Consider the following 243,790-nt stretch of genomic DNA (forward strand, 5'->3'; position numbering starts at 1 on the left):
TCTCATTTTCATGAATGGCATGAAGTCACCCGCGGCAAGCCAGCCGAATGGGCCACATCTCGGCGCGGGGGGCGGGGGGGGGGGGGGGGGGGGGGGGGGGGGGGGGCATTTGTTTGAGCAGTGAAACGGGGGGAAGTGTTTATTTGGGCTTGTTGGACTGACAGTGTCCCCCTGTCCCCCCCTCCGTCGAAGCGGGCGCTTCAGCTGTCAGCATTTGAACAAATGGGGACTAATTTGCATCTCATTAATCCCGCCTCCCCCCCCCCCCCCCCCCCCCGACCCACGCAGCTCCTCTTGAAGAATTCCACTTTCTCCCCCTCCCCTCTGAATTCCCTCGCCGTTTCATGCCACGCCACTGTCTTAAGCCAGGCTCATTAAAAAGGGCCGCACTTTTCTTGAAGTCCAGAACGGCTCTGGCCGCACTCACTGAATGACTGATAGACATGCATTTTCCCTCTTTTCAGGTCTGGAGTGCTTGATTAAAAAGGCATGACTTAGACCCTTGATGAGCATATGGATTAAAAGCGCTCAGTGATTGCCTGGCCATTCCCCCACTCTAATTGAAAGCCTAATGTGCACCCACCACATATTAATTAAAACCAGAGGTTATAGGCCCTTGGGGCTTCGCCATTTAGGTCTCTCATTAAAAATTAATAACCACAGTTAATTATTATTATCATGTTGTGAATCACGTCAGCAAATAAATAAGACAATGGGGCCCCGACTTGCTCCGGAGCCGCTCGATAGAAGGGTTGTTTGGGGAAGGAGGCGACACACACCAACCAGTTTCAATCAGAGAACAACCAATGTTTATTTACCTTGTTCTTCCACAGTGATCATAGGGCACACGGCTTGTAATCAATGACACAAACAATGTATCGGGAGGTCTACTCGGATTAGAAAGAGGGAAAGTGGACATCAATCTGTGGTGCACATTGAATCTCACACTGGTCTTTGTGCTGGAAGAGTGCAGGTTTAGGGGAATGGCTGTGAAAGCTTCCCTACAAAGGCAGAGATACTCTACTATATGTTCTTGGATCAAGATTTTAAGTGTCATCTGCTCCCTCACGTTTCTATCAGTAGCTTTACATCTCCGAAAGTTCCTTTCGCTGTGTTGTGTCCACCAAGCCATCCATCTTGTCTCCATCTAACCAGGACGTTGCTCTGAATATATTACCGGGCTTCCTCATTTCCTCTTGTCATAACTACTACAGCTGTCAGAGGTTCGCTAACAAAAGAAGAACGAGGCTATAGGGTCATTTTATAGGGGAGGACAGTCCCTGTGTGGCTAATATATGGCGGCGCTGACAGCTCAATGCACAGACGCTTAAAGAAGCCTGTGGAAATAGAAAAGAACAATGACAATTACGACACCACCACATACTCACAACACTACCAAATACTCACAACACAAGCAAATACCCACAACACAATATTCACAACACTACTAAATGCACATGTTTCACACAGACGTTCTCTCCTTTTCGAGTTATTTGTCCTTTTGCATCCGCTTTCTTAATGTTCATTGCAATGAGCTCTCAGGGCCACCGTACAAATAAAGGCAAAAGATGATTTCCAGACGTCTCGCTCCGGCCGACAGTTGTGGATGATTACTTGCGTTGTCACTGGGATGATTTACTTCCTTTGCCGGGCCTCATGCGGTTGCATGTTGGTATAAATAAGAAGAACCGACAAAAACAGTCCTCAGATGTGTTTTTGTTGTTTTCTTTCTTGAACACACTCGAGGGTGAACTGAACGAGCATCTGACACAGACACCATCACTTACGTTCCTTGACCAAGCAACCACAACGAACATCAACGCAACATGATTGTGTCCCCCTCAGAGGACATCACACAAACATGTCATGTCCACAACTTGGACTTTCTTAAACCGCCACAACTCTGCATTGCAATTCTGAAGACCGGGTGAGCTACATCGATTTTTTTTCTCCCTAATACCAGCGAGCATTGATATTTTATTAATGTAGATTCCGGATTTATGTCCGAGACAGTCATCTTTTTTAATTCAGTGGGAATCGTAATGGATCTTGGTTTGGGGGGGGGGGAGAGTCTCATCCCCCCCCCCCCCCCCCCCCCGGTTCTTTTATTCCATGCCACCTGAGCGTAACCTATGGCTGGGCGCCTAAATGATTTCCATGCATATATATTTGATTAATGACATGCCAGCATTCCTGTCGAGTCCAATGCCATTCAGCACTGCCAGCGACAAAAGGAGCGCTATCACCTTGTAGCACATAACAGAGCAGTGGAGGCTTCACGTTGTGATTCCTGCATTGTCTTTATACTTGTTAATTTCCCCTCTTTTGGAAGTGAGTAATGATCGCCTTACTTCGCCACGTTCAAATCATCGTACCTGTCGGGCCTGAGATGTTCAGAGGGCGCCGACACAAAGCATCTGTTTCCATTGCTTTTGTCTAGACATCAAAGACGCTGCCGAGCTGCAAACAGGCTCGGCTGTTGACTCGCGGGTGCCAAATGTTTTTTCCTAAACATCAGATGGCTTCTCCCGCGATCCATATATTGCATTCCGGGGGCCAAACCTCCCAAACACCATCACAGGTATTTCCCCCGAGGGCCCTCTCCTCTTCATTCGCAGTCGAGGGACATCCCCCCCCCAGCCAGCCCCCCCCCCCTCCTCACCTCCTTCCGGGGCCGAGGACGCGCCACGTGAAGTTAAACGATTTTGAAGAATCCCAATCATAACATTGAAGTTTTTTTGTGCGACGGCAATCCTAGAAAACAACATAAGAATGGGCAAGGCCGGGGGTGAGGAGAAGGGGGGTGGGGGGGGGCAGGATATGATGGAAGGAATCTGGAAGACGCCACAAATGATGGCAACAAAAGGCGGAGCTGCTGTTGGATTCCTCATAAGAATTATTCAAGTAGAAATGGCACCTGGCCTCGGGGAAATCAGCGCCGCCTCCAGCCGGATTACTCCTGGCACAATCTGGACACAGTCTTGTTTGATGTCCCCCGCCCATCCGTCTTGTATGTAGTCTTTTATCTCACTCTAAAGTAATATAGTCTTCACTGCAATTCAATAATGGCCCAGCCGAGCCTGTCAGGCTGCGTTTGCCCGTTATCTCACAAAGGCCTGTCCACTCCAGCAACAAGCCACCCGATATTTGTGTGCGTGCGCGCGTGTGTGTGTGTGTGTGTGTGTGTGTGATTTCATCCCCAGGGGAGGGTCTTCATGCTCGTGTGTGCGTTTTTGTGTATGAAAGCACGAGAGAGCGAGAAAGAGAGAGAGAGAGAGGGAGAGAGAGAGAGAGAGAGGGAGAGAAAAAGAGAGACGTGGAAGAGAGATGCTGAATCAATTGATGTGTGTCTGCACCATGTGGCAGACAGGGGGGGAAGTGTGGAGACAGACGGTCTATTTATCCCCTCGGTGTGTTTTGTATGTGTGTTTTGACCGGTTATCCTACTTGAGATCTAAATTAAGAAATAGCCCGGGCGATGGGGTGGGGGCAAATGCTGAAGCCAGCACCTTTCTGTGCACACGTGTGTGTGTGTGTGCGACTGTCAGCCTGTCCCAGCACAAGTGAAGGGTTTTAACTAATTTCCTAATTGGATGAGAGGAGCAGATATGGGGCCCCCAGTCCGATCCAGGCCGCGCAGAGTGACAGCAACGCAGACGCATTCAGGTTCCTCTGCCGGGGTCGAGACAGCGGCGGGTCAGGTGCTCTGCATATCCCGAGCTGAAAGACGGACGAGGACGTTTTTTATAAAAGACAGCTCGTTGTCCGGACTGATGGGAGAGGATGTGCTGTTCCACGAGACAGATGGAAGGGATAAATCATAAACGCAGACCAAAACGCATGGAAAAGCAACAAGGCGCCACATCACCGCATAATGTCGCCGGCTATTTCCAGTTCACGTCGTGGCCGTAAATGCATGTGCATAAGCAAGTCGCTTTCATTTACCTCGCAGTCACGGGGCATCGTGTCCCACAGCTCATTCAGCGCATGCAAATATATGGCTGCACAGGCCTCCCCATCATAATCACCCATAACACTAAAATGAGACGCATGACATTCGATAGCAGTCAAGCCTTACAAAGACTATTTGGCACGGGAATGATTTTTTATTTTTTTTGTTTGTTGTTGCGCGCGATCACTTCACGTCCCGATAAATCAGTTTTCTTTTTGGATATATTAAGCCGCTTCTTTTATTGTCACGCCTCGGAGTGGTGTGTGCATGCAAAATCCAGAGAAATATTTACTGTATGTATTGACAAGGAGTGTGAGAGAGAGAGAGTGAGAGAGAGGGAGAGGGAGATGCTGTTCCAGGAGTCGGATTGAAAAATGAGTGAGTGATTTGTTTTTTCAATCAAAAGAGAGAATTTGATTTAAGATTTGCGAGTGAGCAAAGCCCTTTTTTTTCCTGCCATGCATAACCAAACAGATAACTCATGATCCACGCTCCTCAGCCTTGTTTGCGATATATTATTACTTTATCACCAACTGCGAATTCTCGAACGCCGGAAAAAAACACACAGCTTCATTTTTTTTTAATGCGGACGGTCAATTTTGGTGGAGGTCTCCTGCTGCCTTAATGCTATCGCCTGAAACATGTCAGCATTATTAAACACGCCGAACACGGAGAAGCCATATGTGCACAGTGTGACACGCGTGGCGAGGGCCCGCGCGTTCGAGCACGCCGGCGCTGGCATCTGCACGGAGGGACGCGACGGAAACACCCCACTGATGCAGGGGGCTCCGAGGGGTCAGCTAGACTTAATTGCACTGAGGGAACATGTGTGCTAGTCCAAGCTGGTGGAGGCGCGGCGTGAGGAGGAGGAGGGGGGGGGGGGGGGGGCGTGCCATCTGCCATCCTGTACCTCCAAAAGCCTCGGGACCGACGTGGGTTCAGTAAAGGAAGCGACGGAGCTGTCAGAGGACAGAAATGCAGAACATGGCTCGATCCTCAGAGGCCGCAGTGCTCACACTGGCAATGAGGAATTCTTTCTTCATCCAGAATGTGGTTAAGTGAGCTTTGTTCTCCTGCATACCTGTACTCAGGTGGCAAAAGTACACACATTCTCGAGTATAAAAGTACAAGCTCTGAAATGTACTCAAAGTATGAAAGTACACCACTGAATGCCCAATCTGTGCAAAGCAGACGGAGGCTCACGCCATATAGATAGATAGATAGATAGATAGATAGATAGATAGATAGATAGATAGATAGATAGATAGATAGATAGATAGATAGATAGATAGATAGATAGATAGATAGATAGATAGATAGATAGATGGATACTTTATTAATCCCGTGGGAAATTTAGGCCATCCAGTAGCTTATACACTTAACCGACATACATACATTAAACACATATACATAGGTAGAACATTGCAGATACAGGTACATGAATGGGTCTGATCCTATGGTACATAATGCAATGATGTGATTGTGTCAGTGTCTAGAATGAAAGTGTTCTTGTGCTGCTGGAGTGGATAGTACAAACATATATATAAAAACAACAAAATATATATATATATAAATATATAAGAATATGTAAATGGTAAAAGATAAAGGTCTGTGCATGGGGCTAGTATAGCCAGTAAAGGGATGGATAGTGGGTTGGTAAATGATGAGATGAGAAGAGTAGAGAACAGAACATATTAGAACAGTTAGAAGACTATTTCACTTCAACTGTTCTGTCTTACTTAAATATATTGACAAACAATTTTACCAAAAACATGTGAGCAAGCAGGAAAATTGGGGAGCATTAAAACGACAGTAAGGAGCCTGCTTTTGAAAGTGTTAGAAGTAAAAAGTACAGATATTTGTGTTATAATCTTGCGTGTAAAAGTTAAGTCGTCAGAAACATATATATACTCATGTGAAGTACGGATATGAAGTATATGCACTTTGTTACTTCCCTCCCCTGCTTGTACTTAAATATCATTTCAGGTATTTCATCTTCTGAGAATGTCTGTAGGTCTGATTTCTGTGGAAAAGGGCCGGCACGACTTTGTCTATCCTCTGGGTCCAAGGCTTAACTGGCTCCGAGTGCAGTCGTTGATTGATGGCAAACAAACCTTGAGAGTATCAGTTACTCTGATTAAAGCTGCCATGTGGAGTTTCACTGCAAAGAAGTATTTTGAATTTGTTTTGAAAGCAACAGTCGGAAAATAGCTACAGGAGTTGTTGTTTTTTTTTGCGTCACCATTTGCTCATATGCACAGACACACACGATGCGAACAAACCAAGGACCTGCTCACAAAGAACTGTGCCTCTGCATGATACTGTTTACAGAGCAACTTAACAGCCCCTGAACAGCTCGGTTTTCCCCTCGGGGTTTAACAGCTCCAGCGATGTAGATGTGTACCCCGGAGTGCATCAGTGGCTCCTGACAAATTTAAGTCTTGGGTGCGGTTTCAGGTTGTTGCACACATCTAACCACACCCATCACCGTAATGGGTCCAAAGTGAAACAGACTTGAAGGTTTCCACCAGAGAGGGCAGTGAAACGCTGCTCCATCTCCCCGGAGTTAGTTTCATCTTTGTGAACTTTGCATTTGGGAAAAAGCTTCTTTTGATGGCTAACCAGACGCTGTTGATATTACAAGGATACAGAATTTGTCAAATGCGCCGCAAAGTCTAAATACATATTCATTACATAGACAGGAAGTAAAGTTGATGGTCTTTAAGAATAAGTTTGATGTGTTTATGTGTGTCAAATCAATAAATGCCTATAATCAGGGCGGAAATTTAAGAGATATGGTTTCTGTTATTTGTCTTGAGGGTCCCCAGTCAGAATCATCTGCCGTTGTTCACGTTGTAAATGGTTTTACTTTTCAAGAGAACTTTTGAGACAGAATCAGAGACGGCTCGCCTTCAAAGTAAAAGTCTCAGGTTGTGGGCCACGTTGGCTGCAGCGTTCAATTTAAGGAGAACTTTAACAAATAAATAAATACCCTAAATAGTGAATATAATGATTTACAGTTGTATTTCTGGTTCTTTCCCTGCAGTTTATTCTGAGTACATTTCCAATGGGCTCAATCTCTACTCCTTTCCACACGGACTTGCCACGGCACAATGAAGAGAAATTGTGTTGCCAGGAGTTTAAAAAAAAAACCAATACCCTGATAACTTGTGAGTAAAAGAAGAACAAAGTTGGACCGAGCAAGTTAAGCTGCTATTGTGCCGCCATAAGCCATCCACGTTAAATTCCAGTTGCAGGTCTTTCAGAAGAAAAATATAAGTATGGATGGATTAAAATAACATCTCTTAACTGTAGAGTGTGTGTGTTTGTGTGTGTGTGTGTGTGTGTCCGGTGTTTCTCCTTCTCCATGCAACAAACATAGTCACTAAAATAACCATCGGCAAACTAAAGATAACAGTTTTGGACAGTAGCAGTCACAGCTATGTGGGCTGATAATAAGTGCTGCAAGTCGCTGAGTGCCAAGAGCGCGGTTGCCTGTGAAATCTCTCGTTCTGTCTGCCGCTCTTTGTATCTATTTTTACTCCGCACCCTATTCATTAAGGCTGATGAGTGATAGGGCTCCTTTCCCTTGGCAGCCAGCATCCATAGCGTGCTGCAGTGAGTGACCTTGGGTCCGAACCAGGGAGACTGGATTCTAAATGAAGAGCAAGTCGCCACCGGGGGCGTTCCACGGAGCCCGCAGCAACAGCGTTTAAGCGGCGGCGACACACCGATCGAGTACACGGGCACTTTCCAGGTGTTCATGTGGAGCGGTGGCGTCGGTGATTGATGCGAGTTAAACGGCTTTGACTTTAAAAACTCTCCAAAGTGCTGCTGTAGACACACTGTTGTTAGTGCTCACAAACGGTTGAAACTGCCAAACAAATGACTTTATCGGCGTCAGCGAGCTCGAGGCGCGCACTGAGCCCGGGTGTGAACGACTCGGGTGCTCAACTAAATGGCCACTGTTCTTCCTGGATGACCAAAAATGATATGTCGTAAACGGCCTGTAAGTCGTTAGGAATTTAGACCGTTTGTATCTATTGGAGGCAAAGGAGAGTCGCTTTAGTGAGTGATGGTTGAGCAGGACTTTATTTTTCAAGTCCTGTGATCATCTCACTTAACCCATCGGCTACACTGCCCCCTACTATTTCAGGTGGTACTGCACCGTTTAGTCCAAGCTGGGAAACATTTTCAGATCAGAAAGTGTTTTTGAGTGTTGTTATTGAGGGCAGAATCAAAGAATTGGAGGATTTGTTGACTTATTTAACAACATGGCAAGTGTTTTCCTTTGAATGCCCATCACCAGAGGCCATGATATTTACTTTGGAAAGTGGAGGCAAAGGCTACAATCACAGTCATCAATCTGTTATCCATTATCAATGTCTTTAAGGGTCGCAAGGAGGGCAGGAGCCAATCCCAGTAACATTGGGCGAGAGGCAGGGTGCACTCTGGACAGATCACCAGTCTGAATCCCAGAGTCAACACACACAGACTCACACTTGTGTAGAGTTAACCTAAGACTCTAAATGTCTTTACACACAGACAGGGGATGAACATAATATTCTACTACTTGGCAGTGCGTCTAAAATCCACATTTATTATTCAAATGATTGCATCAGAGCTTGCTGTTAACACCAGACACAGCGACCGGGAATACTCTTAACCCGGTTATAATCACATTATAGACTCGCCTACAAATGTTCTGAATACCAATTATACTTTGGCCCAACTCTTCTTTGTTAACTTTCTTTTTTTCAGTGATTTTATGTCCAGTAATCAGGTACAATATCTCGCCTGACAGCACACAATGGACTCAGCCAGAGGGGAGTTTTAACCAATGGGACCCTCGGTGTTAATGTCTGTTGTTGAGGCGAGACTCAAGAATGAGGTTCCTTCAGTCATATCACATCACTGCCGTCGAGCTTCTCCATTTCCACTCATATTTCCCTGACGGTCCATAAAGAGACAGCCATTTGAGAGGGTGCATTGATTTCTGGGCATATCTGGTGATAAAATGCGCTTCTCCGTCCGCAGCTCCTTTTAACTACCCAATTTGAGGGCCCCTTATTTGGCAGGGCCATGCAGGAACTGTAAATAGAGCCGTGAATCAGAGGGGAGCCGGCAGGAAGTGAGGACAGCGTCTTTATTAAAGACACAAACAGACAGCAGGGGCACAGATCAAGCCAAAGAGGGTCCCCCTCGCAGATTTCAAGCCCTGCTGCCGGAGATAGAGTGTCCACAAAAAGACAAAGACTCAGAAATTGACTGCCCCGTAGTCGGCAACTCCAAATAAGCTTGTTTATGTTTTTGACAAACACTTTGTCTATTTCTCCAATGCAAAGAAAACGTTGCTATTTCTGTTAAAAAAGGTGTGCCCTTCGCCTTGTATTGGCTTCAAAATTCATTCAAAGTGAATGTAGATTTATTTTGCAGGATTTATTGAGCTGCAGATGAGAGAGAGAGAGAGAGAGAGAGAGAGGGGAAAAAAGGTGTTGGTTCAGAAACACGCCCGAGCTCGCGTCCCTCTCTGGCCATTAATGAAGCATTGTCCCGGTCGCACCACTTTATCATGATCTATGAATCTCTGATTTTGATGCAATAGAAAACCAATCACTTGCAGCAAGTCTCCGGGCAAAGCATTAGTCATCATGTCTTTGACACCGCCGAAGAATTGGGTCATTCTTTTGAATTAAAAGCGCTCATTTGTAAACATACACTTGCAGACGGGGGACAAAGACACAGTCCCTTCTTATTTTGATGTATGGGAGAATAAAGCAACAGTGCTCAGGTGAATTAATGTCTGCCCCGCGATGCCGGGACGCTCTCATTCTGCACATGTGCAAGGAAACGGAAGAGGGGGACGCGGATGATTGAGCGCTTTCTTTGCTGGAATCCTGTATTTGTACATCTGTATTCCTTATTAGGATTACTTCTCTGAGCCGCCGCATCCTATTCAACATGTAAAAACAAACATTAATGGCCGAGAGCTGCCAGACGCCGACGAGACGTCGATATATCTCCGCGTTCATCTTTCTTTGTCTTATTTTTCATTAAGCCTCTCTGCTCCACATGATTCAGATATATATCTCTGTTCTCAGCTGGAGAGGCTCAAGTCAAGAAACTTAATCTGTGTTGCTCAATAGAGAGCTCCTGTCATCTGATGGGGCCTGGCGGTTATTGAGCACCTGGGGTGTATTCAATAAAACTAAAGTTTGTTCCTGATTTAGTTCAATAAAGGAGCACTCTGTATCAATTTGTCCGTGAGATGCATGTCTCGGGTAACTGACAGTGAGCTGCCACACGCTCAAGCAATGATGTCTCCGAAGACGAATGCACTTTTTATCCAGAGAGCCGAACTCGAGTCAAGCTGGGAGGACTTCCTCCAGGAGCTTTGCAGTCTGTTGCATCAAAATATGATCAATCAAGGACTCGTTTGAGTCGTGTTTTAAGAATGAAAAAGCCAGATATACAGTCCGGTGAACAACTTTTTTTAAGCAGAGGGGTTTTATCCACAGGTTACCCACTGTTATTTCATTGCTCCTTGTTAGAAACAGCGTTCCAAAACCTTATCTGAAACTCCAAACTGTGATTTATCTTTCCCCGGTTTGGTCCAATGCGTCTTGACACCCAGTTCTGCAGCTTATCCGTATAGTCCCAGACCCGTCGAGGGACTAATCTGGTCATTTCCTCCTGATCGATGCTGCCGCGCTGTCCCGCCACACCTGCCATTAAGGCCGTCTCAGAAGAATGAGAAGAAGAAAAAAAAAAAATGCAGGGCCTCAGCGCCGGCAGCTTGGCGAGTGTTTTAAAGGCAGCCGCAAGTTCAGGCCCCTGTCGGAGCTTATTGTGCTGGGGAAGGGGGCGCTGGAGCTGAGCCAACAGTCGCCGAACAGTCGCAATAAGAAAACCACACACAGAAGTAGGGGAGGAAAAAAGGTGCATTTCTCTGTGCTGACAATTATTCCACACTGGCAGAGCTGTGCCGCGTCCAGGAGGGTTGCTCCGGGATAGCTGGGAGTGAGTGTAACAGTGGAATTTGCCGGGCTCATTATTGGCGTGGGGTGGCAGGAACGACTGTCGGAGTAAAAATGAAGTGAGAAAGGACAGCGGAGGTGGTGTGTGTGTGTCTGTGTGTGTGTGGTGTACGCGGCTGTGCTTGCCTTACAGTACGAGGGAGTTGGGAGAGTTGGCGGCGGAATGCTAATCGGCCTCGGGGGCGCTGAGCCACAGCAAATCAACTCCACAGAGCAGATCATGGCCCAGGCTGACATTAAACACCGGCCCACACCCCAAACACACATTTTCATCTTACTGCGCACGAGGGGAGAGGCGCTGGAGAAAGGGGGGAGAGGAAGCAAACCGGGAGGGGGGTGATTGTGATGGAGCCAAAGAGAGGGTTCACAGAGGGGGAGAGTGAAGAAAGCGAGTGGGACAAAGATGCAGGGAAATGAAGTGCGATACAAAAAACAGAGGGGACAAACTGGGAGAGATTAAGGTTGTGAAAAACTTATTGGCCATTTTCCAGTGGCCTTTAACAGCCCGAGTTGAATGCTCACTAAGCCCGGCACCCCCTTTGTTTCTGTTGCTTCTCCTGCCAAGCTCTGCGGTGTTGCGTGGCAGTTTACTGTGATAACCGTGGCAGATTTACCACTCGCGGCTCTCAGTGGTTTTTTGATCATTTACTCCCGGTACTCTTGGCTTCCTCCCACATGCACGTTGGATTTAGGTTAATGGGAGACTTTAAATTGACCATAGGCGTTAATGGGAGATTGAATAATAAGATAAATCTCTCTGTCAGCCCTGCGATGCGCTGGCAACCTGTCCAGGGGGTCTCCCACCTCCCGCCCATTGTCATTGGCACTGGAAATGGCTCTGGATCTGCCCTCAACCCTCAAAGGAGTAACACATGGATGTATGGATGGATATTGCGTGTGTGTGTGTGTGGAGGGGGGGGGGGTTGCAGAAACTACCCAAAGGGGTTATTTTGAGTATTATGGCCAATATTTAAATGTTATTTTGAAATAGTTGAGGGGTTGAGATAAAATTTGGACAATTATTGATATCGTACTTAAAGACTGAGGTTAAGTCAATATCCTTCCTAGCTTAGAATGTATCTTTTTAGAAGATATATCCATAAAGAAACAGTATTGATCTTCTCATCCTGTCCCAGTGGTACAGCTGTGAGAAAAACTTCAAACTGATTGTTTATAGCTTCCATGGCAGAGCAGGACGTTAGATTTACTGTTTGCTTTATTTCTGGTATTTTTGAACAGATGAGGGGACACATTGGCAACACGTTTACAAATTTAATCCATTGGCCTTTTTGATCAAATCAATAATTTGCCGTTCAAGTCGCACGGTGCAGCCTTTCTGATGATTCCCTTACTATGAACAGGGAGAATGGTGCCGCTCTGCCCCCCCCCCCCCCCCCTGAACGCCTGATCTCGCTCTGTGCATCAGCTCAGGAGGCTGGGGATCATGGGAAATGCCCCGCCGTTCAGTTGTGTTTGCGGTTCAGTGAGTGCGACTAGGCAGTCAGAGCTCTGGTCAGGCGTTTGATAGACTTTGATTTTTGCTCTGCATGAAAACGAGTAAATCGCTCGGACACAAAGCCCAATAGGACGAATCGCCGCGTGTGGCTGCAGACGGGAACTGTTGCTCACATGACGTTACACACTGTTCCTTTAAAATCCGAATTCTCTGGTGACTTTTTGTGGCAAAAGATGGAGGCTGTCAAAAACGCCGGAACCTTGCGACACTGAGGTGTTGTGGCGAGAACACAACAGCTTAATCAATCAGAGTGATGGTAGCGCTTTGTGTTTTTTTGTTCACCGTGACAATGTCCACCTAGAAAAGCACCTGGTGTGGGAAAGCTTGTGTTTTTGAGACCCACACAAACACACACGTACAGTTGCCAACAATCAAAGACAATGACACACAAACAAATTACTTTGCTCCGCTCCGTTCTTTTAGGAGTCGTGCTTGCATCAGCATGCTGAGCCCGCAGCATCCCTTCTCACCTGGGAGCTGTGTTGGACCACTGAGGTGTGGTAAGATACTCCACGCTCCGGGGCGCCCGTGACCTTTGAGTTATGGCCGTCAGAAACCCTGTGTGTGTGTGTTTGTGTGTGTGTGTGTGTGTGTGGGGAGTGAGAGACAAAGGGGGCCGAAAGGAACAGAAGGCGTATGTGTTTTCCTGATTCCACTGACAGTGTAATATCGCAAATGACTTTTTCCCTCTAACTAGCGTGAGCATCAGTTTTGTTTATAGCTGCTTCGACAGTATGGCTGCCCTTACCTCGAGGAGGCTCTGTGCCCTTTTCTCCGCGGTCGTACACCGCGTGCCGCTCCCATTTACATCCAGGCCTCGGAGGAATACCAATTGTGGCGGATGAGCATCTCTTCACAACATCCATGTGCTTCACCAGTTGTGTTACTTACAGAACAGCGACATAAACACGTCATGCAGCATGCAAAAAAAGCCTCTTATTGGAATTTATAACATTGTTCTTATCGAGTGAAGTGCTGCGAACTGGAAAGATGGGAATGCTGCAAATAAATAATATCCCATGATCCTCTGCAGGAGAAGGACTGTGCTCAGTGTCATCAGGTATCATTTGTTTTTTGTAGTTGTTAGTTCACACAATTTTTGTGTGTAACGGGAGTTAAAACCACCGCCAATGTGTTCATTAGTTAGCAGGATTACGCAGAAAACTTAAGAATGGATGGCGATGGAACTTGGTGAAAGGTTGAAGTTAAATTCATTTTAAATTAAATTTCGGTGTGAATCAGCATCAGCAGGCAAATCCAGGACTTTCTTTTTCTTTTATTCATTTTTTTTTTCTAACCTTTTTTTACACACTGGTTTATGGGATGCATAGTTCCTTCAGTCTTAAAAAAAAATGGTGTACACAGGTCTAGCGCCTTTTCCTTTTCTTACATTTTCCAATATTTCTTTTGTTCAAATGTTTTCTTGTCACAATTGCTCCAGGCTTTAAACTACTTTTTTTATGAAAACTGAAACATGGAGATAATTGGGAAAAGGTACTTCCAAAACCAGGGCCGTTCTAAAAGTGGCCGGTGACTGTTAGGTTCTTTAATTCCAGGGGACTTATGGAGGTATGGGCTCTACTGTGTGCAAACTGAGTTTCCTTTGTGCTCACTTCTCCAAATAAAACAACGTGGAGAGATAATGTGCTAAACCGTTGTGCAAACCATCTGATCCCTCCTTTGAGTGATGGTGATGCCACGTTCCCACCTCAGAAATGTACCTGGTGAACAATGTTCTCGTCACCAATAGAAACAACAGCCAAAAATATAAAGATAAGACCCAAGTTGTCATAAACCAAAATTATGTTTTAAGTTCCCTGGCAGAGACGAGTATTTCTTTGTCCTCAAATAACATTTTCCGATGTATTTCTTGACACATTTACTTGCTTGTGAGGATTCACCTCAACGGGAAAAGAAACTGAGGCTGAATAATATCTCTGCCTTGTTCGTCTTGGTTGTTGTGAGTCTGTGAACAAGGTAAATAAATTTCCTCGGCGCGGCATCATCGGTATGACTCTGACTACTCTGGAAGCATGAATCTGTTTTATTCCTTTGATTTTTTTTTTTTTGTTGTGTGTTTGGTATTAAGAGGCTGGTGTTGTACGGCTCCACAGGCTCCCTGAAAATAGTTTATGTTGTGTTACTCCCACGTACACAAGAGCAGCGACCGTCTCCCATAAGACGGAGAGCAATCTGATATCTCAGCAAGCCTGCTCCATTTAAAATATGGTAAAGCCCTCTGCTTTGCTTCTGAGAGATGTTCTCCGTCTCGTGTCTGTGTGTGTGTACGTGCATGCGTGCTTGTGTGTGTGTGTACGTGCTTGTGTGTGTTTGTGTCGCTCCGTAAGACTCAGGGATAATGCATAGACTCTGACACTTTGACAGATGAACAGATTTAGAGTGCTCGAAAGGATCCAGCTCGTTCAATATAGGCAGGAGCGAGAGCGTGTGTGTGTGTGTGTGTGTGTGTGTGTGTGTGTGTGTGCGTGTGTGCGACTGCTTGTTTATATGTGACCCGCTAAGATTTGCTAAATGTACAGTTCATTCCACTTTTATCTCTGCTCATTGGCACATGAAGTTGTGTAATGGGTAGGGATATACGGCCGTGTCAGGAACGTTTACCGCTACGGCTGAGCCGGAGGAAAGGCACTGGTGGTGAGCGGCGGGGCCGTCTGCAGGCCGACGGGGCGTGTGTCGGGGACGACCTCCCGCCGAACTCGCACCAATTATAACTGCCGTCTTTATACAAGCCCTGCATCATTCGCTACATGCTCCTGCTTATCTCATTGGTTTCTTTGGCTCTTTCTCACCACGGTCACATTTACAGAAACTTTCCTATAGGAACGCCCACACGTCTTCATTAAAATGTTGATTAGAAGTGATTAGCCTTATGTTATATCTTCCTGTCTTGGGTACTTAGATGTCCAAAATGTGTTCATATCAAGAGAAATCTCCAATTTTATTCAATTTTAGAGGACATTTTTCGTTTTTGTTGTGTTTTAATTGCGTCCTATCTGCTTGAGAGGTGGCTTCGCCCCGTCTCTGCATAAACTTCCAGGACAAACAACATATGAAGGAAGATTAAGATTAAGATCCATTTATTCATCCCAAACACATGCACAGACATGCAAAGGCACACTCATGCAGGTAGGGAAATTTAATCTCTGCTTTTCACCCATCTGGTGCAGGACACACAGAGCAGTGAGCGACCATGTACGGTGCTCGGGGAGCAGATGTTGGGGGAGTAAGGTGCCTTGCTCAGGGGCACTAGACAGGGTAGGGAGACTCTGGGATTTTTGGACAGATCAATCCAGGTTCGTCTTTTGTTGTCTCTCCGTGGAGTCGAACCAGAGACGAACCAGAGACCTTCTCTGCCCATAGTCCAAGTTTCTGCCACGAGACAGACACCTCTTGCCAGTTAGCCAGTTTGTATTGATCGGTCGTTCTGGATCACGATAATTAATGGCTGTGCGTCCTGTCGCTTAAGCTCTCCCAGTAAAGTGCAAGCGCAAAAGCGTCATCAACCGACCAAAGAACATAAGACAACGACTCCCATGATCCAATGCGGCCTCGTGACGTCATCAAACTGGGTCTTTTGTTATTAATTTAAAGTTCCTTAATGCAGGTTAAAGAAATGTAAAGTAATAAAAGTAATAATTTATTCTTGCCAGTGTTGCAACTCTGGTTTCCAGGATTCTCAGGGTTCACATTCTGCTCTGACCGTTTCCTCTTGAACCTTGACGAGTCCGGAGGATCAGCCGAAATCAAATCGCCTCCGACTTGCCTGGCTCCACATTCCCAAATCCGTGAAGGTGAGTGTGTGGCCCGGCACACACTCCTACCCACAGACACCCAACGAATAATAGCAACAACAATAATGTAAGGATGAAAATACAAAAAGCTCTTGCACCAACGAGTCGTCATCCTGACTTTTCTCCCCCGGCTATCCAGGCTCCGATCCCCGTTGCCCTCGTCCGGACACAATGTTCTCCTGTCGAAAAACTGCCGAACACAGACAAAACGCTCACTTTGTCTGCCTAAGCAAATAATTACTCCAGTTAATTAGCCATGCTGTGGATTGCTGGAGGCAAACATTCGATTAAAAAGAGGTAAAACACAGCAGAAAGTGGCTGTAACGTCGCCACTGGAGGGTGCTACTCCGGTGACCTTCCTCGACAAAGCCTGGGAAGGAGCGTGATGCATGGGATGAGCTGCGTTTGGAACGTCAGGCACTTTACATTCTCTTTCATTTGACCTGTTGCCTCTTCAACTTTGGAACAGGGCTCATGTCAGCTATAAATCAATGAATCAGAAAATGTATTTTTTTTCTTTATAGAAAAAAGATGATCAATGCAGAAGGAACAAATGGACGTATCTTTTCTCCTGCCTTGTTCTTTCAACTTCAAATGGAACCAAAGTTTATCTCACCTCCAACTAAACACCAGCTGTACAGATGTCATCCTGTGGAAGCTGCTGCTGGGAGACACAGACCCTAAGAACCACAGCCCACATCTGTGGTTCCTTTCACTGGAGCATCGCTCAGCTCATTGTTAAGTTTTGTTGGTGTTACAGCCTCCCGCTAACTTTACTGTTCCTGGCACGGTCTCTCTGCTCTCATTAATCTTGTTTCCTATCACAGCATTCAGCTGTTTTAGCTAAAAAAGCTGATGCACCCACAGTACAAACCAGGCTGTCACCGAACAACGGATAAAGTTAGGGACTCCCTGCTTAAAGAAATGAAGTACTGAGCAGCTAAGGAGCCGATCCTTCCCTGCGACTGGTGCAGACAAAAACATAATTGAGTAGAATGAATATGGCACATGCATTGTGGATTAAACATGGATTAATACACATCTAATGGAACGGTTGAGTTGTTTTCTTGGCCTTTCAGAAATGCACTGGACATTTTCCTGATATTGCTCCTCAAACAAACAAGCTCAATCTCTTAACTGTTTGAATTTATACCACGTTGATCAGTACATGGTTAATTGCAGGGGAGATTCTGCTTGAAAGTAGTGGCACAAAGGAAGTGGGCTACTGAGAACACCCCTCTGGCTGTGGTAGGGTGGTACAGTCCAATCAGCCAGCCTGATGTGATGTCACACCTCTGCCTCAGGAAGATGTCAGCGACACGGAAATTGGATAGTTTCTTACTTTGAATACAAAACCGAACTCAACTAAAGTGCGTGCACCTATAATAGAAAAAACAAAATTGTGTTGTATTTTAAGGAACTGGAATCATTACCTTTTTAATACACTGAGTCGAAAAGTGCAACCGCCACATTGTCCAAAGGGAGCATTTAAGTTATTTGCCCAGTAGTTATTTACCATTCCATGCCTTCTGTAATTTAACAACTGGAAGGCTCGGCTATTTATATTTTATATTCCACATAAATCTGCAGGTGATTGTGTATGCACAGCATCTGCGGCTTGAACAGTTATGCGTTTAGATTTTGCATGTTCCACTGTGTGTGTGTGTGTGTGTGTGTGTGTGTGTGTGTGTGTGTGTGTGTGTGTGTGTGTGTGAGAAAGAGAAGTTAAAGACTCTAATCTCTCCCATTCTTTTTACCTGCCCTTGTGGGTTTTCTCTGCCGCCGCCACCGTCTGGCACCATTACCCACTGAGAGACTAATGAGTCTTACAAATGTGTATTATTTGCATCAAAAGACGGGGACTGATTTCCGTGGCGTGCCGCACCGATACGTCCGCGATGAGAGGCAGTTCCAGGGAGGGCCCGTTGCTCTGCCGACACAGAGAAGGGAAAAGGAGGAACAGTTACACGTGTTCTGTGCAGAACTAATTCGTTATCGCACAAAGTTGTCTCCCCCACTTCCGTGCGCTGAATTGTTTTGAATTGCGTTGCCTGCGTCTGCTTTGTTGTAGTCAGTTTGCAGAATATCATTATATGGATCTGCATGTTACAAAATGGGTACTTATTGTCTTATCTGCTTCCATCTGTGTGTATAAAAACTGCATTTGCATGTCATCTAAATGCTCACAGGCACATTCCCTTTTTAGTTCCCTCCATCCTTTCCACTCACATTTCATCCTAGAGGTAGTTTGGGTTTGATCCATGATTGTAAAACTCTCCATCTCTGTTTTGCATCCGCTCCTGGCCCCACAGTTGCTGCAGTGACTTGAATCAGGGCATCAACGCAGCAACATAGGTGCTCAAAGAAGGTTCCCTTTGAGGAGACATGAAACAGATTGAAAACAACCACTCCCCCTGGTGGAGGCAGTGGGAATATCAGCCGATTTCACCACTCCTGGTAGTGAATCTACATGTGTGCTTTGCAGTGTGGAAGTAAAGGGCTCTTTAATCCATCAAACGCATGTCTACACGTGTGCAAAAAGATGGAAAGAGCTAGAAGTGCGTCTGTATCTGTGTGCGAACTTTACACCCACTTGAGCAGGTTTGTGTTTTCTCTGCGTGTGTGTCTGTGTGCACTTGCAGGCGATGAATCAGCGCGGCACATTTCGGCACAGAGGCTCCTCACACATCACACTTTCTCCCTTTGTGTGGGCAGAGGAGGGAAAAAAAAACCCGGCTCCATTTGAGCAAGTGAGCTGCAGTGATTTCCTTTTCCCCCTCTCGCTTTTTATTCCTGCAGCATTTCCAAGTGCTTTGTTTCTGCTTCATTTTCTTGTTATCGTTAACTAATATGGCTTAGTCATTTCCACATGCAGTACGTCGCATCCCGTCCCCTCGATTTCCCCCGCGCGCAATCACCTGATTGTTTAGGAGCAGTGAGAATTCCATCTGTGTCCCTCTGCTGATATTTTGGACTTCCCACATGCCCCCACGATAGTGATGGCCTTTAATAGAAATGGAGTTTATGTGTCAATTATTCCGATGGTGGACACACATGGCTGGACCCATCCTCCCAGGGGTGGGGGTGGGGGGGTCAGAGTATATGTGATGAAATCAAATATCTTCCTAGTCCAATGGGAGCACATCCCTTCCTCGGTGCTTGGGTCATGTTACTAAATATATTCACGACGGCGCGATGCTTGGCAACACTCGCCATGCTTGTGGCAAAGGTAATTTAGAGCTCTAACAGGTATGACAGTGCAGGGAGTGGATGTGTGTTAGTGTGTGTGTGTGTGAGAGAGAGGTTAGTCTACTCGTATAGAGACCCAGGGGAGGAACATAGGAATTTATTTGGATTACCTATAACCTATAAGCTAATGGTCAGCTGTCTGTTTCTATAGGTTGCTTTGTGTCCGTGATTCAAAGACGGACATGATATCTACCTCCCGACCGGCTCTCCAGGTTCAGATTGGCCCAGTGGGGCGAGCCAAGGATCGAATTACTCTCGGCTCATGTGAAGGGACCTTGTGAGAAGTAGATAAGACCAACCCAACACCCATCCTCTGTCCTCTGTCCTCCGTCCCTCCCCCCCACCTCCTCTGGATCCATAGATGGGCCACGTCTTACACCCGCGGGAAGCAAGCAGAGGCCGTCTCGATAGCATCCGCCATCTATTTTATTTTTTCTTATTCTTATTTTTTCAATTTGGCGGCCGGGGAAAGGTCAGGATTAGTTATCGACGTGGCTGTGTCTAAGCCAGAGACGGGGAACCACAGCCACTGCCATGGCTCCCCTAAAGCCATTTTCCTCAGTCCCAGCAGTAGCCTAATCTGTGCCTAGGTGTGTGAGTTGCACACGTGCACGCGAGCAGGGAAAACACCCGTGTGTGCGCGCGGCGGCGTGTGCACTCCAAACGCGTAGCTGTGTATTTTCTTAAGGGACAGTCAATCGTGTGCGGCTTTGAATGCATTTGCATGTGTGCATGTGTGTGTATTTTTTGCCCCACCTTGTGTTACTTGGAGGATAAGCCCTGACACTATGCTCCATGTATTCGCACGCCTGCACCGGGTTGCATTTGCGCGGAAGTTGAGGGAAAAGCGGCGTGGCATGTCACCAAGCATTCCCAATACATTTCTGTTGAGGTGCTTCTCTGCTTACTGGAGTCTCGTCCACCAAGATGATTGCTTTCCTCTCTCCAGTAGCATCCCGCTCTTCGTCTTCCACCGTCTCCCATCCATTCCCCGACGGCGCGGTGATCCCCGCTGTGAGACGCCGCTGTCTCAAAGTCCCAGACCTGTGAAATGATGATAGAGGAGCGCGAGCCCCCCACCCATCAGTCTTTATCGCTCCAAACCAATCCCTTCACCACCACCACCACCACCTTCCACATGCTACACTGAGCTCTGGTCGTTGGTCACTGACGGTGACAGATGTTGCTGGTCAGACTGGGCTGGAGACCCCCATCCCCCACTCCCTCACCCCCAACCCAAAGTCATCTGAGATTTGGATTCGACCTGCAAGCCGGGTCCATCTAGCAAGGCCTCTAAGGAAACAGTAACTTGAGCCATTTTCAGACGTGGTCTCCAGAGTATTGAGTCCAGACATTTTCCAGAGTTTGGCTTTCTTATATTAAGAAGACAGCAGGAGGGTATCATGAACTTCCAGGAGGCAGGACATGGTGTTTCTACTCGGCTGCAGGAATCCCAATTCACTGCACATCTAAAAGCAGTTCTGGAGTCAGAACGGGGGGGGGGAGGAAGTGAGAGACACAAGTGTTTGAGTGAGGAGACAAGGTTTACCGAAGCCTCCTTCAGTGCTCTCACCGGGCTTTGCTTCCTCTTCTCCAGCAGAGTCTAAGCAGACGGAGTGGTGCGATTTGTTTCATGTCATCAATTTATTTTTTGGAGTAGTGCATTGCATTATTTAGACGATGCTTATCTCGCCCTCTGATTCACTATCTCGTGGAGACCGGCGCAGAATAGCATCCGTATCTCTCGCGCTCATCAAGGCGTCTCATTTATTAACCAAAAAAAGAATTCTAAGGGAGGGGGGGGGGGGGGTATGCGAGAATGATTAGATGCTCAAAAAATCTGATGCTATCTGTCAGCAATCGGTTTCCTTTCATCTCCCTGTACTGTAGCTGTGAGATCTTTAAAAGACATTAGCCACATACTGTAAGAAATAAATCAAACAAATGGATTAGCGGGGCTAAATAGTTGTCAGGAGCCTCACACGGCCTTATGAAGACAGATCTGCCTCTTATGGAGGCAATCAGGTATGGAACTTATCATAACAGAAATTAGGAGTGAGACCCATTTTTATTCCACAACCCAAGGCTATATTTCCATAAAAACTAATGGCCAAGCATATTATTCTGCTATGCTGACTTATGTGCCGGCTCTCCTGTATTTTAAATATACATATAAATATATATATAATCTTAAAATTGCCAAGATTAATGTGCTGCTGAATTCTGAGATAAAGTGGAGCGGGGTAATATGAACAGTGTGTCATTAATGTGCAATGCCCTTCGCACCTCTTGGCACCGGAGAAGAGGAGGCAAGAGACGGGAATAATCGCCGCCGCATGTGTCCTCACACCGAGGGGACTATCTGTACAAGCAGATATATGTATCCGGTTGTCTGTGAATGGGATAAAGGTTGAGCTGAGATTTAGTCCATTGACCAGCTGCTATTTGTCTGTAGGGTAGTGGCTCCATTGATGGTGACTCACGATGGTTCCGCTCGATGCAAGTCTGTAATTTATTTAAAATAAAAATAAAAGACGTAGATTAGGAATTCCAGACCTTTCCAACTTTCCGTTTCACACAGACATGGCTATAATATTGTCTTGCTCACTGAAGTTAAAACTGCGTTAAATGAATGTTCTTGCTTATTTCTTTTAATTATTTACATGCAGTCAGGGAGTTTATCTGAATGTGGTTTCAGATGAAATGTTTTTGAGACTGGAGCACTCCATCTATTGTCTTTACCATCTATCCTTTGAGGGTCGTGGTGGGGTTTGGAGCTTCCTCATCATGTACTGGAGAAACGGTTTTACCAGCAGATGTGAGAGAGAGCACCTCTGAGGTAAACTCCATGTAAAAGGGCTTTACATGCATTTTATAAAAAACCTGCATATACATTAACATTTTGTAGAGGTTTTATAAATACCTTTGCATATGGCTTGATAGGGTGAGAGTCCATATTGATAGCTTCTTAAAAAGGAACACTAAGACTATAGTCGTTTCTATTGCAGTTTAAAAAGTTTGTTTTCCTTCACTGCCAGAAGTATATAAGTTCAAAGTAACTTTTTGTCAAGATGAGATTGTGTTGATGTAATTTATACAAATGCGTCTAAATCTTTTTTTGAAAATACTCGTTATCCTTTCTTGGCATGTTTTTTTAAATCTTTTAAAATCAGTTTACTCAATGATTCGTTTTTTTTTTATTATTTGTTCCCTGTTTTTTGTGTGTGTTGTTATAATTTGTCCCCACTTGTATTTATATTTTAAACTTTTTGTTTACCTAATTGCTGACCATGTTGTCCATAACTCCCTGACAGAGGAGATAAGAACCTTCCTGCTAAAACAGAGAATAAGTGATCAGAGGAATGCATTGATAATGAATACAAAATTGTAAAGTTTAAATCATCATCAAACAATCAATCGATCAGAGTTTATTTGTATGGGCCATATTCACCTACCCTAATTTGTCCCATAGTACTTGTGCAACATCCTTCCCCCTCCACGAGAATGAGGGAAAAGTACTTCGTTTGACCCATTATTTACATAGAATATTGATTATTGCAAATTAAATTGCAAAGATCTGAGAACCTGGCTGCATTGCTGCAAAGACGTGGGACAAAACTCATGTGAAAGAGAAAACAGAAACTGAACTGTCATTTTTTTCTGTTACTTACTTTATCTACAGTGTTGTCATAAGCCAGAGAAGATTTCCTTCGGCTGGGTCTGCCCGAACGTGTGTTCTAGTATAGATCAGTGGCAATTTCAGATTCTTCCCCCACTGTATTATGATCCCTGAGTGGAAAGAGAGAGCTGTGAATACAACGCTAACGTCCTGCATCTGTGACTGGAAGGAGGACGCGCGCTTCCCTGGCGTCCCCCGAGCCCCGCCGCCGCCGCTGAACACTGTAGTGATGATTGTTTTTTTGAGAGTTAAACTGCACAAGGTAGACAGTTGGCATGTGAAAATGTCATCACTGTAAAACTTCCCCCCACCCGCAGGAAACGGTAACGGGGGAGGGAGGATGAGTGGCGCAGCAAGCCAAAAGGCCATTAAAATCTGCGATCATTTATTTCCACTCCCTCGTCTAATCCATCTCTCTGGGGAATGGTTCTGTCCTTATCCACCCAAGGCTACCAATCTATTCTCCTGTCTGTCTCCATGCATCAGAATGAACCTGTGAAACAGTCAGACACGCTCTCTTTTCTCTTTTACCCCCTTTTCCCTACTTCTGGTTCACGATGGCTCAACTCCGTTCTCTGATTTGTCCGAATTTTTCCCCCTTCTCTCTCTGATTGCCCCTGTGTCTTTCGGAGCTCAATTTTCCTTGCTTCCTCCCTTCCTCCCTTCCTTCCTTCCCTCCCTTCCTCCCTCATTTCCCCGTGTCAGAAGTGTCCACATGAATCCAATTCAAATCACATCCAGAAGAGAGAGAGAGAGAGAGAGCAACAACAACAAGACTTTGTCAATGGCAATTTAATCCACGGTGAGCGAGGTGTATGTAATGCTGCGCGTGTTCCAGGAAGCTGTCTGATTATATTTGGATTTGTGCAGATCTGGTTGCTGCTCACCTGTGTGTGTGTGGGTGGAAAAAAGGAAAAAAGTATAGACAGCTGAGTCATTTGTCACAATGTACTTTCATTTCTCGTACATTTATTTCTTCTAAATTTGTTTGGAGAGGGATGTGTATTTAAGTTTTGGGTGTACTCGCGCACATGCAGGGGGAGCGGGATTCCCTCCCCTCCCCTAACCTTGCGTTTTGAGAGGATAAGAACGAGGGGGTCCGACGCGAGCGGCTCATCATTCACTGCCTCGCTAGTCGGGAAAAGCCGGAGAATAAAAGCAGAACCAAGGTCCTATCCCCCATCGGGCCACATCCTTCAAGGTTAGCCACACCATTGCGCTGTCACGTCAAGGAATAAAAAACTCCCGGCCGCCTCCCCCGACCCGACACAAACGCATGTTGCTAATGCTTCACAAAGTCCCGCTAAACACAGAGTGAATATTTTATTGACCATTAATAACCGCGTGTAAACTGCTGGTGTCACCGACCGGGTGTGGCAGATGATGGGGAATCACGGCCGGGGGCATTAATATTGGCTAAGACTCCTCAAAAGGTAGATAAATGGGCCTTTGCATCTCGTGTGATTGGCTGCCAGGGATCCCAGACGGAGAGGTCTGTGATCTGAGCCCGTCCAGATTCCAGCAACGTAATTGGTGTAATCGTGTGATGAATTGCAGCCATTTAGCTTCTTTTTTTTTTCACCCCAAAACTATCTGCAGGCTTCAGCAATTTTCCTTATGGAGGTATATCCGACCGAGTTCAGGCATCTTCTCTTAGTCGAGTTCAGAGAGGACCGGGGCGATGTTAAACATGTACAATTGGGCAAGTAATTAGATTAATAAGGCCCAAATGAGCACCGGGCCAGGAGCCGAAACCCCAAATCCCTCATCCTGTGAGAGTCTGGAGCGAAACACATTATCGTGTCTGTTCAAAGTTTAAATGGAGCCTGAAAAAAGTTTCTACGCCGCGGTTCCTCCGCTCATTCATCCCCCCTGACAGACCTTGAATTCCCCCCACTGCCCATCTCTCTGTTCAGCAGACTAAGAAGGAGATGTTCAGCAGGAGTAATAATGAAGCAAATCTAGAGAAGCTCTGTGAGGGTGGGGGGGGAAAGAAGTAGATAAAATGAGGCCCTTCAGGATTACTTAACTCTATTCAATCTTTGGCTGCACAAGCTTCTTGACAGATTATCTTTGATTCAGGTAGTTACAATAGTCTAAAATATAGATTCCTTTCGTAGCTAAAGGGTTATTTATTAAAACATATGGGCCAACTATAGTGAAAGCACAAATTCACTCAACTATCAAGGGGGCAAAAGGAAAGCCAAGGGAGGACATTACTTCTCTGAACAACAAGGCAGAGTACAGCCAAGCAGCTCAGTGAGGATGTACTTTAAAGGTTCAGTGTGGAGAATGTAGTGACATCTAGTGGTGAAGTTGCATGTTGCAGCGGAGTTCCCTCACTTCACCCTCCCCTTCCAAACATGAAAGACCCTGTGATAACCTTCAGTTGTCATAAAAACTCAGAAGGTATTTAGTGTGTCCAGTCAGGACTACTGTAAATAACATAACAGCCTTTATAAAGGGCCCATTCTAGGGTAAAGAAAACAACAATTCATACAATTTCAATGAAACACAACACTAGTGACAACATCACCACAATTATTTTATACACCATTTCTGCTGATAGATCCCTTTCACCTAGTCTTACACACTGAACATTCAACATCTTATTTCTACAAGCTTTAACAATTACAATCTTAGTTTTGGTTGTTTAGAATTTAACCAAATTCTGCTCATAATCAGGTTCATAATTTGAATCTGGGTTATTACTCGAGAAAGTTTACAAGCTCTTATGTTCAGAAAACACAACAACGTCCTCATACAGTCCACTGCTGCAGCTCCTCATTTCAGCCTCTGTCAGAAACGTTGCTATTGGCTCCTGTCTCTTTAAGGCCCAACCTTCCGATAAAGCCCAGGCTGCTGTAATTGGCCAGCTGGCTCAGTCTGTTGTTGATTGGTCACTTCCTCTTCATCCAGCATCGGCAGGACAACTGATGAGACGTTTCAGGAAGCAGTGTTTTCTACGAGGGATGAGGAATTACCTTTAAAAAGGGACATTCACCTTTTTAACTCTGCAGGACCTTCTATGAAATTTCCCCTTTAAGTTCTGACATGACGATGGCATGGGATAAAAAGTCAAGGGATAACCCAAGTTCTTAAAATTTGTCTTGAGAGAGACGAGAAAGTCTGTGCCGGATTTTATGGCAACCTATCCGACAGTTGTCAGGACATGAATTTCAAGTCATTAGAATTCACTGTATCAGAACCATAAATGTCTGTGCAAAATTTAATGTCAGCCCATTCGGTAGATGTTGAGATATTTCACAAGATAAATGACTTGGACGTGCCGCTGGAAAGAAGTCGGGCAATCACTGAGGTGATTAGGATTCGCTGCTGTGGGAGGTGTGCTGGACCGTCGCACTGACGCTGGTATCCCTGGAGCACGGGGTCAGAAACCTTTACTGTCTGAAGAGCCACTTATAACCATGGAGAAAAACTTAATCTGTCTGGAGCTGAAACAATAGGATTAAAGAAAATAGATGATACCTGTTTTTCTTGGGGGAGAGTGCAGTTTCTTCTTAAAACACAAAACGGATAAATTTAGTGTTGGAGAAACATCGAGCATGCGTAGGGTTAACAAATCCCTGTTCTCAGTGGTTTGAGAGGAAATAAGTTTCTGAAGATCCCTGCAGATCTGTCAGTCAGGTGTATCTTCACTTAAAACTGCAAGGGCTGAGCTGGAGGTGATGTTTGTCAGGTTTGTGTTCAACACTGTCAACTTACAGTCAAACAACCAATCGGCATCCACAAGTTCTGGATCAGTGTGGCCTTCACATCTTCTACACAAAGAGAAAGTGTTTCAGGACCATGCCACTGGGCGGACGTGTTAATAGGGCTGTGGAGCTTCTTGGATCTGGACCTCATGTGGCAATGCACTGGGCTGGAGTTTTTTTTTAGCCTTCTGATGATTCTTTCTTCCCCCGTCTGGATGACAAGGTTCATAACTTCCATGTACTTGTGGAGGAATGTTTGAGTTTGTGGAAGTTGCTGTAAAACCTAAGGAGCTTTCGATCCAATCACTTCTTTTTTTGGACACCGTGCGTCTGGGGCTCATCTCTGAGGCTTCTAAACATTTCATTTTGGCCTTTGGATGGTATCTCCCCAATGATTTGTTTCTGTGGCCCATCCCAGTTTACACACCTGCTTGGCAGTGCTGTCTGCTCAATACTGTCCACATCCCATGTCTCATTCCAGGCGTTCGCTGGAGCTGGGTTTATGACCTCGATTTGCTGACTGGTGTTTGTTGGTCTGCGGCCCCACTCTTTGACGGTCTTCGCGGTGAGGGGGCGAATCCTAAAATGTTCTGAATGAAAACTTTGTTTTCGCCGCACTTTCTCAAACGGCTCCCTTTCTTTCATCCCCAGCCCAGGCACGTTTTCGGCCAATGCAGTTTGCTTATACCGGAAACGTCTTTACATTACTCATTTGATTTTTTGTTGTTTGCTAGCTTCCCGCCGCAGATCAAACATCCCGATAAGCCAGCAGCGGCGGTGCTGAGAGCAAACAAATGTGTCCACACACTATTAACTTCTCTGTACTCCGCCGAGAGTTTGCTTTTTTGGGGAGGAATTTTGAATCTGTTGCTACAATCCATTCAAGCCACTACACAACTGAGTTTGGTAAAGAAGCATCGGGGCCGTGGTGTAGCATATGACGCACTTTTTAGTTGACCCAGAGTCAACTCGGAACACTTTTTCTTTCTGTTCGATTCACGGTCTGCAGTTCTTTTACAGTTGGATAAAGATGAATGATGTTGACAAAGCGAGGAAGCCACTGGAGAGGAAGCAGCTCAGAGGCGGCGGGGTTGGTGACCCCTGCCTGGGAGCCACACAGAGCTGCCATGGCGAAATGAGACGTGAGATTTGGGATATGTTTTTCCGTCCTTTACACTTTTTCGATAGCTGTTATTTTGAAGTCAACTTTCACTTGAACGCTAAAAAAGTCTTTTATGAATTAACGTTTTTTACCTCCTCATATTTGTCGACATGTTTGACACCAGATCCATCTGAATCAAAACGCTGCAGAATTAGACGAAACCATCACCAAAGGGTGGGAGTGTAATGAACCTTTTCACCTCCATTAAACCTGAAAATTGGTGATGGAGCCTTTTATCCTCCAAACATCATAAGTTGCTGGAACTTTTTTGTAGCAGGGGAGAGGATTTTCTTTTACGGTGCTTTATACACTTTATATGGATCGCACATTTTAATTTCAGTTATTTCTACCCTACTGATTTGATGGTGCGAGTTGAAATTGGGGTTATATCGTGGTCACATATATGAGCCCGGCGTGAATTATCTTTTGAAGATATAAAGATATTTTGTTCCGCCCCCGCTCGGAGGCTGTCTCTGTCCTATAGTGGAGAAAGAGCACAATGGGACAAATAGGGCTGTAGAAGCATGAAAGTGCTGTAGGAGGGCCACAGCTCCTTGGGGGTCCCAGATTTATTTCAGGAATGCAAAACAATATAGTGCAGGCGTGTGTGTGTGTGTATGTGTGTGTGTGTGAGTGTGTGGGGGGTGTTATCATCAAAGGCCCCTCATACTTCAACTCGATTCCCTTCGTTTTTCCTTCTTCTTCTCTGACCTGACGTGGATTAATTACAGCAGCGCACAATTTACACCCTGCTGGAACTGTTGCAGAGACTAAAGAATGGTTGAAATATGAGCCCGGTGACGGGGCGTTAGAATGCCGAATGGCTTTGTGCCGCACGTGCCGCGCCTCTATTGCATTTGGCCTTTAATTGACAAAATGCCTCTCGGTCAGATCGAAACCATAATGTTTAACATTGTGCACAGGGTCCGTTACCGTTTTTTCCCTTGACCGGCTTTATCTACAAATGACGGCACGCCTCTCAGCATCTGCCCCTGCTGCTGCTTCTGTAATCCAATACATGGAACCAACATGTATGACATTCGCAGACGAGCGCACGTTAAATCTCTGCTTATAGAACGTGAACTCTGAGGCATGCTCACTGGGGAGGCAGACACCTCAGCCACAGCCGCCGCCCGGCTGTGCCAAGGAGGTGTCAGCAGCAACTGGCAAAGCGGGAGCCCTGCCAGGCGCCCGCGTGGCCGCTCTGCCTATGAATGGTGATTTTGTCAAAGGTGGCAGTGAAGACACTTGAGAGGGCCACAATTAACACCAATCTAAAATTAGACAGCGTGAGCCGCGTGCGTCTGGCCTAGAAGAAAAGCTTTTCCTCCTTCCATATTTTCTTTATCTGAATAAATTATTATTTGAGACATTTTTTAGACGTGCACAGAACATTGTAGGGGCAACCACACGTCAGGGGCCACACTCACAGAGTCCAATCAGGTTAACTAGGTGGGAGCAAGCGAGAGAGAGAGGGGGGGGGGGGTAGTAGCTATCTTGGCTCAATGTGACCAGCGGATCAATGCACTTAAAAGGCAGAGCCAAAGGTCAGGCTGCTCAGTGGCAGCTCAGGGATTCACAGTGACAGGCACCAGGACGGTGGAGAGCCACCACCTTCAAGTGACCACGCGCTCCAGACGCCGGTGTTCATGCACGTCCAAGCTTTTTGTGTTTTTGAAAAAGCTTCTAATACGCATGTAAATTAAAGTGCTAATCAAACAGTTTGACGTTTAACATTTCGTTGTCAAACAAGGACATCTGTTGCCGGCCAAAGGCTTCTCAGTCCCATTGGATTTGAACCGCTTAGACAATATTAAACATTTGTCAAAGCGAAAGCATTGCCCACATTTTCAGGCCTCCCCACAAAGGCGTCACTGGCTTGAGGATAGAGCTGTTCATATAGAGCGGTCTGGAGGGCCCCGACCCTGCTGCTTTGAATACCACTTCTGTTGAGTGGCGTACTTGGCAGACCACACCCCGGGCCGCAGCTTCCATAGCGGTCAAACCAACAAAGGGCCGTCCTGTCCACATGCCTGTTGTTGTTTTTTGCCATACCCTCTATAGACATGCCTCTCTTTCATTCAGCTCCATCCTCAGTCTCTTTCATTCTCTCCATCATTCCTCCCATTATTTTTCCTCTTTTAGCAGTCCATAATATAAAACTGTCTCGCAAATCCGACTGAATTATAGATTTACTTATTTGTGGAGGGGTGTGTTTGGCAGCGAGATGCAGTCATAGCAGGAAATAAACAAGATGCCCACACCGAATTGAATGGGGGGGGGGGGGGGGGGGGTTGTGTTCCCCCCCGCTGTGCATTCAAATTTGGTCGGTGCAGTTTGACAGGCCGCTGTCGGGCTCGCCCGCGGGATTAGACCGCCCCGAGATGCAGTTTATTTGTGTCCGCCCGCTCGCAGTGCATCTCCACTTTTGTCCGCGGCTTATCGTCCTCCGTCTCGTGCCGTCGCTGTCACCCCACCACGCTATTAGTGGCCAAAGAAGTCCTGTCAGGAAGCAGTGACCCTTAAGTCATCCCCCTCTTTTGATGCGATCCTCCTCTGTCATTGTTGCTCCCAACAATCAAGTCGGGGATTTATCGCAGAGATTATCCGTACAGCTTGACAGCCGCACTGTAAGGTTGGATCATGTTGAAATATCTAATTTAGTTTTACCAGTAAACAGTGATGACCGAAAGGACGAGATCACGGGTACAAGCGGCCGAGATGAGTTTTCTCAGAAGGGTGGCTGGCGTCTCCCTTAGGGATAGGGTGAGAAGCTCAGCCATCCGTGAGGAACTCGGATTAGAGCCGCTGCTCCTTTACTTAGAAAGGAGTCAGCTGAGGTGGTTCCGGCATCTGGTAAGGATGCCCACTGGGCGCCTTCCTTGGGAGGTGTTTCAGGCACGTCCAGTGGGGAGGAGACCTCGGGGAAGACCCAGGACCCGGATAAGCGGATGAAAATGAGATGAGAGATGAGATGAGATGAGATGAAACATAAGGGCCATCTTCCCTTTGCCTGACTTCTTCTAATATCTCTTTCTGATACAATAATTAGCTGATATATGTTTTCTGATTATGTCCTTTCCCGTTGACAGTAGAGGACTTTGCCTGTCATGTAATTTTTCCCACGGTGAGTCAAGCTCGATGTCAGGCACATGCCGGACACCTTGCTGTCTTGCCAGTGCTGCAGCTTACACGATCCGGAAAAAAAGGAATCGCTGATGCACGTTGCTCCCGGGACGTAAACGAGTACACAAAGTTTCATGGCTATTTGTGCAGCAACGCCTGGAAGTTAAATGCGACTCATAGAGTGGTGCCAGAAAAGCTGCAGCGTGTCGTGTGACTGCCAAAATAAAGAAGGAGAAGAAATTAGCACGTTCACCCAGGTGCCATGTTTCCATCCCTGCCGATCAGAGCCGGAGCTGGATACTGGAAAGTCACATGACTGAATGCCTATTGTATCCTTTCCCACTGCAGACAAAAGCCATATATTAGTGGGTTTTTTGACCTGTGGAAAAGAAGCTTAAGAGATATGGTCTCTTTAGCGTTCAGCCTTGTAATAAGTCTTTTGTTTGTTCTGTATTTCCCCCCCAAAAAACAGTTAAATCCACTGAAAAAACATCAAAAGGCATCCCTCTCACACAATCGCCTGCTCATTCCTCCTGCTGTGAATGCTGCTGCACAAACACACAATCAACCCCCCCCCCCCGCCCCCCCACCCCTTACCCTTCCACGCAGCCCCCTGTTTATTTCCCAGGATCGCTGGACGCCAAAACGGGCAAGAAAAATGACCAGCATGCGCTCCTTGCTCCCCTGAGAGGCCGAGTCCTACACACAGGGATGTAGCTATTACTTATCATCATCAAAAAGTGCTTGTTTGGTGATAATAAGGGCCTGGGATAGAAATCTCAGCTAAAGGGAGAGAGGGGACAACCTGAAGTAGCAACGGAGGAATCCTTCCTGTGCTTACCCAAGCAGTTTTTTGTTTTTTTTTGCCTCTGTGAAAACGGTGGGCCAGCTCTAAGACCCGGCTTAGCCCTTAAAGAGAGGGAGATAGGGGGAAAAACGGTTATTAGCCGGGGTTGGAAAGGATGAAATGCGATAAAGAATAACGGACAACAAATTCCAACGTGCTTACAGTGCAAGAGACAATCGTCAGGGAGTGAGGAGAGAGGGTACGATGAGGCTTCAGAACTGTGGCGTCATGTTCTCATCTAATATTTGTCTCTTATGGCAAATATATTGATATTGCTTGAGACAGAAAAGCTGTCAATTTGTGCAGTCTGCTTTGAAGGATGCAGAATAAAAGGCTGTTGAGTGGACCCGCTTTATTGTGTATTCCATCACTGTGTATTCCATCCCCACAGTATTCAACCTGAAGCACGGCCACATTGCTAATAGCAACATTCAGCCTAAAGGGAGTGTTGCCCCACATAAATTTCCATCCACCTTTTTATCTTTATTTTTTTTTATTTTGCAGTGGGTCAGGAGGAAGGTGCATCCTGTGGGAAAGCAGGACAGCTCACAACTCAACATGAAACATAACTCATGTCGCGCCGCGTGGGGAGAAAGTTCATGCAATACATAAATTTGGGGTCATGTGTCACAGGTCCAGCAGGGGTCACGCTCGATAATAGCGCGGGGTTGCGATGTGGCGCTGCAGCCGGGGCCCTTATCTGCAAAAAGTTCTTCCCCCCCCCCCCCCGCCTCCCTCTGCAGGCAGCCCACGTTCCTTGTTTGTTTTATCTAGCGCCATTCAGCTATTTGAGTTTGACACCGGGTTCATGACCACTTCAATTCACCTCCCGGTATCTGATGATTCCGTCGCTCACACTCCTCTAATGTATTCTGGAGAGAGAGGCGATACGTGTCGGGGAGAAGGCACACTTCCCATCTGATTACAAGGCCTCCTCTGATGAATCATGCCGCAGTGGACATCGCGGCTATATCAAAGGGCGCTTTCCATCTCGCCGGATAGATTAATCGGACGGGGACTTTATTGTTAACACAGAAAAGTCACGGCGGATCACACCAGGACTCCACACTCATAAAATCAAGTATTTAGTCACTGTGTCAGGTGATGAGATGAGACTAATGGGGTGACGGGGCCAAAGCTTATTTTTTGCCAAGTTCATCCTCAGTGTATTTCTTTTCCTTTATTTTATCTTGCTCTATAAATTAAAGGTAGAATGGGGAGATTGGTTTGTAACAAAGGGATGAAAAAGGACCCTGTTGGACGACTGAATGGAAGAGGGAAATGAAGAGAGGAAAAGACTCTTAGATTTGTGCTGACAAGAATACCTTCCTCGCCACAAGGGTTTTCTCCATTTTGTGCAGGTTTTCTCTACTGGTCACAGGCAGTAAAGCGATACCTGCAGGTCAGAGGGGAGAGAGAGGAAGACAAATTGAGAGAATGAAATAAATATCTATTTAAAAATAGCCTCTCAGCGTGGCAAGGAAAGATTTGAAGATATTATCCTCAAAGGCTGCTGTGAGTGAGGCCGGGAGAATGGAAGGCTGTCTACGTTGAAATATGAAAGGCACACACTCCCTGACAGCCTATGGCTTTTCCTGATACTGCCAACACCAGCCCACTTGAGTGATCCATAGACTCTTTGTGGGGACTTGTGATATAAATGCTGAGGGCTAGATGTTGAAGATCCTCAGCTCGCTGCTGCCCCACCCTCCCTCGTCATCGCCTCGTCCGCCCGCCGCACGGGGAGAATTTGTTATGTTGCCGCTCGAACACCTGCCTCAGAAACATCAGGACGGCGGACAGGGGGCAAGTCGACTGACTTGTCCTTGTCCCTTTTCAATTTGACAAGGCAAGCAGCCTTGGGGACTTTCCAGTCTATTTTCAAATTGACCATTTATAATCAGTTTTCTAAAGGAGAAAGAGAAGGGGTGGAGGAGTCGAGCCGGCCCCGTGTTGCTGCGGAAGGTATAGAGCTGGGGGTTGGGGGATGATAATACAGCAGCGTGTTGTCAGATGTGTCAGCAGGTAAGATGAATGAAGAATAGGGAGTGGGTGCATAAAAGGGAAAGCGCGGTGGGGAATTGACCTCTATTCAAAAAAGAGAAGCAGAAGAAATGAGAATAAATCCATATCCTCAAGCAAATAAAGATATACAGCCCCTCTTTGAAATATGCACCACCTATGTGTGAACCCAAATCAGGGAAGAAAAAGTAATGCTGGCAGCGGCGGCAACCTTCCAGAAGGAAGAGGCACCCGTTGTCCATTTTTTGACGCCTATGTGGCTGCATATATCAGCACCTGCAAGGTCAGGCCGACTCGGGCGTGGCAAGCGTGGCGAAGGCCCCCGGCCCGGGAGGCGTTACGGCATTCTGTCACACTGTTTGCTCCACCGCCGCCACACGATGACATTTCCACAAGATGGCTCTACTGAATTATGCGGCCCAGCGGAAGGGTAAGAAGGGAAAGGGGGAAAAAAAGCTCATTTTCTGGGTGTCTGCGTCCGACCTGAAACCACCACTTGTTTTCATCAGCGCCTTTTGCCACTTATGCAAAGCGATGTGCAGGGTAATAGGGGAACAATCAAGCCGGCCCGCTGCTCCTGTTCTCTGCGGCACAGCCACTTCTCTCGCTTTGGGGTGGAACGACATGGTGTCACCTCCGCGCCGGCCCCCATCCTCCCCAAATTAATCCCAATTTGGCCATCATGCACGGGGCCGTCCAAAGGGGCAGGCGGCAAGTAATTGACATTCTCAGGTGCATGAGTTTTGTTTATGTAGCAACGTTGAGCCAAGGCCTTTCACCGTGGATGACAGCAGAGCCGGTCTGCATACGCCACTTGATTTGGGAGCGCTGCATGAGTGACTGCTCAGCAGCCCATGGCCCTGTGGCATTTCAGCAGAGGACATTTCAGTAAAGATCGCCTCAGGTGTCAAGCAGCTTGGAAGGTGCAGCCGGGCAGCTGGAGGTCGTTTGTCCAGCGCATTGATTCCACCGTGACCCCATCGCTCTCTCCAACTATTGATCCATCCCCCAAGACCCCTATACAATGCCCACAACACACTGGGGAATTAGAGCTCAGGCAGGAAAGTGGCCTACCCTTAAAGGAAAGAATGGCAAATTTTCAATAGGACGTCACACATCACTATATGAAATAGGCATTCTGCTAGCCACTTACCCCTGAGGTCATTCCAACGATACGTGGAGTCCATTTTGGTTATTGGGATTCCTTGAATGTGGGGAGAGGGGAGTTTATAAACATGAGAGCATGCTAAGGGGGGTGGGGAATGACTGTAAGTCATAAGAGGTGTGGGGGTTCTGAGTCTGTGTGCCTGTGTGTGTGTGTGTGTGTGTGTGTGTGTGTGTGTGTGTGTGTGTGTGTGTGTGTGTGTGTGTGTGGTTGGTGCTCATACGTGGAATACCCTTTTCTAAATGCTTTCCTAGGCAGATCTCCCATGCCTTTTAGCATGTCACCCCGGGCCATGAATCACCATTACAGCGCCTACATTTTTTACCTGGGCACCTCTGAGGCTTTTTCATTAGGGTAAAAGGGACCCCAGGCAGGCATAGACACGGCTGGCGAGGGGGTTGGCTCTGCTCGTGAAAGGGAGGGTCAGGGATTTGGGTTGGGTGGGTTAATTACAATAACAATGGGGGCGGCCAAAAAACAGGAGAAAAGAAAAAATACCACGCCATGGCAAGGCTGACTCGGTCCCATTTGTTTCAATAAGCTAAATGGATTCTTATGTCCTCTGGTGCCATTTGCATCGCATCCATTTAGCGCGCACCTCCCGTCCCACTGTCCCACCCACCTCTGCTGCCGCCTCCTCCTCCTCCACCTCCCCCCGTCCATTCACTTCACGTGCAGAGGGCAAGACAACATCAATGAGGACGCATTGATCCTCCTCCGACAGCAGATGCACGAGGACACGGGTTCATACATTCCATTGTGCGCTGAGGACACACACACGACCACCAATAATAGATAAGTGGCATTCGGGGTGTTTGACACTTCCTTAAAGTTTTTTCAAAGCCTTTTTTCTTTTGAGCCTCCATGTTTTCACTGTAAATCATGTAGCCTGCAGTCATTGTTGGCCTCACCGCATCTGCTTGCAGACATGCACTGAACTCTTGATAGTTTCCTGATTGGCTGTATGTGAGAATGCAAATGTCCGATGATGTCATTTTGCTGCAAGCCCCCTGGTAAAATGTCCAGAAAACATCCGATTAAAGCTTCTGTGAGAATACGGAAGAAAAATGTCCAGAGAATTCAAGGAGAGCGAGTGGGCGTGTTGACGACACCTCTAATAAGGGACAGATGCGAAACTGGAAGAATACAAATATCTCAGGAGGAGAAAGACGGCGTAATTCGAGACGGATAATGGTACAAACCGTGATTTTTCAACGGCAGAATGTATATGTCATGTCCTTCTCCACCCACACCACCCCTCGTCTGAATGTACCAGACAATATCCTGTTGTTGTCTGAAAGGCAAACTCAGGAATATGTCTGCGACCCAGTTTTCTTACATTTTCTGAATATCTGAAAACAGCTCCCTATCTCTTTCATAAATTTTTTGCTATGTATAACTGACTTTCTATTACCAGGGAAGCTGAATTTTCTCCACATAGGCGTATCGTTTTTGGATATGAAAGACTGAAGTCTCCTCTAATTAACCTGAAAGCTTAAATCCTCTAATTGCTGTTTACACTTTTCCTTGATTCACCTGTGAAAATATGACCGTTCTGCTTAACATATCATTCCTTGTTGCTGCCTGTGTCTTGTCGTCTTGCACCCGTCTGCTTATTGCTCCGACGTGAATGATTTCAAGATGGATTTCTATTTTCCTTCTCCTTCACATTGCTGCAGATCCTCAATTGCCCCAAGTGAACCTCTACACAGTTTTTACAGCTATTTCCGAGTCCCAGTAAAGCCGTCAAATCAACTACTGAATTTGCACCACATCGCCTCTTTTTGTCAGCCCTCCGTTGCCTAGATTCAAACAGTGCCGCTCCAGGAACCCTAACTTTCTTCTCCATGTCATCACGTCCAGGTGATAACTGATCCATCTCCCTTCGCGCTGCTCTGCCTGCTTGGCCGCTGCGCCCAATGGCCCCTGCCTTGCCCGCAGGCACGGTCAGTGGATGTGGCGCTGCCCACTGGCCTCTAACCCAGCCCCCAGTCAGTCAGGGTGGTATCAATCTCGGCAGCCTCCTTCCTGCCTGCCTGCCTGCCTGCCACAGACCCCCCCCCCCCCTTTCTACGATAGAACACACGGTCTGGTGCTAACGTGTACCCACTCCCGTCATCAGTCACAGTCAGGGCAGATAGCAGTGGCCGTCAGTCGGATGAGCGACGAGTGGGCCCGGGTACCTGAGCGCCTGCATGACAATGGGCCTCCGCTCTGTGATAGAGAGACAAAAGCTGCAGCTCCGCCACACACACACACACACACACACACACACACACACACAAACACACACACATGACACCCCTGGATCCTGCGTGTGCGTGAATCTACACAAGTCAGCACTACAACAACTTTTTCGCCTGCTGTAATTAGAGCAATATTCCTGATGCTAGGTTTGATCACACAGTCAAAATACTGTCCACATCGATCCGAACAAGTTAAAATCAAGGTAAAGTAAATCCATACGGCAAGGGAACAAAGGGAAGAGGAGATGTAATGATTATATACAGGCTTTTTTTGCCGTTTCAGCATAACATCTTCCAACACTTCCTTCAAGATGACAGCGTTCTCCGGCAGGATTACTCCCCAGTTCATGCTTCAACTACAACTAAAATATTTATTGCCGAGTGAAATTGCTACCAACGCTACCGCCGCCGCCCCTTTTGAATCAGCAATAAGCAAATCCCATTAAATCCCCTTTAATTGGGCCCCATTCAGGCAAATCCGGACTGCTTGTGAACAATATAAAAATATAGATTCTAATGACTTCAGGGAAGTGGAAAACCGCTGCATATTAGACTCATCACTGGCCTCTCCCCCCCCCCTAACTCCCTCCCGGCACACTCGTGCATGCTGCAAGTGTGGGAGGGTTGCAGATGTTGCACCCGAGCTCGCGTTCGACTCCCTGTTGCGCGGCACGATTTAAAAACAATAACAGACTCCCCAAAAGACACTGAAGCGCCAGCAACCATTCCGAGAGCAGCCTTGAACTCCGACTGATCCGCTATCTATTGCCTCGAGCGCTTGGGTGGAAAACACAAACCCAGGAGTTCAGCACCGAGCCGCCAAAAGAAAATACCATCCCAGTTTGGCTTGCAAGACATGACACCGAAAAATACCTTGATCCGATTAGAGACACTGTCCGATTCGCTCGAGTATAAATGCTTGAATTGGTAACACAAGCAGGTAATAATTCAATTCCCACAAGCCGTCCCCCCCCCCCACAGAACATTTGTGTAGCACCTAGAAATACTACGAGCAACAACAATCGAGTCACAGGTTCGGGCACCAAAGGACGACAATTATGGAAATCCAACAATGCCAGAGCCACATTGTAGGTCGCCGACTTTTGGTTGCGAACTTGCGACCTTATTAACCTTTTTAATCCTCGACTGGGTTCTCATGATAAGGGGCTTACGTGCACACACAAGCGCGCACACTCAACCCGAAACACTTTCACTTTGATGCCGGGGCAACAGTTGCGAGAGCCACGCACACCTGAGGTTCGGCGCATAATACCGGCGGAGGCCCTCGAGTCATCACACACAATTAAATACACTCCCTTAGATCAACAGTGAGGAGAGGGGAAGAAGAAGAAAAAAAATTGGACGGCGGCGTTTGGAGCAGAGGGCCCTCCCAGTGTGGGCACATGAGAAAGCAGGTTTGATTGGTATTAAGTGGTGAGATTAAAAAGCCATCTCATAGGTCAGGTCAGCTGGTGTTCATTTGAATGCATTACGAGGGTCCGAGGCTAGATAATTCTCTCATTAGCGCCACTCAAACCCTGAGTGACAACGCGGCTGAGGAGGGAGCATGTCGTACAACACTTAGAGTTAATTAGTCCGCGTGCACTGTTGCTCCGCGGCCCGTGCGCTGACGCTCTCCCTCTCTCTCTCTCTCTCTCTCTCTCCTATTCCTCCTCGAAACGGCCTGAACCGAAAGCTTCTGCGGTTAATCAAAGATGAGCTGTGGAGTTCTTGCAAAGGAACCACTTGTTGTTTCAGGAAATGTCTGAAAACTGACCTCAAGTCCTCAAAAAAAGTGCACTTTCGGAAACAGCGAGATGAGGTGTATTGTGTGTGTGTGTGGGGGGGGGGTTATTGATTGGCCCATCAAATTCACCAAACCATGTGGGAACACGTCGAAAGAGTCAGAATGAGGTTTGTCTAGAAACAAGCTCAAATTTAGTCAGGCCTGAAACTGGATAATGATTCAAAACTAGCAGGAATTCAAACAATTTTTGAACATTACAGCAAACACCTTTGACTTTTGGTTTCTCCCACCTCCTTCAAACGAACTCTCAAACTATCCCTATATGTTATGGCACTGTGAATATATAGCAATCACTCCAGTTTCAAAGTAAGTTATTTAAAAAGTTATTTAATTACCACAGTTGAGGAGGATTACCACGGAATTTGGTGGGAGGATGCGGGATGGCTCAGGAAAGAGCATATTTGAATATTTGGTGCGGATCTGGATCAGTGGGCAGAGGCGGGAATTTATTCTCCTCTTACTTGAACATTGCTAAATATTAAGGGATGGGTTTCAGCATTTTTCTGGATTTCTAAAGTAGCTATACCGTGATCAGACAATTTCTGATTTTTGTCAGCGATCATTTTGGTGCTGCTTAATTGAATTTAAATGGACGGTTGGGCCGTAGCGGAGGTCTGAGCTCTACGTGCCATTAAGGTTGCTACCAAGGGAAATGATGGCCCACGCTATACAAAAATACATTAGGATGAAGGAATCCTGCCTTAAACAGTTGATTGAAGTTTCAAATTAAAGGCCGAGGTAAATGTAGAATGAAGCTTTTACCGTAACTCGCCCCCCTTTGATAATTTCCGGACGGATAAGAACCCACAAGGACCCATTTTGTCTCCAAAGTTTCCGAGGAGCTTTATGGAAGATGGATTTCTCCCTCTCTCTTTGTTGATGACACTGTGTTTGCATATTGGGAGCACGAGGTTATATTCACATCATTAGTCTCTCTGCTTGGATCCGGGCCTGATAACCGCTCCGCCATCACAGTTATTCACTTTCGGTTCTAAAGGTTCCATAAATTGTCTCTTCCCCCCCCCCCCCCGTCCTCACTTACGTGCGCCCACGCTCCTGCCACCGTTTCCCATGAGACACCGCGCTCGGCTCATTGGCCACCGCACACACGCACACAGAGGGGGGTTCTCTCTCGCCGCCACCGCTGGGCTTACCCGGCACACACACACACACACACACATAGTGCCTGAATACCAATCTCTGCATGGCGCCCCCCCCCCCCCCGACCACCGCTCCTCCTCCAATCACGACACCCAGCTGAGCGTGCACAGGGTTAGCTGAATATTCTAGGAGCTTTCAATTTTTCAGACGGGTCCGCGAACCCCCCTCCTGTCACGTGGTGCCATCGCTCTCGAGGGAGTCAGGATTCCACCAGTCGTTAGCGGGGGTCATCCGCAGTCCCTCAGGGAGGAACCTTAAAATAAAACATTTCAATTGCTTTCAACCTCTTTTTATTCCCCTTTCGTCTCCCCCCCCCTTCAGTTCTCTATGTGGTGCTGTCGTAATTCCACTTCCTGTCTTCGAGGCCCCCGCAATATTCGTCCCTCTCAATCTAGTATCCGTCAATCAAAATGGGGGGGGGGGGGGGGGGGCTCGCAGAGTGCTGTCTTACAACTGCGATGTCACGCTTTCTTACGCCTCTGTCAAAAGTGGTGACAGAGCTCCAAACCGCTGGTTATGCCGGGGTAAGGCGTTTAGCCACTTGCATAATGCACTGTAGTGATTGTAGGATCAAATATGGGATGTGAGGAAAATGGCTTCCAGCTGAAAGAGAAAGGGGGGTGGGTTGCGAGGAAGACGGAGGGGGAAATGAGAAAACATTTCTTCTTCTAACTCTTTTGCACTAATATGAATTCCCAGTGAAATGTCTGCCTAAGTAGGTCAATGGGATTTAGAAAGTTTGTGGTGTGTGTGTGTGTGTGTGTGTGTGTTTTTTCTTCCTCTTCTCTTCCTCTCTCCTCACACTCTCTCTTGTCAATGGAGAATGAGCAATGCGATTAGGAGAAGGGGAAGATGATGAGTTAGAGAGAGAGGGAGCGTGGGGGGGGGGGGAGAGCGAGGGAAAGAAAACCGCCAAGAAAGAGAACTACAGAGGAGCGGCTGAGTGGTGGTTTCGGGGGCCTCTCGCGGGTCCCCTCCGCCAGCTGACTGAGAAGACCCAGACAAAGACGGAGAGAGCGAGAGATCTGTATCTGCGCTCCAGAGGCAGGGAGTGGCTGGGGTCTCTTCATCTCGACACCGACGCAACAATCTAATTATACCTTTTCTCCGGGGAATGTGCGTGTGAGGGTAATCAGTAAATAGAGAAAGGTAATTATTTGCCAGAAGTTATACCCCTTTTGCACCTGTAAGCACCGCACGACACAGCAGATAGTTATTTCCCTATAATTCACAATGGCGATGCTTTATTATCGGTCTGAATTATTTAGTTAATTTGTAATAAGTCGATTAATTTGCCGGTTATTGAATATTTCATATCGGCCGTCGGGATGTAATGAGCAAAGTTTGGTCAAATGCAAATGGGCCCCTCTTGGTAATTTGCCACACCGCTCCTCGGGGGTAACTCTCCGCCAGTGGGTGTGATTGAATGTTACAATTAAAAGTGCTAATTCATTGTCAAAGCAACTTATCTGCACACATGATATATCTGGCGCCTAATTGGAAAGCACATTTAGAAACGGTTTCTCCTGCGACTCCCTACATCACGGTCCAATCAGCAAGGAAAGAAAAATCGGAATATTCGTCGTCTGCGTTGTTAAAGCGACGGAGAGAGTGAATTATTTAAATGCTAATTAATGCTTTAAGCTTTTTCCTAACCTGCAACGGGCGCACGTTATTCCCCGGGTCCCCACAAGTGGCTGATCTCAACATTCGCTTTGGTGCACTGCAACTTCCCGCTCATATTTCATTCAATCAATTTCGGCAGCACCGGTGCTTCGCTCGCCCATGCAGCTATACCCCGAGCCACTGATGGAGGGAGGATGGAATCCATCAATACTGGGAGACAGTCGGTGGAATTACTAATCAACTCTTAGCTGGGAATTCAGCTGCCCCATAGGCTGCACTGATGAATCATGGGAAAACGCGTTTCAAAACCTGCTTTCGCTCAAGTTTTTTATTTTTTTTTCTGGTCCCGACATTCGATCGCTGCTCTTTTTTCTTTTACATATTTGATTTTAGTCATTTGGGCCGAGTGTCCCGGACCAGTTACATCTGCTCAGGAATTGTTATTTTTTTGTTTTAAGTCACTGTCGTTCTGCGGAGACTCGAAGACCAGCAGCACCCTTCCCACAGGGATAAAGATATTAAATGGAAGTTCATTAAAAGTGGAGAGGCGGTGGACTAGTGGCAGAAAAGGTCTCTGGTTCTTCTCTGGTTCGACTCCACGGAGAAACAACAAAAAGAAGAACCTGGATTGATCTGTCCAAAGATCCAAGAGGATTCACCCTGCCCTGTCTAGTGCCCCTGAGCAAGGCACCTTACTCCCCCAACATCTGCTCCCCGGGCGCCGTACATGGTTGCTCACTGCTCTGTGTGTCCTTCACCAGATGGGTTAAAAGCAGAGGTTAAATTTCCCTACCTGCATGAGTGTGCCTTCGATTGTGTTTGGGACTAATAAATGTATCTTAATCTTAATCTTAAAGGGATAGTTCACCCAAAAATATGAAAATTCACTCATTATCTACACACCACAATGGCGATGGAGGGGTGTGTGAAGTGTTTGTGTCCAGTAAACAGCACTGCGGTAACAGAAACAAACATCACCTGCCTCCATACTGCTCTTGTGGTGTCGTCCACAGTGTAAATGAAGATGTTTCGAGTGGAATTCAGATGTCAGGGCTATCAGACACTTGGATTAAATCACAGGAGCAGTATGGGGGAATTAGTTTTTTTCTGTTTGAAGCAGTGGTCACCATTTACTTGAATTAGATTTGGCTGCAACACCGTTTACCCCTGAGACTCCACAAGGGTTCGGTGGACTCTACCACTTCACCCACCCTTCCATCTGCAAAGTGGTGAGTAGCTAATGAGTGCATTTTCATTTTTGGGGTGGACTATCCCTTTAATGTGGTGTTTATCGTGTGAGATGCGGCTCAACTTTGTGTTCAAAGCGGGAAGACGCAGAAGCTCTAATGCGAGCGGCGGCATTATTCATGCTTTCACAATAGCTTGTTATTCATCATAAGACAAAGGAGAATCTCACTCGGTTTGACATAGATGGAGGAGGGCCACGAGGGTATTATTCACATCTGTTGAAAACAGTATGCACAGCCAACTGGATGTCACGATACACCACGCTTATTAATGCATACAAAGTCTCCCAACGCAGAATACAAATGACACTTTCCTTCACATCGGAGCATAAATATTAATTGTGTTAAATCTGTGATGTATCGTGGTTGGGGAGCTGCTTTGGTTGTTTATTGTTACGCCAACAGTGTGCGTTTTATTAATCAAAGCAAATGCAGCAAGTGACGGCACATTGTTGAGGAGTGGGCCCAGTGCAGCATGGGCCGCTGAGCTGGGAACAAGTGTAGCTCTGCAAGACACCACAAGGTGACACTGTAGGCCCACAAACATGCTTCCCAACACGCTTTCCTCTCCCAGTCTGGTTCTCCCTCTGTTTTACTGGTTTTCCATCCACTCAGACATCTGTCAACATCCTCCTCTCCGTCACACACATCTGTACACATCTGTGCCACAGCCGAACGATGGCTCTCCCTGCCGTGCACATCCACCGCGCATTGTTCAGCACTCGATATAAATAATCCCACCCCGGTCGCAGTGTGCACAGAGGAATCAGGAGAAATCCTGCAGGAGGCTTTTCGGCTTGTTCCCCCTCTCTCCTCCCTTCAAGTGGAGAGTTTGCACAGCTGTCCGCGGGGAAACACCGCTCTCCTCCCGTGGCAGGACATCTGTTGCTTTCAGCTGGCACCCCCCTTCTTAGTCGACTCAAGTGGGCTCCGTGCAGCCGGCTGGCATTATAATAACTGGGCTGACGGTTGTAGTTTATCTTATTATGGGTCCGTTTCCCGTGTGATAGGTGCAGCGGTTGAGCCGTTATGTGTTGATTGACAGAAAGGATGACGAAATGTGCTGGATTTATGTGATTTGATTTTTCCTCTTGTGTTTCAAATAGGATCAGAATTTAACACTCAAAGAAATAATGGCACTGATTAATCAGAACCTTTAATCCAGCAATAAGAACTGGTGCTTTTAGTTATTTGATAAAATCTTTTTTAAGCTTATGCCTCTTTGTCCATGCACTTTTTCTTTGCTTAAAATTTTAAATAGGGGAAATTCATCGGTGTACAGAACGTTAATTCATGCCAGGAATCTCCCTCAGGCACTGTTATTGGCATGTGGGCATGTTTAAATTCACCAATTAAATTCGATTTAAGTGGGGTGCAATGACTGAGGAGTCGTCCACTAACCAAAGGGCAGTTGGTTCGATCCCGAGCTCCTCCAGCTTGTACTTGGGCAAGATACTGAACGCCCAAATACCCCCGACGACTGAGTTAGCTCACTCCGACTGTTCCTTTGCCAATTTCTCAACTGAAAAGACATTCAGAGACGAAGATGGTGCTTTCAAGTTTGCTCCAGATTACTTCAGACAAAATAACTTTGCAAACACTGCTTGTTTATTAAGGTTGTGTAAGATCTTCAGTCATTGCACATCAGTCGCTCTCTTGTGTTTCCTGATGATCTCGCCGTACTCCCGTCCGGACCGGTACGCGGTTCGCCTCAGCCCTGTGTCGGAGAAGTCCACGTGAAACAATCCAAAGCGGACGCTGAATCCGTCGGCCCATTCGAAGTTGTCCAGCAGCGACCATGCAAAGTATCCACGCACGTCGACCTCGTCTTCCTCTACAGCTGCACAGCAACACAGAGTGAAAACATGGAGAATGACTTGTAATTTGGTGATTGCCCCCCACTCCCTGCTCTGATAGCGACGGCCGTCTAATTAAACCACGACTGCAAACATGACACGTGGGAAGATAAGCATCATCATTAGGTATTTTAAATGAAGAGCAGGGTTACTCAGGGTTTAAAAGCCTGTTTTTAATCACATCAGCAAGTCATGCATTAACTGTGGTTTCTATGATTGTAAGGGGATAAAGCCTGCAGTTTCTTTATATCCCAAGATTAAGGGATTTTTGTCAGACAACGTCAGAGCAAGAAAAGCACTAATAAAAGTATTAAAATAAAATATAGGCCTATTTCCATTAAGCTTTTTTGGTTTCACTGTTGTTCCATCATGGCCTTATCAGAGCCAGCATTTTCATATCACGAGCAATAAAAAAAATACACAGGCTGGTTTGCACATCTATGGTTTGATATTCAAGGGTAAATATATATTTGAAAGCAAAACCTGCTTACTGATATCTGTAATCACCATTTTATATCTTGATTATCTTGATCCACCAACCTGTGGATGGGTGAATATTGCGTATATATATATATATATATATATATATAAATAAATATGAGCTTACAACAAGCACACTTCAGCACAGTTGTCTTCCTCAAGGTGGAAGTGAGGTATAAACAAAAATCCCTGAAGATACAGAAACCAATCTCTGCTTTTCGAACCTGTGAGAATGGGCTCGACGATCTAAATTCACACCCTGGATCGTAAGAGGGTTGGTGGCGCATCACATTACCTTTGTTCCTGCTAAATATCATTCATTTTACAAGAGCCGGTATTTTTACTGGCAGCTGCTGGACGGACATTTTACTACTGTTTGCTTACGGCAATTTGCTTGTTACATTTTATTTCTCCCGCACGGATTCAGGAGCCATTACCTTTAGCCACTTCCAAGATGGTGTCCTTAAAAAGCTCGCAGCGCCGGACGTCCTCGATTTGCACCGGCCCCACCTGAGAGAAGCCATTCTCCGTGATGTAGACCGCTGGGCTGCCGAACGTGTCCTGCGAAGTCACGGGGCCAATATTATTGTCAAACAAGGCATCACAGCTGTCATCCGTTCCGGGGAGAGACAGATTGGTCTACAGTGTGCCGTTTAGCTGCGTTTCGACGGTGCCAAGCTCAAACTAATGGCCTGTGACAAGCCACAACAGCAGGAAATTGCTCGTTTGCAAACACTTTTCAGCAAAGTAACTGTTTCATTCAATGTGACAGCACTAATGAAGCATCAGTGTGTTTCTGGAGGTGTTAAGAGGAGATTACTGCATACGAAATCAATAGCGAGACACTAAACAAATGTCAGAGTGTTCTCCTTGTTTGCTTGAAGGTGATTTGTCTTGTCGGTCAATTCGGTTTGATGCTAAGAGAGCGGAGAAAAATGACTTCAGATTGTTTCAACTGAAAATGTGGGAATGTGTTTGAGCCTTTTTTTTTTTTAGACTAAATCTTAGACTAAACATATGAAGAACACATTCACTCGCATTTCATCTTTCCAATTTACCATCTTCTTCAGCGTCCTCTACATGTATGGCTCCCCTTTATCGATATTTGCATTGGTTTTTGTTTTAGTGGAGGTGCCGAGCACTCCGACTTTCTCCCAACTTCGGAGAATGTCGGGATCAACTGACTCAGACATTTGCGTTCTCACATCCAGCCACTGAGGAAATTTTCATAAATTATCCAGAGTTCAGCACATGTCTGAGACTAACTTCAGTCAAATTAACCTGAGTTTTGGTTGTAATTTTACCTTAATGTATTTAAGAAGTTTCCTTAAGCCACCGGGCACCACAGCCAGCCAGGAGACCCCACAGATAAACCAAGATGGATCCAAAACCTCTTCTACATCTCGGTCGCTCTTCATACACATCTGTCCACGACCTCCTCCAGCCGTGACTTTACGGGACGTGTAGTAGTTCAACGCAAAGAAGTCTGCGGTGCCTAAAATGGCCGGTTCGTCCTCTGAGAACCTGGGCAGCCTTGAGCTGCCACTGTATCCCAGCTTCTCACTCTGAGAGTCGATGGCAGATCTCATTATTTCTGGATAATCTCCGGTGACAAACAGAGGCCAGGCGAACCATCCTAGCGTAAACGCAAGAGCTCGTCCAGTAGCAGCCTCATCCTCCTCGCAGCCAGGGCGGAGCGGCTCGAGCCAATCGCTGTTGATGGCCAGGGACACTGCACCCTTCTGCTCGGGCCTATAGAGGGAGTCGTAGCTGTGCCAGGCCATGGCGTGGGCGCGCAGCATGTTATGGCCGACCAGGTAGGCAGCGGTCCCCTGCTCTTTCAACCCTGGAGCATGGACGCCGTCTTCGTGGCCCAGCTTGGCGCACACGCTCGGCTCGTTGATGGTGATCCAGAGTTTGACACGGTCCCCAAATGTCTGGAAACAGAACTTGGCGTAGCTGTCAAAGATGGCCGCCACACCCGCTGATTTCCAGCCCCCCTGGTCTTGGAGAGCTTGAGGCAGGTCAAAGTGGTAAAGTGTGACCATGGGAGACACGTCACAGGCCAGCAGGTCATCAATCACCTTGTTGTAGTACTGTACACCTGTCGGACAGAGAGGCAGCACTGTTGTTAATGACAAAGACATAACTAGAACCGACACGCGAGCTTCTTCGATTGTGTTGTTTTCAATTTAGGCGTGACAGGAATATGGAAATACCTTTTTGATTGACATGCCTGGTGGTCCCGTCGGGCAGGAGGCGGGCCCAGGAGAGGGACAGGCGATAGTGTGTCAGTCCGAGCTGCTGGATGCACTCCAGGTCTTTGTCCCACAGCTCGTAGCTGTTACACGCCACGTCTCCGTGCTGCTCCTGGAACACTCCGCCTTCCTTGTGACAAAACGTGTCCCAGATACTCGGTCCCTTGCCGTCGGCCTGCCACCCACCTAAACACACACACACACACACAAAGGGTTTCATAAACTGTAGGATGTATATTTACAGAAAGAAAAATGACTGTAATATTTCTGCTGGGACTTTGAGTCTGTCTGTGAATTTATTGCAGGATTATAATCATGTGATGTCCCAGTCAGTGTATATTGCTTAATGTTTTTCCCAGTGAATTCCTGACAAATCATCTGCCTTATGTTTTTACTCATATTTTCGTGATATTTGACGAACAACAATATATCAGAGGTAATTAAGTTAAAAATACTTAAACTTTATTGGTCATAATTGAAAATCCCATGATATTCAGACACAAAGCCTCTGGTTTGAGAACATTAATGCACTTTGTGTGATGGTGTACAGCATTTATAGGGAGTGAATGAAAACCTGTGCAGGCTTATGCCCTTTAATACCAAATGTTTACAATAAATAAACTAAAGGTTTATGATATTTATATCATAGGCAATAGGAAATACTTACATTTTCAACAGATGTTAAGATCTTTTGTCACTAGAGTATTGAAGTATTACAAATATACTTGAAAGGAGTTAATGCCCTTACAGATTAAATATTATTTAGCTTAAATCCCTATTACAGAGCTGTTTACTACGTCAAGACTGAACACGTGTTCTTGTTTGTGTTTACTTCACTGTACCTTCGATTTGATACGCAGCGGTGGCCGCCCCCCACGCAAAGCGACGTGGGAACATTTTCCAGAATCACAACATTAAATCAAAGTTGCTCAAACGTCTAATCGCGTTAACTTGACTCTTACGTCAGAAACATTCAATTGCGTTAGATTTTAAACGCACTTCTTCCGTAAACATGCTCCGACCAGGGACCGCTCCGGGATGTGGTGTTTAAAGCACCTCGGACAAAAGGACATTGGGTGGGAACACAAATTCAGACCATATGCAATATTTATTTGATTTTTAAAACCAAAGTGTAGCCATTCATTCTTTAAATGCTAAAAATATAAGATTTATAACTCCTTCACTCAAAAAGTTAAGTCTTTTAATTGTGCTTACAAGTTGGGGTTGCGTCTCGATATTTAAACTACTCAGGAGCCTTGAACGCGACACATCCCGGCTGCGTGATCACGTCACCACAAGGTCCTGGACGTCAACTTTTATTTCTTCATTTAAAAATAATACTTTTCCGATAATTGTTATCCTTGTCTAAGTCTGTTTTGAATTATTGTATGTAATATTTTGTGATTTATTATGTTTTATTTTAACATTGGATTATTATATACATCGTCTTTTAAATCTAATGCATTTTTCTTTGGTTAATTTTCTTCCTCTTCTTTATTTGTATTTTTCTTCTTCCTCTTTAGTCTTCTTTATTCTCCTTTTCTTCTTCACGCTTCTTATTCTTCGTCATTTTTATGATTTTTGTGTCTTAGATATAAAAAGTTTTATTAACATTAAAGTTATTAAATATAGTACATTCAGCCGTTTGCTGCATGACAACATTGTTGCATTCTGCTCGCTGACAAAAGAGGTCAAAGGTCGCTCGTCAATGAATGTCAAGCATCACGTATCATGAACACATAAAGACAAGTGGAGGTGAATGCATTCAGCCTGGAGGTGTTCCCTGACCTGTGATCGCTCATTTCAATGCTATCCTTTGGTCCTGTGTACTCAAAGATAAAGTGACTCACTCGACCTGGTCACAACACAAGAAAATGAATAGGACGGGTAAACAAATCATGGCTGTTGTATGTGTAGAGAAAAACAAGAATGGAGACCAGAAATAAAGGGAGAATTCTGACTGTTTACTTCAAAAGTTACATAAAATATTCCTGTATTTGGCAGTGCACGTAAAATATAGGAGTTAAAGTATGTGACATATTGTGTATAACAGTATAAAAACTCATGTGATTGAATGTTTCTCAATTATTTGCCATGATTCAAGTTCTATATACATTTTTGAATGTTTTTAGGTATAGGTGAAAATACATAAAATGCCGAGGCAGGTCCAACTACCTCCCTGACAAGGCCTCAGAATCCAGAGGGTTAACTACTGTGAATAGAATGAAATGGAAAAAAAACTCAAAAGTACTCAAAGTAGTATCTGTCAGTATTTGAAGCCTGAATAGAGTTGAGAGGAGTGATGGATGAAGTACTCAAACTTCCATGCATTTATCCATCCACCTATCATCCATCCATCCATCTCTCTATCTGTATATCCATCCGTTTTAAATAACATTCCCAATTTCCTCTTCTTCTAAATGCTTTCAATTCACAGTATTTACATGATTATTCTCAACTCTTTCTGTATATCCATTCATAGTCACTATATTACCAATGTCCATTTCTGTCAAATAATTTGCTTGCACAGTCTCTACATGATACATCTCAACTCTTTCCTGCATTCATGTTTATTTCCCTAAAAACACATGCCACCAGTCCTGCAAACTCAAAACATCTGAACGGAAGTCAACTGTTGCGAGTTGGGCTTTTACTCTGAAACGCAGGCCCGGATGTGCTCTTAGCTCCGGGGGACTTGACGCGTCTGAGCCCGGGGCAGGACCATGGGAAGAGAGGAGGACTTTTCTCAATGGACCAGAGTTTTTATGGACACTTTCCAAAGTCCCGGAGGAGCTGAAAGAGACGCGACCACCGCGGGGACTCTTCTGCAACAGACGCGCGACGTTCTACACTGTATCTGCGAGCCTTTCCAGCCCCATTTAAGTTGAAAAGGTCGTTGTTTTGGCACCTTTCTCCCCCCCCGCCTCCCCACCCACCCACAGAGTAATTTCCTGTCGGCGCCTGTGGAAAACAAGAGGGTGGAAAGTTTACTCGCTGGTTGTTTTGTGTTGCGGGACACAGTCCGGGAGTAATGGCCGTGGGAATACGCGTTCACACGGGGAAAGGGTGAAGTTGACGCGGACGAACCCGGGATGACGACCGCCGCCTCCCACCGCGGAAAAGACAACACCGTGACCGGGACCCACGCTCCGGGCAACAAAGAAACCCTCTCCGCTCCCGGGCGGCTTGTCTAGGAAAGCTCCGAGCAGTTTTTTTTTCAACAACTATAAGAAGGTGGATTATTAAAAAAGCTGCAGGGAGCGAACACCTCGCCACAATGGGACGGGGATTATAAACGAAGGGCTCGGCGAACAAAGGAGGAGTGAACGCCGCCGAGCGAGAAGGGGGCAAAGGCGCCTGGCGAAGAAATGGAGGAGGAAGGTTCAGTGGAGCCGAGCAACCTTTCCCTCCTCGGTTCAACCCACTGATCTGTCTTGAGATACCGAAGCGATCCCCAGGCTCGGACCCGGGCCGTGTGTGAAGAACATGAGGGTGGACGTGGTGTTCGCGCTCCTGCTGCTGGGTGGAGGCGGCAGGGGAGGTGGAGGCTCGGCGCTGCTCGCGTCCGATTGCAAGTCGTACGACGAGCGGCCGAAAGGCGCAGGGAAGAGCCCGAGCAGCGACAGGAAGGTGGTGTGCAGCAACATGGAGCTCCATCAGGTGCTGCCCCCAGACTCCTTCCCCAACAGGACAGTCACACTGTGAGTATACAGGAGGGGGGCATTATCTTACACTGGTACAACCATCCTAAACCTAAGGCTGGAGGATTTAGTCCAAAAACCATACAGACATAAAAAAGTTTATTATAGGTCATTGTTGGGGTCCATGACTTCTTCCCCAACAGGACAGGAGGTGTGTCATCTTAACACCAGTAAAAACACCCAGTCCACTAAACCTTAGCCTGGAGGATTTAGTCAAAACTTAGGAAGGAGTCTGAAACATTTATCGCAATATTTACAGATATCGATTGATCTGAAATATCGACATTTTAATTATTGCGATAACTGTCCCGAACTCTTTCCCCAGCAGGACAGCAGGGTGAGTATACAGGACAGGAGGTGCATCATCTTTCACTAGCAGAAACACTCAGCTAAACGTAAGGCTGGAAGTTGACGTAACCCTATCAACTTTTAAAAGTTTCACATCTGTAATTATCGCGGTAAAGGTACTGCTCTCCAACAGGATAGTCATCGTGACTGTATCGGTGGTGCTTTATCTTACTCTGTCTAAAACGTTATATCACCTATTCACACAGACGATTCGGCAAGAAATTATATCAAGATAAAAAAAGTTTAGATAGAGTAGAGATGGGTTATTATCGTGAAAAGTGTCCCGGACTCTTTCCCAGACAGGACAGTCCCGCTCTGCATATACAGGAGGTACATCATCCTACATGTAAAAACAACTTAACACAATGGTGTCAAAAGTATATAGAGAAAAAAAGTTTCATATTGGTAATTATCGCGATAAATATGCTGGACTCCTTCAACGACAGAAGTCATCGTGACTCTATCAAAAACACCATATCACCTAATCAAAGGGACGATTCGGCCAAAGATTGTATCTCGATTAAAAAGTTTCATATCTGTCGATATTGCTTATAATTACGATAAATATCACGTTTTTGATAAAAAGTGTATAAGCTGCGATTGAAACTTGACTGACAGCAAAACATCTGACAAATCGGACAAGTCCTCAATGTTCTTGCACTCAGTACAAAAGCTATACATTGATTTATTCAATATAACAAAGTGGAGACACAGTTAAAGAGCTGGAAATCGTTATCTTGATATAATATCAGTTTATTCCTCATTACAACCTTAAACAGATTGACGTTCACCTCCACACACATATAGTGATTCATGATTTAGGGGGAAATTCCTTATCACCACACGTGTAAGTCTCTTAAAAGATATATATATGCCGTGACGGGTCGTACACTAAAGCTTTACGTGTCAGCCGTATATCATGCTTTCACAGGTGCATACTGCTGCAGTGTAAATGTAAACCTTCTGTAACTCTAACCGTCTGTCTCTCCGTGGCGTCGTGATTCATACGCAGGGAGATATTTTGGCTGGTACGACATGACATCTCTTGCCATATCTCCGAGGTATTGTAGTAGATTTGAGGGCTTTGAATTACCCCTTGTGGTGCCTCTCCAACCCCCCACCCCCCGGTTGGACTATACACCGTCGGATGGAGTTAGAGTCAGTTTATCACCGGTGCTGTTATTATCAATCTGTTTCTGTGAGTCTCTGTGTGGCCCCAGAAAAGTACAAAACATATGCACCTTCTTACTCAAGTGGTTGAGCCCAAGTCGAGTTTCCTCACAAACTTTTTAATGACCTCATGGGTTGAGGTCATCAAATGTTTTTTTTGCAGATTCTGAAATTCATCCTGAATTGATTAAATTCTATTGTGAATTTTGGACGTGTCACAGTGTCTCACAGAACACAACAATAGAAACAAAAAACCAAGGCCAGAAATTCAAAGCTGTGCGCCCGGGGCACTTGTGTGTTTTTGGTGGTGGTGAGTGATGGGATTGGGAGGGGGGGGGGGGGGGGGGGGGGGTATGAGAATACTGGGGCTTGGTGCAGGAGTAGAAAGCAAATAATGGACTCCAGGGAGGGAGAGACAGACAGAAAGGGGGGGAGGATTGGCTGTTAAGTTACGAGTCACAGACGAGCCTTGCAGTGAGTTTGCGTGTTTTAACCTGTTTACCACAAATCACATGTAGATCACTTTGAAGCTCCGTCCAAAGTCACGAATTTACGAGGTCTTTCACTTCACTCCATTTGTAGTCATTTCCGGACAGGACAAGCTTATGTCTTATGATTTTAAAATGACTCTGTGTAGCCTGGGTGTAGCTGAACACCTGGTCAGCACTCAGCTGAGTATTACAACTTAAAAAGAAGTAGACTTACTCATCTGCATTGCCACAAAATAAACAGATGTCCACTGTGATGAGTACCTGTAGGGTGTCCATGGTTCCTTTTAAAAAGTCTTAGAATCACTCTTTAATTCTTTCTAAAAGGGGTCAAGTTGGATTAAGGGTGTGGGAAATTCAATTTAAACTTTAATTTAATTTCAAGTGTCATTACAAAGGTCTTAAAAAGTCTTGAAATTAACTTTAACTCTACCTGGATCACCCAAGTATCATTTGTTGGTAAATCAGTTCTTCTTACCTCAAATAATATTAACTTGCAGTAATGACACGTGGATGTGATAAGCGTTGAATTGATGAAAAGGACGAAACACATGAAGGGAGCTTGGATTTTGGAATCTATCCTCACCCCTTTTCCTTCTTCTTTGTGGTCTTTAATAACCTCACTGTCCTCTTTGATATTTCTAGAATTTCCCCTCTAAGTCTTGATCTCTTCTGAGGTCATTTTGTTTGCCTTCCCTCTGGCCTGCGTGTTTTTCAGATTCCGTGCTTCGTCCGCGTGTTTTCAGTCGTCCCGTAGTCACATTGATCTGACAGTGACGGATTGGAGGACGAGCGCGGCACCGCATGATTTAGCATTGAGCTTGGCGGACTGTTATGTGGAGGATGGCCCTCAAAGACGACCATGGATGTAATTAGAGAGCACGGAGGGCAAAGAGTTTCAACTCACAGGAATTCCTTCCATTTTCCACTTTTGAAATTTCTGAACGCTTGTTTGTCATCCGCTGGAGGAAAACAACAAAACTAACTCCTGGTTGACGATACTGGCATTTCTTTGGTTGAGTTGAGGAGCGGCCTCAGTCAGTGTGGTGGCCATGGGGTTGAGTGTGGCCTGGATATAGCAGGTTCTGGTCTGCAGTGGAACATTACCAGCCATAATTATCGTACTTTAGCCAAAGTAGATCCACCCTATTTGGCACAGACTACTTTTTCTCAATATTGAATTATGTAACACATAAACGATGCTATAATTTAGTCAAATTTCAAGTGTTGATAATGTGTTGAATGCTTTGTAACAAGTCCTTTGGGTGTGTGTGGCTATGATTAACCCACGCCCCTGGATCTAAACAGATTTGGATCTTTTTGCACCATCCACTTTCGGGTCTAATGTTATTTCACATATTTCCATCTGGCGGCTTTCCAATTTGTGCGTCGACACACCTTGTTGTGCTTGTTAATTAAAGGCCTTCACCAGAAACGTCGGTAGACGCTGGATGTGATTACCGACCCATTCCATTCATCACACTTAACCTCCTTCTTTGTACTTGGGATTTCCTGTTTTCCTTCTTTGGGGCTTTGAGAACAAATTAAACATGAAACCCAGTTTTTTTTTTAGACGAGTTAAAAAAAGACGCGAACCACAAGCACACGTCTTTTGAGAGGTTTCTTCGACTATTACGGTGAACCCAGTGTACCGGTGGGTAATTGTTTTGACAACATGCCAGAAGATTTACCCCAGAATTCTGTCATATGGTGGGTCTTGCCGTTACCACATCTTCTTATTTTAACCATGCTTGTCCATACATGAGCAGTCACACAGCTGAAGGGCTATTATTTCACCACAAATAAATGATGCCCGGTATTAGCATATCCCGGGATTGAATGCATGTAGTTATTCGGTGCAGTTCGGCTCTGAATGCCTCTCTGTCGGGGGGGAAAATGAGTGATGCATTCCTGCATTTGTGCTCTCTGAATGATACCGCATGCCTAAGTAATCCGAGAGGAAATGACACAAATGTGTTTACAGCTGACCTGCCCCCCCATGTCAGTGTAGGCCTCGGCTAAAATACAGAGGGAGTTGAGTTCGAACTTTGCCTCACATGGGGAGATAAATCAGGATGTGTGAGCAGTGTGTGCGGGTGTGTACATGAGTGCGTCCTACATACCCACATAGGACAGGATCTGTCCACCTTTAAGCTTTCTAGGCCCAGGCAGCTCGTATTTCTTTGCAGGGCTTGTTCTGTGTGGCCAGGATTCATTCACAGGAGCACCTGGGTTGGACAGTGCAAATAAGCCCACCTGGCTTTCGCCTTTACAGAGCCGCACAGGATTCATTTCAGGAACGAAAGCAGGGATTTCCTCCCTCGCCGCGGGAGAAGCGCGCTGAGTTCCGTGACAGGTCGGAGTGCAGTAAAATGTCTTGTTTTACGGCACTGCAAACTGGGAGTTAAGGTTGCATTCTCATCTGGTGAGACTTTGCTTCCTTCAGGTTCGGCTTGTGGAGCAGCTTCACTGTGGACGTCAGATATGAAAAGTCAGTCGACGTAGATACATGAGATTGGAATGTGCGATCAGTACCTCTGTCAATCATCCCATTTGTTTATTCTCCCATGCATTGAGAAGCAACTATGTCCTGCTGGGAGCCATTTTGAAGTGCTTGTGTAACTAGAACACAGGTGTCTGCTGTCATGCATGTCCTAAGAGGAAGTGTCTTTGTTGCCTTCAGTTGGTCTGAAGGAATGCTCCCGTGTTTTTCTCAGGAGTTCCACGGTGCTTTGTGGAAGAAAGCAAAATCCCAAAGGCGAGCTACCGACAGCTGCAGATTGAGTCTCTTCCCAACCTTTCATTTCACAGACCTGTTGAGCTTTGACTTTGCCAAGTAGCCCCGAGTGTCAGCGATTCCCGCACGAGCAATTCATTTTAATTTGTTTGACATGAGCTCAGGCATGTTGATACCTTGTAGTCTGGCCTTTGTTCACTTTATCACTAATCTTCTTTTATCCCGGCGTTTGCACGGTGGGTGATCATTTGTTTATTCATCCGGAGAGCTATAGGGCGCATATCCTGCTTAAAGCTTGGCCTGTTGGATGGTGAAAGAGGAAATTGCAATGACTACGACTTTCCAAAACTGAACGGTTCAAAAGAGCATACATGCCAGTTTTGGTGAATTACTTTAAACAACGTTAATACCTTAATAATACATCAAACTTAAATCCCTGGCACAACCTTTATACCTCTTGGTTCCCAAATCCCAATATTGCAGAAACCTCTTCATACTAAGTACAATAAAGTGTTAGATTACCGCATGAATCACCATGGCATGTTGCACCACCTCAGACACTGGATCGTTTCTCTTTTCCACCTGAGCCGAGGCCCACGTTTCCATCCCCTACATTCAGAGGACGTCACTCTGGAAGGATTTCCATGAGCTCAACTGCAGCCTGAAACTTATTTGAAAACCTGTTGAAGGCTTACAGCTCTCGGCTCTTGGGAGTTCTTTGTCTAAAAGCCTCCTGAGCACAAAGCAGGTGTTGAGAGCGCACACCAGTCAGCTTTGTCCTTTTAGAATACTATTTGCCAGTGTTAGCCAGTTTGCAGTCCTCCTCTGGATAATGTTCCTCCAGCCAGAGGCCTACCTGTTTGTAGGTGTAGTTTCTTAAGATAAAAAGAACTGTATCTCCAATGGTGTCATATTTAGTCACTTTCAATGCAAAAAGAAAACAAGGCCAATTCATTTTGCATTACTCAGAGTCGAAATTCCAGTTTCAGAGGCAGCGTATGCCGTGAGTGTCAGAGATTTATAGCATCTGAACCCCCCCCCCCCCCCCCCCCCCTTACACTGCACCTCGTTCCTAGCCCAAGCTCAAGCAGGTCTTATCTATGCATCAAGATAACAGAGACTCCTCTCCCGTGTCGTTTGAGGCCTAGCCTAAAGAAATTCCTGACCACTCTCTAGTCTGGAGTCCCCAGGCCTGCGTCCAGAGACAGGCGGTTAGGAAGCAGACGGTCTAGCTGTAGACGCCCCGAGGGCAGTGGAGATGCTGGTAGTTAAACGGCCGTGATCCATGCTGATTCAAGGCTTTTCTATATGCAAATCGGTAGCTGTGGTGTTGCTTTCCTGCTGATGCAGGAGTGCAGAGAAGACTCAGCCGTGGAGCGAGAGCAGTTTCCAACATGCAGAGGTCACACTCCTGTCATGAGGAAGAGGGAGGGACAGGAAGGGCAGGAAAAGGGCTCATGATTCTCAAGAGAACTCTCTTTCGCAGATTTATTTTTACAAGCCCACGAGTCAAGGGGCCAGGAATGGGAATTTATGAAGCCGGGACTAAAATGATTCCCAAAGACATGTTATTGTAAATCCGTTTTCTAGTCTGTAAATTGAATTATCCAACTTCCTGTGAAGACGGAACGTCTGGTAGTGCCGCGTGCAACTTCAAATAACTTAATGTCAGTAATGATGAGTCCACTTGTGATTACTCTGTTTCTTTGTACGATTTTACTATTTGGCAAGTGTTAAAGTTTGGCATACTTAACTGTCATGTCACATAATTTATTTGTAAGTCTGTTTTCTTTGCAACAATATAAATTGGCTTACATTGGCGTTGTAAAAATGTGTTGTTGGCTTTGTAGCTTCAATTTATTTATGCAGTCGGCTGAAGATTCTACGTTATTGTCATGTTTTGCGTCAGTTCCTGAATACTATGAGCAGCAGAAATTATATGTGCCTTACCTGCTGTTGTATTGTAGAAAAAATAGCAACAAAACAGTGAAACTGCATGAATGTTGTTGCCCACCCCCTATATTCATACATTCCTGAATTCAGAGAGCCCTCATGGTAAATGCATCCCAACTATTCTTCACCATAAACGAGACTTTTGTGACCACAGTTTTGAAAAAGCTCTGCATTTCTGCCCTTGTCAGATCATGTGTGCACACAGGCAGTGATAGAATTAGCAGTCTTGTACATCGTGGTGTTTTAACATCTGCCGTCTCAGCATCCAGAAGGCTGCAGAACACAAGCAGCGAAACACAGGAAGTGTTTGTGTACGCAGTCTGTCTTTCTCCCTCTCTGAGCGGCAGGGAGCAAAGCAGCAAATCTCCAGCGAGTCTCCTCCGTCCAACCCTGTAATAAAACAACCCCTCAACACCCCATAATGACTCCAATCTGGCCCCGGGTTGTGGGTGCCACTAGCATGTATGTCACCCGCCACATCCCCTCCCCTGCTGGCCAGAAACATGCTAACCACAAGTCCCTGCTTGTGTTTTTCTGCTGGGAGTAGAGCACCATTGATTTATCTGCTCCTGTAGGACTAGTTTGGGAGAAAGTTTTGAACTCTGAGGGACATGGGCATAGAAGGTGGGGCTTTACTGAGCAGCTCGCTGCAGTGAATCGACTCCTGCTGTGCACCAGGAATTCAACTGGATAATAAAATCTGGTTTATTGCCCAGGGAGGAAGCCATCCAGAATTCACACTTGGACTTGAAGGTTTTCTCAATTCTTGTCCTGTAGTGAAAAAGTAGAAAATGCGTAATGTGTATGTGATTCGTTTTGCTCAATAAAATACTCAATGGCGGTGATTAAAAATGTTAGTGCAGTAAATACCCAATTACGAGTCACTAATATTCTGCCAGTTCGATGCTGGGTGGAAGTTGACCTGGTGTTAACTCAAAACATGGATTTCTTTTAGCTCTTTTACGAAAGAATTAGCAGTTATGATATGCACCCGCCACATCCCGCAAAAAAGTCAAATTCTCTCCCATGGCTGTTAGAGAAGTTTGCCTCTCGTTTATTCTCCCCCAGTGAGTCACATTTTATTTCACAAATGAAAAACCAAGAAGCTCTTTCACTTCACTGTCTGGTCAAATTAGCTTGCTAACCTCAGAGTTTCCATTACTGCCAATCTGTGCCACGGCAGAGTCACTTGACCCCGGGAGTGAATGTGGATTAGCCAGATGTTAGTGTGTGTGCAACTGTTTTGTTTTTTTACCAATGGAAGAGGGCTTTTATTGTGAAAATAAATGAATTAAAGGTGGCGGTTTATGTAAAAAAAAAAAGAAGTGTATCGTCGATGAGTCACTGCTGCTACAGAACATGATACTTCATTTAAAATAAAAGAGGCTTCACAGAAAGATCACTCGATCTCATTTGGCAACCTGTCTCCAGACTGCTCTGATTGCATTTTAACTTGAAAAGAGACATCTTGGTTGAACTCTAAGTTGTTTTTTTCCTCCCTCCTCTGATCTTCCGTTGGCAGCGAGGAACATTCTGTGGCTGGAAGCTGAGTGTGGCTATAGAGGACACACAGTGAGAATTAAAATTGTTATCTGTCAACAAGTAACAGCGTGGCCCCGTTCCACTTCTTGAAAAGACACTAGATCCTTTTGAATCCACCTTCACAATTTAATTAACACACATTCCTGGTTGCTGTATTTAGAGCTGTGGCAGAAAGTAGTTTGTTTCAGACGGTAAACGGCCTTAGGTGACAAATTCATTCATATGATACAACCCTTGAGAAGGTGTTATTCCTTAATATATCTAGTTTGTTCTGTTGCTTGACATTTTTCTCTCTCTCTCCACAGAATTTTAAACAACAATAAGATTCAAGAGCTCAGAAATGGATCCTTCTTTGGATTGTCTACATTGGAAAAATTGTAAGTATAAATATTTGCCTTGATTTGCATAAACATATATTTGTTTGTGTTTTCAGCCATGCCTGTGTCAAGTGTTTACAGTCCTTCCTTATAACTGTTTCTTAGCTATTTGTTTACAGCTCATTTCAATGTAAAACAAACCTTTGCAGTGGAAGTTGGTGCTTGAATTTCAAATGATTAATCATAGCTTTAAAAAGTCCTTGTTTCCAACTTGCAAAGCAAATATTTAGACTCTCATTATCCATGAAAAATCACCAGTTCATGGGCTGGATGTTACAGTCTCTGTATTTCACATTATAACCACCAGTGCATTAGCTGGAGCCATCCATCTCTCCACCTCGGCTCCCGGTGCAAGACGTTTGTAAAACACACTTTTGCTCCATGCCATGCACATCGAGGTCATAAAAAACGAGTCGACGTCCAAACAGCACTTCCCCTTTAGCCAAGTGCATCGGCCTATGTTGGAAGACTGGAGGTGCTACGAGAAAAGGCTAATTATAGGTATAGCCCCCAGGGTTGGTTATTGTCCGCATGGTGACATACTCTCAACATACAGCTGCTTGGGTATTCTGGGGCTGGGGCCCACCGTCTGCACAAGGAGCAACACACAGACAACTTGACTGCGTCTCCAGGATTAGGTGACGCCTGAATTTCACAAATATGTGAATTGGCGTCACTTGTAGAAACCTTGGATGGAAGAAACAAGTGAGAGCAAAAGGAAATAAGTAGTAAACAGTGAAGACATTTATTAGTTTACATCTGTGTGTTCTCTGGGCTCCCCTTTAACAATGGAGAGATGATGTCCATGTCATGGGATTTTTCCCTTTGGAGATTCGGTTGTCATCACTCGTGTTTCCTTCCTGCCGAGAATTTGAGAAAGTGGCTCTGGGCCCTGCGCATATGGGGCCATGGGTGATTTATCACTTTGGAATGGCTTCATGCAGATAAAATAACCAGACCGTTAATGGCCGTGCTTTTACCCAAGGCTACAATAACACATGACTACACTGATATGGAATTCTAAGGGCATGTTTTCCCTGTCGTTCCCCTGGTTCAGAGGACCAGAAATCTACACGCTGTATGAGGCCATATTGGCTATTTAGCCTTGTGGTAGTAATTTAGAAAGAAGATTTTAGCATTTAATTTTCAAGTGCTATGTTGGGCTGTTCTCTTTCTGAAACTGCAGAAGTGACCTGCAGTAAATGACTGTAGCAAGTAAATAACTCTTTAGACCCTGCTGTTATTCGCTTGCTTTTATCTTTGTTCGTTATCAGTCAAAAGCATTTTAAGTATTTCCTCCTCTTTTCCTTTTGTGCTCACAACTTGTTTCATAAAATTGTCCTGCATGACTTTTCCCAAGTTGACTCCCACATTGATATGGCCAGATAAGCCTAGATTGTTTATAGATTTGCCAGAAAATCCCCTGTGGGCTCAGATGTTGTTAGAGCTCAGGCCTGCAGGATAAACAAGAGGCTATGTGCTGAATGTACTTAAAAAAAAAAGAAAGAAGCTTTGATCTCCCCCCACCAAGGAAGCCTTTAAGGCACTCATGTGCTTTGTCTGTGAACGGCCAGTCGATTTGGTTGTAAAATGGGCCCTGCCTGTCGTTGCATCAATCCACAGGCGAGTTTACCTCCAAAAGCAGCTCCCATTGTGCCTCCCACAGACCCCACCCCTCTCCAGTCCACCCTCGACCAGTGAAGCGAGGTTGCTGGATGGCTTGCTTGCTTTTGTCATTGTAATGAGGCCAAGCCAAGGCCAGAGGTGTCAACACTGTGATTCCCACACACACATTGCATGCTGAAGGCTCTCCCCTTTTTTCAAATGTTCCTATGGCCTCCCTCCCACCTTCAATCACACTTCCCCCTCTTTCCCCCTCAAACTCTGAAAGAGGGGGAAAGAACTGCTGCATGAGTCCGCTTGAATGTGCCCCCCCCCACCTACCGCCTTCTCAGCTTTACAGCGTTTTTTTTTTCTCGGTCACCAAAGAAACTCTCCCTCATTTGGACGGAGACAGAGGCTGTGAGTGCCAGAGAGAGGGGTAGAGAATCGATTACACCTATCTGGAACTCTGTGTGAAATTGCAAAAGTAACTGGGGAGGCCGCTGAGTTTTGTCGGGGGCCAAAGGTGTCCCTGCTTGGAAATGAGCCACACAGAATCCCCATTATCGCTCGGCTCATAGAAATAGGAGCCAAGCTAGGCCACCGTCACATGCTAATTCCTCGCTAAATCCGCTGCTGTGGAGGAATGTCTATTGTGGAAAACGGAGCGGGGATAACGGCACTAGTGTGTAGTGTTTTCTGAAGCACTTTTTGTTGTCTATTCATGAATTGCATAATACGTGTCGAAGTAAGTGTTTAATCAAGTTATACATGGATATAATGCAAGTTTGAAAGATGGATATTGTTGACGAGACTCTAATTGACTTTACCAGTGGGATTAAAGCAAGGGTATCCAACTTTTTGAACACAACCTTTTTACAAATGAAATTTAAAGTTGTAAATGGCAGATTGCACCTTTCCTCAATTAAAGACATTGGATTATTTTAATATGACAGCTGTACTTGGTTTGGTATGACCACACGCTACGTAGAGATGTTGGCTACAGTTTGGTTTAAATCAGTTAAGTTTTGTAAATGCTCGCCCTCGGCCAGAAAGCTAAATCAAAACTTTAAAAGAAGTTTGTATCATTTTGACTCAAGATGTTTGTAAACTGTAATGTGAGGAAAGCTCGTGGCTGTTTCGACTGGTGACAACTGCAGTCACATGGTGCCATCATAATTCTTTGGAAGATTTGGAAAGACCATTTTTGATTTGGGACAACGCTTCACTGTTGAAACTCTTGTACAAAAGTGTAGAATTTACCATCTTAGATAAAGCAAGAGTCTAATCTTCAATGTATGATCCAAAATATGTTTTATATATATATATATATATGGATCCTGGAATGGAGGAGTTCAATTCAACTTTATCCCGTGCCACGTGTTTGAAGTTTATTGTGAACAACACCTTTTGGAAGACAGTGTGCTCCCTCAAGAATGGCAGCAGCTACAAAACCACTCTTTGGTTTGGTACCAGTTCAAGAGCAGTTCTGGAAAGCTCTTGGAAATATTCAGCCAGCTATTTCAATTCGAGCATGTTGGGGGAAACCTGGCATTTTTCTCTGCAAACAGCTTTGGAAGGTGCCAAGTCTTGTGTGGTCAGCGGTTTTTGGATCCTAGGTGCAGTTGTGGACGGCATGGACTGGCCTCTGACTCTCCACATTTTATTCACAGTTTTTGTTGTTGGTAGTAGGGGGTTTTTAGGTCGATTTTTTTCATTATTACCAATGTGTCTGACTTCTGATATTTGAAGACCACCCACGGTTATCTGTTTTCTATTGTTTAAAGCTTGGTGTTGGAAATTGCTTTTTTTTTTTAAAGTGAAAATAGCATTACGGTTAAAATTGGATAAATAAAATTCGCAGTTTTGGCAATTTGTCAAGAGTTTCATCACTAGCAGCATTGTTTATCGTTGGTCAAAGTTTTGTGGTGTGTACATCTGACCCGTGAGTCAAACCGTGATGCAATAGAAGAGTTTTCTCTTGACTCCTCAGCCCAGAACTTGTTAAAGTCGGACACAGGGAAAATACATCACCTGTAACATCTGCATCTCCAAAGCTGTTTTCTGGAAAATGTCTTAAAAAAAATTAGTCTGGACATTTAAGTTTGCCTTTTGTTTATCAAGAATGCTGCAGGTCCGGGTCAGAGGTGTGTACCCAAACAACAGGAAGATTGCCGGAGCATTTGCAAAAGTGGTTGCATCTCTTTTTTAAATCTAAAGATATTTTTTCCCCAGTTTTCCATCTGTTGCGTGTTAGAAATCTCTTAATCATGCAAAATCACTGACTTACTGTAAACTTTATTCTCACATATCCTGACTGTCTGAAAGCAGGTCAACCAGTATTAAATCAACCTTATAAAAGGATCAAATTACTTGACTGAACATGATTCTCTAAAAGTGCCTCTACCTGGTTATGAAGGTCTTGTTGCCTTCTCATCTTTCTCTCACCGCCCCGGCACAGGGAGGCCGGACTCTGCTCGCTCACATCAAAAGCTTTTAAAAACATTTTTTGTCTATGACTTATCTGTGGCCACCTACCCACCCTCAGATGACAGCCTTCTCCACATCAAACGGTCAGAGTTGCAGAGAGGCCTTTTGTGTGGGTTCAGGTGGCGACTGGAAAGCCTCCTGAACCTCCGCTGTAATGAGTGACTAGGCAGTGCCAGCACAGGTGAGCACTGCAGGAATTCTATGACCGCAAGCCTTTGAACCTCAAGACGAGCGCGTGTGTGCGTGTGCTTGAAAGCTCTTTTAATGGCCAGGCTGTCAATGAAAGCAATTAGTAATGATCGGTGGGTGGATGTTTTCATTGGATAAAAATGTGCGTGTGCAAGATGCTCTCACCTGTGTGTTCACCATATCATTACGAGTGAACTTATCGGGAGCCGGTTTCGATGAGGTGAGCAAAGCTTGAAGCTTGAGGCTGTAATCTGCCGGAAATCGTGCAAAGACATAAAAAACTGGAATCACAAGCAGAGATCAACTCTAGAGAATGTCCCCAAGATTGTTTTGGACATTTTTCAGAGGGTCTATTTTACATATGAAGAACACAGCAGGAGATTCTGTGGGTCAGATGTGTTTTTCCAGCACATTGAGTCGGCCCTTATCGCCATTTTCTGGATATGTATCCAGGGGACTGGCAGGGAAAGCTAATATCTAGAGCAACTAACTTGGACATTTGCATGCTCACATACAGCACAGAAATTATCAAGGAAAACATGCAGTGATCAGTGCCTGTCTTCCAGCAGCCATATTCTGTTTCTACTGTTTTGTCAGCAAATAGGGAAAAAAAGCATATCACACATTTCCCAGAGTTCAGTGTGATGTTACAAATTACTTGTTTAAACTGATCAGCTGCCCTGACACCCAAAGATATTTAGTCTACTGTCAAAGAAGAGTGATAACAGAGAAACTGGAGCATTTGGATTTAAAGTCGTTCTAATGATTGAATCGACGTTAAAGCTAAATTGTTGCAGTTTCACAGTTTTCTTGCTGCTTGAACTGTTCATGACCTACAATTCTCTTTCTGTTCTTTTCCCCCACAGAGACCTGCGGAGTAACATTATCAGTCGTGTTGAACCAGGCGCTTTTCTTGGATTGCCGGCACTAAAAAGACTGTGAGTAGTGTTGGAGCTTCTGCAGCTTCGCTCTCTCTTTAATGTGGTTTCTGTGTGTGTGTGTGTGTGTGTGCCCCACTTTCTCACATTTAGCTCCTCTGGGATTTCACAGAGTGGTTTTGCCTTTTTTATTATTATTGCATCCAAAAGTGCTGAATTCCAGCTTCTTTTTTTGTTTATTTGTAGTTCTGTGCTTTAATTATTTGCCAAAAGAAAATATTGGTTTCTGAAAGCTGCGACTTAACATATCCATGTTTAATTAGTTTCTTCTGTTCGACTTGTGTTGTTTGTCATGTGGAAATGTGGTTAGAGCCATTTCCTTACGGTATTGTACACTGGTAGAACTGTTGTTTTGCGAAACCTGCAGTAATTTGAAAGCTTTCACCAAATTCCACAGTTAAATAGTCCAAATAGTGTCTGGGCTTTGCGGGCAGTATGTGTGCAATTTGTTTTTCATAGGATTTGGTCGGAGCCCAAGTTGCCTGCTTTCAGCAAAGACTCTACTTTGCAGATAATGTGTTTGACTCAGCTGTTGTTATTTTTTTTTTTATCTATTCGCAATGTGCTGTGCGTGATGAAGCAGGTCCAGAGTGTATCCAGTGTCCATAAGGGATCATGGTGGAGCAGCAGTCTATTTCCACAGCCATGTTTTGTCTGGAGCTCTGCCAGAGACCACTGCAGACACCATGAGGCCTTATATACTTTCACACACTGTGTGAGGAGGGTGATATGTATCCGTGTGTGTGTGTGAGGCGACCATGAATATCATACGAGAATAATTTTGATTTGCAGAGAATACATAAAGCTCGAGACCATCTGAGATATGTGGTGTGTCAGTGTGGGAGGTCAGAGACTGTGTGTTTAATCGACTGTTGTGTGTGTATGTATGTATCTATCTATGTGTGTGTGTGTGTGTGTGTGCATGAGAGAGAGCAGGAACACAGCATGAATTGGGATCACCCGACAGCACCCCGGCCGCTGCCAACACAAACTTGAGCTTGGCTGCTGCTGTGGAGCAGTAAGAGCGAGACAGGAAGGCAGTCAGCTTCTTGGCTCAGGCCCGGCCTCGGTCCCCCCCCTCTCTCCTCCTCCCCCTCGATGCATATTCATTCCACGCTCAGATGGATCCCTGCCGGCCTGTGTGTCCTCCGCATATTAACATCATCGCACTGTACCGCCGCGCGCTGATCTGCGAATCTCCTCGATACTCGTTCCAGAGCAGGGTTAGGTTTTTGCCTGGGGGCTAAAGTTTAATTGGCCCCACCCAGCTCGGTTCATTTTCAAAGGGTAGTTGCTCTCCCAACTGTGAAAGGGAGGGAGCGCTGAGTGGAGAAGACGAGCAAGGGAGATGATGAGGTAGTGCCGGAGCCTGGGAATGTAAACACAGAAGCTCCACATCAGGGGCTGGCATCTGCAGCAGCACACCCACCCTATTAGTTCAACCTTTTAGGGAAAATTGCAATGGAATGAATAAAAAAGTACACATTTTCTTATGTCACATTTATTTGACAAATCTTTGGCACATGCTCCTCTACCTTTCTCTTTTGTCTTTGTCTTGGACTCCACTCTGGCCAAGCTAATTTCCCTCCATCTGTGCGTCCGCCTCCCTCCTCAGCGTTGCCTAATTAGTTTTCTTCTCCTTTCAAGACAGGCCATTTGGAGAACCCATTTATCTTCTGTGTGTTGTCACAGAGCGGTGACAGGGGGCACTTTAAAGAGAGGGCTTCAGAAGTTTTGGGAACAATAAGGGCTCTACACATATCAGACATTCGTCTTGTTGAATTAAACAGCTTTTGCATCAACGCATCTTAGGGGGACGTGTGTAATTTAGATTCCTCACTTCTTGACTAACTGAGCAAGATACATACAGTTTTAATTCTAATAACTAATAATCTTTAAATGCCTAAAGTTGACATTTAAACTAGAGCTATGGGTATAGATGTTTTGGGCAGTAAAATATTTCAGATTTTAAATCAAAAGAAATTTGGCATTGATTCCAAAAATGTATCAAACCCTTATCAAAGACCATGACATTTGAATGTCTTGATTTTTTATAGTTTAACAATAAATTTAATGAATAATTATACACCCCACACAAACCCAATTCAAAATATGTAGAATAGATCAAATGGGAATATAAATACGCATCTATTTGCATTGTTTATTGTGTCAAATACAAGGCTGGGGTCTTACTTTTAATGAAAATGCCAAATACAACTTACTGATATAAGATTTGTGTGTGAACCCTCATTGGATCAATATAAAAAAATATCCATACCCAGTTGAAATCTAAAACACATAGAAGTCGTCAGCTGGAGTATAAGGTGTACTTCCACCCTCGGGGAGAAGACACACCTGTGTCTCCCATAACTCACCTCACACTCAGTTTGAGATGTAAAACACACACAACACACTCAATCCACTGGATCCCTCAGGCCTCGGCCGGCTTTACTCTGCATTCCACCAACAGCTGAACAGTTGAGACTGGAGCCTAATCACATCGGGGGCTATTTTTGCCTCTGCTCCTCGTATCCTCCACGACAACTGAAGCGCTGCAGTGAAGCAGTCCTCTGTGCTGTTAACTTGCCACAGTGTCTGGGTCTTTACATGAATACTTATTAAAGGCAGACGGAAACTGGATAGAGCTGTGGGTAATGGCTCCAAAGCCATGTATGAAAATCACTGAAATTATATTTGTTCACAAGTATTTACCATATTGCATTAAGTCCCCTAATGTAGCGGTAACTCTTGTATTTGAATCAAGGCGATAAAGTGAGATTAAAGTATGCCCCTAGCTTTGGGAGCCCCCGCCACCCTTCACTTTTCCCTGTGTTATCCCTCGCCCGACACAACGCTTGGCGAGCCTGCAAAGAAACCTCATTTTCTTTTCTTCCAAGTGGAACTAATAGCCTCGCACTGTAAATTCCGCAGCTGGTACCTTGAGGACCAACGCCAATAATTACATAAATGCTGGGATGTTAGCATATGCCAGGCAGCGATTTTCCTGGTAACACTTTGTGTCAGTATCGCATTCCTGGAACACCGCGGGATACAGTTCGTCTGGTGGTGTGAGGTGAAGCTCTGTCTTCTCTCCCAGGCTCTTGTTTCCTTTCCGGGCACTTTCCAATTGTTGGATCACAGTGGGACGTGTGTTGCAGCTACTGTCAAGGTGCTTTGACCCCTAGAATTTTGGAATTGTCATTGCTGCTTTCAGACACAAACTTAAGTCCGGACATTTTGCCCAGAAGATGCTCAAATAAGCTCATGTGAGAATGCAGTGGAGTGTAGATAATTTCTGTTATGTCATACTGATTTTAAGATCTTAAAAATAGTTTTGGGGATAAAAATCACAAGTTCAACTTATCAAAGCTAATAAGGTTTAGTTCTCACAAATTCTGAAGCTGTACTAAGCGTTGTTTTTGTTGAGATAAGATCAAATGGATACATGAAAGGAATCACTTGTTATTTCAAACCCGCAGGCAATTATCATCTAGAGCTCCTCATAGGGTTTTAGAGCCTTTCAGCGTATTGTTTTGTAAATCAATGTTGCAAATAATAATGTATAAATGAGATTCAAAAAAAGATAATTAACACTTCATTCTGCCTTTGTTTAAAAAGCAGAGGGGTCTCTACATGGAATACATATTTATATTTGGCTTAATTATTACCTTCCTGCTTTGTAGATTTATCTGCTCTTAAAAAGGTCTTTAACTGATTATTCATAGACCCGAAGAGACATTTTACAATTTAACGACTGTAGAATTAGCAATATGTGTATCTGGAATGTTTCCTTGTTATATCTGTTTTTGTGTTAATCTCATCATTATTGTCAACATGACAATCGTAAGATATCAGAACAAGAGCCGCAGTTTTATAACGGGGCTCAAACATGTCTGCTTGTGGGTTTTGGGTGGTCCTGGCTCCTCAGCTGGGGGGGGGGGGGTATTCTCTACAACCATTTCACTTCATGTTTGCACACCGGGTGTAATTCACCGAGGGAAGATCAATCTTTTCCGTGTTCGCTCCCTTCAGGAAGCGTCAGGAGTCTCCGACTGATGTCTGATGTTTGCCAGAGACATCGTGTCAGGTCGCCTCCAGAGGAGAAACACACACTTTTTTGACGTGTTTGACATTAATAATAGGTGATTAATCGCCTCCCGAAGTGTTTCTCTGTCTTTGATGTGGAGGTTCCCCTTGAGGCCCACACACACACACACACACACACATTACTGAGAATCTCCTTGAATGCTGTGAACCTGTCAGGCTCTTTGCCTCAACCTGGTTCTGTTAAACAATTTACTGTTTACATATTCAGCCTTATTATTTCTCACTAATTGTTGGTATTTTAAACGTTATAGCTACCATGTGTAAATTCTGAAATGTAGAAGAAATAAAAAAGGAATTTCCTTCTGTGTGTGTTTCAGAGACCTGTCCAACAACAGCATCGGCTGTCTGAACACTGACATCTTCAAGGGCCTCACCAATCTCATCAGACTGTAAGTCACGAGTCATTTTATGGATATAATGTAATCATTTCATTATCATGTTCCGGCTCGAAAGAAACAACATTTCGGTCTTTTCTGTATTTCCAGGAACCTTTCCGGGAACATGTTCAGTTCGTTGTCCCCGGGGACCTTTGACAGCCTGGTGTCTCTGAAGTCACTGTAAGTCCCACATGCAGGCGTCAGTGTGTATGTGACATCTGTACATTTAACATCTGTCAGCAAAGCAAATAAAACTGTGATTAAGCCATAAAACATGCAAATTAGGGGTTATCCATCATGGAAACTAATGACCCACATTGATATTTGTTAGAGCCCAATCACAAACTGACATCCCTCTTGTTCGTGTGTGTTTCTTTTCATCTATCCACAGGGAGTTTCAGACACCTTACCTGCTGTGCGACTGCAACCTTCTGTGGCTTCCGTCTTGGATCAAGGAGAAGAGCATCGCCGTCAAGAACACCAAGTGCTCCTACCCGCAGTCTCTTCAGGGTCAGCAGATAACCTCCGTCAGGCCGGATCTCCTCACCTGTGGTACGGATACACACACACACACACACACACACACACACACACACACACACACACACACACACCTGAGCTAAACTTAAATCTGCATATATACACACAAAGATGTAACGCAGCCTAAATATACCCCTCTGAAACCTTATCTTTCATTAGATCTCTGTGCCAGTTTTTAATGTTGGAGTAGTTCCACAGATTGCGGTGTCAGAAATGTTGCACTGTCTCTTTAATTTCTCCGTGTTGGTGTCAGTGAGGCTGGCGTCTGGAGAACGGGGGCTTGTGCAATGACACGGGTGATAAGGGAAGGGCTGCCCGGGCCTTTGTTTGTACTTGCTCACGTCTTATCAGTTTGGCACTCGCCACAGTGAGGAATTATGAAATACATTGCATAGATCCAGAGGGAGCCGGTGGCCTGTCATGAATGACAAACAGCACTCAAGAATTCAACATGCTGCTTTCGCTTTCCCGCGTGTCCGCAAGGGGGCCAACTGTGAAATGAAATGGCACCGCAACCCCGAATCAATGGCGAAAAATGACAAATATGAAATAGAATGTGAATCTTTCCCCTCGTTTCCTCAGACGCTCCGCTCGAGCTGCCCTCCTTCCAGCTGACTCCGTCCCAGCGTCAGGTGGTTTTCCAGGGCGACAGCTTGCCGTTCCAGTGTCAGGCCTCATTCGTGGCCGAGGACATGCAGGTGCTGTGGTACCAGAACGGCCGAATGGTCCAGTCCGACGCCGCCCAGGGAATCGTCATCGAAAAGCGCATGGTGCAGAACTGCTCATTGATCGCCAGGTATGACAAAGTTTGTTAATCTTAGGTGGGGTGTGCTCTCAGTGATCATGTGGGGAAATCCGGCAGGTGGGCCAACATTTCTGAAGGTTTCTCTTCTTTTTGTCGTCTTCCCCCCCCTCCCATCAGTGCGTTGACCATCTCGAACATCCAGCCTGGTTTCACCGGGAACTGGGAGTGCCGGATTCGGACCAGCAGGGGCAACACCACCAGGACTGTCCACATTGTGGTGCTGGAGAGTTCTGCCAAGTACTGCGACCCTGAACGCGTCTCTAACAACAAGGGAGAGTTCAGGTCAGCCAGAAAAAGGAGCTCCGCAATTAATATCTTTAGAACTGAGTGTAACTCCATCCCTCGTAAAAGCCTGTATTTTATATTAGATATTAGATATATTATATAGATATTAGTTTCAAAATGTTCACTATTTCAACAATGTTTTGGTTTAAAATAGCTTGTTGCACATATTTAATCATAAAGAATGTTCGTTTTTTATTTGTTAATTTGACCTCATATTTTTCCATACGGAATAATTAAAAGTACATACTCACCCATTCTCTCAAAAGTTATATTTAATGCATTTCATCTACTGCTGGACGTTCCCCTGTTGTCATAATAAGCACTGTGGCCCCCCCTTGTGGTTGAACATTCGAATTTCTTCATGGCTTTAGCCTCTTTTGCACTACTCTGCTGCCAGTGATATATTTGATGCACATTAAAGACGTTTTTAGACAGGAACTCCAGAGAATTTCCGCACATGTGAGAAACGCCGTCAACACGCCCTTTCCTGCCTTGTTCTCACGTGGGCTATTCAATGCATGTCTGAAAGCAGCTGATGACACAAACTCAGGGGCGAAATAAGTGGATCTGAAACAGCAGGACTGATTGGGTTGGGCTCTTTCCAGGTGGCCTCGCACCCTGGCGGGGATCAGAGCCTACCTCCCCTGCAACAAGCTGCCGTCGAGCGCAGGCACCTACTCGGGCAGCTCAGGCGAAGAGCAGCGGGCGTGGCGCTTCTGTGATCGAGAGGGGCTGTGGGCGGAGGACGACTACTCCCGCTGCCAGTTCCAGAAAGACGTCACCAGAGTTCTCCACGTCATCAACCAGGTCTGTTAGTCAGCTTGTTGCTCTCCAACATGAAACTTTACTTATTGTCTCCTCGGCTTTCTGTTTTATCGTTTGCTCGTCTTTGAACGGAGAAGCTGCCCTTAACTTCAAAGCCGGCATTCAATCCTAATATTTATATTTTTCTCTATCCTCCTTTTTAGATGCCTCTGAACGAGACCAACGTGGTTCACAGTGCCCGGCGTCTGCTGGTCTGCACAATCGAGGCCGCCAACTTCTCAGACAAGATGGACATCATCTTTGTGGCCGAGATGATCGAGAAGTTTGGCAAGTTCGTGGACAAGTTTAAAGACGTAAGTGCTGCGGTGCGGTGGCCTCGCTAACCGTGAGAGGAAAATTAGAGACAAAAGTTGCGTAACAGACTTTTTTTTACGAGTCTACATTGACGTTGTGATGCTTTTATTTCCCTGTCGAAAGACAAACAGATTAATGTTCGACATTTGTCTGATGTCATGTTGTTTTAATGAGGAGGAGGGTCTTTTCACGACCTCCGGCACAGCTGGAGGTCAGCAAATTCAAACAGAACAACATCTTTTTAATGAATGAACGAGCGAGGAGGAGCTAGCGCGATGCAAAAGTGCCACGGGCGAGTCACCCTGAGATTTAAAGTTTAGTCGGGCGGCACCGGGCTCGACGTGTGTTTCCAATCGTCCCAAGAGCCGTGTCGGGCATCTCACTCGAGCAGGTGTTAAGTGCCGTCTGATTCAAACAAGATGCCGGCTGACCACAATCACATGTCTTGTGTTTCCCCTCGAGCGATGCTGTGTATATGTCGTGGCGAGTTTCTGCTAAGTTTCTCTGTTGCCTGATCCCAGCTCGGCGAGGTGATGCTGAGCATTGCCAGTAACGTGATGCTGGCCGACGAGAGGGTCTTGGGGATGGCTCAGCACGAGGCCACGGCCTGCTCCCGCATCGTGGCCTGCCTCCAGAAGATCGCCGTCTACCGCCTGGCCACGGCACAAGCCTTCTCCCTGGTTGGTCTCGTCGATGGTTTTGCCCCTTGAACGTTTTAGTTTTTCGGGAGGGCTTGTGTCATAATCCTTTTTTCCCCCTTTTCTCCTTCCAGCCATCGACCAACATAGCACTAGAGGCCCACACAGTCCGGGCCAACGACTGGAACGGCATGACCTGCATGTTGTTCCAGAGGCCGAGCCCCGAGCGTTCGCTCAACCAGGACCGGCAGCTCACCTTCAAATGTAACACCAGCAGTGCCTTCTCCAGCGTCCTTCACAAGGTCAGCTCCCACCAGAGATACCACCTTGTTAGCACTTCAGTTAGATTGTTTTCAACTTTCCTTATGGCGAAACATAATCAAAACATAAGAAGACATTGTAAATATCTTATTATATTATTTCTTACACCTCTGTTTCTATAGAGCACGGTTGTGGAGGCCTCCCTTCAGCTTCCTCAGTCTCTCTTTATCGAGGCAGCATTCCCCGGGCAGGCCGAGGACACGGTCTACAAGCTCCACCTACTGGCCTTCCGCAATGGCAAGTTCTTCCCCTCTACTGGCAACTCCTCCCAACTGGATGATGGAGGGAAGAGGAGTGTGGCGACCCCCGTCATCATGGCCAAAATAGGTGAGCTATCTGAGGATGTTCTGACACATAAAGCCACTGAAACCAAATGGCTTCTCAGATAATATCTTGTCTATGAGTTTTTCTGTCTATTCTGAAACCCCCCCTCTCTGTGTTGGCGTGTAGACGGCATGTCCCTGCACGCTCTGCGCACCCCCGTTAACGTCACCCTGCGGCGGTTCGCCCGGGGCTCCGATCCCGTGTCCGCCAACTGGAACGTGAGCCTGGTGGGGGGACAGGGAGCGTGGCAGAGCGACGGCTGCCACATCCTGGGCCACCACGACAATTTCACCACCATATCCTGCAACTCCCTCGGCAACTATGGCCTGCTCATGGTAAGACCTTCAACCGGGCCGATCCTCCTCGGGGTCATGTGTTCATTGAGGGAACAGCACTATACCTTTTTACACAAAGAACTTTAAGGATTAAATTCAGTTCTTCCAGATGAGCCTTTTGGTTTGTTATTGTTGATCAGCATTAGAATGAATGTATTTTGAGTCTTATTGTGGTGTAATAAAGTTACATCTCTGTTGCAGGACCTCAGCAGTGTGGAGCATTTCTCTCCCAGTATCCAGCCCCTTCACCCAGTCATCTACGCCACCACTATCATCCTCCTCCTCTGTCTGATCACCATTATTGTTAGTTACATCTATCACCACAGGTAATTATTTATGTTTTTGCTAACTACTTATGCCAAGTACACAACAAGATTTACTGCATTAATTATTTAAAACACTTGACGTATGTGATTCATGCGAGTAGCAAACATGATGTGAACTTGTTCCCACAAAAAAATGGGAGCAAAGATTCTAAACAAGCAGACAAATTAAACAAAGCTTGAGAATATTGGTTCTTCAAGACCCACAAGTATAAACATTTGAAACGTCTCTCTAATTTGTTAGAGCCAACGACTTTCTGTTAATCTTGTGATGTGTTTGTTGTGTTTCCATTGATCTCCAGGTCGGTCCGTGTGAGCCGCAAGTTTTGGCACATGCTGGTCAACCTCTGCTTCCACATCTCCCTCACCTGCGGGGTCTTTGTGGGCGGCATCAATCAGACGCGCTACGCCAGCGTCTGCCAAGCAGTGAGTGAACAGCGCCTGCACAACCTCCACACCCCGGCTATGTCTGCTCTCAGTCGAAAGGGAACATGTGCTTTGGAAGTTTTCAAGGGGGGAAAAAAAGTTGTAGAGGTTGCCCTGGGCTAAATTCACTCCGCTCATAAAAGTGGGGGAAACTCAGTAAAAGATACAAGGAAAGATACAGTCGATCATTTCCAGAGCTAGAGGCAGTTGAACACCACCTCTCACGGTTTGTGGTGCACTGAGACACATTACTAATTCTTTCTTTAAGTACCTGGACAGAAAAGTGAGTGTTAATTTATTGAATCCCTTCTGGCATAAAGGGATTTTCAACTCAGGTTGATGGTTACGTTCTCTGAAAGAGAGATAGGGGGTCTTAAAATGTGGCCCGGAACAAATTTGTGTTCCCAGATCACCTGAGTGATCTTACCTCAATGCATCTTGGGAACATTCACACCTGTACTTGGAGCCGTCCACTTGGGACCAGCTCACCTGAGACATATATGTAGATGTCAGGTTTGAGTAATGCTTATTTAAAAATGCTCAAATATAAACAATTAAAATTCTCCAGTGTAAAAATCACTCAACACAGCAGGAGCGTGACTGACTCTAATGGATGTGTCTGATAACATTTCAATTGTTTTAGTAAACGTCATACTTACAATGGTGTGGTCTCTTGTAGGTCGGTATCTTGCTGCACTATTCCACTCTGGCGACGGCGCTGTGGGTCGGAGTGACCGCACGCAACATCTACAAACAGGTGACACGCAAGGCCAAGCGCTATGAGGAGCTGGATGAGCCCCCGCCACCTCCGCGGCCTATGCTGAGGTATGACACCACCGACACCATTACCACTACCACTCACTCTGGACCTACTGATTTTCAAATCAAGAACTTTATAAGACACAGGAAGACAGATCTGACCACTAGTACAACCAAACTAATGGAAAAACAAATTATCCCGAGTTACTCTTGTCACGTTGGCACCACCTGCTGGCAGGGGGAGGTAACAGTTCAAATTCTCTCAACTTTGCAGTGAAGACATCATGTTTTGTTATTGTTTAAACTGCACATATTGTTGTTCTGTTAACAAACTGCCTATAAGTGAGACTTAATATGAAACACCACAAAGAGATTTAGATCTAGTAATGTTCATTACAGATTTATCAGTCTTCTTTTGCTCCTGTATTTATTTGACACAACTTTGAAATGAACCAACATCGTACCAGAATTTAACTTTTATAGTAATTACAATTTGTAATTACAATTTGCAAGAGCAAGTGTTTCTTGCTCTTGCAGCAGACCTGGATCGGCTTAAATATTAGAGCACAATTTAAAACTGAAGCCATTTGATTCACATGTTTTATTCATGTAATGCCGACAAACTGCAGATTACTATGTCGCTTCTAACTTCTCACAAGAAATACAGCAATGTTTTTGGCGATGTTTTGAACATTCTTTATTTCAAATAGTTTCCTCATAAATGTGACACCTTTGCTTATTCTCTATGAGCTTGTATGACTGAGCAGGCAACATTTGTAAAACCTGTCCATGTTTGTTGGTGAAAGGGCCACATGGTGTCAGTGTAGAGGCCTTAGACAGTACTGAACCTCTGTGTCCAGTTCATGCCGACTTGAGTCAAACACAATGACTGACGCAGAAACTCCTCTCCGTTCTTCCTCTGCAAGGTTCTACTTAATTGGCGGAGGGATACCCATCATTGTGTGCGGCATCACGGCGGCAGCTAACATCAAAAACTATGGAAGCCGGACCAGTGCACCTTAGTAAGTAGTCTCTTGTTTAAGAAGCGATTCAAGTTCTTGTTTCTCAGTTTGTGCTCAAGGAAAACGATTCATAATTCGTATCCAGACGATGGCGTTTAATTAGGCAGCATCTGAGCCCATGGGAACTTTTAGGTTCTTCCCTCAGGAGGACAGAGTGGCTTCATTATTGAGCAGCCAGGCCGCGCTGTTTAAGTGAATAGTAGATATTTTCACGGGGGTAGAACCATTTTTATTCCCTGAAGTTCTGATTACGGAGTCCTATTAATGGCATGTGCATCCAAGCAAGTAGCAACTGCTGCCAGTTTAGAGTGAGCCCCCCCCCCCCCCCCCCCCCCCCCCCCCCCGCCCGCTCTCTACAGTGGCAGCTGTTTGGACTCTGCAATGTGGCTGACTAATTGAGAAATCTGGACCTGTGTCTGTCTGGAGTCTTCTGAGTTTTAATTAATTCCTCTCGCAAAGCAGGACGAGTCCAGCCTGTGTTATTGAACGTAACGGGAGAGCCACTGTAGAGATGAGAGGCGAAAGTTCCCCCGAGGCAGACCATAAGTTTGTGAAGTAAATAACGAAAGTGATGAATTAAGTCGAGGTGGAAGAGTTTTGTTTTAATGAGCACTGCTGACATTTAAGAATTAAAAGATCCTGATATAATGAGAATAAAACTCATTATCATTAAGAATCTTAATGTTGTTTAATTTGTCTCGTCTGTTTCCCCCCCCGCTCCAGTTGCTGGATGGCGTGGGAGCCCAGCATCGGGGCGTTTTACGGCCCGGTCGGATTCATCATCTTCGTGGACTGCATGTACTTCCTCAGCATCCTGCTCCAGCTGCGCCGCCACCCCGAGCGCCGCTACGAGCTCAAGGAGCCGACCGAGGAGCAGCAGCATCTCGCTCCGGCCAATGAGGAGGCGGTGCTCGACGGCCCCCGCGGCCACTGCCGCCCCCTCGTTCTCCGGCTCCACCCTCACGAGGCGGCGTCTTCCGTGATGTCCGCCCCCCACGCCGTGCCGCTGTCCGCCCTGGAGAACGAACACACCTTCTCTGCCCAGTTGATGGGCGCGGCGGGGGCGTCAGGGCTGTACGCGGCCCTCTGGGTGTTTGGCGCCATGTCTGTATCGCAGGACCACCCCTACAACTTGGCTTTTACCTGCTTGTTTGGCGTGGCTTCTCTGGCGCTCGGGGCGTTCATGGTGGCACATCACTGCGCCAACAGACAGGATATGCGTCGCTACTGGTCCCAGGCTTGCTGCTCTGGGAGGCGAGCCTACTCTGCACAGGAGGACGTCCTTCTGTCTCAGCCGGACGTGGCGATGACGTCCACTGCAGGGTCCGCTCATAAGGCGGACGGGGAGTCCACAAAGTGCGGCCACAGCAGTGCAGAATCCTCCTACACCAATAAGAGCGCACCGAGCGTTCGCAACTCCGCCCACGGCAGCAAGCTGACCAATCTGCACGCAGAGGCAGCTCAGTGCAAGTCCCCCTCTGCACCGGTGACAGCCAACGGTACGGCCGTTCTGGACAACAGCCTCACTGAGCATTCGGTAGACAATGAGATTAAAATGCACGTGGCACCGGTTGAGGTGCAGTTCTGCCCGATGAACAACATCAACCTCCCGACAGCTCCCCCCAACGGACACACGAGCAGACATCACAAGAACAGAGCGCGAGCGCACAGAGCCAGCCGCCTCACCGTGCTGCGAGAGTACTCGTACGACGTGCCCACCAGCGTGGACGGCAGCGTGCAGAGCGTGTCCCACCGGCGGCACCACCACTATGACTTAGCCGCACGCAACAGCCGGCGGGCGGCGTACATGGCGTACAGGGAGCGGCATCAGAGCCAGCTGCAGCAGGACAGCAGTGACAGTGCGAGCCTGCCGCGGCGTTCCCGCTACCCCGATAAGGGAAGCGGCGGCGGCACCTTGGGGAACGGGACAGTGGTGACAGTAGGGACAGTGGTGACAGTGGAGACTGAGCAGGCTGCTGCTGTTGTTGCAGCTCCAAGCCCAAGTAAAGACTCTGTCCCCGTGAACCAGCCGAGCGGCACTGAATTAGAAAGCCAACCCAAGTCGTACGGACTCAACCTCATCACCCAAAATGGCGGCACACTTAAAGACAATGGACAAGCGGTGCCTTTAATAAGCACGGAGAGCGCGGCCAGTGTTAAGACCGGTTTGTGGAAACATGAAACTACTGTGTAGCGACGGTTTCCGTCCCAAAGACTGCAAACTGACACGCTCCCGTCTTTAAACTGTGAAATGTCTCTTTATTGTTTTTCCATTGTACATTTCTTCCTTGGAAAAGAGTCGTTTTTACATGAATGAATGGAAGAAAAACGACTAGCCCCATTTTTGCCACTGAACTGTCTCTGTAGATATGTTTTTGTAAATGCTCTATTTTTGTAAGTTTTGATCAATCTCTTCTATTCCATTTGAGAGTTGTGTAAATGAAACTGCATGGTCTGAGCTGTTGCCCCGTGCATACGTTTTTACCTCGGGGCCGTGTTTTCCTCCATTTTTCTAGTTTGTCCCCCGACAATAATAAAACAAAAAGTTGCCAATTGAAAGTTTTTTGTTCATGTGAGAACACCGCCGACTCCTCGCCGGGGGGGGGGGGGGGGGGGGTGTGCTGCGAGTGCCGAGGTGAGTCCGAGCCCTTGTGTTTCCTCGCTGACGATATACTGTATGACAAGCTGGTAATTGGCTTTTTCCCTGACCTTCAGGTGGCCTCCGGTCGCTGTTCCCACACCGGAGCGGCACTTTAATTGCGGCTGGTTGTGGCTGCGGTCCTCTATGGGCGATTTCACCCCCCCCCCCCCCCCCCCTGCCGGCAGATCTGATGAGCGCGGCGTTCACTGTGGGCTCCTGCCGACTTGATGCCCGGTTTCGGGATTGACAGCTGACTCTTAGGGCAAGTCGACGCTGCCACGAGAAGAGAGGATAATGAGAGGAGTGTGTCTTCCAGCTATTCCACCTCCTTCCAGCCTGGGTTTTTTCCTCCACAGCCGAAACTCAAGTCCCACTCACAGCTTGAAGTCGCTGCCGGGGAGCGAGAATAAATCAGAGTGCGCCCTGACTGCAGAGTGCTCCGGAGATGGATTAGCGTCACTTTCTCGTGTAGCTGACGATTCGGTTGTGTCAACAGCCTCCGAGGGCTCAAATTTTGACGTTGTTCTACGAAGTGAAGATTTATTCGTGTATAGATCCTTTCAAAACAAACATTGCATAGGGAAGATAAACAGCACAAATCTGCCCCCAAGCCAATTAAATCAAAATCAAGCAAAACAATGCAAAAGCGTGAGTTGCGAAGGATCAACAACAATTACCATAGATCAGTTTTAAGATGTTATTTAAATTCCAATTAAGAAGGATGATTAAATTGTGAAATGTAAAGCGGTAGTCTCATCACTGTTCAGCTGACCAGAGACTCCTTTTACCTTTTTAATAACATCATCAAAGATGTAAACCAATGAGACTAAAAACATTGACAGGAACATAAAATAAAAGCCTTTTTTTTTTTTTAGACGGATTTAGCGGTTTAAATATTTGCTTTCATATTTTCGATCGCCTTCACTGAGGCTCCTGTGCTGCACATGTTCTGACCGGATCCATGTTGAATGTTCGGCAACATTCACAGCATCAAGTTAGTGTCTGCGTCATTAAATCCTTGTGAGTATTTAATCAGTGACGCATAAAACTACTGGATATTATTCCTGTCGGTAATAAAGCACTTTATTCATTCAACAAACAGAACTGGATGTCAGTATTGGTGGCACAGAGCCTTCAATTTAGCCGAGCACAGAGTATAGTTGAAGTTTCAAAGAACAACTAAGCTCAATATGTTCGATTGGTTCAGTCTGATTTCTTTATTTCGTCTTTTTAGTGTTAGTGAATTTGTATTAAAAAGAGGTTCTGGTAAAATACGGAAGCTGTGAAATAGAAAGACTTTGCTCACGACTCTGGTAACACAACAACAAAATGGAGATGGATGAAACGATGACACAACGTTCCACAATTCAGGCGATTGATCAAGCGATGACTTCACTCACAGCTTCAGTGTCGGTAGCCTCCAAAAATAGTGTGGGTGTTTTGTGCAAATGGCACAAAATCTCAAAAGTCCCACACGTGACACTTTTGGTTACTTTGACCTCTTGTGTGTGAAAATGAACGCTTTTATGTCACAGCCATCTTTACAACAAGCCACCAACCGCCATCTTGAATTTCGAAGGTCCCGCAGGAAATTCATTCAGCATTGGACAGCTCCGCTCCAGACTCTCATTAATGGCACATTAATAAAAGACATGTTTCACCCGGGCAAAGATGTATCGCCGAGCCATCTTGGATGTGACAAATTATAATAAGACTTTTGAATTATGTAGAGAGCAGTTACCCCCCCCCCCCCTGATCGGTGGCAGCATCTCCGATTCCCTTGAGGCGCGGGAGAGTGATCCTCAAATAATCGCCGAGGTTCTTCAGCGGCGCCATCTGTCATAAAGTTCATCTGGGGCTGTCAGCGAGGAGGGGGTGACAATCGGCGGGGGGGTGTTTGTGCAGCGTGGGGGGGGGGGGGGCTCGTCAAGGCAAATGGAGTGATGGTATCTCTTGCTTTAAGATGACGAGGACACCTTGGGCGGGAATCGATAATGAATTAAGATAAAACAAATCAGGTCATTTAAATCTTTTCTCAAAGGCTCGTTCAGGAGTCCCGGGGGTCAGATCCCACATCTCAATCCGCTACGAGAGAATCCTTCAGACGCCCAAACGTTAAATTGTCTGTTTTCAGACAGCGAGATGATCCTTTCCTCGATTCCTCTCGTGCTTCTCCTCTCCGGGAGGCCCTGGAACGAGCGGCCTCAGACGAATGATGTGCTGTTTACATTTTTCGAATCGCTGCTCGTGGCACTCCGGAGGAAGCATCGGGCTCCGTTGTGAAAACTTGCCACCGGAATGAAGATTGATGCTTCCACCGGAGTGAAGCCATCTTACTGTGCCGACTGTAATTACGTGGCTCTGGCCGTCCAGGGAAAGAAATATCCATTTTTTTCCTCCTACCTTTGCTTATCGTCCAAAATTAAACTTCCCAGGCCTGACAGTTATAGATTTGAGCAGAATTAGCATCCCCCGAGTTAGTGATGATCACTGTCACTGTCCAGCAGCTGCCTGCAGAGATAAATGCTGAGTTAATGTCGTCTGGTGAATTGACATGGGCTTTATTTAAATACGAGCCCGAGTCCAATCAGTATGCGAGTTTTGTTTGTGCTAAGGTCAGGCAATTTGCAAATGTTTGCATTTAAACACTTGCAAATTCGGATGTTTGCACTTCATTTTCTGGCTTAGTCACATCTTCGCCGGAACCAAAGCACATGAGTGTCTGCAAAATTTGCATTTTTGTGATGCTGCCGAGATTTCATGCTGATAGTGCTAAAAAGACTGTGATCCAACATTACGTATCTGATTTAAAGTGGAAAGTGAATGCTGTTTATTCTAAAGAGAGCGGAGGTTATTCTAAATGTGCCAGCCAGGCTTCAGTTTGTTTTTTCAAGGGGCGAACGCGACACATTTCGGATTCAGGTTAGATATCCCGCTTTACATCCGAAGGGTCAAAGCTGACATTCATTTCAAAGTCAAAGGCGTCTCAGCTTCCAGTCCTTATTGTCCAGCTGGTGGCACAAGGAACATATCTCCAAAAACATAACAAAATAAAGCCTTGATATGGGGCGGTGTCTTTAAAGGTTCAGAGTGCAGAATGTGGTGACATCTATTGGTGAAGTTGCATATTGCAGCTGAATATCCCTCATCTATATACTATATACTACGACTATACATTTCTCAGAGAGGAGGACAGAAATAGATGAGTGAAAGCTAAGTTCACAGATGACCCACTTGGACATGTTGCTGTTTCTGATCTTTCAACTTAAGATTTTTCCGTCACTCTCCGATGCTGTGTCCCATCCTCTCCCCACAAAGTCACACAACCACACACACTGTGCCACATAGTGATGACATCAAGCCATCTGCAGAGCTCTCATCCCTGTGTGCCGGGCGGACCCGTCCCCTCATTAAGGCCGTCACATTGCCATCCGTCTACCTGGGCCAGTCTGTCTGAGCACATTTTGGCTTCATCCCTCTGTTCAGGCGCTCCGTTATTTATAGGCCCCTCAAAAAAAAATGGCATCTATCATTGTTCGCGGTGACAGTTGCCCTCACTCACACAAAACGCACACACACACTGACACACTGACACGCAGACACGCACAACTGGGAAAGTGAGGGCTGTCGATTGGAAAGCATTCGTCTCGTCCGCGCACCACTGGGCTCGAAATGAGGCTTCAGGACTTTGGGATGAGCTTTTCAAACAATGAGTCAACGCAAATAGAAGTTATTGCAACAATATTATTTCATATTATCTCATCAATAGTGTGTCAAAGATTCTGTTCTTAGACAAAAAAACTGAATCCACTTTGTTGGCTTCTCTAAAACTCTCAAATAAACATATCACAATCCTGCACACTATGTTAATTACATTTTTATTGTTATATCTTTTACTTTTTCTCATGTCTTTTGCGTTTTACTGTGTGTGATATTGTTTTCATGGCATTTGCATGACTGACTGACTGACTGATTGATTGAGGACCACCCAGTAGTAAATCGGAGTAGTAAATCTTATTAGAAAGATGAAAAAGATCTATGAATCCCTTTTATTTTCTTAAATCTGCCGTAATCAGCTGCATTCGATACATACTCCACACAAAGGTACGTCTAAAAATACACGTTGCAACCAAAGTTCCAAGATGACACTAGCTCTTCAGAAGTGTTTAACGTGAAGCTCGTGTTTTTGAGAAGTGTCTGCCATTTCTTCTCTACACCAGCTGTGTAAGTGGCCTCCTGTTTGATGATTTGTCAGACGCTGTCATTGTGTTAAACTAAAGTGTGCGACGGAAAAACTCCAATCTGTTCTGTCTTCTTAGGACACCGTCAAAGGAAATGTTTGAAAACTCTCTCTGTTGTTAAAAAAATGTTCTAATCTCCAGAACAGCTGACAGTCCTCCTGACTGGCCGAGAAGGCGGCTGGTTTATTTTTGGGTTCATCTTTTTCATCCTGGCTTTTTATTTGTTGGCTATTATGGGCTTGTTTAATTGTGCAGCCATGGCATGTGCGGAAAAAAATCAATTCTCACCGAGGTGTTTTAGAGACGTGCTTATGTGAAAGGAAAAACTGTTAACCCCAGCAGATCGTGCAAGTTAGACAAAAAAAAGACAAGAATTGTCTAAACTGTTTGTGGTGAGTTGTCAAGTGGAGACATTTGTAATAAAAACAGTGTGGAGGTCTCTGAAGCCCACCTTGGGATCTGCTGTGTAAAAGTTGTAATGTTGCCTGTGGCCTCCCAAACTATCAGTGGATGGAAAGTCTACATTATGAGGTTGGAAGTGCTGCTGAGTGTAAAGTGCAGATCTGAGATGATTTGACTTTATTACATGAAGAAGAATGTGGACACCAGAAAGGTTTTTATCATGTGTTATTGTTGAACTGTTCACATGAATGTCTCCTCCGCTCTTCTGGGAAAGATGTCCGCAAGCTTCTGGAAGCTGGCTGTAGAAATCTCTTCCCACTGATCCACAGATGGTCGGTGGCAAGGCTATTGGTTGAGTCAGACCACAAACTCACAGAAAACAATAACAAGACAGTTTAATATCCACCATCAATGAAACAAACTGGTCTGAACCTTGCTCCAGGTTGTGCCTCTTGTTTAAAATGAGGAGATGATCCATGATGGGCAGGCAGGGGACAAATCATGTACCCATATATTTCGCATAGTGTTCACACTGGGAAATCATAAAGTCACAATATATCGAATAAATATTAGCTGTACCCTTAAAACAAAAGAGAAGAAGAATAAAATAGTAAATGAAGATAAGAGTTGCGCTGCTGTTAAATAAAACAGACAAAAGTAAAAAGAATACACTTATTTGTTTAGAACGTTTCACACAAGAAATGCAGCTCAGAGTAGTTTTAATACAGAGAAGATAAACATTTAAAACCTGTTTATAAAAATCTACTAAAAGAGAAGAAAAGTTAAAGAATTAAAAGCCTGAGAAAGCAAGTTGATCTCCAGTTTATCCTAATGTGTCTGTGAGGATAAAGAGACGATTGACATATAAATAGTTTCTGCAGACAACGATTATTGATAATATGATTGATAGATGATCGATCATGACTCCGATGATGTGCTTCAGTCCCTTTAGATGAGTTGATCTAAAATGTTCATTAACTTCCGGTTCAGACGTCACTCCAACCGGCACAACCAATGGCCTGCGACCAATCTAAGATCACCTCTACACGGACACCTGCAACACTGACCCAAGTGTGCTCGCTCCCGCCACTCAGCCGTGTGCATTGTGCACGAGCATCCTCCCTGCCTCCCACCCTCCCTCTGCTGCGTCTCTCTCTCTCTCACTCTCAGAGGAACTTGGGAATCGCAGGATCCACAACAAGTCGCATCCGCCTGCAAAGTGTCTCCATCCAGCGGGACTGTGAATCTCCGGAGGAAGCCATGTCTGATCGGAGAGTGGAGACCGTCTCCGCCCGGGTGGACGCGGCTGGGCTCTCACCTGGTAGGACGGTGGTCGCATGGTTTTGTCGCGTCCGCCGTTAATTCACCTGATTTATTGCGATGTAGAAATGAAAACGTGCGTGAAACTCCATAAACATACCAATTGTATGTTGCCTCGTTTAATACACACGTGGTCTAGTTTTCACTTTTTTGACATATTAGCAAATCGCTTTAGAGCCTGACCGATTGAGATCGTTCTTGGCCGCTTGGCAGACACGTGGTCTCTTAGTGACTGTTACAGGGCAACATTAAATTGGTATTTTTTATTTTTTAATGGAGTTTGGCGTTGTTGTGTAGCCTTGCATGTTTGTGTAACTGAAGAGACATGTCCTGACTTTTGCCTTCTTCTGAAATGGAAAACACGGTTTGGGCTTTCTGGTCAGTTTGTCAGAAATGAAGCTGGCCAGCAGTGGTTTCCTTCTTCCTGTCATCGTTATTGCAAAATGATTTTTTTACCTGCAGGGAATGAACATTTTATTGTGAAGATAAGGTGTAACGATCTCTGGCGGTGAAAGAAAAACGAGAGTTATGGATTCAGTCGTACGAATCCTCTCCTGAGGTCCTCACCTCCACACAACTTGGCCAGCATCCCCAGTAATGATCTCTCACTTCCAGTCCACAGGCTCTCCCTCAGGCTGCTCACTTCCTCTCTGCCAGAGGAGCCATTAACTGCTCATCACTCCTGGCTCAGGTTAATGGTCATTTGCTCCCAACTAATTTACTTTTTAATTTAGCAGATGAGTCATATCTTCAAGATTTTAAATTGATGTAAACTGTGGAGCTAGAAACTTAACACTCCTTCAGGAAACGTTTTATTTTGATTCCTCATTTTTAGCCATTTGCATAAAGAATAATCAAATATTGGGGGTCTTTGCTGGTTCCAGTTGAGTAGGATGCATTTTCTGCTCTGTCTGATATATTACCAATCCGAATGGTAGATATAGGGTCTAGTGATCAGTCCAGTTCTGTACCACGAGGTCTATCTTTCCATGACCTTCACATTTGGGTACTTCCAGAGGTGTTATAGCTTTCTACATTCTCAAAACATTGAAAAAAAGTGTTTTTGACCAGAATAAGTCATTAGTTGTTTTTGATCTTATAGGATATTGCAGTAATTCAGTATAAACACTGAGGTGCTGTCTTTTTGAAGGATATTATCACTTTGCTGTGGCTGCCTGTTGGATTTCCTACATGAAAAGTTTGGAATTTAATGAGCAGAAAGTTGCTCATTACTCGCTGTAAGTTGTGCTTTCGATTTAGTACATTCATTAATCAGGTGGCTTTAGTTTCACTCAGCCCACTGAGAGTCAGTTCTTTGGTGCAGATGTTCAGTATTTGCATCTAACCTGCATTGCCCTGTGTCCGTTTCCTTGTAGAGAGAAACAGATTCTCACTCTCGCAGTGTTTTCTTTTTTACTTCGCATGTTTCTTTTCTCATTCTCCAAAGCCCCCCCCCATCACGTTGCCTCTAGGGGGCTACCACATCCTGATCCCTCCTGGGGGAAATAATCGTATAAATGATAATGACCGCCAGAAAAAATACTACATTCACCCAGCCGTGGGTGGATCTTCCCAAGAGCTGCTTCCTTGATGGAGCGATTCTTTGGATCAGTACCTTGAGCTCGACGCTCTCTCTCGCCTCGTAACTTCCGCCGGTGCCTGCCAGAGGCTCCCAGAGACATTTTCCTCCTTTACTGCCTCATCCCAGAGAGTCAGATGGAGGACGTTTGGAAAAACAGCCCCATGAGGTTTTTTATTCTGACTGAGCAGGTCTTCAGCACCACGGCCAGCTCCACGGTTTGGACTTATAGACGCACTACTTAGAGTCACAAAGAAGAGATGGACCTCGTGTGTGTGCACCTGATTATAACTGTAATGAACAACTTTGATATGGATAGTCTAAACCTTCAAAGACCACCAATAATGTGAATAAAACACATTTTTTATGTTGCAACTTGCAGAACCCAGTCACCAGTTAGAAATATAAAATCGAAGGCAAGGCAAAGGACACAATTAACAGCTATTTGATCACACAGCATTATGGCCCAGATACCAGAATAGATCTTTTAAATAAAACAATCTGGATATAAATAGAAATGAAATGTAATGCGAAGATTAAAATGGCCTATAAGATCATTCTAGGAGAAAGCACAGTTAAAAATGTGTCTTTAAGAGAGATTTAAAAGAGGATGTCAATCAAGAACTGGAATCTGAGGCTGCTGTGGACACTGGCTCACCACAACGTGATGGTTGATGACTGAAGAGAACAAAGCCTGGTCTGATGAAGAGGTGGAAGGATGAGAGTTTAGTCAGTCAGGGCTGCTGCTGGGGCTGTAATGACGTGGGGAACTTGATGAAATCACGTAAAAATGGATCAGAAACTCAAAGAAAAGTTTTCCACTTTGAGTCCACACCACAAACGGCTGAAGCTGCTTCAGGAGCAAAGTGTGGTGTTCCTAATAAAGTGATCAATGAGTGGATGTGGAGGGTTCCATCTCTAGAAGGTCACGCTCACACATGCACGACTCAACAAATGACACCGAGAACAAACGTACGTCCCCCGAAATGATCAATAACGAGGACGTCAGTGCTGAGTCAGGATTTCAGTGTTTGAGACAGTGAGTTATGCACTTTGGCTTTGATGCAACACAGTGCAACGAGTCCAGCTGCAGCATTTATCAATGTGTCCACTGAGTCATTCATATCTCAGCCTGGATTATAGAGAATTCGATAGTTACTGCAGTTTTGTGATTATAAATAAGGGTAACGCTTTGTAACACAACTTATTTTGGGAATCATTTATTTAAGTTTTGATGTATTAGTTGTCTGGAAAACCCAAGCTTGTTATTTCCATGTAGATTATCTAAGTACTGGTTTTAAATCTGTTAATTAACAACCCCAGTGTGTTTAGACTTATATCAGTTTTTTCTGCTTTTACAGCGTCAAGACTCGTATTTGACGTGTGTATTTCCCCCTTCAGCCAGGGGTCCTGAGATCAGCCATCACTGCCCCAAATCTGTCACACAGCAGAGGGCTGTGCTTCTCAGCTTTTCAGAAGAAAGGCACCTCAGAAACTTCTTTTTACTTTACTGCAGAAACTTTGAGAAAATGAATATACTCATAACAGTTATATAACTTATTACACAAACAAAGTTAGGAACGCTCCTCGTTGCATTTCACAGTCGACAAGAATCTCTTTAATTGGGATCTTTTTCTCCAGCTTTAAGTTCCCTTTATAGATTGATTAACACTCAGATCTTGCTCCTCAGATGGAATCATCAGCAAAATGAAATGAGGTTAATGAAGTCCTTAACAAGAAGAAATGTCTCTTCTTCTTTAAACCACCTGTGTGCTTCCCGTCTACCTGGCGATAACAAGCCGCCCTCTGGCCAAACCAGGATTAACTGCACGGTGAACTTAGCCCCTCGTCCCCCGACAGATTTTGTTTGCTTTGGACCGAGTGTTTGTTTTTCGTTCCGGGGGACTGGGTGTGGGTGTGGGTGGAGGAGGGGGGGCATATTCTCTCATGGACCATCTGCCTCGTGGAGTCGGGCCAGAGAAGACTGTCGGAAGGGAGAGGTGGGAGAGTAAAGTGAGGATACAGAGGAATGAGAGTGAGTAAGAGAGCGATGGATAAATAGAGGGTGAGCGATTGTGAGAGGAGGGGTGATAGTGTAGCATGAGGTGCTTGTGGATGATGGCTGGAGGCTAAAAGAAGTGGGCCGTCCTTCGTCATGTTTTACATCCACAGGCTTGTTTGAGCCACAGATTCACCCCGTTTGACTTCCTTGCATCAGGCGCCAAACCCCACTGGTGCAAACTGGGCGGGAACGTTTGGCCACGGCCTGCAAACCTGTCTCTGTCTCTGTTTGTGCCGAGGTCACGCTAAGGATAAACCTCATCTCCAAGAAGAAATAAACTTCGGTTTCATCTGACGTGCTTCCATTTGTCACAGTTCACAAAGCTCCCGAAACGTCTGTAGCTTATCTCTTATCACTTAGATTTATGAAAACAAAAGGCAACTGATGTCCTGTGACCAGCTGGTTTGCATGGCTCAATTCTGTTACGTCAGAATCAAAATAACATATGTGAAGATGCCTTGGTGCTCAGGACAGTTACCTGAAAGTACCTGAGTTGGTCTCGATCAAACTGAAACATGCATTTGTTCCTTTTGTTCGTGATAGTTTGGACTTTCTGACCTCTTACATGAAGGTGAGACAGCGTTAAAAAGTAGACGAAGAAAAGGAAGCGGAACCAGCTCGTGGGTTTGATTGCAGTCTCTCTTACCTGCACTATTGACTGTATTAATCATTGGTATTTATTCCACGTGCCTGTCTCTCATTCAACAAATAGACACAAACAGAAAATGTGCTTTTGAGCTCATTTGCAGCAAGTCCTAGTGGGTGGGCTCATGAGGCACTTCTGGGACTTTACTCCCTCCAAAAAAGTCCATGTCCTATATGGTGCTGCCAGGACTTTAATATAGACTCAACAACAATACTAAACATGTCCAGTCCCAACGGGAGATTACAAAACGCAGAGCACATGGATCTGAGCCAAATGCCAGCCTCTCAGTCCGTGGTGTTCATTCGGCTCCACCTGAAAATAGACAGGGCAGATCGTATTGGTTTGCATCTAACACCAGTGACTGATAATGGGCTTGTTTGCAGCGGATTAAATAATTATCTGAGGTTTGTTCTAGGATGTCGGTAAACATTCGACACTGAACGGATCATGGAAAGAATCTGTCAACTGTGTGGAGGTGGTGGCAGCTGTGCACTGTCCAATGCTGACACCTAGTGGTCGTGCAGAGGTATACAGGCTTATTACCGTTTGACTTTAGTTTTTGCTTTTAAAAGTGATCCTATTTTTAGATGAAGATATGAGTGCATAGTTTAGTGCTGAGAAAGTAATACAAATTTAGGAAAACATGGAGAACAAGCAAAAACTGACCTGATTGTTGGAAGTGATATTCATGCATTTAAAATTGTGAGAAATAGTTCTTTTAAATTGATTTGACATTAAATTAACAAATCATAGCTTTTTGTTTAGATCTATCGATTGATCTCCTGTTGCACAAGTATCGATTAGGTGGCAGAAAACTTTCCTGATCCTCAGTCTTCACTGGTACTCGGCTGGCCATTTGTCAGATGAGCTGAAAATGAGAGTATGGCAAAAAGAGAAGGGCCCTTCCACCATAAGGCTGCTGATAGGCCTGGGTGCTTGTAAGACGGGGTAGTTTGGGACATGTTAGGGGACAGACTGGGGGAGGTGACAGTAACTACGATGGCGGCTGACACCGGACGCCGAAGCGTGGCGTAAGCGCAGCGCCAATCCTCTGGCTCCCATCCACTCCCATGTTAAACCGCAGCGCTGAACACACCGGAGGCTGAAGCGTAGCGTTGCACTGCGGCTGCCTAGCGCCGTGAAGCGATCGTTTTGGCGTCGAGTCTATTTTTTCCGCTTGACGCGAGCGTATCGCGACAGGAAACACACTGAAAATGAGTTTAAACGATATTGATGACATATTTTATGACATATTTATGATATAAATGATCCAATATGCATCCCACACTTTGTATTCACCTTAAGTTGTCTTTGAGTTATGATTTTACCACTTTTACCAACCACATTATTAAATGTCCCCCTCTGCCCATCCACTACAGCCACACATCTCATATAGGTAAAAAGAGAGATGGGGGGGGCGGCTACATTTTCAGAAAATAGACTTTAGTGGAGAATACGTCATTTACCCTCGACACCCGAAATTGAACGGAGAAAGCAGCGGAGAAGTTCGTAAACATGGATGACATTAAGCTAATAATGGAGGTTGAGAAGTACAGTGAGCTATATGATCCAAGGCACATTTTGTATAAAGACAACATTAAAAAGGACAAATGTTGGGACGCTGTTGCAGCCGTTGTTGGAGCAAGAAGTAAGTATATGCTTTTATACTATACTACGTTTTCCATTTTTCCAAAATTATACCAACCAAATGACACATAGCTGATGGTATAGTTGTTAAACATACGGCCTCATTGTAAACCCTGTGTAATCAAATTTACAGCGTTAACAGAAGGCTACAGGGCCCGTAGAGCCCCCTCTTTTCTCCCTCCCCCACTGCCATTACCACTTTGTAAGGACATTCAGTTAAAGTAGTACTTTTGTGCACTGTTTATTCATAGTCTCCATATTAACCACAGAATCTGTCTATCAGGTTATTTAAATGTTTAAATGTGTCAGTACAAGACAATAAATAAATATATATATATATGTATTTTGATGATTTTGGTAATCAAATAACACTGTTCCAGATTTGTGATGTGATGTTGGCAGTGATGGTTTTGGAGTAGGCATCAAAATCAACATGAGCACTCACATAAAGCATGTACTATCATACTAGTATAGGATTTATGTTTGCTTGTAGCTACTGTGCTAGTGCAAGTAAAACATTGGCATTTATTTAATACCATAAACAATCCTAATCCTGGGAAGTACAGTTCTAGCAGCAAATATTTTTTTCATCCTCCTTAATGAAAGTTATGTTGAATAATTATACTTTACAATCTAGTCTCTACCTCTACTTTATTATTAAAAATAAAATAACAATTTGAGGTTTTTCAAAAACTTTTATTGAAGACAGACATAAACAAAGAGGAAACTGTGCCAAATAAAAGTTCAATTATCAAAGATGTTTGTTTAATAAAAAAAGGATGTATACACAAGGCTTCCTCATACAACGACGCAGGTCTTTCAGTCCATTGAAGCCTCACAGACTACACCATGCGGTCCTGCCAGGGCACTCTTCCTTCAGGGGAACTGAAGAATGCACAGAGCTTCTCTCTGACATCATACGCTTCTCTGCTTCCTCTATTTCCCCCAATGTTCCTCGCATCCTGCAGGTGCTCCCCTTGGTCATCAGCCTCATCCAACCATCTTTGGTTTTCCGATGGGTCCAGGAGGTAATTGTGTAAAATACACACAGCCTAACTGAGTCCACATTCTCTGGCTTCATGTTAATCCTAGTGTACAGCACCCTCCATCTTGTTGCCAAAATCCAGAAGGCGCACTCTACAACCATTCTGGCCCTTGACAGTCTGTAATTGAAAATGTTCCTCCATCTTGGAAGGTGCTTTCCTGGAAATGGCCTCATCAAATACTTTTTCAGTGGGAAAGCTGCATCTCCCACCATGGTATATAGAACCAAAGTTGGTTGATCAGAGCCTGGCAGAGGACAGCCGGCAGGAACCTCCAGGGTTTTCGCTTCCATGCCCTTCCCTAGATCTGATTCAGAGTATACTCCTCCATCACTTGATCTGCCATAGTCCCCCACCTGGACAGTAATGAATCTGTAGTCAGCATCTACAAGTGCTAACAAGGCTATTGAGAATGTCTTTTTGTAGTTGAAAAACAAACTGCCCGACTTGTGTGGTGCTGTTATTGTGACATGCTTCCCGTCTATGGCCCCTAGGCAGTTAGGGAAATCCCACTTGCTCCAGAAAGCTGAAGCTGTGTCTCTCCACATCTGCTCGGTTGGTGTGGGGAACTGTGTTGCCATCATCCGCCTTTCTATAGCCCTGCAAGTCATGTGTACCGACTGGGATACAGTGCTCCTTCCCAGTCGATACTGGAATGCCAGGCTGGCAAAGGTTTCTCCTGTGGCAAGGAATCTGTGGAAATATGGAAAAAAATGTTTAATTACACTCTGTCTTAATGATTCTGTTACAGTGGAAGATTGCAAGAGGAGGTGGAAGCAATTGCGGGACGCCTACGTCAAATATAAAAACAAAAACGTCCCAAGTGGCTCCGCCGGTGGGTCGGCTGGGGAATGGAAATACTTGTCTATTATGTCATTTTTAAATCAACACTTGCAGTCAAGAAGGTTGGTTGTTGTTATTTTTGTCAAAAAACACATTTATCCAACATGATCATTGTTATATATGGAGTTGAAAAGATAAATGAAACAGTTTAAAAAAATAATACTCAATATTACAAACATCTGTACTTAATGCGGTTATTCAAACTGTTTCGGCGTCGCTTCCGCGTCCGGTGTGAACCCGGCGTCATACCCCATGACGACTAAAGGGAGACAGGACTTATATCTCCATCTTATCTCTATCCTCATATTTTCTCACCATCCATGCTGCTTGTGAGCCTTGCCTCCTAACTTCCCCGATAGCAGATTCGACGCCAAAAGGGCCGGCACGGAAATCAAGACTCGCGCTTTCTACACAAATTCTCACCGAAATAAGAAAAGAGGATGATGAACTGAAATATTATGGTTAGGGCCCGAACCGCGAACGGTGTGAGGTCCTATTGAAATTTAAAGAATTTTCTAGACATGCTCAAAAAGTAATGAAACTTTTCAGGAAATTCAAGGTCTATGGACATTTTAGTATTCTGAAGTAATTTGAATTGGGTCTGAAAAAATGGTTCAACAGCGCCCCCTGGAACCAGCCCCTAAGTTTCCCTTTGACCGATGTTCACCAAAATCTGAGCACAGGTGTATCGCGACCAGTCATAAAAAAAAGTCTCAAGGGGCATTATGAAAAACACCAGAGGAAGCCGGCCATTTTCCATATAGTGGCCATTATTTCCATATTCACCATTTTTACTTTGACATACTTGTCCCGGGGCTTTCATCAGATTAACTTCAAATTGAGATGAGTGTCATCAGAACAAGATGGAGATAAAAACAGATTTTAAAGATCTATTTGTCGTCACACCGTGTGACCGTGGCGTGGCATCAAAGATTGATTAAACGGCATCAAAACACGAGGTTCTGTATCGCGGACATACATGGTCCAATCGAGTCCAAACTAGACATGTAAGACAAGAGTTCCAGTCTGATGACATCTACACAGAAATTATGACTTGAAATCACAGCGCCCCCTAGTGGCAACAGGAAATGTCTTATTTTTTGCATGTACTGTGTCAAATTGGTCTCAAGACATTTATAATGTAGGCATAAGATTACTGAGACTTTTCATCAAATATCATATTAATGGCGTGGCATTAAAGTTCATCAACTCGAGGTGAAAAACAAAATTGCTGTAACTTCAGTGATCATGGTGCTATCGCACTCACACTACATGTGTGTATTAACATCCCCCCCCTTGAAGATATCCATACGGTATTGTGGCCGTGGCTTGGCGTCAAAGTTTGATTACACGCCATCAAACACGAGCTTCTGTATCTAAGACGTATCTGGTCCAATCAATTCCAAACGTGAGACAAGACCCAAAACGACTCATCTAACTGCTCTGTCCTGTCCGCAAAAAACTAAAACCTGAGAGCCCGTCCTATGTGGACTCGTGGTGCAGATTCCAATGTTGATAGTGGGGAGTAGAAAATCCAATATACCAATAAATTGGCAAATATATATGAAGATTAAAATAATTCAGAGATATCTAAACATAATTAAGACTTTATATGCAATATTTTTTGAGAATAATACGACATTTAATAGTATATATGTAAATATTTAAAAAGTAAATATGACTATTGAAAGGAAACATGTAAAAATAAAGAAATCAAGGAATGAATGGAATGTTCCGGAAGAAGAGAACTGTTTGGGGTGACGTTTAGCCACCTGGTAGAACTTCTGCCCTGAAGAGGAAAGCCTTCAACCCGCAGACGCCTGTTAGACTCCAAACCGCAGCCATTTATGCATGTCCTCCCCCACTCTCTCTGTTCCCCTTTCACAACTACGCCTATGTTCTATAAAAAATAAATTAAGGTTATAAAGAGACCCAAAAATACATGTAAAGGAAAGGGACTCCTCATTAAGATCACAAACACCTTTAATATTAAAGATATGTTCAATATTCTATATATCCAAGGCTCATGCTCTTTGATGTAAAAGGTTCCATTGAGAGTTCCTTTTATAGCTAAATAAGATGAAGGGGATAACATTCTACTTATGTAGAAATCTGTCCAGAATAATTCTAACTTTCTATTACAAACAAATAGATCAAACCAGCGATGGAAGGTTTTTTTCAACAAAACGTGGGGGCTATTCCAAACCCAGCAACGATTCTGCAGAACTCTATGGGTATGACTCAACAAATAAGCTACCTCATAGACCTACTGGCCAAGGAGAATTGCTACCATAGAACAGAGCACCACTGGAGGATCCAACTGAGCCAAGAGTTGGAGGAGCACAAACGAGAGCTGTTTCGACAGAAAAAGCTGAAGGAAAGGATCATTAACAGAGAAAATAAAACAGAGCAAGAGCTGGAGCAGTTACAAAAGTACAGAAATGCAAACCAGGAGAAGTTCAACACCGAGCTCCAGGAGGAGAAGAGGAAGAAGAACGATTTCCAAAAAGAGCTGGAGAAGCTCAAAGCTTTTCATCATGAGACCTGCAAAATTCATACAACCACTCAGGAGAAGTTAAGCACCGACCTCCAGGAGGAGAAGCGGAAGAAGAACGATTTCCAAGAAGAGCTGGAGAAGCTCAAAGCTTTTCATCACGAGGCCTGCAAAATTCATACAACCACTCAGGAGAAGTCAAACACCGACCTCCAGGAGGAGAAGCGGAAGAAGAACGTTTTCCAAGAAGAGCTGGAGAAGCTCAAAGCTTTTCATCACGAGGCCTGCAAAATTCATACAACCACCCAGGAGAAGTTAAACACAGAGCTCCAGGAGGAGAAGAGGAAGAAGAACGTTCTCCAAGAAGAACTGAACAATTTCAAATCTTGGTATCAAGAGGTCTGCCAAAGTGTTGCAACCCAACAGGAGAAGTTAAACACAGCGCTCCAGGAGGAGATGAGGAAGAAGAACGTTCTCCAAGAAGAACTGAAAAATGTCAAAGCTTGTCATCACGAGGTCTTCCAAAGTGTTGCAACCCAACAGGAGGAGTTAAACACAGAGCTCCAGGAGGAGACGAGGAAGAAGAACGTTCTCCAAGAAGAACTGAAAAATCTCAAAGCTTCTTATTACGAGGTCTGCCAGAGTGTTCTAACCAAACAGGAGAAGTTAAACACAGAGCTCCAGGAGGAGATGAGGAAGAAGAACGTTCTCCAAGAAGAACTGAAAAATGTCAAAGCTTGTCATCACGAGGTCTTCCAAAGTGTTGCAACCCAACAGGAGGAGTTAAACACAGAGCTCCAGGAGGAGACGAGGAAGAAGAACGTTCTCCAAGAAGAACTGAAAAATCTCAAAGCTTCTTATTACGAGGTCTGCCAGAGTGTTCTAACCAAACAGGAGAAGTTAAACACAGAGCTCCAGGAGGAGAAGAGGAAGAATAACGTTCTCCAAGAAGAAGTGAAAAATCTCAAAGCTTGTCATCACGAGGTCTGCCAAAATGTTGCAACCAAACAGATGTTAAACACAGAGCTCCAGGAGGAGAAGAGGAAGAAGAACGTTCTCCAAGAAGAACTGAACAATTTCAAAGCTTGGTATCAAGATGTCTGCCAAAGTGCTGCAACCAAACAGGAGAAGATAACCACAGCGCTCCAGGAGGAGATGTGGAAGAAGTACATTCTCCAAGAAGAACTGAAAAGTCTCAAAGCTTCTCATCACGAGGTCTTCCAAAGTGTTGCAACCCAACAGGAGGAGTTAAACACAGCGCTCCAGGAGGAGATGAGGAAGAAGAACGTTCTCCAAGAAGAACTGAAAAATTTCAAAGCTTGTCATCACGAGGTCTTCCAAAGTGTTGCAACCCAACAGGAGGAGTTAAACACAGAGCTCCAGGAGGAGATGAGGAAGAAGAACGTTCTCCAAGAAAAACTGAAAAATCTCAAAGCTTCTTATTACGAGATCTGCCAGAGTGTTCTAACCAAACAGGAGAAGTTAAACACAGAGCTCCAGGAGGAGAAGAGGAAGAATAACGTTCTCCAAGAAGAAGTGAAAAATCTCAAAGCTTGTCATCACGAGGTCTGCCAAAATGTTGCAACCCAACAGGAGAAGTTATACACAGAGCTCCAGGAGGAGAAGAGGAAGAATAACATTCTCCAAGAAGAAGTGAAAAATCTCAAACCTTGTCATCACGAGGTCTGCCAAAGTGTTGCAACCAAACAGATGTTAAACACAGAGCTCCAGGAGGAGAAGAGGAAGAATAACGTTCTCCAAGAAGAACTGAACAATTTCAAAGCTTGGTATCAAGATGTCTGCCAAAGTGCTGCAACCAAACAGGAGAAGATAAACACAGTGCTCCAGGAGGAGATGTGGAAGAAGTACATTCTCCAAGAAGAACTGAAAAGTCTCAAAGCTTCTCATCACGAGGTCTGCCAAAGTCATGCAGCCAACCAGGAGAAGTTTAACACAGAGCTCCAGGAGGAGAAGATGATAAAGAACATTCTGCTAGAAAATCTGGAGAAGTTCAGGGTTACTGCGGATGAGGTCTTCCAAAGATATTAACCCTGTTTTTCCAGAGCTGAGCTCACTGAGGAAGAGGTTCTCTCCAATGTCCTCCCTGATCCCAAACACAAGGAGACAGGGCTGCCTGAGAAGACAGAAACCAAAGAATGCTTCATTGATGTAGAGAGTCCGCAACATTGTGGACTCTCTACCATAGACCATGATTGCAGCAGGACTGCTTGATATATAGTATTGAAGTTATCCTTCAAGATGTTTACCCTCATCAATGCTGCTGAAAACTTGAATCTTGATGATATTCTCCTCTACACCTGACATATCTTGAACTTCTGTCCGTCCTGGGAGAGGGATCCCTCACATGTGGCTCTCTCTGAGGTTTCTACATATTTTAACCCTGTTAAAAGGGTTTTTAGTAGTTTTCCCTTACTCTTGTTGAGAGTTAAGGACAGAGGATGTCACACCAATGTTAAAGCCCTATGAGACGAATTGTGATTTGTAAATATGGGCTATACAATTAAAATGTGATTGATTGATAATTATAGTATCGCACCAAATAAAACGATAAAAAATAAAATGTCTGGCACATGTTGAAGTATTTAAGGTAAGATAAGATGTACCTTCATTTATCCTCCGTAGAGGAAAATCAAAAATGACACAGCAGCACAATTAAGTGTTTGTCAGATACGGTTCCAGATGTACACATGCAAGAGTCATGGAACCACAGTTTGTGGATATAGATTTTTTCTATCAATATAACAATTTATTAAGTTTACACAGCCATATCCCTACATAACAGACATTAATCAGTTGTTTGCCTGCACACACGCAAATAGAAATGTACAGACACTGATATCTATATCTACATAGATATTGATAGCATGTTTTTCTAATTTATACAGATTTTGTATGTTTTTCAAGGAAACATAAACGTGAAGAATTTTTCTTAACCTTTGTTTAGGCACAGCCATGGAAATCTGAGTGGCGATATAGAGTGCAACTTAAAGCTGTTCACTATGCCACCAGTATATTTATTTGTCTGTGACAGAGTGCATTAATATTCTGCCTTGATGATGCTAGGATGGAAACAGGATGTTCAGTTTACTCCTCTTAGTGGGTTTGGAACTTGTGCATGCGTAGGTCTAAAATGGTGGAGAACAGGGGCTCTCCTTCTCTGCAGGTCTATGTCAATAAAGAAAGCAGCAGCTCAAGAAATATAGTAAGACAAAAAATATGAGTAAATATAGAAATATATACAAAAGTAGGGATAATTCTATATATACAAAAAAAAAAAAAAGGCAATATAGAGATGGGATCAGAGTTGTGTTCATGTGCAATTTTTCCATTCTTTGGGCCCAAGGTGCGGTGGGACGATCCTCTTAAAGGTGACATTAAAGACACCGGTCCAAAGTCGTTTGCAGCACTGGGACACTCCATCTTGGGCACAGGGACGATGTAGGATATCTTCCAGATCTCGGGCAGCCTCAGCGAGAGGTTGTATAGATGTATAAACACACCTGATTCAGATGGCAAGAGCTGCGGCCGAACAATGGATGTGGCCATTCCGACACATTGACTGTTGACACACGGAGGGTCAGGGAAGTGGTGCCGGGTCCCACATGTGCGCTGGATCAGAATTTTGGTTCAGTTCTCGTTCTTTTCTCGTCAGTTTTCTTTTGAGTCTGGATGCTTCATTGGCCATAACGCCACAGCCCATTTAACAAGAGCAAGAGGGGTCGGTGTGAGGGAGGCCGGGAAAAATGGGAACTGACGGGACTGTCCTCACGATTACGTTCCATTACGCTGAGTCGCCGTCTCCCAGGAGCTTTGCCGATTGCCCGTTTTTAAAGAAAGTGCTGAACACGTATTCATGCAATAATTAATACTGGTGCATAAGTAAAGCATGATAATGAACAAGTGCTGGGATTGACATGGAACTGCATCAGCAAAATTGTTAGGTTGGCTTTTTTGGGGGTATTATCTGGTGTGACCTTTCCATTCGACTTACCACCTGAGGCTATTGCTGCCCGTGATGCCCACAAACCAGTTGCATTCTGGGGCTTGAGCGCTCTCCTTAGCCAGCCTCGGAAAGAAGCTTCTCCTCTACAAAGCAGTTAGACCTCTTTTTTTCTTCTTCTTGTAAATCTGCCTCTGATCTGATCTCGGGTATCTCAAGGCCACGGCCATTTGCCTCCTCGTTTTACTTAGAGGCGAGTTGTATCGATTTCAGTTCATCTGAAATAAATACGTAAACAACCGCCGTTATGGATATCTTGTTTCAAAAATGAGAACAAAAACATGACGTGAGATACGTGCAGTGCTTCACCCCGATGAGCCTCCATCCCTCCGTCTATCTGTAAATACTGCAGTGCCGTTTCTCTTAATGCATTCTGCTAATTTTAGCAGCCACTTTTGGAGGACAAGGTCAGTGTGTGTGTTGGACATGCAGCATATAGACAGCCTCGATGCAGCCTGCTCAGTGTGTCTTCTGTTAGGCCCTTGCTGTGACTGACCCTCTAACCCCGAGCCACGGGGGTTTCTGACCGCCGTGACATCGCAGCCAGGTTCAGGACCGATGGCGTGGAGAGCAGGAGATCGTTGCAAGATATTGCAGCAGAGAGTAATGAGCGCTCTCGGCTGACGGCTCCAACCTGTGACAGCGGACCCCCCCCCCCCCCAAATCTTGCATGATGAAATGATGCAATAGGAAGTTGTTTTCTACAGCAACATTTGGCATTCATGCACAGCGGCCGTCCAAACCACAGCAGTGACTATCAACCCACTAACCGACTCTTCTTCAATGATCTCAAGCTGCATTTCGACCTAATCGATGGCCGCCGTTTAACGGGGAAACAATTCATAACACGGGTGCCCTCTAATCAACTTAATGTCTATATTTAGCCGTCCATACTGTGCCTGCTCTTATTTGCATTTGTTATCTCGGCGCCGCCGCTGCTGCTTTTCGAGCGCCCCCCCCCCCCCCCCCCCCACACACACACACACACACACCACAACACACTACAACAACTGCAGCCAAAAATCTCCAAAGCTCACGTCTTTGCTTTGTCACAGGCAAAGCGTTTTGCTGCTTGTGTTAACGATCCTCTTGTGTGTGTGTGTGTGCGTGTGTGTGTGCGATGTCTTGGGTTCCTTCAGTTGATGAATGCTTTGTGGTATCCGTTACTTGTGAGGCTGCTTGTGTGCATTAGGTATTGTCTGCACATGTATCGTTGCCATATATTTGTGTAAAGACGATGCTCTGGTTTTATTAAATCGCTTTCTAAGCTGCTGTGTATATATTATATTATTTTGCCTTTATTGATAAGCCAGCTTCAGTAAGAGAGGGAAAGGCATCTATTTTTTGCAGCTTGCACATTTATACTTCAACACAATTTGGATATTACTGTAGATGAAACGTGTCATTCATAAAGGTACAAGGGAGGTTTTTAGTTTGTCAATAAAGAGACTGAAAGACCAGCTTCACTCACGCTGTGTGTTTCGATGCAGCTGAGTTCAGGATATCGAGTTTCTCATTTACATGTTTTCCTATGTCCGTGGTCAGACATGGGAGTAGTAGTCGTGTGGAATTTGATCTCACTCCTCATCATTACCAAGCTTTTGCTCTGCAGATTGTCATTATATTCTATTCACTACACTGTCAGACAAACTGAGTTGAAATGATGCAAACTGTTAATGGCAAAACCTTTTCTTTTTTGAGCATATTTCTACAAGCGTGTTAATTATACTCCTCCAGTGTAAACCAGACTTTCTGGAATGGACTGCGTGCTCTCTCTGTGTTAATGCCGTGCAGCTACCTCATATTTATTCCTCCTCTAACAGTTCTTCAATATACTGTCACTTTTTATTGTTTGTGTGCCCGACGCTGTGTGCAGAGTTTTATAAACGGCCAATTTTGCAGCAGACAGGTTCGAAAACTTGAATTTCATCCTCCGTGAATTTTGATAGTTGCTATAGTTTAATCTGCAGGTCTGTTTATTCAAATGTTATTAATATTGAAAGTACTGCGTGCTCACATCGCTCCAAATCCCACTCTTTACTTCCTTGTGCCCCTAACAATACACATGCCGAGTGGGAAACTGATAAGTTGAATGTTTTTTCCGATCTACATTCCACATGTGGACACAGACGTTTGTGGATTTAGTTGTTAGTAAAGTTGTAAAGTTTTGCTTTACAGCACTGATTTGTCTTGATTCCCCCTAAACCTGCTCCTGACTCAAAGTCAGCTGGTACCTGGTCTTGTAGTTGACTTGACATGAATATAAAAAGCTTCAACAGCTTCTTGAATGATAAATAATTCAATATGTCGGGACGATGTCTTCAGGCCCTGTCCCTCGGGATGTGGACATTCCTCGGGACCTAACAAGTGTCAGCACGGAAAGCACATCATCCCTTAACACTGCCACCGATCGGCTCTACTCCCGTCACTGTCCCAGCTCCCCTTTGTCCTCTCGGGGACAGAGTGTGCCTTGCTCATCTCGGGGGAAGTCATTAGAATCTAGAAGTGCTGCCAGCCCCTCAAGCGTAGCCATCCATCACCGTGCGGTAATTAATGATATGTGCATTTAAATGTAAGCCGAAGCCCATTTGGCTGATGACCCGGGACAAACCATTTGCATATGATGTACATAAATTCATGACACTTTACCGGGCTGCACCATGTTGTATAAATAAAACGATTGCTGGGAGCAGAGCCGACAGATCCTGGAAGATGTTAACAGTGCAGTAATAAATCCAGGGCAGTAAAGTGTATGTGGTAATGGCTGTGGCATGGTGTGAATCATCCTACACCACACGTCTAAGTAGTTTTTTAAAGGACTGGGGGGGTGATGTATGTCTACAAATGTCTTCCAGTTTAAGTCTTGTGTGCCTCATCACTTCTGTCTGCGATAGCTTTATCTATCTGTTAAGTATCTGACAGGAATGAGTGTCTCGTTAGTTATCAGTGTAAACATTCAGTGCACACACGGATTAGAGTAGACGTCAAATCATCTTTCCTCAGAGTTCGTCTTTAAGTCGTCTTATCTTGCTGATCAAGTTTTTTATGTCTCCGGAGAGATGGTTTAAAAAATGGGGTGGGTGAAAGCTGAGGCTGGCTCCTGATTGGTTCAGTTGATGTATTTTATTTAGTTTTCTTTCTTTAGAGCTTTAAAATGATATTAGACCCATTTGTCTATGACCTATAGTGAGACCAGTCAAATTTGGTCCCCCCCCCCCCACACACACACAAACGTCAAACTTTAGTCCATATCTTCTTTTGACATTATTCAATGTCGGTTCCATGTGTTTCTCATGTGACAAAATCGGCACCAAGTTTTATTGAGATTTAAGATGGTGTGGCTTAAAAGTTCGAAGGTTTGACCTGAAGTTTGACTCCCTCCAGTTTGACCTGTTTCAGTATCGACAGGTTGTTTTTGTTTGATATCCAGCTCTCGTCTTACAGAGGTGTCTGACAGCGGTCTGTTGGAGGGAGCAGGCAGTAAGTGTGTGTGTGTGTGTTTGTTCGTTTGTGTGTTGAAGGATGTCATTGGTCTAAAGATGCTGATGAAGGACGATCAAAGGGCCTCACTGTCAACACACAGCCACCAGCATCTTTGCCCTCCTCCTCCTCCTCCTCTCATATTTGAATAAAACATACGTACGGTCCTTTATCTTGAAAGTAAAACGCCTGCTTGTCCCCCAGCGATCCCCTCCCTCTCTCACTCCTCCACTCTCTCGCTCTCTCTCTCTCTAACAGAGCGGTCCTCGCTCTCTTCCCCCTCCTCCTACTCTTCTTCCCTCCTCCCTTTCACACTCTGTTGATCAGCTCAGGAAAAGGGGAAAGTGCTTGTGTGAAACCTGAGGCTCACTGGCAGACTGAGGGAGCGGAAAGGGAGCGTGCGCGTCGTGTTTTAGCCTGCAAGGTAAGATGATGGTCTGTGGTGGTGGGGGGCGGTGGTTGGTAGCAGTCAGCTTCAGCTCTGGATCTGGATCTGTGCGCATTGAGGGATGTGAAATTGTAATTTTGTTTTAAACTCTCCAGTCAGAGCTGCTGAATGATTTGTGATCTCTTGACGTTTGAAACTTTTGATCTTGAAATGGGGCCATGGGGGGGGGGGGTAATTATAGTACTGACCTACAGGGCTGAGGTGGGGTATCAGTCTGTCATGGTTTATTCACCAGTGTCATCAAATCCTCTCTTTTCTGTTCGCGATCATCTGGACACAATCGGGAACGTTTTCCTGCGTTAATTTCTAAAAATCTATTAGTTTGAAAGCAAAAGGATAATTTCAGCGTATTTAGTTTTCTAAATACGCAGCTCGGGACACATTAGACGAGCAGTCCCCAAAAGGGCAAGTTGTCTTGCATTTCATTATAGCCGTGCATAACCTGAGGCAAAAAACACATTCCCAATTAGCATAGGTCCTCAAGTGTATTAACTTGTGCCACGTTTGTTCTGGTAGGTATTTGAATGTTAAACAGAGGGGTCATCATTTGAATAATGGGGTTTTTCATAATCATCGAGTCTGTGTTTACGATCCTAACAAACTAAATGAAGTAGGCCTGTTTGGGCACAGGCTTCCTTTAGTGACGCCCACGCTGTGTTTCACAGTAGTGAGCTCCCGGCCATGTGTTCACCGTCCAAGAGGAGCCAGTGGAGGGAGGAGCTGCGCCACTTCCGGAAGGACCCCCGCTTCTCCAGGAAGGTCCTGCTCAACTGCTGCCTGGTGCGACGCCTCATCGCCTGGGCCTCCCCGGACCCAAAAGGTACAGAGCAACCACATGGATGAGTTGCTGCAGACATGAGCCCCATGTTGATAGATACTTGGTCAACGGGTCTGTAGCTGCTTGATGAAGTGTTTCGGTTGGAGATTAGATCAGGTGTCTTTTTTCAATAATGAAAAGTCGGGTCCCTTGACATTTAGACTGAACAACTAATTCAAAATGTTTCGCCGTGGAACAAAAGTGGGAGCGTATATGACAGGTTGTCCCTTCACGCTGAGAACTAATCTATAGGTGTAAAGCAAATACTCATCAATTATCAGTATTTGACAGAAGGAAAGAAAATAAACAAAAACTAAAACTCATTATCAACATACCTGTTGGTGTTGCAGCTCTATTCATCACAGGGCGTGGCGGTGGTTCATGAGGTAGAGAGGGTCACCCACTCTCCTGGGGTTAAGTTCTATCCCCGGTTCCTTAACTCAAGCATCCTTGGGTGAGACCCCTAACCTCAAATTGTATCTTTTAAATCGTGTGTGTGATAGAAAAACTTCTGCGTATAGAAATGCAGTATAGAAGTGTCCTTACCTGTGTGAATGAGACTTGTGCTGTACACAGACAAATGTTTTCTGAAACTTATCTCACACGTGTAAGATTGGAGAATCCTCTCGTTGACCGGACTTTGTGCCCTGACCTTTGACCCCACACACACCCTGAGTGAAAGCACATTAACGTTGTATCGATCATTCCGGCCCTGCGTTAGATATGAAGACAACAATTTATGATTTTACACAGGTTGAAAAATGACCAGAATGCGTCGGAACCCGAGTCCCAGTCTGCAGCTCGCGTAAATGAATCCACTTAAAACCCAGTTCAGTATTGATTACTTCTCGAGTTATGTATTCGCAACGGCCACATGGCTTTGTGGAATAGAAAAGGATTTACAGCTGAGTGTCTCAGCCACTGAAGGAGACGGTAAAGTGTTGTAGGGAGAGAAAACAGTGGGCAGAGGCTGTTAAATCACATTTAGATTCACCCAAGCAGGAATTGAACCTTGATTAATTAAGATGAATGCTTGTTTAACTTTGAGTTTTTTAACAGATTTATAGTGAGATGTTGACTTATCTGGATTTATTTTCTCTTGTTTAGTGACATGAATTCCACTTTTCTTTTTCTTTCACTTTTTCTTGTATCTAGATTTCTTTCCGCGTCAGCAGTAATCGTTGCCCTTTATCGGTTCCACATCCTCAATCCCCACGAGTGAGTTAAACCTGTAACCGTAGAACCCGCAGCTTTGTGTAAAATGTCACCTAGTGATGTGGCCCGTCAGCCGTGCTGAGACAAATGGGTTTGTGTTGTGTCATGATTTAGGAGGCTATTAAACAGTCATGAGTTTCACTGGAAGGATTCCTAAATGACGTCTGCAGTAAATATTCTCCTGCAGGGGAATAAACAAAAACAACTCCAAAATACAGTCTCCTCATGAATAAGAGACGTGAGCATTAAAGAAAGAAAATCTTTTCTCATTTTGTATTGATTAGACCAGTGTCAATGGGGCAGATGTTGCTTTTACATCCCGTAATCAGTGTTGTTTCTCTTACTTGGCCTCTGATTGGCCTTTTATCTGCTTGTGTTTGCGTGTTGCTTGAACCAGTCCCACTAATAACCTGCAAGCTGGAGCCGCAGCTGGACCCAGGTGTTTGTATCTGACACGTGTGAAGTAGACGGAGCGTTTGTGTGTTTGCTGTCGTACTTTTTTATGCTCCGTTGTCGCTGCAGGGACGGCGAGTTTTTTCTTTGAAATGTCTGTATTTGGAACAAATGTTAAGAAAGTGTACAAGCTAACGCACAATAATGATCAGTCAACAGATAATTTGCATTTGAACTCTATTTTTTCCTGCAGTTTCCTACCACTTTAAATCAAGATAGGTGAAACAGGAACACAGGGATATTCAGCACTAACGAGGCCATTAACTTTGAATCAACTTTTCTTCAGTTTCTAACATTTTATTGTCTGTTTTTACAACATCCATTAAGAAACGTGTGGATTTGAGTGCACATGGTAATGATCATTTTACACAAGTTTAGTTTGGTGCCTCTTTTTTTTTTAGGGGGCGTCCCAAACTAATAATCTTAATTCCCTGGCGTTGCCCAGAATAACCTCCCAGTTCTCAGATAATCGCACCATAAACCTGCCAGGTGGCACCGAGCGCCCTCCGGATATTGGAGCAGCCTCCAGAAAATGAGCGAGCTCACCGGAGCAGGTGTTTCTCGAAACACACGAGCTCCTGTGTTGTGTCCCCGGGCCAGACGGCTGCTCTGAGAGTGTTTTACATATCCCTGCTGTCTCTGTGACGCACTCAACTGGGTCAGTTGATTTACCCAAGGAGGAGATGGATGATTTAAAGAAGTTGGAGATTACATTTGTACGAAACAAGTTTATAAATGTTAGATTAGCAGAGGAGAAGGTGGCCTGTAAATCTGTAAATAAAACCATTATACAGCGGTTACATTCGGCTGAGTACATTTAATTAAAGTTTTAATTTCCTGTTTTTTGTGTGCAATTTGATGCATAGATTTGCAGTGTTGACGCTGTTTTTATTTTTATTATTACTCGCCAGGAATTGTGATGCTTTTTCTTTTTTGACACCTCCACTGCACCTCATTTTTACCACCAGCAGAGGGCGGCAAGCTACAGAATAACAAGAGGATGTACGGTTTGCTGCATGGGGATCAGTTCAGCAGCAGGGCCTCGAAAACAATGTCGAATTTCAACAATTTAAATCCAAAGTAACTTTAATCAGTCCAATTGTATTTAGCCCATAATCACAATTTGCCTCATGGGCCTAAACAAGTGGAAAAACTACCAAAAACACCCTTTAACTGGTCAAAACTGTATCAGTGTTTAAAGTAGAAAGGGATGAAAGGAACAGAATGAGAATTGTTATGATGGTGGTAGTGCTGTAATGGTAAAGATGGTATGTATATGAGTAGCATCATTGTGTATTACTCACAATCCGCTGCCTCCTTGTCCCACCATCCACGATGTGGACGCAGCCGCAATCCTGCATCTGCAGCAATCACTACTAAATGACAAATGAGTCATTTAATTTGTACGGAATAATATACTGCATGATAGGAATCAACCTTTTTCTCCAGCAGCGTCTCACAAACGCCAGCCGTCAGCTACACTTTAAAGATGACAAATGCGTGTTCTCGATGATGCCGCACGCTGCAGATGTGCACCGAGATTTATCACATTTAAATTTGACTCTTCTACACACCGCAGTGCAGCGCATGTCTCTTAACCCTCTCGATACATTCTCGGAGTCGCCCTGCACTGCAGTGGCAATGCAACGTCCCCGTATGCAGCCGCTGTAGCTTGTGCACGTGGATCTTTGCTGATGGCGGCAAAGTATCGACACATGGCAAAGAAAGTATGGAAGCATGTGTGGAGGGCATCACAAGCAAATACCACGTGTTGCTAAACTGCAGAGAGCTGTTTGTTTTAGTGAGGATATACGGATACAACATGTATGTATTTCAGGGGGGAAATCTTTAATGCAGAATCTTTTAATTCCAATTCAACCCCCGTCACCTTTACGCTCTCCAGTCCGATACTTTCCTCAGCTCCACCAGATCAACACATCTTTTAGACGTGCAATCTGGACATGCTGTTCCCCCCCCCTTCCTCTCTCTCTCTCTCTCTCTCTCTCTCTTTCTGCATATCCACTTACATGCCCCACTGCTCCGCTTGGCCCGATACCGACTGGAGAGAAAGCGGCAGAATCTCATCATCACCTTGAGATTTCAGCGTTTTCAGGGTGGCGTCCTTCAACGAGCACCGAAACATCCAGAATAATGAGAATTCAATTTGTAACCTCGTATCATTTTATTTGTTGTCGGACTAAAAAACGTCAAGCCTCTCAAAATTGACTCACGTTCTATTGGATTGTCGTTGTCGTTTTTTTTGTCTCAATTTTAATTAACTCGGGAGCACGGTAAAAGATTTTTTATTTTTCACTAATTAAAACTCACACACTGGCTAAAAACTCAGCAGGCATAGGGTGTGTTCAAATCATCATTTTTGTTTAGGAAGGTTCAGAACTCAGGACGAATTCCCTAAAAGACAAGCATTTAAACTCAGCTGTTATTCTCGTGACCGAACTTATACATATATGCCCTGTACCTCTTGTTATTATATTATTAGGTGTCGTTCTGTTTCAGACAGGAAACGTAATCTTCTATTGTACATAGTCAGGTTCATAAAATAGTGTAAGTGCAGTCGCATTTTCCTCGACCTCACGCCTTCTCCTTCACATCTCACCTCGACATTTATTCGATGTTTTCCCTCCGGGTCAAGCAATGGTGGTTATAGGAGAGGAGATCGTTTTCTTCTTCAGGGTTCATGAAACCCATGTTGACGTGTATCTGGCGTGCATCTTCAGTAAACCAGCCTGATTCTTATTTTAATCTATTTTCCCTCTCGGTCAAAAGGGCAGGCCTCTGCAGATCTACGGTGGAAACGGGCAGTGAGGGATTGGAGGGGAAGTAGAGGCAGCGTCCCCCCCCCCCCAGCACGGGAGGATGGAGTAAGAGGAGCGATCGCCCGGGGGCCGTCGGCCGGCCGCGGAGCTGACGTGTGTCCCGCTGCTGTCGTGCATTTGATTCATGCGTTGTTGAAATGGCTGCGGCAGAAAGGATCCAACAGGGACGCGTCTCCCTCACATTAATCTTAGTCACCGCGCGATAGCTCCGACCTGGTGACAGCCAGAGAGGGAACACTACACGCTGGTTACAGCTAATGGGCCCAGAGATGACGCAGAGTGTGTAGAGGTGCAATGGACCGGCATGTTTCTCACATCGCCCGTCTGCCGACTGTTCATAGGAGCCGGATCGTCTTCTGTCGGAGTTTCTGATAAATCGTTGGTGTGTGTTTCTTACCAGCGATCAGATTCATATTCTGTCAGTGCAGAGAATAGGTGTGTAGGCGTCATCACTTTGTCGCCAGTCGCACAAAAGCTCTCACTGCAGTTTAACCCTCTGTTGCATAGGGCCTTTTTACTAATGCACATCTCAGCACCGGACCAGGGAATCCTGTTCACAACTTCTTTTCCATGGATTTATACATTTTCATTGTGTTTCATGTATGTATATATATATATATATATTATGTTATATATCAGTTTATGAGAAGGGGAGATGCATTAAGAGGAGCACTTACACCTACCTTGTTTACTTTGACAAGGGGGGGGGACGAGAACATAAAATGTCATCTAAATTTGTTGATTACATAAAGATGTTAATATAGAAATGGGACGATTGGACAATGGAAATGTACAATCGTTAGAAATTAGTCATAAATTCTGGTTATTCATTTGCCTGAACATAAAATGGATTTGTTGAGTAAAAGGCCGTTTTTGGTAGAATTTTCCTTGTAGCCCACTTTGCACTATTTGCAAATATAAGATGTTTAAATCCTAACTCGTGCAACAGGGTGTCAACACTCCATGACAAATTTATAATCGGCTCAAATGTCACGCAGCCAAAGCACACACTGGACTGGAGAAGCACTTTCCATCGCGTCACACATCGGTGACCCCCGGCGTTCTCTATCTCAGACTTTGCCGAACCCCCCCCCCCCCCCCCAGCCCGTGTGTTGATAAACAGGGATTAGCGGCTAACAGCGATGGATTAGTCGACAATAGGCCACCCCCGGAGAACCTTGTTGTTTGCACCACAGCCCTGAAGTAGCCTGTCGACAGTCAATAACACTCACACTCCACCCCCCCCCCCCCCCCCCTAATTGGACCCGGCACGGGGCGCTGTTACATGTGACCGCTCGCCGCTGTAACCAAGCCGCCTCCTTTTGTCAGAGCTATACTGGGAACCCATTCTATACCGGCCATTAAAGATGCATCTGGTGCCGCGTGCAGGTGTTTTTTCCACAGACGCGGGAACCGTCTGTACTGGGAGGGAGCCGCGTGTGGGCCGGTGACCTGCTCCAGCCCCTGAAACCATTAGCTGAGTGATCGATTACTTGTGGTCATGAGAAAATAAGATGTTTTAACAATCAAGCGAAGATGGAATAACTGGGATACAACCAGTAATTGTCATTTCAAATCAAACGTTGGTTTATTTCGATTAATCAACTGACACTTTGGTCTATAAAATGTTAAAGAAAAATATTCCACTGTGCAGGGTTTATTGGGATTTACTGGCTGAAATGGAAAGAAACATTGATAACGGTGATTCATAAATGTTTAATCAGGTCCTCATCCACATAGTCTGCTGTGCTGCTGCCATTATTTTTCTACAATAGCCCAGAATGGACAAATCCTTTTGTATTTGTATGTAAGTTGATTATCTGGCATGCTTTTAAAGGGTTCGGGGGAAAAGTGTTGCGTTGGATGCAATCTCCAACCTCACCACAAGAGGCCGCTAAAATCCTAAAACCTCCTTTCACTTCACGTCGACTGGTGATGCGGTTGTTTGCCGCAACCTACTTCGGTGAAGTGTTTGTATTGTGCCGGTGGCCGGGGCCCACTATAAATAGACCCCTCCTGATGGATGCTCGGTGCAGGGAAACCTTGTGAGGCGTCGGATGCTTGAGGGCAGAGTCGACTTTCCTGCGTCTGTGTCACACACCTGTCCCCTGCCACCGTCCCATTTCTCTCCTCTACCGGGTTTGTCAGGCAGCATCTTAAAAAGAGACCATATAAATGATTGTATATCTCCCCCCCCGAGATAGCATCTAATAAGCCTGTGATGTATTTTACGAGCAACTCACACCGACTGTAACTAGGTGTTTCTGGAGATTTATGGTTGAAGTGAGGGGAACGTGCCAAACCATCTTTTTCACATTGTGTGCAATAGAGTTCCAATCTCACGGTCCCCAGTAGACCTGCAGGCCCAGGTTGTGTTGCACCAGGGGCTTGCACCCCAATGTCCATGCCAATATTCAGTCACAGCGCCACCTACAGGCAGCAGGAAACACGCCGCATGTTGCTCGCAGCTTTGTTTCATTTTTATTTGATGTAAAACTGATTTATTCTGTGTTTTTTACAAAACTCGCTTACTCGCTTTGGTTTTGTTTGTGTCTTCACTGGAGCTTTTATCACAAGGGAAATTACATTTTTATCTGCAGCAGGGAACAGGAGGTTGGAGTCAATCGAAGAAACAGTAGTTACCATAAACCGCAGTAGCAGGCAACATATATTCAGACTCTTATCACCTGGAAATGTGAGGAAAGCAAAACCATAATGCAGAGTTTTTATGCCTGGTGCAGGGAAATGGGAATCCAAACTTCTCTTTTTCATCGCTGATTTGATCTTTAAAAATGAGCTGTGACAAGACGTCCCCGACACAATCTATTAGGAAACTTTACCGCGACTCTCATGCTGCATTTTGCCTCGACAAACATGTCCCATGCCGCGCCGGTGACAGGTTCGGAGCGAGGTGTCGGTACAGTCCCAGATGGCTGAAACAACCTGTCACTTTGAGAAGTCCTACTGGGAGCGTCTCGGCGAAGCTGCCCTCTGAGAGTGCACCTGTCTGCCTGGGATTGGATGAGACCGTGCGTCAGGGCTGCTCAGCAGAAATAATACAAATGTGGATGTGATGTTAATTTGCATGCAGATTGTAATTTAGTTTGGAGAGTTTGAAGCATTAAATTGTCATTTGCCTGAATAATAAACCATTTTAAAGTGGCTTCTTTATAGGGGCTGACATTTTCAAAACTTTTTTTTCCCATGCCTCAGTATCTGCGATGGAGAAGTTGTCCATCCCGTTCTTGTGAACACGATATCTCAGGAACGCCTTGAGGGAATCTCTCTCTCATCTCTCTCTCCTGCCAAGGAGATTGAGTTTTTGTCTGCGTTTGACAATTTTTCAGCAAGATAACACAAAAACTACAGATCTGATTTTTCAATACAATGTTTAGGGGTGGTGCATAACCAGAGGAACCAAAGGAGCTGGCCTGGATCTGGATCGGGCCGTGGTTCCAGTTTTTTTTTTGTTAACTCTCTTTGCAGATTTAACCACAGAATATATTCAATATTACGTTTGGAACTGGGGATGCACAAGCTCTCAAACTCAGCGGACTCCCAGTGACCGGTCCACAGTGAGAAAGAAGCTCCGAGTGTGTGCAGTGCAAGCCACTTGCATGTATGTGCACAGCTGCAAATGGAACTGAGTTCTGACTGTCTGCGTGGACGCTGACAACTTTATGGACGACAGGCTGGTCAAAGCTCAAAGTCACGTGGGCCTAACAAATCATGTTTTTGGACTCTTGAACATGATTTCTAGAGTTTTTCTTTACAGATTTTTTTTCCAAGATTAATTGAATACATTTTAGGGGTCAAGGGTCATGGTGATGTCGTATTATTGTGAATGGAACTGCATGGGTTGGCGTGGGCATAAACTGTAGCGCAGTAGTTCTCCCCCTGATTGTGACCTCGTGCAGTTGTACAGTGACAAAGCTGATACATGTAATTTAGAGAGACACGACGAAGCTGTGAAGAAACGTAGCTTTTAAATGGCGTGTTAACCAAGCTGCAGGGTTCAAATGAAAGTTGAGTTTCCTTGTTTTAATGAACTCATTTGTCACGGTGCGCCTCTTGGAAGAACACCGAATTAACTGCCTGGCGGGGAGAGGTTTAATTTGCTTCATATTTGCTTGTGTTAAGACGCCAGCCAGAAGTGGTTATAAGAGCGGGAGATGTCTGACATTTACGGGCTTCGCTCAAATAGAGCCCGATGATAAATGAGGAGCAATAACTGCAGCGCAAACAACCCATTAGGAAGTAAAAGGTCTGGTCGCGCTGATATCGATGCAGAATTCAAAACGGGAGATGGTCATTACACTCGAGCTTTGACGAGGAGCGGCTCTTACAGCATCGGCTCGTTTCTGTTTTTCCATTTGGGTTTATTGATTTATCCTATTTCCTTGAGCTTCAATTGTAGCTCTTCCTTTTGAAAACCAGTACACACTCCTCCTACTGGACTTAAAACTGGAAGAAGTTAAGTCAGACTCATTACTCAGGAGAAACTAAAGAGTTGTGCCATGTGAAACGCCATATTTTAAGTCCAAAATGCTATTAAATTTCAAATCTAACCCCGGGAGGCTCTGAGGGAGTAATTCGACACCTTGCAGGGGGATCTGAATGTTTTCTGCCATTTGAATACTCTCCCATTTTTTTCGTTTATGTCCCGCTGATGCCAATATCCTGCAGTGGAGCTGAATAATGGCGAGCAAGATTAGATGCCGTGGAAGTGAAAACAACATTTCAAGCCCGGCAGTGCAGAGGGACGCAAGCGGCCAAGAGGGGGGGGGGAAATCTGTGAGCAGATACACGGCAGAAGGTGAAGAGGAGACGAAGGAGAAGACGAGGGAGAGAGAGTGCAGGGTAATTAGCCGGAGGAACGGTGGACGGGACAGATAAGGAGAGTGCAATGTAGAGGGACAGATGGCTGAAGGTGGATGCTCCATCCAAAATGGCAGAGGAAGTTAGAAACTGGCAGGCGGCAACAGAACCAAACACCAGCTCCTCCGAGACTCCGGCAGAAACCTGTTTGAACAATCTGCTGCAGCTGTTCTATTAAACCTGGATGAGTCTGCCACTAAAACTATGACAATAACCATCCATGTTCATTTGTACCTCATCATTAACGAGGAGGAGAAGAAAGAGACTCTGTTTCAGATGATAGACACATTTTCATGAATAACATGGTCTTTATATAATGAATCTGTCAGAACTCTACTTATTCTTTGATTACCTACATTGAACCCGTGAAGGGGTATGGATAACAGATATATGGGTTTGTGAGGCTCTACTTGGACACTGTTCATTTTCCATTCACATTTTACTAAATCAATATTTGCTCATGAGCCTCAAACACAAAGTACAACAGAGGCTGAAGTGATGTCATTTGTTTGGTCGTTAACTAAAGTGTTATACAAATAGAAAGTTAAACCCGACAATGGCACAAGTAGGACAAATTATAAAATAGGGACTTTATTAGGTAATATCATCCAAAAGAAACTTCAACAGTTGCGAGGTACTTTTAACTGCTTATAAGACGGAATCTTCGTCCGTATCACCACACCTGAAAACTCGAACCACATGACCTTTCACACACTGGGCATTCGTGTGCAGGTGTGAACAGGAAGCGAATCGTCTTCTCTGCAGTCGGCTGCGGAGATGCAGACGATAACAAACGGCGAAGGTGTAAAGCGAGAGCAGCCATTTCTTTTCTTGGGCCGTGGAAGTTTCCAAACATCTGTTTCCTCAAAGTGCTCCCATTAAAACAGGACCTGCAGCCTTTCCTCAGTTCTCCATCATTGCCAAACAGGGTCAGACTGAAACAGTTGGAACAATTTGCTTTGACCTTGGAGAAGACAAACGGCTCACTGTGTTGTCCTTGTCACGGTCCCACAGCGAGGAAATCTGCGTCTTATTTGTCCCTAATCGGCACCGACCCAATCCAGAGCATTATTTAAAAGAGACACTTTCACAGGAAAACAGGGCCGGGGATGTTTCACATAAGCAGCGACACATTAAGGGCAACCTCTTTAAATTTCTGCGCTGCTAATTGCACCAGTCCCGTTTGTTTTCACTTGGGGTAGAGGGTGTGTGTGTGTGGGGGGGGGGGGAGAGACTCTTCCCCATCTTAAGTAACTGCTGCAGTTTGTGTGAGTCGGTCCATCGGCAGGCGCCAGCGACCCTCCAGGAAAAAATTAGGTCAACAAATCCACACCAGGTACTCGTGCAGGAAACCATATAAAAATGAGGTCATGGAAAAGTGGAGCTTTTTAGCGTGGCCACAATATACGCTTTGTTATGACAGCTAACTCCAGCTCAACACTAACAGAGTCACTAACCAGAACAAATTGGCGGCGTGAGTTCTCTCGCTGTGTGTTCGTTTGACTTTTGCGGGAACCTGCTCAAGCAACTCCTATTTTGGAGTGACGGTTCTCGCTCATCGCGCAGTCGGACTCTTAGCACGCTGGGGGCCGGACTCGCACTGCATCTTCATATTATTAAAAGAGATCGTCAAGTAGTTGTTTTATAAGAAACGTTCAGTTCATCATCCACGGTGCTGAATGATCTGCAGTCGCTTCCAAAGACGCACTGACTCTTCCCCAGTCGAGGGAGCGCCACATTGGTTTATCAAATGGAGGAAATGAACCCACCACTTAATCCCCATGTGATGCCTTTCCTGGTATTTCTCGGAGTGCTTTCTGGCAATCCACTTCTGCTGATGAATTTCGAACTTGATGGCCTCCCAGTAATTACAGCCCTAATGATCATTTGTACTGCATGGCGGTGGGTGTAATTTGCCCATTCCCACGGCAGCGACTAAGTTGTATTTTCTCTCATCTTCAAGGCAGCGATTCAGTGAATAGCTTTCCGCGAGAGAGAGTGGAGTTGTGCCGCCACGAAGGAAGCCTGTAGCAGCAGAAAAGATCATTACAATTTTGAATATATAAACGATGAGCATGTCAGACTTTGACTGAAATATATTTCTTTCCTGCCACATCCCAGCAGAAGTTACGGACTTTTCCTATTGTGGTACCATGAGTAGTTCCCAATGTGTCCCCAACGCATCAAAGGGACACAGGATGACCTAGCTTAGTTAAAAGCAAGTATCGTCAACTGCTTTTCAACAACAGCACCCCCTGCTGCATATCTGCTGTAGCTGCATTGCCACCGCCACTGCTGTATTACTGCACCGTGCTTATACTTTATACTTACATCGGGAGTGGGTCGTCTCTATGGAGGCAGCCATGTTTTTTTTTTTTTTTTGCATTAGTCCAAACTGAAAGCCACCCCAGGTTCTCTCTCATGCTTGGAATGGGAGTTTGGGGTGAGGGGTATTCATCTGCAACATGCAACTGCACCACTAGATGTCGCTACATTCGACACCCTGCACCTTTTAAGTGCCGCTGTGCCCACAACAAGAAAGAGCCACTTGCACGGTTGTCGACTCCTCAAGAAAACGTCCGACTTGTCCTTTCAGACAGCCCTGGTTGATCTATGTCCTCCTGTGTCGTTCTGCCTTCAGTCCTTTAGCGAGTGCTCCGTCACTTGCCACAGTCCCTGCATCCTCAATAACGATGGCAGTTAGTGGCCCTCAGTGGTTGAGCACTGAATCATGTCACAGAAAGCAGCCACACAGCAGTAAACCCGCTCTCCCCCTCGTATATCCCCCTCCCCTCCATCAAAGCTCACGGCTGCTTCTGCAACATTATAAGCCGGCCAACTTAAGGTGGCCTTGGTTACTTTGCTCCGGCACACTATGGACCTTATCAATGATTCAGTGTGTCAGTATTAATGTTCACACTCCAGATGCTCAGTGTGTCCTTTCAGGTTTTGTCCAGGGGGGGGACAAAATTCAGTTTTCAAATACTTTACAGGGGGAAAGAAGTCAAACAAAACAGCGGCAACGTTTTCCCTGGCCGTGCTGGAGATGATGTGAACCGTGTGCATGTGCAGTGGTCTCTCCTGGCTTTCATCATCTTGTTAACAAGCACTCTTCTCCCTCATTGGCTCTGCTTAGCCTCACACTCACTGCTCCTGAGAGATTGAGAGACGGCCGTTTGGCTCCTGCTCACACGGATTTACATAACCCACTCCCCTAGGACTACCATAGACAACTGGATCTCTCTCGCTCTCTCTGTCTGTGTGTGTGTGTGTGTGTGTGTGTGTGTGTGTGTGTGTGTGTGTGTGTGTGTGTGTGTGTGTGTGTGTGTGTGTGTGTGTGTGTGTGTGTGTGTGTGTGTGTGTGTGTGTGTGTGTGTGTGTGTGTGTGTGTGTGTGTGTGTGTGTGTGTGTGTGTGTGTGTGTGTGTGTGTGTGTGTGTGTGTGTGTGTGTCAAATATATCAAAGTAACTCAGTATTTTAAAACAAATGTGTGGAGAATGGGACGCCCCTGTTTTTCGTGCATCTTTCTAAACAGGCTGACGTCTAAGCCGGGTGCCTGGCCGTCAGCACGTCAAGATGGATGCTCCAGAAAATGTGCGATCTTTATTCAAACCCAAGATTTGCATCTGTAATTCCGCAGCATTGTGAGCGTTTCCCGAAGCCGGGCATGAGAATGTGAGGATACAGCTGCGGCCTCAGATATCACAGCTCATCCCGTTGTCAGTGCTTTATCGTGTTGGACGGCCCAGACATGTATCAAGTCACCACACTGCCCTCATAGAGTAGGTTACCATAATCTCCAACGTTATGATCAGCTTTTTCTTCATTCAATGAATTCATACTACACACTTAATCTGAACTAAATTATGACTTCTTTGATGAGAATATCTCATTTAAAACAATACAAATTTATAAAAACAAATCTAAATATATGGGTTGAATACAAATCATAACGCCACCGAGTGTTTCCGTCCCTCTTGGACCTTGCAGCTATCTCTCTCTCTCTCTCTCTGTCTCTCTCTCTCCATCCATCTGTCTTTCAATCTATCTTAAATCTTTATTTTTATATTTCTAACTTTCTATCACCTCTCTACCATCTATCTTTCTATCTATACATCTACTCGCTCTCTCTCTCTCTCTCCATCTATATATATATATATCCTTCTCTGTATCTATCGTTGTTGGCGAGAAGGCCTCTACTTCATATGATGTTCTTTTGGAAGTGTGTGTAGTATTTTTATATGTGAGGGCCCATTTTGCAGCTTTAAAATGAATTGGCAGATACACAGAGTTCCCTGAAATTGAAATCTGGAACAGGAATGGTCTCAGAAGTGAGTAAATAAAAAAAAACTGATGTCGTGAGATATTACCTTCACATTCAGTCCTGGACCAACTCAATTTCGAGCAGCAGCAGCACTCTCAAGTATATACCATCATTTAAATGACATCTACCGTTCCCCGGTGACATACTCTGCCCCCTTTCCCCTCCCTTTTGTCGCTTGCAGAAAATATCTTGAGATTCATGATGTCTGTGTGACATCATATTCAAAGACCCGGCCCGGCCCGAGGGACAGTAAATATGCCGGAGTGACACTTTCTTGATCACTGTTGCTTTTGCTCCCTGCGAGATCCATTGCTCACTCGATCACGCTGAGTGATGAGGCTGAGGTAAAGCGGAAGACGTTCATTACTGTCCCAGGGCTTGATGGGTTGGTTTGGTACATTGTGATTTCCTCCTCCGCTCCCTCATTCTTCATTCCCTCCTGCCTTCAGTGTCGGAACACACGCTCGAGTTGGAAGGGAAATGCGGCGAGGGGGGATCATCGATGGAACCAACAGAAACTGAACATCGGTCTTAAACTCACCCTTTCAATCAGGGGAGAATTCTATTTGAGAAGTCAACCAAGTTATTGTTGTGAACCATAAGAGTAAAGGGATGTGATCACGGTTGAAAGCGTGTGAGGAGGCTGTGTGTAGTATAGGAAAAACCGTGCTGGGTCTAGATCATAGGCTGTATATAAAAATGGAGGACGTGTCTCTTCCTCCCCCAATCCAGAAATACAGCTTAAATATCCCAGATATAAATGCCACCATCTTGCATATTTGGAGCCAGAGTCTTTAGCAATCGGGGGGGAAGGAGCCATGGTATCAAGGTCCCTTCTGACACACCCACTCGACCAATCGTGAGTCGGTCTCAGCTGTCAATCATGGCTTCTTCCTTTGTCTCAGCCACTAGTTGTATAAGATGTATTCGGGTTGTCTGACATTGACTCCGGCTGAAAACTGCGTGATGGAGAGTGAATGAAAGAGCACTTAGTCTCTACAGGAACATATTTGCATTTATTCGAATCTAGGACAGTGTAGTGGTTTATCATGTGCAAACAACACCAAACCCTGCTGTCCACTCGGTGAAACTAGAGCAGCAGCATTACCATTCAGTGATGTTCACCTTCAGGTCACTTTCATGCATTAGCTTCAGGGACCACATGCATTCACTTCCTTTCCCTCGCATTGTAAAACACACAGCCTCCATTGGTGTTTGATAAGCTCACCCGTTACTCAGAAGGTCACCTGCCCTCCTAACACACGTGCGGGCAGAGCTGTGATTGGCTGAGAGGGGTTGAGAGGTGCCTTCACGTCATAGAACTGTTTCAGGATTTCACACCTCCATTGTTTGGTCCAAGGTCCAGAACAACAGACCCAAATTTAGTCCAGCCAAAAGAGGTAAGATGACAGATTTGTCATATTACGCATGCAGAATCTACTTAATTTAGATTACCACGACATGACCCCTGGTTTGGACCTTGATCTGGACTCTCAGGTGCGGAAATGCCCCAAACACTGGCTGCACTAGTGAGTAAGCATGAAGGACCTTGTTCCATGGAGGCACAATGAGATGTTGGACCTCACGAGGATTTAGAGAAATGGCGTGAGAACCCTCGGGACTGGTTCTAAAGAGTTTGAACAAAAGCAGCATTTGCAGCTTCATTGCGTGGACGTGACCCCTTTTCAGAACTGATATCATAATGTGTGATAACGGAAACAAAAAAAGATCTCAACCATATCTTAGAAATGAGGATTTAAGTATTGCGGTGTTAAAGCGTTTGTCAGCAAACGTTAATACAAGAGCCGATGCCCCATTGGAAAAAGAGCTCCATGTCCGTTTTATCATTTCAGAGCGTTCAATTAAAAAGTCGTCTAAAAGAAATAAAGGGTTGATCTCTGAAGCCGAGGCTCATCCTGTTTGGGGGCAAAAAGTTTCTCTGAAAATAAGGAGTTTCCATTTCAGGCCCCCGCTCCAAAGCTTGTCCCCGTTATCTGCGTCTTGTTCGAGAGCCTTCATCGACCTAAATCACCTCGCTCCAGATACCTGAGCGCAGATAACAAAACACGTCGCTTCCCTCGTGGAGGAGTAATGATAGAGATATGCACTGGTGTGCCTCAGCCGGAAAGTGAGATAGCTTCTTCTTTTTGTTTACGTCGTATTGTGCCTTCGCATCCCATCAGTAGATCTATTATGAAGGGGATTGAATCAGTTTTCCGTAATGACCTGTTCAACACGAGCTCGGCCTGCATTCCTAACGCTGGTAATGAGCATGAGTAAAGCATTTCGCTCCCTCTCCACCCTGTGTTGGTCTGTAAAGTGCAAAGCAGGGGAAATGGATTTTCATATACGTGGAAGCATCCCGTATGTTTTTCCTGCAGCATCCTCAGGGAGCCGTTGCGCTGACGTTAGTAAACTGATGTCACAAGCAATTCATCGGCGTGCTCGGATATCGACTCGGCTCTTATCTGCATTGACACCTTGCGTTGTCACTTCAGAGAAGTGTTTGTACCGGCAGGAAACAGGCTGGGGGCCTCATTCATCACCGGGTACAGGACGCCGACTGTGTGATCAGTGTCTCGGGGGGGGGGGGGGTCGTCTGTCAGAAGGTTGAACTGAGACATGCATATGTAAAACAGTACAAAATACAGTTCAAGTGCCAAAATACATAAGTAGACGTCGACTTTGATGTGTGTCATACATACAGGGAGCTCTGCGTTTACACTGGGACGTCTCGAACCTGGGATTACAGTTGAGATAATTTATAGATGCATCAGTGTGCTTATATTGCTTATATATTTATTGTCCTGTTGTAAATTATCTCTCATAGATTGTTCTGCCAAATAAGGCAAATATCTGCTTGTTCCTCGTGTCTTTTTGTGTATGTGGTAATTTATTCGAAATTAAGGCACTTTTTTAGATCTGTCTCTAATTTATTTTTATTATTTATTTAGAAAATCATCACAAACGTTTAGTGACAAGAGGGAATAAAAGTTGTTCTGGGACAGTTGAGAATGAAAAAAAAAAAAACGCTGAAAGAAAAAATATAATCACATGGAACACAAAAAAAAAAAATGCAATAGGTAAATATGCCCACATGTGGATGAGCTGCATTCAATATTTAGATGAATTTGATTGTTCACACAAAAAGTGCGTATTCTGCAATAATGCGTGACCATGTTAACTCTGTCCGAGCTGTTCAGTGGGTCCTGTTCATGGGGGGGGGGGGGGGGGACGATTATCTATTACGGCTTATTGATTATTTGCTGGTGATCATATTGTGTGAAGCGCAGGCGGGATCCAGTAAGACCCCCACTCAGCTTTAAGTCGACTGCAGCCCTCTACATGAATTCTCTATCTGCCGAGGAGGAGGCTGGCTGAAACCCGTGTGTAAAATATAATTTACTAATGGGCTAACCTTTTCCCTGATGGCAGCATCTGGGTGCTTTGTAAAGGTCGCTCCAGCGGCTGTTTGGCCCGATGGCTTTTGTCTGTCCTGCAGGGCTCTTCTCTCTCTGCTCCTACTATCCAGACTCTGCGTTTGAAGAAATCCAGTCTATAAAACTAGAAGTTTACATTTTCAACTCATCAAATTAAAAGCTGCCGAAGCCCAAACCATTCTTTGGAGAACTTGTAAAGGTTTGACAAACTGTACTTAACCGGCTCAAAACCTGCCAGAAGGTTTGAATTTATAAAGACAAACCAGAAACCCTACAGGCCCTACAGTCCAGTCGTGAGACCACAATGAAATTCACTAGATTTCAATTTGCATCTGCGACAATCTTCGAATGTCAGTGCCCTCAAAATCAAGATCCATCAATTATTCTTCGGGGAAAGTGAGGAAAAGTATTGAAAATCTAAGTGTGGGGTTAAAAAAAGAAAAGAAATCGTGGGTCAAAATTGAAATGGTCCACCTTTGAGTCATCCCTCCACATAAATTCAGGAGAATCGGTTTGAGAGTCTTTTGTTCTATGACAACAACAGACTGCTTATATTTATGTACCAGGGGAAATTTGGTGCAGATCATGATCTGGATTTTGCGTATCAAAATAAATATGTATTTATTTGCTGCACGGTGTCGAATAATCCCTTTTAATTATATGATAGAATTAAAGCTGTGTTTAATGAGGTCTTGCGGTGTTGATCCACTCAGTATAATACAGTAATTTAAGGTCAAGGGCTGAAAACTGTGTTTGCAGCATTTGATCCATGTTTTAAATCCTGAAAATCCTTTTTAATATCTTTAGTTATTTATGTATTAGTTCTGTTTCCGAGCCTCCTCTGTCATTGTGCGTGTTTGGCAGCGACGCATCACATTACCACCTTCTTTTTCTTCTTCTGAGGCTCATAAAATTGTGTATTCAGTCAGCGGCTGCCGGGCAGAGAGCCCAGACCTAACTGTTCAATGTGAAATGAAATGCAGCACACTGGAATCTACGGTATATCTACGGCTCCCAGTCCCTGCTCCTCTCACTCGCTGCAGTGGAAACGTTAACGCAGGACGTCCGCCAGGATTTATCTGTATACAAACCAGTAAACACGACTGATGCCGCAGTCACAGCCTCCCACCAGCAGCTTTCTGTGTGCTCAGCAGAGTGTTGCAGTGGGATGACTCATGGTGATGAGCTTTTTGTTTTATTGCCTTTTTAAAAAAGTAAACAGTGTGGCACTTGATTGTTTAACAAAAAGCTTAATTGCACTTTTTCCCTTTTGTGGTTTGCTCGGGAATGCTGAATTACCCGATGGTGCGAATGTGGGAATTGGTCTGTGGACGTCATGGTTTCTTTTTAATCTTTCTTTAATTATCTTCTTTGTTGAAATTGATTCGGTCTGAATAATTGGTTCTGATAGAGCAAATAATTGTCTAAAATCTATAATTAAAAGGATCATGAGTTGGCACAGAATTAAGCAGGTTGTGGATCAGCCACATCACAGTTTCTCGGTCACAGCCGTTCTGAAACTCAATCTTTCCGCTGTCAGTTAATTGGGTATCAATGACTTCCTCATGTAATGTAGTAGATTAATGATTGTAAAGATTTCCCTGTCTTAAAGTGATTTCTTGAAGCTCCTTGGTAAAGTTGTAGAGATGATTTAAGACGTTGTTACTTTGACGTCCATTCCTTCGGAGGTCGTCCTTCTTTCGCTGATGGCATGTTGCCGTTTGCCCCATTTACCGAGACTCGGCTCAGGCGGCTGCCGGAGCTGAAGGCTGCAGATATGGCTAATGTCTGTGCACGCTGTGGTTCAGTGACACGTTCAGGTACCGGGCAAATGTTCAGCTCGTCAAACGACACTCTGCAGATACCCTACCTGTACCTGGCGGCTGTGAAGAGGCCCGTTGTTGTGGCTCTGCCGTTAATGAGTTTTCTTGTTGTTTCTTTATGTCTCAGTGGAAACGATCAGTTTAATCGTCTCCATTCATCCTTCACGTCCGTGTCTCCCAGGATGAAAATAGCAGAGGTGTGAATTCACGACTCATTTATATTAATTAGAAAGTAGAATCAGTGTCCGCAGTATGAAACACTTAATAACTCACGACTCAGCAATAACCTACACTAATTATTTTTGAGCGGTTGGTGGATAGATTATTATAATTTCGCGTTCACTCAGTACCAGCACAAGCTATTAGCATATCCTGTCCTCTTGTTGGAGAACATTTACGATGTAAAGGTATTTACTGTAGCGGAGCACCGACCAATCTTTCAGCTGATATGATTCTTTCATTGACTCCTCGGTTCCGGCTTTTATTTCTGCCGATATTCGCTGATATAAAACATTTAAGAGCATACACCTTAGCCAGTGTCAAAGAAGTGTTTCCCATTAACTATCTGTGGAGGCCCAGCACTTTTTAATTGGTCCTGTGGGATTTGATTTAAATTCAATTTAAGTCTGTGGGAAAGAGACATTTCTGGATGCTCACATGTATTCGTATCCGCTCATTTCCATTTACAAAAAAAAAAAAAACTTTATTGGCCAGATTGTACATGGCCACAGCATCAAGCATCCTTATCCCCTGCAACAGGGTTCCGGACCCTTTTCTGGATTTCGTCAGCAGCCTGTAAAGTAAAGTACACTTGACTGCAGAGGGAGCGCTTTACGGATTGTGGCTCGGCTCTTGACGTTCAAGTTTAAGTAGCCACTTTCACCTGATGGAGATGTGTCATGGACTTGAAATGTCCTGAGAGTTTTTTTTTTTTTTTTACATTTGTCCCCTCAGATGTGCTTTGTGTGACGGCAGAGCCACATTCTATCCTGCAGCCTGTGTGGATATACGGGCAGACATTTTACGGCTTCTTGCATAAATCACAAGAGATGTCTTTGGTTGTAAATTGTCCCCCACAAAATTTGATTTCAAGCTCCTCTCTGCTTCTTTCCGGTTGACCAAGCTGCTTTAACGCGGGGGGGGGGGGCGGAAACATCTCTAGGTGCAAATGGTGGCTCTCAGCCTCAGGCACCTGCACTCATTGTTTTCTGGATGGATCAATAAACCTGTCAACCTCTCCCTGAGCGGAGCCCTTGTCACGTTGTGCCTGTCATTGCTGCGGGGTGCTACACAAAAAGCTCATGTTCCATCTAAATCAGGAAAAGGCTTTGGGAATATACATACTCAAGGCGACAGGGCGCGGGGGGGGGAAATGCTGAAGGGGCTAAAAAGATTTGGGGGAGAAATACATCTTGGACTGTGTGTTTAATTTGCCTTCTGTCGTTTTTTTCTGCTTGTAAATTGAAAAAAGAAAATCCAAAGCACCTGAAGCTCCCACTCACTCTCTACCTGTTCCCTTCAACTATTACAGGAGGCTGTGAGGCTAAGTCGACGGTGTTAGTATTATATGGCGCACAAGTTTGATTTTAGCTGACAGCAGCTTAGGTGAAACCAGTTCACACTTCATCCAGTAAACCCCGTCTGGTCGACTCGAGGGTTCTTACATCCTACGAGTACTTAGACAACACTTAGCTCATCGGCCACGTGTGTCCATTATGTAGAAAATATGCTTTTGAGTTATTCGATATGAATAAACCCTTTTTACTGCAGCATTGAGTAAATTGATGCAGTGCCTGTTCTTCTCGTCATTAGAGAATCCTCCTCCTCCACAATATCCTGTCGCTTTCTATTGTTTGCATGCTGGACCTTTCATGCAGATGTTTTTTTATAAACAGTGTATGATGCAAAGTGAAGTTAAAACCCTTTTTGTTCATCCTACCATGGTTGACTCCCTGTCAAATGTTTTAAGGATCCACTTCTACAAACTCCACAGGACAGAAGTGTTTTGTCTTATACCCTGATTTGACCTCGGCCTCCATACTGCCTGTCGCCTTGACCGTACTCATCAAGGTAAACAGAACTTGTGTCAGGAGTTTTTTCCGGACTCTATATGGACTTGGAATGTGGTGATTTTTTTCCGCACCTCACACACTTGGTCGGGGGGAAAGCCTGAGTTAAATGCAACCCTTAGTTCAAGAACGGTGTTTGCCAGCAACGCCGTGAACCCGGTGGTGTCCGTTTGCCACTCGCTCCAGTGCGCAGCGGGCCATCTGTCCACCTCGGAGGTAGTGAGGGGGACGAACCTCATTTAGCTCACGATGAGAGACTCGAGACTTGAGGGGTGCGTTTGTTTATCGGAAACATGAGCAGAAATGGAAACGAGGGTCTGGGTGACAGGCGATGGAGCTGCACAGATGTTAAGTGTTCTCACGGGGGGGGGCGGGGTACTGGACTAAATGTAAGTGTGCACAGACTTGAGTGCACACTTGAGGATTGCATGTGTATCCGGATACGGTCTGGAGAGCTTTCGGTGCCATGTCCTCTAAAGAAAGACTTGAACATGTGATCACAGGGTAAAGGAGCTTCACAGCTTCTTGAAGTGAAGCTGTTGCTATATATATAGAGAGAGAGAGAGATAACTTGAATTAAGTCCATGTGAAATGTATATATATATATAAATGCAAAATTCTTTTCTCCAATGTTTATTCTGTGAAAGAAAAATCTGATTGGCAAACATAACTGCTGTTATTGATGTCTGTGATAGTGATAGTCATCATTTTAACCAACAAAACTAACTGTCCCTGACTAAAACCATATATACCAAAAAAAGCTTAATAACCACAAGTTGACTTCTCCGTTAATCATTGCAAACTACATGGTACCAGGGAGGTCGGGTTTTTAATATTGGTTTATTAAAAATCTTCTCTTCCGATCTTGTTCTTTTTTAAATACGTGTGTCTGGTCCACTTCCAGTATCCGTGAAATCAAGTCATGTCGCAAAGAGACACCGCCGCGGCCCACAGGTACCTTCTTTAAACGATTCACCTAATTGAGACACTGCACTAGTTCTCCGCTCTGACCCACTAAGAAGTTTCTCACAAACACGTCCAAGTCCTTGAAATCTTTATCTTACCTGAAGCCAACTTTTTCTTTTATTCCCGCCTGTTGAACAATCCCCTAGCGGCTCTTTCCCATCAAGAGTGTGTGTGTGTGTGTGTGTTAGTGTGTGTGCGTGTAACACACTGACAAGAACTCCAAGGTCAGAGTCTGCAGTTACTCCGCATGGAGCAGGATTCCCCGAAATAGACCTGCCTCTCCACGGAGTGACCTGCAGAATCTCAGCCCCGGCTATCAGGGCCGATTTAGTCCAATCTCATTTCATACCTTTGCACCTGTCGGCCCGATGGATGTGTATTAATGAGAAGAAAAAATAAACCCTATCGGTGTTTTCCCTCACCGCAGCACCACGAATGGAAGCGGCCAAAGGTTTGAGTTAATGACGGGACGACTTGGCATTGATGGATGAGTGCAATCGAGGCGCGGCGCCGGCTAATTAGCGGTGAAGACGATGCACTCGGCTCGTCCTCGTGTCATCGCAGCTATGCCGGTGGAAGCCTGTCAGACATCATTAACGCCGACCTTGACGTTTTTTCGACGGAGGAGAATCTCCCCCATTCCCCGCCTCCCTTCTCTTTTATATAGAAACTGTTAGAGCACATGTGTCACGTCCTCATCGGTGTCCCCTGCGACCCCAAAGTAGAAACGTTAACACAGGTTGTTAACACCCCTCACTGTTATAACATTCAATTACACACGAGCCGCAATGTACTGTCACTTCTGATTCATGGAGGTGGGCACTTTCCCCTTAATTCCCTTTTTATTTCTCCTCCTCCTCCTCCTCCTCGTGTGTGTGTGTTCTATCTCTCTTCTCCTCCTCTTCCTCCTCCTCTCAGGCCAATCAGGCCACACCTCCATGGCAACCGTCAGCGAGGGTAAAACATCCACAGATGGTGCTGAGTGGAGCGAGCAGCAGGCGCACTACGAGATCAAGTGTGGGAGAGTGTGCGTGAGTGTTTGTTTGTGTGTCTCAGGGAGAGGAGGGGGGGGGGGGAGAGGCTCGCTGGATTCCCCCGCTGCATCGTGAGGCCAGGAGTGCGAGTGTGTGATCTGTAGTAACGCGGAGGGAGGAAGAGGAGAGAGAGAGAGAGAGGGTGTTTGCTCAGAGGAGTTCCAGGCAAAGTCCAGAGGAGTAGGAGCGAGTGTTGGGAGGAAGGGTTAAAGGGACTGGGAGAAGCCCACTCTCCACCTTTCCCCCCCCCACCAGAGAGCAGGAGGTGAACGGCCGGTGAGCAAACGTTAATGTCCCACGTCCCCGCGCCGATCAGACAGAGCTTGTCCTGGATCCACGGATACACACAATCGCTTTCCACTCACCCGTGCTCATCACTCCCGCCAGACGCCAGGGCCACGCTGGAGGAGAGAACAAGAGGACACTAGTAGCGGCAGGGTTTTTTATTTTTATTTATTTTAGGAAAAAAAGGCATCACTGGATTCCAGAGTCCTGACCTTTTCCCGTACCCCCCATCCCCCCTTTGCCCAAGGAGCAAAGATGAGCTGCAGGAGGAGGTGCAAGCGAGAGATCTTCAAGTTCGCACAGTACCTGTACCGATTCGTCACGGGCACGCTCAACACCGGTAAGACCCCCGGTCGGACTCTGAGATGCAGATTTCACTCCCCACGTGCGCTTGGTTCTCTTAAAATCTGCTGACGTGTTTGTTTCATCCTCTCGGGAGTTCAGCGACAAAGTTCTCCACTTTACTCATGTTTGGATCAAATGTGCTCCATCATCATCATCACCATCGGGGGTGTTTCGGTTTTTGTGTACAGTGCAGACTTTGCGTGAGAATTGTGGAAGTTCTCCAATGTGGTTTGAATTATCTGGTGTGCATGCATGTGTTTGACTGAAATGAAACAGGGACAGACTTTGACTGAACCAAACCGCTTCCTCTGCAGTGTCGTGAATTTGTTTTTGTGTGTCGGCTTTGTCCGGGGGTTTGTTTTTGATTTCAGCACAGGATTCAATTGAAGTATATTGTGTCCATTTAATGTAAAAATATTGTTTTTGGTAGCTTTTCCTCACTCCAGTCGAGGGTAAGGGGAGACAATGTCAGAAACTTGTTGGTGCCCTATGCGGGAAATGGTGATTTGTGAATATGCGCTGAACGAGTAATGTATGATAGATGAGTATTTGTATAAGACAGTAAAAAAACACAAAAGTCCAGAAATGAAACGCATTGAAGGAGCAATACACCTTGTGTGAGCCGTATATACGAATCAGACATTGCTGCCTCTATATATTTTTGTATGTTTTACTGTTTGCCGTTTCATGTCAATTTGTCATTTATACTGTATGAAGATCAATGATTGGTTAGTCTAGATAAGCTGTAGATCTCGTCTCTGCATTACTGCACTATATGATGTCATTTTCTGACTTCATGGTGACATCATGACATCATTCCTACCCTATGATCCGCTATTATTTTTCCATCATTGCCTGTAGTCAAATAGGATGCCGAGATATCTCTATGCATGATATCATTTTCTGACTCCCCTGTGACTTCTCATCACTTTTTTACACATGACATCATGTGATCAGGAATATTTTCCCCGATCAATAGAAGCTTCAGCTCCTCCCTCTCGCTCTATTTGTGGTAGAGATATGGTGGGAGAATATGTGATACCCTCCAAAGTAATATTCCCACCAAGTTTGTTGAAAATCCATCCTTGCGGTTTTTGGTTATTTTGTACACACACACACACACACACACACACAGACACACACAGACACGGACAGGGGGGGATGAAAACAATATCCAGCTCTGCCACCGCACTGGGTAATGATGTGGAGCTGGATGCAGATGCAAAATCTTCACCGTCCAATAACAAAAAAAAAAAAGAGAATAAGTGAAGGTTGTTGCGCACAGTGAACGCACACACTGCAACACACAACCTGTATCACGCTGCAAGTATATAATAGATTTAGTTTTCCCCCTTTTTATTTAGTGTGCGCGCACCGAGAGCTTAATAAGGCAGATAGTAAATCAAAGGGTTTAACGAGATTAATGGAGGATTAGCTGTGGATTACTGACAGATTACTGCATGAAGGGCTCACTGAGGGATAAAGGTTATGAGCTGCGGCTGATCGCTGGCGAGCATCGAACCGCCGGTGAGCTTTATTTACTTATGCCACGGGGACCCGTGTTGTGATGGTTTATTCTGGTTCCCGCGTGGCTTGTTTATGCTGGTGAGCTGCAGCGGTGATGTGACGGCTCGAGCGGCTCCCGTCTCCTTCCTGCCTCGGCCCCGGCTTCTGCTTGTGTTTCCAGAAGGTTGTTAATTATCACGCCCTGTGAGTGCGATGGTGTCGGGCGCCGGCTAGGTGCGACACGAACACGCTAATGAACTCCAGCGTAATTCTGCAACGTGCAAGACGTAGATCATATTTTTAACCCGTGAGGACGGATCAGTTCGAGGAAGGGAATCGTCTCCGGGAAGCTATGGCCTACTTCTCCACATTCTCCTTGACCTTAGACCCGGAGAGAGAGAGAGAGAGAGAGAGAGCGAGCCGGGGAGGATGGGAGACGGCTATAGAAGTCGCTGCCCCTTTTATAAAAGCTACATAGATTCAGCTCCCCCGATCATGCTTACAAATACATCCTCTCGGGAGATACCAAGCTCGGAGAAATCCATCGACTGTGTGTGCCAGAGGAAGTGTACCCTGTGTTTCCATAGCGACGGGTGGGTCGTCCAGGTCGCGTTGCAGCGCCCACACGGTGAAAACCAGATCAGTGGATATCCAGGAGGGATTTGGACCTTTAGTGCCCCTCGAAGGGATGATTGAATCAAATATAAATGTGGTATGGCTTTATGCCTCCTTTTTAGCCTTCAGGTTTGTGCAAAATCTGTAGCTGTAATGTCCGTGGCAGTCCTCCCTTTATTATTGATCATGTTTAACACAAGGCTGGACATATTTCCCTTTGGACTCGGGTCAATTACTGTGCATGTGCTGGGGTGGATAAACAGAGTCTTTGTTATCGACCACAGTGTCAGAAAGATATTAGGTGGTCGCCTGAACCTTGGAAAATCGAATGAAGTATAGAGATAAACGTGGTTGCTGCACCAGTATGTTGAATATATATTTGTGATAAAAGGTTTCCCCACACAAAGATATAAGGGATATTTCACGGAATAATGTAAATACATTTTTCCCCCCTTGTAGATGTATGACTCTGTCAACAAGCCAAGCTGCTGTTTAAAATCACATATGTCCAGACTAATGTGTACCTATGATGTAATATATGTAGACTTACTACTATAAAAATGTATCGGGAGTATTTGCATGAGCATTATGTCCTTTTTAATATAAAATATCAAGTACTGTATCAATTGGTCTTCAGATTCACAGTGTTATGACGTGACTCCACGTTGCCCTTTGACCACCGGAAATCTGTTCATTGCCTCCAAATGAGCCAACTTTGAAAAAAATTACTTCAATCTGTTTTTTAGATATCACGTTCACCATAATGGGACAGACGGATGGACAACCCCCGAAAAACATAACATCACCGGCCCCGGCCCAGAGGCATAACTATAAACCCATTCCCAGTCATTCATTGGACAATTTCCACTTGAGTGGATCCATTTCTCCACAAACACAGCGAATGAACTTATCTCACACGGCCTGTGCCGCATATTAATACGAATTGCGTTTGACCAGAGAGGAGCTGGCTCAGCCTTATTTGGGTTACCGGGGGGGGGGGGGGGGGGGGGAAGAGTGATGGATGGAGTCACTTAGCAGACCATGCGATTTTAATTGAGATGTTCATTGTCCACGATCAGCCTCGCGCTCATTGCTTCATTGATCACTTTGTCGCCAAGACCAGCACCCACGCAGAGCGTAGGTCGAGGCTACTGTGTGTGTCTGTGTGTGTGTGTGATGTCACAGCAGGCATGGGCAGACATTACACACATGTGTTACTGTAATGTCACGGGTGATTTTTGTCCACATGCTTTTTCTCAATAAAGCTCTATGAACAAGCTGTGCTGTACGATAAAAGGAGCAATTTAGCATCGTTAGCATCGTGAGAGTTGATCTGGTGTTTTTTCCGTGAGCCGGGGCCGTTGCTTATTGATCAAAACAGATTTACTGCCCTCGCCCGACTGAGACACACATGTGAAACCATTATTCCTATTCATGCTAACACTGCTGTGTGCAGAGCAGGCCTTGGAATCGATATTATAGGGTACACGCGAGGGGAAACGAATCTCTGATGCACAGGCTTCAAGGTTTATTTCTACATCTCCTCCAACTTCCTTATGAGCTTCCGGTCCACCAAAGTATCCATCAGGGGTCATTGAGTCGTCCTGAACCTCTTTGATTTAGCCGCTTCCGTACAAAAGACATGTTTTCAGTGCCCATTCATTATCCAGGGAACAGCCTCACTTTGTGCAGTTGGATCGACTTTAAACACGTCTCCTTCCACCTCCGCTCAGCAGTGCACTCTCAAATCTGCCTTTCGACTCTGAAACCCTGTTTGGAATCTCCCCAAACAAAATCTGTATCTCCCCCCCTCCCCCTCCCACACACACACACACACATCGTCTCAGGCGGTTTCCTCCCCGAGTGTTTGGCTGTCAGGCTTTTCAACTTGGGTAATGCATCATCCAGGCTCACATGCTGGTAACTGATTCCCGAGCATCTCGTTTGACATCACCACTCGGCCTCTCCTCTCGATCTTTTCCTTTTCGAGGCCGGTAATATTTCAAGCAGCGTTCATTTATTCCGAGTGTTTAGCTTTTCAATGCAGTTATATTGAGTCCTGACAAGGAATTGATGTTTCCCTGTGTTCTATATAATGGATCAACGCTGAATGATTGCAACGTCGCCCAGCTCAAGCGTAATGCCGACTCAGCATTTTCCCTCTTCCCCCCCCCCCCCCCCCCCCCCCAAGTGCTTTTTATTGCAAAATCAGCTAAAATGGGATTTCGCCGCGTTTAGTTACTCGACAATTCCGCCTCACTGGTGCCAGTTTGATCGGTTGATGCACTCTGCGACTTCTCAGAGTGTACTTACTGAGCACACGTGCGTGGGCCTGACCGAGGGCCCCGTCTTTGTTTCCCCCGTCTTTGGTGTCCTGATGGCAATCGGCGGGGTCATGTTCCACCTGTCCCCTGAGGAAGGCACGTTCAAAGCCCATAATCCCTGACCGAACACTGAATATTTGATACCTGCAGGCAGTTTCAATTGGCATCAGGTCTGCCAGCGACGGTGTCCCAAGTCTGTGACAGCAACAGATCGGCTGTGGTTTAGATAAGTCGATGCAGTTGTGACGTAGAAACTTTATTTTCTTTAAAGTTTATGGACCATGAGGACACCCAACGTTTTAATTTAATGTTTGTCCTGCAGCTGCTTTAGTGCTGCTTCTTCTTTTTATCTCCAAGATTTCAATTAAACACTGAATCTATCTGCTGCTGCCAGTTTCTCCCACGTCAGGTTTGGACAGGTGCAACAGGAACAGCTGGTCCGTCCGTGTTGCATCACGTTTTCCTTTTCACACCCAGTGAACTAACACGGAATCGGTTTGATTCCCCTGACAAGCATCTGTGTGCATCGCAGTCTGAAGTTTGATGCTTGTGTTCATGCTGTGCGAGAGGTTTTGTTACTTGTTGTGTAATGCTCCCGTAAATCGTAAGTGCCCATCTGGCGAGGAAGATTTGGAGAGAAATCAAAATGACTAGCATTGGATGAAAGAAGAGGTGCTCCGCTACTATTTGTCCCTTCCTGATACCAATTCTGATAGCTTGACTTTGTGTGGCGGCTGATACAGCCGCCACACAAAGTCAAGGTAAAGGCCATTGCCTGTGACGCACGGCCGGTGATGTCTCTGCGAGCGCATCAGGTTTGCCTGCGGGCTTGGATTAATGTCTCTTTGGTTTCACAGTGTCCCTCCCAGCTTTCTACTGGTTTCTGGTTTCTGGTTTCTGCTGCCCGACACCGGAGCAGCACAGATTCCTCTGCGGTGCTCGGCGTCCTCCATTAGCTAAACCACAGCCTTGTCCAGCCCGGTCGTCCTCTGCCGGTAACCCTTTTTTAAGTGCTGCTGGACAATGTGGCCCAGTGTTATTTAAAAGAGGACAAAAAGTGAGAGTGCGCTTACTGCAGTGGAAAATGAATGTCACCATCTACTTCAGCCTCTTTGTTAAGCCCATTGTGGGAAATGTTCTTCGACCTTTCCATCGTAGAGGTCAGGAATCGGCCTGACTGGTTGCACATGGAAGGGCGACAAGGTTAAAGCGTCACGGCGTCTGCAGAGAGATCCCTCTGTGCGTCACCGCCCCTGCATTCGGGTTCCTTGTCATTAATTACCAGACGTAAGGTGAATCATTAAGCGATGATGAACCTGTTATAGAAATGTCACCCTCCTAGTTGAAGTGTGGTTAAAGCTTTGTGTGTCAGGGGACTGTACGGTACTCTCGCAAATCCGCACACCAACAAGACCCATTTACTGAGAGGACTGTTGGATTTTTTTCACGTTGGCATTCTCCATCTAAAGGAGGATTTTGGCAGAGACGATACAAACCCAATGAAAACGACTCAGCCTATTTCGTATTGTGCATCAATCAAGTTTGGAACGATTAAGATCATGAATTAATACCAGAGCAGCAAAAGCATATGGGATATTTAGGCTTTAGTGAACATTAAAACTTTAAAAGTATCACTGTGGAGGCTGATAGAGTTGTGTGTGTTGTGAAACCTTGTCCAGAAAGTCCACTTTGTGTAGCTGATCCATAGATTTAAAGTCTAAGCACTGCACCGTGGTTGCTTGATCCATAAAATGGGATGTTAGAAATTGTAAAGTTTATTTTAACCTTCTTCTGATCTTCAATATATCAGTTGAGAATGTGTCTTGCACGTCTTTGTTTGACCAACACAGTGCCTTTTCTAGTTCACACTGAGTTTGCGGCTCTAATCTCCCAAAACTCTGTATCCTACATTTCCCACGATGCAATTCTGTAGCATCTTTCATCCGACTGTCCATGTCTGATAAATGGGGCAAATCTTTCATACTTTGCTTAAACTATTAGATGTCTCCACAAACCAGATCAAAATACCCCTGACGACGTCATCAGGCTTTAATAAAGAGCGTAACTGATCGATACAGTGATGAAACTGACCCCAGTGGGAAGTTGGTGGATTGCCAGCGTAATCAATCTGAGAATTGGGAGGAGATGAAAGAAAACGAGTAAACTTGCATGCAAATGATAAATGAATTGCCAACAACATTCACATTGACATATGAGCAAAAGTTGCAGCTTTGTGCCTGTATTGATCAGTGCCACGTCCACGAATCCCTCCCGGTTGCCTGGATTGCATTTCCCTCCCCCAGTTCTCTGTGTTTGGGTTCCGGCCTGTGGTCTTTCCTTCAAACTGTCCATTCAAATTCACCCTCGCAAGCCCAGGCAATCAGTTTCCCCATTTTCATTTATGTTTGTCCGTCGGAGTCCTTGTGAGGGGAAAGAACAGCCGGGTTATTTTGAGTTGGCCTGGTCGAGCTGCTGTGTCTCACCGTGCTCACTGAATCCAGCAGGAGAGTAAGTGTGTTGGTATCAGTGAACGGAAAAAAGGCCCAAAAAAGAAACAATGAAGCTACAGAAACCTTTGATAAGACTTGAAAAGCTATTTAAGTAAAGTCAATTTACCCTTTACCACTGCTTCATCACTGAAGAACTGCTAAGACGAGGCTGTGGCCATTTAAAACGACAGAATATTCGCGGGAGTCTTAATTTGTTTTCATTGCCCATTATTTTTATCACATCGGAGAATTGTTCCATTACCCCGGCATTATCTTCTCCCTCAAGTGAACATTGCTATTGTTAACTTAAATTAAAAAGTTTCCTTTCCTTTCTGATATCACGTCCAGCTTTGTATTCTCTGTGTGTCCTCCCGCTCTACCTCCTCTCTCACGCTGGCTATCGCTTCTCTCAAAGGGTCCCGTCGAGGCGCTCTGTTTCAAGCGTTGTCCGCTATCACTCGCCTTGGTAGTCACAAAAAAGCCAACCCTCTTCCCCAGTTGCCCCCCCCCCCCCCCACACACACACGCGATACGAGAGACGATGTCCTCTCCACCCACCGTTAGCCGCCAATTACTGGTGGCTGCAGCCCTGCTCCAGCTTCCTGCCAACAGAGACAGAATCAATACCTCTTTGAGGGTCAGGGTGGAGACCAGAGGGAAACCAGGGAAAGTTAGTATCATTAATATGCTTTTGAGATATAAACCTTTACGTCATGCAGGAATCGTGGCGCTGGCGTCGCAGGGTAACGTCCGAATAAGTAATGAAAGTAAACGGAGAAGTTCTCGTATTGATGTTTTATTTTAGATTGGTCTTTCCACTGTAGTGCATTTCTCTACAGTTTTGGACGGGTATTAATAGGGTTGTAAAAAAGACTATTATATCTAGAGAGTTTTTGCAACCAAGTAAATAAAGTGCAGTGTGTCAGGACAAAGTGTGTGTGTGTGTGTGTTTGTTTTGCTTGTTAATTAGTTTTAGTTTCTGTCACCGTGGCGAAGCTTTGTTTCATTGAGTAAAAGTACATTGCCGTGTTGTGTCGCACTATAATCGCTTGTTTTGCATGTTTCCAGTTTGTCAAACCTCAGTGTTATCCCAGCATTTTTTAGTTCTAGTTTGTGTTGTAGAAATGTAACGTTCATGTTGTTGTATCGGCCCGTCCTCGGCCCGTCCAATCTGAAAAACATGAAGTGAAGGACAACACAACGTGGCGACACACAGCCCGGTCTGAGAGAGACATGGTTGGTCTGGCAGGGGTGTGTGTGTGTGTGTGTGTGTCTGTCTGTGTGTGCGGCAAGATTGAACCCAGATACACAGGCACACACAGCATCCTCTCTCCACACCTCTGTTGTTAACCGGGGTAATCACTCACTCTCCGGGGCAGAGCCAGTCATGGACAGCCATGCAGAAAATGGAGCTCCCTCTCCATCACTCTGCAGCCCGATCCACCCTTGGCCCCATTACTTACCCGGCTAACCTTGTGTCAACGCCTGGCAGGTTAAACAGGAAGACTCTCCGCTGTGTGTAAAGCACAACGAAGGGGCGCATGCTTCCATTGGAAGACGTTAATTGATAAATTAGCAGGAGGCAGTGTGAAGTGTTGTCTGTTGTGTTAACTGCTCTGTTTAATGGCCATTTGTAGTGATTTAGAAAGTATTAACCCAAATGACAGCGGGTAAGACAAAGTGTTCATATTTCAATAATGTGTCAGGGCTGGCATCTGCTTTTGTTTTCCTGTTTAACCCCACAGTTTAAATAGTCTGATTGGAATCTCTAATAGGTGTTTGTCTTTTTATGCTGGTCCTGTGATGCTGTGGGGACCTGTCCAGGCTGTGCCCCCCCCCCCCCTCGCCCAGATGTCAGTTGGGACTGACTCCAGCTCCCCCTCGGTTCAGGAAGTTTGACAGACTTTTTGCACATAAAAAACTAAAATAGACGAGCAAATAGAAGAAATCGGAGATCAGATTTTTCATGCCTACACCGAGACAGCTGGAGCGCCGGAGATTCCGAATGCAATGAGTCCTGCTCTCAAACTGAAACACCACGCTCTTGAGAAAAGATGGATGAGGGTAACATCCCGTGCTGTCACCTGTTTTAAACACATTCAATCAATACCCGGGACACCACTGATTCACAGTCCTCAAAACGAGCATTTCCACGTTTCTTATCACACGTCTCGACCAGGTCCCCCTCCCCCCTGCTTGTCACTTTGAATAACCACAGCCGAAATAATTAAATTATATCCTCCTCTCTTGGCAGACATCTGCTGTATTTACTGGACCTCAAAACAATTTCATGAAGCCACATATGTTGCATAACGAATGATGAGTTTGTCGTTGGAATGAAACGGAAGCCTCAGACACCATGATGAATGAGATCATTATGACATTATAGACTGCCAATAGTGTATTTTGAAATTACTAGCAGCAAGTTCTTATCTGTGCCGGGTCACTCAGACAGAGCATCTTGCATGTTTTGTGATTTAAAGCTACTGTTAAGCTGAACTCCAAAGCTCTCAGGGCGTTCCTCACAGATCCTGGGATTGTCGGAGGGCTGAGGCAGGATGCTGAGAACACGTAAAACGGGTTAAAACTGATAAAGCGGCTCGACGAGCGAATGCAGCAACGAGTTGATGTCCCCCGCGGAACCGCTGCCTCATTGAAAAATCTTCCCTTCAGTCTCCCTCACAAAGCTGAAAGCAGATTCGATTTAAATGCAAAGCAACGGAAGAAAAGATGTTTGTGTTTGCCATATACAGTACCTCTGCCTCAGCAGCTGCTGAGCTCCAGCCAGCGCTGTTATGAGGCCCCTCTCTCCTCATGCACACTGCTCCACAGATCACACTGACCGCTCTATTGCCTCCGACTGGCGCCGTGATACATTCGATTTGTACCTAATAGGTATAAATCACCCTTTTGCTATTGTCCCTCCTCTCAGGTCCCCTGGCCTATTTTTCCTCCTGCCGTCATTTTTCCTCTCCTCCGTGATTAAACTGTGGCCCCAAAGGAAATCTCCGCCTTCTCCTCCGATCTGTGATTCTCTTTCACTCGATTCATATGATTTGTTATAGGGTCGCTGTCGAATAATGATTGAGGACGATCAATTGCTATTTAACCTTTTGATAAAGAGTCGGTTGGATTGAATGATGGATGGTAGAGCTTAGATTGTTGGATTAGTTGTTTTAATGGGCACAGCCATGGTAATATCTATTTTTTTGAGGGGCCAATGAAAGATTAATTTATTCATCTTGTCCGATGAAGGACAAAGGCTAGTGTGTAGAATGATATTTTGTTTGTGTCTTTGACAATGAAATGTTAAGAATGTTGACAGCCTCTAACAACAAGGCAGGTCAGACGGCCTGAGGACAGCGAAGACATTGGTGACTTTATCAGGAATTCAGGCCAAAACTATCATTGCAGCTGATTACAGATGTTCTGATACAGATACCAGGGTCGGAAATGCCTCCGATACTGCCAAAAGTGTGACTTAAAGTTTAAAAGAATAAACTTTTACAGAGATAAAACTGATATGCTCTTTTCCTGAAAAGTCTGTCCTCTTTCGTCGCTCCAAAACTGCAGTTGCGCTGTCCTGCCACTAGAGCGCTGTAAAATAAGGGATTTCCGGTACTGTAGCCAGAGCTCACATGTCAGCTATTTGTCAGTCTTCCATGCTGGAAAGTCCAACAAGTGACATACGCAAATGTCTCTGGGGAGAACCTTGGCCTCCTGTTCACTTCAAATCAATGCGTAAAACATTTGCTTCCTGTGGCGAAGCAAACTGCAGAGTGGCTTTGTGTGGAGTTCAACTTTGACCTGAGTCCATACATATGACTTGACGTGAAAAACGATCCAAGGGATTCCTGGTGTACAGTTTCAATCTCCTACAGACAGTTTGAGCGGGGGGGCAGGGCAGAAGGAAAGAGTGTAATCTGAGCTTTACAAAAGTAAATTGGGTGGATTCAGTTGAGCGGAGACGGCAAAAGCTGCAGAAGTAAACAGAGATGCAGACAAAGCAATATTTGCTTTCTGTATTTCTGTTTGTCGTGGTGCGAGGGAAGGAGCCAGAAAAACAATTCTCCGAGGCGGCTGCTTACACCAGAGAAAAAAACAGACCAGAAAGAAAGAAAATATCCATATTAAATTCGAATTGTACCTTACTACAAAATAAATATTCCTAAAAGAACCATTCCTAGATCTCGGTTCTGATGCATCATCCGGATGAAACTCTGTCCCCACTTCAGATGAAACTGTTTATTTACTGAGGCGGAAGAGGAGTTTGAGCCCAGACTTCTGTGACGGCCTATAATTAGAGCTTTGGCATCAACAGGCCCTCAGGGTCAGTTCAAGAGGGTTTTGCTTTCTGATCATGTTATGACAGTGACTCCCCTCGATCAGGCCGGAGAATCACATGGAGACAGTCCATTTTCTCTTAGTCATAGTGGTCAGTTTATTATATAAGAAAAAGATGAGATGATATGACATAGCAGCGCCAGGGTAAAAAAGTAAGAATATCTGGTGCTCATCACTAAAGTTAATTGCAAAGTGCTATTCTACCTCCAGCCAGGTTCAGAAAGTCAATTAAGCTTCCCCGACATGTTCTGAAACAAAGAATTAATCTTAAAATTGAAATAAACATATATATACACTGTGCAAGGAAAGATACATAGGATATTATGAACAGTTATTTGTTAGAGGAAGAGAACATAGATGCACAAATGAAGTATACAAAGAAAAAGAAGTCAATCCCCGCCCACCCAATTCCCAATGTATAATTGCAAACACAAGAAGAACAGAAATACAATATATTAATATCAGTGGGACATTAAATAACATGATGTCCTCGGGAAATGGCAATGGCCCTCAAACAATTACTCCACATAACCAATAAGCTGTGTTTATATGATGATTAATGCATCTGTAGTACTGAAATGATTAACCAAAATGAATGACTCTATTTTGCATGATAAATTATAAGCATATGTGTTTGTGCCCATAGCGGCTGATTGGCCTGACAAAAAGATTATAACCCTCGGTGGGATCTTGGAGAAAAGCCAACATGTGGTCCGCCGAGGAGTTCACGAGTCGGGAGATTTAAGTTGTTTGAATTAGAGGCTCAAGCGGCAGGATACCCGGGTTTTATCAAACCAACTTCATTCCTCATTACTGTCACGTCACAGCGTGTAGTCTTGCCCATCTGTCTTTGAGAGGACGTTCGACTCACCATGCGATGTATGATCCTTTTTTTTTTAATATACAACCTCCTGCCTGGGGCGACTTTGTAACAGCTGTCTGCTTTCTAGAGTATTGCATGCATTTATGTATGTGTCTGCTGTGTATGAGTATGAGCCCGGCTGTAATGATAATAAGGTCTTATACCCTCATTCTGCCTTATTCTGAGATCCGGAATTGTGTAAGGTAGAATCAAATTTGCATACTTGCCCACCTCCGATTGGCCTCCATGAATTTGTATGAGAGGTCCTCTTTAACTTTTCATTAGCTCTCTGATTTTAGAGGCCGTGACTTCACTCGTCCGCCCCGATGACAAACGACTCGGTGCACACGGGGCAGACGCCGGAGTGCCAGTGAGCTCTGAGTGGCTGCAACTGAAGCAGTGTCCTCCACAATGTGCTGATGGAAAGTGCCATCGTAGACGAGGCCCTCTCTGGGAGGCTGGTATTGTCTCTCCTGCCCCGGGGAGCCGGTGTGGGGTTTCTCTCCCATGTTTCACACTGCTGTTGTCTGTGTAATCAGACACTCCTGCGTTTTGATAAGGTTTTTTGGAAAAGAGTTAGTCGCCTGCAACCGGCTCTTCTGAAATATCTCATATCTTACACCTCAGCTACAGATATAAAGGTTAATCTACCGGGATATTCGATGGGATTTCTGTGAATTTAGCTTTAATGTCATATTTTCAGAGTTTATTTAACCCTTAAACCTCCATTCATTCTTATCCCCACTTTCTTGTTAGCTCTGTTTTGGTCTCTACCACCCTCTGTTGGCTCTGGGCCAATCTCTGACGAATGTTTCTGCACACAAAACCCAAATAGCAATACCTTTTCTTGTTTGGCTAATCTCTATTACCAGTTATATGCATATGAATGCCGATAAATATAGCCGATGCGTTTCAGTCAATGGGTTCTTCCTCAACGGGTTCCTTTGCTCTCCACATGGATTGTTTGGGTCCGGTCACACAGGAATGCAAAGCGATCTGTCACGGGTTCACCCAGGTTAAACTCCACACACCGGGAGCCAATGTTTTATTCGCCTCCTTGCTCTCACAGATTAGAAGTTAACAGGTGGTAAAGGTTTAAGATTAAGATTAATTTCAAGTCCCTTAACCTGCAGACAACCAAACCCAGCTCAAACATGATTGGTCCGACTAGAAACGGAAACAAAACGGCTTCTGACAACACAACCCTGTCCCTCGCCTTCATATTCACATGTAGAAGCTGTTTATAGAGGCAGGGAGCATAGAGTTGTTTTGTCTGTGCAGCAGCAGCTCTCAGAATATACTATTGATGTAAAAATGATCAGGTAAATACCAGAAATATAGATATTGTATTTCAAGATATTATGGTGAGATAGGATAGATTTGTATGTGCTAATCTGTGTACAAATTGCTCAGATACTTGATCAAATGTTTTTTAAGGGGCATGGAAATGTTAGGGTTTAAAAAATGGTATCTATAAAAAAAAGCCTCATGACTTAAAGTAGAGTACAAGTGATTCAGGTTATTTTAAGCCTTGAGGAGAAGAGTCCTAACAGCTCACCTTGAGGAAACAATGGGAGAGTATAATTAGGTTCCCCTGTGGTAAACCCAGCCTCGTAGCTGCAGGACACTGGAGGTGGAACGTGAGCAGCTTGAAAACGGTGCCTTTGTTCTGCTGATATTTCCCTCTGAAGCTCATTTTACCTTTTTCTTTTTCATTGTGTCTCATATCTGCTGTGGTAGAAGTGATGGCGCCGCGTTAAATGACGGCATATATTTAATGGAGGACCCCCATTGCACATGACAAATGGACATTGTTTCTTTAATGGCCGGCTAAATCCAGAGCCTGGGGCGGCCGCACAGAGAATGCTCCACAGAACGAAGACAAGGTGGAGGTGATGATTTCTCTGATAAAGAAGCTACCGGAGTTTTTGTGTTTTGCAGGCGCGGCATAAAACACTAATGAATACGCTCACTGTTAGTGGAGAAAGGAGGATGTGTGAAATCCCATTAAGGCTGAAACAGATGGGTTTGTTATGGATTGTTCATGTCGTTGGATGAAGGGATAGTGTTGGCTTGTTGAATGATCTTTTCTTTAAGTTATGCTGATTAATAAGTGATTTGCCTCGGAAACTAAAGGTGTTAATTCTCCCTGAAACAAAGATGATAAATAAAGACATAAATCAAATATATATATATTTTCTTTCTGTTGAAACTAGGAAATCATGCTCTTAGTTTTTGTTTTTTAGGAGGACAAGAACAGTGAATATGGGCCAGTTTTTTCTACAGCAGCCAAATGAGTTCCCCCGATAATTAAATCAAGGAAAAACTTTTTTTGACTGGAAAGCTACGAAGGCCGAGTCACATCTGAAATTCTGTGGTTGAAAGTGGCGACAGCCCGTTACGCTGCAAAACTCCAAAACAAAGGGGGCCTCGTTATCGATCGCCAGTGTTGCGTTACGATGGGAAAAAAACACACTCACTCATCACCGAGCAAACTCGCACACAAACAAGACGAAGAGGAAGCACCGGACACGGCACATTGAGATCACACATCCTGTCAGGCTTTCCCTCCCCGGGCCCACACGCCGGGTTCTGGTCCCTGCCCTCGACTGACAAGCAGACAAATTGGTGTTGAAGAAGCCGAGAGGCAATCAGAGCGCCCCACTCGCCCACAATTACTTGTCCTTTAAACAGATCGATCAATGTGCCGCGACTCAAGCCGGGACGTGCTGGAATAGACTCTCTGTTTGGGTGCACGCACGGTGTTATCCCCTTTTTTTTTAGCTTATTCCCCAAAAACTGATTTCAGGGTGTTGCGGTTTTTTTCTCAGTTCTTGAGTAAAAAAAAGGAAAGAGTCAAAAGAAAAAGAAACACCAATCACCCACATTGTGATAATTGGATTTGTCAAAAACCATACTGTGAGTTTCCAGCAGCTTCACTCCGGAGTGGCCTCGCATTGCTTTTGCCTGTCGACCGTGTAGTGATGAGATAGGCGCTGATAGTGGATCTACGTTTACGTCCCTGTGTGCGTGCATGTGTGTAAGTTGACCACAGTGGGTTTTCCTGGTGTCATTTTGTGTTATCCCTGCGCACAGCGGCTTATTGCCTCCGTTAACCCAGAACTGTCAGGGTGCGTCTTTTTCCAGCAGGTGGTCAGTGCAGAGGCTTCAGAGTGCCTTTCACTGGGATTGTAAGTGGGCTCGGTTCATGTCACTGTGGCAGGGATGATGATGCTGCTGGTGCTGCTGCTGCTGCTGCTGGTGGTTGTTGGAGCGTCTGCTTTGTCACAGCAATTACTTGTACATTTCAAGGGGACCTGTGCATGTGTGGGCTGTCGCAGTGCATCTGCCTGCCAGCACCACCAGCACAGGAGATGATGGGTTATTTATATACACATAGAAACTGTTGCATTTGGGTGTTTCCAGTGGTTCCCGTTAGTTATCTAGACTGGGGCGGCCCACCATATTCCAATTTTTCCCGAGACAGTTTTCATGATAAACTCACATCTCTAATTTGGTGAGTGTAGAATGGCCCGTAATGTTTTTACCCCCATTACTGTCACTAAGTTAATTCTGTGGAAAGCGCTGAGGTCATTAGATCATATCATTATCTACCAAAGACCTCAGTTGGGCTGCTGGGTTACCCCCCCCCCCCCCCCCCCCCGCCACTCCTCTGTGAACATTACCATATTTATTTAGTTTGATTTATGTATGGGACCATTGCAAGGGCCTCTGCTGGTTCCTCGCCCACCCCCCCCAGCATGACTCCACTCATCTAACATCGACACACGCACACAGAGCTCCATGTTCACTACGGACAACTGTTGCGTTCTCATTTCTATTTCATATTGCGACAAACAAATATAAGACTGCGGGAGGAAACCCGGCCCCCCGCCATCTCCCGTCGACACACTGAGCAGCTTCAGCAACGACTCGCCGGCGATATGTGTTCGCGCCGGGATCTCATCGGGTTTAAATTCAATTCCCCCACTTCTGGCGAACGGTGGAATGTGAATAATTAATGCGTAAGCCGTGTCTGAGCAGGAATAAAAGGGGGTCTTGGCTGCAGCTTAGAGGTTTACAGTCCTGCGGGCGGGAAAGGAGATCTCGCTGCGCAACACTCTTCCAGAGGTGTCAGCTCGGTGGAAATCCTGGCTCCTTGTGAGATGGGCTGGCTCTGGTTGAGCTATCGATTCTTCTTTTAAAACCTAAAAATATAGTGTCAAGGTCGGGCGTAAAACATTGATGAGACAATGGTCGGCAAATGGGAGCATGAATAATTCTTTATATCGATATAAATCTATTTTATGGAGATGCAGAGCATTTCAAAATGCTTTCAAGGAATGAATCGGTCTTAATTGTATCTGTAAGAAGAAGGCATTCAATTTCACCATCTTGTTTTTCTTAGGAGTGAATCAAAAATGTAACGCATCTCAGAAAGCAAAAACAAATTCTCCTCCTTGAGGGACGTTAAAAGATAAATATTTGCATATTCTATATGCATCTAATAATTTAAGGCTGCACTCAGAGATGCTGTCTTGTTATCTACTCGCACAGAAACATCTCTGTTCACATTTCTTACTCCTTGTTCACACTATTCTCTGTTCACACATCCCAACGTGCTAATTGAAAAGTTGTAATCTGAAATAATTGCTGCTTATCACAACCCCCACTTTTACTAAAATGTCTGACACACACACACACACACACACACACACACAGACACATACACACACACCAGAGTCTCTTTACGTTCTCAAGTCAGTTTGGTCAATTTCTGTTTCCGAGCTATAAAGATGAAAAATGAAATTCATCGATTTGTCTGGTGACCCCGAGCCCAGATAGAGAACAGTGCTCTGACGCCACAGCTTGACCATGAAATGGGATTTTATGATGCATGCAGGCGGCTGCACTCTGTGATGCAGACTTTAACCCTCTCCGCTCCGATCCAGCAGAGGCAGGGGCGACGGAAAGAAGTGATGAGGATGTTAATTGCGTTTCGGAGCAGGAGTTGCTGCAATAATTTCTGGATGTCTGCAGGGCGGTTGATCAATATTACTGCAGCTTCAGACACCTGCTACAACAGGGACTCCTCCGTTCGAATCTCTGCCTGCTTGCAATAGATGAGAAGAGCAACATGGAACTTGTGAAGATTGAACTGCTGTCAAACTGCACTGAGAGCAAATGACTCGGGGAAGGGCTCGGAGGTTTTGAATGAGGCGTGAAGGGAAAGCGGGCCTGTGCATTCAGGTGAATCCACACTCACAAAAGAGACCATTTCAAAACAGTTGATTCAGAAATGAGGATATAAGGAAATGAATACTTGAAGGAAATGGAATACAAAAAATCTAAAAGTTACAGTTGAACAAAGTTGTGCACATTAGGACATTGAGGTAGAGACGGTCGTCCTGTAACCAGAATTCCCGGTGGTTCGATCCCCTGCTCCTGCAGTCTGCATTCCGAAAGTTCCCTTTGGCAAAAATACTGATCTCCTAATTTCCCCTGATGGCTGTTCCAACAGTGTATGAATAGTATGTGATAGAAGAAGCACTGTATGAACAGGTGGATCTCCTTTTGTAGCTTAGCTCTAGATTAAAATCTATAATACTTACGGCTTCCAACAATCTTTTAATAGTGATATTGATGTAGCCTCATCAAACTGCAGCCCCAAATCATATTTCATATTACCATTATAAAATGTTCTTTCCCTAAAACTCATATAAAACTGAGCTCTTGGTGTATTCATATTCATGTTTGTATTTGGTCCCTTGACATCAGTGTTTACGCTGCTGCTCACCACGGTGGCAAATTTCCCCCTCATCCAAATGTGCCCGTTCCCTGAAAACGATTATCATGTTAATGCTCGAGCAGCGTGCACGTGTACCGCTGAGACCCGCGCACGCTCGACTCTGTGGGAATGCACCGAGGCTTGTAAACCCTCGCAGAACAGGCCACTGTAATTGACTCCTGCCAACAGCATAATCGAATTTGGTGGCATAATTGCGGCGGAATCGGGCCGGTTCCCGACGTTGTGCTCTAATTTAAAACTGAAAAAGTGTGAACAAGCCAACGGCTGAGCGAGTGCCGCCGCGGCCCACGATGTACTGGTGCCTGTGTGGGGGGGGAATTAATCCTTCCCTCAGGAGAGTGGAGGCATGCTGGAATGTATTTACCTGCTGTGTTTGTCACAGAGTTGCCGAGTGGAGGAGTGGTGCGGTGAATCTGAGTGAATAGACACTATGGATAGTCCCACTCGTGTGTGTGTTTGTATATTTGCATTTGCTGCATTCATTTGATGACCGAGCACATGATTCAGAGTGTGCACCACCTTGACGAGTGGAGGGGAGCCTCTGACGATCAACTGGCCCTGAAGCATCGACATGTAAAAGACCCATTCAACCTCTTTTAAAGGAGAAGAGAGGAAAGAGCGAGGAGTTTGTGTAGAAATTAAGTCTTTTTGCATCTTGTTGTGGTCGCTCCAGGTCTCCGAGGTGTCGTGATCACACCGGAGGTGTTGCATCTGTCTTTTTACGCCTCTTGGGAAGCATATTTTTTCTGTGTAGTAGTGTTCTATCTTGTTTCTTTGATGACATGTCTTTCTAGTCATTTCAAACCTCTATATAGTTCTTAGTTTTTTTTTTTTTTATATATATTTTTGTTTTATCATTTTGTGTCTGTAGTTGTTGCAACTCAATCATATAAGTGTGTATCTCAGTGGCTGTTTTGTGTCTCTTTCTAGTCAGTTTAAGACTCTTTATCCTAAATTTGTGTATAGTTGGTGGTCATTTTGTGTCACTTTACTATTGCTTTGTGTCTGTTAGCCAAAATATTGTGTATCTTTGTAGTTGTTTGTCTCTTTGTGTCACTGTTGTGTTCAAGAACTGCAGCTGTACTTTAGTATTCAGTTCATGCTGTAAATAATCGGTCTCCCTGAAAATGCCACTTCACCCTCAGTTTGCAGTGCAGCTGTAATACAAAGGGAAAAATGAACTGAGCCAAACAATTGATTGGTTTTGTTTTGTACTCAACCTTTTAAAAAAAAACTGATTTAACCATAAACAAATGTGCACAATCCAGACATTACTGCTTCTAGATGCTTCCTGACCCCTTGGGCCCTGGTGCCTCTGCCCAAAGGACCCATTAATAAATCCATAATCCGCAATTTGACAACCCTACTCACTGTTATAATCGCTCCCCCGCCACATGCTCCCTCACGTCCCCATATGGATCATCAATGAGCCATGACTGCATAACTTATAGACAGACCCGACCCATAACATCACTTTAACAACCGGCTGCCAGCATCGATATCAAGACGCTGTTGTCCACCTTAAGCCAACGAGTCATTTCTATACCATTACCTAGCGTCCCTGAGGGAAAGCTCAATGTTTCATGCTTACGTTATATTTAACTGAAACCTCTCGGGGGAGTGGGGGGGCGTCCGAGCACAGTGTATACCGCTCGATGCATAATTCAGACAGACGTTTCTGGCAGTCAAGTTAACTCCATGTAATTTTTATGAGCAAGGGAACACAACCTTGATCTGTCGGGTGCAGCGCAGATGGAGCGGTTCTGAAAATAGCTACCGTCGGGGTGAAAGGTCGCCGGCTCTCGTGTGCAGACGTGAAGGTTCTAGTATTATTGACTTTGAACGTGAGATGAAGACGCCGAGGTCAGCGGTAGATGTGGGAAAGCTGTGGGCACGATAGAGGGTACCCAGCAGAGGATTGCATGTGTGATTAATTCAAAGAGTTTGATTATGCACGGCTCATTATAGGATGCAAAGGTGGTTTACTGTATCATGTTGCACACCCTAGGGATGGAAGAAAATCAAGCACCAGGAGGCGTAATGGGATTTTCTCTATCTGCCATATCCACTGACAGCTGTCACCTGTTCTCTTCACTTCAAGCTGATTTAAAGTTAGAAATATTCTACTATTCTCCTATTCTGAAATGATATTATTCCTTATCAATTTATTCCAACTGTAAAATATTCAACACTCAACACTATTGTGCATTATTTTTTGCGCATTTGCAAAGTTTCAAAGAGCACTTTGTAAACTTTTAGTTTCGCACAAGGAAATGAATTTTAAAACCTCATGTGGGTTCAAACAGTGTTTTGGCTGCACAGCTTGAGATTCTAGGTAGGGGAGAACAACTATTCAATATTTCTGCAACACAAAATTTCTTTTATTATTTTGACATACTGTCTATCTGTAAGGAAATACAGCAGTCTCCTTTCCGAGGCTGCATTTAACAGACAGTCCCATTTCTTAGGCTCCTTCAAATATGGCTGACTAATGCATCCCTCCATCCCCAAGAAACAAAGAAGACCACTTTCCTTCGGGTAGATCACTTCCTCTTTGTTTCCCACTACACCTCCACAGATATTTATTTGTATGTATTTGTTGGACATAGTTCTTCCTTTTGTCTCAGCTTGGGAAGAGACACTAAGAACAGGTCCCCAATGTGCAACATGTGCGTAGCAGGACGTGGATGGTAGAATGCACTCAGTGTTCTGTCTTTGAACCTGTCTCTGCAGAATAAGGGCAATAGAAACCAGTGGGAGTATATTGAAGTGGTTGTATAATGTCTTAGGCCCTTACCATGAAAGTGCATGCATGTGAGCCGAGCACTTTGTGGGAGATACTTGTTGAATATCCATAATGATTGTCGTCCAGTTTTAGCTCAAAGAAGCAGGAACACCACCGATTCAAGTATTTTAATGCAGGCAGACTTAAGTGATTTGAAGAGTCATGAAACACACAGTCGAGTATCTCCGCTCTCGATCTGTGAGGATTCATGACCAAAGGCTGCTGGCTCGGCTCCGGCTTTTAAATTAAACCGGCGGCGCGTGTTTTCGAGGAATCTGCTTCTAAGCTCGTTTTTACACCGCTGCTATTTGCATTTTAATCATTTGCCTGCCTGCCGACAGTACATCAGATCAGACCTCTGATTATAACAAAGTAAATCCACTGTTTCCTTCCAACGTCACAGCACTCCGTCCTCGAGCAACATGATGAAGCTCGCCGCGTCTCCCCAGAGCCGACATGCAATCTGTCCCTGACGTGGGAAACACGAGAGACGGTGATACCCGAGTGTCACCGTGCAGCCTCTGGCACAGACGGTGGTTACAGGGGACGCGTCTGACTCGCGGCCCATCTTCCGATTTAGCCGTGGTAAGAGGACTTCCCCTTCCATTTGATGGTTTATCGTTGAAGAGCTGACGTTACGGTGCCCGGTGTTCCAGCCGTCACTGTAGCTGATGCACTGTCATCAGAGGCCGCCGAATCGATTTGAGATGAGATCATGGCCCGAGGGAGGTGACGGATGCATCATTCATGGCTCTGTCTGTGACCCTGGCGCATCCAAGTTCAAGTCGTCAATCCCAGGATGCACATTTCTCAGCCGGTTTTTTAATTTGTCCATAAACGGAAGAGTAAAAACACTGTCGACGAATGAAACACTTAGGATTCAACTTGTGAAAGTCTCTGACTGCTCCATATAACACTTAGTTGACCATGAATAGACTGTAATTCACTTTATAACCGAAGACCTGGATCTTCTTGAATTGACCACTTAGGATATGTTTTACTGTATTTGATGATAGCTCAACCCATAAGAAAAATGGCTATTTGTTTTTATTGATCAATCTGATAAGTCAGTCTGATAATAACTTTCCATAAATGAGAAGAATTGAAAGTGCGCTTTGACTCTTTAGTTTGGTCCATGTCCCATCCATGAACATGGAGGAGATGGGATTCAGTGAGGCCAGTGTTTGAATCTCTCCTCGTAGGTTTTTCTGCGATAAATGTAACAATCCTTCAATTGGCTGTGCAGCATCTTCTTGTCACATTACTCCTCATTGCTTTTATACGAAAAGTATATGAAACAGTAACATTGATTTGCAATTCAAGAAGTTAATGAGAAAATCAGTCCTGATTGGAAGCCATCACGGACACTGGCAAAAACCAAAGCAATTAGCGTATTGACGGCTCACGTTTGGAATCAATCCGACCAGAACAATCATCAGGACTCAATCATTTAGTCGTCCAGTGGTGCAGAGGCAACATTAGTGCCCCCCCACTCTCCTTATTCTCCTGTATGGCTTCATCTTACCTCCACCCTCTCCACTGAACAAACACTGAAACGGAGCACGCTGATTAAACTGTGCTTATGAAATACAAACCCAATATCACTCTTCTGCTAGAGGACGTAACTGCTCCCATTCCGTCTCGACTGGGACAGATAGAAGTGTGTGGAATGATAATGCCCATTATGCAGTATTGCTAAAACACGGACGGGCCCAGGGGCTGTTATTTATTGCTGTCGGGGTTTCGGGGACGTCTGGGGATTAAGCGGCGGATTGAATTATGTTTTCATCTCGCGTCTGGATTGCTTATTTGGCAATATTTGTGCCCCGTGAATAAGAACAGCAATCACACCACCGCCTGGTTTTATTGGGATCCTCTTCACAACTCGGCGGGAGCTCCATAGTTTTCTGTTTGGAGAGGAACTCGGAATGATTCAGTGAGCACTTGCCGTAACGCAATAATAAAAGACGAAGGGGGTTTCCATTTTGATGTCCTCTCGACCATCTGGAAGATTTTTATTCCTCTAGTCTCGCTCTGTGAGAAGTTTGATCCTGATTATGTTTTTTTGAGTACATTTCACATATAGTCCAGGCAAAGTAGCGTTTTACGACCGACTAATTGTAAAATATTTTTTTCCGGCATAGATCATTTCTATGAGGTGTCCGGAACAACATACTAAAAAAAGTCCTAAAGTCTGCCAATGCAAATTAGGATATATTCAATAAGTGTGGAGCTCATGTGCATATTCAAATTCATTTCAAAAGAAACTTGTAATACCCAAAAAGTTACTTTTCATGTATACTTTTACCATGTTAAGTTTTATTGTGCTAGGAGCAAAGGAAGAAATTAAGCCTATTTTGGGAATACTCGATTAGTGTATGGCTCATTTGCATATAAAAATGTATTTTCGAAAGAAACTTGTTATATAAATAATATAACTTTTCATGGGTACTTTCACTGTGTAAAGTTTCATTTTGATTGGAGTAAAGGGAAAAATTACCCCACTGGGGTGTATAGTTGCCTGGCCTTATTGCCACACATTGATGAGAATTCAACTTATTTCCTCAACTAGTATTTCTTATGACTTTTAGTATGTTGTTCTGGACACCCTTATAGAAATGATCTATGCTGGAGAAAAATCTAAACAATTAGTTTGATTTTTGCCTCCAAAATGAGTTACTTTGCCTGGACTCATATGGCCGAGTAGAAAAACCACTTGTAATCTCTTGCTCCGTGTCCGTGTCCTGCGTGCCTCAGCGAGCTCTGATCTGTAACTGCGGTCTCGGTGTCTCCACCCGACAGCAGCTACACGTCGGCGGGTAATGAAAGAACGTGACAATAGCCGGGCCTACGGGGCGCACATGGCAGCAGGTGGGGCTAATGACAGATTGACTCGAGCCCGGTGCCGCTGAGACACGCGTCCGACTGTGTCCGCTTGGCCGGCGTCCATGTCGGGGAGAGGCCTGTGTGACCACTGGTGCAGGACGTGAGATGAGACGGGTTATTTGTGTCGCCGTGAGTTTCCTGGGTGGTGCACTGTAGGACAACATGATTAAAATCACGACTGGCCGACTCCTGGGTTGTTTACTGTGGCTCCGGGCTAAAGGTGGTGCTGATTCTTACACCTGGAAAAGAAAGAGGGGGACAGACAAAAGGAAAGAAGATGTGAACAAAGAGGAAAACGACAAGAGAATAAAGACAAAACGTAAATACATCAATTTATTCAAGATGTTCCGGCACAACCGTCAGTTAATTAAGATATTGTTCCAAACGGTCGATTCAAAGAGGCCGAGCTGCCCGGCTTGGCCGCACTGTGCATGTGAGGCTTTTGTTTTTGTGCCACCTCTTTGGAAGCAAGTCACCTGTTTGGCTTGTGGATGGTTTAATGGCAGCAAGGTGCGGCGAGTGCCACGAGGCCCCGCTGCCCACCCATTCAGACCATCTGGGCAGGTAGTGGGGCAGGTAGGGCTTAGCACCGGTCCCAGGATGATGGTGATGCTGTGTGAGATATCGGCGGCAGGGGCTCTGGAGAGAAAGTGCTGAGAGTGCTGACGTTTTTATTGCCGCATCCTAATTGCGAGCCATCCCTCATGCTGTACTTTGTGGTTAACTAAACCGTAAAGCATGGATGTGCACACGCCCCCTCTCTCTCCCTCTCCCTCTCTCTCTCTCTCGCTCTCTCTCTCTCTCTCTCTCTGTCACCTCCTGCTGCAGTGCGACTTTGAAAATATGCCTCCTGACAACCTCTGTGCACACTGTGCTCCTTATTGTCTCAATCTCTAATGAGCTCTAATTACAAACAGCAGGCTCTCTCCAAAATGTTCATCTGGGTGGGGGGTTTGCTTTGTATAACTCTTATTGTGGATATCACCCATTTTTATATATATATTAATATATATGTATACAGCATTTTATACTCTTATATACCATACCTGCCTTACTTATACTTACAGAAGGTCAATATATTCATATGGATATGTCTTTTTCAATATATAATCACAATTTCATCGGTAGTAATTTTATTTTTTAATTTAAAGTTATTAACCCATGATCAGTGACCTTTTTATTATTTATAATATTCAGAAAAGTGCTTATAGCATTAGAGGATGACCACAAGGCTGCGTTTCTGTTTTTACTCCAAGCCAGACAATTCCATTTCTTGCATTGCTGCGTCCCCTCTCCCCCCTAAGCAGAAACAAAAGAAGTCTTCATTAGCAGTTTTTCTTTCTTTCTTTCTTTCTTCTGCTGATGATTGGCCACTGCAAAGGCTTAATTTTGCACCGCGCTCCTTCGCCCTTTCCATTTAATTTCCCCTCTAAGATGCACTGCTTGGCTTGCACTTCTGAAAATGTTTCATGAAATCACAGACTGCTGCCCAGGTTTTCCTCTGCTCTCAAACAGACCGGAAGACCACAAATATAAACTCTTATGTGTATTGTAAAATGAAGGATTTATAGTTTGTTTGAGAAAGAGCTCTGACACCTCTACGTGTGTTTCTGGCTTTGCTTTGTGTAACGTCATGGAAAAAAGTGTGTGTGGGGCGGGGGGGCGTCTGCTCTCTATTATTTACATTTCTCTTTTTGTCAAGGGCCCCTAATCTTTGTTGTAAAGGCCGAGTGGTGTCGTTGGTTTTGGAGAAATTGAAGGATAACACCAGATTGTTGTTAACTGAAGTGCACACTGCTGAAGTTTGATCTCCCGCGTGTATTTACAGTTGGAGGAGGCTGAGTGTGAGCTGGCTCGTTTTTCAAGATGGATCAATTGCACCCTCTACTGTCCAAAACGTGACAGTGCACGTATTTAGCCGCCTGCAGTCAGATGGAAAAATACAGCTATTAGGAGGACATTTATATATTCTTTATGATATTGCCTTTAAAATAATACTTGATAAATACCTTGTTTTCAGTCACATTATCTCCTATATAAGAATAACATCTGTTCACTGATATATTGACCATAGTTTAATGGTCATTGTTTCAACCTGCAGTCTCCTATTTAAGGTAATTTCTCCCTCTATTTCTTTAGGAAAAGGAAAGATGATTTTTTTATATAAGCGAAAGCATTGAAGTTACATTTCAGTCAGGCACTTCACGTTTGAAATGTTAGAGTCTGGTAGATATGACAACTTTAGTGCTGAACAAATATCTTTAATCCGCCTGTCAGAGCCTGCAGGTGGATGCTGAGTTGGTGGAGGGGTTGGGGTGGAGGGGCTGGGAGGGTATGTATGATCGAGGGTTGGGGGAAACGAGGGCTGTCACATGATTAGAGCGGCGCTGCGCAAATATGTGTCGGATGTAATGTACAGAGAAGGTAAAGATCCTTAGGTGCACTTGAGTATCGGGCCTCAAATCTGGCAAATGAAGATTGAAAGGAATTCTGTAGCACACGTGTATGAATGGATCTATTTAAACTGTATATTTTGGATCTTGATCAAAAAGCACCTTTCATGAAACGGTGACCTATATCCTGCTTGGTAACATATTTCATCTTTTAAAGTGAACCTGACATGCACCTCTCTGTTTCTCCAGCTTGGATTAAATCCATGTGGTCTTGTCCATCGTGCTCCGTGAGGTTAATGCGACACAAATACACAGAACCTCCTGTGTCAGTTTAGGTCCTGGCTCTTAATGTGTTATCTGACAGGGCCTCTCCTCTGTTCTTCAAAGAACACGACCCCCTACGTGAGTTTTATCGATCAGATGTCGGCTCCCTGGCTCGTAGCTGTCACTCTTAAACGCACCCGTGGACTCTTGTGACTCCTCCATCGCTTGACTCTCTGGAATCACTTGAGCTGAGACACACTGAGAAGTTCACTCACATCTGTTCTGTACAAGTGTGCAGAAAAAGGCTGTGTTGACGTCCTTCAGATCAGAATCAGAATCAGAAGTATTTTATTGCCAAGTAGGTTTACACCTACAAGGAATTTGCTCTGGTTATTGGTGCATACAATGAACATAGAAACATAAAACGCAATAAATACAACATACATAGGAAAAGCAATACAAAATAAAAAATAGAAAACCAGTATATATTTACTCACTGTTTACTTCTTATTTACTCCCCTTTTTTTCAATATTTATACAAAGTAGCATTTATTTTGACATAAACATTTCTGAATAAAAATATATGAAAGATAAAAGATATTAAAAGTGAAGTAAAAAGTTAAATGTAAAATGCAAAACAGTAAACAGTGTCCGATTGCAATATGCAATGTAATACAGTATAATATAATGGGAGATAATGTGTTGATTTATTAATTTAACACATCCTTGAGGTGAGGGGGTGGAATAGTAGACAAAGATACATGCACTTGCACTGTTTTGCTGCCACTTAGTGGACGATACATATACTACACAGTGAGCAAAGAAACTGAACATTAACATACACAGCCAGAACAAGTGGTCTCTCCAGTTTTATATATACACAATAGATAGTGTGTCTTCTAATTAAAAGCATTCTGGAGTTGGAATATGAATCTGAGGTGAGGAAAAAGAGGGAATAAGACTATGGATGTGCAGAATGTGCAAGAAGCGAGTTCCCACGAATCCTTTGAACAATAATTAATAAATGTACAGTCGATAATAAGAGGCACAGAATATTCTGCAGTAGGGTTTGATGAATTTGACTTAAATAATCTTTATGTTTGGTAGGGTCTTATCGGTTCTCAACAAGAATTTGCTCAGTTTTAATATATGTGGAAAACTGTTTGCAGGCTCATCCTACACACTTTGTTCTTTTTTTTCTATTAACCTTACAGACTGTGATTTACATACACTGGCTTTGGATGAACATAATATTTTCCCAATTAGTACTTTCATTTAAAAGGGTTTTGACTTACAATCAGTTTTCACACTTTCACACTGAAGTCGCTCACAGTACTTCCCCTGCATAATTTCATCTTGTTTGACATCATGCTATCATTCAGTAAGCTGTCATGCAAATGTTGGAAATGTCAAGAATACTCAATATACAATGTGTACTTGAATATGCCAATTAATGGTAAATTATTGTGGTACAACAAATTCAATTAAATCAGCTTTAGGTTGGTTAATCCAAACGGTTTCTCATTGCATAAGTATTTGCGAAGCATCCACCAAATATCTGATGCTGCAGTTTAGGCTTCTGTTCCCCCATATGTCTGTGGGAAAGTCAACAGACACCTTGTGGAAGCAGAAAAGCTGCAAACCTTTAAATCAGCTTTTTCTGTAGCTGAAGTTCAGTTCAGTCCAGTTCCAGACTAGAGCGTCAGCGATGTCTTTTTCACCTCGAGACGTGTGCGCCGGCTGCACTTTATCAGCTTCCTGTGGTGATGGTGCTCCAGTACGTTGGACTGAGTCACTTAAACCTACAGACCGATAGAATTCCTTTGATTTAGTGGAGTATGAGGCACTGAATTGACGAACAGAAATAAAACAAGAGGTTAAATGTGATGCCCCCCCCAGGATGATGGATGTCTCATGTCTGTCGGTGGGCAGCGGAGCAACAACACACTCGAGGCGTACTAGCTTTTACGTGTTCAAGTACCAGCTCTCAATTTCAACTTCACGTCACTTCTATAAACCACTTGTAATTCCTCTCTCCAATCCCACAGAGTCAATCAGATTGTGTTTTTGCAATGGTTTCCTTCGAGGCGTGTGGAATAATCCCCAGTATGTGCCCAGAGACGTTTGATTATTCCACCATGTTTGCCGTGAGCGTCTAATTTAATGAAAAGTCTTTTACCGCACCGTTATAATGAGGCCACACTTTGACAAGACACGCTCAGCTGATGTGGACCGGTTCTCAGAGCGGGGCTGGAGATGTAGGGGGTAAATGCTAAGAGGCTGTGAGTCCTCACACATGTTGAAGATGGTTATTATAACCACATCCCAGTCCTTACATCATAATGAGTTGTAGCTTTGATGTAAAACTGTGTTTACATTGATGTTTTGTCATGATTTGCTCCAGAAACTGTAGAATCACAGCTGATCACATCTTCTGAGCTCAGTTTTTCCACATGATATTTGACTTGAGTGAGACAGTCGAGTAAATAAATGAACAGGCGGATGAAGTGAGAAGTTATTTTACCTGTGGCTGCTACTATTCATCAATACCATATGAAAAGAAAACACTAAATATATAGATCTTGCATATGGACAATAAACTATTTCTTTGTGTAAAATGAAAAGATGCTTTTCTGCACTGTATATATTATAAAATGAAAGATTTCTTATCCACTCATATCGGGAAACATGAACCCTAATATCCATATTCCCAAGAAAGTCTCATATCAACTGATATTATGGGCTTATGGGTTTGCTGGGCTTATATATTGGGGTCGGATGGAAACTTGCAAAATGGAAACATTTTGTGGTTGCTGAAATAAAATGTATAATATATAATATGGAGTAAACAGAACAGAACGCACATCGTTGGTCCCTAGTATTGTTTTGACACATTTTCCTTTTTGTTGTTTTTACAAGGAGATGCTTTGAATTATAATGCAGGTGTCACCCTGAAGTAATTGCCTCCGTGTCAGGTTCCTCGATAAGAACCCGATTACAACAGAAACAGGGAGTCGGTTATTCAAAGGTGCTTGACCTTCAAAACAGCCATGGCAATGTGTGTGTGTGTTTGTTTTGTTGTTACAGCGTGCGCAGGTGTACAGTTTACTGCCCCACTGAGCTGGAGAGATTACATTGGCAGTTTTTTTTTCAGCTCTTGTCTGAGACCTCGGAGCCAGCCGACCAACGTGAAGTGGTTTTAATGGAGCGGCTGCAAATCGCTGCCTGATTGTCGGCCGTTCTGTTTCTGAATCGCTCTGCCGTCACACCGTTCAAGAAGTAGAATGAACTGCCCTCGGGTGGCAGGGGGGAGCGCGCAAGTCTTTTTTCGTTCTATTCTTCTTTTCTCTTGTAGACGTGTCACATCAGGCGAGCGTTTAGCTCGGTCTGAGCGAGAGATGGAAAAGAAAAAGTGGCAAAGATGAGTGGTCTTGGCATGGCGCTGACCTGCACACCTTGTAATCCCAGGATCTTCTCCCCGAGCCGGTTCAGAGACGGTCTGCCACGCAAGCAGCTGCGGGATCAACCCTGAAGAGGCAATCACTGTTTTGCCATATGGTGCATGATGGGAAAGTAGCCTTCCAGCAGGAGATTGTGCGCATGCTTACGAATACGGAATTACTGTTGAATTTTTTTGAAGGGTGCTGAGGTCATTTTTTTTTTTCTTTGCTTATGACCGAGGGTATTATCAGAGGCGTGAGGTTGTTATGGAGCCGAACTGAAATGCATAATGGGACATTCAGAGAAATCCTATAAGGCCAGTTTACTTATACAGCACATTCAAACAACAATTCAAAGTGCTTTACATGAAATATGGAAATAATAGAGGCAACACAAGAGGATACAGAAAAGAAAGAGTTGCGTGTTAGCAGGTAAAACAGACGCTCAATGAACTTGAATATGACTCCACCTGATGAGGACGAGCAGTTAAAAGGCAAAGCCGGTGAGGGAGTGATGCTAATGTACAGCAGGAGCTCTCTTCTGCCTCCCCCACTCGCTCTCTCCCTCCCCGAAGTGAGGAGAGAGGTCTGTTGAAAACCAGCTGGGCCACTGGTTTCCTTCCGCGAGCACTCAATTAATCTCGGTGTTCAACTGGTGCAGCCAACGAGCTTTCAGAGGAGAACCAGGGGAAGGGAGGGGCTGCGCGTCAAAACTCAAAACCCAACCGAGGCGCGCACGCTGTACTCCCACTCCCCGTCACTTAGCGCCGCGCTGCCCACCTCAGCCGGGGTGAATATAAAGGAGAAGTTTAGACGGGAGGCTTGATAGTCTTCACGTGAGGCAGCTCCCAGCAATCTCTCCTTCTCCTCCTTCTTCTTCTTCTTCTTCTTCATCTTCTTTTTTCTTTGGGTTCTCCGTCCTCTTCACTCTCAAGCGTGTGGGAGTGTGGGAGTGCGGGTGTGTGTGAAATCGAGCAGGACTTCCAGATCACTGAGCGAGAGAGTCTGGATCATGGGGGCTCTCATGGTCATCTTCTCCCTGCAGCCGAAACAGAGGCGCAAGACGACAGGTAGGAGGGCAGCATGGGACCGAGGAGGACATTTCATTTGATATGTCTTGAAGTAAATGTTTAGAAAGGTTGAAGTTGATGGAGTCTTCTTGACATCATGTTGTTGATGAGATACTTTTACAGATGAATTCTGTGTTTGTGAGTTTCTGGTCTTAATCTGTGTTTGTGTGTGTGTGTGTGTGTGTGTGTGTGTGTGTGTGTGTGTGTGTTTTGGACTTTTCACATCGTTCCTGATTAATTCCCCTCGTCTGAGCCCAGGTCGCCACCTCACCAGTCCATGAAATTGACTGGAGGTCAGCCACCTCTTGGTTGAACATTTCCATCTGATCTTCACACGCTCACTTGTTTCCATTTGCTTTGCCCTGCATTGATTTATTTTAGAGTGGCAACACAAACACACACACACACACACACACACACACACACACACATACATACACGCATGCACACACAGCATGCCATATCGACTCTCCGCCAACACACTCGCACAAGCTTATGTTACATCTCAGCGTCCCGGCGATTATGTGCAGATCAGAGTTGCCGTCGCAACTCGTAACAAAAAAAAGACGACCGGACTTTTATCAAAGGAAGGTGAAATATTTAGTGGGTAGCCCGGCGGACTGTGGTGGGTTATATTTAGTGGTGTGTGTGTGTGTGGCGGGACGGAGACAGAACGGGTGACACACCAAGAACAAAAAGTCATATTTCACTCAGGTGCTTTGAGAAAAGCTCGGGAGCAAAATGAATGAGGGGCTTCTCGGTGACTTTCCCAGGCGATGGATCACAGAGCGTGAGCACTGTAAGCACTTTCCACAGGGACCTAGAAAAGCAGAACATGGGATCAGACACACACCGTCTTACACCAGGTCGTGTACATGTACTCCACACAGTACCATTTTGTGTATTATTGGAAATACTAAAGTAGTGTATTTTTTTCCCCTGATGAACCAGATTGTGACAGCTCTTCATTCTGTGTTTGACAGCAGCCAAACAATGCTGTCACTTCATCACATGCCTCCACAATGTCCTCCTCTCGGTTGGTGTGGCTACGCTCGTGTGGCTGCGCAGCTGACAAATGCGTTTGGCGACCATCGTGTTGCATCAGATAGACGGTTTGGCAGGAGTCGCTGGATAGTAATCGTCCTCAAATCCAATAAAGAGCCGAGCCCGGCCGCTATGGTTTGCCTACAATCTAGTGCTGTATGAAAGCATCGGCCCATAGAGGGGATGAGATTTAGTGGCTGTGGCGATGTGACCAACAATTATATCAAGATATAAATGTTCACATCAATAAATATCAATAGTTTTCTGGATAAAAATCACGTAATTGTTGTTATTTAGGTCTAAAGACACATTTTTTGCTCCTGAGCGAAGTATCAGGTTTTAAACTTGACAAACCTTGATTATTCTTTATGATTGATCTGTCCAAAAATCCAAGAGGATTCTCCCTACCCTGTCTAGTGCCCCTGAGCAAGGCACCTTACTCCCCCAACATCTGCTCCCCGGGCGCCGTACATGGTCGCTCACTGCTCTGTGTGTCCTGCACCAGATGGATCAAAAGCAGAGGTTAAATTCCCCTACCTGCACGAGTGTGCCTTTGCATGTCTGTGCATGTGTTTGGGACTAATAAATGTATCTTAATCTTAATCTTATCTTAATCTTATTATTACAACTAGTTATCTACTTTGCAAAAATCATCCTATAATGTTGTTCCTAATCTTGTTTGCTAAGCTATGATCACATGGTCAAAGGCGGGATTTAACTGAGAGACAACTGATTCGTTGATTGGTTGATACATTAATTAGCTGTTGGTTATTTAATCCTAAATATAAAAGTGATCAAAAACATATTTGGCCAAAGTCAAAATTATGAATAGTGTCTATTCTGGATTTAATTATTGGAACATCATCTTGAGGTCCTGCAACTAGTGAGTGACAAGTTCAGTGTGTAGACCAATTGTTTTTCCGAATAGATTGAAGTTATTAGGGCATATGAATGAAGTGAAAAACAGAATATAGCAACAAGTCCAACACAACATTATAAAAGAATAATAAAATAAAAGAAATGACAGTTGTAGCTGTTCCTCCTATTGGCTGATGAATCCTTTGTTATGCTCATCTTGACCTGCAGCAGTGACATTAACATCAGCTCCCTCTTTGTCGAGGATCAAACTCAATCATATTAATTAATGTCAGAACAGATTTTACACCAAAACTACCTCCAGATATTTTGTCAAATTATGCAACAGGCTGACTCACAGTGCATGAAGGGTTCTTTTAGATGAGGACGAAATAATAAAACCAGCTTTGTCAAAGGGATCTTAGTGCCACTCCACCACCCACTCTGATGCTCTCCATTAATTTTCATAGCCGCGCTCATCTACATGACAAGAGGTGACGGTGCAACTTTGACGCCCCCCCCCCGCTCCAGCTCCGAGTGTCGCCGCAGTGTTCCTGAATGTCACCCGGGTGAAAAGATGTCGCCGGCTTCATTGTCGCGGTGCCTGCCTGCCGATTGTGTTTGGCCTCGTGCCGTCTGTCAGTAGCATTTCAGACGTGTCGCCTGTTTGTGTCGTGTGCGTGGGGAGAGTTGGGATGAGTGGATTCTGTGTAGGCGTGGGGATCGTTTAGCAGGAGAGCGGCTCGAAAAGCAGCACAACATTAAGTATGACTCAGGCGACCAACTGGTAAATTAATGTTGCCGTTGCGTTTCATGTACCAAACACCATTAAAACCTGTTCCCGATGAGAATTTATAACTTATGCAGACTAAGTTGAGGTTGTGAGCTGTTTTTCTCGTCACATTAGCGCGAGTACTTCTGGCCCCCGTCTCCCTCCAGGCCTTCTGGTGTTTACGGACCTGAGAGGAGGCTGCGGCCGACCACAGGGAGAGCAGCTGTCGTTTTGGGGGGTAGCCGTGCCCAATCACCATGCTCGCCTCCAGCCAAATCTGACCACACGAAAAAATACGATATTTTCAGTTTGAAAAGCAAACCTTTGGAGCTGATCACCATTAATTGTCGTCCGAAGCACTTTGAGAGACGGCATAAAAAATAGAAACACATGGAACACAGCAGTTAGTCCAAAAAGTACAAAATAAACAACAGTAAAAACAGACATCTAGAAACTTATAACGTATTGCTTCAAAAAGCAGCATATTCAAAATGGTTCAGGGCTAATGTTTGAAAAGCTCTATCCCTCTAAGTCTTCAGCTGAGAGAAATCTGGAACCAAAAGATTACCCTCTTCTTGGGATGAGAGATCTGAGATATCAAAACTCAGACCATGAAGTGCCTTAAAGGACCCTTCAAATCTAAAAAGTGAAGCTTTACTATTTGGGCAGGTAGATAATCTGTTACAGTAATCCAGGCATGTTAGTTAGGGGCCGAGCACTGACAGTGGGAGGCCCTATTGAAATTGTAATGATTATTATTATAATTATTATTATTCAGGCAAATGAATTGGCTTTTTGAGGGCTTTAACATGCTCAAATTCTTACCAAAATTTGCAGAAAGTTTGAAAGTGGTGAAAATGTACGTATGCTGGAGGAATTTTCAATGGGCGTCGCAAAATGTCTCAAAAGTGCCCCCCGAGACCCCCGGAACGTGTTCACATTGACCGATCTTCACAAAAATCGATACACAGCTGTATCATAACCAGACAAACAAAAAAGTCCCCAAGTGCAATTGGAAAAACACAACAGGAAGCCTGCTATTTTGCATTTAGTGGCCATTTTTGCCATATTCCACATTTTCACTTTGATATACTTGTACCAGGGCTTTCATCAGATCAACTTCAAATTGAGATCAGTGTCAATAAGATGGAGATAAAATGTTATTAAAAGATAGATTTTCCGTCACACGGCGTGACCTTGGCGCGGCATCAAATTTTGATTACACGCCATTAAAACACAACGTTTTGGGCCATGAATCCTTGATGCTGAGCCGTAAACAAACAACTCCACTCCTGCAGTGTCAGTGTTCAACGATCGTCCTAAAAATTTTAGAAATTGACGCCTGGGCCAGCTGACGCCCCGCCAGCATCGCCTCCCTCTCCCCGCCTCTGGATCGCCTCCATCTCCTGTCTGTAGGCCGCTCCCTCCTCCCGGCCACCACGTCCTCCATCCTCCGCACCAGCTCCCACTCCGCCTTCTGGTCCTCGTCTCTGGCTGTGTGGAGCCCCACGTTGGGCTCCAGTGGGGCAGTGGTGCACGCCACGGGGCTCTCCAACACACAGCCAGAGACGGAATGATTGCTTGAACATATTTATAACACCACACACGTGCACAAACAAATAAACTTAAATGACTGGACTCTGACTGAAATTTTTTTTTTTTATAGTCAGGAATGAGGTTCTTCAGAAATGGGATTCCATCAGTAACTATGATCATCGTCTTTAGAAAGTAAAAAATATTATTTTATAGTTGAGCATAGGTGAACTTTCGTTGTTGATGTGCTGTTCAAAGCTTAAGTTACATTCGAGATTTTCCAGCGACAGGCTTAACACCTTCAAACAAGTGCCCAGTAGATGACAGTTAAATGTCATCGTTTAAACGAACAGTGTTGTGTTCTTCTTGGTTAAAAGCCAGGCTAACTGTATGTGCACTTATAAGAGGCCCATATAGGAACACATAAAAAACTATAATAAACTGGTCCCAAAATTGACCCTGAGGTGCCCCATTCCGAAGTGTAGCAAAGAAAGAAAAAATGGTGTTTAGTGTATACAAGGATTTTCATGGAATCCTACTTAGGATTTATGACCAGTACTTTGGCTTCACGTTCTTCGGGAGCTCTCATTTCTCCCATCTTTCTTTACAGTGTATGGATCTGACTGAGTGCAGCGCCCAACATACCCGCCCACACGGCTCTCCAGTATGTCTCTTAGAATGACACGATTGCCTCAAAAGCAGCTCTCGACTCGAGCAGGACAAGAACAGAGCAGATGTCAGCATCAGAGGTCCTTAAAGAGGAAAAATGGTTCCTCTATAACAGCGGTGGGGGGGGGGGGGTTGCTTGGAAACGATTTTCTTCCGAGTGTTTAGGAGATGAAATGTCATTTCGAAGTAGGTCAGTCATTTTCACAAGCCACATGTCCAGACTCGAGCGAACTCCAAGCCTCGGATTCACCGACTGAGAGTTACAGACACAGACAGTTTGCTGAAGCTCAAGTGAAGTGTCTCCGGCATCCCTCTGTAAACAGTTTAAATTAAAACCCTTGATTATTGCTCATCTTCCAAAGCCTCAAAAACCCTATCATAACTGTCTGTACCCTGTAAACTGTCTGTTTTTGTGCAACCCATCTGTCACGTGAAGCATTTCTCACCGAGCCGCTCGTGTTGTTTCCGAAGTGTCGGGCGGACGTCTCGGCGTGACGGAGATCTCGAAGGGAACGTTTTGGCTTCTTCGGCTCTGTTCATCTCACCTCAGGTACAAGCGGTGGAGCGTATCACGGCATTAACCAGCAGCCAATGACAGATCCTCCAAGGTCTCCGGTATATGCCCAGTGGTCGTTACTATAGGGGAGATGACATTCAGAGGATAATTGTCTCATATGAATAACTGCCTGATACTGCAGAGAAGCACTTTCCCACATGATGTAAGGCTCAGCTTGCGGATTTCTGAATGTCAGTCTCCCTCTGGAAACGTGTTTTTCTTCTCCTGACAGCTGTAAAAAATATATAAATAACATAACGGAGCATGTTAAATACTCCTGATGTCCCGATTCTGGGTTTGTGCAAATGTGCAAAGGCCACTCTTACACGAGGGAGTGAGGAGGGGGCGACCTGCGCAGCTTTCACTTCCCATCGCCCCCTTCTTATTCTCTCTTTTATCTGAAATATGTAATCTCCGCCATGTCAAAGTCGCCATGTCATTATCCTCTGTTGGTTGTTCAGATCTCTAAATTAGCATTTAAATTGAAAAGCAAAGGCACATCTGTTGGACTTTGGTGCTGCAAGCTCGTTTTCTTTTGGTTACCTTTCCGTGGGGTGGCACTCTTTGCTCTGTGAAATGAATCACTCCATGCCCACAGGGTGACCAGGTATTAAGAGGGGCAGCCCTCAGAACCGGGTGAATGAGCACAGGGGGGGGGGGGGGGTGCTGCCCTGAGAATTGGGCTCGGTTGTGGCTCATGGTGAATCATGGCAGCGCACACGGGGAGCGAATCAAGCTATTTACTGCCGCCCCCAGGGAGCAGGCCTGGCTCACTCCTCACCACCATGTAGAGTGTTTGAATCCATAATAATACCCAATGATACAGTGGATTTAATATCAGGAGAGTGTTTGTAATGTATCTATATTCATGTGGAGCATGTGATAGAATTCAGGAAGAGTAGGAACACATCTTAATATGAAAGGCCAAAAATAAGGGGAAAGAATAGAGTAGTAGAATATAAGTTAATTGATCATACATATATAAAAAGTGATATCTTTTTCTATTAATTATTAGATCTTCAATGCAACAAATTATTTATAGATAAATGTAAAATCTCATCTGTATTTAGTTGACAATTCAACACTTCTGGGCGTCAGAGCTTTTGACTTGTTGATTCTCGCTGTGGCCACTTGATGGCAGCAATATCAAAGAAAGAATTGAGAAAAGGTTGTGTGTTTTGAGTGCCAATCGCATGTAGTAATATTTAAGTAGTTACATCATATATTGTGAATTGTGCTATGTCCGTTATGAGTTACTGTAAGAGTCAGGGTCGGGTCTCGTCACTCAAGACTTCATATCAATATGGTGGAAAATAAATTATCATAGAAGATAAAGGTAATTTCTTGTGATGCATCTTATTGTTTTTGAAACCAGGATCAGAATCAGGATTTAAATCATCTCAAACAAACATTCAAGCCAAGCAGATCTATTAGATTATCAGTTTTGTATTAATTCCATAGTGCACTCTTCATTCAGGAACTGGACCCCGGCTGCCCTCCAGTAATCGCTTCCATTACAACAAAGACACCGTTTGCTTTCATTGCATGTGAGCCTTTTTACATTAAGTTATATTCTTCCAGGAAAATGTCTTGCACATCAAAATTGACTGCAGATTCATAGCACCGCAATCCATTACTGCGAGTTTAACAAGGCCCCAGATCACATTAATCTGCAATCAATCACGTTGTTTGAAGGTTGCAGGCCACTGGGGCCGTTATTTGCAATATCCCCAGAACAAATGGAAGACAGTGATTTGCTTTAACGCCACGTTGCAGCTTTACTGTTTTATCTGGAGACTGGAAATTCAATTGTAACTTAATTTACCTCGAAGGAATCTTCCTTCCTTCCGCTGGGCTTGTTGATTTACAGTAAGAGGAGGATTTTACTGTACCTGCAGTTGCACTAATCGCACAACAGCAATCACGATAACTGGAATAAGTCTATATATATGGAGGAGGGCTAATGAAGTGGATAATCCCCTGTTGAGTAATCATACATATCTTTTCCTTCTCCTTTCACTGTAGCTTTGGAAAGATGTCGCTCGAACTTCAATCGATTGAGTGATTTTGTGGGATGTGTTTTCAGCTGCAACACTTAACGTAAATTAAATCCGATGCCAATTTGTCCTTCCTGATACCAATGCTGATACCTGGACTTTGCACATCGGCTGATACAGAGTCTGTCACCAGTGCATTTGAGAAAACAACTTAGATAATGTAATTTAACAGCTGTTTGCTACTTACTCAGTATGAAAGTGATGCTAGCTATCATTGTTGTATGACCTGGCTCAGGTTAAACCCTTTGAAAAAGAAATACATACAGAGAATTCATGCCATGGAACTTTATGTACGTCGAGTTTCAACTGTAGAAACTCTGAGAAAAATAAAAGGAAAGTTAGCTCAAGTTTCATTATGGCACTAATAACTTTCTCCTGTGTAATATTAATTACATACCTCAGGTATGTAGTCACTACAGACGTCCTCTGGTGCCTACGATCCAACGCGACCTCGCAGCCTCAACCGACGCTCCACAATACCTCCACGCCAGCAATTACCTTCATCACCAATCAGCCGCTGATTGGTGCGGCACACTGTGTGCTGATGACACGCACCAAAACCTTGATTATTGTCATCGCCATTATCCAGGCAGGGTTGATTACAGCCTACGCGGTGTTCTGAGGTGATTGGAGAGCAGATGTTTCCGATATGAGGTCACGCTGGCGTTCAGACAGAAACACGCCATCTTGACAATCGCTTGAAATTAAAACACACCTGGAGTTTCTTTTTTTCCCCCCCAGCGAAACTTCCATTACACCTTCTTTACACCTCTATAACACCCTGTGCCTCTCTGAGCTTCCTACACAGCTGCCTGTCCTGTCTTGTCCAAACAGACACACACACACACACACATAACACACTCTCCCGGGGGCTCTGGAGCTATATTTGGCTCCTGCTCAGCTGCCACAAATAAAGAAAAGTAACTGATAGTGGGCTAAATGAGCCGCCCAGTCGCGTCCACAGAGCAGAGGTTGTTTCCATGGTAAATTCACCGTCCTTAAAAATTCTCTTTGAGCCGACGGACTGTGAGGACGAGTGTGGGATCACTTCCTGTCCCCGAGAGCATCTGCAAAGGGAGTCTTATCTCCTGGGCAGCTTTTTAAATAATAAGTTTACTTTATTTTTTCCTGTAAAAGTAAAAGAACATCATGGAAGGATCCTCGCCCGTTGGTAAAGGGCTGTGGTTTGCTTGTGGTTTGATTAATTCCATCTGTTTCTGGCAGACACATGTCTTAAGTTGACTTGGCCCATTTCGAATAGACACTTGCAGGTCACGTCATAAATCTTGGAGACTTCCAGCTTCTGAGTCGATGGGATGTGAGCGAGGCAGTGAGGGAATTCTACAGGGTGGAACAGACACATGATGATGAACCTTATCATCGATGTCTACAGTGTTTGCTGCCGAGAATCAGGAGCCACCACGTGAACAGGTATCCTGTTGTCTCCAGCGGCCCCCTGCCTCAGCCCGCTCCCTCCGAGTCCTTTCTTCTCTGCCGTGTGTGCCTTTCTCGCTGACCCCCCCCCCCCCCCCCCCCCTCGCCACCTCTCCCTTAAGGTTTCGCACTTTATTTTAAGTCCGGGTGACGAAGAGTTCACGAATGCAGGTGATGGCTCGAGCTGTTACATTTTTTTTTTTACACTGACCTGTCCGCCCACAGCTTCTTTGTCGAGTCTGGCCTCTCCAGCCACAACAATAATTTTCTATTCAAGAGTAGACATCTAAAAAAGGTGGAAAACCATTATAAACCCAAATTTTGTCATATAACTCATCCATGGACATTTTAATTCACATCCACATACATTGTTTTACATCTTGCGAATTACGATTATACAATATAGCGTGTGAAATAAATTATATTTTGTTTTGTCAACGTCCTGCAAAGCCTGTTTACTTCACCGTGGTAGCTTATGCTGAATGGTTAAATTCAAGATAAAAGATCATGTCTTATTAAAAGCACCGTCCACTGACCAATCAAATCCTCTGAAGTCCAGGTTCTTAGAGGATCCTGTGGAGCCGGTGCGGGTTGCTACAGGGTCTCAGTGGAGGACAAGGGTCCTCAGAGACAGACAAAACCTGTTAGCCTACTCCGATGACTGTCTCTCAGAAAGATATCGTTGAGATGTTTCAGTCTGGACCATCATTGTTGCGACAGATTGTGCTGACATGGCTAAACTTGTAAAATGTAACATTTTCTAACATAAATCAAAGGCGATCTAAGATTTTGTGTTTTTTGATAGTCGCTGTGGTGAAGAAGAAAAAAAGAAAATTCCCCCTTCAATGCCGTTTGACCTTTTCCCACACCTCAGTCCTCGGTATCTCACATCCCCTCCGTCTCTCATCCTCCTGGTTTTATTCCAGCAGTCTGTACCTCTCTCCTCCTCACCCCCCCCCCCCCCCCCCCCTCGTCTTTACCCTCGCCCCTCCACCCCACCTACCTCCCTTTCCTTTCACTCCCCTCCCTACTCTCTCTCTCTCTCTCTGTCTCTCCCACTCTTTCTCTCTGTCTCTCTCCGTGACTTGTGCCGGTCCCCTCATCACGAGCCGGAGATGCAGGGGGGGGTTTTAAGTGGCGTTTAATGGCCCGCAGACGGCGGTGCCTGCTGAGCTCCGTAAGCGTCTTTGACCCGCCTTACATGTCCACCATGAACTTGGAGGGACTGGAGATGATTGCCGTGCTGGTGGTCGTGGTTCTCTTTGTCAAAGTGCTGGAGCAGTTCGGTTTGTTAGAAGACGACTATGACGGTAAGGAGACGGCTGAACTGGGAACTCTTTTTCTCTCCAACTGGTTGCAAGTTCAAATGCAAGTTGTCCATTGGGTGTCTGAGGCGTGAAGGACCATCTGGGAGTTCCTGTGGCACGAACGTGTGAAGGAGTTGTGTGTAGATTCAGGGGTTCCATCTGTTGCATGTCTTTGGATGTTCCTGGCAAACTTAAAATATAGTGTGCACCAAGAAAAGTGCAAGAAAAACTACAAATCTGATTTATTTTGCAGATATTCCAGGATCAGAAGATATGCAAACTTTAAAAAAGATGTGTCATAGATCTTAATCCGATCGTGGAGATTGTTTTTATGAACTCTTTGGCTCCGTGCTCCCGTTTCCTCACTTTGTCTTTGCACAGCACGATGAACTTTCAGTCCGACGCTCAAGTCGTTGTCAGCCGCTTCTTCTTTTCTTGAACGCTGCCTTTGTTTTGAAGTGTTCTCTCCATCTCTCTCTCCAGTCACATGTTTCCACACTTTGCTTCTACACTTTGATCGTTATTCGATTTGAATGAAATTGGACTGCGTCTGTGGGTCGGCTAACTTGCTTATCCAAATGAGAGTGGGGACGGTTCAGGACCGAATGCAGCAGCTGGAACCTGGAGATCCTGCCGCTTTTAGAGCCGGAGAGTGTGGCCGTGGTGGCATTAGGGATGAAACCAGCGAAATTAAAAGGAGATTGAAATATTTAACATGCTGCACCCTCTGGAAATTAACCTTTTGATTGTGTTAACAAGTGAGGATAAGATGGAAAGTTGATTCTGGACTTTGACTGGAGACGCTGTAAAAGGTGTCTTCTCCTCCATGGTGGAACTTTGTGGAGTTGTTTTTCACTTTCTTTCTCGGTGTTGATCGAGCGCCCACTTCAAGGACGCGAACGGGAACAATGGCATTCACACGTGGGATTGTGAAAGTTCCAAAAAAGCCCCTTTCCTTCAGCTCAGTCCCCGCTGAGAGATGCAGGTTATTTGTGGATGGCGAGGATCTGCGTGAGCGGAGACTCAACATCCACATTTGACGTTAAAGTTTTCCCTTAAGATTTTTGCGACGACATCAAAAATGTTATTAAAAAAAGTTAAAATAGCTGCAAGATATTTAAGCAAATCATTCTTGGGGGGGGGGGGGGAAATCTTGCTTAAATCCTAATTGCCGTGAAGATGGATGTCTGACATTTAGCAACCCCCCCTTTGCTAATTTTTAAATCAGCTCCATTATAATCACCATTTTGATAAATGTCATGTGCTTACTCGAGTCACCAATTAATTTGATCCAGAACTATTAAAATGCTTCAAAAATACAGGAGAAGGCTTAATTATTGTGACAAATTTGTGTGTTTTTGAAATGTTATGAGGAGAGTGATGGCAGACGTGTTTATTGAGGTGAGATCTTAAAGGTTTATTGTTATGTATTTATTTCTGTAGTTGTTTCGGTCACATGTAGAGGCCTTTTCATTTTCAATTTGGATGTTTATCTTCAAATTGCCGATTTTAATGAAAATCTATCTCTCCCTAAATCGAATCAGACTTGAAGCATCAGAGACGTTTGTTGATCCGCTCTGTGGTGCGCTCTCCCACTGGATGGCTTCTGGATAAAAATAGACCTGCAACACAGCCGGACGCAAGTGGCTCTTCTCAGTCTCCGTGACAGTGAGTGACTGTGCTCGGGCACGTGGCGACCGACAGCAGCAGCTTGTTTGATTGTCCAATCACGCTTCAGACAGGACTGTACGACAAATGATTCCAAGAAGAAATAGCCAAGTGCACATTGGGACATTCTGACTTGCACCACATTATGTTTTTGCAATTATGTCGTTCATATATTTGTCTCTTATTCTCCAATGATTCAAACTGACATTTACTTTAATTTACTTGGAATACAACTATGTTTTCATCCAAATGCTTCAAGCACAGTGCACACATGGGCCCCTGACTGTATAGTATTGTGTTTGTACAGCTGCACAAAATCCAAAGACATGGCTGCAACACACTATCCTCCATTGTTGCAGGTTTTACGTACTTTACAGTAAATCTCAGCTGAATTGACTTGGCTGTGTTTAGGGATCAGGCTATATATCCTGTGTGTGTGTGTGTGTGTTATATGGAGCCATGATTTAACATGCCCTAATATTTCTGTTATTAAATGTTGAGCTGTAATTGAACGGATCCATTTCAAAAACATATGTGGTGTTTTGCACACAGGCCTAAGCTGTGCATGGTTTATCACACACACAGCACATGCTCTGGATGCATAAAGGCGTCTCAATGTATTCCGGTGTGAATGCACAATATATCGAAAATGTACTTTGCATCATAATGATATTTGCTAAGAGGATGTCTTGCTGCACATGGGTGCTCTATGATTTTCCTGTGTGCTGTGTAGTCGGAGCAGCAGCAGATGAAAGGAATCTGGTGAAGTGCAGCCATGCAGTGGCTTTGATAACCTGCCTGTGTTTGATGATGACATTCAGTGAAGTTCTGTTACTTCACTATACAATAGTTTTCAGATCCTACACAACATAGCTGGGAGCTTTTACTCCATCATGTGACTCATAACACCAAAAACCGATTAATATTATGAACATTTGCATAGAGAATACCAGCATGTGTCAGAGTGCATTTAAAACTCATAAAGTCCTTTGAACTGCATATAGCTCAAAAGTTCTCAATGTTCTTCTCGACCAAGGACCCAGTACAAGATAGAAAATACTCTGGGGACCCTCTCATTGAATAGTTTGACATTTGACACTTTTAGAAACGTCATGTCAACACAGAATACTCAGAAGTCAAGCGTTTGTTAAATGTTCACACTGAATATATCGAGAACACTCTCCATGAGTCCCCCGGCGGTGTGCCACCGACCCCCCCCAGGAGTCCTCGGACCACCGTTTGAGACCCTCTGACTTGATAATAATGGTATAACAATGAACCATGAACTTTGCAGACACTGGGGACTGGAGTACATGAGAAAGTTACCGGGCTTTGTCCAGCAGAGGGAACCAAAGCTTTCCATCAGAATCAGAATCAACCAGCAACACCAGCTGCCAGTCTGGTTCTGAAGAAGAGATGTTAACAGAGGTTTTTACACTGACATTAAGCAGGAGCAAACTAATAAACACCTTTGATTGTAGACATTTAAAAAGTGACATAAAGCTTGATGATATGTCAGCAGAAGTTAGGCACAGATGATCGGTTGTGTTGAATGAGGAACTGAAAACTACACTTTATCTTTTCTGATAATTCGGTGAAGTTAATTTTCAAGGCGACTGAATAGGGAACAAAGCCTTGTGTGAACAAAGCTCTGCGCGGTGCATCTTTTGAAGTGAACACTTCAAACCAAGAGCAACCAGCTCCGACCTTGTGCTTTAAGGATTTAACAACCTGAAACTTTTTACATCATCGAGCGTTAGATGAAGTATGGAGGCCGTGTGTTTCTGCTCAGATTAACATTTGGATTTGTCCGGGTTAGGCGATCTCTCTCAGAAACTGTTTTTCTGCACGACGATTATTAATCTAGATGTAGATGAACTTAACTTTTGTTGTTCTTCTTCTCTCAGTTTCTGTATTGGTGCAAAATCCTCACACATGATTTTGCCACCTCCCAATATAACGCTCCCCTTGAGTGTGTCCCACACAGAAAATATGCTGCTATTTGTTATCGCAGTATTTGGCATGATTAAGCCGTCTGATGCTAAAGTAGAGACGACTGTTATTAGACAGGAGATCACCTAATTTACAAGGGGGGCCATTATGTACCTAATTGTACTCTATGACATGACTAATGTAGGTTAATTCAGTCTCTGAAAGACAATGCACACTTCAACCTTTCTTTTAATATCAAAAGTTGTCTTTTGTCTCTACCATTGGATTTAATGAATTTGGTTGAGCTTTAGTCCCATGATATGAAATGCTGGTGTCAGAATTCTCTGGTGTTTCCCTTCAGGGTCGTTAAAAAAAGACAGGTGCCTTCTCTGCCGCTTCGTCGTATCTGATCTGAGGTCTGTGAACCAAACGGCCCTGTGGCAATGATTCTCTCTCGTCTTAAAACTGTCACGCTGACGGAGGTCTCAGCGCAATTAAATGTTAATCAGAGACCGTTTACATCAGGAAACCTCCTCTGCAACGTTTCATCCCCACGTCAGCGATTCCTTTCAGAAATAAACACCTGTATTGATTTCTCTTTCTCCCTCAGTGCGCCCCTCTCTGCCGTATCTCATCCGGCGGACAGTGGCTCCAGCCGTCTTGTGTCCCGTCTGCCATTTTATGTCCCCGCTTGTCTTCTCTCCTTTCTACTCCTCCTGACTAATGCAAGCTCCCTATTGACCTTTCCACCTTAAGTTCGGTTTGACGGGCACCTCGCCGCCGTAAATCAGATGACAGGCAGCGGCGCCGGTCGAGGCAAACCGTGTCCTCCACCTGAGCCGTCACGCCGCGGCTAACATGGCGAGGACGAGCAGGAAGGCGGATCGATGCTATCAGCCGGAACACGCTGGCCCTCAGCTTTGTGCTACCGTCCATTTTGCAGACAGGGCCATTGACGTTCCCCCTTTTTTCACGCCACTACTAATCGTACGGAAAGAATTGGGGTGGCGATAAAATCTTCAGGGTCCTGCTGCAGAGCGATGGCCGACATGTCTCGTGATGAACGTGCTGACGTTCCCTAGAGAAGCCATGTTGGACAAGATACAAGGAAACCACCTCAAGGCTGTTTACTGAGTTTTATTTATGAGTGGCTGCCTCCTGCAGTGGATCACACCTGGTACCGTTATATTACCAAGGCTGAGTTATCCACAGTGGAGTTCAGTCTCTTTCAGAATATTTGAATCACAGTTGAATCTTGTGTAACTCGAGGGGGGGGTGTTTAAAAGAATGTGATGCCTGCTGGCTGCAGAACTACACATTTCTCCTCATTGGTTTACATGATTGCTTAACATGGAGCTAATTAAAGACTCGCACTGAATGGAATTCAGCCATTATTCTCTTAGAGCTATTTATACTTGTCAAAGAACAGCAGGTATTTACTTGACTTAAAGAAAAGCAGCAAATCATCACAATCGAGCCAGAATCAAACTACATCAACGTTTTTACGATTGTTTTGCTGAAAATAGACATAAATGATAAATACATTCTGCAGATTGATTTAATTCATTGATCAAATTGATTGAACCTATATTTGATATTTCTACGCTCTCACAGTCGGTGTTGAGGGGAGTTATTCAGGTGGAAAATGAATCCACACAGCGAGGGCACGCTCATGTGTTAACTACCATCCAACCTTAAATTATATGCATTCAGGATGTGCAAACACATCTTTGTTATAATCTAACCCTAAAACACACTGAGGAGTTGAACAAGCTGAAACTGTTGACTCGTACCTGTCGACGGCGAAATCCCCACGCCATGGTCGCACACGCACCTGGCCACAGAGTCAGTCCTGGAGTATCCGAATCACCCCGTGGCGCCGTGCGGTTGATTGCTCATGCCTGTTTCGCCGAGGGTCGCCCCGGTTCACGGCTCGTAATTGCCTTCCCCCCCCCCCCGATTCGCAGGCGTCGCTTCAGTAAATACGACGGCCCTGGTTTGAATTTGCCTCGGGGAGAAAAAAAACACAAGCCAAACACTGATGCCCGCTTTGCATGCCCGAGCAGATCGCTGCAGGTGTCGCCTAATTATCTCACCCACTTGTACCCCCGGGCCGATCTGTAAACAGCGGCCGTGATTGATGATGGCTGCATCGGAAAGCAGCTCCCCCCCACTCCTGGTCCTGGACTTCCACGAGGACTCCAGATAGATTGAGAACACTTGTCACTTCAAGAAAATGCTCTTGTGGTTTCTTTGGTTAGAATGTAAGACTTTTAGGTTCACAGCACAATACTTATTGAGATTACTCCTGCACCCGTGTGGTCCAATTTAGTTTTATTTCTATTTGTTGCTCTACAGTATTTCTGAAGTGTGAGGAAGGGGGAATGTGTAAAGCATCGTCAAGGCTCGTAAGGGTTTAACAGATTTTGCAGTCTGCAAACTTTCGGAGGCTGCGTTTGAATACTAGTTGAGTCACAGCATTTAGGATGTACCATTTCGAAAAGGCTCTTCTTTAAATGCGGCCTACAAAATGCATCCTTTCATTCTCAAGAAAGCAAAAAGGCTGCAAAAGGTGGATCCTTCTCCGGCCCCACCTATCCAAGGAGACTGATCATGCACGGAAATCCTCTGTAGACCAGAACGTCTTAATTTCGGTTTAGCCTTCCCGCCCTTATACGCCTGCATAGAACGAACCCATTCGCATGTAGCCCCTGACTTGAGACCGCTTAAGACACAGCTCAGGAAAAGATGCAAACTCCTTTCTTCGTCTACCTGCATCATATTTAACGTGCCAACGGTTCGAGAGGCGGATTCATCGACCTCTACCGTTGGTCGTGTCCTCTGCGTCTCACTCTCCTCAGAGCAGAGGGGAGGAGATTCCGTCCCCCTTGTGAACACCGGGGACGGAAAGTGGCGAGACAAAGTGCCAGCGACGAGTGAGAGAAAAGGTGTAATCTCTCCGGAGATCTGTGTCTATCGGTCGACACAGGCAGACGCACAAAGGGGCTGGAGGTTTGTCACCCAGACTTGTTCATTACACAGATAAGAAACGTCAGAGTGGGTGACACAGCAGCCGCCTGACATTTCAGACTCCGATCAATCAGAGGTGACGGAGGAGGGACGCCTCAGTGGGGACGTGATGGTGTGTAGTGATTTGGGAGGCGCGAGCCGTCATGAAGAGATCGGACCTATTTTGTGTAGTTATGAGAAGTAATCCTGATTTATTCTCACCGTTTAAATATGTATAATAATTCACGCAACAAATAAGGCAACCTTATTCTAATTAATGGAGAAAACACAACGTTTTACCAATATATATATATATTTTTAAAGTGTCTTACTTTATTAAGAGAAATGTCATAAGATGATCAAATTCCTCTCCTGTGTAACATTGCAAATATGCTTTTCTTCAAATCTAATGATAACAAATACCAGTAATATTGTCTGGTCCTCCATTTTGGGGATTTTAGCTTCATCTCCCATGTTATTAAAGATATCTATCTGGTTGAGATGAGAACACCAGAGCTCCAGAGGATCACAGCATAGACCTACTCTTATTTTTCTTTATCATATCAACAGATGGAGCCTGAAAGAGTCGAACGAAGAACAAACGTTCAGGTTTTCCCACCTCACAGGATGTAATGGACTAAATAACATGAATATTTAAAAGAGAATAATATCAAAGTCCAGTGTTTAAGTCGAGTTAAAGCATTTTATTATTCTATTAAGGTTGAGTCTTGCTGGATTCAGGTACAGTATCATCAGCTCTGGCAGCAGTCAGGTTTTTTTGTTCTGTGAAAAGAGAAAATACTTTGTTTATTGTGATTTCAGGAGAATGACGACAGCGATTTACAGAACCTTGGATTGAATAGTCTCTTTTTACTCAAATCTCTTTCACACGACATCGACAAATCTATTTCCTTTCAGATTTCAACACAAATCCAGTCCATATGTCAGACCTGTTGTGCTGTAAAAGTGGCAAAGTGGCGACTGTCCAGAAATTGTGTGACATTAATGGGGCAGGATGTGTGATGTAGTATTTACCTGTCAGAGTTGTGATAGAATAATGCCTCTTCTCATCTCCACCCTCTTCCCTTCAGTAATTCATTGGATATTGTATCACTAGGCTGTGGGAAGAGGCTAGGATTGGTCAGTCATCCCCCATCAGGCTCCCAGGGGCCATGTGGAGAGCCAGGATGGAGTGAGGCCTGAGGGCATGCATCCCCGCGGCTCCGGGAGAAACTTGGCCACGTTCAGGAAAACGAAACCTCCGCTGGCCACCGTACACGTGGCTTGGATGGATGTGTGATGTGGCCGGGGCAGCACTGATGTCGTGCCAGTTGCCCACATGTTGCCAATGATGCCGTCGCCTAGGATATACACTGAGGCAGTTGGGTCAGCTGATATTCTGTACACTCCACTGTACGTGGCAGCTGGGTAATACTTTGAACCAAACCACAGGAGAGTCTGGTTATAACTTACGCTGTTATAGAAAAGTGGGGCAGGTTTTATTCGGCATTTTGATCCTTTTTATGCTTTCTGAGACGTATTAAAGGAGTTAAATCTTCAGTAACTGGCTATTAAGCAACTAAGGGGTGGAATTCCAGAAAAGTAGAAATATCTGGTTATTTTCCTGCTAAATTCCATATCTACTTGCAAACTTTGTCTTTGTGTCATTTGGTGCAGGGCAGGTATCACACAGTTCACTTTTAAGGCTTTTCCCCTGAAGACGGTCGACGGCTGTAGCTGGAAATCAAATTGTTGAGATCAGTGAGAATGAATTCAAACCGAAAAGCTGTGGGACATAAAACAGTCAGTTAAAAGATGATAAACTGTTGAGTTGGGTTCGTCGTTAGTCGCGACCCCTTTTATAAACACATTAATATGATCCATTATTTATGGGGTAATACTCATGATAGCTGCTTTAATATTTAATGGAAATTCTTCAATTCTGTCTCAGAAGGTTTCCAAGGCCATTCATTGTTGTGGCTTGACTAGCTAATAAACAATATAATTCCCCTAAGGAGGAATCACTGTATAATAGATTGAATGCTATTTTAACATCCCCACCCCCACCATCATATATATCACACAGATTCATACAGCCATATTGTCGGTGGGTGTTTCTCATCCTCTATGGATGAGCCCCACATACCAATCAGTCCTTACATATCCTTGGGGGAAGTCAGATTAAGTTGGATGTGTCTGCCGAATAATATTTTCTTTTTCAAACAGCACAGCGCTCGATTATTCTGTTTATTTATCTATTATTATCCGCTAGAATAGTATATGTGTCTTTTTTGCATTTTGTTGCCCGTTCAGGGAAGTACGGTGAAGTAAATGTATATGAGAGCTTCTTATTGGTCATTTGAGCTTCGGAGTAAGTGGAGCTAATTTCCAAAGCAGATGAATAAAAGCAGAGGAGATATATATAAGCAGTTTGAGTATTGAAACTATTTTGATTATAATTAATTTTTAAGTTAAGTAATTCCATGTTATTTTCTATAGATCATTAATTACGCTCGAGGTGGATGATTAGGATTATGACAGTCTGCACAAGGCCAGTAGGTGGTGGTGTGTTCACCCATTTGCTCCAAGCACTGAATCAACAACACACACACACACACACACACACACACACACACACACACACACACACACACACACACACCACTCCAATACATCTCAGCCCCACTAACGTCCCTTTGGAAAAAGTTGGTTACATTTAATGTAGCAATGTGATCAATAACATACACTTACATTGATAAATATAAAAAACCACTGAGACATATTGACTCCTCTCATCCCCATATTGCTGATCCCCATGAAACCCTCTCATATAGAACCTCTGAAGAGGCAGAATTAACAGTCACATGGTTGATTATGAATTTTTATTTCTTTATAATCTGGTTTTATGCATGAAAAACATGGAGTTTTCTCATATCTTTAACCCCTCTTTTTGGGGAGAAAATTAGCATATTGCATATGCAACAGGAGTTGAAAAGCGCAGCAGATTGTTATTGTCTGTATGAAAAGTAGATTACAGCCGGTGTATTATGATAAAGCTGTTGTTTTCCATTTATCCTGCTTTATTTTCCCCTCATCTGCAACTTCTGCTCTTTCTGCAGCTTGGAAAACCGAGTCATTTTCATGATTTAATCACATGACACAACAGTAAACACGCACACACACAGTAACTCGACAACGAGACATTAATACAATCATTGACTCATTTTTCTGATTGTTTCGGTGCTGTGTTTGCGTTCCAGGATTTATGTTTGCACTTAATGTGAACGCGTAGAGCTCACGAGAGGCTGCGCGTCCTCCAGTGCCTCGCGTCCCCCCCCCCCCGCCTCTGTCTCACCCTCCTCCACCGCCCCTCTCCCTCACACATATCCCCTCCCCTCTCATCCTCCCTCCCTTTACTCTGCAGCCAGGCAGTCAGAGCGAGAGGCAGCCGCAAACTATCAGGCGAGAGCGGACTTTTCTTCTCTCCAGCCATTTCACCTGTCTCCTCATCTCAGAGAAGAGGAAAGGAGCAGGACGCTTTGAGATCAGCTGCCTGGACTTTATTCCCCGGTGGAGCCGGCTTTTCTAAATTCTCTTTCACCCCCCCTTACCCCCCTTGAGACCAGAGAGACCCTAAATGACTTCAGGCTCCTCACAAACCGGACACCGGCTCCCGTCCCTCTGATCCTCGACCTCGTCGTATTCAAACAGGGCAGGCAGGCGGGTGCCCGGGAGGCGCCCGGCCCCTAGGTGTGGGCCGGTGCAGCACTGGAGTGGGTGCAGGTGAACCGGAGTGCGGGGCGGGTGACAGCGCTGGTCCTGGCGGGGGGTCCCGAGGGCGAGGAGGCCGGCTCGGGCTCCGGCTCCGGGTCAGGGTATGGTGGCACGGAGTGGTCCGAGGGCGGAGCGATGATAAATGCCATCTGGGAGACGGAGGGGCTGCAAACGGTGGGAATCGTGGTGCTGGTGTTCGCCTCGATCAAGCTGCTGCACCTGCTGGGGCTCATCAGCTTCTCGGAGGGTAAGGCGCTGATGGAGGGACGGGGGAATGAAGGGAGAAGAGGAGGAGAGAAATGGAGAATTTCCAACCTCTGTTCTTCGGTTGCTATAACTCCCTGACCTGACGTTTCTAAAACGACTGTTTGAGAACGTTAATTGATTTAATTGAGGCAGGGAAAACAACTGGAGTGTCTTTTTTTGGTGTATAAGTTGAAGTAAGTGGGAGCACAAGATGTGACTGGAGGCAGGAAAATGTTGAGTCGGGAGAAATGTGTCAGTTCAGAAAGATTTGAAAAGCTTTGAAGGACTTTGAATTTCCTGCGTTTGGAAAGATGGGGAATGAAAGACAAGTCTGTCATCCTAAAGCCTCTGAGGTCAATTCCATCTCTTTATTTTGTGCATATGTTTTATGAGGATGTGTGTACAGGCGTGTTTTAGTTGCTCATCTCCCAGCGTCTTCGTGTGTATATACGTCTTCTCTGTGGACCCAGGGGGGAATTCAGGGCACCGCCTGGCTCGCGGTGCGCAGAGTGAACCGTGGGGGGGCCAAAATAAACAGTTTGGTTTGGATCCTCTGCGGTTGTCTCAATTAAACAAAGTGGAGCAGCACAGTCGGCAGTTGTAGCCGAAAACCCAGCCTATTCATCAGATCGCTGTTTAGTAAACACGCTTATCTTCTAATTAGGATCATCCGTCAAACGTCTCTGCGAAGCCGCATCCATCCATATTCAGTAAAAAAAAAAAAAAAAAATGGCCATGTGTGAAAGCGAGTAGCTGGAAAAAGCTGACCTGACCCCGAGGGGAGTGTTTACACAGGGTGGAGGTGTCGCGTCTGCGTGTTGCCGCGACTGGGTTATTTCAAAAGGCACATGGGAGCAGTGTTTTTCATTTTTTTTTAACAGTTTACATGCCTCAGTAAACAGCGCAGTGCGATGGGGGGGGAGTCTAGGCCATGTTTTCCCTAAAAAGCAGCCGACAACGTGATATTGATGATTTTTTTTTCCCGTGATGAGACGATAGAGACGTCAGAGGAGTTTTGATATGATCAGTATGTCACTGAGGTGTCGGTCACCGTTTACAGGGGACGCTGTCGGGGCTCGCGGCTCCGGACGAGCAGTCGATACAGGAATCGATCCAGTGCATAGAGAGAGAGAGAGAGAGAGAGAGAGAGAGAGAGAGAGAGAGAGAGAGAGAGAGAGAGAGAGAGAGAGAGAGAGAGAGAGAGAGAGAGAGAGAGAGAGAGAGAGAGGAGAGAGAGAGAGAGAGAGAGAGAGAGAGAGAGAGAGAGAGAGAGAGAGAGAGAGAGAGAGAGAGAGAGAGAGAGAGAGAGAGGATGAGAGGAGAAGAGAGAGAGAGAGAGGGAGAGAGGGAGAGAGGGAGGAGAGGGAGAGAGGGAGGAGTAGAGTTAAGAGAGAGTTTCGATGATGGGAATTGATTTGAAAACGAGGGATCACAGTGGTTGATGTCAACACTGGAGTTCTCAGCCGAGGGAAGTGGCATGTATGGAATCTGAAAATACTGTCTGTTGGACTTAGAGAAAAAACCTAATGTAAACCTGAATTCAAACTATAGTGCACAAGTAAACAATCACTACCAAAGTTTTTACATTTGTGCATAACATGAAGGAAGATAGTGAGAAAATTGGCAACGAATATATATTTTTTTGATACAAGGACACTAAAGCTAAGAAAACCATAACATTTTCACATTTAAAAGGCTTCGAACCATTTTCTTCTAGAAAATTACTGAATTTATCAGATGATTTGTTTAAGCTTTAATGTAAAAAAGTCACTTGTTTTGCCAAATTACAAACCTATAGATAATTCATAAACTGTTGGCAATTCATTCTCAACTCATCATTTATTCTGTTAATCTAATCATTTCAATTCATGATAGAAAAAGCTGAAGGTCAAAGGGTTACACCTGAATCTGGGGCCTTCTGGCTTTAAAGTCTCAGTCCTGACCTCTGAGCCACTGCTTCATTCATGTATAAACCCAACAGTGATGTTGTGTCCAGTTTTGTAAAACAAATCCCTTTCTGCCAGAGTTGTTTCCTGCCTTTTGTATTTTTTTGTTGAACAAAAAGCCTCTGAGGGGAAAGTGTTCCACCGAGAAAGCTTAACATTCATAGCGTCAGACGTGTTCACAGCTGGGAGCTGCCCAGTGCGATCACATCCCTCCGCCAGCGGCCACCTGAGCAGCCCCACTGGGGGCATCTGGGGGATAAAGGTCTCGCTTCAGAAGCCTCTCTAAGCCGAGGGAGCTTCCCAGCTGGCTGCAGATCTGAAGTTGGTCTGGAGGTTGTTTTTTCACCTCTGCTCCACACATCTGACTGTGGAGTCTGCTGGCAGACAAAGAGGCATTGTAATTCTGTCCCCTCTCTTTTCCGGGGACTGCTCTCCTCTCTACTGCACAGACGGTAAAGACTTCAGACCTGGAGATAGTTTGTTAGCAGCTCCGACTGCCACTCACAGGCTGCCCTGTTGGAGGAAACACAGATCGTTGCATTCACACCAGAGCATTGTGGTGGGAGTTGTCGTGTGCCGAGGCTTTGACCCAGACCGGAGTTTGGCCACTTCCAGTTTAATTATGAATCTATTTGGCCTGATACATGTATCCCTGCTAACTATGTAACAAACCCGAGGCTGCGGCTCTACAACAACTACATTAAGGATCTGATTACTTTGTTGTAATTTAACATCTCATTTTCTAAGTTTAATTTGCTTGGCTTTATATACTTATTTACCTTTTTGTGATACTCGCACACAGGTGGTTGTCGCAGCTATCCTTATTAGGACTTTGCATTGACTAACATTCATTGTGGACAAAAGCCTGACCTCCGAAATGACGTTTTGCCTGATTAGGACTTGGCTCTGGTGCCCATGAGGTCCACTGGTCCTGACAAAGTTACTGTTTATACTGGAAAAGTTCCTGAAGACACACACACACACAAACACACACGTACTTATCCCCTCCACACAAACATTTCCACTTACACTAACACAAAGCTGTCATTAGTGCAGAGAGCTGAGCAAAGACTCATGGGGTACAGACTAATCATCTGCAAGTAATTCTCTGTTTCAGGCCCATACCCCCTGTAAATCTCTCTCACACACACACAAACACAAACACACACATTTTCACACTAACACCATAACCCCAACCACAATGGAACGCTGCGTCAGTTCAGACACGTTACTTGTTATTATCTTCATCAAACAATGTTCTTATGTTCTGTGTGTCCTTGATGGGGATTTATGACCTGGCAACAACACACAGAGAGTTGGCGTCTGCACTAAGCAGCATCATTATTTTTTTTTATTTTTTTTTTTTTTTTGGGGGGGGGTTCTGTTTTCACTGGCTGGTGAAGTGTCGTAGCCTCTGCAGTGATGAGCAGGTCACGGCGGCGGAGGGTCGGCTGAGGGGAAACCCCAGGAATGTGATTGATGTGCACGTAGAGGCGAACCTTATAGGGTTTGAGTTAAACACCCATTCCTGAAGATGGAGAGCAATTAAATCCCTATGTTCATTTACACAGTGTGAATTGTGGAAGTTGCTGGACTTCTGCTCACAAGCTGTTTAGTTGGTATAACTTCTGCGGGTCTATGACATCATACCTGTGACATATCTGGTGTCTCACCACTAACCCTAACCCTAACCCTCTTATAGGAATAGATTTTCCTATGATTTCCTCTCCTATTATACAATTGTGTAATGAGTCGAGATAGACAGGAAACAATCAATCTTGGTTATTTTGACATTGCCCGACACAACCAGTTTTTAAAATATAATGCGAGCAGCATGGTTTTAAAGATTTATCCGATTGGCAATAAATTTGTCCAGATATTCATGTTCTCCAGAGGATACATCCTACGGTCTTGGTGTCCCTTTGACTTTTCACCTCGCAGAAATGGTATCGCCTCCCAGAGGCTGGCAAAGTTTTAAAGGGATAGTTCACGGAAAGAATTCACCCATTATCTACCCACCACTGTGCTGATTGGGGGGGGGGTGGGTGAAGTGTTTGTGTCCACAAAACACACTGGAGCTTCAGGGGTAAACAGAGGGTTGCAGCAGAATCAAAGTTAAGGGTGTCCTCTTCTTCAGACGTAAGAAAACAGCAGAAACACATGCCTCCATGCTGCTCTTGTGCTGTCATCCAAGCAATAAGGTTTATCCCTGAAGCGCCAGTGTGTTTTGTGGAGTCTAAAGCTTCACCCACCCCCCTCCATCGGCATAGTGGGGAGTAGATAATGACTGAATGAAATCCCCTTAAGGCTCCATGTCTTGTTTATTCAAGGCTAAACCTCCCAATAAGAATCTAAGCCGTCTTTCACAACTGTGCTGCATTTATAATGTTTTGTTATTTACGATTTTTTGTTTGGGGCTGAGGGTCGACCATGATCGAGCTCAACCTGTTGATCGGTATCAGATGCAGGAAGTGTCATCCAGCACAGGAGGAACATGGTGTGGGGGGAGGCGGGACTGCTCTCAGGTCTGAAACAGGAGGAGACTTTTAAACATCAAACAAACCTGTTTAATCTTTCTGACACAAAACTCTAAATGACCTTTCTGCCGCCGTTGCTTTGTGGCATTTAGTCGTGACGTGCCTGTCATAATAATCCCGGTGAGCGGGGGGGCACAGCCGACTTGCAGCCGGAGAATCGCTCAGTCACAAAGGCCTGCGTCACGGGGCTGTGTACCCGCTGCTGTGTGATGCAGTCCAGAAAGTGTTCCTCCTGTTTAGTACAGAAGTGTGTACTGTTCATTCACCCCCAACAAACACACACACACACACACACACACTCATGTGTGCACTACAAACTGCACCTTCATGGAATTGTTTTCTTTGTCGAGACACAAATCCATTAAGGAAGTCAGTTTGAGTGTTTTCATTGCTCCGGATGACACAATTTAACATTCCGACCACTTCATTTAATTGCCAACGCTCCTAGTGGAAATAAATCTCATTAATACCCGAGCGAGTCGATCGGGTCTAAAAGAATTAAAATATAGAAACACCGACTCGTTTCCAGGTAGCGGAGTGCGAGGTATATTTTACGAGCAGCCCCCCCCTGCCGAGCTGTAAGTGTTCATCCACTTACTGATTCATGTAGAGGACTAACAATCAACCGGTCCGATTACCCGTTGGCTATTTTCCATGATACCCCTTTAGAGTGGTGACATGATTGACTTAACCTTCATGCCTGGACGCCCTAAGCTATTGGTCCCTCTGGTGTCGTCTTTTCCGAAGTAAGAGGACTTGACCTGTCAGTTCGAGTCAGAAGAGCAAGGGCAAGTATCGCTTGAGCAATCAGTACAGACGAAAACATCACGGGTAACAAATCCTGATCGGTGGACAGCAGATGCTTCGGAGCCACGGATGAATGGACTGCTTAAAGGTGGAAGAAGGCGGGTGCATGGCAGGTTGTGTTCTTAAAGATTGAATTATGAGCTCGGTGCAGGGATGCAGTATAATGCACAGTGTCCCCGAAGCAGCCCGCTTGTGATATCTCCCACTGTTATTAAACGTGAATAGAAACTCGTTGGGTTTTGCGATCGTCATCAATTCAAATCTCAACGTTCGTCTCATTAAAGGACGCAGTTAAAAAGCTTAAGTGTCGTTATGAGGAGAAAAGAACTGCGAGTCTTTCATAAACCCGGCGTCCGTCTCTGGAGCTTTGACGCTTGCACGCACGTGGTGCTTATTTTCAATCGAGGCTACTTCGGCTCGTTTCTGCACGTGCGCGACTTTAATTAGACAAACAAAATGAATATCCATGTTGCCACACGCAGCCAGGAACAATATTTTCCCTAATTAAGCCAGGGACAAAGGTTTCCCATGCATAATGCAGGAGATCCTTTCCAGCAGTGTGGCCTTTTTTAATTCCATTTTTTCCCTTTTGGCTTTATGGTCTCCTCTGCTTTCCATGGCTGAAAAGGATGTTTGAGTGTTTCTCTGGTGAAGCCTGCCCACTTTCTAACTCTACCCTCATCGCATGGACTCGTTGGAAAGTGGTTCTCAAAACTTCCCTCGGATGAAACTCTTGGAGAGCGATCGCGGTAGAGAAAAACGCTGACTCGTCACTATGGTGAAGCCATTCTCATTACCAGCGACTTGAATGGTGCAGTGGAACCATTCGCCACGCAGGGACGGGAGTCTGATAAAGTATCATCCATCATCAGCAGTGGAGAAGAAGCTTACCGACGAGGGGTTAGGGGTCTCCTCTCGTGAAACGATAATTAGCCTCTGCTGAGGTATCAAAGACGATGCACTAACAAGTAATGGACGCACAGAAGTCAGTATAAAAAGCATAAAGAGGGAGCACTCGGCCAGTTTTAATCAAATTAGTAAGTGTTGCAGAACATTTATCCGTTATAAGCATTGCTGAGCTTGTCGTCTTTGCTAATAGCTTTTATGATACAATTTCTTATATGCAAAGGAGATTAGCTGTTATTCCATCATTTCCGGTGTACACCCCCGCGTGCATCCCCAGGGTATGTGAGTTGTAATCTGTTATTTGCATATTTCTGTATGGACGGGGGATTAAAAGAGACAGAACACTACAGTGGCTATAGATCACTTTGTGGAAAACATAGCACATGTTAGTATCTTGTCAGAATACGGTCGATAAATCCGTGAGGTAACTTTGGAGTGAATACCGATGACTCCCTTGAAAGTGAATCGGAAAAACTTACTCCCCTTCAAGCCCTTTGGGGGGAAAGCTTCAACTTTTGAAGCAGAATCCTGTTAAAACTTCCTTCCTTTGTTCCACCATATAATTTTCAAAATGATAAGAGGAGAAAGGCCGGACCGCTTTTCTGCCCAGTGCAGAGCAAAGTGCGTTTTTTTTCACGCACTCAGACGTATTGAAACACTTGAGAGTGACAAATGATTGCAATTAAAGGCACAGACTGGCCTTTCCCTGCCTTTCACATCCCAGTAAATGCATCGGTCCCTCTGATGGTGTGTCATTATGGCCAGTGGGAAGGAGAGTGTACTTCAAAGATAAAATGCCACAGTTCATGTAAGAACATACAAAATGCGGATGGTGTTCTTAAGGCTGAAAAATGTTGCCTCTTGAACTTGAAAACACTTTTCCAGCATTCAGAGTTCATTTGCTTGAATTCATTCATTTATTTATCTGTATTTTAAAGACATATTAGTAATGAAGTATGTGATGAAGCCGTTGATGCCCACTTAATGTTTCATCGTGAAGGGTTTGACTTCTTGGCTGCTGGCTGCAGACGGGCGAACCTGCAGCTGAGTAGCTCTGCATTACAGATACTGCAGCAAGTTAACTAGAACAGGTCTTAAGTACCAATTTGATTCAGTCTGCACAGTCCTAGGCCTCTTGTGCCGTGCATGTTTCTGCCATTCCTATTGGCTTCATCAGAAATTTGGGACCTTAGTAGAGAAGGAGCATCTCAATGAGCTTTTATTTTGAAAAAAGACTCGATAGCTTATTTTAAAAGGGCTGCGAAAGAGTAAGAGAAGCTGCAAACTGTACACAGGCTCATGAGGTGTCCTCACACTCACACTCACACACACACACACACACACACACACACACACACACACACACACACACACACACACACACCCTCCAGTTCTGGCTTTTGCTAATAGTCACAATCCCGCTCCCAGTTATAAAATGTGGTTGCACCGTCTCCAAACATTATAAACGGCATCATCAAGGCCTCTATTCATCTGGCTGTGTACTCATTGTCTCTTCCCAGTCTCAGATCTATTTGGATCTGCCTTCCATCATTGGCAGTTTGTCACAAAACTTGTCACGTCCCAGGAAAAAGTAAACACACATCTCATAACCGAATATTTAAGATGCAAATACGTGATGTCATTCAAGCACCGTGTCCCAGGCAGTTGGTGATTGTGGTCTCGGTGATTTGCCCAATTGTGTTTTGTCTGAACACAAACCAGTGACCCTGCCATTTCCTTCCCTGTTTGTCGGTGTCACCGCCTGCCACAGGCAACCGGAGGCCGTTCTTATTAGATAACAGGAAGGACACATCGCTCTCCTCGGCTTCAATCTCAAGGCTTATTCGTGGTTGTGCCCACTTAATGGGAAGAAATGGCGGATCTGTGTCCACCTCCCTCCTGATTTGTGTGGCATCAAATGAGGATTTGTCATTACCTAGCGGGGACCGTGTTTGAATAACTCTTCTTCTATCGACTCAGATCTGCAGATCGGAGACCAGCACAGAGCTATAATTTGTTTTGGAGCAATAGAAAATATTCTGTGCCACAAAGTGGAATTTGTTGCACTTCATGGCAGAAGAAGTCGGCCTCTGCGTAGTTGATTTATCGTGTGTTTTGGATATGCAGACTTTACATAGTATCCTGTGGCACTTCCACTCACCCTCACAGTTCACTTATTTAACATCATCTCTATAGGGAGTTTACTTCTGGAGGAGGAGGAGGGTGTAACTCCACATGTACAGCGCGTGAGGATGTCTAAACTTCCTGTAAACAAACAAGACTGAAGACTTGGGCGGGGTAAAAGATGCTGAGCTCACAGTTTTGCTCATTGCCTTCCAGGTAAGACCGAGTTTGAGTCTAAAAGTTCACATTAAACTGATTTTACCTCGGCTGTGTGATTGGACACAACCCTAAATATTATGTATATATATTATATCTGCCATGTTTGACCATATATGAAATGCAAGGTCAACTATTCACTGTATCTAAGCATCACATCAATTAATTGTACTGTTTAGAATACTCCAAAAGCCATAGACCTCAACAGGTATATTTTCGACTGAAACAATACTGGAGCAATAAATAAAAAAAAGCAGCAGCAGTGCAGCACTTTCCCCCAAGTTGGTATTTTGCTGGGAGGGGACTGGTGCCCCCCTTCCAGCAAGCAGGTCAGTTTGGTAAAAATCCACCACCGGGCCGAGGCTGCTGGACGCTGCTCGTCTGCCGTCCTCGCCGCCCTCCGGCTCACCGGGTGTAATTTCAGTTAATCGCGAGTGGCCAAGCGCCACATTTGTCCCTGTTTGTGCTCAACAACAACACACAGCCTCGGGGTCCGAGCGCTGGAATGAGGTGTTGCAGTGAATCCGCTGTTTTGAACGTTGACACAATAAATACCGGGCTTAACCGCAGCCTCCTGCCTCCTGGCTCTTTTTCCCCGATTGGCTCAGATTGAATTCTGCCTTCGCACTCGTGTAACGGGCCACACGACACGACGTGACCTTCTGTAAATGTTCTTTGCTGCTAATACTGAGGTGACCTTTTAGAGAAATGGTTTTAAATCCAAACGCGAAAGAGGCATTGACCGCTCGGCAAAGCATGTGGCAAACCATTGGCTTTGACTTGCACTAAATAAATAAACATCAGTTAAACAAGCTCTGTTTTTCTACAGCCATCAATTATTTTTAATGGAATAATATTTCTGCCTTAAGTGATGGTTTAAAGAATGTATAAAGTAATTCTTACTCATCAATACAATTCAACAGTATTTATTCGTGAGTTTAATCCTGATATTACATTGCGTTTCTTTCCGGTGCAGTTCTCAGAGACAGTAATCCCCCAGAATTCACTTTGATACCAACTGTGTGGACATCTGCAGGAGACAGATAAAAGTGTTAAGAGATTAACACCTGGGCACCGCTGTCTTTGATAACCTGGTGTGAGAGTGAGACACCCCCCCAGAGCGTTCACTCTTCAATAAATCATTTCAGTTAAACCAGAAAGTGACCCAGAAATCTGTGTTGAATTCATTTGTAAATCAGTTTTTTTTGATTTATATCTTTAAATACCCGTGGGTGTAGTAGGGGAAGGGAGTTTCAATTGGAGTCGGACAGTTTCTCCTTTGAACCAAAGAGACAAATCGAGATGTGGAATGATGGCAGAGAAAAGCTGGGGCCCGCTTCCAGATACAATCCACCAGTATATGGGACTCGGAATGTCCCCTGATTATAATGTGCCTTAAGCAGTGATGAACCCGAGAGTTTAAATTCCAATTTGATTCTCCCAGTGATAATAAACATTAAGATCCGCTTCAAAGCTCCCTGGAAGTAGCTCTCTGGTCATTTCCACACCTGATGAATGTGTCCATGTTTTGCCCGTACATGGGCAGCAGGAGACACGCGGAGCCGCCTCCTGATGAACTCGATACCCACAGATTGGTGTTTGATTTGTTTGGCCCGGCCTGAAGAAGTGGCCTATATTAGGAGAGAGCTCCGGCTGAGATAAGATCAGGTTGGAAGGTTTTGAAGTCGGAATGGTGTGTCGTCAGCTGTCAGCGGTGACTTATTGGACGCCTGCAGATGTGTCACACTAACTTTTAACATTTACATTACATTAAATTACTGTTTTTTTTGGGGGGGGTGCAGATTTGAGGAGAGGATGGATGGAAGGTGGTGTGATCTCTTGCTTCTTGCTCTAATGTCTATATGAAATGATTAATGACTTAAAAAAGTCTGCAGGTTCTATCGCAAATAACTGAAACAGCTATATTTCACTGTTGGATCTATCTTCCATTTCAATTGTGTGGCTTCTTGTGTATTTAAGATGGTATGTGTACTGTACACTCACCAATTTTGTAAGTGCATTTGAGTCAAATGGTTTATCTTGTCCATTTTCCAGGTATGTTCCTTTTAAATGTTATCCTGCTACCACTATGAACTATGGTGCTGAACAAGGTAAACATTTCACTTGCTAAACAATAGCAAGGTAACCTATAAACAATATATTTAATGTGCACCTTCAAAAATGAGGAGTTAGTCACCGATCTTGGACGTGTGATTTCCCCCTCTGTGTAAGCTGTGGCCCCCGATTTAAACAAACCCTAGCTCCAGGCACCTCCATGTGTAAACACAGCCTCACAGTGAAGCATGGCTGTGGCCTCTTCATCCCTTCCTCCCAAACTGAGGGTTTGAATCTGTAGTGCCAGGCCCACTTTGGTCACACTAGTGGTGAAACACAGGAGCAGCACTGAGAGAGAGAGAGAGAGAGAGAGAGAGAGAACAATAAGTGGGTCAGTGGGTCTTTGTGGGTATTGGGTGTCACTTGTGGAGAGGGGAATTGCAGAATGACGGGAGGAAGCTTGCGCAATGTTTTCAACAATGTGTATTTTATTATGTAAAAGGGGTTTCCATGTTTCCTCTTTAGAAAAATACATTTCTTTTCTGAGCATCAAGTTCCCGGACACTCAAGGCAATTACACTAATTGTAACACGGAGCTAATTGCGGCCGAAGATCTTTAGATCAGCGTAGGAAGACGCTCACACGCTGGGTGCCGATAAGACCTCATCTCAGACACACACACAGAGACACACACAGGAGCAGATGAGATGGACACAGAATGACACTGGGCTTCTAACAGCTCGAATCCAGTGGCTGATGATTATCAAAGCCTGGAATCAGAAGTGATCTCTGTCAATTTCATAAAGATTAATCTCAGACGCTCCGCCGTCATGAATCTGTTTTTAATAATTCTCATTTGAAGAACGGGGCTTTGCTACTTATAGCCTGGTAAGTCCACGGATCCCATGTGGTCCCCGGGGCCGTCAACACTTTCTGTACATACACCCCCCGCAACACAACAAAGATTGAGATTTATCGATTTTTCTTTTTTTTAACTGGAGACATTGTAATTTGTGCACGTAACTGATTTATCAAATATTTATTAAAGACTTTTTTCAGTTCATGGATCCAATTGATTCGAGGCCAGAGAGGGTTTTTTTTACCCTCTGGCTTGAATTTACCTTTGAGATAAATGACTCCCGAGTCCCAAACCCTGAGGATATTCAGCGGTTCAGCCATGATTGATCAGTCCAGACCCATTTTTAAGGGTCAGATTGTTCGGCTTTGTGAGCTCATTGTTAAAGGACGCCGCCGTGCAGTCGAGGATTTTATTGTGAAAGCCGTCAAGTGGCACTTTGTCCCTCGGTGATTATATTTTGCTGAGGTGTTTGTCTTGGTTTACAACCGTCACAGGGCCATTCAGTTTCATTCTCGTGTATGGCTGCAGGGTCAAAGTGGCTCTGAACTACATTTTCTGATGAGCTGTTCCTCCGGGTTCAACCTGCCATTACAGTCAGAGTCACTCCACAAGCTGTTTTTCGAAGAAGGCAAAAGTATGGCATGGTGATGTGTTTGCACGTGATGACTGAATCAGTAACGTGTGTACAGAACCCTCTGGCTTTGATTCTTCAGGACAACAACACCCATGTAGGGTTTTTAATAATTTGGATACAAGTGATGCAACACCAGCAAAACAGTGATCCTTGTGGCCTAGGGTACAGGGGAAGGAGGGGGACACACACACATACACACACGCGCTCCAGCATCATATTGATTTTGCCAATGAACTGAAAGGGCAAACATCAATCAGGCGTGACTGCCTGCTCTTTTCCTGCTTGATTAAGCACCGTGTCACTCATTCTCCTTGATTCCATTTCATTCCGAATGCTTTCGCTTTTTTAACCGACGGTCCTGCTTCCGATCCGATCAGCGGCGGCGGCGGTCTGTCTCTCAATCAGCGTCCTGAACGAGGCACCGGAAGCTCACCGCGCTGCCCTTGAGCAAGGTACGCGTGTCTCTGTGGTGCAGTGACACTTCCGAATCACGCCAGCCTGCTGTCAGGACCAATAAAGCTCGGTAACAAAAGCAGCATCTGTCTGGTTGAACCTGAGCGAGGGCACTTCTTCAGGAGGGGTGTGCGTGGGTGTGGGTGTGTGTGTGTGTGTGTGTGTGCGTGTGTGTGCGTGTCGGGCCGGTAACAACAAAAGATGAGAGCTCCGCTGAACCTCTTCACCCTCAAGCTATTTAAGAAGTCCTTTATTAGTCCCTTAATGGGGACATTTGCTATGTTACAGCAGCAGAAAGACATTCCATAAATAGCATGCAGTATTTGGGTGAAGGAAAGAGGTAGAAATATGCAACAATATATCGGAAAAATATAGATGTAATTAAACTGGTATATACAGTGTAAAGAAGTACATCATGTTTCCGAATGTGTTCAGTGAATGAAATGCACCATTTATATTGCACAGAATTTGTTTTATTATAAATTAATTGTCAAGTTGTGGTGTCATTATATGAGTCAACAGTGCTTTCAACCATCTGCTCTTTGTCTGTGCAGAATTTGACTCCAGACACTAGGATTGGGAGAGAGAGAGAAAGCTTGGCCCACAGCAGATGTTGACTTTAAAACTTTCTCTGACACGGGTCTTTGCCAGCTTGCCGGGGGGGGAAAAATAACATATTTGGCAAGACTGTGAAACAAGAAATCCTGCTTGAGGGCCAAGTGTGGTGAAGCTGCCTTCAGCCTTACACTGAGCAAAGTTTCACATTAATTAACTTCTGTTCAAAAACCATAGACTGTGAATTATCCCGAGACTCCAATTATCTCTAAATGAAGCCAAATTATCCCAGATGCCCCCACTGCCATCTCGGAGCCAATAGCGATTGAGGGATGGAGCCACGGTATTGAGCTCCTGCTGATGCAAGGTCTCGGCCAACCAGGTGTCGGTCTCAGTTGACAGTCACCACGTTTCAGCCTTTTTTTATAGCGAAATGCATTTGGCATTAACTTTTTTTAAGTTTGGTCCACGTACCACCCACTTACATGGACATTTGTCAGTCGCATTTGAAAAGACACGTCGAAATGGCACAGTCTAGCTCTGCAGCCCCTGGATTGAAAAACAGCTTATGATAAAAAAGAAACATTGACAGAGTATTCAACAGTAAATATGAGCCAAAATTCGGTACTAATATTGATAATATGCCTTTGCCTTTGCCTCCCGACCTGCTGAACTGAGATGTGAGCATGGCAGTGACTCTGTGCCTGCTCAGGAACTCGCTGTGCTGGCGTGTGTGTTTTCTTCTCGCAGCCTCGTTACTCGCCCCGCTGCGTGAACTCAATCTTCTCTCTCGCTGCACTCCCAGGGATCGTTTCTTCCTCCCGCTCGGTCGTCTCACACTGAGCTGTTCTCCCGCAAGCAGCCGGTTCTTCACGCCGGACCTCCCTAACGGCGCCGGTGCTGAGCCGCTGATAAACGAGGCACTTTTCACAGCTTCTCTAATCAGTGATGTAATCGTTGCCACTCGTTTTTTCCTTTACAGCCCAGGTTTGCTCAGGCCGTTTTCGACGTTTGGTTTTCCTCTTCAGAAAAATGGCGTGAAACTTTTCTCTGCTTTTATTTTTACCTGCAGCCTCGGCCTGTTAAATTAGTGCTGGTTTGATTGACGAATGGTTTCCAGCGCTCGGGGTTCTCGTTCTGAACGCCGGCCGCTGCCGTCAAACCTCACACTGAATTTTTTAGAATAGCCGGGAGCGAGAAGGGAAGTGGTCTCACGTGTGCTCCGAGGCGAACCTGCAAACTGCTTCAGCTAAAAGCTCTCATACCATAACGGCTCTGCTACATACAGTATGGACCATAAGAGGGGTCTTCCTGTGATGTGGTCATCTGCTCCAACCTCTGATTGGGCCTCCTTTGTTACTTAACACTTACACTTTTAAGTTACTTTTAAATCTGCCTATTTCATCTCCTGCTGCCGGATGCAGATTTGAACTCGCAGCCCAAGTTGTTGTCCTGAAGAACAAACCACGAGCTGCAGCCTCACGTCTATATTTAATAAACCCTCCCCGCTTGCATGATTTTTTTTTTTCCCCCAGAATGCACTGAGGCTTGACTTAGTTTTTCTGGGTAAGACCTAATGCTGTATTTCCCAGGTTATCCTCAGATTGTCCACAAGGGCGGCGTGCGAGCTCGACTCATGAGGCTCTGTCCGTGGTCCACGACCAAAACGCCGCCGTCCAGTAATGAAAGCAAGTGGTGACGACTTTGGTTCCTATTTAAGATGCTTTTACTTTCTGTTGCATTTCCTGGTACCTGGGGGGAGGTTGAACACTCAGTATAAGACTTTGTCACACGTGCACCAGCTGAATATAAATTTTAGAAATCCTGTAAAAACCTAGCTCTTGTTTTTGTATTGTGAAAATGTGAAATGATTGGTTATTACTATTTCTTTCATCATTTTGCAGAAAGCATTAGCCCCACAGCAGCAGGTGAATTATGGGTCTCTTGGCTGTGGGCTACATTAAGACCCTTTGGTGCTAATGAGGCATTTAAACGCTGTGTCCCACCTCAGGTACATGAGAGGCCCCGTGTTGACAAGTCTAACGCTGCAGTACGGGGTCACACACGGTTCAGCTGCCCTCCGTCAGAGACACTCTGTCTGGGGTCATTGGTGTTTAGAGGAAGGGGCCATTCTGACTTTTTCTCTTTTTTTGTGGTGACATATGCATATAGAAGGATTTTGAATAGAATTGTTTGTTTGTTTCCTTATCTCTCTGTGATACCTTCGGGGCTAATGGGAAGTCACTAATTCCAGCCTTTAAATAAAAAATGCTGATTTGCTATTTCAACTTGAAGCCTCATGCTCACACCTGTCCTTCCTCCTCCTCCTCCTCCTCCTCTTCTCCAGACAGCGTTGAAGATGAGCTTGAGCTCTCCGCAGTCCGCCATCGCCCCGAGGGCCTGGAGCAGCTCGAAGCCCAGACCCGCTTCTCCCGCAAGGAGCTGCAGATCCTTTACCGCGGCTTCAAGAACGTAAGTGACACACTCACACAGAGCCTCGGGCACCATTTATAATGTACACCTCCTGTGGGCGTGGTTCTCCGCTAGACACCTCTCTCCCTCTGGGACACAAAACGATCTTGTTTGGCTTTGATATTATTTGATTTACTCCACCGGAGCCTCCTCAAACAACTCCCCTTCCCCTCGAGCTCTCATTGCTGTTCCGCTTCCACTTTCTGCTCGTGTGGCATTAAGATAAAATGCTGTTTTTGCTGAGTCATCCGCAACTTGCGCAAAAAGATGTTATCAAGGCGAATCGTGCTCACCTCAGCAAAACAGGATTTCCTGTACATTGTTCACTGTGCCGGGGGTAATTGGGTCTTACGGCACCCCGGACCGATCCAGGGAGATAAGTGGCGAGCGATCGGGTTCGCCCAAATTGTCTGCCGATGGAAGAAACAGAGGAGCGAGGGCGAGAGTCCTGTGATTCTCCCACGAGGCCTCAGTTTCCTGTTGAGCCCACACTGTGCTCCAGCCACGTCCCTGCAAAGCCCATTAGTCTGTGTCCACCTGAGACGAAGAGGTGAGAGGTGCGCTAATGAGGCCTTTCATTCCTGCCCCACACTTTGCCTGTCTCTATGTAAAGATGAGGGAGTGCTTAGTTCACATGTTTATATACATGCTTTCATTTATTTCTTTTTGTACAGTAGAGATTTGGGATTTTATTTTTAGCCGCATGCACGTGGAGCTCTGGGGATCTTCATCCCTTTGGTGCAGCCGGAGCTACTCAACAACTACAGGATGGATTTATGTGCAAACTTTTCACTTAGACGTTCATGGTCCTGAGAGGATGAAGCCCTAATGACTGCAGCGCCACCATCAGGCCAAGCTTTTAACTGCTCCAATGAAATATCTCAATAATAATAATAATAATAGGAATAGACCTAATTTGTACAGCCCAAGTGCTGGTACAACAAGCAATTCAGTTACAAAAGATATATGAGAGTGAATAAATAGGAAATTAGAAACCTAACCTAGCTAAATAATAAACTAGAATAGCTCTCAGTAGAGTAGGTACATTCCACCAAGGCCCAACAGTCCCATCCCCTCATGCCACCATATTTTTAATTAAATGATAAATCAAAGGGGGAAAAAGTTCCTGGATCCTCCTTACATATATTTAAGGGCGTTATTTCAAATTCTGTGGACTAGTTTTTGTGTGATCCTGCCGACTAACAAACAAGAGGACAAAACATCCTTGAGGAGGTAAAAAAAAAGAAAGGACATGCGTAGCAGAGGAGCAGTTCTGCAATGTGCCGAGCAGATGCGTTTGCCGTCCAATGACGTTTGATGCAGGTGTTCCGAGTTCTCCTCAGGATGAATTGTACGAAACTTTGGCTCAATTCAAAGTTACTTATCTCTTCTGTGTAATAAGACAGACGCTTAGGAGCCAGAAGTCCAGATTGGACAAAGACAGTCACGGCTCTTAGGTTGCAGCTACTAAAAAGCCTTTTGTCCATCAGACGTCCGTAATGCAGCAAAAAAAAAAAAAATGTCACTGCCAGGGTCAAACGGCTCATCTCTGCCTCGGCCCAACCCGGAATAAAGACCGGCTTTTAGAGGCCGGCCAGACTAATTGAAGCTGGCATCGGTCCCATGATGAGAAACCTCCTCCTTCATCCTTCACGTCCAAGGTTTTATATTCAAATCAAATGGCTCGAACGCAGGTGGGAGGCCGAGGTAGTTTGTCTCGACAACAAAGTTCAAGAGTCATTTCCTTGTAGCGCAGGCGGAGCTTTGTTTCAGATCCGCGATATATCCAGAACAGGCCCTCCGCCTCTGGGTGTTGCTCTTCAGGTGGTATCAGAGCAGAGGTCAAACCAAAGGTCAAGAGAGGATCTATCGTTTCATCAAATCCTTGGTCCTCGACTACAGGAAATAACACGGTAATATCTTCCTGTCCAGCTAAATCTGCTGGGCTGTCACAGTTCACAGTGCGGGGCATCGCTTCAGGCCTGATGATTAAGATCTCACACTCTCCCCCCCCCAGCTCTCCTTAGTGCTGCATCGCCCAGTGAAGTCTCGTGAAGAAATTTCACGTCCGACTGGTTTTGCATTTCACAGATTGAATGTGTGATTTAATTTGAATGGCCGAGCCAATATTAAAATCATATTGAATGAATAAAAATATATTTTCTGACCCTTCGCGATGAGATAAAAAAAGACTGCCGCTTCATTTCTATACTACCTTATAACGATACCTTGTTTTAATCCAGTTGAGTGTATAAATAAAGAGATTCTAAACAATACATTAAATAGGATATAAATTATAGAAAATGTACTATATAATAATAATATCTTTATTTTACAGCACCTCTTAAAATCGGTCCCTCCGATACACAAGCTTGACTAATCGCGAGCCAGGCTTCTTGTAAAAAAAATTACTAATTAAAACACCCTGACTTGTGCTTTCACTATTTAGTTTCACCCACGTCCCTTCCACTGACATGGAGGAGGTGGGATTTATGACCTATATTGCAGCCGGCCACCAGGGGGTGATGTGACACTTTGGCTTCGCTTTTGACGTTGTCCATCTTCTTAATCAGTCTTAAGAGTGCCATCAACACAAACTCCAGCAGATGTGGAATTTAAATGATTATATGACCTTCATAAGATAATTATATTCACTGCTTCACTGATGCAGACAACAAAACATATTTCCCAAAAGCTGGATATTAAAGAACAGTGTGTGACTGGGGTCCAGATTTCCAGCTTCTCCTTTCCCCCGGTGCGACCGCCGGACGTTTATCAAGTGAGTGCAACCTGTGTTTTATCCGGTGGCCTCGAACAGCCTCGGGCGCCGATGTCACCATGAGGCTGACAAGAGGAGATAAACTACGATTAGATGAATGGTGCCGTCGGTGTGAGGCCTTCTTCAACGATCACCAACATCTTTACTGCCCTTTAATTTTTCCTTCAAATTTACGAGGATGACTTAACGAGGTTAGGAACAAAGCCATTGGTTTATTGCTGTCCCGCTTCATCAGTGGGTTGTTAGAGTTGACAGCTGCAATTGCCCATCTGTGTTTAGACACACACAGGCACGTGCACGCGCCAACACACACACACACACACACACACACACACACACGCACACACACACACACACACACACACAGAGGCAGGCGTGCACCAACTCCACAAGTGAGGAGAAACGATCTCTCTCCTCATTTCCCGTGCCTCGTTACACAACTAAAGGTTGACTGCTAATTAACAGAAGCTCTGCTCAACACATGAACAAAGATGCTGCGGATAAAACTTTATACTTTGAGAAGGGATATGATTTGATATTTTCCTCCCAGTGCTGACATCTGTGCACCGTCTGGCTGGAATAACACAGTTGAAAGTTCCGCTCCCTGTTTGATGAATGCAAAGCTTCGGGCGGGACGTGATTGGCTCGGTTTACCCCCCCCCCCCCCCCCCTAAAATGTGTAATATTCAAACATCCGTGCACAGATTAAACAAATGAGAATTGTGGTGCAAATTACGAACAATGGAACCCTGGGACATTTCCATCCGACTCGGCTGAATTTGTGTTTTTTCCCAATTACCATGTGATGGGATGCAAGATGGAGAATGAGTCTAATTAGCAAATGTGAGGAAGCTTAAAATGAAAAGCGTCAGAGGAGCAATAAGCAGCCTGCACATGCTCTAGTATTGTGTTCCTCAATCTGGTGATGCTAATTTGTTAATATTATAATAATGTTGTATAATGATGTCTTCATCATTTATGCTTTGTAAGGATAAATGATTGGTTAATCTCTATATTCTCTCGTCTTTAATTACATTGGTTGCTAAAGTTAAATCCTTAAGAAACTTCCTGACTTCATAGTCATTTTAATCACTAAAAACTCCTGGTTTATTACATTTTACTGCCGAAATCAATTCCACCTTTAAAGTATTAATGAGGAACTACACCCTCGTGCATTGGAACAAACTGTACTGCAAAATTAGTACTGTATATTGCATTCATCATTAAAAAAAATGAATAATAAATAAAGGCAAACTGTGGGTTAGAGAGTCATCCCGTGCTAAGAAAATGATTAAAAGCATTTAATGAAGAGATGCTGGTTTCACATGAACTGCACAGAAGGTGAAAGCAAAGTGCAAAGCATCATGGGAAATTCTGAAACAGGGTCTGGTAAAACAAATTGTGTTGCACTGGTTTATACGGAATAGTTTTGCCTTCGCTTGAGAAATGCAATGTTTTTAGTGAATTGGAGCTTTTTGAGTCGAAAGTTTGATTAATTTAGAATTTAGAAAGAAAAGTAGATATACAGTTATGCTGAGTTATACCTCTTCACAGTAAAATACCACAAAATGTTCAAATCAGGAATTTCAAACAGATTGCATCGTCAGCTCAGGAGGAGAGTTTTTCTTCTTGCTGCATCACTTATGTTGCTTATTAATTATGAAGAAAACTTTCAAACTTCATCTAATCACTTATTTTGCCCGACCTCAGCTCACCCAACAATACGTGCGAGTGTGTGTGTGTGTGTGTGTGTGTGTGAGAGACAACAGAAGCCTCGGGGGAGTTGTGCTTCCTCTCAGCAGGGAAACACAAGGCGCCCGTTTGAAGCAAGACAACAAGGTTTCATCTTTGTTTTCTCACACCTTCAGCTCCAGGTTCTGATCAGCCAGGAAACAGCTCCCGGTCCAGGAATCGTCTAAATGAGTGGAGCGCTTCCCTTCTTCTTGTAGATTCAGTATCATGGCTGCGGCCTCGCCAACACACAGAAACTCAACCCTGCACGACGACCCGCCTTTCACCACCGCGCCGGTCTGAGCGAGGTCGTCCACCTCTGTCTTTGGACGGCACTTTTCTCTGAAAGGACACAAAGCCAGTGTTGCATAAGAGTGGGTGACTCTCACTGGCTGTGGACACGATATCCGTCCAGGCAGTTTCAATAATAAACCAAACCGAGCTTGATTCGATTACAGCTATAAATACGGACGTCTCCAGAATTCATCCTGGGAACACAAGTAATGGCTCGAGTGAAATTTTTTTCCTCTGGACCTGAATATTAACTTTTACAATTCTGAAAAGATTAAATCAACTCATTTCCCCCTTTATTAAAAATAAACAAATTTAAAGATTTAACGTTTTAGCTACAGGCCTCAATATCTCTCATTCCACAGGGAAATCTGACTTTTCAGTAAAGTTTGTGCACAAGTTTCAGTTCCACCTGTGTAAGTTGTTTATTGGAGGTGTTGATGACACACGTTAAACTCACACAGACGCTGATGACCTGTGTGATTCTGCTCCGTCTCGCAGGAGTGTCCCAGCGGAGTCGTCAACGAGGACACGTTCAAAGTCATCTACTCGCAGTTCTTCCCACAAGGAGGTTTGTAGCCCCGTCTTTTTCTTTTCTTCCAACTCGTGTCGCCGGCCTCTTATCTCCTCTCTGTGCCGGACCGACACACACACACACACACACACACACACACTCTCCCATCAAGTGCTGAAGTACTTGAGAGTTAAAGTTCCATCGAAGGAAATGCAGGGAAGAAAGCGGTGTTTATCTACAGTGTGAAGCCGAGGGTCCATTTCACTGTTGGTTCTCATCACTATGCAAAGATTCCACCCGAGGAGCAGGACAGGAAACAGTGGGAGGCTTTGATGTATCTGCTGGGAAAGAGGTTCAGGCAGACCAGTGCGTGTAATGGCTCGGCACACCGGGAAAAAAATGATCTGAGGATGGTTTATAGAAAAAATGACAAAAATTGTCCTTGCAGCTGTGGAGGTGTAACGTCAGTGTGGTGATAGATTCTCCTGAAATTGACTTGTGTGTGTGTGTGTGTGTGTGTGTGTGTGTGTGTGTGTGTGTGTGTGTGTGTGTTTGTTCTCCTCGCAGACGCCTCCACGTACGCACACTTCCTGTTCAATGCATTTGACACGGATCACAATGGCTCTATTAGCTTCGAGGTGAGTGGAGTGTTTTAATATTCTTTCTATCTCCTAATTTCCACAAAGGTCTGTCTGTATTTGAATCTCATATCTCCGGAACCCTTCATCGGATCGGCCTCACCTTTAAGGAAGTGCAGCGTGAAATCAAATTTTAATAAAAAATAAAGATCCGGAGCATTAACAAAGACCAAGCAGTCAGGTTTAAAACGGGCCCAGGACTAGTATTTATTAACTAACAGGTACTAGGATGAATGGGAGTTAACTCATTCCTTCAGGGTTAGGCCCCGAGGTAAGAAACTGACCCCACTGTTATCCAGAATTAGTCCTTGTTGGACATTTCAACAATTTCAAGAGAGGTCACCTCTGTCCAGCGTCTCAAACAGGACAGTTTCACCACTGGGGGCCCCTTAATGCATTCCACCGCCTCATTACATAACCTGCTAACCACAATCCCTTTAATTCAACCCGAGCGCGTCGGCTTGAGAAGCCGTCAACACCTGATGAATATTCACGAGGGGCCACGCATTTGCTTATATGAACAGCAAACCTGTCGTTGCTCCAAACCAGAGCTTCACTAACTAATATCTGTTCAAAAGTGCCGAGGATCTCCCCCCCATCCACCCACCCCCGAAGGAGAAGGAAACAGTCCGAGTCGTCTAATAATGTGAATAATGAGTTATTCTAATTGACAGCGTCTGCTCTCTTGCTGTTTCATCATTTGGCTCTCATGGATACTTGTAAAAAATGGATGACGGCTTCCGCATGTTGTTGTGACTCAGTGATTTTATTTCATCTGCAAAATGCTGCTTTTATATAAATGTGTGTATTTCCCCCCCGCTGCAGGATTTCGTCATGGGCCTCTCGATCCTCTTGCGAGGAACCGTGCAGGAAAAACTCAACTGGGCTTTCAACCTCTACGATATCAACAAAGACGGATATATCACCAAAGAGGTTCGTCCCTTCACGTGCTGGGGATAGAGCTAGGGTTAGGGTTAGGGTTAGAGGGAGCTCCTCAATACAGGCATGATTTAGAAGGTGTTCATAAGAGGCTTCAGCCAGCTTAGTGATTAGATTTCTCTCTGGTGGTTTGTATCAGACACCAGTTTGAGATCTCTGCCTTCAGCCCATGGGGAAATAGTTATTTTAACAATCAATCCATGAATCAAATTCTATTTTGTGTATTTCCCCAGACCTGATAATAAACTGTACATTATTATTGATGATTCTTAATAACCTATTCATTTATTGAGTGGAATGCATCTCATGTTCGCCATCTTATCTTCTTTTTCCCGTCTTTATTTTCATCTTGATCGTGGAGAGATCATAGTGTGTATGTAAAGATGGATTGGTCAGCAGCATCTCTATCACCACCTGGTGGCTGGCCGCAGTATCGGTTGTTAATCCCTCGTTTGTGTCTTGGATAATTTGGCTTCATTTCTAGATAGGAAGATCCCACCCTGTAGTGGCCCCTCCCCCTTTTAGTGAATCACCACTCTTCATTCATTTGAACACAACATGTGAGATTCCATTCTCTCATCTCTAATAGCAGCCAAGGCCGGGAACTCAGGGATACTATAAAAACCTCACCACGTCCATCCCTCCATTATCTGTACAGTTTATCCTCTTGAGGTTTTTTTTTTTTGGGGGGGGGGGGGTTACCACATAAAGACACAAACAACCATTCAAACCAACGGTCAATTCAGAGCCTCCAATTATCCTAAAAGCACCAAACTCCACAAAAAATAGATCCTGAACCAAGAACCGTAAAACTACAATGATCTTGATGAGCCCCTTTTCATGCCCCCCCCCCCCCCCCACACACACAGGAAATGCTGGACATCATGAAGGCCATCTACGACATGATGGGGAAGTGCACGTACCCCGCCCTCAGGGAGGAGACGCCCCGTCAGCACGTGGAGGTTTTCTTTCAGGCAAGTGCGGCGGTGCCGGCGGAGGCAACACAAACAAACACAGTGTGTCACAGTGAAGAGGCTTTAAAGAACTTAACTCTCTTTTCATCTCTCCTTTCTCTCTCTCTCTCTCTCCGTCAACAGAAGATGGATAAGAACAAAGACGGAGTGGTAACCATGGATGAGTTCATCGACTGCTGCCAAAATGTAAGCCCCCCCCCCCGCCCCCCGACACGTCTGCTCCCACCGCTTCTGGCACACTTCTCATCACATTGTGTTTCTCTCTCTCTCTCTCTCTCTCTCTCTCCCTCTTTCCCTCTCTCTCTCTCTATCCGTCTGTCTGCAGGATGAAAACATCATGAGGTCGATGCACCTCTTTGAAAACGTTCTCTAGCTTTCGGCCCGAGCGGAGGAGGAGGAGGAGGAGGAGGAGGAGGAGGAGAACACCACCTTTAGCTCGGCCCAGTGACTGACTTGGACTCGCTCTGTGTGCTGTGCAGAACCTCTGATCATAGACTCAGCTGTTGTCCAGGACCGGGGGGGGGGCCACGGGGCAGGAGCACGCTGGGGAGCACTCTGGAATCCAGTCGCCTTTTCCCCTCACACGATATTGGAAAAAAAGCAAATTGAAAGGACAGAACAAAATGCAACGTTTCCTACAGCTCCGGTTTGAAAATTTCACTTCAAGGTTTCATTCCACCATCTGTCTCCGGAGTCGTCTTTTTTTATTTCCTTTCTGTTTGCCGTCTGTAAACTGTGTTAGGCTTCAATGTTTGGGAACACACTGGGAATAAGGAGGGTCTGGACTGGTTTTCGCTTCCGTCGCAGCTTCGACTTGCTTCATTTGCTGCCAAGTGAAATCACTGTGACTTTTAGACGCCATCACCAGAAAAAAAAAAAAAAACAGGAAATCATGTTTCAACATTCCAGACTGGGGGGGGGGGGTTTGGATTCCAGAGTGTTCCTACGCTTTGCTCTTTTGAAAGTAAAAAAACACACATTGTAACATTTAAAAAATTGTATATACTATAGGTAAAATATATATATATATGAACTCTATGAGAAACTTTAGTTCATGTTTACTTGCCAACGAGGATGAGACAACACGAGGACACTGAAGTCCAAGAACACCGGTAGCTCCATTTACCCATGAGCACATCATAAGGCGTTTCCCTCCCTCCATGAAATAAACGCTGCTTCCAGTGTATTTCATTTCACCCTGTGTATGTATATGATCTGTAAAGTAAACCAGTTTGTTTTTATTTCAGTTTCTGAAGCACTGTAAGAGGAGTGAACACTGAGAGGAGTGTCCCGGGTTATTTATACGGTTGTTTAAAAACACTGTCAGCTGTAAAGTATTCAAATGGAAATTCACTTTTTTGGGCACAAACTATTTAGCTCGTCACGTTCTGGGTTCCTGCTGCTTTCCAACTCTCCTGTGGGCTCAGGGCCACCTCCCCCCCCCCCCCCCCCCCGCCACCCGACCATTCAGCCTGATTGGTTCCTGCTGCCTTTGATTAAAGCATTGATTGGCCCCAAACGGGTGCAAAACACGAGGCATGCTGGGCAGGAGTGCACCTACTGCGTCTCGCTCACGGGGAAAACTACCAGAGTGCTGCCACTGCAAGTGTCCGGATGTTATGTAAGTAATGAGTGTTTCCGGCTGCAGACGCAAACCTGAGTTGGATTTGTGCATCTGACAGTTTATCATGTGGTTTTTCCATCATCGTTGCACTGTATGAGCAGAAATCGGAGTCACACACTTAATGACTCATGTTGGTTCATTTATTCAGCAAAGAAAATGGCAGGTTCTTCCCATTTGTGTCCTTTTTTTAACTCGTGTTTCTCCCGGAGAAGAGACGATGTGTACGTTTACCATCAAACCTGACTTTCTGTTTAATTGTGGTTTGTGTGCCTCGCTGTTTGTAAAACTGTCAGTTCATGTTTTTATTCTCGGTACGTACCTGTATTAAGAAATCGGGGGGATACAAGTCACTTTTAAAACATCCCGGCGGATGCAGATACTATTTTCTGAAAAGGTAAATTGTAGGACATTTTTACATTTCTTCTGTAAATAGGATCCGAAGCATCCGAGGCGCTGGTCACACACTTTGGTGTTTGTCTTAGAGAATATTTTGTAGTACTGTGATAGGTGGGAGAACAAAGTATATATTCATTCGAGTGGACAAAACATCTGTCACGTTAAGGATCTCACAGGACCACAGGGACCTGGCCGCAGCTTTTCCTCCGTCTGTGCATTTCTTACGATGGTGCATGTGGAATTTGGTGGGTTTGACTTGAAATGTCTTTTGTATGCTCGTCCATGACCTTTTAGAAGTAGTTTATTACCCAATGAGAGCAAAGCATGTGCGAGGATGAGAAAGTGCATCGTTCTTTTATTGTGTCTGACTGAAGAGCGGTTGTCTGGCGCTCCCTTGTGGCGAAAAGATGATGGCACACGCTGAGGCAAAAAATTGCCCGTTGGACTGGATTTAACAAACAAATAAATTCTACATCTACAGAAGTTTTGTGTATCTTTGCGTAAATATCAAGGTTATTGCTCATGTAAGAGCAGGTCTTTGTAGTTTTGCTTGTATATATTTTATTGGATAATGTGCAATGGGTTTCTAACTGTAAATGTCAACCAATTAGCAATTTGTGCATTTAAATTAAGGTTAGAGAGCTCATTCGATGTCAGGAGAACATATTCCCACCTACAGATTTGTGAATTCATAATTTATCTCAAACTGTAGGTGTCAATGCTTAAAAACAAAAGTCAGCAGCAACAGTTTTTGCAACAGCAAAGATTTAATTAGACAAAGTTTTCTTTAGGGTTTGGAATGAACGTACTGGGCCACGCCAATCTATTATTTCCCACAATTCCACTCAACAAAAGCCCAGAAGATCCATGTTTCCAGTTCAACTCGAATCACTGCTTCCAAATAAAAAATGGAAAGGTACTGAAATTACCTGAGATACGTTTTGCATATAAAACCAAATACTGAAGATGGATTTAAATCAGCCGTGGACATCAAAGGGACATATACATTTGGACATCTTTTTTTTATCACAACTACATGTATTACATCATCTTAAGGCAGATAGGAATATCTTCGGCAACACAAGTTGCGCATTTCATGTACAAAAAAGACCTGGTGGGCCACACACACATACACAAGGTGGTGCGATATTTGTCAAATGAAGAATCTGCATGACAAAAAATGATCGACCGGTATAAAATAAACAAGTAAGGCCATGCGGAATGATGATGTTACCACTGGAGCTTGTTAACTTTTGGAATCGTACAAGTTGATTTGAGTGATAAAAGCAAATTACTACATTTGAACCGTGAGCTGAAGTCTGATTGTCGGTCCGGGCAGAAGTTTTTTTTCGTATTATTGTAAGTCGCTTGTCAAAATATATCTCTCCAACAAGAATAAATAACAAAGTTTAATGTGACAGTTTGAGGGAAAAGCTTGATATTTGGCCCCTGTCACGTGGTCTTCTCTCTGGGCATCGCGTTAAGTCCTTTTTACCCGATGCCATTTGATATGGTTTTAGTTTTTAACGACCAATTCAGACTCTTCTACAGGGAAAGGTGGAGTTTCTCTTGTTTCCTTTGTGGAGCCACAGCTGCGCTCGGTTCCCTGTAATCTCAGAACACCAGAGCAGTTTCTGCTTCGCTGCTCATGGTGAAGATCAAGTCTCGGCCATAAAAGGTCAAAGCATCTTTTTTTTCTTTTCTTTGGTGTGGGACTGTGCGAATTAAATGCTTCTCATTACTCACGGTGTAATGACGGGGAAAAAAATGTTATCCTGTCAATGTTTCTGCTAAATTATGAAATAACAGACTACTGCAGATACATTGACTAAAGGTTAATGAAATGAGAGAGAAATTAGATAAAATGCAGAAAGAAAATTACATTTGATAAATTCTTACAGAGTCAACTTTAAAATGATATATTTTAAAATGAGATTCTGAGAATTCTTTAAATATTAAGTCTTTATCTGAGGGTAACAAATACTGGCGAACATCTACAAATAACCCCTCGTGTTATCCAGACGCTGTAAATCTACATGGTGAAATGAAATAGGACTTAAATCAACTTGAACAGTGGAGATAGATGCTCTATTGCTCAAGCCAGTGGGCTTTCTGCCAAAATGCATTTCAGCCGCAGGCACTGATGTTATTACCGTCTCCACTGTCCATCACGCCAAGTATCCGTGCGGGAAACACGAGATGTGTTGTCCATTTAATTCTGGCAGATTTACTCGGAGGCTCCTGGAGCGACAAGTCGTTATTTGGAGATCATACCGTGTGTATGTGAAAGGCAGCTGTGGACACTGGAGGTGGAATCTCCCGGATCCTTGGTCCCTCTTCCTCGTCTTTTTATAAAACCCCATAAAAAGCATTGTCCTGACAATTTCAAATGGACTGACCCTGTGAGATCTGTGCGCGGTCCATAAGATCATGTGTTTTCTACCCGGCCCGTCCGGATGGGAACACTCGAGGACATGGGCCGGTTGGACTTTAAATTAGGTGAGCAGCTGCCTGATCTCCCGGTGAACGTGGCAAAGGAAGTCACAGTAGGAGGCGCCGCCGAACAGACTTTTATCCTCCACGAGGAACTGGCGGAATATCACCTCCGGCTTGTCCTTCTGCCTCACGATGACGAGCTGAGCGGAGAGGAAACAGATTCTGTTCAAAACACGGTCACTTGTGGCACACCGAAATTCGATTGACAAAGTTAATGTGGTTAAAATATGGATCCTTAAATTGAGCTTTGGGAAAAAGAATGGGTCCTTGAGGCTTCTTGTATTTACATACTAAATCCACTAGGGGGAGGCAGAGGTCATGGAAAAGCTCTACAGTGATTATCTTTGGCAATATTCCTCTATTACAGTTGAATAAACTACAGCTGTCTGAGGGCTAAGAGTTTTCTTACCTTCATGGAGTTCGGCCTCTTTTCAAGCAGGCCACTGATGATGGATCGGACTTTCTTCGACAGCGGGTTGTCCAGCTCTGGCAGCGAAAACTGAAAAGCACAATTACAAGGTTTGTCAATGAAAATTCCAGTATCTAACATTTGAGGATGGAAGACCAGTTCTGATTTTTATTTATTTATTAACACGCTGTTAATGATGTTCTAACTCCTTCCCCACGCGGACCAGAACAGCATGTTTTACTTTTGTCTTGGAAAAATCAATGTGTCCGTTTGAACTCGACATAAGGTTTACATATTTTACAACTATTGTTGACTTCATCAGGGTAGAACACTTTACAGGTTACACATGTGAAGCGGTTCTACTTCCTGGCTGCATCAAAGGATTCATATTGTACTGTTTTATCTGGTTTATAAGTGTGGGTGAGATCTAAGCGCTGTTTAAATGCATTCTGACCAAGTTGTCTTGAAGGTGGGCGAGGGAGGGCAGGTTGAAGATGCTCTGGATGAGGTCAGGGGGGATCGCTTGGCCCAACCACAGAAACATGGAGAGGCCGTTCTCCAGCAGGAACATGCCAGAGTCGGCAAGAGACTCCTCTGTGCAGGGCACCGAAGCGGGCAGAGCATCGCCTCCAACGTCCAGGTCGTGCTTTTAAAAAGAAAAACCACAGAGATTATTTAGACTTCAACAGAGGCTGACATTTCCCACTGGAATGGGAGTTCACAAAGCACTTGGCACAATGTGGAAAGTAATGGAGATTCGGCCCGATTGTGACCATATCTCAGAATCTAAATCAATCTGTGACTAATCCACTTCTCTTAATGTAAAAATGCCTCTGCTGTGGATTGAAAGGAGACATGTTACGCTCATAATAAGGTTCATGAAAACAAAGTTAGTGTGAGCCTCACCAGTGGGATGAGGCGAGGGTAGAGCAGCAGCTGTGTGTCCTCCACCCCCATGGCCATGACCGACTGCCTCAGATGGGCTCTGTCGTCGGTGGACAGCTCCGTGCTCGACACTAAGGGGGCTGTTTTCATCAGGCTGTTCATGTAGACTGGGAACACCTTCATGGTGCTCGGCAGGATCAGCTAAATATGGACACATGCGTAACAGTGTTTAGTGACTTTCTGACCCGTGCACAATCGATGTCCTTGTAAAATTACAATTACAGACACGTCAAACCTAAACGCATCTTGTTAAATGACGTTAAATCAGAGACTGGTGCTGCTCCGCACTGACCTGGCTGGCGGCAGAAGGTTCGGCGCAGATCTTCCTGTAACAGGCCAGCATGTGGGCTGTCTGGTTGACCAGGATGTCCCTCACATTCTTTAGAGGCTGGTTCAATATGGCACGGTAAGCTGAGTGGGCACGGAAAGGAACGGTTAAAACACGAGAAAGTTAAGAAGTTAAGAATAAGAAAGTGGAATGAAAAGCAAAAAGGAGGATTTTAAATTGGGAAGTGGAAGAGGGAGTACATAGGAGATGAAGAGTAGCAGGGCGAGGGAAAGAAGGCAACTCGGCGTCAGGACCACATCTAGGTTTTATGGCAGGCTTTGTGTTTATCTGTTCCTAATGTGAAACATGTGTTCCTTACTTTCACAGCTCATTCCTCTTTTCCTCACAAGTCAGTGAGCATTAGCTCTGCATCAGCAGGCTTAGTCTGCACTACATTACACCCCCACCCCCCCCAAAATAAAGAGCACTGACACTATAGGAAGGCTGCCTCCTTTTAATAATGGACTGTTCATAGATCATAAGATGGGAAGTAAATCATTTTTGAATTTGGTCTTAGTGTAAAAAAAGACAAATCTGTGCTTAAGTGCAAACTTGAAGTGAAAGACAAAATGCTAGTGTTCAAGAGGGGGAAACTATCTTGGTTCCCCTTTCTCATTCAATGTAAACGGACAGTCACCTGATTTGGCGAAGAAGTTGATGAGCGAGTCGGTCTCGCAGGCCTTGTACAGGTCCAACAGCTGCGAGCTGCAGTTCAGACTGAGGTTGTGGATACGCAGGCGTCGCTGGCCGCTGATGGTGGTGTACAGGAAGGCACACTGGGAAAAGACACGTGCAAACAGGAGTTAGAAGCAGACCTTTGAGATTTCATATCCGACTGACAGAAACAGGAAAAGGACACACAACATACTTGCAGCAGCGCTCCGGCCTCCTCGCTGAGTGTATCGTCGTGCTTGAACTCCACGGTCAAGGCCTTGTCACAGTCCACAGCTGCCATCTCTACATCTGTGGTGTTGTTCATGTGGATGGCTCCGAAGAAGTCTGTGGCTCTGAAGCCTGGAGACAGAAACGTGACGTACAGGGAGGTCAAACCTTTTAGTACAAGGATAATCTTGTCCCATTAAGACACCAGATGGGAAACCCTGCACTATTCCTTACCTGTACTGGTGCGAACGCGCATGATGGCGTCAAATCCGATGCTCTTCTGCACATCTTTCCTTAGGTCCCTCAGGAAATGCTCCCCATTTGTCTCCACCTGGAAAGAAGAAGTGAACTCGGGTGAGCAGCAGATCCTGCATGTGATGTGCATACGCGCTAACCAGCAGGTGGCAGTATTGTCAACGACACGGTGGCTCTTAAACTAACCTCAATACAAGTCATTTATTACCAAGATAAGCTTTACTGAAACTTCATTCTGGGCAAAGGTAAGAAATATAAATAAACACTACAATAGAAGATTTCGTTTTTGTTGGGTGTTAACATCCTGTTGCTCTTAGTAACAGTGTTTTATGTCTAATGTCGGCATTGCAGTGTTATTAATGAAGTGTGACAGTGTTTGTTTAGACTGCGTGTTCAACAGAACAGCATTGCTTTGGTCTGTGGTGTGTTTGTACAGGTTGGAGCCGTTTCCCATGCTTGTTGCACTCGTCCTTTGGGGCAATTATATCAAACTGTGGGTACCATGCCAGTGTTACTATGTGAACCCAGAAAGATTTGATTAAACTGCAGATGGCTTCGCCTGTCAAGTTATAGCTTCGTATCGTGATTACAAGAAATAAAACTGAACAAATGATTGTCCATATACTGGGTTTTGCAACATGGCTCCCATATCTTGTACCTGAAAGTTGTTGTACTTGTACACGGAGCCACCGGTGTGCGAGGGCACATCACCCATGGTTGCCAAGTCGAGGTACTGGTTGGGGAAGAGGAAGAGATCCACGCAGCAGCCCTGTGCCACACAGTCCTTGGACAGTTGCTCATACACTCCTTTCTGAGGCTGGAACAGGTTCTGTGAGAAAACAGACAATTATGCTGGGTAAGTCAGATCAGTGTAAATTAAGTCATTTTCAAAATAAAGTCTAAACCCTCTTTTGTGTGTGTTGCATAAAAAAAAAACGAACTTCCACTCAAGTCCATGCAACACAATAAAAAAACACTACTCACTTTCTCTTTCTCTGTGTTGACCAGCTTTTTGTCATCCCTGTTCTTGAGTTTGCCAGGAGCCTCGGCCGTGGGCATGGAGGAGTGGAAGAGGAAGATCTTTCCGCTACATTCTGCGGCCTGTGAGGTGATAGAGTGACGAGAGAGGGGAAAGATAAAGTCGTCAAAAGAAAGTCAAACTAAAAGGTTTGTAGGTTGTTCTTTCCTGATGTGTTGTTTGTAGCAATAGAGTGAAATCATAAAGGGGGGGGGGGGGGCAGTACTAAAATGATTCTAATGATAATCATCTTTTTATTTTTAAGGCATTACCTTGTGGTGGCCAAATAAGCTGATAAAGACGTCAGCAATACTCTTATTTTGTATTATTAAACACGAAGAGGCATAGAAAAATAAACAAGGCTATTTGCTTGTGTGTAATATTACAACTGTTTCCAATTAAAAGCTGTGAGAATGTTTCCTTCGGTCTGCGCCAAACACTGACCTCATATCACTGGGAAAGTTTACTGGACTTGAAAGTAAACACAAACATGGAGATCAGACAAAAGCGCCAAAGTCATTCCACACATCTGATATATTTTGACTAATTGAAACAATCTTGTGGGGGTGGTTGTGTTTTTTGGTCTTTTGTGTCGATTTTAAATGGACCTTTTCAGGGAAAACCATTATGTGATATAATAGAGATACAATTAACAAAAGTCAAATCAACTTAATAGATTTCTTCCATATATAAAGCTGCAGCAGCCTCTCATAGTTCAAGGAGGCTGCTGTAGCCTCCTAAACTAATCCTAACCCAATGCTGACAGATGTCACCGTGTGGCGGCTGACCTTAAATGCCTCCACGCCGGCCTGGATGACGGGAGCAAAGACCGTTTCACTCTCGTTGGTGTCGGCAAACATGTCAGGGATCTGGTCCAGGAGGCTGCAGACAAGGGGACAGGGTTATGGGATGCTCAGCAATTTGCCTGTACTCCACAGTATTTAAGTGAAAACCTCAATATTTATTTCTAAATTTTGTCTTTCTCAGGCGTAAGCTTTTACTTAAAAATGTTTGTTCTTTAAATATTCAACTGAAGCCTTGTTAACCTCTAACCAATAAATAAAAACCTATGTAGAAACCTTCAACTTCTCTACACATTTCCCCCAATCTAACAAGGAGTTGCTTCTTACTTGCAGATGACGGCCCTCGACTCCTGGAAGTTGACGAGGAAGCCGTCGAGCAGCGGGACGAACACTTCCGCCGTGTCCGACACCACCATCATCTGGGGCTGGGCCAAAGCGCTCTTCACGTTGTAGAAGTGCAGGACCTTGTTGTAGGTGACGAAGCCCACTTTAATCGCCGAGCTCTCCTCGCCTGCCTCTCTGGGGAGGGAGAAGAGACAAGGGTCTGTGAACCTCAGAGCGTGTTCTGGGACATAATTTGAAATGTTTATTCAAACTTGTGCAGTGGATAAATTCTATTTTGTCCGAGACAAGTCATCCTGGGTTCACTGCTTGGATCCCACTTGCATTTCTACTGCATTTTTCCTCCCGCAATGACGCAACATAACCGAAAAAATAGAAGCTGTTATTTTAATAATATGAGGAAACTGGTACTTTGAAACAAGAAGAAAAACAGGATGAAAATCTGGGTTTTGCACGTGAATTTCAAGCATTGTTTCAGTTATTAGAAAGTCCATTTCCCAGCCATGGTACATTGCCAAGTATAAACTTCCTTTCAGGATTGAAAGAACATCGAATATGGACTTGTTTATGTGTGCGTGTGTGTGTCCATGTCCAAGTAATTTTTGGTTCTTCAAGAAAACAACCATGCCCATTGACCCATGCCTGCTATTTTCTTATGCTCTTTCTATTTCTCATTATTACAACTTGCGATTCATTTTCATAATACATACTATCTATACATAGACAGAAAGATAACTGTAAACACAGTCTATGAACCAACTATGCTTCATTTTTGTGTATCGGTGCAACGTATCATGAAAAATTAAAACTTTGTGACGTTCACCAGAACTCTCTGGATTCGGGTGTGGAACTGGTAGCTCCGCTGAACCAGCACCATACATCAAAACCCTTCACCATCACAGTCATTTAAAAGCATTCCTCACTGACACTGCCAACTGCAGTTTGTCAGCCGCTCTACTTAAATCACGCACACGCACCAGGGGAACATGTAATGTGGTTTCGGAGCAGAACGTATGCCACTGGTTAACTGTGATCCCAGACCCCTATGGGAACATTAGTCATGGCTGCTGTTGTAAATTAATAGATTCAGGTTTGATTTTATCCTTTCTAATACCAGACAGAGATTAGAAATACTACCAACAAACATCTGCATTTACTTTAACCAGACGCGGGCTTTATTTTGAAGGAACGTGCCAAACACAATTATACGAAGCATATCAAAATGCAGTGTGTCTAATGCCTTTAATTCAGTGCCTGTACAAACAAAAGAGAAGATTCAAACGCAGCTGAAGAGATGAGGTCATGGCATCACACAAATATGGAAATATTGTGGGGATGTAAATCCTCTTTTCCTGCCACGATCAATCAAAAAAAAAGTCACTTCCGGGAACAACCGTTACCACAACTATCGGAGCCATCTGTACGGCCATTTCTTTTTTGTTTTGTTTTGTTTTTCTTTCAAATAGAAAAGTGATGGAAGTCATGCGATAAAGCCTGAATTTCGATACCCTGGTGAATGCGCTAATTTGTAAAAGCAGGGAGGGGACAAGGATTCTCAGTTTTCAGTGCGTTCAAGAAACTAGACACCAAGGGAACAGCTTCACTCCTCTACTGGAGAAGTAGGTTTACCCGTGTTCATAAACCCTGCATATACCCACTGTTTTTGTTGTAAAAGAGGTATAAGTAATAAAGCACATATAATAATATAGTTTTACCTGTACTGTGTGAATGAGTGTGTGTGTTGTGTACCTGGGCAGCTTCTCCAGCAGGGTCTTCAGCTCGTTACATATCAGCTTGACCAGGCCACTCTTGATGTTATTATAGGACACGTCGATCATGAAGATGAAGGCGGGAGGATTCGGAGGCTTGTTGTTCTGCGGGAGATGAAGGTAGAGGGCGAGATTCATTTAGACTTGACAGGAATAGAGCATAAAATACCTTATTTCAAACTTAAATGAGGAAATGAATGTCTGGTGCAAACAAATTATTTCTCTTTTCAGTCCTGTATTCTGTTTTTTTAAGGGTCTTAATGTTGGAGTGCAAGCCCTGGAGTCTTCCCCCTCAAGTTTCTGTTATTAGTTCCCAAAGAACCAGAGCTGGTGTAGCTGTAAGAAGACTGTGCCAGGAACGAATTCCTTGATGGAGGTTAATGGCACTGGAGTGTGTGTCCTGTAAGACACTGTTATGTTTCCACAGTTACGAGCCGCGACAAGACACTTACCTTGCAGGCTTTTGTTTTATCGCTGGCCCACAGAGAGTGTTTATAAGTCTCACTAAACAGAGCAAAGAAAAAAGTAGGCCAGTGGAGTGACTCAGCTTTGCCAATGTACTCTGACCCTCTGATGTTGTTCTCAACAGCCGCAGCCTCCATGGGGACACAGAGTTGATTTGTATCTGTCTTTTTTGTGTGTTTGTTTCAGTGCATAGTTGACAAACTTCTGAGGAAAATCGTACACGACACTCTCTGTGTTAAATAATCAAACAAACCCTGAATTCATGTACTTGTCTCTCTCTTTTCCTATAAACTCAAACAATCAACTTAATGGACTCTGTGATGTGTATTGAGGAGTGCTGTACCTTGCAGTAATCGAGGGTGGCTGTAAACTCGTAGGATCCCAAGCACAACTCAGGCCTCTCGTTGAAGTCCACCCTACGGCCATTGTGGTCCAGATGTTGGAAGAAGAAAGCTGGCACTGGGGTAGGACAACAAAATACGCGAATCATGAAGTTTGCATAATATATTTATCGAGTTTTGAACTCTTTTGCTATTTAAATCAAATGCATGTTTCTCTTCTTTTTGCCAAAGTCTTTAGGATGAAATAGAAGTACCGTACCTTCATTGACACAGTTGCAGAAAGAGCACTGGTAGCGCCGGCCGCCATCGATAAACTTCATGTAGGGACACATGTAGGCCTTGCATCGATTGCAGCGGATGGGGCCCGTCTCACCGTGGTCCACAACATATAGAGGAGCCTACACACGGACAGGTACACAACACAAGTTCAATACAAGTTTTCATCTAAACTAATTCTGGGTGTGTGAAAAGGGAAATCGACTAAACTAAATTCTTCTGTGTGTACAGAAAACCAAGTCTGATACACGGATTCTTTTAAATGGTTTATTTCTTCTGATGCCGCCCCTGTTTTCAGCAATGCAACATTTAACCATACATGGACCATGCTAAATTCTGCTCTGTCTCAAGCCACGCCGATTCCATGGCACCCAAACAATACACACTGCACTTTCATATACAGAACATTTAGTTTCTCATTGAATAAGAATGATGAGCATGAAGCTGTTTAACATATAAACCACAGCGCTGTTACAGAGTTCGCTAACCAAACACTATTTAACACTTTCTATTTAAAGTTTCCTGTGTGGTTTGACACAAAATACATTGAAAGTATTTGCCTCATTTGAGATAAAGTGTTTACACCAGTCGTGCTCAAACTTTTTCTGGCATGTCCTCCACCACTGTTTTTATCAGCCATTAACAATGATATTAGATTTTTGGTGAAAACAACAATATACCAACTTCTGCTAGTTCATTCTTCCCCCATGTATGGGTCATTAAACTTAGTTTCACTTTGTATTTTAACCCTGGTTGTCCACACAACCCCTGCAGCGCCTTTAGAGGAGCCCACCCCCCAGTTTGAGAACCACTACAGTGTCTTAGAGCTGTTTAACCGGTGCAGTAAACAAAATATGGTGGATGATGAATCAATCCATTGAACATCCAAACACAACACCATGCTCCTTTGAGTTAGCATAACAAACTCAGTTGGGATTTAGTTTCACTCTTGTATTTCGGGTGGGAATCTGCTTCACGCTTCATAGGCTGGAATCAAGGCAAAAAAGTAAAATACTCTTACATCTCATTGCTTTTGTATAAAACCTCCTCTCTTCTCTAGTGGCCCTCTGCAGATCTGACATTAGCTAATTAGCCCTTAGCGAGATGAGAGAAAGCCAACATTGCCTAAAAAGGCCGGTTGGTTCCTGGGACAAGGGCGAGTGTAGGGGGAAAGTATCTAAGACAGGATTCTTGGACCACACGTGATCCAACAGGAGGGTCATTCACCGGACAAATTCACTTCTCTAGTACGAAGAGACAATATATCAGAGAGCTAAATTTAGTGAATGCTTTTAACACAAGGTTGGCCATCAGAAATCTCCATATGTGGTCGAGACACTGGCATTTATTAGCATTTATCTTTCCCTGCAAAAGTTGGACATGGCGGACAACGTGACATGAGGCAAATAGGATTTTATTTCTTTCACAGCCAAGCTACACTCTGATCTCCTTTTTTTTTTACTGACATTAGTCAGTAAAGAAACTGGTTGGAGACACTGGCTTCAAGTTATATATTTATATATATATATATAAATCCACAACTTACCTCATTCTTTTGCAAAGTGGCAAAGGGTTTAATGATGCAAGCCAGGGGCACTTGGCACTGCTTGGCCAGATCGGCGGTGCAGGGGAGGGAGTAGGTGGTGCAGCGCATGAACCTGGGACTGGCATTGCCTGGGAAAAGCAAAAACAAATTTCAATGACCTGGATATTATGATTCTTTTAACATAGTTCTGCATTTAAGATTTATTCTAATAACAAATAGTCAATATTTATAATCCTCAAGGAGATACCTATTAAAAGCCTTTAACTTGAAAAGTATTTACCACAATTGACAGAAAAACTATTGAACCGGATGTGCACAACTTTTATCAAAAACACAGAATTATAGAGTATTAACAGAAATTTGTAGATTTTCACCTACATTTGCTACAGTTTACCATCTATTAAAAATATCCAGACCTTTAGAAAATAACATGACCAAAATTAAAGGTCCAGTGTGTATGAAAGGTGAAAGGGAACTAATGGCAGGAATTGAGTATAAAATAATCATAATGATGTTTTCACTAGAGTGTCATCGCCTAAATATTATAAATTCTTGTTTTCTTTACCCTAGACTGACACTTTTATATTTACATCAGGAGCGGGTCCTATCAATGGAGGCTGACATTTTTTTTGCAGGAGCCCAGACTGGACAAACTAAACAGCTTTTGAGTTTTTAGGAAAACTGAAGACTACCATTGGGGTCTCCTACATGCTTGGAATGGGAGGGTGAGGTGAGGGGTATTCAGCTGCAACATGCAACTTCACCACTAGATGTCACTAAATTCCTCACACTGAACCTTCAGTCGAGTATAACTCTGCAATGAGATGATAAATATGAAAAATGTTGGTATCTATATAAAAGTGACACTGTTGAGGTTTCAACAGAGGTGTAAGCATCTGTATAGATGTTGCTAGGTCAGATTAAATGAAGTTGGGAAAGCAACATAAAGGAAAGATTACCTACACAAAAATACAAATTTATGAAATCAAGCAGCTGTAGCCCAAAACATCTAGCAATTAAAAGGTTAATTTGGTTACCCTGGTCCCATGCTGTGAAGTCAGTGGTGACCAGAGGTGGAACCGTTCCTCTGATGCTTGTGCTGAAGACCTCTCCTCCGTGGTTAGCCTGGTCCTCCTGTATGATCTTGGTCTACAACGGACAGATTTAGTAATTACTGTATTTTTAAATTAATATGTTATTAATGCAGAGAGCCTAGCTACATGACATTCTTTGATCACCATCCATTTATCTGTAAATCTAGATAATTTCCACTATTATTATCCCATTACATGAAATACAATTCATAAGAAATTATTGAAAAATACCCGTAATGATAACAAAATTAAATATGTACAGTACATGCCTTAGTCACACACTTTTTGAGGGTTTTATAAGTCACTAGCTCAGGACAGAAAATGTAATGACATATGTGGTATGTTGGAATGTGAAGGAGGTCCCAGGGGGATAAGCTGTCAACTCACTATGCTTGGCATAACGGCAGGGTCCAGTTTCTTCTGCGGAGGGCCAGCCAGTGAGCCCGGTGTTCCGGGGAAGGCCCCTGGCATGCCCTGCTGGGGCCCAGCCATGTAACCCCCAAACTGACCTGCAGATGGACACAAGACATCCTGGCTTTTAGAGGGTATTTTTGGGGACTTAAGTGTAAAGTATGAACTGTACTTGAAGCTTTGTTTGTAAGCTGTAGGATAAGTTCTGATCTGACTGCTCAAATACGTCTACACCAGAAAGACAAATATTTGACAAACAAGATATTTCTCTTATGCAGAGCAAACAGAAAAAAAATACACATCACAGACACACTACTACTTTGAAAATGGATCTACAGCTCTCCACAAATAATGAAAGTAACCAAACAATCTGACTCTTATACCACTTGATTGATACATTTTATTTGTGTTTGTTTGGTGGCAGAGTTACCAGCTTGCTGTGGGTATCCTTGGGGACCATTGGGTCCAGGACCAGGCTGCTGAAAACCTCCAGGGCCTGGAGGCGGTGGGCCGGGAAAAGGACCGCCCATGCCTCCCATGCCCATTTGGGGTGACTGCTGTTGAGCCATCTGAGGGGGCATTTGCTGGGATGGGTGGAATGACTGCGGTGGAGCCATCTGAGGGGGCATTTGCTGGGGTGAGTGGAGTGACTGCAGGCCAGGAAGCATCTGTGGATGGCCCATTGCTGGTGGAGGAGGCGCCTGGAAAGGCTGTTGGGCTGCAGAGCCTGTTGGTGGAGGAGGGCTCTGCAGGGGCCCTGGGGCTACACAAAGAGGAAAGTGGCAACAATATAATTAATCCTTGAACTGCTTCTTCTGGTTCCAGTTTTTTTCCATAGTAAAGGTGATAATTTAGTAATGTAGCAATGAGGAGATCCTGTCCAAAGTCATAATCCTCCAAAAAGTGATTATATGTTGCTGTAGAATGATTAGCAGTGTAAATGTGTAAAAGCAAACTTACCATAGCTTCCCATGTTCATAGCACTCATCTGATTGGTGAGCTGCTGTGCTGCAGGCGGGGCAGGTGAGGCCATGCTGTTGTATGGGGCCTGTGGGGGTTGTCCATAAGGAGCAGATACAGCTGGTGGAGCAGGGTACCTGAGGAGTACAAGGACAGTTACAGCAAGGATACTGTAGCCTCATATTGATTAAGTGTCTCATGCTAACAGCTGCTAATAACAGTTCATTCAGCGTCGGATGATGTCAGTAGAACGAGAAGCACAGTTGCCTGTAAACTTTGCTTTTTTTTTTAAATAATCTGTTAGACAGTTTTAACATTAAAAATGATAAAAACTAATTTAAAGGCCTGTGGAACATCATCAGAGAAAGCCAGTACTTTTTCCTAACCCAGTTAAACAACATCCAATAGTTCCTTTTCACATTCGTAACCTATTTGTGTTGATTCCAGAGAAGATTCGCTGTTACCTTTGTGGATGAGCGCCATTCTGCTGGACGTTTGGATTGTACGAACTGCCGACTTGAGGCGGAGGCATGCCGGCAGGAGAGGAAACCGGCGATTTCATCATCCCTGCAGTGAGTGAGATGACACCATCATATCAGTGGTCGTGTTTGCACTCCACTTAGGGCTTGTTTCAGTGTGCAGTTATGAAATATACCCAAGAAATTGACTTTATCTATATTTGCTCGTGCCGTTGGTTCTAAAATATGCGAGCTATTGCAGATGTGTAGCAGATAAATTATAAGCTGCAAAAAGACTTCTTATGAGCCGTATTCTGCACAACATATTATTTGGTTTCTTTCATGAACACAAAACCAATGTAATCTCTGAGGGCTGGGAAATTGTAGGGTTCTTCTGCTATTATGGAGAGAAAAAGTATGATTTACTACAACTGATAAGCTGTCTGACAACCATGTAATTTAAGGACCATTCCAAATATAAAGGCAAACGACATCTACCTGCTGGTGGAGCGGTGAATGCCTGAGGTGGCCCCCCGTAGTGCCCATAGAGGGGCTGTGTAGGACCACTCCCAAATCCACCTTGGTAGCCCCCCATCCCTGGCTGGGCCTGGGAGTACGGGGGTGCGGCGACATAACCCTGCTGACTCATCTCGATGGAACGCCCGTTAATTCCTTCCTTCCAAGACGCATGAGCCCTCGACGGCCTGTGAAGAGGAAAAGATAACAAAAATAGATTTAAGACAAGATTTAATTTCAAAAGAAAGATCTAGTTTTTTCTCTGGGGCGTGGGCAGATAAAAAAGAAGATCACAGGAACCACGTACAGTTTGCATCAGGCCTTTCCGACTCATGTTTGTGTGTTCATTGAATGAATCCGGGATGTTTACAAGCCAAATAAGCAAACAGGTAAAGTTTGACCTCATGCAATCATCGCTAACTGGTGTAAAATGGACCTTTGGTGTTGCTTATTGAGAGATAAGGCAGTTATCAGTTTTGCTGTCAGCCATTGCAAAACACTTGCTGTGAGTGTTTAACAGTGGATTATAAGCCTTTCTGTCATTTCACGCCCAGCACATAGAGCCTATGTGTCAAGTCTTTTACAAACTTCCAGGAACAGCTGGGTCAACAACAACAACAGCTGTGGTCGACACCATTGACGCCCTTTATTACAACCCAATAAACCAATTACACAACACATCCATGAACACATCCATGAAAAGACATGGATAGATACTCGCTGGTATCTGTTCAGCTCAATATTGAAGTCGCTCTGCCACTTCCCAGATGGTGCCACGTCAAAGGAACCGTTATGAAGCATCCTTACGTGTGTGTGTTTTTTGTTGTTTTTTTTAAACCGATTCGCATCCAGCGTCACGCACGTATCCATATCACGGGTTACCATTTGACCTTTGGCTTTACATCAGATAAGTGCGATGACGTGACGTGTCCATTAATCAAAGAGAGCATCTTTGCTAGCAGCGCGGAAATCAGCACAAACTTTTTCTCTACGTTTTTCTCTTTCAACTACGCACCGGAAGTAAGAGAATGATTTAGGGAAGTGGGTTGACGGGGCCGAGCGAGGCGCCGGTTCCACATGTCCCGGTTGTGAGTGGTGTCGTAGCGGTGTTTACCTGAAGGTTCCAGCGGTCCTCTCCTCGGTGGAAGAAGCGGAGTGCCACGTCAAACTCCACGGAGGCGCCGGTCGCTACGTTACGAGGGGAAACGAGACACCCGGAGCTTCCGGTGCTGTGTTTCAAAATACAGTCCTCACTGATGAGCACACGCTCTCGGACGCTTTTAAATAACAGGAAAATAATCTTTGTTCTTTTAATTGTATTTTAATCTTCTCCGTAAAAAATAATTTTACCTTTTGTGCGTCAAAGAATCTCGGTGAAATGGAACGTTGTGCTTTTATGTTGAAAATCCAGTATCCAGGTGCGTGCTTCTGCTCCGTCTGCCTCTGACCAACTTCACAAGACACGGAGTAGTGCGTGTCGCTGTGCGCATGCGTGAAGCAAAGGGATCCCATACACGTCAGCACAGGTCACAGAGCTATAACCATAGTCTGTATAAAGGGCTAGAAGATTATGTATAAGATTGTACATAAGACTTTCTGTCTATATATAAGTATGTATGTAGGTCTGTATACACGTCTATAATACTATGTAAGTCCATATATAAGTATGTATGTAAGTCTGTATACAAGTCTGTATAAAACTGTATGTAAGTCCATATATAAGTATGTAGGTCTGTATACAAGTCCATATAAGTATGTATGTAAGTCTGTATACAAGTCTATATAAAACTGTATGTAAGTCCATATATAAGTATGTAAGTCTGTATACAAGTCTATATAAGTATGGATGTAAGTCTGTATACAAGTCTATATAAAACTGTATGTAAGTCCATATATAAGTATGTAAGTATGTATACAAGTCTATATAAGTCTGTATATATGTCCATATATAAGTATGTAAGTCTGTATATATGTCCATATATAAGTATGTAAGTCTGTATATAAGTCTATATAAGTATATATGTAAGTCTGTATAAAAGTCTATATAGAAGTCTATACCACGCATGTTTTACACTCACCTGCAGTGACGAGTCTGGAGTCTATTGGGGCCCCTGGCAAAAATGTTCATGCTGCAGGGGGCCCCCTCAAAGCGTTAATCAATATTATGTTATAAATAATCTAGATAGATTAATACTTTATCTATTCTTAGGGAAATTTAGGCATCCAGTATCATATTTCGAGTCGTAGCAGTATGTGCTAAAGGAGATATTGACGATACAAATATTTCAAGTATAACTTAACAATATAAATGTATACAACATCAGAAATAACTTCAAATAAATGCATTATAAATATAATACAAAATATAAATATACGTTAAATTATAGCCCACATTATAAGGCCCGTGCTTTAATTACTGGTGTCCCATATGCAAAGTCTACTCTAGGAGACGATGTTCATTTCACCCAGGCTTAATGGTTTTAAAGTTTCAATACTGTCTGTATTACTAGGTTTGATAAATTTGTCCTTCTTTTATTCTTTATTTTTTCACTTCCAGATTGACAACTCTTCATTGTCCTTTGCTTTCATTTTCAATTCAAATTCTGAGAACAACACAGGGCCCCTATAAGGAGGTTTCCTACTGAGATGTCATCGCAAATACTCCATTGGTTGTTAGAGGGGAGGGATTGTAGTCCCTGGTCAATTTATGAGACACTGCTGTGGAGTAAAGTATGTCAGCCCTCGGGGGCCCCCCTCTCAGCTTGGGGCCCCAAGCAGTTGCCTGCCTTGCCTGTTCACAAGCTGCACCTATGCTCACCAGCAGGCCTCACTCTCTGTTAACGTAGAAACATATAACATTTTAGTAAATCAAATAAAACATGGATGACAGAATGTTATGATGATCAAATACAACTGGGGTCACCAAATTTATGCTCTGACACAAGCTGAGGAGGAATTTACAAGACAAGATTCAATGACACAACAAGCCTTTTTTTATGTATTGTTAAAAAAAAGTTTATTTATTTTGTACAAATTCTTTACAAGTTCACATTATAATAGGATTGTGGTTTTATTTGCAAGACTATTTTCATTTATAATTATTTATTTATTCGTAACACTGACCATGGGCCTACGCCCCTGATTTTAATCTTGAGGAAGAAGTAGGGGAGGAAGAGGAAGAGGAGGAATGGGGGAGGCAGGAAGGAAGGAAGGAAGAAAAATATTGTGAGTATAATAACAGAAGAAAAGGGGGTGGAAGTACTAGAGTATATGAGTGCTTACACTTTGTAATAAAAGAGGAGGAAGTAATAGAGTTTATGAGTACTAAGACTATGCAATATAATAATAGGAGAAAGTAATAGAGCATGAGTACTAACTATGTAATAAAAGAGGAGGAGGAAGTACTAGACTATTTAGGTAATAAGAATATGTAATAGAAGAAGATGAGGACTACAAGTATGTAAGGGAAGATGAGGAGGGGAAGTAATATACTCTGAGTACTGCCAGTATTCATAGAGTATAATAGGAGTCAAACAATACTGTATGTGGATGAATAAAATAGTAATACAAGTATTAAAAATGTGTATTAATACACAATAATATTAACTTTTTGTTCAACTCCAGCCCCCTCGCCTCTCTCTCCCTCTCCCACTCCCTCTCCCCCCTTGCAGAACTCAAACCACCAGTTGCACGCCGACGCCTGCAGGCGGGTCCTTGCGCTGTGACGTCTGCAGCAGCGGGCTGGACTGGGGCAGAACTGGGGATGATGGGGATTATACACAGCGGCGGCGGTGGTGGAGAGGTGGTACGTGCAAAGTGCTGCCGCGGCCGTCAGCTCGATGGTAGCAGCGCTGCTGTGTGCATGAGGAAGAGCGGCGCGCAGCATCATGGGCACCGGGGATTACATCTGCGTGACGCTGCGTGGGGGTGCACCCTGGGGATTCACCCTGAGAGAGGGAGAGGGAGACACCTACAGACCCTTCCTCATTTCACAGGTATCTGTCTGCATGTCTGTCTATGTCCCCACGCCTCGGTTTCGATATGTGCATCTTTTTCTCTTTCATCCTCTATCATTCTATAGCTTTCTCTCTCACTCTTCATAATTCTATATCTCTCCCTCTCTATATAACTCTCTCCATCTCTCTACATGTTTACCTCTTTGTATAACTTTCCCTATCTCTGTGACTCTCCCTGTCTATATAACACACTCCATCTCTCTATTTATCTCTCCCCTTCTTTATAACTGTCTTTATCTCCCCCTTTTGATATAACTCTCTCTACCTCTCTCTATATATCTACCTCTCTCTATAACTCTTGCTGTCTCTTTCTATATCTCTCCCTCTCTCTATAAATCTCTATATCTCTCTCTATCTCTCTCTATAACTCTCCCTGTCTCTCTCTACATCTCTCCCTCTCTCTCTATCTCTCTCTATAACTCTATAACTCTCTCAATCTCTCACTGTATGTCTGCCTCTCTATATAACTTTTTATCTAGATATAACTCCCTCTCTCTTTGTATATACATCTTTCTCTATATAACTTCCTCTTTTTATCGCAATATGAAAATCTATATCACTAATTGACATGAAGTTATTATTTAAATGGCTCATCTGAGCAAGTTGGGCTCTGTCTGTAAATATGATGAAAGTTCTACTCGTGTTAACTGCTGGATATTGGAGACAGTATGAATTCCCCGTCAGTTGGATAACAAGAGCCGTTATCTATTTAAGTTTGGATAAAGTTTCTTTTGAGCCTTTCACTGGAGAAAAGAGAAATCTTAAGTGGAACAGTCCCCGGTGGGAGAAGTGTTTTTTTTTGGAGCAGTGTGTGCGTGTGTGTCCCTGCATTTTTTTGTGCGTTGGCTGTGTTTTGGTGTGCGAGATTCCTCTGGACCCTTATATGGTCAAGGCCGAGGGAGAGTGTGAAGCTGAGGCCAGTGTGATCTGTTATCACTCACAAAGATTACAGCAGGAAGGCAGCACATCATTCGGACGTGCAATCGACCTGAACAGTGAAGCGTACGTGTGTTATGTAGGAAGCCAAGGGAGAGAGGAACATGCAGATGGGTGCAGGAGGTTAGACAAATGTAGACACTGTTATAGGAACATATCGGCTCCACGGCGTTTGCTTGGGGCTGATAGTGTGGTAATAAACCTTAGAAATGACAACAGAGGATTTCACCTGCACACTTCAAGTGATAAATGTGATGGTGCATGTAAATACATGGTATAAGAGGAACTGTAGTGTTGATTGATAATCCTGCTGTACAAATAATTTCCATGTTAACTTGTGTCGTTTGCTCCTCTTGTTCTAACACAGGCAATAATGTATGACTGTTATTTCTAAGAGTAACAGGCTGCTTTGTTAACAGGCTGCTTTGTGTCACTATAGTTGGCACTGATGACATTATCCAACCTAATCCTCTGGACCTCAGGAGCATTATTTACAATTACATTATACATTTAAACTATGCACAATGTCCCTATTTCTCTTGAAGCTATGACACTTTAATCATCTAGAGTTAGAGTTAACGAGCATTTGCATAAACCCCAAAATCATGTTCACTATTTACTTTGAAGGCAGATAAATACACCAATAAAACCATCATTCTCTTTTATTTCTCTTGTGATGTGGTATGATTAAGTTTCAGAACATTTCATTTTAATCTACTGTACGTGAGCAGTGAAAATGGTAGAGCCAGGTGCTTTTATTTTGAAGAGCAATGGAGCCTATATATAGTCATGCATGTTCGCGAGTGCTCAGGTCGCACACGTCTCTCACTGAAGACGTAAATGTTTTTTGTCCAGCTGCATTCCTGTGACATCAAAGCTCCGGCAGAAGAAAGCGTCCTGAGAGCATCGGTTGATCATTTTAACGGGATAATGAAACACTTATCTTCGAGTAGGGCTGTAGCTATTGTGTCCACACCTCACTGCATGAGTCTCTGCAGACTGAACAGGTGAATGTATAGCCACCTCAGAAACATCTGGACTGAGAGGATGAGTTTATCATGGAGTTCTGGCATTTAGATTCTCGCTGTTTCTGAAGTTACTTCCATAAGTTATATTCAAATATATCAACAATATAGGTCTTAGTCTTCCCCACTCTCTGTGCCCCTTTCATGCTTAACTTCTGTCCTACCACTAAAGGCCATAGTGCCCGAAAATATCTTTAAAAAAAGTATTATTTAAATAATAGGACCAATGAAATGCTTTTTCACAAACGTATTCCCCTTCATGTCAGGGCAATCTTACAAGCCTGTTACTTTTAATGTACGCTGAGCCAATACCCCCACTAAGTTATGTTCACTGTAGGGCAAAGGAGTTCTGCATGAGTCAACATGACCTTTACGAAAGGCTTTGCCAAAAGGTCGCAGCATCCGCAAGCTCTATCAAGAAAATCAACTGTTAAAGTCTGCTGTCATCTTGCCCTGATGGGAAAAATACCCCCTACATCTAATGCCCGTTTAAGCTTTCATTTTCTCTCCAAGCCCCCCCACACAAGATTCCTGCAAATACACTGGATTTGAGTGTTGGTCCTGTTAAAACCAGTGGTAGCCGCATTTGATCTGTTGCCTCACTCGCGGACATCTGGGGGCTTTGGTCCACCTCATCTGGAAGGCATAACTGTGAACATGCCTCCAAACTCTTCTGGAGGGAGAGCAGAGTGTGTTCGGTGAGAGTCGAAAGGGGAGGACGTGCCAAGATGGAGGCCTGTAGGCCACAGTTTCTTCTCCCGTGTGTGTGTGTCTGAAGGAAAAATGCGTTTCTGTTAAACGCTTCTGTTGAATGCTAGTGAACAGAGAAACAGTGATTGTTCCGTGCGCTGACAGGCGGTGCAGTGCGAGGGGGCACGGGGTTACCACTCTCAAAAGGTTCTCTCCATATAAGGGAAGCTGTGTGTTTCTTCTTAGTTGGAGTCATGGCCCGAGTACAAAGTTGATGAGGTCACCTTTATTTTTAAAGCTACAGAAACTGCAACCTTTTTTTTTTTCAAATCCCGACCTGCAAATTCACCAACACACCTTCAGAAGAAAACATGGACGAATTATCGTGCGCACTTTTTCGACGTCTTACAGAAAACAACTAAAAAGACCCGGTGATGTCATTTGCATTGATAGGAGACAGACTTTCAGAATTAGAAATTGTTTAATCATCAGAATTAGAGCAGGAGACTTTTTTCGGCCTCCTAATTACTAAAGCATGTCATCTTGGTATGTGGAATGTCAACATGCATCAGATCAGTCCTGGACCGCTGAATAGCAAAATGTAATCCTAATTCAAGTCTGCAAAGTTTTCTAACTTTTGGGGCTGGAGCCTGCACATTGATATTAATTACGCCAGCTAATGAGAATTTTATCTAATTTCCATTAAACTCTATTCGCAGGCTGAGTTAGGAGTCCTCCTTGCCTGGATTATCTTGGCCTTCGCGGAGTAAAGAGGGCTCTTGTTGCTGATGTTTCAGCTCTAACACGGCACCATAGGAACCTCATTAAGCTGCCAAGCAATCAGCAAAATGCCATTGCCTCATTCGTCCAGTGCATTTTTTTTCCTGGAGTAAACAAAGTGCTCCACAGTTACAGGAGTTTTGGCATTGTTTGTTTTTTCGTTTTTTTTTGTAACGTCCCGGTCCACGGAGGCAGCAGATATGACCCGAGACTTTTTCCTCTCACATCATTCATGCAAATTAAGGCCAACAGCTTAAACATTTGGATTACATAGGAATGAGCTGCAGGGCTCCTGGTTGTTGACACTCAATGCCTTCTTTTTTAACACTTTAAAACATGGGTTATTCATGTTTCTCCTTCTCAACTGAAGGATCAAGGGATAATTTATTGACACAATTTCCCGATTTGGACTGGATATAGTATGAATGGATATTTCAGGAGAGGAACTGATGTTTAACTCTATTTAAATATAGTTTAATGTTAATTACTAAATGTAAATATCAGTGCTGTCAATGGTCAATATAACTGATAATATCCATACTCTCAACCTAGTATCCATGTAGGCTTCTTTCCAAATTAAATCTACATTAGAAAACCCAAATTAAGACGCATTAAGATAAAGCTGTAAAACCCAAATTAAAGTAAATAATAAAGGGATCTGGGGTTTCTCTGTTACAGTATAAGTCAGTAGATACAATCCAATATGTTTTCAATCAGCCCAGTAACTGGCCTTCCATTAGGTATTCTGCTCCGAGCGAATAAAGACTGGATGAGTAAAGTAAAACATTAAACACAACTCTCCTCCCTACATGGTGTAAGTGGTACCTGTAAACAGCTGGAAAATATTTACCTCAAATGTACAAAAAAATTAGATAATTGCTTTAAGCTGCGAAGGGCAGGAACCGCCGGGGGCTGCACGAACACACTACTCTGTCCAGCTTCTCCTGCGATTTCTTTTCCATTGTGCTTGAGCCCATTAAATAGATAATTCGAAAATGGCCGACCCGGGGTAATGCAGCGTAAATGTTGCCTTAATTGTGACCCCACATGATGTGAATTCAGACGATCGGGTTCTGCTGGTAATTTTCAGAGAGCACTTAATTAGAATTTGAAACTTTCCAACACTGTTTACGACCCCTCTCGTCCGACACCTACAGTAGTGCTCATTGGTTTTCCTCTCCAGCCCCAATTACTGCAAACTGGGGTTTCCCTTTACAACCAGTTTACGAGCAGCAGGATAGAAACACCAGGTGGTATTCTACCTTCTTTCGAGGGTTGCACGATTGTCTCTGTGTTGCGAGACGGGAGAAGAGGACAAATGTTTCCCCTCCTTTTTTGGAGCACGGCTGGTTTGCTGTGGCCCTGAGGACAAACCCAGAGTCCCTGTTGTTGTGAGGCGTGCGTCCCCCATGGACAGGCTCACAGGCCGCCTTATAGGGCGTGTGTGTGCGCTGGTTCACTCTTTTAAACTCAGGGATGGACTCAGAAGAGTTTTTACCTGAAAGCTACCAGCTCTATAAAGTCCCTCATAAAATATGTTTGTATATGTAGTCTCTCTTTGTTTGTCTTGGCTGGCTTTTTGTCCAATCCAAGATTTGTGTTTGAGTACTTGGATGCAACAATCTGCTTTGTATGCTCAGCGATTTGTATCAAAAACCAATAGGTTATTTTGGGATGTAAACTGCATTGGTTTCTTCTGGTGTACATCCATGGATTCTCCTCTACTTCCATCAGCAACTGAAGATGTTATGTGTGGACATTGCCATCTAGTGACAAGATTGCGGAACTTCAGGTTTCCAGAGTTGAATGCATGTCAATGGAGGGGGTACAGCTGCCAGCTAGTGTCAAATTCCAAAATGTAAATAGAACAGTATAATAAAATACATTTGCAGTAAGAAGAATGGCATAATTTTTCCAGATTTCATAAAAGTGGATTCGGGTTTGAACGCCAACAACTTTGTCATAGTTTAAAAAATATGGCTTTCCATGAATAAACATAGAACCAATTTAAGATTCACTTTAACATATATATTTAAATCAAGCACACTTGAATCTTATGTCACACTAAACCTATCAAGGAGTTGAGAAGGGATCTTTCCTTCGGCTCTGGAAGTTGTTAGATTTAAAAGCATTTCTGGTTGTGTGACGGAAGAGAGGTTGAGAGTCACATTTTCTTATACGTTGACATTATAATGATGATTTAAAATATCTATACTGCATGAAATATATGATTGAAATCCAGTGGTGCCCTGACTTCGACAGAATGGAATGGTTGTTTAATTCTAGTGCTCAAAAGTTGGCTTCCTTTTGTTTCTACATCGTCAGGATGGTTTATTGGTTTAGTATGATGTTGCAAATCTAGTTTCTGTTTTGCTTTAGGCAGGAGACGGAATAATACAAATGAATCAATCTTTCTCTGTGTTGTTAAAGGAGAGAGAGCTGGAAAACCTTGAACGTGCACTGCTGCTCGTCAGTTTGTCCTCCTGTGTCACTTTAATAGGAGAAACCAAGGAGACTGTTTTGGTTTTGTTATGGTTTGACTCAACTTGAAGAGCACGAAGGAACATTAGTGTGATCGATGACAGAGCGACGTGTTCAGTATCGCCTCAGGTTAAACTGTATTGACTGTGATCTATCATAAGCATTACAGGGTCAATGTGCAGATTCATCCTACAGGGAGAATTAAGGGCTGTGCATTATCCCCACCGATATTTGAAGATTGTGTTTTTTTGCACTGGGTTTTTTATTTGACAGTCAATATTTAGGAAACACAACGAAGTGTGGGAGGGATTGTTTATGACAAGATGTCACGCAACACATGAAACACCCTCTAGTGTTGCTCAAGAAGTAGGAAAAGCACTACAGACCTCACAAACCCACCTAAAGCTCTTTATTTGTAGCATTTGCTAAATTTCTTTCACAGAGAGCATATCCGCTAACTGCACGGAACTGAAGTAATCAGTAATTTCCCCCCGCTTTGAATAAGTGGCTTTTGTGCAAAAATGTTGTCTTTATTAAATCCTCTTATTAATGAACCATTTTATCGAACTCGGGAACCATTTACAAGAGAACAAAACCATCAGTTATTAGCTCAACTGTGCAAGGAGGTGCCCTTCACATGGATCTGGGCAGAGCTGGCCTGCAGCTATAGTATTGCAGTAGCACGGTTAAAATACAAGGTGGATTTGTCACTTTTATTGTTGTACGCATTCAATGCTATCGCGACCCTAAGTGTATATTCTCGTGTGACCAGTGCAAACTGTTGCAGAGATTATTGAGTAAAGTGTTTTGAATTCATCAATATAAAATGCAACTACAACTACATCTCCATTGTTTTACTTTTATATCTCTAGAATAATAATCCAGTCTAAAATGTTTTTATTTGGTTCTTCTACCCAACTGCCATGACTTGAAAACTTCGTTTTATCTTTAAATATTATACTGATTTATATTTTCTCCTTTTATTTTCAAGAAAAAAGCATAATCCATCTTAATAGTAAAAATAATATTGTCCTCTTGTTTTCCAAGATCAAAATGGAGATGTAGTTGTAGTTGGCGGGTTTCTGTATTATGACCTCAGTGAGAACATTAATTGTGACTCCCTGAAAATGGCGGCAGTCATAGTTTGTATATTCACAAGCCGATTAACTGATGCTTGTCCGGTGCTGTTTGTGAAGCGCTCATGTGTGGTTGTAATGGACATGCTTTTGTGTCGTCCACAGGTGGAAGAAGGAGGCCGTGCCTTCTCGGCTGGCGTGCAGGAGGGCGACGAGGTGGTGTCGCTGAACGGAGAGCCGTGCGCCGAGCTCGCCCTCTTACGGGCCCTTGCCCTCATCGACACGTCAATCGACCGCCTGCAGCTGCTTCTCAAAAGGTGCAGCTCCGCATGCCGCCCCAATTGATTCACAATCGGATGAGTATACATGCAAAATCAATAACCGTGGAATATGTTGTGTGTCGTGACAAATGGGCCCTGCAGTGGGCCCTTGGTGTTCACCACCGCAGTGCAGAAATCATTACAGCAGCACTGAATTAGCATTTAGATAGCATGTTGTTTTCTTTCTTCTTTTTATGGCCTGCATCCTTTTGCACAGCTCAGTGACCCTATATGTGTACATACACTGGTTTTAATGCCCGCGTGTGTGTGCTGGTGACTGAATGTGTGTCAGCCATGGTGACCTTCCCGCTGGCTCGGTCCAAGGTGCAACAGATTTGTGTGTGTGATTGACGTGCAGCTGCTCGGCCATTACTCAGTGGGCACTGCCAGTGTGTTTGCCAGGGTGAGATCCCCTCAAATATTGCTGCATGCGCCCTAGTGTGTCCGCATTTAAACCTACAGAGGGGGAGACAGTTGTTTTTCGATGGCGCATTGAAGTTGAACTAATTAGCTGAATCCAATTTATTGTGGCTATAACAGGACCATGATCATAGTGCAGGATTTGTATTAAAATTGTTTCTATGACAGCGAGGATCTCTTCGGACATGGAGAGCAGCTGACCTTGTGGCTAAAACAGGATTAGTCACCGATGTAATTGGCCTAAATTCAATGATACCAGTCACGGATAATAACATTATATGGCATTCATGCTCCTCCTTACCTTGAACGTAAATGTTCGGTTGACAGCGATGTTGAAATGTGATTATTTTCCACTTCAGAGGCCTGACCTTTTCATTTAACTTGCTGTTCAAAGATGAAATCTACTTTATAACAACAACTTCAGCAGTGGAAGACAGGCCTCACCTTCCTATAGCAAGCTAATGGCTCCAATCCTCTGTAATGTAATGTGATTCTTATTTATGTAAAATCTGACTTTCAGTTTCACCAAAACCCCAAATGGCATAATCTCCTATTTAAATGATCAATTTGATTTATTTTTGTTCTCCCCCCTCGTCTCTGACAGATACGGCTCCATTCCTGAAGACGAGGAATCAGACACACATTGTGGTGAGAGGGAACCTTCGTCTGAGGCTTTAGCGAGCACCACCCTCCACATCCTCTCCCCAAAGCACAGATCCCAAAGCCCGAGGGAACTCTACATATCCGAGTCCCAGGACCAGGCCTACTATGGGGAGCCGGACAGCAACACAGAGGCCCCCAAGGGACCCCAGTTGCTTTGCACCCAGCTGGATGCGCCCCTGTCTGATGGTCAGAGATGCCAAGAGCCTGTTATCAGGGAGAAAGAAGGACAACGGTGTTTCTCCCCTGGGAACATGGTGGAGCTCCAGGTTTCCCTGTCTGAGCAAACTTCGGACCAGGCGGGCTGCTGCTCTCTTGGGAGTGCACTCGGGGTCGAGGGGGGACTCTCAGACAGGGAGGTTATCGAGACCATCCACACCTCCGCCATATCGCACAATGTGCCGAGCTCCGTGAGAGAGCCACTGGGCCAGCATGGGGTGGTGCTCGGCTCCCCTTCGGTGCTGGGGCAGGTGGAGGTCATTTTGCAGCAGCCATCAGCAGCCGGGGCAGGGAGGGGCATCTTGAGCGTGGGAGGCCCCAGGGTCAGTGGAAGCGTAGGCTCCCAAAGTGAAGGGGAAGAAGGAGGAGGGTACTGCGAGGGAGACCCTGGGTCTTTTACGGTCTCATTTGGAATTCCCACAGATGAGGCGTCACAGGCAGCAGAGCAGGACTCCGACTCTGAGGGGGATCGAGACAAACCTAACAAGCATCGGGCAAGGCACTCCAGTAAGGACCCTTTCCATTTGTGTTACCTACCATAGTCGTGTGTGCGTTGTGATTTCGTCAATGCATTTGAGTGTTTGGATTAGAATAATCTACTCTTTAAGGGGCTCTTCTACAAGCCAGTAGGGCACTGGATTGCATTTGTCAACAGCATGTGTGCATTCCAGAGCCTGATGGTCCAGTGTGTGTACCCCTCAAAATAGGATGTATCTCTCAGTGCAGTTGGAGGAGGGTACTCATTCCTTTGAATGGGAGAAGATACATCCGGGTCTGATCTGAATTACAACACAAAGTGTTGACAGGGCAGCAGGGAGCGGATTGTATGGTGACGCAGGTTCAATTAACAGAATCTGATAGGCCCTAAAAAACAAAAAGATGTGGAATCGTTCATATTAGAAGAATATGCTGCTCTTTATAAACCAATTCTGCTACTTTTAAAGAAGCTGAATGATGAATATGGATACGGAAGCATTCCTCTGGCTGTGTGGAAGACATAAATATAACACCAGCCCGCTGATGATGCCTGCAGAAGTGGCCCTTTGACAGACACCAGCATGTGCTCCCCCCAGCCCGTTACCTGATCCTTTCGCACTGAGTGATTTAACTGAGCTAAAAAAGTGAGTCAGTTGCTCACTCCCGCTGTGTCCTCCACCTTCAGGTTAGTCTTGCAGCAATTTAAAAACAGTAAGGCTACTTGTTATTTTATCGTAGCGCTGACTTGGTTTGAGAGTGTGTTTGTGGTGTGGTGTCTGTTATCAAATTGGCTTAAGTATGAGTATATGTGATAGATTTCAGCTTTGAGGGTGACAGTTTATGAACTTGCAGATAAGCTGGCTGATAAAGATGCTCTGGTCCTGGTGAATTTATTGCACCCATTAATCTTTAATCTTTCTCAGGTCCAGCTTTATGCGTTAGGGGATTAATAACCAATTTAATACAGCGCAATTTTCGATGGACAAATGAGTATATTAGATATGGATCAGAGAACTTTGTAAGTGCTTTGCGGGAAAAAATGATTTATGTGAGACCGAATGAGCAAATTTGGAATAATGAGGAAAAGTACACGGCTATGGTTGGATAGAATTTGTGTGGACAAAGAATATAAAATGTATTTTTCTTTCTTGTGAAGGGATCAGTTTATAGCTTAGTTTGTACTTGTGATGCAATCATATCAGATCAAAAAGAGAATGTATAACATTTATCATTTACTGGTTAGATATAAGTCTGTTGCTTCTGCTTTACTGGACACAAAGGATGTATTTTTACAAATAAAAGCTGAACCTTATCTTTTTTTACCTTGTCACCATGTTGTATCTGCATAATCTATTTTCAAATCAATGCTGGAACAAATGGGAGGTTTATGTAGTATGAGTTCATTTTCAGATCGATATTCATAGGCATATTACAATAATCAATGTAAAGTAATTTAGGTCAACTCCAATTGTGATCAGTGTAGATACAGTCTGCAACAACTGCCTGTGCCTCCCTCAGTGATCAGAGAACTGAAATGTACAAAGAAAACTGTGACCATTTGTTAAAGCCTCAGTGAAACAAATGAAATATAAAAAAGCAAGCTGTTTTCAAAGTAAAGACTTTATTCTTTTCCGGGACCTTTGTTTCTAATCACTGAATTCTCTATTTTCTATCCTGACGCAGGGCTCAGGCGTAACGAGAGTCTGTCCGAGAAGCAGCTGAAGGAGCACAAGTCCAAATGTAAACTTATTGCTCTCCTCCTCACGGCTGCTCCGCCCAACCCCAACAACAAAGGGGTGTTGATGTTCAAGAAACATCGGCAAAGGGCCAAGAAGTACACGCTTGTGAGCTACGGCACTGGAGAGGACGAACCAGAGAACAGCGACGACGAGGACGAGGAAGAGGAAGACGAAAAACAAGAAACCCATACTGTCGAATTTACCCTTGTGGCTCCGAGCGATTCTGACCTAGATAAGAATTTCCTGACTAATGTCCACAGTAGCAAAGGTGTGCTGACTATCAACTGGGACAAAGGTCTCCTTGATATTGAAAGGAACCTGAACAACAAAGCAGAGATGGAGTGTTTGCCTGATACCAAGGGAAAGGGGGCCCTTATGTTTGTCCAGCGGCGTCAGAGGATGGATGAGCTAGGTGCTGAGCACGATGAGCTCCGGCGCCAGGGGATTCCCGTGGAAGGAGTGCCGGAGCCTGAGAAGAAGACAATGGAGCAGTCTTATATGCAGTCAACGACAGAGGGCCATGCTTACATGGATGTAAATGTACACCAGCAAAGCCAACAGCAGTACCAGCAGTATCAAGAGCAACAGTTCCATGAGCAACAACAGAGCTACCAACAGCAGCAACAGAGCTATCAACAGCAGCAACAGAGCTATCAACAGCAGCAACAGAGCTACCAACAGCAGCAAGCATACCAACAGTACCAGCAACAGCAGTATGAGCAGCAGCATTATCAACAGCAGCAAGTGTATCAGCAGCAGCAAGAATATCAGCAACAGCACCAGCAAATGCAGCAGTATTCTTCAAACATCAATGGCACAGTCCAACATCAAACCAATGAAATGCAGAGTTCTTTAAGCAATCGCACTGCAAAGCCTTTCTCAGCTGCTCCGACAATGTGTGGGACCAATACAGATTCGGTGGGTCAAGGGGAGGAGCTAGCATCCCGAGATGAGCGCATAGCTACCCCTGCTAGTAGGACTGGCCTTCTGATGGATGCAAGGAAAAGAAATACTGGCAAGCAAATGTTCACATTTAAGGAAGCCCCAAAAGTGTCACCTAACCCGGCCTTATTGAACCTCCTAAACAAGGGTGATAAGAAGTTGGGTTTTGAGTCAGGACCTGAGGAAGACTACCTCAGCCTTGGGGCTGAGGCTTGTAATTTCCTCCAGCCTCCACGAGCTAAACAAAAGAATCCTCCACCAGTGGCTCCAAAGCCTGCGATCGACCCCAGCTCTCTCTGGTCCCCACAGATAGAAATGAACAACCAGGACATGGCTCAGTGTGCTGAAAATAGTGCTTCCACACCTGCTGCTGCCCCCACCACAGACACTACTCCTGCTCCAGAGCAAGAGCCAACCCCTGCACCTGCTCCTGAACCCTCTTCCCCTCCTGCCCCTGCGGAGGCTGCTGCCAGCACCAATACAGAAGGGCAGCACACGTGGACTCTCTCAGAGCCTGAATCTAAAAAAGAGCCTATCCAAGTGACAACTCAAGAGGAAAATGGTCAAATTTATTCTAATCCGCAGCCAGAGCCTTTACCTGTAACCACCTGGGCCCCAGCACAATCCCAGTCACAACAAGCATCTACCAATTCCTGGCATCCAGTTCAAGTGCAACCACAGGAACCACCTCCAAGTCAGTCCCCACCACAGTTACCTTGGGTGACAAGACAAAATTCTCAGACCCTGGCTCAGCCTCCACCCCCCACAAAGACTTGGACCCCTCAAATTCAGCCGTCCTGGAGTCAGCCTCAAGAACCGGCACAAGCCCAGACACATGCTCAGGCAGCCTGGGCCCAGCCTCCAGAGCAACCACAGCCTCATCCACAGATCCAACCACCATGGGCCCAGCCTCTAGAGCAACCTCATCCTCAGCAACAGGCCTATCCACCCTGGGCCCAGCCTCTAGAGCAACCACAGTCTCAGCCACAGGTTCATCCACCCTGGGCCCAACCTCTAGAGCAACCACAGCCTCAGCCACAAGTTCAGCCACCCTGGGCCCAGCCTCTAGAGCAGCCTCAGCCACAAGTTCAGCCACCCTGGGCCCAGCCTCTAGAGCAGCCACAAGTTCAGCAAATGCAACCAACTTGGGGTCAGCCTCAAGAACAAGTGCAGCAGCAGACCCAGGCCCCATGGGCAAAGCCATTAGAGGCGGATACACAGCCTCAACCGCCATGGATGCAACCATCCCAGCAGAAATCCCAAGTACAACCTCCTTGGGTTCAACAGGCTCAGCCAGAATCCGAGCCACAGTCGCCGTGGGTTCAACAACAACAGAAACAGGCTCCACAACAAGCTTGGCCACAGGCCCAGGCACCCTCTCAATCACAGCCACCTTGGGTCTCAGCTCAGCCTCAGCAGCAACAGCAGCCCTCAATTAATGCATGGCCACCATCACAAGCTCAAGCCCAAGCTCAGCCCCCATGGATGCAAGCACCCCAAGCACAACCTCAAGCGCAGCCTCAAGCCAATTTGAATCCATGGGCACCAGTACCTGCCCAGGCTCAGCCCCAACCATCATGGCCCCAGCAACCTCCAGGGCATGGACAGCACTCAATGAATTCTTGGGCTCAAGAGCAAAACCAGGCCCCAAATCAACCACCACATTGGGCTCAACCAGTTCCAGCCCAGTCCACACCACAGCCAAACTGGCAACCAGCCACAGCAAAGTCTCCACCACAGCCATCAACGAATACAGCCTGGCCTCCAGCTCAGACTCAGCCTCAGACACATTGGGCACAAGAGTCCCAGCAAACACCTGTGAATGTTTCCACGTCAATGGTGAACACTCCTCCTTCTCCAAAACCATGGCTTCAACCACAAAATGCCCCACAAAACCGCACCCCACCCTCTCCACCCCAGCGAATGCACTCTTTTACCATACGTCAAAGAGCTTCACCGCCGATCAACCCGATGGCCACTATCTTAAACCCATCATCAGCAGATCCAGCGAATGACATGCCAGTTGTAAGAGGGAAGGGAGCGGATATGTTTGCCAAGAGACAGTCTCGTATGGAGAAGTATGTTGTGGACTCCGAGACTGTGGAAGCGAACAAGGCAAGCCGGTCATCATCACCAGCAGCCTCCTTACCGAATGAGTGGAAATATAGTCCAAATGTACGTGCTCCACCTTCACGGGCGTATAATCCTATTCACTCACCTTCTTATCCCCCAGCAGCGACAAAGCAGATCCCTCAATCTAGTCCTGCATCCAAAGATAAGAAAAAAGCCAAAGGGAAACCTGCACCTAAACCCCTTAATGTTATAGATGTGATGAAGCATCAACCATATCAACTTGATTCCTCTCTCTTTACTTATGGTCCAGGAGTGGTGGCTCCGAAGCTCCCTGCGCCTAAGCCCGATAGTTCCCCTTCTGACCCCCCTGCTGAAAACCAACCAATTAGTTATGAGCAAATGGCTCCCATCCAACCAACTGGACCACTTATTGCTCCATACCCCCAGCAGGCCTATGGGATGCCCATGCAGCCAATGATGCATGAGGGCCACTACCAGCAAACCCCAGCTAATGTTTATGCCAACCCTAATGCTTATCAGCAACCCCCTGCTGGCCCTTACCAGCAAGCATATAACCAACAGTATCAACAAGCTGCCCCACCTGTTAATCATCCCCAAGCTCCTCAACCGGCAAACCCTTCCTACCAACAGGCACCGCAGGTTCCTTACCCACCGGCCAGCAGCCCTCCCTACATGGCGGCTCCTTCAGTGCCTTACCAGCCACAGCCTCCCAGTAGCTTTGTTGTTCCTAGTTTCCCTGTGGCTGCTAGGCCTGAATCTGCATCAGGTGGCAACCCTGCAGCCGCTCCTAAGCCTAGATTTACTGCCAAAAAGAGCACAGCTCAGGTGTGGAAGCCGGCAGAAGTTGATAAAGAGTGATTTCATTACATGCAATGTGTCGGCTTGAACCGCAACGTTGGTGCTCTTACAGTCCAATGGCATGTGGAGCATTAAGAGCACATACAAGTGCTGTAATGACATTGTACAATTCCACCTGCTCTTGACATTGGACAGAGCTTGGTGGTTCTCAAAGAGATAATGTGAATGGTGTCATAAAATATTAGGAGCATAAGAATAAGAACAGGATGTAAGTATAGCTCTTTAGACACAGAGGAGCATTTCTATATAAGTTGATGCATATGGATAGTTCACTAGAAATAGATATATACAATATAAATTGACTAAAGACTCAAATAACTATTGATAAATGTTGCGCAAATTATGTGCAAAAGAAGAAGAAGAAGAAAGGATGTAGGAGAGGCTGAAAGAAAGCTGAAAGAAAAAACAAAATCAAAACGGTGAATGGTTCTCGACTGTGACAACAGGAAGTTGATTTCTGAAAAGAAGAAAACACTAAATGTGCCTAAAAACAGTAAATAAAAAAAGTGGAAAAATAGTAATGACGTGTTGGAGGGGGATGGTAAGCAGAGGGCTAAGTTTGTAATCTTAGTGATGTTGGTTCAAGGTACAGGGATTATGTAACGATACTGGAGAAAACGGCAATACTGCTTTAGAGTGACAACCAAACAGTGGCTTGCTTAAATGCTTGATTAGTAAACACTTTTTCTTCAGTGCTTTCTCTTCCATAGCGCTCGCTGAAGTGGATTAGTTTTATTTTAAGCTTTTTACCAACTGTTGCATCATGTTAGGTCCTATATTTAAACGGCCTCATGAGAGGGAGAGCTGTGCTCCAGGAATAGACGGCTTGGATTTCAACTGAAGCCTTAAGTGAAAGCTACAACCTGGACCCCTATAATATTTTTTTGAAGAAAGCGAAAAATGTATTGTGTAATGTAGTTCTATTGCCCATTGCCCAATGTCCTCGTCTCACTCTTTAATGCATCTTCACCTGCTTTTGTTTTATATGAAGAGACAATATCCAAAAAAGGAGGATTGTTCAAAGGATGACCAGCTCAGTAATGTTCACTTATATATTTTTGGTAGAGGGCTGCCTCTGTTCTTTGTGTTCTTTTCTTTTCCCCGTGTGTGTTTCTCTTCATAGTGCACTTTCTGTATGATTCACTGCAGTGCCATTAAAATGTCTTTTATCCTTGTTTCTCCTTTCCCTTTCTTTCAGTTCACCGCTGCATGCTTTTTTTAGGTTTTCTTCTATTTCTGTTTTTTTTTGTTATGTTTCCTGTCGCTGAATTTCACCACTTTCTCTCACCTGTACTATAAATACTGATAAAGTTTGCATTAGCACAGACAAAATGGATTTCAACTGAAGTACCACTTGCACCCACTGTCTTTCACAAACCAATCACTTCTTAACAGTAAAACAAAAATACAGCTGAGACGCTATAAAGAAGGAATCCCTGACTTTCTCAGTAGATTGAGGTGAATGCTTGAGCAGCACATTCCTGCAGAATGATGCAGAATTCCTGATGATGTGTTCATCAAGGGTATTCTTAGACCGGTGACCTCACCGCGAGGAGACCTCAGTGGACAACTGTGGGTCAAGTGAGTGGGCCCCCTGCTGAAATGTATATCCATGTGGTGTCATGCATTCGGAGAAAGGGCAGTTATTTGTACGGTGGAAATTTTCATATCAAATGGTGTGTTCATTCGAGAGATTTCTGCAGTTATATCTGGAGGAAGCTGATTCCTATTCACATGGCTGGGGTTGACCCCCCCGATATTGGCATATTTGTTGTTTACATGCACATTTTAAATAACCATATTTTTAATAAACATATTTTTAATAATCATATTTTTAATAACCATACTTAATTTCTAATGCATTCTGAAGATAAGACATTGAATTGAAATCTGAATTAAAAACAAAATAAATCAATGAAAAGTCTTGTCATTATACTTATATGCAATAAAATAATGAGGCTTCACTCCACACAAAGATTGATACATAAAGATATAAAAAATATGAAAATAAAAGCGTATAAATAAAAATGGTTTAAAAAGATGTAATAGCATCAGAAAAGTTTGTAAAACAGATAACCATGAACGTAGAATTAAATGAAGCATAAAAAAACAATGAATGGAAAATGAAAAGGAGATCAAGAAAATCATTACCCACACACGCAATTATAAATGATGTGCGTCACCTGTTTTAACCCCACCGTGGAAGTTGCTGGTTATCTGTAAAGATCAGATTAAGATCCTAGTTCAGTTGAACCTTCCATTCTTGAATGCGCTTCGGGCATAAACTGCACAAAACAAATATGTGACCTCACATTATTTGCTAATCTACTGGTCTATTCTAGTGTCTGCCTCACTCCAGGATTGGCAGAAGCATTCTAGGCCTTTGAGATACCTGAGTCAGCGTAGATTTAATTCTCCCTAATGACTCATTCAGCTACACTTTTTTTTTTTTTTTTATGTCTGCACTCTTTTTTCTATTCTGCTTTTTCCATTTCCACCTGCTGATTTTACACATCTTTGGCCAGAGGATGGCAGCACTGCCTCTTTTCTGCATGTATCCCCCCCCCCCCCCCCCCCCCACAGAATGTGTTGTCAGAGGTGCTTCTTCACCCCACGTAACCCAGGGCTCTGTGGGCAGCCCTGAGGAGGTTTTTCCTATTAAGCATTTAGCACCTTCACCATCTCACTGCTTTACTTCAGATGTGTTGCCGTGTTCAAAATCAGATCGAGTGACGATAAGCTGAATGTGGCTTACGTTGGTAATACTCTCATGAGCCAGTTTTTCTGAGAAGTATAGTCTCCTCCTGTGCTGAGGAGGCTTAAGGTGGAATGAACTATTAGCTCCTCAATAGGTTTAATAATAATAAGTCACAAAGCTATTTCAGATCTTTGCATTCTTTCTAAACATTCAATGTTTGTACGTAAACAAATTTAACCGAGTTCCTTTTAATACAATATGAGGATGTTATCGCCCTGGAAATGTGCTGACGTAGTGCTCCTCTGTTTTCCATCATATCTCTCCGAGCGGATTTGATTTGGCTGGAGGAGCCAGTCAACCAAACAAACCTGAACCCTTACTAAAACAAACATGTCTGGATCTTTCTTTACAGGCACTTGGCAGGAGCTACTCTCTTTCCCCACCAGGCAGAACACCATTCAGAGGCCAGAAGTCCGCCTCGACGACTTCTTCCCCGAGGCCTCCGACTCGGGCCTGCCCAACTCCCACAGCAAGGCAGGGTTCCTGGCCAGAGAAGGGCCACAAGCCCCTTTCGCCCTGGGAGGCGGCCTCCCGACACCCCCTGGGCCTGGTGGATGAGGCCTTCTCTTTGCGGAACCTCCACCAAACCCTCGCCTCGAACGTCCGTTTGGCAGCCCAGCGCAAACTGCTGCCCGAGCCGCCGGCGGAGTGGAAGGCCGGTGGGTCTTACCAAGCCCCTCAGAAAACTGGTAGCCAGACTTGGAGCCAGGGCCGTAGTCAGAGTCGGGCCCCCCTGCCGTCGTTTTTTACCCCTGCGAAGAGCGTTGTCTCCAGTGTCGCTGGTCCGGCCGGGTACCGGTCTCTGCCCAGACAGTGGCAGCCTCGGAGGCCTGTGACAGAGCCAAGCCCTGGGCCCTCTGCCTCTTCCTTTGAGTATAAGAGGCCCTCGGGAACTTACAAGTCTGTGTACGCCAGCAACACTTGGAGTTGGAGACGGTAGGACACAACTCAACCTCGTGATACGTGCAGTTGGAGCGTCGTCGCAGCTTTGAGTGAGCAGTGAGCCAAACATGAAACAGACATTTGGAAATGCTTGTTTTGAAATTCTCCTGGTTTTCATGCTACTACGAGTTTAAAAAAACACTTTCACCTTTTTTATAAGATTTAGATGAAGTATTTGCATGCAGCAATCAAATGTGAAGACCGATGGTGACTTTAACAATGTTCGGAGTGTTTACTAGGTGAATTGATGGGTGGATACACTGAAGTTAGGTCATCATAAAAAGCCGGGAGCATGTTGTTATGGAACGGATGCACTCAGTGTGAATCATGTGTTGGACGAGTGGAGGGTTTGGATGATTATATAGAAACAGATAGTCTGGAGATGACGATAGCTGAGTATTCATTTAAACTTTCAGAATGTGGAAGAAGAGTAACTCGATGTACTCAGTAGAGCGCACAACTCCGCCAAAGGCCCAACTGTTGCCCTATGAAAGTACATATTACAGAAAGTGATCCACGTTAAATTGTTTCACCAAGATTCGTGGCAGTCCATTGTGTACTTTTCCCATAATCCTCAACTCAAACAAACAAACCTTGGCGGAGGTAATGATGGTGTCCTGAGAAAATAAATATGAAGGGAGGATGACAGAGAAAATTAAGAAACCTACGTTCCCTTGAGTAAGTTACAGAATGTCTCTAGAATTGTTCCCGAGCTTG

General features: G+C 44.6%; 5 protein-coding genes across 10 annotated transcripts; 3 read left to right on the top strand and 2 right to left on the bottom strand.

Moving 5' to 3' along the window:
- Window positions 1-44,956: 44,956 nt before the first annotated feature.
- On the bottom strand, window positions 44,957-48,996 carry LOC133949943 (cytosolic beta-glucosidase). Its single transcript, XM_062384046.1, has 5 exons — window positions 48,807-48,996; window positions 47,926-48,150; window positions 47,011-47,810; window positions 46,144-46,267; window positions 44,957-45,210 (listed from the first exon to the last, which is right to left on the bottom strand). The coding sequence occupies exons 1-5, from the start codon at window positions 48,859-48,861 to the stop codon at window positions 45,005-45,007; spliced, it is 1,410 nt and encodes a 469-aa protein (XP_062240030.1). The 5' UTR covers window positions 48,862-48,996; the 3' UTR covers window positions 44,957-45,004.
- A 1,669-nt stretch (window positions 48,997-50,665) lies between these two features.
- On the top strand, window positions 50,666-79,439 carry adgra3 (adhesion G protein-coupled receptor A3). The gene is made up of 19 exons (XM_062384047.1): window positions 50,666-51,665; window positions 60,209-60,280; window positions 65,428-65,499; window positions 69,924-69,995; window positions 70,092-70,163; window positions 70,375-70,535; window positions 71,106-71,319; window positions 71,446-71,610; window positions 72,219-72,420; window positions 72,582-72,731; window positions 73,254-73,412; window positions 73,505-73,672; window positions 73,814-74,018; window positions 74,142-74,350; window positions 74,552-74,676; window positions 74,976-75,099; window positions 75,779-75,924; window positions 76,785-76,880; window positions 77,604-79,439. Exons 1-19 carry the CDS (start codon window positions 51,451-51,453, stop codon window positions 79,072-79,074), a joined length of 4,098 nt encoding a protein of 1,365 aa, XP_062240031.1. The 5' UTR covers window positions 50,666-51,450; the 3' UTR covers window positions 79,075-79,439.
- Window positions 79,440-85,251: 5,812 nt separating this feature from the next.
- Window positions 85,252-205,809, top strand: kcnip4a (potassium voltage-gated channel interacting protein 4a). Of its 6 annotated transcripts, none has more exons than XM_062384594.1 (9): window positions 85,252-85,485; window positions 194,561-194,660; window positions 195,320-195,440; window positions 200,743-200,812; window positions 201,323-201,393; window positions 202,219-202,326; window positions 203,202-203,306; window positions 203,430-203,492; window positions 203,632-205,809. In XM_062384594.1, the coding sequence occupies exons 1-9, from the start codon at window positions 85,425-85,427 to the stop codon at window positions 203,677-203,679; spliced, it is 747 nt and encodes a 248-aa protein (XP_062240578.1). In that variant the 5' UTR covers window positions 85,252-85,424; the 3' UTR covers window positions 203,680-205,809. The 6 variants fall into 6 exon arrangements, with proteins under 6 accessions (XP_062240578.1, XP_062240582.1, XP_062240579.1 ...); XM_062384595.1 differs by lacking the exons at window positions 85,252-85,485; window positions 194,561-194,660 and adding exons at window positions 103,540-103,723; window positions 104,413-104,567 and having other exon boundaries at window positions 195,316-195,440; XM_062384598.1 differs by lacking the exon at window positions 194,561-194,660 and having other exon boundaries at window positions 85,253-85,485; window positions 195,316-195,440.
- A 260-nt stretch (window positions 205,810-206,069) lies between these two features.
- Window positions 206,070-221,841, bottom strand: sec24d (SEC24 homolog D, COPII coat complex component). The gene is made up of 23 exons (XM_062384593.1): window positions 221,755-221,841; window positions 220,623-220,828; window positions 220,131-220,233; window positions 219,667-219,803; window positions 219,137-219,469; window positions 218,683-218,804; window positions 218,239-218,350; window positions 217,202-217,329; window positions 215,639-215,777; window positions 215,382-215,497; window positions 214,554-214,678; window positions 212,790-212,981; window positions 212,448-212,541; window positions 211,626-211,742; window positions 211,300-211,470; window positions 210,621-210,717; window positions 210,373-210,518; window positions 210,142-210,280; window positions 209,469-209,587; window positions 209,138-209,317; window positions 208,686-208,877; window positions 208,232-208,321; window positions 206,070-207,962 (listed from the first exon to the last, which is right to left on the bottom strand). Exons 2-23 carry the CDS (start codon window positions 220,771-220,773, stop codon window positions 207,822-207,824), a joined length of 3,144 nt encoding a protein of 1,047 aa, XP_062240577.1. The 5' UTR covers window positions 220,774-220,828; window positions 221,755-221,841; the 3' UTR covers window positions 206,070-207,821.
- Window positions 221,842-224,445: 2,604 nt separating this feature from the next.
- On the top strand, window positions 224,446-240,548 carry LOC133950043 (synaptopodin-2). The gene is made up of 4 exons (XM_062384203.1): window positions 224,446-224,635; window positions 231,810-231,961; window positions 232,989-233,770; window positions 235,424-240,548. The coding sequence occupies exons 1-4, from the start codon at window positions 224,528-224,530 to the stop codon at window positions 239,371-239,373; spliced, it is 4,992 nt and encodes a 1,663-aa protein (XP_062240187.1). The 5' UTR covers window positions 224,446-224,527; the 3' UTR covers window positions 239,374-240,548.
- Window positions 240,549-243,790: the final 3,242 nt, after the last annotated feature.

Source organism: Platichthys flesus, chromosome 24 (assembly GCF_949316205.1).
Source record: "Platichthys flesus chromosome 24, fPlaFle2.1, whole genome shotgun sequence".
Classification (NCBI taxonomy): Eukaryota; Metazoa; Chordata; class Actinopteri; order Pleuronectiformes; family Pleuronectidae; genus Platichthys; species Platichthys flesus.

Excerpts from the sequence above, each read along its gene's own strand:
- LOC133949943 (XM_062384046.1), bottom strand. The coding sequence starts at position 48,861 with ATGTTCCCACGTCGCTTTGCGTGGGGGGCGGCCACCGCTGCGTATCAA. Across the intron at positions 47,811-47,925 it reads CAGGCATGTCAATCAAAAAG|GTGTACAGTACTACAACAAG; the intron begins GTATTTCCATAT and ends TCTGTCCGACAG. Across the intron at positions 46,268-47,010 it reads AACTTCTTAAATACATTAAG|GACACGTTCGGCAGCCCAGC; the intron begins GTAAAATTACAA and ends GTGACTTCGCAG.
- adgra3 (XM_062384047.1), top strand. The coding sequence starts at position 51,451 with ATGAGGGTGGACGTGGTGTTCGCGCTCCTGCTGCTGGGTGGAGGCGGC. Across the intron at positions 60,281-65,427 it reads TTGTCTACATTGGAAAAATT|AGACCTGCGGAGTAACATTA; the intron begins GTAAGTATAAAT and ends TTTCCCCCACAG. Across the intron at positions 75,925-76,784 it reads CCTCCGCGGCCTATGCTGAG|GTTCTACTTAATTGGCGGAG; the intron begins GTATGACACCAC and ends TTCCTCTGCAAG.
- kcnip4a (XM_062384594.1), top strand. The coding sequence starts at position 85,425 with ATGTCTGATCGGAGAGTGGAGACCGTCTCCGCCCGGGTGGACGCGGCT. Across the intron at positions 194,661-195,319 it reads CCGTCCAGTAATGAAAGCAA|CGTTGAAGATGAGCTTGAGC; the intron begins GTGGTGACGACT and ends TTCTCCAGACAG. Across the intron at positions 203,307-203,429 it reads ACGTGGAGGTTTTCTTTCAG|AAGATGGATAAGAACAAAGA; the intron begins GCAAGTGCGGCG and ends CTCCGTCAACAG.
- sec24d (XM_062384593.1), bottom strand. The coding sequence starts at position 220,773 with ATGAGTCAGCAGGGTTATGTCGCCGCACCCCCGTACTCCCAGGCCCAG. Across the intron at positions 219,470-219,666 it reads TATGAACATGGGAAGCTATG|CCCCAGGGCCCCTGCAGAGC; the intron begins GTAAGTTTGCTT and ends CTCTTTGTGTAG. Across the intron at positions 215,498-215,638 it reads CTGCAACTGTGTCAATGAAG|TGCCAGCTTTCTTCTTCCAA; the intron begins GTACGGTACTTC and ends GTCCTACCCCAG.
- LOC133950043 (XM_062384203.1), top strand. The coding sequence starts at position 224,528 with ATGGGCACCGGGGATTACATCTGCGTGACGCTGCGTGGGGGTGCACCC. Across the intron at positions 224,636-231,809 it reads GACCCTTCCTCATTTCACAG|GTGGAAGAAGGAGGCCGTGC; the intron begins GTATCTGTCTGC and ends TGTCGTCCACAG. Across the intron at positions 233,771-235,423 it reads GCATCGGGCAAGGCACTCCA|GGCTCAGGCGTAACGAGAGT; the intron begins GTAAGGACCCTT and ends ATCCTGACGCAG.